Here is a 288,358-nt window from a genome sequence, read left to right on the forward strand (position 1 = left end):
AAGTGTTTCCAGAAGATTACTCTTAGATCATGTGACCATGTCCTTAAACCCGCATTTATTCCCATCTACAGTGGGCGCTCTGGTGGCTCCCTCAGCTACAGGAAGTTATTCTCTGGTGCCGTAATCAGATAGCCTTTAGGCAAAAGTATGTGCGGAGCTTGTTAATCCGAAATAACAATGACGCACATGGAAATGCAGACCATAACCGAGAGTTCAAGGACATCTAAACATCCTATCTAAAAACCTAAACTATGTGAATCATGTAAATAAATAATAATTTAACAACCTAACCAATTTGAATAATTTACATACTCCAGTAATCCAAACAATTTAAACATGTTGAATAAACTGAAATCCTGCTGATCAGTACAAATAGCAAGTAGTCCATCCTAGATTTTAAAACCACTACTGCAGGATCCATACTTCCCTGTTTATTCCCTTGGAGGTCCATCACGGCTGTGATAACCTTGTCAAGCACACAAGAAGGCAAGGATTAGGAACAGCAGTAGGCCATTCAGCTCCCCTCGAGCCTGCACCAACATATGATAAGATCATGGCTGATCTGATTGTGGCCTCAACTCCACTTTTCTGCCCGAACCCCATAAGACCAACTCCCTTGTCAATCAAAAACCTGTCCAACTCAGCCTGGAATGTATTCCTTGACCCAGCCTCCAGTGCTGCCTGGAGACAAGAATTCCACAGGCTAACGATCCTCAGAGGAAAAGATTCTCTTCAGGCTTCCAGATCCTTTTTCTTTAATCTGGGAGAATTGACCTGGGAGGTTCCTCAGAGTCAGAGCAAATAACCAATGAACGTGTCCGCAGGAAAACCAGCATCTCATGGGCTTTCAGCCAAAGTGAAGGAGTGGAAATTGAGAAAGTACGACCACTGGAAAAGGCGGGGTTAGAGTTTGGCGCTGGGGACAATTGAAGGTGAAATATCAGGAAAGAACATGGCAGGTCGGAGAAGGACAGGGCAGGTGGACAATACCAGATGCTTGTCAGGGGGAGGAATAACAGCCGTGCGCAGAATTAGAGTGAACAGAGAGAGGTGCCTCTCGTGCACGATGGATCATTATGGATGGATGGGAGAATTGTTAATTCTATAAGTTTTCAAGAAGTTCATTTTGGATGACAGCTTGGGGTAGTTAAGTGCAAAGCTTTCCAAAATTCGTCCAAATTGCATGTTGTTCCTTCCATGTCGATGCTGAACGTTGTCAATCAAACTCCACACAAATAGCCCTCTTTACTCAGCAATCTCCCAAAGTCCCATCTCTATGACAACAGCAACATGTACGTCTGAGGCACAGAAGGACATATTCACACTCGTAGTCAAAAGTTTGTTTTTAAGGAGGACCTTAAAGGATAGGAGAAGGTGGAGAGACAGAATTGCTTATGGATGAAATTCCAAGTGTGCAGGTTAAGCAACTGAAGGCATTGCTTCCAGAGACAGGAAGAAAGGAGGATGGAGTAAGATGAATGGGTAGCTCAGGGGAGGGGTTGTAGCGCTGGAGGGGGTTACAGAGATATGGAGTGACAAGTCATGAATGGATTTAGGCAAGCGAACTGAGAATTTTAAATCAGAGGGTGTGGTGAAACCAAGAGGCATTATGGGTCCGCTAGGGTAAGAGAGATGGGTGAGCAGAACTTGCTGTATGATTGGATACAGGCAACTAAGTTTTAGAGGAGCTCAATTTAAGGCGTGTGGCCAAAGAGCATTAGTATAGTACCATCTGGAGGACAGGATAAGAGTTTCACCAGCTGTGCAGAGGCAGTGGCAGATGTGTGCAATGTGGAAGAGGTGGAAGTAAGCAGTCTTTGTGATGGACAGCATACAGGACCAGAAGCTGAGGACATAATCAAATAGCGCAGAGGCGAACAGACTGATTCATAAGAACATAATATAAGAACAAAAGAAATAGGAACAGGTGGGGGCCATACAAACCTACTCCACCATTCATTATGATCAGACTGGCCTCTGGCCTCAACTCCACTTTCCCACCTGCTCCCCATATCTCTTGATTCCCTGAGAGACCTAACATCCATCTTTCCCAACTATTGGTTCAATGGCTTTGGTGGAACTGCCAGCAAACAGCTCTTAACTGATTTTTAAAAGCAGACAAAAACATGGCTGCCTCACCATGCGACATTCCACAAGTTCAGGTCTTTTGCCAAATAAGGGTGGTGTTTATGTTGATTCCACAACCTGTGTGATGGGGTTTGAGACAGTCAGTGTCTTTGTTCTTGAATGACCCATTCAATCTGATAATACCCTTGTTGACTGGTTTCAGGGAAGGGCATCGAATCACATCAGTTCTTTTGTTTTGGCCCATCCTTAAACAAAGAGATGTGTGAATTCCTGAGATAACATGTGAAAGTCCATACTTAATTAGGTATTCAATTGAGACATGGTATTGTCTGTAGCTCAAAGGCCAAAGGTCACAAGATTTGCAGCAGCCATTTTAATAGCCTGCTTGTGCCCAGTTTGTGAAAGTATTGGCTGAAAGTTCATAATATACTGGGGCGTGAGGTAAGTCATGTAACAATGGCATAGATGAGGCTTTCAGCAGCAGAGGAGCTGAGGTAGGTGTGGAATCAACCAAAGGTGGTGAAAATTGGTCTTAGTGATGCTGATGATGTGTCATCAGGAATTCATCTTGGGGTCATAAATGACACCAAAGTTGCATCAATCTGGTTCAACCTCACACAGTGCCAAGGGGCTGAACAGAGTTGGTGTATAAGCTAAAACTATTCATTCATGATTACATGGAAAAAAATAAAGGATAAATGAATTCTCCAATACCTAAACAGTAGCATAATCAAATGTAGCTGTAATGAGCAAGATTCCTAAGGAATCAATTTTCCATTTAACTTCTCCAGCATCTTGGGGAAAGTTTAAAATTACTGGTGACTACATTGCAAAAGTACTTCATTGGCTGTAAAGTACTTTAGGAGAACTGAGGTTGTCAAAGGTGTGTTATAACTAGGAGTCTTTTCTGTGAAAAGAACTTTCTATTGATTGTCAAATTCTGGCTGACTTCATCTCATAACCCAAAGCTCTCAATGTTGATTGACACTTGAAATGTAGCACGTCTGAAAAATAACTTTTATATTGCTCAGTTCATCCATTGCATCTTCAGAATTCAAAATGGACCACACATCTGCAGAGGAGTAGGTTTTGTAACAAAAGAGTTTGGTTTGGACGCTTAAACATTGTCCTGGAACATAGATATTACGTAACGAAATGCATTTCTCCAAATAAGGACCACCACTTAATAACTGGCACACCTTCATACGCAACAGTAAGTTAAATTCATTGTATTAGAATCAAATATCATTCACAAGAGCACATGAAATAGGAGCAGGAGTATACCACATGGCCCATTGAGCCTGCTCTGCCTTTCAATGCGATCATGGCTGATCTTGGCCTTTACTTTTCTGCCCGCTCCCCATATCCCTTGATTCTCCGAGACACCAAAAATCTGACGATCCCAGCCTTAAATATATTCAACGAATCAGCATCCACAACTCTCTGGGGTAGAGAATTCCAAAGATACGCTGCCCTTTGAATCGCTTCTCGTCTCAGTCCTAAATGATCAGTCCCTTATCCTGAGATTGTGTCCCAGTGTTTTAGGTTCCCCAGCCTATGGAAACAATCTCTCAGCGTCCACCCTATCTTTCCCCCTCAGAATCTTGTATGTTTCAATCAGATTGCCTCTCATTCTTCTAAACTAAAGAGAATTTAGACCCAATTTACTAAATCTCTCATCATAGGACAACCCGCTCATCCCAGAAATTAACTTAGTGAACCTTCACTGTATCATCTCCTTCCTTAAAGATGGAGACCAAAACTGCACACAGTATTCCAGATGTGGTCTCACCAAAACTGTACAATTGTAGCAAGACTTCTTTATTTGAGTATTGCTTAAAAAGAGACAGGTTGAAGCTTTTCATCTTGCACTCATCAGGGTGCTTTGCAAGAATACCAGTGTAAGGGGAAAACAATAATTTATACCATACGTGAAGAGAGTGCTGATTGGTTGGCACTCTTTACATACAGTATAAATTGTTGCTTTCTCCTAATATCGGCATTCTTGCAAAGTGTCCTGATGAGTACAAGATGAAAATTTTCGACATGCCTCTTTTTTTCAGCAGTACTCAAGTTCTGTACTACCAAATGACCACTTCTTTATTTCTTGTACTCCAATCCTCTTGCAATAAAGGCCTACATGCCATTTACCTTCATAATTCCTTGCTGTACATGTTCCTTTGATACATTAATTTAACATGAAAACAACATTGTTTAAGATACAACTTTCCTAGTTGATTAGGTGCTCTATAAATAAAAACATCACTGCTTTCAAGCAAATGGCCACCAACAACTTAAAGCTATTAATCATTCCCCCTATTCCCAACTCTGAATATAAGAAAGACCCATTTGGCCGTGGTTTCTTGTATTTATAGAGAGCATGATTTGCAATATTTTGAATGTTTGCTATACAGTGGCTTAGTGGAGAGTGAGTGGCACAGTTGGCAGTGTTCTTACCTCTGAGTCAGAAGGTCCTGGGTTCAAGCCCCACTCCAGGACTAGCTGACTGCAGAAGAACCCAGCCATTGGTACAGGGAGTCTAACATGTTTAGGTGCCAGTTGCCAGCCTGGATAAATGGGGAGGCTTAGTGGCAGCCATAAAACCACCTGTCAAATCCAAAAAATAAAAGATGGTTGATATGAAGGGTGGTCAATTAGCATTGTGGTGACCCCATGCAACATAGGAAAAGCCAAATAAGGAAGTATAGCTATACACAGATTAACAAAATACATGTTAACCTTTAGCACTCTAAATTTGTTTTAGGAAGAGAACATGTGCTAGCTCATACCGGGGCTCTTTGTAATGGACAAAAGGTGTCAGATTTGGCATTGAAGAAGAAAATCTACCCTCAAAACATCTCCAACTAAGAATTGGATCTGACCCATTAAAGCAGGCACGGGGATTGTCAAGTGCAGTTATCCCATGCCCAATGGGACTAAAGCAAGCAGCACGCAAATTTCATGCTGCCTGCTCATCTCTATGATTGCGTTGCGCCATCCAGCGTTAAACGCACTGCTGGCGAGCTCAGCAGAGCTCTGGTTATGTGAGGCCAGCACCATTTAAAGCTAGCCTACCCTTCTTAAAGGGGAGGTGCATTCTAGCTGCAGCAAGCATTGGAAGTGTCTGTGGAAGTGTTTCTCACAATGAAGGAAGATGAGCAATGGAGCAGCGGGGCCACATGTTCTCCAGTGTAGCACTGGCGGCCTTAAAGCAGGAGGCGGGAAGGAGGAGAGGCGGTATGTTTCCATAGGGAGCCAGGAGGCCCTCCAAATGTACACTTTGCAGGGATTGGGAACAGATGGTCTCACATGTCAATGCAAGAAGTCTTTCCCTGAGGACCTGGCTGCATTGCCGGAAGAAGTTCAATGACCTCACACAAGTGGTTACAATCTGTGATTGCTTGTTCAAATCTTCAAAAATTGCACTTCCTATTTACCGCACCATCAAGCTCACAAACTCTTAATCTGTCACACCCCCGTCACTCAACCATGAGCGATATCAGGACTCATGCCTAACATTCATAAGCTTCACCTCACCATCAGACATTGACCACTGCTGCAATCTGTGCTGGAGTGAGTGACCACCACACAGTCCTTGTGAAGACGATGTCGCATCTTCACACTGAGGATACTGTCCTCGTGTGTTCGTGGCACTACCACTGTGTTAAATGGGATAGGCTCAGAATCGACGTAGCAGCCCAAAGTGGGGCATCCACGAGGTGCTGTGGGCCCTGAGCAGCAGCCTGTAACCTCATGGCCCAGCATATCGCCTTTCCTACCATTATCATCATGCCAGGGGACCACCCCTGGTTCAATGAGGCGTGGAGGGGAGCTTACAAGGAGCAGCACCAGGCGCATCTAAAAATTAGGGGCATTTAAAAACACTTGACGTTTTGTGACTTACATTAGAGACCAAGAGCCCAAAACTGGGATCAGGCTGGACAGCTCTTTTTCAGCTAATAGACACAAAAGGCTGAATGGCCTCCTTCGGTGCTGTGGATTGCTATGATTCTATGATTGCCATTTACCTGTTCCTCTGAAATGTTATAACTCATTGTAAGGTCTGTTTCAAAAGGTTTTAACTTGCCGGAATTGACTTTGTCTCCAATCCACTGAGACTGTTAAATGGAAACTACAAATTCTGTTGACAAAGACCTGCTGTTACCTTTGGTGGGGGGTGGGGGGGGGGGTAGAAAAAACACAGGTTTCCTTTGAGCAAGATGTGGTGTTACTGACAGCTGGAGCTCTCACTTGTCAACACTTCTGGGACAGTCCCACGCTCTCGCAGGAAAGCATCAAAGAGGATGAAGTTTCAAACTAATTCTTCTGGAAACAAAGCTAAACACTGACCCAAAGACTGAAGGCTCTTTTGCGTTGGACAAGACTTTGTTATTTCTGTACAATCACAGGAGATATTGAACAATACTTTAGGCTATTTTGATTATCTTCATGAACTTCCCCCAGGCACCTATATTATTCCATGTCTCCAAGATCTCTGCTACAGTTTCAAAACAATTCAAAAAATCTTTACATTTATTTCTCCAGTGTCCCCAAATTTGAAGATATAATTCCTCTTTTAGCCAGCTGCAGTTTTTGAATTGAAACTTAATCTAAATTTCACATACCTCAGCTTTCCTGACAAGATTACGGGAACAGGGACTACATAATAAGAAAATGAGTGGACACCCACACACACATAAAAATACATCTGTCTACACATATAATATAGACATGCAGTTGCTTCGTATGTTTCCAAGCCAAGAAGGTGGAAGAAATGTAGAAGTGCCCGTTCTCCTATGAAATGTTTTAGCAATAAATTTGTAAGTGATCTATCCAAAGGCAGGTGAAGCAAGTGTTCCTGATTGATTCCTGGAAAATATATGAAGTAGCATTTTCCTTACTTAAACTATAACAGCTTGGATTAATTTAGAATGCATTCCCTTGTGTACAGCAGATTGAGTGGCGATCTAACTCAGGTGTTTAAGAATTCAATTGGGCAAAGAAATTTAAATCCTTTCCTCTGGTGAGTGTGTCCAAATCAAGGAGGCAGAATCTTAAAATTCAAGAGTGAAATCACAAAGCACCTCTTCATAAAGAGAACTGAAGAAATCTTGTATTCCCTCCCCCCAAAAAATGCTATGGATGCTTGGTCAGTTGGCACTTCCAAGACTGAGATTGGCCCAATTTTTGTTAGGTGAGGGTATTAAGGAATATGGGTCAAAGGTGTATCATTGGAATTGAGATACAATCTATCTGAAGGGTGGACATGTTCACTTGGGATGGAATGACCAACTCTTGTTTTTATGTTGCTTGAAATATGGAACCAGACCCTTTAGTTTATATAATGCAGCTCAGTTCATTGTTCTTTTCAAATTGTATTTCTGACTTTTTGTTGATTAATTAAAGTACCAGAAGCCTGGATTCAATGATACTACTGTACTACTTTGAATGAATAAAAGCAATATACTTTTTTAAAAATTAATTCACAGGATGTAGGCTTCACTGGCTGGGCCAGCATTTATTGCCCATCCCTTGTTGCCCTTGAGAAGGTGGTGGTGAGCTGCCTTCTTGAACCGCAGCCATCCATCTTGTGTAGGTGCACACACAGTGCTGTTAGGAAGGGGGGTTCCAGGATTTTGACCCAGTGACAGTGAAGGAACGACGATATATTTCCAAGTCAGAATGGTGAGTGACTTGAAGGAGAACTTCCAGTTGGTGATGTTCCCATCTATCTGCTGCCTTTGTCCTTCCAGATGGTAGCGGTCGTGGGTTTGGAAGGTGCTGCCTAATGAGCCTTGGTGAATTCCTTTAGTGCATCTTGTAAATGGTACACACTGCTGCTACTGTGCGTCGATGGTGGAAGGAGTGAATGTTTGTGGATGCGGTGCCAATCAAGCGGGCTGCTTTGTTCTGGATGGTGTCAAGCTTCTTGAGTGTTATGGGAGCTGCATTCATCCAGGCAAGTGGAGAGTATTCCATCACACTCCTGCCTTGTGCTTTGTAGATGGTGGACAAGTTTTGGGATGTCAGGAGGTGAGTTACCCATCGCAGGCTTCCTAGCCTCTGACCTGCTCCTATAGCCACAGTATTTATATTGCTAGTCCAGTTCAGTTTCTGGTCAATGGTAACCCCAGGATATTGTTAATGGGGGAGTCAGTAATGGTAATGCCATTGAATGTCAAGGGGCAATGGATAGGTTCTTTCTTGTTAGAGATGGTCATTCCCTGGCACTTGTGTGGCACAATTGTTACTTGCTACTTGTCAGCCCAAGCCTGGATGTTGTCCAGGTCTTGTTGCATCTGCGCTTGGACTGCTTCAGTATCTGAGGAGTCGCAGGTTGTGCTGAACATTGTGCAATAATCAGTGAACATCTCTACTTCTGACCTGATGATGGAAGGAAGGTCATCGACGAAGCAGCTGAAGGTGGTTGAGCCTAGGACACTACCCTGAGGAACTCCTGTAGGGGTGTCCTGGAGCTGAGATGACTAACCTCCAACAACCACAAACATCTTCCTTTGTGCTAGGTATGACTCCAACCAACAGAAAATTTTCCCCGATTCCCATTGAATCCAGTTTTGATAGGGGCCCTTGATGCCACACTCAGTCAAATGCGACCTTGATGACAAGGGCAGTCACTCTCACCTCACCAACTATACCTTACAGTGTGAGAGCGAGTGAAAGAGATTAATGTACATACACTTGCAAAAGTGTAGGTGCTGATAAATCAAGAGAAATCTGTAAGTTTACAAAGAAAGGTCTTGTGTTTGTCAAACTCCATAGTACTCTACTTTGTTGCAAATGGAAAGTCTATCATAAAAAGTGACAGAAAGCAACACATTTCATCCTTGAGTCCAAAATTTACAAACAATCTGCTGATCACTGTTTGACTTTTGAAATTTACGTGCAGCTACAACTATTTGGATTGCAAGAGGAAAACTGCTTAAGCATTGGCTGTAAACAAAAAGACCGAGCATATCAGCTGCAAAATTCTGACCTGGCCTTGAGGCACAGTCAATAAACAGCTTCCAAGAGCAAGCAGAAGGGTGACTTCTGAAATAGCTCCGGATTTTGAAAATTTCCTTGGCCTTCACCATGAAGCCATTAATAAATATTAATTTGCTAACATATTACAGACAAAATGCAAGAAAATTCACAACAGGATGATCAAATAAGCTTATAATAGTTGTTTGTGTTAGAAATGTCTTTTTGTTCATCAATCAACATCACAAAAACAGGTCATTTGGCCTTCATCACATTTGCTGTATCTGGGAGTTGCTGTGTGTAAATTGGCTGCCATGTTTTCTACATGGCAACGGTGACTATACTTCAAAAGTATTCCATTGGCTATAAAGTGCTTGGGCTGACCTGTGGTCTTGAAAGGTGTGATATAAATGCAAATCTTTTATCTCTGAGAAGCATGGGTTTTAGGTCATAGAGGTACTCAAGACCCATCACTTGGTCTCAGCAGAATAATGAACTATAACCATGTAGTAGACAGTACCTCCAGCATGTTCCAATGTCACTTCAAGGGATGGACTGGACGCATGAGTATGCCATCTCTCTAATCATAGATGGTTGTAATATATGAATTAGAATAGTAGTAGCAAGTGGGGGAAAAGAGTGCCAATATCTGAGTGCCCAAACCTATATTCCTGAAAAGAATACTGCTTTGAAAACTTAGAATTTGGATTTATAAAAGGGTCACTCAATAATTTTGAAAATCTTTGAGTGAAATTAGTTAAATTTCACATTTTCACAATGGCTTTTATGACAAGAGCTACAAAACAATATCACGTGAACAAAATCTAGAGGAAACAATAAAAATAAGGTCCTCTCATTGGGCAAATGCAACTCAAATTCATGCTCTTCTATTCTTGCAGATCCTGAATAAATCTGGGCACAATTGAATGTTACGATCACAGGTGTTAGAGGTGATTTTATAAACTTCAACATAATGGCATTCAGATAAGGAATGGTGAGATACTATTTCAATACTTTCAATTGCAATACATGAATGAATTATGGTATCCACATTTATAGACATTTTTGCTTCTAATTGTTAAAATAACAGATAGTTTAATGTATTATTTCTTGGTCAATAATTTGATATTGCTGTAGATCTTATCTCCTTTGATCCAGAAGCTAGACATTTATCAATAACCTGCTTGGTTCAGATTTCATGACCTTGAATCTTAATGACTCTTACTTGCAGTAATCCTCTTAGTGGATTATTTATGATATGGCTTTGCAGAATTGGTGAAATATTAATTTTGGATTGGAAATTTTACAGACAATATTCACATTTGCAATAATAGAACACAAAACATTTGATGCTGCCATACAAAACAAATGTAGGTATAATAACTACAAAGGCATTAAAATCACCCAATTTGATAACTTCAGTTGAAGTTCTGAGAAACTCCTTTAGTTGAAAAGAACCTCTTGATTAGAAACTGCAGCCCAAATTCATCTTCTTGGAAGCTTGCAGTCTTGAAGCGAAATTGGATTTGTATCTCATGAGGCTTTTGTTTTATAGAGTTCTTAATTCTCAGAGGTTAGGCTAAATTGCAGTTCGCAGCAGAAGATCTGTAGTTAACTTATAAAATACCTCTGGGGTGAGCTAATGCAAGATTAAGGTTTTCTGAGAACAAAGAAGCCTACAAAATGAGATATGATTCAAATACACAATGACAAACGTTTTAACCATGTCAACATGATATGTATTTGAGCAATGCTACTGAATCAACGTCTTATCCAGCATGAAACAAGAACCAACAAACAAAAAATGCTGGAAAAATACTCAGCAGGTCTGGCAGCATCTGTGGAGATGAGAAACAGAGTTAACTTTTCCAGTCCAGCATGACTCTCGTCAGAACCCAGGAATGTTGCTGGATGTTTCAATCAACCACACAGTCAATTAAACATATTCTTTAGGCCTTGTTTTTTTTAAAGAAAAGTCTATAATTCTTGAATAATCGTTACCATTGACCATTTTCTAAAAAAACTCATGATCTTATTCACAAGTTTTGCAGCACCTCTGCTGTGTTATGCCAAGATGTGCAGTGGTATCGAGTTGTGTCAAGAGCTCTATAACATACAGTTGAACAACAAAACAAGTTCAATAGAATACAACAACTTGCATTTAGATTGTGTTTTCGGCATAGAAAAATGTCTCAAGGGACCAAGATGCTTCTAACCTTAGAGCTTACTTACCATACTTTGATTTGAAAACTTCAGATAGCGAAATAAATGTATGACTCTATTAAGATAGAAATTAAATAAACAGGTTTCTGAAATAGAAAAATAATGTTTTTAAGAATATTTGGGGTTTTTAATCAGAGGGCAAATTTGACATTCCATAAATATAAAGTTAACTTTTGAGGCTGGGTGAGGATGTTCAGCAGTAATTATGAAGATACAGTTACAGCTCATTCAACAAGCTGTACCATTTTCCAGGGTTTTTATAGGGGGACTAACTGCAGGGGCTGACTGATTTCCCTGGTCGGTACTCTCCCCCCCCACCATCACCACCTGCCGCCGGAGGACCCCCCTACACACTGAACAAGTAATACAAGTGCCCAAGCTAAATGCTCTGACTACATTGCTTCAAATCCCACCACAGCAGCTGGTGGAATTTAAATTCAATTAATAAATCTGTAATATAAAGCCATCTCAATACTAGTGACAATGACAACCATCAACCATCATCAATTGATGTATAAACCCATCTGGTTCACTAAGGTCCTTCAGGGAAGGAAATCTGCCATGCTTACCTAGTCTGGCCTATATGTAACCCCCAGATCCACAGCAATGTGGTTGACTCTTAACTGCCTTCCGAAATGGCATAGCAAGCAGTTCAAGGGCAAATAGGGATGGGCAACAAGTGCTGGTCTTGCCAGTGATGTCCGCATCCCACGAAAGAATATGAAAAAAAAATATGTTCCTATGATTTGGGGCCAGATTTAAACCGCTGGCAGGATAGGGAACAGTCCCACCACAGGGATGACTGGGTCTTTGTGCGCAGCTTTCTCCAAAGTCAATGTCTGTCAAGCACACTTTCTTCAAAATTCAGGTCATTGTTTCAATATGAAAGGTCCTACAAAACGCAAGCAATATTTAACATACACAATTAAGAAAGATGGAGAAAACATCCTGGCTTTATACAGAAAGCTATGGGCAAATAGAAGATAACCTACCTCAATTCAGATGCAAGGAAGGAACAAGAGACGGTATCTTTAACTTAAGGGTAATCATTGAAAGATTCCTGAGGGTGCCAAAGCCTGTGTATGTATGCTTTATAGGCTATGAGAAGGCATTTGATAGAGCCTAGCATCAGAAAATAATGGAGTGCTCAAATAAACTAGAAATTGACAGGAACAATAAAAGGATAATTCAGAATCAACATTCAGCAGTGATGATCAGGCAGTTTCCCTATCAAAAGAGGAGCGCATCAGAGATGTATTATGTCCCCCAAAAGTGTTAAACCTGTTCACTGATGCCAAATTCGGAGATATAGAAGATCTACATTAGCGGGTTGAATGTCAACAACTTGAGATATGCAGATGCATTGATTGCAGAGTCAAGAGACGCACTACAGGAAATTGTAAATAAAGTGAAAGCAAAGAGTGAGGGAGATTAAAAATGAATAATAAGAAGGTCAAGACAATGGTGATGAGTAGAGACTTAACCCCGGAAGTGAAAATTGAAGTAACTGGACAAGTCGTGGAATGAGTGAAAAGGTTCATATATTTTGGGCAGATTATCACTGATGATTGAAGATGTGATTGTGAGATCCGAAGGGGAATTGGGACAGTCAAGACCAGCATTGTCAGAATGAAGGGCATTTTAGCACCAAAGAAACTGAACCTGAACCTTAGGGAAAGAATTCTGAGGTGCTACATTTTGTCATCTGGGTTATGTGACTTGGAGACATGGACAACAGAAAAAGAGACAATAGATAAGCTGAATACATTCAAGATGTGGACAAACAGGAGGCTGTTCTACATATCCTACACAGACAGAAAGACTAATGAAGAAGCGAGAAATGGCTGGAGAAAAGAATAAATTAGTGCATAAAATCAAAGTGAGAAACTTACAATACTTTGGTCATATCATAAGAGCAGACAGTAGACAGAGACAGTTATAGGAGGGGAGGATCGATAGAAAACGTAGGAGAAAATGCAGAAGGCAAAATGGATGATGGATATAAAAGCAAAATACTGCGGATGCTGGAAATCTAAAACAAAAACAAAAATAGCTGGAAAAACTCAGCAGGTTTGGCAGCATCTGCGGAGAGGAAGACAGTTAACGTTTCGAGTCCGAATGACTCTTCATCAGAACTAAGGAAAAATAGAAAAGAGGTGAAATATAAGCTGGTTTAAGGGGGGGGTGGGACAGGTAGAGCTGGATAGAGGGCCAGTGATAGGTGGAAATAACCAAAAGATGTCACAGACAAAAGGACAAAGAGGTGTTGACGGTGGTGATGTTAGTTATGAAAAGTGCTAATGGGGACATTAAGGGTGGAAAGCAGGATGAGCAAGGTACAGATAGCCCTAGTGGGGGTGGGGTGGGGGGAATCGAAATAGGCTAAAAGGTAGAGATAAAACAATGGATGGAAATTCATTTAAAAATAATGGAAATAGGTGGGAAAAGAAAAATATTAAAAAATTATTGGAAAAAAGGGGGATTGGAAAGGGGGTGGGGATGGAGGAGAGAGTTCATGATCTAAAATTGTTGAAATCCATATTCAGTCCGGAAGGCTGTAAAGTGCCTAGTCGGAAGATGAGGTGCTGTTTCTCCAGTTTGTGTTGAGCTTCACTGGAACAATGCAGCAAGCCAAGGATGGACATGTGGGCACGAGAGCAGGGTGGAGTGTTGAAATGGCAAGAGACAGGGAGGTCTGGGTCATTCTTGCGGACAGACCGAAGGTGTTCCGCAAAGCAGTCACCCAGTCTGCGTTTGGTCTCTCCAATATAGAGGAAACCGCATTGGGAGCAGTGAATGCAGTAGACTAAATTGAGGGAAGTGCAAGTGAAATGCTGCTTCACTTGAAAGGAGTGTTTGGGCCCTTGGATGGTGAGGAGGGGGGAAGTAAAGAAGCAGGTGTTGCACCTTCTACAGTTGCATGGGAAGGTGCTGTGGGAGGGGGGTTGAGGTGTAGAGGGTGATGGAGGAGTGGACCAGGGTGTTCCAGAGGGAACAATCCCTATGGAATGCCACCAGAAGCGGTGAAGGGAAGATGTGTTTGGTGGTGGCATCATGCTAGAGTTGGCAGAAATGGTGGAGGATGATCCTTTGAATGCAGAGGCTCGTGGGGTGATAAGTGAGGACAAGGGGGACCCTATCATGTTTCTGGGAGGGAGAGGAAGGTGTGAGGGCGAATGCATGGGAGATGGGCCGGACACAGTTGAGGGTCCTGTCAATCACCGTGGGTGGAAAACCTTGGTTAAGGAAGAAGGAAGACATGTCAGAGGAACTGTTTTTGAAAGTGGCATCAACAGAACAGATGCGATGGAGGCGAAGGAACTGAGAGAATGGGATGGAGTCCTTACAGGAAGCGGGGTGTGAGGAGCTGTAGTCGAGGTAGCTGTGGGAGTCGGTGGACTTGTAATGGATATTGGTGGATAGTCTATCACCAGAAATTGAGACTGAGAGGTCAAGGAAGGGAAGGGAAGTGTCAGTGATGAACCACGTGAAAATGATGGAGGTGTGGAAATTAGAAACAAAATTAATAAATTTTCCAGATCCGGACAAGATCATGAAGCAGCACTGAAGTAATCATCGATGTACCGGAGAAAGAGTTGTGGGAGGAGGCCTGAGTAGGACCGGAACAAGGAATGTTCCATATACCCCATAAAGAGACAGGCATAACTGGCGATCATGCGGGTACCTATAGCCACACCTTTTATTTGGAGGAAGTGAGAGGAGTTTAAGGAGAAATTGTTCAGTGAGAGAACAAGTTCAGCCAGACGGAGGAGAGTGGTGGTGGATGGGGATTGTTCGGGCCTCTGTTTGAGGAAGAAGATTTGATGGATATAATGGACCGGATACAGTTGACATATAAGGAATAAATAAGGGCAAAACAGGACAGGGAGAGGTGGAGATATTCATGACAGTCAACCTCTGGGAAGAAAATGATGCCAACATATGAACGAATGGGCAGAAGTGGTAAAGCTGAATGTCAGAATGAACAGTTGGTAGCAAAAAGGTTGTCTGCAGAATATCCTCAACAGCCACCTAGTGCTCTCACATGAGTGGGCTCCCTACCAGGAAGATGTGTGCATGAATAGGTGGAAGTGGGAATTCCAAGCACAATTCTCAGTACAGAATCCCTGGCAAAGATTTCAATAACAATTATATTGAAAAGATAAGTAATGTATACGTATTTTCTTGCTTGACTATGAAAAGCAAACAACAGAATAAAGGCTCTTCTCTCTTTTGCCGCAGGTTATTCAGATAACTTTAACATATCTGAATATGTACCTTTTATTCAGTAGTCTATAATGTACCCCCAATATAGTAACAGATTGCCTATTCTTTCTTAACTTTACCTGGAACAGTATCGATAAAAACTTTCTTTTCATGGATGAAATCATATCTTTAGTAAAACCAACATTGTTTTCATTCTCTTGTTATGGCACAGCCGAGGTTAAATGCTGAGTTGTTCAAACCCCAGAGGGATTTGAAACAACTGCCACAACTTGTTTTGCAATTTTTATAAATTTAGAGATGCGTGGCTTGAATTGAGTAGTAATAAGACCACCAAGTCTTGTAGGTTTTTACAAAACTAGATTAAACTTTCATTAATAAATGAAGTGATTTTAAGTACATACATATGTCTACAAATTACTACTGCAATAACTTCTAAATCTGCTAATTAATCTGACTCCCAGTCACACTTTCATTAAGGTGACAGTAAGACATATAGATTTTGAAAGACTCAGGCAAGGTGACACACAACACCCTCAATCCGTCAAATGCAAAGAGAGTTTTCTTACCTCCAGTTCTTTGTAGACAGCAGCTTGAGGCTGAGATGCTGAAGGCTTTCACACTTGTTAGATCTAAAAAATGTCTACCTTTACACATAGCCTTTGCTCGCTTCTTTATACATATTTTCCCCTTTGAATGCAACATTGTTTCCCTATGTCTTTGGACTTTATCTTTCTCATAGCACTAAGTTTTACCAGTAATCTTTTGGGGAAAATAAACACACAGGCCTGAGTTTTCCTGTTGGCGATTTGGGGGTGGGGCCTGCTCGCCGACGGGAAAATGACGCAGGATGATGTCGGGAGGAACCTCCAACGTCATCCCGGCCCCTTTAAATTTTTAGGAAGACGGGAGGACAGCGAAATCAGCTGTCCGCCCGCTGACCTGTCAATGGCCAATTGAGGCCATTGACAGAGTAATCAAGATAATTAAAGACCTGCCCGTCCAACCTTAAGGCTGGCGGGCAGACCAGGAGCCCCAGCGGGCTTCTGATAAAGCATGAAACCTCATCTACTGGCGGGAAGAGGTTTCACGCCCGTTTTTAAAATCTTTAATATATTTTATGTGATATTTATGAACATGTCCCATCTCGTGTGACATTGTCACATGAGGGGGACATGTTAATAATTTTTTACTTTTTCTATTTTTAAAGTTTTCTGGACTGTCAGTAATCTCCCTGAGAGCTCACTTTGACAGATGGGGAATCCCTCCCCCCCCCCCCCGGCACAGGTAGCGCATAGCACTTCCTGTCAGGCAGGCCGCGGGATGGGCCTTAATTGACCCGCCCACTCAAAATGGCGGCGGGCCCTGTTTCGGTGGCGGGGGTCGGCTGCCCACCTGCCACCGAGCCGGTAGGGCCCGCACGCCAACTGAGGACAAAATTCTGCCCACAGTTTCCAAACTTCACCTGCCTTGGTAACCTATTTCACCCCTCCTTTGAAAACAATCTCGTCTGGTTTATTTAAAATTGAAAATGTCCTTTTACACCTTAAATTCTAAACTTCCCCCATGTTTACGTGAAAGCCTTCAGACCAGCGGCCTTTAATCCAATTAAGTCTCACACACACACACACACACACACACACACACACACACACACACACACACACACACACACACACACAGATACCTCTATTTTATAATAAATTCCAATAACGTTATGAGAATTACTATACCTTCTTCGTACTCTCATGTCTCAAGTTTTTTTTATAGTGAGGAATGTTGCATGGGAGCAGTAATCTTGAGGTGAGTGAAAGAACTGTGATACATCAAGGAAACCAACATAAACCTAATATCCAACAAATAATTTAATTTGGGTGCCACACTTTTCAGAGAACTCATTTTTCCACAACCACTTCACCTAATTCAGGGTCGTGGGGAGTTGGGGCCTATCCCAACAGGCCATGGGCGCTAGGATGGGACACCAGTCCATCCCAGGGTGCCCGTGCGCACACACAAGATGGACAATTTACCATAGCCGATCCACCTAACCAGCACGTCTTTGGATGGTGGGAGGAAACTGGAGCACCGGCAGAAACCCACGCAGACACAGGGAGAACATGCAAACTCCACACAGACAGACACCCGAGATCAGGTTCGAAGCTGGGTCCTTCGTGCTGTGAGGCAGCAGCACTAACCACGACGCCACCCTTTTTGGAGAACTTTCATAACTAATTTCAACCTGAATAAAAAGGGCCACAATTTCTGTGAATTTCCAGGTGAGAAAGAGATTTATTTCTATTTCTTTCAACTTGGTACAGTGCATTTGTTGCTCATGAAATGGTGGTCTCTACGTTGGTGACACTAAACGCAGATTGGTTGCCTTTCTTGTGGAGTGTGAACCCGAGTTTCTGGTTGCCTGTAATTTTATTTCTCCGCTCCACTCTGACCATCTTCTGAGGGGGTGCAGAGGAGATTCACCATTTAAGGTGAAACATTTACGTTAAAAAGAGAGGTTGGATAGACTTGGGTTGTTTTCGCTGGAGCAGAGAAGACTGAAGGGCGACCTGATCGAGGTGTACAAGATTATGAGGGACATGGACAGGGTGGATAGGGAGCAGCTGTTCCCCTTAGTTGAAGGGTCAGTCACGAGAGGACACAAGTTCAAGGTGAGGTGCAGGAGGTTTAGAGAGGATGTGAGGAAAAATCTTTTTACCCAGAGAGTGGTGATGGTCTGGAATGCACTGCCTGGGAGGGTGGTGGAGGCAGGTTGCCTCACACTCTTTAAAAAGTACCTGGATGAGCCAAGTGCTGGTAAATGGGATTAGCTAGGTAGGTCAGGTGTTCCTCACGTGTCAGTGCAGACTAGATAGGCCGAAGGGCCTCTTCTGCACTGTGTGATTCTGTGATTCTGTCTCGGCCTCCTGCATTGTTCCAGGGAAGCACAACTTAAGCTCAAGAAGCAGCACGTTTTTCAATTAGGCACCGTACAACCTTCTGAACTCAACAGCGAACTCAACAATTTCGAATCATAACCTCTTCTCCTACTTCTTTTGTTTGTTTTTGGAAGACAGCTGAAGGTGGTGATTTTTCATTTCCCTACTAACACCTCTTCAAGACACATCTTTTGTTTCTTTACTTGACTCATTACCACTTCTTTTTGTCTTGAGCCATCAAATCTTTTGTCATTTAATCTCTCCTGTCTTCCACCCCATATGTAAACTTATTATATCTCTAACTTTTTCCAGTCCTGATGAAACGTTAACACTGTTTCTTTCTCCCAACGATGCTACCTGAGCTGAATTTTTCCAGCATTTTTGGATCAGATTTTCAGTAGTTGCAGAATTTTGCTTTTGTATCATAATTTCTGTCAACCAATTATGCCCAAGTTGATCTTAAGCCAAAGTAAATAAACTGACAATAATATAATTAAATACACTGACAAACTCTATGTTGTAAGTGGTGGCCGAGTTAGTACTATTGATAGAGTTGATCAGCTGACACTTCTGAGATGGAAACTCTTAGTTTTTTTTACAAAGGTACTCGGCAGCAACTACATGTGTGCATTCACTTCAAACTCTATCTCTACACTACTAACCACAGAGGTAGTCCACGCTACTCTTCTGTTGGTTACTCAAGATCATGTGATCTTCCTCAATAGCATTCTTCTTAAAGGTATATTACACACTAATTAAAACCAGAATCACCACACACTGTTAAAACATTCCATGATATGGCTATAAGTAAATTTGAAAATAATTGCAAAGGAAAATTGGAGAGAGCGAAATTCCATTCACTAGGTAGCAGGACTCACGTACAAGCTTACACTGGCTTAGAGGAGCAACTTCAAAATATAACCAAGGAGAAACAAAATTACAGCTATCCTAAATAAATTTAATTTAGGGAAACATATCCAAGATTTGTTTACATATTCCGTTAGAAAAGTTGCAACAGTTTTAGCTACATAAACAATTCATCTCCATTTACCACACTGAGGCCTAAGCCTGAAGTGTTATAATGTAGATGTTCAACTATAGCAACCCTCATGCTTTTTATTTGTACTTTCAACAGGCAGTAATCATGTATACATACAATATCTAAGAAGTTAAAGATACATAGAAACCCAATAAAAACAGAAAATGCTGGAAAAACTCAACAGATCTGGCAGCACCTTGTGGAGAGAGAAACAAAGTTAACATTTTGAGTCCGTGAATCTTCTTCAATGCTCTGAAACATACATACAAGAAATTTAAGAATTTTGATTAAAGTCCTTCAACAAAATACCTAAAACCTACATGAAACATATATAGAACACAAAACGTACATAAAACAGGTAAAATATACATAAAACACAAAACATACATAGCACATATAAAAGGTGCATAAAACACAAAAAAATGCATAGAATGCAAAATGTACATATAACACAAAAAGTATATAGTATTTCAGAACTGGAGGTAGAATTGAAATTGGGTCATACCTGTTAAGCGGGAGGGGGAAAAAATCTCTGGCGAATGGTAAGAGTTACTTGGGGGTAGGGGGAAGCAGCATTGCTGGCAAAACCAGTTACCACCCAACCCTAGCTGCCCCAAGAAAGTGATAAAATTGAGTTGCTTTTTAGGCCTTTTCAGAGGGCAGCTAAGAGACAAACTTATTGTTGGGATTAGGGTCGCCAACAGAACGGACCAGGTAAGGTCTGGATGGCAGACTTTCTTCCCGAAAGGATATCAGTGAACCAATTGGGTTTTTAAATGACAAAACTGACAAGCTTCTTTTACCAAACCAGTTTTTCATTTGCACGTTTCTTTAAACTGCATATAATTCCCAAACTGCCTTGGTGGGAGGTGAACATCCTTTCTCAGGATTATTAGTTCAATAACATAAACCATTATGCTACTGTACCTATGAATGAAGGGAAAAGGGGGCTAAGGGTCAATAAAAGTACCAAGAGTGCCTCTGTGGAGGGGGCGGGGGGTGGATGAAGTGGTGGTGGTGGGGGTGGGGGTGGGGGGGGGTGGGGGGCAGATAGTGACCAATGGGGCAGGTTTCAGTGAATTAATAGCTTAGTTGTGCTATTGGATATTGATGCATACAAATGTGAGAAAAAAGAACTTGCATTTACATCTTTCAGGGTCTCGGAATGTTCCAAGCATTTTTCTTTACAGACTTACTTTTTGACGTGCGTCATTGTTAATGTGGGCAAACAGGACAGCCAATTAGCGCATAAGGTTCCACGAAAACTAATGAGAAAATGACCAGTTAGTTTGTTTTGGTAGCATTAATTGAAGGACAAATGTTGATCAAACAACATTAGAAGTAAGTTATGCAATTAAATAAAATTTAACCAAAATACATACATTTTAGTGTAAAAGTTCAACAGTTGATACAATTTGAAATTTGTGTTAGGGTCATAAATTGTCAGAAATTTGCAGTTATTTTTAGTGAAGCATTTGCCTGCAATCTGATCAGATTTCTTTAAAAGGTCAGTTTTGGTTCAAAAGTTAATGTAGAATGAGTCTGAACAAAAGCTGTTTATGATATAAATGTAGTTTTTTTTGTCTATGAGTAAATTAAATAAGGAAATGGCTAATTGATGCTTGAAGGCACACAGGAGATGATGTGGCAGCACTTAGTTAAACAGAATTGTTAAGAAGCAATTGAGCTCCAGGCCTAGTTCCATATACAGAAGAGGGCACTTTGAATTTGTCAGCAATGCTATTTTAAAAGTAACTTGTAAACAGTGAACAAAAGCATCAGTAAATAAACACACTACATGATGTGATGAATTGTACAGACCAGGAATGTCCCATTTTCAATCTCTCGTGTGTCTGCTGAATTAGCTGACTTCCCAACTTTCAGTCAGCACTTCCCTTCCCTTCCCCAGGAATTCTTGAGAAAAGGGGTCTACTTTGTACCCGAAATGTCATTTCATCTGAACAAACAAAAATATTTAAATGAGGAAAAGTATTGTTAATGCTCCAATATTTCACATTATTACTGTTGAGATTTGATTTCTCTTGACTTCAAATTTTGCTACATATTTTTTTTTGATCTGGGTGATCTTCAGTAACAGCAAATCCATACTCCATCAATGGAACTCTAAACCGATTCATCCCAAGATGGCTTCAAGTTTGTAGTCCCCATTCAGACAAGCGCCTCTGGTATGGGCTTGAGGTGATGATGTCACAATGTATTTTTTTTAACATTTACAATTGTTTCTAACAATATTCCCAGGCCAGTTAACCAATTGTGGAATGATGTTTTATGTTTTAAAGATGTTTCTTTTTGTAGCCCTGCTAAGATTGCCCTTTGGGACTGAAATTGCAATAATCTGCGATCTATTGTTTGGATCTGAAATCACCAGACCGTCAAGTCTAAATATCACTTTGATCTGCCTTCAACCTGGTTAGCAAACCTAAGAATTAGGAGCAAGAATAGGCCACACAGCCTCAGCTGCACTTTCGCACCCTATCTCCCAATGTCTAAAAATCTATTGTTCTCAGTTTTGAACATACTTTTGAACTACTTACTGAGCAACCCCCTCCACCCCCGAGGGGTCAAAAATTCCAAAGATTCCTAACCATCTGAGTGAAATTTCTTCCCAGTTCAGTCACAAATGCCTGACCCCTTATCCTGAATCCATGACCCCCTAGTTTTAGACTTCCCAGCCAGGGAAACAACTTTGCCTTTCAGCATCTATCCTGTCAAGCCCTTTAACAATTTCATACTTTTCAATGAGACCACCTCTCATTCTTCTAAACTCCAGGGAAGACAGATTCATTCTACTTAGTCTCTCCTCATAGGCCTCTCATCTCAGGAATTAGCTTGTGAACCTTTGCTGCAAACTCTCTAAACCAAATGTATCCTTCCTCATGTAAGGAGACCAAAACTGTTCACAAAACTCCACTAAAGCCCTGTATAATTCTCGCAAAACTTAACTTATCTTATATTTCAAACACTTTGTAATATAATCATTTGCCTTCTTAATTTATTGCTATACCTGCACATTAACTATGATTCATACATATGGCCACCCAGATCCCTCTTCACACCAACAGTCTCTCACCATTTCAAAAATATTCTGCTTTTCTATGCTTCCTATAAAAGTTGATACTCTCATTGATAATCTCACATTTCTCCACATTATACTCCACCTGCCATCTTCTTACCAACTCACTTAAACTGTCCATATCCCTAAACAGCCTCTTTGCATCACCGTCACAGTTTCCCTGCCTTTCCCCACCTAACTCTGTATCTTCCTCAACGTTGGGTGCATTAAACTCCTGTCTCTCATCCGTGTCATTGATATAGATTGTAAATTGCTGACACCCTAGCATTGGTCCTTGGGTTAACTAGTGGATAACTAGTGGTCCACTAGTTATAACCTGCCAACCTGAAAATGACCCATTTATTCCTACTCTACTTTTTTCTCTGTTAACAAATCCTGAATCCAAGCTAACATAATACCTAAATACCATGAATCCTAATCTCGTGTTAACGACCTTTTGTGGCTCCTTATCAAATGCTTCCTGAAAATCCAAATATCCTTCCACTGGTTTTCTCTTTACCATGCTATTTACACTCTCCAATAGATTTATCAAGCACGACTTCCCTTTCATAAAACTGTGCTGAGCTTGCCTAAACATGTTGTGATTTTCTAAGTGCACTGTTAACGTGACCCTAAAAAAATTCTACCATTTTCCCCATGTCAAGCCAACTGGTCTACAGTTTCCATTTTTCTCTTTCCTTTTTTGAACAGCGAGGTTGCATTTTCTACCTTCCAATCCATAGAGGTTGTTCTAGGATCTAGGAAACTCGAAGTTCAAAACCAATGCAGCCATTTATTTTAAAACCCGAGGATGTAGGGCCATCGGATCCAGAGATGTGTTGGCTTTTGGTCACATCCATTTCTTCAGTAGTTTTTCTTTACTAATATTAATTAAGTTTCTCACTCTCAGTAGACCCATTGTTCCCCATTAATTCTGGAATATTTTCCATGCCTTCCATTGCGAAGACAAATACAAAATATTTGCTTAATGCCTTTGTTATTTTCTTTTGCCCCGGTTAATATTGCTCCCATTTCTAAGAAACCCATGTTAACTTTTGCTGATTTGTTCCTTTTTATATACTTACTGAAACTCTTACCATCTGTTTTTATACTGCTTGCTATTTTACTCTCGTTCTATTTTCTCCTTTCAATTTTTGGTTGTCCTTTGCCGATTTCTAAAACCGTCACAATCTTCAGGCTTACTACTCATTTTTACAACCATGTAAGACTCTTTTAATTTAATATCGTCCTTAACATCTCCACTTATCCACGGTTGAACCATTTTTCCAATGGAGTTTTTAACTCCTTAAAGGGATGTATATTCATTGAGAATTATGATTTATTTATTTAAATATTCATCATTGTTTATCTGTTGTACCTTTTAATCTAATTTCCCAATCTATTTTAGCCAATTCACTCCTCAAACCTGAGTAATTGACTTTGTTTAAATTTATGACCATAGTTTCAGACTTAAACACTTCACTCTCAAACTCGTTATGAAATTTTATCATAGGAAAAATCTGAAGGCACAGGAGAGAGTACAAAGGGGATTCACAAGAATCATTCCAGGGATAAAAACTGTTGCTATGAGGATAGATTAGAGAGGTTGGGACTGTTTTCCTTCAGAAAAGGCAGCTGAGAGGAGACTTGGCAGAGGTATTCAAGATCCTGAGGGGTTTGAACAGGGTAAATAGTGAGAAAACAAAAACAGAATTACCTGAAAAACTCAGCAGGTCTGGCAGCATCGGCGGAGAAGAAAAGAGTTGACGTTTCGAGTCCTCATGACCCTTCGACAGAACTTGAGTTCGAGTCCAAGAAAGAGTTGAAATATAAGCTGGTTTAAGGTGTGTGTGTGGGGGGCGGAGAGATAGAGAGAGAGAGAGGTGGGGGGGGTGTGGTTGTAGGGACAAACAAGCAGTGATAGAAGCAGATCATCAAAAGATGTCAACGACAATAGTACAATAGAACACATAGGTGTTAAAGTTAAAGTTGGTGATATTATCTATCACCAATTTTAACTTTAACACCTATGTGTTCTATTGTACTATTGTCGTTGACATCTTTTGATGATCTGCTTCTATCACTGCTTGTTTGTCCCTACAACCACACCCCCCCCACCTCTCTCTCTCTCTATCTCTCCGCCCCCCACACACACACCTTAAACCAGCTTATATTTCAACTCTTTCTTGGACTCGAACTCAAGTTCTGTCGAAGGGTCATGAGGACTCGAAACGTCAACTCTTTTCTTCTCCGCCGATGCTGCCAGACCTGCTGAGTTTTTCCAGGTAATTCTGTTTTTGTTTTGGATTTCCAGCATCCGCAGTTTTTTTTTTGTTTTTTTTTGTTATAAATAGTGAGAAACTGTTCCAACTCAAGAGATCATCAAGAACTAGAGGGTACAGATTCAAAATAACTGGCAAAAGGAGTAACAGTAATATGAAGAAAAAAATTTTCATCCAGAGGATGGTTGGAGTCTAGAACTAACTTCCTGAGAAGTTATCTATCACCAATTTTAACTTTAACACCTATGTGTTCTATTGTACTATTGTCGTTGACATCTTTTGATGATCTGCTTCTATCACTGCTTGTTTGTCCCTACAACCACACCCCCCCCACCTCTCTCTCTCTCTATCTCTCCGCCCCCCACACACACACCTTAAACCAGCTTATATTTCAACTCTTTCTTGGACTCGAACTCAAGTTCTGTCGAAGGGTCATGAGGACTCGAAACGTCAACTCTTTTCTTCTCCGCCGATGCTGCCAGACCTGCTGAGTTTTTCCAGGTAATTCTGTTTTTGTTTTGGATTTCCAGCATCCGCAGTTTTTTTTTTTTTTGTTTTTTTTTGTTATAAATAGTGAGAAACTGTTCCAACTCAAGAGATCATCAAGAACTAGAGGGTACAGATTCAAAATAACTGGCAAAAGGAGTAACAGTAATATGAAGAAAAAAATTTTCATCCAGAGGATGGTTGGAGTCTAGAACTAACTTCCTGAGAAGGTGGTGGAAGCAGGTTCCATTGAGGTATTCAAAAGGGAATTGGATTGCTACCTGAAAATAATAAGGCAGCAGAATGGGACTTGGTAGAATGCTCTTTCAAAGAGCCAGTGCAGACTTGATGGGCCCAATGGCTTCCTTTTGCACTGTAAAGGTTCTGTGATATTATGATCAGTCTTCCCTGATGGGTCCTTTACCCTTAGGTTACTATTTAATTCTGCCTCAATGCACAATACATTTAAAATAGCCTATTCCCTAATTGGTTCCTCAACGTTTTGTTCTAGTAAACTGTCCCAAATGCATTCTACAAACTCATCCTCCAAACTACTCCACCATTGCTGTAAAGTGGCAAACAGTTTCCACTAACATGAAAGACGATATGTGCCTGCACCATAAACACGATTATTTAGTTTATTGCCACAATTTTATATTAATGGTTGGCCTATTGAAAGAAACACTCACAGCTACATTTCATATTCTATGGTGTTGTTTAATGAAAATTAGAACAAAAACAGCTCCGATGAGACTTGCATGGGAATATTAAATTGTTTTTTAATTAAAATATAAACATGGAATTAAAAAATGCAATCTTGACATTGCTACCAAGAAAAAAACAGGAGTGAAAATTTAAATAATGGAATGCAATAATGCAGTCAGAAAAAAAAAAGTCATCTTGCTTTTCTCCATGCTGTTCCAACAATAAGATTGTCCTTTGGTCTGAAAGCAACATTTGAATGTGTTCCATATAGATAAGTGGATTTTGGCTTCTCTTTGATCTTGCAACTTATTTTTTTAGCGGTATCTTCTGAATGTGGTACAGGGATGGGCTTCCATGGAATTGGATTGCAGTAGCTTGGAGCCGGATATGAACTTCCATCATAGTATCCTGTAATATATTAGTTGCAAAATCAACAAATCAGACATATATTGTTTCAAAAGATATGACTCAAAATAGTTTATACATAAATTAATTTTGTATGAAGACAACGCAGGGGCTACTCAATTCAAAGAAAAGTACACATGAAGCAATGGGTTATTTAATCTTTCCAGGGCTGAAGCAGAAATCAAATAAACAGCAGGAAATAGTGATTATAGAATTTTAATTTCTTTCTTCAAAAACACTATATCAAGTCAACAATTTACAAAAAACTGCTGAAAAAGGTACTGCTTCCTTTCGTAAGTGAAAAGAGTTTGAGCTGATGCTTTGTTGTACTGTCATGGAGTGTTGGTTTTGTACTCTTCACAGTTCTCCATAAGTTTTCAATTGGAATACGCTGTCAAGGAGAGATGTAGAGTGGAGGTTAAGGTGCATCATTATGGGAAAGAGAAAAGCCATTTAGAATAGAAAGGGTCTATTGTACATAAACATAAGCATTTCTTTCACACAGGCCAAAATTTGAAAGAAAAATCCCCCACCATATATGGTAAAAACTAGAATGCCCTCCAGTCTTCATACTGGAGGGAAATGTAAAATGAAGTGAACTGGCAAGGGAAACTTAAGCCTTCTGCATATCTTCACAAACAGTGATGGAAGCTGGAACACATTTGTCAAACTGGAGTGTGATAAACAGGAGACGGTTCTGGTTGTTATCAACCAAACAAGGGATGACAGCACTCGGCAACACCAAAGCACGGCCATAGGGCAGGCTTACTTCCACTCAGCACAACAGCAAACAGCATGTGCAATCAAAACCAGCTGTGAAACAAAGGCTACTGATAAGACATCGTCAGGAGGATAATACGCAGAAAGAACAAACTCTAAAATCTCTGCAATGTTTTTATGGAAGCTATTTGCACACATCTTGGTGTCCTCCAGGCAGCTGTCCGAAATTTGATATGCTAGAGAAGCACAGAGTTAAGGAAGGTCAAAAGAATGGAAGGTGAGATTTTCTTGTGCTGTAAGAATAGCAATGGATCTGAACAGCTGACTCCCCAGAAAGTAATTTTTTCTTCACTAGATTAAATTGGTAGTTAGTATTGAGATCACATAAATCTCAATATGGGGCACTTTTGAAATAAATGTCAAGAAACAATATCTGACCACAGTTAGATCAACAGTTCAGATCTTGCAATCATCCTCAAGTTCATTTTTATTGAATATTTTGCATAATATCACATTACCGACAAAGCTCAAGAATAATAAACATGTTTTTAAATAATAAACAATAAAAAAATATATAGAATTCCTTTGCAGCCACAAATCAAATAACTTCCAATTTTACCTCTGGCTGAATACAGCAGGATTCAACTGGCTGTTTCTGCCAGTCATGAGACTCCCATAAACATAATCACATAAAAAAGAAATAAGTGACTATATTTCCACTAATTATGCAGATAACACACAAGGAAATGTGTTGCAAGGCAGCAACATATCTCAAGGTTAAAACACTCAAGCTTCATTAAGTTCACTCTCATGTCTAGTAAGCCATCTCAATCTTTCAACATGAAACAATCTTGTAGCATATTCCAGACTCTGAATTGTCCTACTTAATTTGTAATGTTATCAAAAGAGTAAAAAGTTGCAAAGCGGGGGCAGCCTTTTGGAATAACAAACTCTGAATACAAGAGTTTACATTTTATATCTTTCTTCGGTGTTAAAATAATTAATACATAGTTTAATTTTAATTTTATAAATGCAACCTATGGTTTCAATTAGGAAATGTCTAAGCGGTAACATCTAATTTAATTAAGGTATAGAAAAGTGTCACAAACCCGTGAGTTTACCATTAGCATAACCAAAGCTGCTTGGAACGGTCCGAGGTCTGGTTTTGACCTTTTCTAACCACTCTTGGTAAACCTTGTTTGCTTTTTCCTTCCTTTCTTGTGTCTCAGCTGTTCTTTTTTCCTCTTCATCCTAAAGATACAAGACAAAGTAAATGTCATTTGCAGTATCACACAGATATTGCTTACAGGTCCAAATCAGAGCCAACAAGGCAAACAAAAAATTCTGCTACTTGAATAATATAATAATATGTGGAGAATCATAACTATTTAATTCAAGACACAGAGGCAGAAAACTGTGTGGTTTGGTAGCTTAGTGACATATGGTGACCAGAAACTGCTCATGCAATTGTCTTTTTTTGTGTTGACTTTTTATTGTTGTTCGCAATAGGCAGAGTACTGACCGTCATCAACTAGTCTGTACTTTAAAAATTCACAACGTAGGGCAGGTGTTTCCGGTCAGTGAATGGGGCGGGTCCCGCTCGCCAACGCATCAAATGATGCGGGGATACGTCGGGCGTGTGTCCTGACGTCACCCCACGTCATTTAGATTTTTAGTTCTGCGGGCGCGCAGCCGATTTGACTGCGTGCTCGCCAAACTGTCAACGGCCGATTAAGACTATTAAAAAACTAATTACCTTGATTGATGGACCTGCCCGTCCAGCCTTAGGGTTGGCGGGCAGGCCTCGGAAAAAGCATGAACCCTCATCCATGGGCAGAATGAGGTTTCAGGAGGGCTTTTAAATGTTTATCAAATGTTTAAGTGTAAGTTAAGGACATGTCCCAACTCAGGTGACAGTGTCACATGAGGGGACGTGTCAGGGAAATTTTTTAATTACCTTTCTGTCAATTTTTTATTCTCAGCTGATCTCCCTGAGGCAGCACTTTGCCTCAGGGAGATCTTTGCGGCACTCTTTCACACACATGCATGAAAGAGCGCACTCCCGGACCGCACAGGTAGCGCATAGCACTTCCTGGCGGACGTCACGCTGGGCGGGCCTTAATTGGCTCACCCACATAAGATGGCGATGCCCCCCCCCCATGACTGGGGGCACCGATCGGAAGGCCGGCCACCTGCGCCCATTCCTGCAAATCCCCCCCAACGGGTGGAAAATGTGCTCCATAATGTCTAGCACTAGATGTGATTCTGCGATTGGAAAACTCTTGCTGAACAATCCCAAGTGTGGTAAGAATTACACTTACTACCAATTTAAGATTATGAGTCGGGCTCACAATGTAGCTCACTTATGCTTGCTAGAAGCTACATTTTTCATATGCAGGGAGTTGTCCTTTGCAGGCAAAGGAATATGTCCAAGTATTGCGCCTTTTTTGAATTAAACAAAAGTCTGGGGGACCATAGCTCCCTGGTGTATTCACCATGGCATTGCCTCACCCAATCAGAGCCGACTTGCCAACCAATCAGCACCCTCTCCTCATACCATATAAATTGCTGTTCACTTTGAAATTTGACATCCTTGCATCTGTCCTAATAGACAAAAAGCTTCGACAGCATGTCTCATTTTTCAGCAATACTCAAGTTCTGCAGTACCAAGCAACTATTTACCAAATTCTATTATTGGGATCCAGCATTTAAAATTTAATTATGGTATTTAAAAATATGAAATAATGTCATGGCCATAGCCTGATATAATTTCACAATGTAACACATTTAACCAGATCCTTGGGCAACACCATCAGAATAAAACTACTAAAAATAACAAGAAAGGTAATCCTACCTTTTCTATCTTTTTTGTCTCCATTTTTTGCAGCTTCTTTTTCTTAAGCCATTCTTGAAATTTTTCACTTGCTTTTTCTGCTGCAAGTCCTCTTGCTTGTTCCTTGGCTTTTTTTTCCTCCTGCTCCTTGTGAAGCTTCATTTCTTTCTCCATCTGCTCCTTGTGCAATAAATTTTCCACACAATAAGCATATGTACAAGTCAATACAAATTTTCTTTACCTGCATCAAGCAGCTTCTTAGAATAGGAGGCAGTTTAGTGACATCGCTCAAGAACGTGCCTAGCCTTGACTAGATGGGTGTCCTATCCTGCACTACCAGGTTGGCTCTTAATGCTCTCAGGCCAATTAGGAACAGGCAATGAATAAAGTAGGTACACGTACATGAGTGAGCGGCACACACAAGCAATGGTTAAGTAATCTTCAGTATTTGATTTTAGATATTTGGTGGGTCAGGCTGTTTGAGCTCATTTCAAATAGAAAAGTTAGACCATAGGGAGGAATACTACCATCTTTTAATTCTAGACCTGATTCAAACTAAAGCCCCAAATGGAAGTGTGATACAGGGCTGTATCTTTCGTCATTCCAGACTTTCAGTTTGACTAGCGCACCTGCCGACCTGTCAACAGCCTATTAAGGCCATTAACAAAGTAGTTGAAGTCATTAATGGACCTGCCCGACCCAGGCTGGGAGCCTTGGCAGGCTTCGAGCCTTGGCAGGCTTCGGCAAAAGCAAGAAACCTCATCCACGGGCGGGAATAGGCTTCATGAGAGTTTAAAAATCTCACAATATTTTTAAAATAAAGGTTATAGACATGTCCCAACTCACGTGACAGTGTCACATGAGGGGACATGCCTCAGCTTTATTATTTAAAGTTTAAAATGTGAGCTGATCTCCCAGAGGCAGCACTTTGCCTCAGGGAGATCTGTGCACTATTTCAGCACGCGTGTGTGTAAGAGTGCAATCCCGGCTGAGGGAATCCTCCACCCACCCACCACCCCCCGCCACCCACACAGGGAGTGCATAGTGCTTCCTGGCGGACGTCACGCCAGGCGGGTCTTAATTGGCCTGTCCACATAAGATGGCGGCTTGTCCCCGACTGGGGGTGCCGATTGGAAGCTCGCCCGCACCCACTCCCACACTTCACACCCAATGGGGGGGAAAATGTTGCCCATTAAATCAGTGACTCATAAAATCAGTTCCTCTAAATTCTTTAGATTGGTATTACTTCCCTTCATAACACTATAATTTCACATCTATATCCTGATAATTCACTTAGCACCAGAGTTTTCAGCCCACTGTACATTATTTTAGGGAAGATCGGAATGCAAACGTTCTAACTTGTCCAAAACTCTCCGCCACATCCTATTCCATTATATTTCCCATTCACCTAACAACCCTGTCCTCAGTGATGACCTGTGGTTACCCAAACCCTATTGATTTCAGAATCTTAATCTTCAGTTTACATGTCCCTTTTGGCCTCATTTACACCACCTCTGAAATCTCCAGATTCCCCCAAGTATGTTGCCAACTGCACATTCTTCCTCCCCATAAAATTCAGTAGTACAGTCTTCACCTATGAGGAGCCTGTAATCTGAAATTAATTTCCTAAACCTCTTCAATTTGTGGCAGGTCACATATTTTTAACTGGCTTCGATTGTTATTAATTGGTAATACCTTATTTCCTGAAATACAAAAAATGAAAGTTGTCCATTGCTAGAAGCCATCATACATTGGTTCATTGGTAGCAATCTTGCTTGAGTAGAAAGATGTGGGTTCAAGTCCAATCCTCAAGACTTGCGCACATAATCCAGGCTGATACTTCAGTGCAGTACAGAGGGAGAACTACATTGGCAGAGGTATCAACTTTTGGGTGAAATGTTAAACTGGAGTCCTGTCTGCCCTCTCAGGCGGACATAAAAGATCCCACTTCACTGTTTGAAGAGCAGGACAGTTCACCAATGTTCTGCCTAACATTTAGCCTTCAATCAGCATCCCAAACACAGATTATCTGGTGGTTCTCTCAATATTTTTGTAGAATTTTGCTGCAAATTGGCTTTCATATTTCCCTATGTTACAACGGTGACTACACTTCGAAAGTATTTAATTCATGGTAATGCATTTTGGCACGTGCTGAGGTCACAAAAGATGCTTTATAAAGTTCTTTAAGTATCATTCAAAATATAAGTAAATACACTACGGCACTGTGTCAACATGACATTTAATAAACTGAAATATCAACTGAAAAGGCTGGAAATACTGAGCACATCAGGCAGCAGCTGCAGAGAGAGAAACTGAGTTAAAGTTTCAGGTCAGTGACTTTTTGTCTGAAATGAAAAATGTTACAGATGTAACAGTTTTTAAGCAAGTGTGAAGTCAGGGAAAGGGGATGGGGAAGAAAGATCAAAAAGGAAGGAGTGTGATAGGGTGGAAAGCAGGTGTGATTGAATGTCAAAGTGGCACAAGACAAAGGGAAATGGTAATAGGACAAGTTTCTTTACCATAACTGGTGAAAAGACGACGGTCACGCAACTGAAATGCATAATATTTTGCCCTTCCCTAGAATCATATTTACAATATTTCAAATTATTCATTTAGTAGGCCAGCTGAGAAACAGATGAAACACGCTCCACGCTCTAGAAAATGGATTTAAGTGAGATTTAAGTGACAATAAACCTGTATTATAATTGGCTGAGGGGAGATCAGTTTCTGTCTGCACATTTTTAAACACAACACCCTAAATTTCATTTTTATTTGTGGAGAGAGAAACAGTTAATATTTTGAGTCTGTATGACTCTTCTTCACACAGACTCAAAACATTAATTCTATTTCTCTCTCCACAGATGCTGCCAGACCTGCTGAGTTTTTCCAGCATTATCTGTTTTTGTTTCAGATTTCCAGCATCTGCAGTATTTTGCTTTTATTTCATTTTTATTTGGTCACAGTACAAAGGATAATTTTTCCAAAAATCTTAAAATACACTACAGACAAATTAGTTACTTTTTCTGTCCTGTAAAAACAAGTATGATTTACTTTACAAATACAAAACAGAAATATCTGGAAAAACTCAGCAGGTCTGGCAGCATCGGCGGAGAAGAGCAAAGTTGACGTTTCGAGTCCTCATGACCCTTCAACAGAACTAAGTAAAAATAGGAAAGGAGTGAAATATAAGCTGGTTTAAGGCAGGGGGGAGGTGGTGGTTGTTGGGACAAGCAAGCAGTGATAGGAGGAGATAACCAAAAGATATCACAGACAAAAGAACAAAGAGGTGTTGAAGGTGGTGATATTATCTAAAAGAATATGCTAATTAAGAGTGGAGAGCAGGACAAGCAAGGTAGCTCTAGTGGGGGTGGGGTGAAATAAACAATGGGTGGAATACATTTTAAAATAATGGAAATAGGTGGGAAAAGAAAAATCTATATAAATTATTGGAAAAAACAAATAGGAGGGGGAAGAAACGGAAAGGAGGTGGGGATGGAGGAGAGAGTTCAAGATCTAAAATTGTTGAACTCAATATTCAGTCCGGAAGCATTACCCAGATCTCCCTGTTGCTTGCCTTTTTAACACTCCACCCTGCTCTCTTGCCCACATGTCTGTCCTGGGCTTGCTGCATTGTTCCAGTGAAGCTCAACGCAAACTGGAGGAACAGCACCTCATCTTCCGACTAGGCACTTTACAACCTTTTGGACTGAACATTGAGTTCAACAATTTTAGATCTTGAACTCCCTCCTCCATCCCCACCATACTGAAAGGAAGTACGATTATACATAATTATTTTTAATTCATTCACAGGATGTGGGCATCACTGGCTAGGCCACTATTTATTGCCCATCCCTAACTGTCCTCAAGAAGGAGGCGATGAGCTGCCTTCTTGAACTTCTGCAGTATATGTGGTGTAGGTATACCCACAGTGCTGTTAGGAAGGGAGGTCCAGGATTTTGCCTCATTGAAAGTGAAGAAACGGCGATACATTTCCAAGGCAGGATGATGTGTGGCTTGGAGGGGAACTTCCGGGTGGTGATGTTCCCATGTATCATCTGCCCTTATCCTTTTAGATGGTAGCGGTCATGGGTTTGAAAGCTGCTGTCAATGCAGCCTTGGTGAATCCCTGCAATGCAGCTTGTAGATGCCACAGTGTGTCGGTGGTGGAGGCAGTGAATGTTTGTGGATGGGGTGGCAATCAAGCAGGCTGCTTTGTCCCGGATGGTATCAAACTTCAAGCGCTGTTGGACAATACGGACAAAAGTCTTACGTAGCTCAGTGAAAACTATTGCTGACAACCAATAATTACTAGTAAATTGTGAAAACTTTAACAGTTCTCAATGTTTCGGTCATTTAATTTAATGTTACTTATAAACTAGTTGTTTGCTGTGGTATTATGCAAGAAAAGTCAGACAATATGAAATGTTGAGAAGTTTTATAATGAAGTTAAGAGGTTGTAGCGAATTTGATATCGTAAATGCAGCTAGTGGCATGAGGTAAAAGCAGGGAAGAAAGAGTTAGGGCTGTTCCTATAAAGAAAATAGTGAGCAAACACATAGGAAAGTTAAAAAAAACCACACACAATTTATTAGAATTGGAGACATGAGTCTTGGAGAGGCTGTGCCTTCAGCTACCGAGACCATAAGCTCTGGAATTCTCTCTCTAATCCTTGCTATCTTTCCACCTCTCTCCTCTCTTTTAAGATGCCTCCCAAAACCTACCTCTGACCAAGAAGATATTAGGCAACTGCCTTAATATCACCTTAGGTGATGCAATGTCAATTTTTTGATTGATAACACTCCTGAGAGGCGCCTTGGGACATTTTACCATGCTACAGGCTCTATTTAATGCAAGCAGTTGTTGACTTATAGAGCATAGAGTTTTAAAACAAAATCTGGATTAGTGCTAAAAAAAAGCTAGAAATAAGTAACATTAATAAAAAAAAATCACAGCAATGTGAGTTAAAAAGTGCAGACTCTGACTGAAGCTAAGAGAAACAGCAATATGGAGAATGGGACTTAAAATGAAACTCCAGAGATTTGGTTAAAAACAGAAACACTCAAAAGTAACATTAAAGAAAAAATGCAAATACACGGAGCAGTAGTTCAAGAAACTAGCTGGATTGACATATATAAACATGAATAGTGCTGTAGGGTCAGCTCTGACATATTGAACCCGCAGCCCATCACAACAGAAGATTAAACAATACGAAAGAGGCCATGGTTAATGCAAAATTACCAAGCCCTCGGGCCAATTTTAAAAAAATACATTTCCTATGGAGCTCTGGTGGTCTTGCTTATCAATAAGCAGGCCAAATTTGCTTTCCTCCCAATGACAATTTTTATTTGACTCAGTGCAAGTCAAGCAGCTGCTTTACACTGAAACAGGTTTAGAAAGGCCTGCGAGGGAACTTCCTTCTGTTTCGTATGCTTATTAAATTCCATTCCCCTCCAGCAGAAACAAAACACTTGCTTTCCATTTAAACAAAACTGTTTTATCTGCAAGTCCAAGAAGGGGTGCAACCTGTAATCTAGCTGGAGTTGTACAACAAACATCCCACAAAATGGGAGAGTGCTTGGCCTCTGTTAATCATCTTCCATATAAGATGCTGCAATTTGGGAAATCAGTGGAGCATTCCAAAATTAATATTCTACCTTGGGGGTGCAGCACACAGGTATTCCAATTGCCAAATACCATTTTTCAGTGACAGTTCAGATTTAACTGACAGCATAGCACAGTATTCTTCTGGTTATTTGAACAGTGGTAGTTACATCATTAGAATAATAGCCTTACAAACAATGGTGATGAACTGACAGGTTTCCTTCTGTGCTGTAAAATTCTATGATTTGTTCTATAGTCTAAATATTAAATGGGAAGATAAAATTCCTAACACCACAATACCTGAGGAACCTTAAGTAGCAAATCTAATAATATTTCTCAAAGGTTCAGTGGCGTGGTCATCTATCATAGGTGGAAAATGGACATATTCCAAAGGATCTCTTGTATCGGGAACTTGCAGACAGCTTAAAATTATAGGTGCAGGTGCAAAGACATTTACAAGAGGCATATCAAAGCATTTAACATTGATACTGCAAGCTGTAGCTAATAACAGGCCTCAGTGGAGGGCTGTGCTGCATCAGGGAGCCAAAGAAGCTTTGCAGAGGTGACAGAGAGAGAAAAGAGAGCAGAGCATAGTGCATTAGGTTAACAGTCAATAACACACAGGCTTCCTAAGTCAGGCGCTGTGATTTATGCCTGCTGCATCTGTAGAATGAACTGCCTCTCAAGAACTGGATCCTTCAGCCACTCAATGTTGTTGCAGCATAGCAAAGTAACTGAACTGCTTTGGCACTTTCATCATTATCTTTCAATAAGGACAGCTGCCACAGTATACAGCAATTCCATGAAGCTACAGTTAGGAGCCATGATGGGTCAGGGCTTGGATAACTCAGATAGTACAATGCCTCTACTAGTCTTAATTTGTTGCCATTTCCTAGACATTCGAGTTGCATTTAGAAACCTTTGCAAAGACATAAACCATCTCCACAAAGCTACAACTGTGACACCAGTTGAACAGCGTTCTCATTGATTTAACGTACCAGCACTTTAACTATAGCCAAGCGCATCACTATGTCCTTCCTCATGCTCTAGCAGGTCCTTCGAGGCTCAGCTGGGCATGGATCTTCTCTCCACTAGCACTGAACTCCCTGTTCCTGTTGCAGTACTGCAGCATGTCCATAATCTTGTTCAGCCTCATGGCCACCATATACTTCTACAGCAAGATACCACCCAGCAACTGAGCTGTAAGCCAACTTCACTCAAGTAGACAGGGCAAGTGCTGGAGGCAATTTGTTTTTAAATCTCAGAGCTCAAGTGGCAGGAGACATGAAACAAATATACTTTTCTAAAAGAAAATCTCCCCACGAGTTTTGCTGACACTAGGGGAAGGTGAGGTCAGTGTACATTTTTTCGATCCACAGTTCTCAGCAGGGGGACTGACATATCTTTCAATATTTTATAGAAAAACCTTGTTCACGGTGCGCTAGGTGGAAATGGAAAAAATACACTATGAACTCCAGAGGCTGCACTAGGATTGAGCTGAATTGTTTTTAAGGAACAGCACCTATTTTGTTTGGTAAAATATTTTAAGGTTTGGATTAAACAAAGCCTTTTTGTTACATGTGTGAAAAAAACTACATCTATTGAAAAAATTCAGAATTACAGGTTTCTGTATCACCACTGTCCAAAAACATTACAGGTAGAAACCTTACTAGAACCACAATTAATTCAAGAAATTATAAGATCAAAAGAATAGGCACAGCAGTAGGCCATTCAGTCCCTTAAACCATGGCTGATCTGAGTGTGGCCTTAACACCGCAATCCAGCCTGTCAACCATAACTCTTGACTCCCTCATCAATCAAAAACCTGTCTAACTCAGCCTTTAATATATTATAGTCTATTGATATACTATAATTATTATAAATTGAGGCTGTTCTCCTTGCAGAAGAGAAAGTTGAGAGGAAATTTGATAAAAGCATTCAAAACTATAGGGGGTCTGAACAGAGTAGATAGGGAGGAAGCGTTTTCCATTGGTGAAAGGATCGAGAACATGTGGACACCGATTTAATTGACAAAAGCAGCAATACCAACATGGGGATTTTTTTTATGCAGTGAGTTATTAGGATCTGGAATGCACTGCCTGAAAGTATGGTGGAGGCAGATTCAATTGTGGCTTTCAAAAGAGAACTGGGTCATTATCTGTCGGAAAAATTTGCGAGGCTACCGGGGAGGGGGGGGGGAACGGGACTAGGTGAGTGAATTGCTCTTGCAGAGAGCTGGGACAGACGTGGCAGCTGAAATGCCTCCTCTTGCATTGCAGCCACTCTGATTCTATAATATAAAAGGTTAAGTAATCTCTTCTCATAATAAACATGTCAACTTTGATATTTTTCAAATCATGATGTTTGTGCATAAGTATAACAAGAGAAATAATATATATTTGCGTATTGTTGCAGCTTGTTGCACTGTGCGGTCCTTTGAGATTCACATGCGGCTGCACATGCCGCATCTTAAAGAGAAGGTTGCTTGTGCTCGGCCTGTTTGTTTCCTGCACAGAACATTTCTGATTGCTGCACAGCCACACACACCACGTAGTTTAGACGGAATATTGCAGATGAGGTTAAGTTCTGCTTTGGATAGTAACAGTTCACTAAGGGAATTAATTTTCCCATTCTGAAGAAAGATACTGCTTGGTAAGGTAAATTAATCCTGGGGAGAAAAAGCTAGTCAGCAAAATGCCTCTAACTGAATACAGGCCTTAATCTGCAGCATCTAAAAACACTGAAATCCGAACTTCAGTGGAGAAGGATTTCAGCCACGTACTCAAATCAAATTCTGGGAAGGAGGGTACATGGAAGTGTTTTACACCTTTCAAACAGCTTACTCTTAGGTGAACTTTTCGTCTTCTTCCTAATACAAATATTAGGTATCACCAGACACAAATGGATTTTTATATTTTGTTAAATAATTTGTTGTTTAAACTTCCCTTCCTCTCCTGAAGAAGACACCATTTCTTGCTGAGATATGGCAGGCTATTCAATCACGGGGGCATCACAGCCCAGCCGGTCTGACTCTTCTCTCATATCCAGGCGTGCACATGTACACACAACTGGCATCAAAAAAATAACAGTCAAAAGTAGGAACATTTTTCTCCTGAACCCAAGGATGCTAGGGATAACTGCCATACTCAAATAGCTGTCTTAGTTGCAACCAGCTAACTTGGCAAGCTAGAAATCAAACCTGGAACTTGCGGAGTTCTATGGATTACTTGCAGTCTTTACATAACAAATCATTGGGGGAAGCTTGAATAGTTACATGTTTTAATTGCCAGCAATTAAGCCGAAACAGATAACAAATCTGCTTAACAGTAACACATCAGTCCAAGAGCAATATTTAGACTGTTGCATTTTAATCTAATTGATTGCCTGTTTACAAGATTCTATTAACAAATTGAACTTAAATTACATATGAAATTTTTATTGCTTTTTAATGCATTTTGCAATCGTAGAATCATACAGCATTGAATGAAGCCATTCAACACGACATGCCTAATTAGTCCCACTCCCTGCCCTATCCCAATACTCTTGTAATTTGTTACTTCTCATGTAAGTACCCAATTCATATTTGAAACTTATTACCGAACTTGCTACCTATACCCTTTCGGACGATGCATTCCAGATGAACAAACTCCCTGTGCGAATTTTTTTCCTCATCTCCCCTCTGGTTCTTTTTGCCAATTATCTTCAATCTGTGCCCTGTTACTGACCCACCTGCCAGTGGAAATAGTTTCTTCATTACCAAGACCCCTCAAATTTAAGCACCTTCAATTCAATCTCCCTTTACCTTAATCTGTTTAAAAAGAGAACAATCTCAGCTTCTTTACTCACTACACATAACTCAAGTCCCTCATCCCTGGGATCATTCCAGTAAATCTCTTCTTGTGGCCTTAATGTTGAATTAATTTCCAAAATTCAAGATAAGGGAATCAAATTTACATCTTTTTACCTTTTCATTTTTTCTCTGCACCCAACGTTTATGCTCATCTTCTGCAAGAATTTTCTTCCTTTCAAGCTCTTCTTGCTCTTTTAATTTTGTTTGTTTTAATATCATCTCCTGTAACAAACAAAGTTTGTTTTGCATTCAAAACTTATGAAAAACTAGAGAACATTTAATCCTTAATGTTTATGGGAAACATTTAAGTTTTATATTTTAGGCTGCATCAAGGCATGTGTTAGGTGCAAGCATGGAAAGCTATACAGTCCATCTTAATTAGGCTATTTAGAAAGATCCTAATTTTTGTCATCATTTAATTGCTTCTTAAAAGAATCCAAGGTTTTGCCTCCTCTACACCAACTGGAGAACACCATTGTTTTTTGACACATTAGAGTATTGCAACATTTCACAAGTAGCCTCTTTTATAAAGAAACATGGGGCAGGATTTTTTGCTCGGTGTGCGGAAGCACGCCTGACCCACTCGAGCATGAAACAGCGCATGGTGACGTCAGGCGAGGGTCCCAATGTCATGGTGCACTCGCACGATATTTCAGACAATGGCTGCGCACGAGAGTTGGCAGCGCGCCCACACCAACAATTAAGAGACCTACTAGGGCTATTAACGTAATAATCAACGGTGATTTTTTTTTTTTTGTTGCCTGTCCAACGTTATGGTTGGCTGGTGAGCGAATCGGCCAGGCCTCTTTGAGAAACCCTCGTCTAAGGGCGGGATGATGCTTTCAGTATTAATTTTAAAAAAGGATAAAAACGTTTGGACAGAATTTCCATCAGCCGTATATACAGGTGACTGACCCTGATGCGTGGACATTTTTTTCGGCATTTGAAAATCTTTATTTGAATTCTTCAGCTCCCTCAGGCAGCTCTCTGCGTTCAGGGAGCTTTCTGTGAGCGCCCCAGCCCACCCTCACAGACTTCAGTGCTCACCCTCCTCCCGCACCCCCCACCCCAGCAGCGCTGAGCATTTCAGCGCGCCTTTCACACTGGCTGGCCGTTAATTGGTCAGACAGTGTGAAATCGCAGTCGGGTGGGGGGTGCCGTGATCGCGGGCAGTTTCCTGGCCGCTCCCAGGCACGCCGACTACGCCCACACACTGAACTCAAAATCCTGCCCATAGTAGCAGGAGTAGGCCATTCAGCCCCTCGAGCTTACTCTGCCATTCAACTAGATGATGGCTGATGGTCTACTTCAATGCCATTTTCTGGCACTATTGCCATATCCCTTAATTTATTTGTATCTAGAAATCTATCATTCTCTGTCTTGAACATACTCAATGGCTGAGCTTCCACAGCCCTCTGGGGTAGAGAATTCCAAAGATTCACCACTCTCTGAGTGAAGAAATTCCTCCTCATCTCAGTCCTAAATGATTTGTCCATTATTTTGAGGCTGTGCCCCCTGGTTCTAGGCTGCAACCCCAGCCGGGTGAAACATCCTTTCTGAATCTACCCTGTTGAACCCCTCAAGAAATTTGAATTTTTCAATGAGATCACTTCTCATTCTTCTAAACTCGAGAATATTGATTTATTCACAAATGATTGGTTGCCTTAACCAATATATTTGGAATAACACAGATCTAATATTCTTCTCTCAGAAGGTGGTGAATCTGTGGAATCATTTACTGCAGAGCGCTATAGGGGCTGGGTCGTTAAGTATATTCAAGGTAGAGATAGACAGATTTTTAGTCAGTAAGGGAATCAAGGGCTATGGGGAAAAGGCAGGAAAGTGGAGTTGAGGATTATCAGATCAGTCATGATCTCTCTGAATGGTGGAGCAGACTCGATGGGCCGAATGGCCTACTTCTGCTCCTACGTCTTATGGTCTTTCAATTAGCATTCTCATAACAATACCCACCAAATGGAAAATCATTTTTGATGAATTGGAGAGTTAATTCACATTTTCTGTGTAATGCATTCTGTGTCATCATCCGCACCCCGGTATGCCCAACCCAGTGCAACAGTCCCACAGATTCTTGGCTTATTCTGTAAGATAATGTGTGTATATAGTGCTTGGTGCAACACATCAATGACATGGCTTGCAGGCTAATTACTAGCTACAACTGAATTTCAAATGAGGTAAGGCAAGCCTCTTGATTGCTACAACTTTATTTAATGGTTTAAATTGCTACTGTTACTAGAATTTCTCTAATCAGTTCAAGTACCTTGAAGCAAATAAGACTGGTTATGTCAGGTAAATAAAGAAAGCAGGCAATAACCGAGCTTCACTTCACCATGAAAAGCTCTCACACTCAGAAAAACACTCGATTAACATTTGCAATAACTTAATGTAATTCTTGTAGAGACTTGTCGTGGATAAAATAAATTGTCAAAATACTATCACTGATATTATGAAACATAAAAGTCGAAGAAAACTCGTGTTAAATCTAACCGGATTGGATTGTATAATTTATACCAATAACATAGGAGAAATCAATCCAAAATTATTTCCGGCTAACAGAAAAATCAATGTGAATTCAATTGCTGCCAGTTCGGGAGGGGATTTTTCACAGTAAGTAAAATGGTCTGCACTGTAGTCAATTTAAATAATATTCACACTTAAATCTTCCCACTGCTCTTTGCATCTCAAAGATATTTCAGTGCAACAAATTTAACTTGCTTAGGTTTGTTCCTGAAGTTATTTTTATTCTTTCCATACCTCACAAGCATCCCATAACTATAAAGCAGCCAGTAAATTGTGTGAAACAAGCATCCTGTTGGAATTTCATTCTAATCTACTAATTTGTTATGGAATCAACATTATTCACAACAGATGTTTAATGTCTTTATTTGATAAACTTTAGCTATGCTTTTGTTTCTAGAGTAACGAACTGAAACCAAAGAACAATAGGGCAACAGTACAATTTACTACAAAAGTAATCTTTCAAGTTTAGTGGCAAAGACATGTTAACCGAAGCACTCGCCTGTTGAGATTTGTTTTGTATTTTAATGCGTTCTTCCTTTGCTTTCTTGATAAGCCACTTCTCCCAGGCAGTAAGTTCAACTTCCCTAAGACGTTGCTCCTCCCCTTCACTTAGTTTTGTCTTTCTTAATGAAGCTTTAAATCTTTGGAACAAATAAATTACTTTATTACAGATTTTATACAATACATTGCCTGATGCAGACATTAAGTGCATAAGCACTCGAAAATATAAGCACAAGAACAATGTAAGAATCAGATTCATCTCAATTTTATGGATCCTTGATAACATGCACAGAAAGTAAAAAGCAAAGTGATTTTCCCAAACTACATCCTATCAAGCAATGATATACAACATAATTCAAGAGCATTACACATGAGTAGATAAGAAATCAACACAGCATTCATATTACAGCTACCATTCAAAGGCCAATAGATATAGAGGCACCAGGCTGTCAAATAAATGGACCTCTGGAACCTTCTCATATAAATTTGGAATTATGGTGCTACAAATTTCAACAGTATGTTTTGTTCCACAGAAATCTGGGGACTGTCTTTGTGCTAGGCTGCTTCTGTATTCATTAGTAACATTTTTAAAAAATTCTTTCATGGATGTGCGATTCACTGGTAAGGTCAGCATTTATTGTCCAGCATTTATTTATCCCCAATTGCCCTCTAGAAAGTGGTGGTGAGCTGTCTTTTTGAACTGCTGCAGTCCATGTTATGTAGGTAAATGCACAGTGCTGTTTCTTACACAGTTTGGATACAATTGTGTGGCTTGCTAGGCCATTTCAGAGGGCAGTTAAAGAGTTAACCACTGGAGAGACGGACTGGGTAATTACAGCAGATTTCATTCCCTAAAGGACATTAGTGAGCCAGGTAGATTTTTCAAACAATTTGGTATATTCATGATCACCAATATTGATAATATTTTATTCCAGATTTATTTAACTAACTGAACTAAAATTCCCACTGGGATTTGAAGCCATGTCTCCAAATCAGTAATCCATCCCCCTAGGTTACCACAACAGTAACATCATTACTGGACCACCGTACCCTTACTTTGCAAGGGCAGGAAAATTAGAGTATAAAGGCACCTTCATAAATTTTTGGTACAGATTCTGACCATGTAAAAATTATGCAGTGTCCAAAATAAATTAATTCAGTGCTGTGCAGTTTAATTTTATGATACCCATTGTTAGGAGTATTTAGTGAAATAATCAGTTCCAATAAGAGAAATCAATTACTTCAATTACTACAGGATTGTGTTTTCATTAGTTTCTCAGATCTTAGGTGGCTCTCTGTGATTCGCATAGTGGGTTCTGAACCAGTAGAATTTTAAACCACTGGAATGGGTTGTGCAATCATGATAGGTAGTGTTAGTAGTCCTAGTTTGTGTCATTTGTAAGGCAGCAATATATAAACAACTTGAGTCTAAAACTTTTAGTCTAAAGCTGAAATGCTGAATTGAAGACCATAAATTAATTCTTTACTGGTTGGGCCACATTTGCACTAATTCCACTTCATTTACTGCATGGAGAACTGATATCTGAACCAACCACTCCTCATTAAGTTCTTTTTGGCCCCTTCACAATTTTCCCATGCTTTTCTTGAGATTTTCTCCTGTTCCCTCCTGAAGGTATGGTTGAACTAGAAAAGCAATTTAGAAAATTAATAACCCATAACAGATCTGACAGCTGCACAGTTGAATGATGTACCTGGATGTTTTTGGTCTCACAGGAGTAAATGCTGTTGATCTTTTTGACACATCACTTCTCTGTTTATTTGCAGCAGGTGTCACCTCGCGATTTGAAGCTTGACTTGTAGGTGTCATGGGGGCCTCATTCTCCCCCTCCTCACTTTCATAGCTGTCATGATAAATAGGAGAGAGCAGAGAAGTGGTGGAGTCTCTTGAAAACTCCAAATTACAACTCTTGTGCAGGCTTTCTCTTTTCAACAAACTGTTGTGTCTAGGTGGAACCAGAATTGTAGATTAGAATTTTACAAATGTTATTTGGAACAAACTTACTGCATATTGTTTTGCAAGCATTCCTTAAGTTTCACAAAGCTCTATGACAAGGTTTATTTGTACCATGAAATAACTGTTATGTCCTGACATTACATCTTATGAATGACATGATGTAAATGGCAAACACTGAGAGAACAATTTATGGTACAGCTGGTTGGTACAACTTTATTCAACTCATTTTAAATAATTATAAACACACTTATGCTGCACTGGGGAATTCAGGCTATGATTAAACAGAATAAGCCTGCAAATCAAATTCCAAGCTGACACATTATCTATGTGTAATCTACTGAACTGTAACTACGAAAGCAAATTGTTAATAAGGCTTAATGAAGAAATTAGGCCCATTTCTGAGTGAGAGAGCAGCCCATTTTAGTTTCAGCTAGCAACTAAACTGGGTTTGAAAAAACAATGTCTGCAATCAATTAGAATGCTTTGGCCATTGAAAGGAGTGAGTGTGAATATTGATTACAATAAGGCAGAGATTTAAAAAATTAGTTCAATAATTATTATTTACTTCAAGTTAGAAATGATCTTTATATATAAAATAAAAATACTACATCACAGGCTATATACATAGTTTTCCAGTTAAAAATAAGCAGAAAGCAAAACTATTGTGCTTAGAGAGAACTGTACTGTATATATAAAGTAAATGAGAACTGCAGATAGTGTTGAATGATTGGATCAGATATGAATCCTTTATTCAGAATTGTTTGTAAGCTAGAAGTAGCCCGGTACAGCACTGTGTTCAGTGTCTTATGGACCAACTTTCAATGCATAAGGGATTCTGGAATATCAGCACAATAAAAGGATACAATAGCTTTAAGTCACAACAGAAGCAGAAAATTATTAAAATACACAAGTTAATGTTCCAAGTAGACTATTCCTCAGAAATGAAATGAAAAGATAAATGAGCATTTCAGTACAATCAAAAAAGGAGAAAACAGACACTCCAATAAGAGGGCATTCATGGGTTAAATGACTCCCAAACTGCTGAAAAGGGGGCAATTCTTAGGCTATTTTCGTGTGGGGCTGAAAGACATTAAGAAATAAAAAAAGGGGTCTACAAAGAAAAAGGGGTAAAAATAGAGAAAAGTGGGGAGGGTGGAGAGAGAAAGTCTGTGGATGCAGGTCTACAGTGAAAACTGAAATGCTGACAGTATATCTATCTCACAAAAAGGACAGGTCAACAGCAACAGCATTGGTCCCTCACTAGAACTTGTCTTGTGCCAAGGGTCCTGTACCCAGATCTTCAGGTCATCTTCCCTTTCCTCAGACAGAAACAGCAGCCACCACACTCCACCAAACCACCCTCACCCCACCAGCATTCGTTACCATAGGTTCAATGTTCAGTCCAGAAGGCTGTAGTATATCAAGGAGAAAAATGGAACTGCTCCTGAAACTTGCACTGAACCTTGGCTGAGACATTGCAAGGGAACAAAGAACAAGGTCAGAATGAGAGTGAGAGGGTGACCTACAGGTAACTTGGAGCCTCACTTGTAGAAAGAAGAGTGTGTTCAGCAAATCAATTATATAATTGCATTTTGTTTTCCCAATGTTGAATAGACCACAGTGATAAGTGAATACAGTGGATTGGAGGAAGTGCATGTAGTTGCAGTTTTGCAAAAAAGAACTTCTTGGGTTCTTGGGCAGCAGCGCAGGAAGACGTGTTGTGCTTGCTGAGATTGCAAAGGATCAGGGAAAGAAAATTAAACTTGGGGTGGTTAAACACTGAACGAGACTATCCAAGAGAAAATGTCTCTCCAGGAAATAAAACCGAGTAGTCAAGAGTGCATGGTGCTGCAGTCATGTTGTAGGTGGCAGAAATGGCAGATGATCTGGCAAATTCAGAGGCTGCTAGGAGACAATGAAGAATAGGACAGGTGAGGACATGGGCAACACAGTCACTGATGTGAATGGAGGAAATGGGGTGAGAACAGAAGTACTGAAAATATTGCTGACGCAGTAGAGGATTTGGTCAACCACTGTTGGGAGGAAAACTTTCATTGAAAATGGAGAACATTTAATTTATGGTTGGCTAAAATGCAAGGTATACCTGGATTCCTTCTGTCTCCGTGGAGTAGAAACTACTGGCTCTTTTGAAGCATTCTCTTTCCAGGTCCTTGGTGTATATTCTGATTCTCTGCTTGAGAGTTTGTTTGCCTGCTTGTTTGGAGCTTCATTTTCCTCATCTTCACTTTCATAACTTTCATGATAAATGGGAGACAGCAGAGATGAAGTGGAATCACCCGAAGAGGATAAGTCACAACTCTTGGATTGGACCTCAATTTCTGACCTACTGTTTTGCTCATATGGATCTGAATAAGAATCTTGTGTTTTCAAATCTTTTTCACTTAATATTGAAGACATTCTTCACAGAAACTCTTCTGGTCAAAATAAAGATAATATCAGATGAGTAGGGCTTCAAAAAAATGATGCCAACCTTTATTAGAGATTTGCAAAATATATTTTACGAATATTGTATTTTTAAAAATTTATTATTTCACAGGATGTGTTTCTGGCTAGGCCAGCAGTTATTGCCCATCCCTAATTGCCGTTAAGAAGATGGTGGTGAGCCACCTTCTTGAACTGCTGCAGTATATGTGGTTTAGGTCCATCCACAGTGCTGTTAGGAAGGGAGTTTCAGGATTTTTGACCCAGCGATAGTGAAGGGGCGGCAATATAGTTTCAAGTCTGGATAGTGTGTGCTTGGAGGGGTGGTGTTTGGAAGGTGCTGTTGAAGGAGCCTTGGTGAGTTGCTGCAATGCATCTTTAGATGGCACACACTGCTGCCACTGTGCGTTGGTGGTGGAGGGAGTAGATGTTGGAGGTGGTGAATGGGGTGCCAGTCAATCATGGACTGCTTTGTCGTGGGTGGTGTCAAGCCTCTCAAGTGTTGTTGGAGCTGCACTCATCCAGGCAAGTGAAGAGTATTCCATCACTCTCCTGGCTTGTGCATTGTAGATAGTGGACAGGCTTCGGGGAGTCAAGAGGTGAGTTACTGACTTCAGAAGTCCTAACCTCTGAGCTGCTCTTGTAGCCACAGTATATATATAGCTGGTCTAGTTCAGTTTCTGGTCAATGAAAACCCTCCAGCTGTTGATAGTGGGGGATTAAGTGATGTTAATGCCATTGAATGTCAAGGGGAAGCGATTAGATTCTCTCTTGTTGGAGATGATCATTGCCTGGCACTTGTGTGGCACAAATGTCACATCAGCTGAAGCCGGAATGTTGTCCATGTCTTGCTGCGTATGGGCATGGACTGCTTCAGTATCTGAGTTGTTGCAAATGGTACTGAACATTGTGTAATCATCAGCAAACATCCCCACTTCTGGCCTTATGATGGAGGGAAGATCATTGATGAAGCAGCTGAAGATGGCTGGACCTAGGACACTACCCTAAGGAACTCCTGCAGTGATGGACTGAGACTGAGATGACTGACCTCCAACAACCACAACTATCTTCTTTTGTACGACTCCAACCAGTGAAGCATTTTCCCCCGATTCCCATTGACTCCAGTTTTGTTACGGCTTCTGGATGCCACACTCGGTCAAATGCTGCTTTGCTGCCAATGGCGGTCACACTCAGCTCACCTTCTGAGCTCAGCTCTTTTGTTCATGTTTAGACCAAGGCTGTAATGAGGTCAGGAGCTGAATGGCCTTGGCGGAACCCAAACTAAGCGTCAGTGAGCAGGTTTTGCTGAGCAAGTGCCACTCGATAGCACTGTCGATAAAACCTTCCATCACTTTGCTGATGATCGAGAGTAGTCAGGTTGGATTTGTCCTGCTTTTTGTGAACAGGACATAGCTAGGCAATTTTCCACACTGCCGGGTAGATTCTGTACTGCAGCAGCTTGGCTAGGGGCACAGCTAGTTCTGGAGCACATGTTTTCCGTAATACTGCCGGAATGTTGTCAGGGCCCATAGCCTTTGCAGTATCCAGTGCCTTCAGCCTTTTCTTGATATCACATTGAGTGAACTGAATTGGCCGAAGATTGGCATCTGTGACATTGGGACCTCAAGAGGAGGTCGAGATGGATCATCCACTCGGCACTTCTGGCTGAAGATGGTTGCAAGTGCTTCAGCCTTGTCTTTTGCACTGATGTTCTGGGCTCCCCCTCTCACTGAGATGAGAATACTTGTGGAGCCTCCTCCTTCAGTTAGTTGTTTAATTGTCCACCGCCATGCACAGCTGGATGTGGCAGGACTGCAGAGGTTAGATCAGATCTGTTGATTGTGGGATTGCTTAGCTCCGTGTATCGCATGCTACTTTCACTGTTTGGCACATAATTAGTCTTGTGCTGTAGCTTCACCAGGTTGACTCCTCATTTTTAGGTATGCCTGGTGCTGACCCTGGCATGCCCTCCTGCAATCTTCATTGAACCTGTGTTGATCCCTGCTTGATGGTAAACGGTAGAGTGGGAGATATGCCGGGCCATGAGGTTACAGATTGCGATTGTGTTGTGACAGTCATACTTACCTTGCCGTTGAGAGCGGAGGTCAGGAACATCAACTCCTGATGGGCCTTGAAGCTTTTGTGCATGTGCAGACCAGGAACGGGTTGTACATATGCAGATTGACATTTTACGTTCTTTGGGCCAATGCACTGTGCAGGAAGAAAAACAATGCAAAAACCTGGGTCAGGTGACCGGGAGTGTTGTGCCATGGAAGACGAGCGTCCCAGTTAGGGGACAGGGAGAGGTCCCAAAAGAAGATACTCAGAGAGGCAACAGGGACAGGAAAAGGTCTTAATTCAATTAAAAAGAGAGGAGTGCAGAAACCGACTCCAAACAGGGAAAGGGCGGTGGGGAGCAGCCTATGGTTGGTGACTCCATGCTGCGGGCCATTGGAGAAAAGGTGCCCCTTTGGAGTTCTGCTCAGCATGGCCGAAATTCTGAAGTTGCGCTTGTGAGTTGGTGCTTGGGTGCATACTCGGGAATCCAGGTAAATGGAATCTCAGGAGATGAGATTGAAACTCTGCGAGCTGGGCTGTCATTGATGCTGTCCGAGTCTGGTAATAGAGGGCGGTTCACAAGAAGCCCTGAAGATCCAAGAAGGCAGCAGAAGGTAGGTGAATCTGTGGTGTGGGCCTTGGGGCGAAGGTAGCCTTTGGAGCAGTGGTATTCTGCTCAGTACAGCCAAAGAGCTTAAGTTGTGTTTGTGAGTTGGGTGCTACTTGGGAATCCGGGGGAACCGAATCTCGGGAGACAAGACTGAAACCCTGCGAGGTGGGCCTTTGTTGATGCTGTTCGAGTTGGAGCTCCTTTGAAGGTGAAGACCGGAATTCCTCCTGAGAGAGACAGAGTTTCAGCGGGTTTGGCTGACTCATGGTGTTACTGAAATCTGGGTGGTTGTTGAGAGATCCATGGACTCTGTCTTGGTTGTAAATGCCATTTATTGCGTAGTGTGGTATGCTCGACCACAATTGGCTTGTTAATTCACATGTACCTCATACATACCCTGAATGTTGGAGCATAAGATAGATATTGTAAATTGTTTTATCCCTCCGATCTTGTATAATAAAGTTTATTTTTGTTCAAAATATCTGGAATCTTGTGGCTTCATTCAATCTCAAACTTTGCCTACTTTAAACAAAATGTTATTGGCCCCTAACCAAATGCTACCAAAAACCTGGGGGTCAGGTCAAGGATCATAACAGTTGTGTACAATTATGCTGCTGCTGATGGCCCACTGTGGCTCATGGATGCCCAACCTCAAGTTGCTCGATCTGTTTGAAATCTATCCCATTTAGCACGGGGGTATCCTCAAAGTGAGAAAGGGACTTCGTCTCCACAAGGACTGTGTGGTGGTCACTCTTACCAATACTGTACAGGTGCATCTGCGACAGGTAATTGTTGAGGACGAGGTCAATTAGGTTTTTCTCTCTTGTTGGTTCCTTCACCACCTACCCCAGACCCAGTCTAGCAGCTATGCCCTTTAGGACTCAGCCAGCTCAGTCAATTGTGGTGCTCCCAAGCCACTCTTGGTGGTGGGCATTGAAGTCCCCCACCAAAGTACATCCTGTGTCCTTCTCACCCTCAGTGCTTCTTCAAGTGGTGTTCAACACGAAGGGGTACTAATTAATCAGCTGAGGGGAGGCGGTAGGTGGCAATCAGCAGAAGGTTTCCTTGCCCATGTTTGACCTGATGCCATAAAGCTTCATGGGGTCCAGAGTCAATGTTGAGGACTCCCAGGGTAACTCCCTCCTGACTGTATACCACTGTGTCACCATGTCCGTTGAGTCTGTCCCGCCGGTGGGACAGGACGTAGCCAGGGATGGTGATGCTGGTGTCTGGGATGTTGTCTGCAAGGTTTGATTCCATGGGTAAGGTTATGTCAGGCTGCTGCTTGGTTAGTTGGGGCACAAGCCCCAAGATGTTACTGAGGAGGACTCTCCAGGGTTGACAGGGCTGGGTGTGCCATTGTCATTTTCAGTGCCTAGGTCAATGCCGGGTGGTGCGTCCAATTTAATTCCTTTCAGACTTGCACCAATTTGCTGTTGGTCTGGAGTCACATGTAGGCCAGACCAGGTAAGGATGGCAGATTTCCTTCCCTAAAGGACATCAGTGAACCTGATAGGTTTTTTCAACAATTCATAATGGTTTCATGACCACTATTACTGAAACTATCTTTTAATTCCATATTTTATTAATTGAATTCAAATTCCACCAGCTGCTGTGGTGGCATTTCAACCTGTGGAGATGGAGTGGGGGGTGGGGGGGGATGGTGGCGGTGGGAGTGGGGGCAGGGGGCAGGGGGAATGGGGGGCAATGGGGGCATGGGGACATGGGGGGGAATGGGGGCAAGGGGAGGGGCAATATGGAGGAGGGGAAGAGTGGGGATGTGGGGATGGGGATGTGGGGGTGTGGGGATGTGGGGGAAGGGGTGTGGGAATGTGGGGGTGGGGATGTGGGGGTGTGGATTTGGGGGTGTGGGGATGTGGGGGGGTTGGGTTTGGGAATGTGGGGATGGGGATGTGGGGATGTGGGGGGGGGGGTGGGGATGTGGGGGAAGGGGGGTGGGAATGTGGGGATGGGGATGTAGGGATGTGGGGGGTAGGGATGTAGGGGTGGGGATGTGGGAGGGGGGTATATGTGGGTGTGGGAGTGTGGGAGGGGGGTATATGTGGGAGTGGGGGTGTGGGAGGGGGGTATATGTGGGGGTGGGGGTGTGGGAGGGGGGTATATGTGGGGGTGGGGTGTGGGTGTGCGTATATGTGGGGGTGTGGGAGGGGGGTATATATGGGGGTGGGGTGGGGATGTGGGTATATGTGGGGGTGTGGGAGGGGAGTATATGTGGGGGTGGGGGTGTGGAAGGGGGATATATGTGGGGGTGGGGGTGTGGGAGGGGGTATATGTGGGGGTGGGGTGGGGATGTGGGTATATGTGGGGGTGGGGTGGGGATGTGGGTATATGTGGGGGTGTGGGAGGGGGGTATATGTGGGGGTGGGGGTGTGGGAGGGGGTATATGTGGGGGTGGGGTGGGGATGTGGGAGGGGGTATATGGGGGGGTGAGGTGGGGATGTGGGTATATGTGGGGGTGTGGGAGGGGGGTATATGTGGGGGTGGGGTGGGGAAGTGGGTATATGTGGGGGTGTGGGAGGGGGGTATATGTGGGGGTGGGGGTGTGGGAGGGGGTATATGTGGGGGTGTGGGAGGGGGGTATATGTGGGGGTGGGGGTGTGGGATGTGGGTATATGTGGGGGTGTGGGAGGGGGGTATATGTGGGGGTGGGGTGGGGATATGGGTATATGTGGGGGTGGGGGTGTGGGAGGGGGGTATATGTGGGGGTGGGGTGGGGATGTGGGTATATGTGGGGGTGTGGGAGGGGGGTATATGTGGGGGTGGGGGTGTGGGAGGGGGTATATGTGGGGGTGGGGTGGGGATGTGGGTATGGGTGGGGGTGTGGGAGGGGGTATATGTGGGGGTGGGGGTGTGGGAGGGGGTATATGTGGGGGTGGGGTGGGGATATGGGTATATGTGGGGGTGGGGGTGTGGGAGGGGGGTATATGTGGAGGTGGGGTGGGGGTGTGGGTATATGTGGGGGTGTGGGAGGGGGGTATATGTGGGGGTGGGGGTGTGGGAGGGGGTATATGTGGGGGTGGGGTGGGGATCTAGGTATATGTGGGGGTGGGGGTGTGGGAGGGGGGTATATGTGGGGGTGGGGTGGGGATGTGGGTATATGTGGGGGTGTGGGAGGGGGGTATATGTGGGGGTGGGGGTGTGGGAGGGGGGTATATGTGGGGGTGGGGTGGGGATGTGGGTATATGTGGGGGTGTGGGAGGGGGGTATATGTGGGGGTGGGGGTGTGGGAGGGGGTATATGTGGGGGTGGGGTGGGGATGTGGGTATATGTGGGGTGTGGGAGGGGGGTATATGTGGGGGTGGGGGTGTGGGAGGGGGTATATGTGGGGGTGGGGTGGGGATGTGGGTATATGTGGGGGTGTGGGAGGGGGGTATATGTGGGGGTGGGGGTGTGGGAGGGGGTATATGTGGGGGTGGGGTGGGGATATGGGTATATGTGGGGGTGGGGGTGTGGGAGGGGGGTATATGTGGGGGTGGGGTGGGGATGTGGGTATATGTGGGGGTGTGGGAGGGGGGTATATGTGGGGGTGGGGGCGTGGGTGTGGGAGGGGGTATATGGGGGGGTGGGGTGGGGATATGGGTATATGTGGGGGTGGGGGTGTGGGAGGGGGGTATATGGGGGGTGGGGTGGGGATGTGGGTAGATGTGGGGGTTGTGTGGGAGGGGGTATATGTGGGGGTGTGGGAGGGGGTATATGTGGGGGTGTGGGAGGGGGTATATGTGGGGGTGTGGGAAGGGGTATATGTGGGGGTGTGGGAAGGGGTATATGGGGGGTGGGGTGGGGATGTGGGTAGATGTGGGGGTGGGGGTGTGGGTATATGGGGGGTGGGGTGGGGATGTGGGGGTGGGGGTGTGGGAGGGGGTATATGGGGGGTGGGGATATGGGTATATGGGGGGTGGGGTGGGGATGTGGGTAGATGTGGGGGTGGGGGTGTGGGAGGGGGTATATGGGGGGTGGGGATATGGGTATATGGGGGGTGGGGATATGGGTATATGGGGGGTGGGGTGGGGATGTGGGTAGATGTGGGGGTGGGGGTGTGGGAGGGGGTATATGGGGGGTGGGGATATGGGTATATGGGGGGTGGGGTGGGGATGTGGGTAGATGTGGGGGTGGGGGGGTGGGAGGGGGTATATGGGGGGTGGGGATATGGGTATATGGGGGGTGGGGTGGGGATGTGGGTAGATGTGGGGGTGGGGGTGTGGGAGGGGGTATATGGGGGGTGGGGATATGGGTATATGGGGGGTGGGGTGGGGATGTGGGTAGATGTGGGAGTGGGGGTGTGGGAGGGGGTATATGGGGGGTGGGGATATGGGTATATGGGGGGTGGGGTGGGGATGTGGGTAGATGTGGGGGTGGGGGTGTGGGTGTGGGAGGGGGTATATGGGGGGTGGGGATATGGGTATATGGGGGGTGGGGTGGGGATGTGGGTAGATGTGGGGGTGGGGGTGGGGGTGTGGGAGGGGGTATATGGGGGGTGGGGATATGGGTATATGGGGGGTGGGGTGGGGATGTGGGTAGATGTGGGGGTGGGGGTGTGGGAGGGGGTATATGGGGGGTGGGGTGGGGATGTGGGTAGATGTGGGGGTGGGGGTGTGGGTATATGGGGGGTGGGGTGGGGATGTGGGTAGATGTGGGGGTGGGGGTGTGGGAGGGGGTATATGGGGGGTGGGGTGGGGATGTGGGTAGATGTGGGGGTGGGGGTGTGGGTATATGGGGGGTGGGGTGGGGATGTGGGTAGATGTGGGGGTGGGGGTGTGGGAGGGGGTATATGGGGGGTGGGGTGGGGATGTGGGTAGATGTGGGGGTGGGGGTGTGGGAGGGGGTATATGGGGGGTGGGGTGGGGATGTGGGTAGATGTGGGGGTGGGGGTGTGGGAGGGGGTATATGGGGGGTGGGGTGGGGATGTGGGTAGATGTGGGGGTGGGGGTGTGGGAGGGGGTATATGGGGGGTGGGGTGGGGATGTGGGTAGATGTGGGGGTGGGGGTGTGGGAGGGGGTATATGGGGGGTGGGGTGGGGATGTGGGTAGATGTGGGGGTGGGGGTGTGGGAGGGGGTATATGGGGGGTGGGGTGGGGATGTGGGTAGATGTGGGGGTGGGGGTGTGGGAGGGGGTATATGGGGGGTGGGGATATGGGTATATGGGGGGTGGGGTGGGGATGTGGGTAGATGTGGGGGTGGGGGTGTGGGAGGGGGTATATGGGGGGTGGGGTGGGGATGTGGGTAGATGTGGGGGTGGGGGTGTGGGAGGGGGTATATGGGGGGTGGGGTGGGGATGTGGGTAGATGTGGGGGTGGGGGTGTGGGAGGGGGTATATGGGGGGTGGGGATATGGGTATATGGGGGGTGGGGTGGGGATGTGGGTAGATGTGGGGGTGGGGGTGTGGGAGGGGGTATATGGGGGGTGGGGTGGGGATGTGGGTAGATGTGGGGGTTGTTGCCAACAGCAGCCATGCTCTGTGACCTGGAGCTGCTGATTTCACGGTGCAAAATAACCAGGCGGTTCTCCGATCCCCAAACCGCGGACAGACTCACCTGGCGGTCCCCGGGCCCTGTCTCCGGCTCCGGCTCCGTCTCCGGCTCCGGCTCCGGCTCCGGCCTCTCCCCCTCACCGCCCCGCTCTCCGGCCTCGGGGCGACGCTCCTCCATCTCCACCAATCATAGCGCACGCTCCCGCCCGGGGAGGGACGCGGGCCGACGTCATCTCCATGGCAACGCGTCGGGCCTAGCTGCCTGGAGAAGCCTTCGTCCCACTGACTCAGGAATGGGCCCTCACTGGATCTCTCAATCCACACTGGAAAAATAAGACAGCCAGCTCTATAATTCTCTTCTCGTTATTTTGCATTTGCTTTTCTTTATTGTTTGCTTTAACCTTTGCTCAAAAATTTAATCTCAAAACATATTGTGAACTACAAAACAGAAACAGACACAGAAATAGCTGGAAAAACTCAGCAGGTCTGGCAGCATCTGCAGAGAGGGACACAGTTGACGTTTCCAGTCCTCATGACCCTTCAGCAGAACTAAGTAAAAATAGGAAAGGGGTGAAATATAAGCTGGTTTAAGGCGGGGGAGGGGGGTGGGTGTTGTTGGGACAAGCAGCCAGTGATAGGAGGAGATAACCAAAAGATGTCACAGACAAAAGGACAAAGAGGTGTTGAAGGTGGTGACATTATCTAAAGGAAGGTGCTTGTTAAGAGTAGAAGGCAGGACAGACAAGGTACAGATAGGTCTAGTGGGGGTGGGGTGAAGGAATACTAAAAGGTAGAGATAAAACAATGGGCGGAAGTACGTTTAAAAATAATGGGAAATAGGCGGGAAAAGAAAAATCCATGTAAATTATTGGAAAAAACAAAAAGGAGGGGGAAGAAACGGAAAGGGGGTGGGGATGGAGGAGAGAGTTCAAGATCTAAAATTGTTGAACTCAATATTCAGTCCGGAAGGCTGTAAAGCGCCTAGTCGGAAGGTGAAGTGCTGTTCCTCCAGTTTGCATTGAGCTTCACTGGAACAATGCAGCAGGCCAAGGACAGACATGTGGGCAAGAGAGCAGGGTGGAGTGTTGAAATGGCAAGTGACAGGGAGGTCTGGGTAATGCTTGCGGACAGACCTAAGGTGTTCTGCAAAGCGGTCACCCAGTCTGCATTTGGTCTAAATCGCTTCTAAAAGCACAAATACTTTTACCTTGAAAGTTAATTTTCAAATGGCATTGTACTTTTCATTGCTTCTCTTTAAGTCCTCGTTGCCTCCTCTCCCCGTTGAATGTGGTGATGAATATTGGGTACACCAGTATCCTACCAAGTTGACAGTTCCTCATTATTTTATGCTCCTATCCCGGCCTGAAACTATTGAATTCTTTTTCTGGTATTGTTCCACAAGAAAGGCAATGCTAAAGTGCCTGCAACCATCTTCATCCAGAACTGCCAAGTGAATGGCCCATCTAAGACTTCTCCTGATGTCTCCCCAGCACAGCTGCCAGGCCTCAGCCACCTTGATCCACTCCAAATGACATCAAGAAAGAACTGAACTCAGGAAGGTCGATTACCTATATTGAGAAGAGTAAAGGTCCCATCACAATTGCCTGGGGCACCCTGGCAGAGGACATCTACTTGGAAAGAATGATTCTCCATCACACACCACTCTTTGTCTTCTGTTGGTAAGGAATTGCCGGATCCAATTTAATAATGTCCCCCAATTCCATAGTAGTGAAGTTTGGAAAAGAGCTCATGAGTAACGTTATCAAAGACTTTTGAGAAATCTCATATTGCCATGCGAGTAGTTTCATCTCTTGAGACTTGAAGCTAGGTCATCGACAGTCTGTGAAAGCTATGTTTCGGTATATCTTTTAGACTGAAAACTATTCTACCCACCAGGATATTATGAACTGCAATACATGGCTACAAGAGATCAGAGACTGGGTATTCAGTGGCAGGTGACTCACCTTTTAACTGCCCAAAACCCTTCCACCATCTACAAGTCAGGAGCGTGATGGAACAGTCTCCACTTGCCTCAATAAATGCAGCTCCAACATTCAAGAAGCTCATCATCATCCAGGACAAAGCATTCCACTTGACTGGCACCCCGTTCACTACCTGAAACATTCATTCCTTCCACCACCAATGCACTGTGCCATCTACAAGATGCATTGCAGCAACTCACCACAGCTTCTGCAACAGCACTTTTCAAACCAGTGACATCTACTGCCTAGAAAGGCAAAAGTACGTAGGTTCCCCTCCAAATAACACATCAGTCTGATTTGGAAAGACATCACCGTTCCTCCACTGTCACTGGGTCAAAATCCTTGAACTCTCGGCCTAACAGGGTGTGCATACAGCATACGGACTGCAGCCATTCCAAAAGCAGCTCACCACTATCTTCTCAAGGGTAGTTAATGCTGCCCTTGCCAGTGACACCTGCATTCCATGAACAAATCAAAAAAGGTTCCTCTTGTATCTCACCCAAGTAATAATTTCCAGGAACTTCCACCTTGAAGAAGTTCCACTCTTCTCTCCAACAGGCCCATTTTCGCTCCCTTTGGCTTTTGCCACCAACTCTTTTGCTATTTAATATCGCCACTCTTCAGCCCGAGCACAGTTCTTACCTGTTCTAGGGTTACAAAGTCTGGCTGGACGTATTCCTGGAGATTTCACCAACTGACCTCTCGTCTCCAACTGCCTCGCCCAGTAAACAGTCTTTTCACTTGAGCTCCAATATTTTTAGAATTAGGAAATGATAATGTTCAAAGAAATTGAAAAAAAAAAAGCATGATTTTGTTTTTAGTGCACCTGTGATTCTTTTTCTCCCAGAGTTACTTGCAACAGCGTCCTGGAGATTGATCTTCCATTCCTGGAGAATCCAGGCCAAATCTGGAGGGTTGGCAATCCTAAGCCTCCTTAAAAGTTGTCACATTTCTAACTTTACCTAGTTCTGATGAAAGGTCATGATCTGAAACATTAACACTGTTTCTCGCTCTAAAGGTGCTGCCTGACCTGCTGAGTATTTCTAGCATTTTCTATTTTTACCTCAGATGGTTTCGTGACCAGCATTGAACTATTTTGTAGACAGACATGGCAGCCAATATGCACGTAGTAAATTTCAAAATAAGATAAATAACCAGTTGAATTTTTATGCTGTTGTTTGAAGGATAAGCATTGACCAGGACACAATGAAAATTCTCCTACACTTCTTTGAATAATGCCATGGGATCTTTTACCTCTATCTGTGAGGGTAGATAGGGACTCAGTGCAATGTTTTATCGGAGCACTTCAATACTACAGTATTCTCTCAGTACAGCACTGAAATGGAGTGGAGTTTGACCACAACTTTCTGACTCCTACCATCAAGTACGAGCTGGGTTGTCCTAGTAGTAAAAGTCTGCTAAGTGCATTTTTAGTTTGTCCACAGCAATTCAGGCCTATCTATAACAATTATAGTATAACTACAATAATAATGTTCTGTTTAGAGCAATAATGACCTGGCACTGTTGATAAAGAACTGTCTCCACAAATAAAATACTGTCTAAAGCAAAAAGGCTCATTATAATTCTCCAATCTGAAGCTAGCATTCTTCATCTCTGCCTTCCATGATAATATTTCCTAGGTTACAAGATAAATAATATCAATTGTTTATATTGGAACTACAACATGTACAGGTTATGCTCACTGTTGTTTTGCATTTTTGTGATTCAACCCTGCAACTTTCCATTCTTTCTCAGTTTGTGCAAAAATGTCAGGCTCTAGCATTTTCTGGTCTTCAGGCTCCACCTCTCCCCCAGCTTGAGACGTTTCTTGATGCCAAGTTCTTCTCGATCAAGCCTTGAAGCAGCCAGCTCCTGGCCCAACCCAATTCTGAAGCGACCAGCTCCCAGCTGACCCAACCTCTAGCTCAGCAGACAGTGACCTGCCCAGTCCAACCCTGAATGCAGTAGATTATAGACATTAATCGGCATATTACATGCCAACTTTCCGATGGCAATGGAGGCTGGAAAAATCTGACTTTATGCTACGTGATGTCACCCAATGAGCCACAGTGTACACTTCTTCATCACGCACAGGAAGAATAGATGAATATTGGTTGCTTCAAGAAGACCTAAGTCCTCTGTTTTGAAACTGCCAGCATGAAAAGGGTGTTTGTTGACCCCACAATGTGACCATATACAGTATTGCACCTGACTCAGTAGGCATTGATGCCAAATAGCCAGCTGTTCAGGAGCAGAGAATGACAGTCAACCCGTGGACCACCCTAAGTCATTAGCTATATGGTAGGTTACCCACCTGTTTAATTAGCTCCAGGTAGTTCCTCTGCCCTAAGAAAGGGAAAGTAGATTATTTATTTTATTTTAAACAACGTCATCCTGAATTCGAAGATTTTAACAAATGTACTGATGTACAAGAGTGCAAAATGTAAACCTAGGAAAACGTTACAAAAATATACTTTTTAATACAATCACATTGGAGGTACAGAAGGAAAAAATACTCAAAACATTGCGAGATAACTTTAAATCAGGATGAAGTTTTCAACACTACAAATATAGCCTCAAAATGCATTCAAATGTTTTAGCTGCGAGTGTTTTTGGTGGGAATGAAGAAAACACAAGTCATTTTTTATTTGTTTGTGGGACGTGGGTGTCGCTGGCTAGACCAGCATTGGTTGCCCATCCCTAACTGCCCTTGTTCAGAGGGCATTTTTAAGAATCAACCACATTACTGTGGGCCTGGAGTCACATGTAGGTCAGACCAGGTGAAGACAGCAGATTTCCTTCCCTAAAGGACATTAGTGAACCAGATGGGTTTTTACAACAATTGAGATTAGATTTTTAATTCCAGATATTTATTGAATTCTATTTCCACTAGCTGCCATGGTGGGATTCAAACCTGGGTCCCCAGAGCATTACCCTGGATCCCTGGATTACCAGTCCAGTGACAGTACCACTACGTCACTGTCTCCACCTAGTCCCCTAGTCACATGGATCGGGACTGCAATCCAACATTAAATTGTCATAATTGCAGATTCTACAAGCAGACAGACAGCAGTGGTCAGCTTCAACTGCAACACTTGGTGAAGCTCCCTCCTTACTGTGCACCAAGTGAATCTTGACTGGCTTTAGGGAGATTGTATTCATTAAATTATTTAATCGTTTAGAAACACTGCTTAGAAAAAACATTTCTGAGAATTACCATGAATACTTGGCATCTGTACAATGGATACAAATCTGATTTCATGGCCCTGGCTACAAATCTAAGCCAAGCTAGGCAAAAACATATTTGTTTGTGTTGATACTATTGCACCTGGAAACAGAGCAGAATAGTGCCAGTTGTCACGGACAGAGTTTGTGTTTTCTTATTGTCCGTGATCAAAGTGTTTTTAATGTTTAGTGTGCATTATTACCCTCAGAGTGGTTTGTCCCAATTTAAATAATTTTCAGGAGCAAGCTTTTGTCAATTTAAAAATAAAGATTACTTCTCATCATATTCTTGCTCTTGAGATTTTAGCATGATGTCTCACACATACAATCACACACAAAGAACGAACACAAATGCGGGGGAAAAAATACAAGTTGAGATGATTTCAGCCCCTTTTACAGTAGACCAGTAGTTTCTTATTTTAATTAGTAACGAGTTGAAAGGTTATGGGGAGAGGGCGAGAAATTGGAGTTGAGGCCGAAATGATATCAGCCTCGATCGTATTGAATGGCGGGGCAGGCTCGAGGGGCTGAATGGTCTACTCCTGCTCCTAGTTCTCATGTTCTTATTTTTATTTTATGCTCTTAGCGGAACTACTGCTGCAGCTGAAGCAATAAAAGCTGAGGATTCTCAGTAAGCTGCAACATTTCTTGCAGTTAAATTTCCAGGAGGTCAGCTCTCAGGTGAACTTGAAAGTGGTACAGGTTGAGTGGGGTGGGGACGGGGGCATAGATTTCTCCACCCTCCTTCAAGGTATAGCCGATTTACCTTGCTGTGTTGTCTCGCAGTTGGTTCCATGGCTTATCAGATGATCTTTCACATTGTTTGAATCATATCTCTCAAGATTGACTTTTTCTTTTTACCAAATGGAAGGACATGGCATTATCTATACATTTGGATGCTATCCTGGGATTTTTTTTTTAAAAAAGGTCATAAGTTCATCTCAGAACTGTCAACAAGCAGGCCTCTTACAAGAAATCTTTATGGTAGTTGAAGAAGATCTGCTTGGTTGTTTTGAACAGCAATCATTTTAATTCATTGGGGGGGTGCAGGGGGGAGGTGTTGGTGGGGGGAGAAAAAGCTGAAAAGGCAAAATAGTCTTTTGGTACTACAGGGCATGAGTATTGCTGAAAAAAGAGATGCCTAAGCTTTTCATGTTGCGCTCGCCAGGACCCTCGCAAGAATAGCAATATAAGGGGAAAGCAACAATTTATACTGTATGTACAAAATAAATACTCGTTTCTCCCTCATATTGGTATTCTTGTGAGTGCAAGATGAAAAGCTTTGACATGTCTCTTTTCTTCAGCAATGAAAAGGTTGGTAGCTTGCTGGAAATCACATGGAAGAGAGTAAAAAAAAAACTTAAGTTGTGAACCTGCTGGTTTTGAAGGCAGTCTTGTTGGGGAAAAGCCAAGGAAGGAAGGCTGCCCTAACTGGCTCTCTTCCTCTCTCCACCTTGCCTGCAATTGTGTGTGGCTATCAACCTGTAGCCAGCAAACTCTCATCTGAGTGTAACTAGTCTGAGTTTGGACCTGCAAAGCTGAGACCAGCTGATGAGAACTTCCAGACATTCACTGGGACCAGTGGCCCATCTTCACACAAGGGATCTCCAGGTCGACAGTTGAAGACCCTACCAACTTTATCTTTTATTTTATAATGCCCATCCTCTGAAGCCCATCTCTGCAGTGAGACTTTATCTGTTTATCCTTTGTTATGTGTGCGTGTACTGGTGGAATTCTTTAGGAAAGGATAGTTATACTTCCCGATTACAATTGTGTGTTAACCAGTACTTGCAACTTATAAAAAGAAGTTTTGTTTTATAAAAAACAACCCTTCTGAGTTTATTGAAAGAACCCTGGCTGAAAACTCTTTTATACTGGGCATCAGTTGGGGAAATAGACGATTGGCTATTTTGGTGAGAAAATTAAACTTTTAAATTAATGGTACGGCCTGTGGAGGAGTGGGGCGAGATCATACGTGCACTCCTCCCATCGTAGTCGTAACAACATGGAATCTCTAATGATGTTTCTCTGACTGAAACAGCTTCAGCTGTAACTTTTAAAAGCAGGTACAAACATGACTGTCTTAACCATGTAAGGTAGCATGTTGCGCCGGTACACATCCTGTGTTTGTGGCCTTTCATATTTTGAGTGTTTTGCGATGAGGGACCATCACAATACAATGAAAGGTCAAGGAAAACTAATTTCATATTCATCTAACTTTCATTGAGCTTTGACATCCCTATTCTCCATGGTGAGGCAGGAAGATGAATCTGCTGGTGTCCCAGATCTGGTTGTTTACAGTTCATGGTGATGTGCATACCCACAAGTGCTCTCCTGCATGCAACTCCATCGAGGTCCTCATTTGAACCAGCTGTAGCAGAACTGGTCTGTGATCTTACCCACTCGTGAGTCTGCACATGAACCATCCTTTACCCTGGCTTGGTTCCAGTCCACTTACGTCCAGTACTCACCACATACTGATCCCAACTCTGTGATCGCCTTTAAGGTACATGCAGTACTGGTGGTTGCAAGTGCCTGTTCAAGTATGATATGGTCACTCTCTTGTAGGTACGTTGAGGTGCGGAAGGGTGACATCATCAGTACCTTGCTCAATAAGGACAGATAGCAGGATGAAGGTAAGCTGGGCGTTGAAAAGGGGTATAAAGCCAGACATGCCATTATCCTGAATGTTCTCAACAATGCTGGATGCCATGGAATCCCATTGCAGCTGGCCCCCATAATGTGGACAACTACCTCCTACTTGGAATGAGATGCAGGTGTCCTTGTCCCCTGCTGGCTTTCCTCCCTCCTGTTGTGTGCCACCTTGTCCTGCAAGAAAGAGGGATGAATATCAGCAATGTATTGCGTTGTGTTTGGGTGATGGTGCCCACCCTATCGAAATACCTGGAGGTCTGTGGAGTCAGTGAGGCATGGACGTGCAGCTGGCAGTGGTAGGTGTGAGAGGGGAATGTGGAGCATCTGGATATTATGTACGAGTCCTGAGTGCCAGAGACTGGGGCTGGCCGAATGATGGGGGTATGGTGCACTTAGAAGTGAGAGAGGCTGGTGGACCTGTGGGTAGGTGTCATGTGGCAAAGCACTGACTGACCTTGAGCTTCCCTGACAGGACTGTGGATGTACTTGCACCACATGCGCTGCACCGGTTCAAGGTGGCAGCTCAGTCACACCTTCAAGGGAAATTAGGGAAGGGCAGTAAATGCAGGCCTAGCCAGCGACACCCACATCCCAAAAAGGAAGAAAAAATGTTATGAACCCATATCCACAAGAAATTAGGCTCAGTCTGACAAACCTATTGTCACGTATGTATTTTACTGCCAGCAGAGGGAAAGCTTCAATTTCACTACTTCAGACTGAATCAAAACTCAGGTCCTACAAATCAAAAAGACAATGAACTTACTGATTACACCAATTAAAGCAAGTTTTGAAGAAAGAGAACAGGCTTTTTCAAACTCTGTCCACGGCCGAACTCCTATGCGAGTGGTACAGAACAACTTCCACAAGCAGCAAATTCTTAATGGCAGGGAGAAATTTAAAGATAATCACTCTAGGGTGATGTCATTCATACTTTTGCAGTCAATTATAGATTAATTTAAGCAGAAGCATGAGAATAGGTTATATGGGTGACATTGCATAGGCACAAAGGAACAAACAAGTTCAAAATTAGACATTTAAAATGTTTATTTCTTTTTAGGCAAGCCGTATATTAAAAGCTTCGTAATTACAATATTTTTCTACACTGTGTAATTAGTAAATGAAATCCACAAGCTCTGAATTGGTTACAGAAAGTAAATATCCCAATAACACCGTACTTTTGTTGGTAAAATTGGTCAGGTATTCTTTCTTAATGTATTTATTAAGGTGTGGTGCTTTATCTCCCAGGTAGTGGCTATTTTTGAATTACAATGGCAAGAGATGGTATTTTTTGATGGAGGTGGGAACCAGGGCAAAAGGGAAGACAACAAGGTTGTTAAATTAAAATAGAAAAGTGCTATTGTTCGAACCACAAAGTTGCATCATTCACCAGGCTCTTTTTGTTCAAAGGACTTGATAGTAACTACATGCATATGCAAATATCTGGCTCCATAGACAGAGGTTTAACAGATTAACACCTTCTAATGCATCATCCAAAGACCCACCACCATAATTCAGATAAATCCTTCATTTCCATGAAGTTTCATTCCATTGCCATTGTATATAAAATGCAGTTGCTTGAGGTGTAAAGTAGAAGCAGATCAAGGGCTTTATAATGTATTTTCATGCTTTTACAGGTCTAGAACTGCCAGGATAAATTAGTAGAGCCACCATAATTATATTAAATATGCTCAGTGAGGCAATTACATCATAAATCACTGGCATTTTGCCTGCTGTCAGAATCAGATTAGATTGATTAGTTCTCAAAAGCATCAATGGACCAAATAATAGATTTGATTCCAAAGGGGGAGGCGATGGCATAGTGGTATTGTCCCCAGAATACTAATCCAGAGATCCAGGGTAATTTCTGGGGACCAGAGTTCAAATCCCAGCATAGCAGATCATCTATAGCAGATGGTGGAACTTGAATTCAATAAAAATCTGGAATTAAAAATCTAATATTGTTAAAACATCGGGGTTCACTAATGCCCCTTTAGGGAAAGAAATCTGCTGTCCCGATATGTGACTGCAATAAATGCTGGCCTAGCCAAGTGGGCAATCACATTCCATACATATACCAATAATACTCAACTTTATGCCCATCACTGTTGTGTTGATCCAAAAGGTCAGCATTGCTAAATGTCAGCAAAACAGCCATCTTCTTCACCTCAGACTATGCCCCAAGGAGTGGATTCTTGGTTCACTGTTCAACCTGAACTCAGCTTCCTCTGATCAGTCACTCAAACCACTAAACTATCATTTGACTTCTTCCACTCTACTACTGGGACTCAATATCCATGCTTTGCCAACATTAGAGCTCGGTTCAATCAGTACTTTCATCCCCATGATTGGCAGCTTTACTTTCAGTTTGGAAACCACGCTCTGAAAGTTCCTGGCTAAACATCAAGACCTTTTAAGAGCTTCCTTAAAACCTACTACTTTGATAAGACTTTATTTCACCCTAATACCTCCTCTGGCACAACATCTGCTATTTTTGTTACATTGGTTGTGAAAAGCCTTGGGACATTTTTCTACATTAAAGTTGACATATAAATGCAAGTTGCTCTCCTTACTGCCAGTCTTCCTCTCCACAAACTACAATAAATCTTAAATGCAGTAGTGTGCTTTCAGATTCTTCACCCCTGTGCTTGTTGAGGCCTATGGGTTTGCTGTGCCCTAACAAATTGGTCAAGATCCTCAACATCTAGTTTCTTTATGGCCATACCTTACCCCATGTCCTACAGCTTAATGATTGTGTTTCATCTGCTCTTCACATACAGCTTCATGTTCCCTGCAGAGGAGGAGTCTCTGGGAAATCTGTGACATCAAGGCTGTCATGAACCTAGCTAAGGAGGTTCTGCAGAAGTGTCCTGTTTGGGTGACAACTATCTTCAGGATGGAACTCAGATGGAGTGGAGTTATCGTTGCAGGTGACTTGAGGGCCAAATCCATTGAGAGAGAAAAGTGAGACATCCTACTTTCTGGAGGCCAAGTTGGAAAAACTGAGAAATTGCATATGGTGCCACATTATGAATGCTTGTAATCTTGAGATAGTCTTTGCTGTATCTGCTATCCCATGTGTAATTCATAGTTCATACCATTATTTGCCTGTTAATTCATGTTTAATTTACATAGATTTGGTTTCATGTTAAAATAAAAATGGAATCTTGTTGGTAACTTCTTCGTTTGTGGGTCATTTTGTAAATTTGATTATTTTAGTTGACAGTTTCCCCACAGGGATTATAACACCAAGATACCAGAACTTTCCTGCTCTTCTTTGAATAGTATATAAGAACATAAAGAGGAGCATGAATAGGCCATTAACAACTGACAATCTAGATGGCCGTTGCTGAATCCCCCATCAACATCCTGGGACTTATCACTAACTAGCTATAGAAATACTGTGATAAGAGCAGGTCAGAGGCTGTGACAAGTAACTCACCTCCCAACTCCCCAGAGCCTATCCACCATCTACAAGGCACAAGTCAGGAGTATGACGGAATATTTTTCTCTTGCCTGGATGAGTGCAGCTCCCACAGCACTCAAGGAGCTTGACACCATCCAAGATAAAACAACCCGCTTGATTGGTACCCTTCACCACTGGCGCACAGTAGCAGCAGTGTGTAGCATCTACAAGGGAATGCATTGCAACAACTCACCAAGGCTCCATCGACAGCACCTTCCAGGTTCATGACCTCTACCTCTAGAAGGGCAAGGCAGCACATGCATGGAAATACCACCACCTGTTAGTTCCCCAAGTCACTTACCACCCAGACCTGGAACCACATCGTCTCATTTTCACTGTTGTTGGATTAAAAACCTGCAATTCCCTTCCTAACAGCACTGTGGGTGTACATATGCCACATGGACTGCAGTGGCTCAAGAAGGCAGCTCAATACCACCTTCTCAATAGCAATCGGGGATACACAATAAATGCTGGCTGTGCAAGCTATGCTCACATCTCACAAGCAAATAAAAACTCTGGTAAGAAGTTAATAGAGTGATAAAATGCTATATAAAGGTATGCTTTCTTTAAGCACCTTCATGAATATTTGCCTATTTAGTAAAGCTACATTTAAACCCTAAATGGAAGCATTTGAATTTAAAGTGCACTGACATTTCTTGTAACTTGGATGTTTGAAATCAAATTGATTTTTTCTGAAAAATCTGATGCCAGATTTTTAAGCTGTGTGTTTGCTTCTTATCAAGTGAGTCTTTTTTGTAAATTGTGTTAGGACAGATATACATTCAAGCCTTCTTTTTGACAGAGCAAAACATTATCCTTGGGCGCTCGTCTCAGTAGTCTGGTTCATTCTGAAGCAAGCAATGAATCCTTTGGAATTTTTCTCTAAATTTGATTACATCTGAAGGATCATTTTTTGCTTAGAGTACTATGGTTTCATGATTCTTGCCAAAAGCACTACTGAAATATAAGAAATATCTGAAAGATCAAGACAGGTTTTTTTTCTTTACTTATCTTTGCAAAGAGTAGATAACATTGTGTCTATAGCATTTAAAATAAGTACCTCAAAAGCAAACCAATTACCATGAAAGAATAACAATAATAATCTGGCAATGCGGAACATAACTAGTTTATACTAATATAACCAAGATTCCAAATGTTCTAGAATCCATCACCTATGCTGCATTGTAAATTGTTAAACCTCACTGTTTTGGAATAAAGATAAAATATCCAAACCTAGAGTTAGTTTGAGTGTTCTGCTTGATTATTTGAATGTTTTTTCAGAACTCATCAGTTGAGAGAATAAACCCACAAGAACAGTATTTGTTGATAATACTGTGCACCTCGGAATACTTTCAAAAGCCTGCTGCCAATTAAAGCTGTACAAATGCTTTTAAGTCCACAGTTTTGTTCTGTTGCCATCTCCAGCTTTCAGTTGCTTGGGAGTATCAATAATAATAATGGGGTTTTTGTCCATCTGGACTGTTTAGATTGGTTAGTTTAAAGGTTAATTTGGTGGGTGATGACTGGTGCACATGGAGGTATGTGGGGCACGAGGAGGACTTGAGTGCCTGATGCACGTGTGGCTGCCAACGGCTGGCGCAGCAGTGGTGGTGGGGTGGAAGGTAAAGGGAGTCCAATGACAAAATTATCCTGGCTCGATAGATTATCCCCATGAGGGTCGGGGTGGGAGTGGGATTGATGTGATGGTAAAAGCAGGACGGGGATGGCGTGGGAGGGGTGACTTGAGATGATGGAATTGGTTAAGTGTGGCAAATTGGCAGGGATAATGATACACTTATTCAAAAACTACTCTGTGCTAAAAATGTAGATTCACTAGACTGGGGTGAAAAAAGTTTTATAAAAGCTAACAGGTGAATTAAAAAAAAGTGTTGATTAAAAAAAAAAATAACAATAACAGTCTATATCCTCCAGAGGCTCTACACAGTCTAATGCCAATGAGAGGACCACCGCACAAATTTAGACTCAAGGCAAGACAAGTTATAAGGTTGCTATGAAACTTGAATTCTAAACAAGGACTTTGTAATGGAACAAGGTTGGTAGTTAGAAAGCTGTTTTCTTCAATTATAGATGCTGAAATTATAATAGGCAGATTTCAAGGCTATATGCTTATTTCTTGAATAATATTGATCCCATCAGATGTAAACCTACTTGCCTTTTCAACTCAGTAGAAAACAGTTAACAAGTAGACTGTCATATTCTATGACTATAAACAAGTCTCTTGACAAAATTTGTGTTTATGTTCCTAGGCCTGTTTTTACACATGGGCAGCTTTATGTAGCTTTATTCAAAGTGAGAAGTTTTGATTCTGTTAAAGTCTTTGATGAAAGAAAAACCAAAAATCCTGTATTTAAAGTAACGCCGCTGCAATAAAGATACTAATTTGACTGCAATGTTTTGTGGGTCTTTGCTAGTGTTAGTTATGAACAAATCAAAGTTTTGACTTTAATGTGCACATTTGTCACATGATTATTTTCACACCCCGCATAATGTTAAATATCCTCTGGAAACATACAGAACTCAGAGAAAGAACCCATTTAATAGCGATATAAAACATCAGCTTCCAATACCTGATCAAGTAGATATAATAAACTAGTTTTTTAAATCAAGTATTTTTTTGGAGTAGTTAGATAAGAGTTAACAGAAATGTAGAAAATTCTCCCTCTATCATGACACTAAAGTTGTGTTCCACAAGCAAACTTGAACTTACCTCATAAGCAACTTATGATTGTAAAAGAGATTGAATGAGTGTATGATTTGACGCATAATTAATATTTTAGAAAGCTGTCTAAAATCCAACTACATGAAAGCCCAAAATAGCATCTCATCTAGGCTTTCTCTGCTCTGATGACAATACTCCCAATATCTTCAGCTCTCCATATAACTATAATTCCCAATCCTGGCATCATCCTGGATTTTATTACCCACTTTATTCCTGTATTCTATGCCCGCATACAAATCCTAAAATGCTGTTGGCTGTTTTGTTTTTGATTAAAATGGCTTTTCCTACCTGCACACACACCTCTGGAGAAAGGTACACTTGATACCTAGATTTTTGTCGTCTTTCACAGATCTTCCTTCTCAGGCTTCCCTCCTAAATTGTGTTTCCTCACATTTATATCCATCGTAGCCATGTCCCTGCCTATTATGCTATATCATCCCTAGTTATTTATTTATTTTTTTTACAATAGTTCACTTTGTTATTTTCCAAAGCCTCTAATTTTGGCCATCAGCAAATTTTGTGATCCAGCGCTGATTCCTTTAATACATCATTTCCAAAACCTTTTCTAATTCAAGCAGCATCCATTTTTTCAAACTCTTAGGGCGGAATTTTCCGCTCCCGCTTGCTGCCGGGATCGTCCAGTCCTGCCGCAATTCAATGGACTTCTGGCTGAAGCGTCGCCTCGCCCGCGATGGGTCCTGCCCGCCAATCCCGGCCATAGTTTCCTGTCCGTTAATCAACATCCTCCTTGCGCTTGGGCAAGCTGCATGTTAAATTAAACCCCCGCCCCTTCTAAAAATTATGAGACAGACGACTGTCTCAAAGTGAAAACACACACCACCTGTACAGTGAGGGGAGGTCAGCAGAACTTTAGGGACTCAGGCCACACTTAGTCAGCTTTTATGCTTCTGCTGGTAAAAGCACCCTGGGGTAGTTATAACCAGCAGTACAAGAAACTCCAAGAAAGTAGTGTTAAAAAATGACTGCTTTGACAGTTCAATTAAGTGCAGAGAAAGACATGTTCAAACTCCTTAATTCCACCAGCAGTCAATACAATACAGGAAATTCCTTTCAATTTTATGTCATTGTAGATGTTGGCCCTTTTTGGGTAATATGTGGCTTTTGTTAAAGCAGTGACTTAATTTTATACTATTGACTATATAGTTACTCTGACAATATGAAGTTAATTTCTGTGAATTATTTTTGTGATCAATAATTACACAAAATTGAAGGCTGGAGAATTTTTAAATTTTTACTTGTGAATATTTTGGCTTGAAATTAAAATATTAATAATCCATTCCACATAGTAAAAACTACAAAAAGTTACATTTTAATATTGATTTACAAAGATTCTGCTTTATTTTTATAACATGGTGATAATGTACATCCAAAACTATTTACAAGACAAGAAACGTTAAAACCATGTACTGTATATAGACCACAATCAGGTAAACAGCTACTGGTGGTCAACTTTATTTAAGAGGTAGTTACCATTACTTAAAATGAGTACATAAAAGAATACCCCTTTATATTTTAATCCAATAATTTACAATACAAATTTGAAAATGTGTCATATGCACAGTATCTACAACCCATTCCTGAAATTTCAGTTTTGGAAGTAATTTTTGGCATCTCCTAACCTCCTGAGGAACTACAAGTGATGAACCCAAAATATGGTATTCACATTTGTTTATGCTAACTGTGTGGAGCTTCTGTTTATTCTTCAGCGCAGGCAAGTGTTAAGTTACTCAGCAGGGAATATGCTGTGAAGAAACAGCAATACAATCTGGCAGTGAATTTTCCAGAAAATGACACTGTAAATATAAGCAAACAGCTACTTAAAGGACAAAAACACAGCAAAATTGCATGACTATGAGACAGAATGCACCATAAAAATAGTAGCTATTTTTAAAAATAAATCTTTCTTGTCAACAAGTTTATAAACACCATTGTAAGATTCTGTAGTTATATAGCATACACACACACAATTAATCTGTTTGGGTAATTCTCTTTTTGTAAGAACAGATGGCTCAAAAAAAAACTTATTGAATGTGATTCCCTTTTCTTTTGACAACTGTCAGATTGAAGAAAAAGTGCTTCCCAGAATAAAAGTTCACACAAGGAAAAGTTAGATTGTTTCTAAGTGTTCATACATGTACCTTCCTGGCATTAAGTCTTCTGCAGTTAGTCTTTGATCCTTGGAATATTATACGCATAGTGAACCAAAGGAAATCCCCGACTTTGATAGAAGCAGGCCCTTCCACAGGCCTGTACTTGGTCGGAACTATCTGAAACAAAGGAGTCTCCCTCGTCAGCATATTCTGAATGAGCAGACTGCGTCCCACAGTCTGACCAGTAGCCGTTGGGCCGCTGGCAAGGCACCACAGCCAGAGCTGGGCAGCTTTGTGACTTCACTAAGTGTTTGCACGTTGAAGGTTTTGTCAATAACAATGATTCACAACAGTCACATACAGTGATATTACCCTGTAGGTGGGTATACATTCCACAGTCATAGAAGAATTCCGGTGTCACACAGCTGCTTTGAGCGTTCACTGTAACTGCAACCGATTTGTCTTTTTGTTTTGGACGCCATTTCAACATATTCCAGTCTTCTTTGAATCGAGGATTGAAGAAAACATAAAGAACAGGATTCAGACAAGCAGGCAGTGGAAAGAAGATTAGTGTTACGGACTTCATTATTTCAGGGCTGATGGAGATTGCACTGATAAGAGGTGCAAATGAGAAAAAAGCAACAGGACAGAAGAAAATGCAGTTGGTGAAAATTAACCAGGCAACATGCTTAATCATACTTGACTGAGAATTTTCTGCAAGATCCTCTTTTTCCAAATTGCAGTAGAGCTTTGTGTAGATAACTGCCATTAGCAGGAAGGCTATTGAGTTTAGCAACACCAGAGTTACTGTATAACCCAAAGAAGGAGATTCACCAGTGGGGAAAGGCAAACAGAGCGGGGATGCTGAAAATTCTCCAATATGAAACCATGGAAGGCAAGCTATCACTGCAGCAGCCAAGACAGCAAAGGCAGCAGCTATCTGAAAGTGCATCAGCCGATGGCTTTTCCCTTTTTTGATTAGGTCACGTGTGGTCATAGTCCGTTCAAAAGATGCCAAGGTAAGGAAGAAAATGGATGCTTCAGAAGAGACCATGGCGAGGAATCCAGCAACTTTGCAGCCACTTCCCGTCTCCCACCAAGCACCGAATCGAGCAAAATTTCCCCAAGAGACTGAATCTAGAATAGTCAGGGTACCAGTATATATTCCCATTAAGAGATTGGCTGCTGCAATTAGACCCACAAACAGCTTTGCAGAAGACAACGGTGCACTTGATGCAAATGTTGTTACGACAACAAGAATATTGAAAATCAGCGCCACTAGAAAGATGAACCATACAGTCAAACGAATCATCCAGCTTCCCAGCAAATGTTGGCATGGTTTGAATGCACCTAATGGGGACAAAATTAGACTCATTACTAGAAGATCATTGGTTTACTGAAGCAGGTTTGTTGACGCATATACTTCAAATAGAAAAGCTGTTTTCTCTCTCCCCATCTGAAAAAAAACTTCCATAAATTTCTAGGTATAAGAGACTCTGCTCTGAAGCACCAGCAGATTGTTTTCATAGAGACACTACAAGGCATGCTGTTTCACATCCACACATTCATGATAAAAAGGTTGCTAGGCCTCCTCAAATGCCCTCAGTTGCACAGCTATGGGGATGCTAGCATAGTCCATCTCTTTTATCGATTTTGCCACTTGTTACCTATTAAATTACATCTATACTCCAGGCAGGTAATTATCCTTTCAGCAGCCTTACATAACTGTCTATTTGTTTTGATGAAACTGTTGTATTCCATTCTTTTATTATGCTTAGACACACTTTCTGAACCTATTTGATCAATTGTGCAATAATTAAACTTATTTTAATTAATAAGCCATTAAAATCCTTATTTTTTTAATAAGTGCATTACAGCAGACACTATTATCCGTGATAATAATTGATACTACATTGTCTGCCCCTCCCCATTCACAGAACAAGTGTCCAAATTAGAGAATTTCAGGCTGTCCAGATATGTTTGCCAATTTTAACTTGTTTCTCATTTCCTGTTGCTATGGCAACCGTTCACGTTCACTCCATGTTAGTTACACTGTTTGCTATATTTTAATTTCTGCAATTTTATTGATCAACATAATTCAACAAGCCCTCAAAAAGCTGAATTGAAGCCTTGTTGACTTGCATCACGTCTTGACATTTTAAAAATGGTTGTCCACCTGAGTGCTGGCAGCGACCACTGTTCTTCGTGGGAAACGTACAGTTTTTAGTGACAACAATTTGCAATTATGTTTAAAAAATGCCCCAAAATGAATCATAAATAGAAATTGCAGAAGGGTGAAACTGAAAACCTGGTCAAAAAGATGGACTATGTGAAAGCTTTCAAAGAAGATAGAAGTGGAGAGGCAGAGGGAGATCCAGAGAGTGAGGTCAAAGCAGCTGGTGGTCCTTCCTCCAATGTTGGATTAAAGGGAACGTGCACAGCAAACAAGTTAAAAAAAAAATCAGTACTATTGCTTGTCCTTAGATAAATAAGTGCAAATGGATAATTAAATGGTTTTGTCTGATAGATCCAATACATAATCAATCTATGATCTATTCCTGAGGACATCAGTGTTTTCTCAATTTAGGTTGACAGAAGTGCTGTTCTTCCAATTTTCTGGCAACCTCAAATACTACTGAGTTAGTTGATCTGAACGAATGCAGGAATAGAAGCATAACTGACTTCAGTAACTCCAGACTCCTGTGCATTTGACAGAATTAATTGATTATTTGCATGTGACAACAATTGTGTTGGTACTGTAAACAGCATAAAACACTCTCAGCTGCACTAAGGTAATTACTCTGGCTGCTCTCTGGAGATGAGGGAATTAATGAAACAGAACAAAAACAGAATTACCTGGAAAAACTCAGCTGGTCTGGCAGCATCGGCGGAGAAGAAAAGAGTTGCCGTTTCGAGTCCTCATGACCCTTCGACCCTTCCAGTTCTGTCGAAGGGTCATGAGGACTCGAAACGTCAACTCTTCTTCTCCGCCGATGCTGCCAGACCTGCTGAGTTTTTCCAGGTAATTCTGTTTTTGTTTTGGATTTCCAGCATCCGCAGTTTTTTTGTTTTTATTTTTTAATTAATGAAACAGTGTTGGGTTACTTCGCAGCATATCCCCTTATTGTGAGCTCATTTCCAACTAGCTGGTTTAAAAATGCTCCTTATGCATGCCAGACCTTCAACTATTTCAGTTTGAGAACAGAAAGGGCACCTAAAAAATACTTTAGAAAGCTTTAGAAAGAGAGAAAGAAATCAGAAAGAGGAAACCAGCATTAAGCAACTTTCTTTAAGTATTTATCTGCCAATATGTTGCAAAGTAACTTGAACATGGAATTTTGTGAATAGTACCTGAAGATGGAGTACAGTGCACTGTGGGCTGAATCTTTGCTTCTTCATTTTTAATCTCATCACCGATACTTTGGCCTAAAGAAAAGACCACAGAAAGTTTGATGACTCATCACTTCAATACTGTGCCACAAACACTATATAACAGTCGTTGTAAGCCATTTCTTTTTCAGAATTGAGCATGCCAGCATGATATCATTATCCCAAATTTGCAACTTATCCAGACTTGTGCCACTGATATCTACAATTATAGGCAGGGTCAACCAGAGCAGAACTTAGCAGCAGCTACAAACGGTTCTGTAAATGGAGATTGAGTGGCTATACATTTTGACTTGAGTGAAAAGAGGATTTTGAGAAGTTAGGTGAAAGGCTAAGAAAGACAGCCTTCCTTCCCCCATCCCGTATCATACACTGTACCAGTTCTGGAGAGACAGATAAGGCAGTCCAATGTGTGGCTTGAGACATGGTGTAAGAACATTGATTATACAACCTTGGGGAACTAATGTAGCAGAATGGAAAGCTATACAGAAAGGATTATCTTCACTTGATCTGAACTGTCAAATAAGATGAATGGGGTAGCGAGGAAGATTTTAAACTAATACTGTGCAAGAATGGGAGTGCATATAGAAGTCGTCGAAGGAGGTTGAGTAGAGTAGTCTAAAGTTTATGGAGGATGAGCAAAGCTGCATTTATATAACTGGACAGAGTATAAGAAGTACGTGAGCTGGAAATAAAGTTAATAGGAAACAAGTAAAACATCACAGTGGTAAATGAAACTTGGATCGAGAAGGAAGATGAAGATAACCCCAACAGGATGGTGCACTTTATGAAGAACAAAGCAGAAAATAAATTAGAATTGGTGAGAAATTGCTCATCAAGGAGGTATTATGCTTAACTGAGAAAAAGGACATAGTCCACTACTAATAATTCTTTTTTTGTGGTGCAAAAATTCAAACTACCCAGAGTCAAAAAAGGACAACCAAAATTTAGTGCTAAAATAAAAATCAGATAATTTGAAAAGTAACCTTGAAGTAGGGAGACTAAAGTGTATTGGAAATAGAAAGGAGTCTCTTTAGAAAAAAATCAGTGAAATTAATAAGCAACTCAAATGAAAGGAAGTAGTTGTACTGCTATGAGAGACCATAAAGTTGATAAGTTGTTGATTTCTCCGTTAAGATCATGAGTCACCTCAATTAGCCCAACACTGACTGAGGTGTGATTGGGCATTCATTGAAAATTATGAGAATGTGGAGTAGATTTGATAGTAACCAATGATGAAGGGGTAAACAAGGGAACAGCTGGGGTCTAACGATTATAATCTTGTTATTTTCACAGCAGAAAGAGATGAGGGAAGAGCATAAAAGGAAGCATATTAAACCCATTTTTATGGAAAGTTAACCTTGAAATAAGTCAAAATCAACAGTTATTGAAGACACGGATGACGGAAGCATACAAAATTCTAAAGTATTAAAGAAAGGAATAGGGTATAGGCATATATAAAGACAAGCTGAGAAATAGAAAAAAATCCAAGATGCAGAGAGAAAGTGAACAAAAGATAATTAAATTAGAGTTTAGAGACATGGTGGGCCACTAAAGGGTCAAATGGGGAGATGGCGGCTGAGGACAGGGAAGTTGCTGAAAATCAAATCCACTGATTTGCAACAGCTTTCACTGTTAAAATAATGGGAGGGGAAACAATTAACAGTATGTGTTAACTGGAAGCCTTTAAATTTGCAAGGAGTTATATAAGGAGTACACGAATAAAGAAGTCTTCCTACAACTGTACAGAGCCTTGGGTGAGACCACACCTGGAGTACTGGCCACAGTTTTGGTCTCCATATCTAAGGAAAGGTATACTTGCCTTGGATGTGGTACAGTGAAGATTCACTAGATTGGTTTCTGGGAAGAGAGAGGTGTCCCATAGTAAGAGGCTGAGTAAATTGGGCCTTAAACTCTCTGGAGTTGAGAAGAATGAGAGGTTATCTCACTGAAGCGTAAAAGATTCTGAAGGTGCACAGCTGCAGAATCTAGAACATGGAGGGCACAGTCTCAGGATAAGGGGATGATAATTTAGGACTGAGATGAGGAGAAATTTCTTTATGCAAAGGGTTGGGAGTCTTTGAAATTCTCTCAGAGGATTGTGGATGCTCCATTACTGAATACATAGACAAAGATTTTTGGTCACTCAGAATCAACGGATATGAAGTGTGGATGGGAAAGTGGAGTTGAGGCTGAGGAGCAGCCATATTCAGATTAAATGGTGGAGCAGGCGCAAGTGGCTGTATGGCCTACTCCTATTTATTAAATTCTAGTGTTCTTATAGCAGAGGCAACAGAAGCTCAAAGTTTATAAGCCCTGGGCTCTGATAACTTTCAGTCAAGGTTCTGAAGGAGTTGGCTCAAAACACTGCAAATTCCCATACTGATATTTTCAAGAGACAACCAAAGATAGATCATGAAGGACTGAGGGGGGTGGAAAAAAATGGTTATATTTTCAAAAAGGGTTATATGGAAATCCCCAAATGACAAACTTGTAGGCCTTATTTTGACTGTGCAGTAATTGCTACTATGCTGGGGATAGAGCACAATGTTTTACCGGGACCAGGTTTTCAGAGTAGCAACTGAAGTAACTCAGTGGATGCGATATATCTGGATTTTATCTGATACAATAATCTATCATGTGGGGCATTGTCAAAGATTCAGATCCAGGGATAGATGGCAAAGCATTAGACTGGATTATCAACTGGCTAGATGGGGATCAGCTGTTGGTTAATGATCTGCTAAAAAGTGGTCAGCGTTGCGTCTGCTTTTATCTTGAATTTTATTAATAACTTGGAGGATGGAGTCATAATTAGGATATCTAAATTTGCAGACATTTTCCACTGCCTTCAATTTGATCATCAATTGCATATAAATCCAAAGGGATTTTGAGAATCCAGCCCTGATCTTAAACCAAAATGCCTGGTCAGAATGGCGGGGGGGGGGGGGGGGGGGGATGGGATGGGATTCAGATCAGCCACTCGATTTTATGCTCCTTTGATAGTTAAAAAGCTCAGGTTTTCTGATGATATAAGAGAATACTGAGGAGCACAGCAATAGCTAGATGAAAGACGACCATAGTCTGTCTAGTTGCCTTCTATCATCCTGGTATGACACAATAATATAGAGTAGTTGACTATTCAGACTCAGACAGGAGGTGAAAAACACACACAATGGTTGAAAGCTTTGGGAACCACAGATCCAAAGTTCCTTACTTATCCCAGGCATGCTACACTTACGATGGTCCATGTCTCCAATTACTAATATTTTTGCACTCCAAAATGTTACAATCTTAAATCTAATATTAATGGTCGAGAAAATTTGACTTAACCACACAAGTTAGATACGTTTTAACCAGGTCACAAGATTGAACAGTTTACAGCAATCTTAAAAGGGGAAAGATATATAATTGACACCTCCCACCCTTAGGGCAATATCGATCGTAATAGGGTAGGTACTGAACTTTTGGCTGTCCATCTTTTTGGTGGTGATGACAGCAGTGGATAATTTATATGAACAATTGAAAAAAATACACAAAACAAAGTTTGTAAGGAATAGAGTAACCATAGGGTTAAAAAGTCTATCTAATCAGTCTATCAAGTGAGTTGCGGTCATTTTTTTATACCCTCTTCAAAAATTGCTTTCTAAAATCAACAATCCTCTCAACAGAAAGGCTGTGAGGAGCCTGCTTCACCACCTTAACTAGTAAACTTTTTTTTGGCTACTTAGCAGTGCTTTTGCAATGGAGCATATCAATTCCTTTGTATCCATATGGTTTTGTGGTTGTTGACCACCTGAAATTAGTAATTTGTCATCTAAATGCAGGCTATGTAAGTGTTCAACAATTTGTGAATTGAGCTTACCAGTCTTTTTTTCTAATGGAGGAATACTTGCTTCCTGATTTTTGAGGCCTTCAGTATCAGAGTTACTAAATGCACAGCACTGATAGGCATATGGAACCATCAATGTCCTATAAAGAATAAAACAGAACAAGCTTGTTTCAATGTAAAACATTTGATTATTTTAATAACTTGAATTTTTATTCTTTAGTACTGGATACAAAAACTGAGCTGTGGCACGTATGCAGTGCTCAAGAGTCATTTACTTCTCTAAGCTTAGGCATGACATTTTTTAGTCTTCTAAACTATTGGGTAACACTTATTAGGTAAGTTGGGTTGCTATGACATTCTCTAAGAATTATAGGTAAGTTTCCACAGCCTGATCAGGCAGGGAAGAATGCTATGGGTCACTGGTACTTAGCCATTGAGTTATGTTCTCTTAAAGAAACACTAAGTTGATTGTCATTCATGTGATTTTAGCTGTGACAGTAGTACAATGCAAGACAAATGTGTGTTGGTGAAAAGGCATTAATCTATCAGGAACAACTAATGAAGATATTTTGTTCTGATCTTGCAATTAGACATTCAAGTTTGCATTGCAAGCTACATTTAGATGTGCAGTTTGATATCAAAACCTTTTTAAAAAAACATTTGCAATAAAGCACATGAAAGATTTCAGGTTAACTCGGACAGGGAGAATAAATGTTAACTGAACTATTGCATACTTTGTACTTCACGCATGGTATGGTATAGGAGCTACACAGAAATGGGGGACAAAAGGAAATCTGTAACAAAAACAACAGTGCCCACAAGATTAGCAAGTAACCAATTCACGGGCACTTGCCAATGCCACTTGTATAAACTACCTAAACAGTCACCAAGTAGCACAAGTTACCATAACCATGGATTACTGCACATTTGGGTCCACTGTGTTGGTGCTAGGTCTTCAACTGGAGTCAAATACTTTAGTCCTATTTCCCTGTGTCCTAATATTTTCTTTTTCAAATGCTTAACTCTTTTAAATTAAAGTATACGGCTGAATGGCTATTTCTGATAAAGCACATCCTTTGTTCTAATAATTTTTATTTATCCAGAAAAAAATTCTTTTAATGTCTCCCTTTATGAAAATTCTCAGTCTACATCTTATTATTGATTTCTCAAACAATGGAAACCATCTTTTGTTGTTTACCCTCTCAAAACTTGATATTGTGAGAGCAGATTTTAAAATTATTTTAGGGGAATATTGTTCTGTAAAGAGGGCTGGTGCATGTGTGTGCGCGTCTGTTTGTGTGTGCATGAGTGTGAGCATGAGAGATTGAGATTTAATTAGGCTGGGCAGAGTTTAATAGGAGCCAGGTTGTCTGGGAGGTTTGATACGTGAGAAGTTTAGAGGTGTTAAGTTTGAGGTACAAGTAAATAGGTTAGATCTAACATTTGCATTTTTAAATAAGTTGAGAGTTTGTTTCAATATCAAAGGTGAGTCAGAGGTACAAAGAAACATGTTTGCATCTTGCAGGAGTTCCATAGGTAAATAGTAGTGGGGATATAATATAATATTGACTCGAAAGCAAAGGTAAGATAGAGATATTAAAGATTTTATATTTGGAAGGATTTGAGTTTCAAAGAGGTGTGAGAACAATGGGATCAGAGATGAAAGGGGATAAAAGCTATTTTAGAGTTACTGTGGAGAGCTTAGGAAGCAGACAGCTGGAGCGGCTGAGCTATAGTTGGACTCTGGGCTAGGAAAGGATGCCATGTGAACCAGCCATCCAGTCAAGCCAAAAAAGGTCTTGGGCTGCAACAAGCAGTTTTATTTTGAAGTGAGTTCCACTGCAGAGTGGAAGAGGGTAGAGGTCATGTGTTATGCCTTTATTGAAGCTACAGCAGTTGCCTTGTGTAATGTTACTGGATTTCATAGTTAAGTATCTATAATTACTTTGAAAAAAATTTAATAGCATGGCAAAGTTATATCAATGTAAAATCTGGTGTAATGGTCACAGCACAGAGGAAAGAAAATTGAACTAATATTTAAAATCTGCTGTTCTCAGACCTACAAAAACAGAATGAAGATGAAGCCCAGACTTAAAGACTCGCATGAATATTGGAAGGGACATAGGAGCAGGAGCAGACCCCTCAAGTCTGCTCCACCATTCAAATGAGATAACGGTTGATCTGCATCTTAACCACATTTTCCTGCCCTTGCTCCATATTCCTTAATACTCTTACCTAACAAAAAGCTACCCAGCTCAATTTTGAAATTTTCAACTGAGCTAGCCTCAACAACTTTTTTGGGTGAGGGGTTGGGGGGAAAAGACAATTCCAGATTTCCACAAACCTTTGCATAAAAAAGTTCTTCCTGACCTCACCCTTGAGCAGCTCAGCTCTAATTTTAATGTTAGTTTCTCTCCATCACACGCTTTAACTACATAAGATGTACAGCACAGAAACAGGCCATTCAGCCCAACCAGTGCATGCTGGTAAAAAGCATAGGCATAAACACTTCAATCACCTTAATCTTCGATAGTTAAGAAAATACAAGCCGGCTCTATGCAACTTGCCCTCATAATTTAACCCCTTAAGCTCTGATATTCTGTTGAATCCAAACAGCACTAACTCCAAGACCAAAATATTTTTCCCCTGAACCGAACGCAGTGCTGTTTATCCATACAGCTACCTCCCTTTTGTAACTCTTGATCCCTATGAAACTATCCAAAAATTACAGATGAAGAAACTTTAGGAATACAACACACACTGTATTATTTTTTCTCTGCATCATAATTAATTAAGTTTTATTACACAGAAATGACATTAAAATCAACTTAAATCCTAAAAAGTGACCAGAGAACACAAATAGCAAACCTGAGCTTTGGGAGGTCCTCTGCTATCAGCAGTTCCTTTAGGCCAGCATTCCCAGAAAGTTTAAGCTGATTTAGACCTTTTAGCCCAGCTGTCGGGAAATAACTCAACTGATTTGAACTTAAGTCTCTGAAAAGAGAACAAAACATGTGAACTGAACTAGTGCATTCTAGCTAATAAACCTGGCTCAATGTGCTACTCGAGAAAGACTGGCAAATAATCAAATTTCAGGTTTATAAAACATATTAAAATGCTAAAATTACAGTATCTCTATTGCTTCGCATATTAGATGTTAAATACGACAAAAAAATGATCAACACATGTTGGGAAGAAAAGGTCAAAATTAAATGTATAACTAATATATATCAATCATTTAGTATAAAATTCAACATTTTAACCCAATGATCATAAAGCAAAAAATCAACATGAATGAAGTACTTGAAATGGCCTGAATCACTTACAAGTTAGTCAATTCAGTCAAAGAAACCAATGCATTCTTGTGAATTGTGGAGATCTGGTTTTTACTTAGGTCACTATAAAAGAAACAGGGGAAAATGATTATTTGTGCATTTCAGAAGAGGAACTGGTTTACATTCTGACCTTTAATCTAACAGTAAGTTATTACCATTACAAGTCAATGACAATTAATCTATGTTCTCCTACTACCCCTACAATTGCATCTCAAGTCGCTTTCAGTAATTACTGTTACTAAAATCCCAAAAATATAATTTTCTTAGATTCCACTGCCAGGATAATTTTCCTATGTACACATAGCGAACATTGCATGGTTAGAAAATATCTTTCAACATAAAATTCCTGTCCAGTATTTCAAACAAGATTCCATACCTGCGCAAATTAAAGTTCAATTGGAAAGACAATGATCTACGTACAGACATCGCAGTAGAAATCTACAGCCATGCTTACGGTTCACACCTCTGCTTAGAAGATAAGATGTTTAATCTATCACAAATGATGAAAGTCAGGATCGGGCTTTGGCAAAATGAACCGAATAAATGGGGAAAATACAAAAAGCGTACTCACAGCAAATGCAGAGACCCCAGTCCCTGGAATGTGTCAGTTTTTATCTCTTTGATTTCATTGCGCTTTAAGGAACTGCAAAGATAATTTAAAAAAAAATACCAGAATTGGTTAAAAATCTAATGAAAAAACTTGCCTTGGCAATACATTCACTTTAATTAGCAAGAAAAAGATGGAAGAGATTGATTTAGTTTTGGTATTCTCAGTTTGTCTTATGCTTACATCCACCAGGCCACAACAATGGATTAATATAAATTGCAAGTGGGGGAAACTTGAAAGAAAACCTTTGCCAACTGATCAGTTCTTTATAATTTATGTTAAATATTGCTTATTGTAGTTTATCATGGCAATAATTGGACCATGGACAACATAAAGAACACTTACATAACCATTATTAAGGTCCAAAGTTACCTGGTAAGTTGCAATTGTTTTGGAAAACTAAGGTTACTATGGTCATTTACATTTGTAAACTAGAAGGATAAGAAAAATGTGCTTAAAATAGCGTTATACATGAAACAGATCATAAACTGTTTAAATCAGACCTTACCGCTTATTTAAAAATGGGCTTTGTTGGACCAAAAAACATGGCTGCTATAGGTCACATGATTTGCAAGTTGGCTACAGTTCTGGAAACTTCCAACAGTAATTACAGGACAAAGCTCAACCCTCATCTTTGCGGAATCTCACACCTAACATTGTGTAGACCCATTATAATCAGTGAAACTAGGGAGCAGATCGTCTGCCTCCCCAGCCTGGAATTATAATAGAGAGAGAGACAGAGAGAGAGAGAGAGAGAGAGAGAGAGAGAGAGAGAGAGAGCGCACCATCAAAACTAGTTATACCTGTGGAGGTGCTGTGGCCACCATCCATCTACTAAGGCAAACAATTACTTTTTGACCAGAGACACAGAAACTGATTGTTAGCCTGAAACTAACTCATCAATGGGCAACACCACATGACGCAAGCTCCTTTGGTCTTTGGAAAGTTTTAATGTTACATCCCTGGACTCCCAGGGAAGTCTGCTGTTAACTTCCAGCCTGTCAACACCAAAGCAGGACTCCAGGCTGTCAACAAAGCTTGGCTCAAGTGTAAATTTCCTCGAAGTCTGGTTCTCTGGAAGATTCCTGCATCACCTGTACAGTGGACCAAGTCTCTGTATACCAACCTCATCTTGCTATGTCATCAGCAACTTTGAAGGAATTCAGCAACTCCTGCTTCCAGCTCGCTGAACCCGCCTGAACTTTAACTCCTACCTGAAGAAACCTTCACTGGACTCTGACATCCTGGACTTTAACATTCATGTGAATTAATATTCATATCTTTGTTTCTTTTGTTTTAAGTTATTCCTAGTTGTAAAACTGTTTTCTTTCCTATCTTTTTGTTTGTTTGTGTGCGTGTATGTAGTTGCAACAACCATCTGCCAGGTTTGAATGTATGAATAAACAATACTTCTGATTTGACCCTAAAGAGAAACTGCTGTGAGTCACTTTAAAATTGACTTCACAGAGGGGTTGGGAAAACACGCCACAGTCTATTTCAAATTAACCATTTATTAACAGTCAATTAAAACACCTCTGCTTTATGGACAAACAGCAAGAAAAATAAAGTACTTCAGATTGCCCCTCTCCCCTGTCCCTAACAATGGACATCAAGTTTATAAAATCTGAACCTAACTGGTGCTTAACGTGACAAATAGAATTTCTTCATATATCTGTGGCTACATGTTTAAGTCCTGCTTTACAAAAAAGTTTCAAGAAGCCTGATTTTATTTTAAGTTGCAGATATGGTTCACCCATATCTACTACTAATCAATTCAAGTCCCATGAATCCTATTGAGAAAAAGCTCACCGTTTTCATAAGCAACATGCCTTTATAGCGTATGCCTTATTAGTACAATAGAAATATAGTTCAGTCACTGTTGCATACACTTTGATACAGGCCATGGCTTTTCAGGCAAGCCAACATACAAAATGTAAGGCCACCATAATGCTGTGTGCAGGTTGAATCTGCATGGCACACCGCTTCATGATATTAACTTTACTCATCCTTCTCAGAATTAGTTTTGAATGGTCAATAAACAGTAAAGAAGAGAATTCACTTTGCTTTTTGTAAATGGATGCACTGAATAGAACTGTTGTTACAGAGCTAGATGACTGCATATGTCTCAGCTTGCCTCCAATTTCAGCTAAGGGATTTAATAGCTGTGATAGGCTGTACAGTACTACTAGCCTACAGCAAGTAAAGTTATCTTGGCAGAGAAGGTAACCATTTGTCACCCTCCCACCTCAAGAAAAGTTCATAAGGACAGTACAAATAAGGATTGATGGTGCCTACACAAAACTGTGGAGACATAAAATGTGCTTAGAGTGTACAGGAACCATGACTTTTTAAAAAAAAAAAGTGATGATTTAAGTCACATGATAAACCAATGTCCATTACGTTGCCGCATTAACATTATTGTTACATTAATATAAACAGATCTCCATTAGCAAAGCAAGCCAACCCAGCTCCGAGGCTTTTTAAAAAAACTCAACATTCCCACTGGCATTTATCCTCTTTGCATACACTCCTTACACCTGCTTAAAGAGTGGAACCTGAATGAAAGCTGAAACCAGCAGATCTTAGTAACAATAACAATTCTTAATCCCTCCAAAAAGTCAACACACAAGCTATAAACCACAACAAAACACAATTAGTCGCCAAAACCGAAAGAAGGTCCAAAAGTGAATCCCAAAAAGCATATTGTATGTCAGTTCATAAAAACTCAAATTCTTAAATTTACACAAAAATATTCTCATGCAGTCCATGACAGGAAACAACTAAAGGTTATACGCAACGCAGCTTCACTTGAGCTGCAAACTGGCGGCTGATGTGGAAGTTAAGAGGACCTTACAGCCTTCACTGAATTATTAATCCGTCATTTTTTTTTTTTTAAAGCATAGAGGGAATCTGTGTCCTCCAGCTCTCCACATTTACAGCATGGTTACTTAATGACTTGTGTAATCAGACTCGACATTCTCCTTGAGAAAGACACCACATCACTCCAAACTGTTACAAAAGGTAGGAATATGCAATGGAACATTGCAGGCGGAGGAAGTGCCCTGATCTGTCATGGCCAGGAACCTGAGTGCCCAGGTCAGGCACCTGAACGTGCCCTGGAACACTGAGGAGCAAGACGGAGGCTGAATTCACCTAAAATAGGATGGCTCTTCGGTTTCCAGACAGGCTAGAATTTTACCACAAATCCTGAATCCCACTTCAAGCCCTGTGGTTCTGGTGTCGGGGAAGCCTGCTGTTTGAAGGAGTATCTCTTCACTACAGAGAAAGGTCTGAACCGAGAGCAACATATTTTTTTTTATTCTTTCATGGGATGTGAGCATCTTTGAAAAGGGCAAGAATTTACACACATACGTCTATACAAATTAGGAGTAGGCCATTTGACCCCTCAAGCCTGCTCCACCATTTGATAAGATCATGGCTGATCTGACTGTTCTCAACTCTACTTTCCTCTCTATTCCCTATACCCACTCCTTTGCCTCCACTACACTCTGGGGAAGAGAATTCCACAAACTAATGATCCTTAGAGAAAAGATTTCTCACCTCCATCTTAAATGGGCGACCCCTTATTTTCAAAGTGTCCTCTAGATTGAGTCTCTCCCACAGGGAGAAGCATCCTCTCAGCATCAAACCCCCTCAAGATCTCTTAACTGCCCCCTGAAATAGTCTAGCAAGCCACTCAATCCAAGAGCAATTAGGGATGGGCAACAAATGCAGGCCTTGCCAGCAATGCCCACAAACCTTGGAAGGATAAGATCACCTCTCATTCGTCTAAACTCCAACAGATATAGGCCCAATCTGTGCAATTTTTCCTCCTAAGACAAGCCTTTCATTCCAGGAATCAGTTGAATGAACCCTGCTTGGAACTGCAATTATACCCTTTAAGTACAGAGACCAAAACTGTACACAGTACTCCAGATGAGGTCTCACCAACACCCTGTATAATTGTAGCAAAACTTCCTTACTTTAATAATCAATTTCCCTTGCAATAAATGACAACATTCCATTTGCCTTCTTAATTACTTGCTGTACCTTGATATGACCTGGTGAGAAGCATCGCCCCTGTATTCAACCTCCTCGGTTGGTAACATCAAAGGTTTAAGTTTGTTTTTACGAGGATATGCCTTATCCAAATCAGAATGTATTTAACTATTTAAGCTGTGAACAATAAGAAGCCAATCAAACAAGGTTTACTTCAGTCAAAAAAGGGCAAATTTATTAAGCACTAAAGCTGAGAAAAGTAATAAAAATGTGAGAAGCATTCATCCCTCATGCAGTCATTAGGACACACACATACAAAAACAGGTGTCAGAGGTAAGAGGAGTTAGAGTCCAACAAAAAAAAGTTAAAGAATATATGGTTAAGTGTCCTTTGATTGTCCTCGAGGCGTAAATTTTAAACTTTGCGGCCGATTTAGGTTAGCTGTTTTCAGTCAGATGTAGATGTTGGAAATATTACGAGATCTCTGTTCGCTGGTAGAGTTAGCTTCTCGAAATGGGTGACACGCTTATTCCAAAAGGGAGAGAGAGAGGGTAAGAGCAGCAGCCCTCAGCTCTTTTCCTCTGCCAAACACTTTCTGGACGCCCACGCTTTCTAGATGCCACCTGAAATCTCCATCTAGCGGCTGGCAACCCTGCCTTGAAATATTTCACCCATTGTGTATATCCAAGAGGTTTTTTTTGGGGCGGGTCTGTCTGTGGCAGCATTGTTTCAATATCCAGTACTTTACATTTTTAATGTCTCTTCCTTAGACAGTTCCTATGGGTGTCCAGACTATAGGAAATGTCTCTATCTTGAGTGATTTGTTGGTTTTTCACTTCCACCTTGGAATGTGGCCTTGCATTTTTTAAGCAGTTTGTTCTGTCTCAGTTTAAACTGCAAAATTTCCAGCCAGTTGAAAGTTGAAAAATCATACTTTCAAAAATAAAGGGGCATAGCGTTGTAACAACCTATATAGTAACTTGTTGTGACCCAAGTGCCTGGATATTCAGATCCCTCTGTACCGCCAAGTTCTGCAATCTTTCTCCATTTAATATGCTTTTTATTCTTATATGCTTTTCTATTCTTCCTACCAAAGTGAACAAGTTCACATTTTTCCACATTATACTTCATCTGCCAAATCTTTACTCATTTATATCCCTTTGCAGACTCCCTATGGCCTCCTCACAATTTACTCTCCCACCTATCTTTGAGTCATCAGCAAAGTTAGCAACCATACATTTGTTCCTTTCATTCAAGTCATTGATATAGATTGTAAATAGTTGAGGCCCCAGCATCGATACCTGTGACACTCCATTAGTTACAGCTTGCCAACCCAAAAATGGCCCATTAATCCCTACTCCCTGCCTTTTAGAAATCTAAGTATAGCATATCCACAGGTTCCCCTTTAACCATGCTGCTTGTTACTTTCTTAAAAAATTCTAATAAATTAGTAAAACATGATTTCTCTTTCACAAAACTATGCTGACACTGCTTGATTGCATTGAGACTTTCTAACCTCAATAATAGACTCTAGCAATTTCCCTATGGCTGATGTTAGGCCAATTGAGCTGTAGCTTCTTGCTTTCTGTCTCCCTCCTTTCTTGAATGCAGGAGTTACATCTGCTATTTTCCAATTTGATTGGACCCATCCAGAATCGAAGGAATTTTGAAAAATTAAAACTAATGCATCTATCTCCACAGCCACTTCTTTTAAGACCCTAGGGTGAAATCCATCAGGTCCTGGGGACTTGTCAGCTTTTGGTTTTAATAGTTTTCTAATACCCTTTCCCTGGTGATTGTAATTGTTTTCAAATCCTCCCTCCCTTTCACCCCTTGATTTACAAGTATTTCTGAGTCTTCTACAGTGTAGACAGACAAAATATATGTTCAACACTTCTGCCATTTCCTTATTTCCCATTAATTCCCCAAACTCACTCTCCAGAGGACCCACATTCACTTTAGTCATTCTTATCCTTTTTAAATACTTGCAGAAACTCTTACTATCTGTTTTTATATTTCTAGCTAGCTTTCTCTCATACGCTAATTTCTCCCTTTTTTTCCCAAAGTCATTCTTTGCTATTTTTAAAATTTTGTCCAATCTTCTAACCTACCACTAATCCTTGCAGAATTATACACTTTTCCCCCCAATTTGATACAATATTTAACTTGCTTAGTTGGTAATGAATGGTGCATTCTTCTCCTAGAGTCTTTCTTTTCCACTGGAATGCATCTTTGCTAAGTGTTATTAAATATTGCCTTAAATGTCTGCCACTGCACCTCTACCATTTTAACCTAATTTCCCAGTTCATTTTAGCCAGCTGTCTTCATACCTTTGCAAATGCCTACATTTAAGTTTAAAACACTAGTCTTAGGCCCAACCTTCTCTCCCTCAACATGACTGAATTTTGCATTTAGCTTATGATCACTGTACCCAGATGCTCCTTTGTTATGAGGTCATTAATTAATCCTGCCTCATTGCACACTACCAGATATTGATGCTGTCAAAGCTTTTCATCTTGCACTCATCAGGACAGATGCAAGAATGCCAAATTTCAAAGGGAACAATAATTTATACTGCATGACAAAAGGCATGCTGATTGGTTGAGATATTGCCATGGCAAATGCACCAGGGAGCTACTGTCTCCCATGCTTTTGTTTTTTCGAAAAAGGTGCAATACCTGGACATTTTCCTTTTCTCTGCAGAAGACAGGACCCTGCAAATGAAAATATGTAGCTCCTAGCACGCGTAAGTGAGCTATATTTTCTCATGAAGTATAAATTGTTGTTCCCTTTGAAATTTAGCATTCTTCCATCCGTCCTGATGATGCAAGATGAAAAGATTCCACAGCATGTCTCTTTTTCAGCGATAATCAAGTTCTGTACTACCAAACACTATCAGGTCCAGAATAGCCTGCTCTCTGGTTGGCTCAAGAATGTGCTGCTCTAAGAAGCTGTCCTAAAAACACTTTGAACTCATCTTCCAGGTACCTTTGTCAATCTGATTCGTCCAATCTATGCTTTGATTAAAAATACCCATGGTTATTGCTGTACCTTACTTGCAAATTCCCATTATTTCTTTCGATTTATTGCCCAGTCCTAACTTCCTTAGATGTGGTAGCGAGCCACATTTTGAACTGCTGCAGTCAATGTGGACCACACTAATCCAGACAAGTGGGAAAGTATTCCATCACAATCCCGACTTGTCATTGTAGATGGTGTCCACGCTTTGGAGAGTCAGGAGTTGAGTTACTTGCTGCAGATTTCCAAGCCTCTCACTTGGTCTTGTAACTACAGTATTTATATGGCTGGTCCAGTAAAGATTCTGGTCAATGGTAACCAGCAACAGGTCGGGTTACCTTTGGAGCCGGAGACTTTACTCAATGGGGGAGATGCCCATTACTGTCGAGAGCTTTCCTGTTCTGGCTGATGGTCCCATCTCTTTTGGCCCTTATTTCCCAAATTTGTTGCTAGTGACCGGGAACGGAGGTGCAGACTATCTATTTCAGCAGTGTCCACCTCTTGACATTTTTTCATCTGAGCTCCTTACAATATCTTAGTCACTGTAATCATGGGTTTGAACAAACATATTTTTGGGATTGTCAGTTCACTTAATAAAACTAATGACTTTCATTTAGAATTTTAAAAATGCAAACTTACATTTCTTCCAAAGCTGAGCAACCCTGGAAACTTGGTAGCTCCTCTATCTGATTATACGATAAGTCCCTGTGAAGAATAAGACATTATGTAATAAAAAAAATCTGAAAAAAATACAAACAATATAAAACGTTATCAGAATCTTTCTGCAAAGTTCCAACGTTTGTTAATACTTCAAGAAAGCTGGGATCAAATTCACAATTCATAAATGAAAAAAGAAAGTGCTGGAAATATTCAGAGCTTAGGCAGTATCTAGAGGGATTGAAAGTGAAAAGTTAACATTTCTCTCTCTCTATACAAACACTCACTGACCTGCACAATATTTCCCTCATTTTCTGTTTCTTGATTCAGGTGTCCAGCATCTGCAGTAGTTTGCTTTTGCTTCAATTCATAAATGTTGCAGCTACCCTCGCTCTAAAAATATCCTTCCCAAAGGGTTATGCAAGTTCTTTCTATTTCAAATGTATAACATTAGATGATAAAATCTTATACTTCTAACTGAGTTATTGAACACAGAAAGGTTGCTAATGCAGATGGCTTATCTATTTGCTGGTTCATTACCAAACTGGGCTTATGAAAAGCATCTCTGTTCTGGTTGGTGACTTATCTGCCTTCAATTCTGTTCTACACAGTATCATATTCCATATCATTTACAGTACTCCATGCCTCAAAGTATCAAATGGCTCAGCTTCTCCTTGACAAAAGGTGCGACTGAAAAATCAACTAAAACCTCAACACTCTTCGCTGTGACCACAGCAATTACTAGACCATCTTGGCTTTCAGTGCTACAACCGATTCAAGGCATTCAAAGCCCTCCTTACCTTCTGTCACAAACACTCATAATATTTACAAGAGTTTTACACCTGTTAATAGTTTATGTTTTGGAACTAGAATTTTTTTAAAAATGGAACATTTTGAACTTGTACATTGATAACTTGCTTTTAAGTGATGATAGAAACCCATACTTACAAAAATCTAAGCATCTTCAGTTGTTGGCACAAGTCAGGTGGGATTTTGCTGATTCTGGTTCCTGTCAATGTACTAAATCATAGAAATATAACAAAATAGATAAGTTAATATGACATTTCACTGTATCCAGGAGACTTGGTAAAAGCATTTCAGAGGATAAAAATATTGGTACTTTAGCCTCAAGTTCCTTTTGAATAATTTGAGTATCACTGTTACATTAATTCACTGCTCCCTCATTAATACCATAGGCAGGATTTTCAGATCGGAGGACGAGTGGGCCCAGGAATGGCCGGGCAATGGTCCACTGCCCATGTTCGGCTCCTGACCCGAGCAACTTGGGTCTCGAACCAGTGTCCTCAACTTAAATAAGGGCAATTACAGAAGTACGAAGAAAGAGTTGTCTAAAGCGGGCTAGGAAAATAGACTAAGGAGAAGGTCAGTGGATGTGCAGCAGCAGACATTTAAGCAAATATTTCATAACACTCAGCAAAAATTTATCCTGGTCAAAAAGGAGGACTCGATGAGAAGGATGAACCACTCGTGGTTAACGAAGGTGGTCAGGGAGAGTATCCAATCAAAAACTAAGGCATACAAAGTGGTGAAAACCAGTGATAGCCCAGAGGATTGGGAATTTTTTTTTAGGAACCAGCAGCAGATGATTAAAAAGTTAATAAAGAGAGAGAAAATTGATTATGAAAGTAAACTGGCAAGAAATATAAAAACAAACAGCAAGAGCTTCTACGGGTTTATAAAAAGAACGAGTGGCTAAAGTGAGCGTGGGACCCTTGGATGATGTGACTGAGGAATTGATAATGGGGAACAGGGAAATGGAAGATAATTTAAATCAACATTTCATGGAGGAGGACACTATAAATATTCCAAAGATATCAGATAAGGAGCAGCTAATGGGAGAGATCTTGTAACAGTCTCTATTACGAGGGGCAAAGTATTTGATAAACTAAAGGCAGACAAATCTCCAGGACCTGATGGTCTGCACCCAAGGGTTTTAAAGGAAGTGGCTGCAGAGATAGTGGAGGCATTGGTTGAAATATTCCCCGAACTCACTGGACTCCAGGAGGGTCCCAGCAGATTGGAAAACCGCTAATGTGACGCCCCTGCTTAAGAAGGGAGGGAGACAAGAAGCAGGAAACTATAGGCCAGTCAGCCTAACATCTGTTGTTGGAAAAATGCTAGAGTCCATTATTAAGGAAGAAACGGCAGGACGTTTAGAAAGGCTGAACGCAATCAGACAGAGTCAACATGGTTTTGGGAAAGGGAAATCATGTTTGACAAATTTGTTAGATATATAATTCTTTGACAATATAACAAGCTGAGTTGATAAAGGGGAACTGGTAAATGTAGTGTATTTGGATTGCCAGGAGGCATTCGATAAGGCGCCACATAAAAGGTTATTGCACAAGATAGGACCTCACGGTATTGGGGGTAATGTGTGAGCATGAATTGAGGATTGGTTAACACACAGAAGACAGAGTCGGGGTTAATGGGTCTTTTTCAGGTTGGAAAGACGTAACTAGTGGACTGCCACAAAGGGTCAGTCCCAGGGGCTCAATTATTTACTATCTATATTAATGACTTGGAGGAGGGGGCAGAATGTAATGTATCCAAATTTGCTGATGACACAAAAATAGGTGGGAGGGCATGTTGTGATGAGGACATAAGGAATCTGCAAGGGGATATAGATAGGTTGAGTGAGCGGACAAAAACTTGGAAGATGGAGTTTAATGTAGGGAAGTGTGAGGTCAAGCAATTTGGTACAAAGAATCAAAAGGCAGGCTATTATTTAAATGGAGAAAGACTCCAAAGAAGTGCAGTACAGAGGGATCTGGGTGTTCTTGTGCGTGAAACACAAGTTAGCATGTAGGTGCAGCAAGTAATTAAGAAGGCAAATGGAATTTTGGCCTGTATTACCAGGGGGTTGAAGTTTAAAAATAGGATCGTCTTGTTACAACTGTACAGGGTGACAGTGAGGCCACACCTGGAGTACTGTGTATAGTTTTGGTCCTAGGATATACTGGCATTGGAGGCAGTTCAAAAGAGATTCACTAGGCTGATTCCTGGGATGAAAGGGGTGACATATCAAGAACAGCTAAACAGGTTAGGCCTTTATTCACTGGAGTTTAGAAGGATGAGGGGTGATCTTACTGAAACATACAAGATTCTGAGGGGGTTGACAGGGTAGATGTTGAGAAGATGTTTCCACTAGTGGGTGAATCTCGAACTAGGGGACATAGTTACAGAATAAGGGGACTCTCATTTAAAACTGAGATGCGAAGAAATTTCTTCTCTGAGGGTTGTGGATGTCTGGAATTCTCTACCCCAGAGAGTTGTGGAGGCTCGATCACTGAAAGCATTTAAAGAAGAGATAGATAATTTTTTTGAAATATCGGGGAGCTGAGGGTTCTGAGGGTGACAAGGAGCTGGCACGAAAGAGAAGTTGAGGCCTGGAGCAGATCAGCCATGATCTTATTGAATGGCGGGGCAGGCTTGAGGGGCCGAATGGCCTACTCCTGCTCCTATTTCTTATGTTCATGCTGGCTGGCCAATTAATGGCAAGCCAGCGTGAAATGCAGGCTGAAAGGTTCAGCACTGCCAGGGTGGTGGCGGGAGAAGGGCAAGCACTGAAGTCTGCGCAGGTGCAGTGAAGCGCTCACTGAAAGCTCCCTGAAAGCAGAGAGCTGCCTCAGGGAGCTAAGAATTTTAGAAACAAAAATAAAGATCTTTGAAAATCTGAAAAAAATGCCCCCACATAGGACCCCCTCACATGAACATAAACATACTAAAAATTGTCAAAACATATTTTTCTTTTTTTTAAAAAATTAATGCCGGAAACCTCATCCTGCTTGTGGATGAGGTTTCCTCAAAAACGCAAAGGCTGCTTGGCCGATTCACCAGCCCACCAACTGTAAGGTTGGGTGGGCAATGAAAAAAAATTGCTCTCATTTAATACTTTAATGGTTGGCGGGCATGCTGCTGACTCTTGCGTGTGCCCACCGACCGAAATATCGTGCCAATTTTACACCCAATCGGGCTGGGCACGCGCCCACCCGCAGGATGCAAAATTCTGCCCCATATTTCAGGATGTGGGGACTCAGGAGTGTCAAGTACACCTGCTTGTCATTTAAGCACTGATGATTAACCTGGTCACAATTTTGAATCCACCATCCAATCTATTGAATGAATACTTTGTAGTAAACCATTAAAAATTCAACAAAAATCATTTTCAAAACTTATTTCCATCAAAATAGATGCAAATGAGCATGGAAAATGAAATCAATTTTTAAAAAATTCATAGAAGTACATGTATTTGTGAAATTGATATACAATTTTGCTGTATAGCGCTTAAAGGAAACTACATGAACACATTGAGCTGATTGTAAATATCAGAGCAACATTGGTCTTAAGGTCATATAAGGAGGTATTAAATCAGATGACCAAAAGTTTGATCAAAGAGATAGGTTTTAAGGAGTTGTCTTAATGGAAGAAAGAGAGGTAGAGAAGTGTACCCAAGAGGAGAATATTCAATCACAATCCTGACTTGTGACTTTTAGATGGTGGACAGGGTCCAGGGAGTCACGAGGTGAGTCATTCACCAAAGAGTAACCTATCTCTCACTTGTTATAGTAGCTAGAGTACGTGGTAGGCTCATTCAAATTTCTGGTCAATTGTGACACCAAAATGTTGACAGTGGGGGAATTTGACAATGGTAATAAACTGATCATTGGAGGCAGTTAGACTCTCTTATTTGGAGATCTTCATGGCCTGGCACTTGTGTGTGATATGAATGTTACTTGCCACTTATCAACAAGGCTGAAAGCTGCCCAAGTCTTGCTGCATTGGGACACAGACTGCTTAATTATGTGAGCTGTTAGGGATGTAACTGAACGCTATGTAGTTACCAGAGAATATCCCCACTTTTGACCTTAAGATGGAGGGATAGTTCAATAAAATGCTGGATTAAATGGCAGTCAAGTCTACGGTTATGTAATATGGATTATGTCCTGGCATTATTACTAATGTCTAATTTCTGTTCTCAGTTAGCAGATACGCTGCTCATGTCATGTTCAGTTGTTATGCGCAATTTGACAAGAATCCACTACATATACTATACAAACATTTTAACAGAGCCCCAATTTCTCTAGTCTTTCATTTTCCAAAGCCTTCAATCCCTTGGGATCATTTTAGCATATTTCTTTTGAAACTTCTGCACGGTCTCAACATCTCTGATAAAATATGACACCTAAAACTGGACACCATTTTGTATCTCTGTTGCTTAATGAACAAATTGTACAGGTGATGTATTACTGCTTTTCCTGTTCTAGAAATATTCTAAGGGCAGGGCATTTTTAATCACATTAGCAAATAGCACTGTTCTTTTATTTATTAGTAGATGAGCTTATGATGCTGGTAGCAGCACAATAATTGTTATTTCTGATGCAGTTTCAATGCATTACACTGAACCAGTCAGTTGGTTCAGTGAAAAATTCAAGATAGATAAGGTCTTACACTAGCATTTTGTTATTATCTAAAAGGAAATATTTTAGGCATCTTACAATTTTCCAAAGAATATCTGAATTTGGTAAATACAAAGCTTATAATCTAAATTCTGACATTAGAACATAAGTTATAATTATCCTCTAATGTTTACTTTTCCAAAGCCTTGCATATTTTTTTGGACGCTTTGGATAGACGGTGTTGCCTTATAGTTGGTCAGCTTTAACTTAAAAGCAAATGGGATCAAAGCAGCATGAAGATATGCGATAAAGCTGATTGTTAACAATACTTTATGATATTTGAGCTGCACTGAGCAGGTTTACAGAGTGAGCAGTTGACCCACAAGGACCAGAAATATCCCAAGCCTAATCCTTCAACTGTGTTGAATTAGCAGATCTTACAGGTGGCCAGAGAATTGAGAGATTTGGAGAGGAGGCAGGAGAAATCATCCAAGGCCCCCACTACAAATTGCCATGCAACAGCACCTAACTATGAGGATGGTTGGTGAGGACAAGATTGGCCTGAGCTGTGCTGTTTCAACTGTTAAGTAGACTAATGCTTGGACTTTAAAAGGATTCCTCAAACAGAAAATGTGCGAGAGTCTCTTTAATGGTCTTCGCCTAACCTACCTGCAGAACGTTCTACAGCTTTATATTCCATCCCAAGTTCTCCATTCATTTACTTTTGCGCCCTTTTCCTTTGCTGCATCATTGGTCACAGCTGCCCAAGTTATATCCTCTGGAATTCCTGGTCTAAAATGCTATACTCCTTTCTTCCTTTTAAGAAAGCTCCTCCCCATTCAAGTCACCATTAAGACACTAGCCCTTCATAAGTCATGTCCGTATTTGACATTTATATAATCATCATTTTGCACAAATCCGAAAACAAATCCAATACTTACAGAGACTGGAGTTCAGACAGATTTTGAAAAGCAGAAATCCCCACAGAAGAGATTGGGTTATCATACAGATGTCTGAAAAATAAGAAACTGGTTGGTTAACCTACCAGGAGATGAGCATGAAGCAAAAACAAAAATGGAAATGGCTCACTGGGGGCAGTTCTACTTACATAGTCCGAAGCAAAGGATTCCCACTGAAAGCTTTATCTGGAATTACTGCAATGTTGTTACTGTGGAAACCACTGCACCAAGAAGCAAAACACAGATCAATTTTAAGCTCATTAAAGTCAAAACAACACACTATGCCAAATATTTGACAGTCTCCAGTTTCTAGCTGATTACATTTCAAAATTTGGACAACCAAAGTTCTCCAGCTTTTGTTTAACAGGTAAATGAACCAGAAAACTGCCAATTTTGTTTAACCCAGTAATCTAATCTGTTTTTAACTGTTTGATTTGATGTTTTAGGTCACGGTATTTCAGACAAACCTATATTAAGGTTTAAGGCCAGTTCTGAAATACATCAGAACATAGGAATTCCATCCAGTAGCCATCACTGAGACGTGGTTGAGGGAAGGGCAGGATTGGCAGCTCAACATTCTGGGATATAGAATCTTCAGGCGAGACAGGGGAGAGGGTAAAAGAGGAGGAGGCATTGCATTATTAGTTAAGGAGTCCCTTATTGCAGTTAGGAGAGATGATATCTTGGAGGGGGCATGGAATGAAGCTTTGTGGGTAGAGCTTAGGAATAAAAAAGGGGCAACCACATTATTAGGTGTTTATTATAGATCCCCAGATAGTCAGAGGGAAATTGAGGAGCAAATATGTGCATAATTTGTGGAAGTGTGTAAAAACAATAACAATAGGGTTATTATAATAGGTGATTTTACTTTCCCAACATTAATTGGGATAGATATAGTGTTAAGGGCTTGGATGGAGTGGATTTCTTGAAGCATGTACAGGAGAACTTTTTAGAATATATAGAGGGTCCAACAAGGGACGGTGCATTGCTGGACCTAATTCTGGGGAATGAAGCCAGACAAGCGGCTGAGGTGGTGGTGGGTAAGCATTTTAGTGACAGCGACCACAACATGGTACAGTTGAAGTCTATTATGGATAAAGTTGCAAAAAAATGTTTTGGATTGGGGGAGGGTGGATTTTAGTAAAATAAGGCAGGATCTGGCCAAGGTAGACTGGGAACAGTTACTTGTGGGGAAATCTACATAGGAACAGTTGAGGGGGGGTGGGGGATGTTCAAAAAGGAAAAGGGGAGAGTACATGTTCCTTCAAGGGTGACAGGAAGGTGTAACAAGCTCAGAGAGCCATGGATGACCAGAGATATTCAGGTTACGATGAGAAGGAAAAGAGACGCTTTTAGCAGGTACAAGGGAAGCAAATCAGCAAAGGCATTAGTGGAGTACAGAAAGTGCAGGGTAGAGTTTAAGAAAGCAATTAGGAGAGCAAAGAGGGGATATGAGAAAGCTCTGGCTGGTAAAAGTAGGGAAAATCCCAAGATATTCTATAAGTATATCAATGGGAAGAGGATAACCAGGAAAAGAGTAGGGCCCGTAAGGGACCAATCTATGGGTGGAGCCAGAGGACATCGCTAGAGTGTTGAATGAATACTTCACGTCCGTCTTCACCCAAAAGAATGATTATGAAGGTATCGAACTCAGGGAGAGAGACTGCGAGGTTCTTAAGCAATAATAATAATATAGAGATAAAAGCAAAAAACTGCAGATGTTGGAAATCCAAAGAAAATCCAAAGAGGTTCTTAAGCAAATTGATATAGGGAGTGACAAGGTATTGGAGGTGTTGGCAGACTTAAAAGTGGACAAATCTCCAAGTCTGGAAGAGTTGTGTTCCAGACTGCTGAGGGAGGCAAGGGAGGGGATCGTAGGGGCTCTGACCCAAATTTTTAATTCCTCTCTGGCCACGGGGGAGGTGCCAGAGGACTGGAGAACAGCTAATGTGGTTCTGTTATTTAAGAAGGGTTGCAGAGATAAGCCAGGGAACTACAGGCCAGTGAGTCTCACATTAGTAGTAGGGAAACTATTGGAAAAATTTCTGAAGGAGAGTATCTTTCTCCACTTGGAGAGGCAAGGTTTGATAAGGGATAGTCAGCATGGCTTTGTCAGAGGGAGGTCATGCCTAACAAATTTGATTAGAATTTTTTGAGGAGGTGACCAGGTGTGTAGATGAGGGTAGTGTAGTTGATGTAGTCTATATGGATTTCAGCAAAGCCTTTGACAAGGTCCCACATGGGAGACTTATAAAGAAGGCAAAGGCAAATGGGATAGAGGGTAATTTGATAAGGTGGATTCAAAATTGGCTTAGCTGTAGGAGGCAGAGGATGATGACAGAAGGATGCTTTAGTGACTGGAAGCCAGTGTCCAGTGGCAAACCACAGGGATCTGTGCTGGGTCCCCTATTATTTGTCATTTATATTAGTGACATAGATGACAATGTGGAGGGTAGGATTAGTAAGTTTGCGGATGACACAAAGATTGGCCGGGTGCTTAACAGTGTGGTTGTGTGTCTTGGGCTATAGGAAGATATAGACGGGATGGTCAAATGGGCAGATAAGTGCCAGATGGAATTTAACCCTGATACACTTTTGAAGGAGTAATTTGACAAGGAAGTATTCAATGAATGGCATGACACTAGGAAGATCTGAGGAACAAAGGGACCTTGGCGTCTGTGTCCATAGATCTCTGAAGGCAGAGGGGCATGTTAGTGGGGTGGTGAAAAAGGCACATGGGACGCTTGCCTTTATCAATTGAGGCATAGATTACAAAAGTAGGGAGGTCTTGTTGGAGTTGTATAGAACCTTAGTGAGGCCACAGCTGGAGCACTGGGTGCTGTTCTGGTTGCTACATTATAGGAAAGATGTGATTGCACTGGAGGGGGTGCAGGGGAGATTCACCAGGATGTTGCCTGGGATGAAACATTTAAGTTATGAAGAGAGGGTGGATAGACTTGGGTTGTTTTTGTTGGAGCAGACAAGACTGAGGGGCGACCTGATCGAGGTGTACAAGATTATGAGGGGCATGGACAGGGTGGATAGGGAGCAGCTGTTCCCCTTAGTTGAAGGGTCAGTCACAAGGGGGAATAAGTTCAAGTTGAGGGGCAGGAGGTTTAGAGGGGATCTGAGGAAAAACTTTTTTACCCAGAGGGTGTTGATGGTCTGGAATGCGCTGCCTGGGAGGGTGGTGGAGGCAGGTTTCCTCACATCCTTTAAAAAGTACCTGGATGAGCACTTGGCACGTCATAACATTCAAGGTTATGGGCCAAGTGCTGGTAAATGGGATTAGGTAGGTAGATCAGGTGTTTCTCACGTGACGGTGCAGACTCAATGGGTCTCTTCTGCACTGTGATTCTATGACTATAGTTTGGTTTCTACCATCCTGTTAGTTGCATGATACAGTGATAACAAATCATGGCAAAATCTCTCATCAAACAGTCCATCACAGATGCAGATTGTTTGCGGGGGGTGGGGGGGGGTTAAAAGTAATTTTCAGTCATTAAAAAAATGGATTACTCACAGGTGGTGGATTGACACTGTGATTTAGATTTTTTTGTGATCAACCCATTTTCAGCCCTATTAATCAAGCTCTAACAAGTTACCATCGTTAAATACATCAAGGGACATTAAAGCATTTTTTAAAAAAATAATGTTTAAAATGCTGTTCAAGTGCCTGGTTCATGTCAGATTTTACACTCAGTGATATACACGAGTTTGAGTGGAAACTGGGGGTTGGAAATGAACCACATTACAAAGCGGGTGCAATTTTGGGCACAATGTGATGGAATCGCTAATTAGACCCAAAGTCTATCCTAAGGCACACTTCTTCATGTATTTTATTCCATGTTTTTTTTTTCTCTGTCCAAAGCTCCATATAATCAGCCACACTCTTACTTCCTATCCTAAATATTTTTGTATGGATTTTCAGCATCATGGTAATTGTAATTATCACCTTAGTTTTTAATCTGCAGCTCAATTCGATTTTTGAAAAATCTTCTGGTACAGTTTCCTAGCCTTGATTTCCTCAAAATATGTTACAATCATATTTTTACACTTTTACATGTCACTGATCATAAACCTTGTGTTAGGCAGTGGCATAGTTCCTTTCAAGAATAAGTTAGGACATTTGATTTGCCAATCACACGGATTTCTTATTTAACATTTAAAAGTTAGTCACACTATAAATATTATAACATTCTTTTTTATTTAATATAACATTATACTCAAAGTAGCAGCTAATGTACTCAAGATGCCAATTTTAAAAAGCTATGGAATAAAAATCGTGGAACAAAAAGTTAAAAGAATAAACAGGGCTTGAAAGTATTCGGATTCTGTACAATTATAATTAGTGCAGTTTAAAATATTTCAATCCGAATATTTGTTATGAATAGTTCTATAAATAATGTACGAACTGCAAGAAGAAAAGGAGCAGACAACCGCTGGAAGTTGAATGCATAGCTATAAATATTTCAATAATTTTGTACAGTAAGACAAGGTCAAATATACTGGCAATCACCACGTATTAGGCAAAAGGAAACACAGCATTTCTTAGCAAACACTACCATGTTCTAAAAAAGCACTATCAAGCTGTGCAATGAATCGCAAGTTCCTTGTTCATTACTGCCAACATCAGTTTATGATGGTAAAAATGGTTTCCAAACTATCTGCGGGAACACTAACCTGGGGTGGGAAGGTGAGAGAACCTAATTACAACAACCAACAATGAGATAAACAGCAAGTTCCAGCACATGGAAATAAAATCCTCAAGAAAGGACCATTTCTGAAGGGGAAGGTTAATAAAGAACAAACTTGCATTTATATACCACCTTCTATGGCCATCTGGAAGCACTTTCTGCTCAATGAAGGACTTGAAAAACAGCAGCTAACTTGTGCATAGCAAGGTCCATGAACAAAAAGAAGGCAAAGATCAATTTATTTTAGTGATGTTGGTTAAGGGATGACTTTTGACTATCCCATCCTTCCGCGAATAGTGCGATAGGGTCCTTTACATCTAGCCGAGGTCAGGTTGAGCCTCGTTTTAATGTCTTACCTGAAAGATGTTATCTCTGACAGCGCAGTACTCCCTCAGCACTGCAGTGTCAAACTAGATTATGTGTTCAAGTCTCTGAAATGGGCCTTGAACCTGCAGCTTTTTGACCCAGAAGCAAAAGTGCTACCACCGAGCCATGGCTGACGATCAAGGAGACTGATCCAACCTTGAGGTGAGACAAGTAACAATTGAGACACCTTCTATTTTTAAGAAAGTGCATATAAATTGACTAAGTATTATGAACTGTCTCTCTCTCCCACCCTATCAACCTTAAAGAAATCAAGGTTTCTGTCAGAGAAACTTTTGGGCAGTAACAAAATATTTGAAAGACTGGAACTAAAGCTGTCGTCTGTGCATCACAGTTCATTCAGCCTTAGCATCGTTCAGAAGTTTCCCCAAAGGTCACTTGAGTAAGATAGGAAGAGGTTTTTAAATGAAGTTTCATAATAAGTGCAGTAATCAGGACTCCAGAACCTGTACTTAACTTATTAATTCATCAAGTAAAGTAATTTCCCAAGGACTGAAACAAATTTCAAGAAAACCAACAAAGAGCTCCCATTCTGTTTTGATTAGCTTCGAACGCTCAAATAAAAACAGCATTTTTAACTCACAGCTCTTTCAGATTCCGAAGGGACTTGATGGCTTCAGGAAATTCCATCAGATTATTGTAGTTCAAGTCCCTAATGATTAAATACATAAAAAGCTTAAAAAAAAAATCATGTGGCAATTCTTATCGTTGTAAGTTTTGTGAACAATGACAAGCAAAATATAAAAACGCATAAATTTTCACCAAGATGAACTTAGTATCAGAGTTCAATTCAATTGCTGATAATGATTCATGCATCATGGGACAGTTACAGTAGATTTACTGTATACGGACAATTCATGGTCTGTCACAATTATAGTCAACCCACAAACATTGTACACAATTAAAATTGGGTACAAGTGCAGCCAACAGACTGGCACTTTCAAAAGGTTTTATAAAAATTATAAAACAGAAAACCAGAGAATAAGCATAATGGGAACATGAAAAAAAACTGCTAAAAACCAGACAAGTGAAACTGTTTCTCAGAAAATTGAGTTCAAAGTACAAATATATTTAAAAATACAACTGAAGTGAAAATAAATCTCCGCTGGAGAGGTAGAATGCTATGAAATTAAAATTCAAAATTTTAGTTTTGAAAAAACTGGATAATACTGCCAAAATTGCACAGAAAGTGATTCCTGCCAATTCCTACAAACTACTGTAAGACCTAAAAATCATTAAAAACCAAGTGGTTTCAGCAAATATTCAAATATGTATATTCAAATATAATTGATTTATACAGGCAATTCATCTGCAGCTTGAGTTATCAGTTAATGAAATATGATTAGGATTTATGCTTCATTGTTAAGTCAGGAGTTCAAAAGAAAAAAAAAAGTACTTACAGCGTCTCCAGATTGTCAAGCCCATCAAAGCAATGGATATCTATTGTGTCAATCTTATTATTGTGAAGATGCCTAGAGAAAAATGAATGAGGAAGAAAGCAGAAAGGTATCAGAAAGCAAAAAGTATTTGTACACTGCAGCTATTCTTTATGCATTAACACCATCTTACAATATGCTTCATCACATCCCAAAAACTTCTCAAATGTCCGCATGTACAATAGTTACTTTGATTTATAATGGCTTATGATGTAGGTGAAAAATGCAGCCATTTTGAAAAAAGCAAGATTTCATAAGCAGCAATTGAATATATGATCTGTTACCACTTTTATTTTGCGATGTTAGGAAGATTGCTGGCCAGGACACCAGCAGAACATTCTGCTCTTTGAACAGTTCTACAGGATTTTTACTACGCACTTGAACCAGAGGAACAGGAAAACAAGATCATCAGGAGTACATCCCCTCCAACAGTTAATACTCTAATGGAGTAACCAAACCATGCCAATGCTTAGCACAGCTGGTTGTACATATGTACAGAAAAATAAAAACATAGGAAGAAGAGTAGGTCATTCAGCCCATCAAGCATGCTCTGCCATTCAATATGATCATGGTTGATCATCCACTTCAATGTCTTTTTCCCACACTATCCCCACATCCTTTTACATCACTGGCATTTAGAAATCTGTCAATCGCCGTCAATCAAAACCCAGTAAAGTATTTTGCAAATATTCATCAGGTTAAAGGCTAATCTAGGATCAAACTCATTTTTAAACTCTTCCATTCATGTGATATAAAATTGCACAACAGAACTAGGTAGTTGTAACAATGCATGCATATATCAATAGATAAGTTCACACATGCGAGATCACATACATGCAAGATCACAAAGATAGAAAACTGGCCTGTACAGTGCTCCAAAGATAAGTGCAGGTGAAACAGGCTGTCCACACCATTTTGCTCTCCCTTTCAAAAAAAAAAGCCAGTTTCCCCATCACAGTACCAAACTCTGGTTTTAGTGACTCCCAAAGTTACCCTCTACTAGAATATCTGGAAAAGCATCGATCACTCCAAGTGCTTCCCAGTCATAAACTTGGGAACTTTCCTTTACCCAGTTTATACTCGCAGCCTCTTGACCAGCAGTCATGATTAAAAATTGGGTTCTAAGTTAGCCTTTTCTATTTCGCCATTTTATACATTTCCAAAATCCAATCTAATTCACCTAATTTTAACACAAGTGAATCTTTTTTTTTTACAAAACTTAATCCATTACTTCAGTCTTGTTAAAACATTAAAATGGGTAGGAGAGTTAGAAATGTGCATTTGGTGCAATTGGGGTGGGATTCACTTCATAAAGCACTCAACTTTTCTTCACTTAGGTGTTTAAACGTGATTAAGAAATAACTTACCACCAGTTCCCCAAGGGCAAAATTCTGCATTTGCATCAGAGTTTTAACAGTTTTTAATTACTGCCATGTGACATAGGCATGCACAGCAGGGAACAAATATGTGCAGTGCCAAGTAACCAGTTTTAGAAGTTATGCTTGTTCCTTTTTAAAGGGCCACTGCACTGTGCAGCATTTTCAGTTGAGGGTATTTGAAATGAGGATCTCCATCCAGAATGCTTACACAATCCAAGCTAGTCATCAGAAACTTGTAGCTTCAGAATAGCATCAGCAGAGTCTGAGTGGAGCCCCTCACTTCAAGCTCCTTCAGTTGGAAATTTATGCAAGCAGGAACCAGCTTTTTAAAGAGAAAAAATAGCTTCTAAACTTCTGGCTACTTGGCATGCACATATTTGTTCACTAGCTTGCATGCTATGCAACACTACATGGCAGTACCTAAAAGGTATTAAAACTCTTTGATGTAAGCAAATACAGGATTATACCTTCAGGGGACCAGTGGAAGGTTAAAGAAGAAATTTCAGGTGTTCATTTGAACAAAAAAAATTCTCCAAGGTCAGGAGCTTACTACACTAGGAACTGCATGTACACACTCACATTCTGCTGCTCCATGGCATAATGAGCTTGAACATCACCAAAACTTGGACACTTGAAATTATCCAAAAGAAAATGTTTGCATAAACTAACAGAAATCAAGCAGGAGGATTACTACAAAGCTATGATGCACTGTAAGGATATAATTTAAGTGAATTTTTGAAGGTTCTGCGCATGGTTTATGATGTCACCTGAAGCCCCGGTTGTGTTACAATCTTTAACTACTTCTCAGCTATTGATTTTATTCTCAAAAAGGTAAACTACAGGCTATTCTGCACGAGATACTTAACATCCAGTTTTATCCAACAAACTGGAATATTATTGAGATTCTGCACAAAAAATGCAGGACTCTTTCAATAGACACTGGGTTAAAAAAAGTTATGAAGCACTGTTTATACTTTAAAGGTTCCACTTCCTTTACTGCTTAAAATGCACATTTAACTCTTCCACCAGCCCACTGATATGCTATTTGAAAATTGGTGCATTTATATCAAACAACACTTTCTTATATAATTACATAAATGTAACTTTCAGAAAGCTTCCATTTTTGAGAAACCCACTTACAGTACAACCAGGCTGGAGAGATTTGCAAAGGCAAAGTTGGGTATGTGTGTGATTTTGTTCAATGCCAGAGTTAGAGCTTGAAGCGAAGGTAGTTTGCTCAGCTGTTGAATTGGAACTTCAGTTAGGCTGTTATCATCGAGCCAAAGGTGCCGCAATTGAACCAGACCCTCAAAGCTGTCTTCAGGGACAGATGTGATGTGGTTTGCATCCAAGCGCCTAAGGATTAAATCAGAAAACACGCTCAGCCTTGTTCCTTGCACTTGTTGTAATATCCAATCATCCATTTGCTTGTGTTGTCATAAGTCATTAACATGAAAGGGAAACTGTCTCCATGAAAATCTTATTCAGTTTAATGAGAGAAACTTGGAAAATTAAGCTTCATTTCCACGGTTGTTAACATCATGTACTTTATAAGGATGAGTTTCAACAGTTACACCATTACACTTTCAAATAAATTAGTAAAGTTTATGAAAACTTTTCAATGGTCACTTCTGTAAAAAAAAAATATTGATCAAGCTTCCAACTGCAACATGGAATCCCAATTTCATGATATCAATGAAGTGCTACGCCTCTCCATGGCAGGACCATCGGACACCACGAAACCCGCTCCCGTAAAATCAGCAACATGCACCTGCATGGTGGGTTAGGAATGCATTGACTTTATTTTCATTTTTAACCCAGGACCCTCCTCCCATCTGTCATGAGCGGTGGTGAAGGGGTTTAATGGAGGCTGTTCGTTATCCCAGAATCAAAAGTACAGGAACTTGTTTCATCTTGAGTTCTGGTTCTAGATGGAGTTTTTTTAGGGTTTGCCTGTTATTCTAGGCTGCTATTCGTAAAAAAACATTCTTGTTTATTTACAGATCTATATACATCTTAGTACTCTATACAAGGCTGTCATTCACAAAGTTTTAATGCCATTGAGTCATCTGAACAAACTTAATTGTTCTTTAAATATCTTATACTACCCCCTATAAAGCACATTATTAATCCAGAAAACAAACCTTCTCAAGGGCAATTAGGGATGGGAAATATATAATGGCCTAGCCGGTGACAGCCACATCCTGTGCACAAATTTTTTAAAGAAGCAGGGATAGGTGACTATAATGATACACTGAAATAACACTCTTATCTAAAGGCCATTTGAGATTCTGCACTGAATGTGTAGATATATAAACAGATCAACCTAATTCTCAAGTCTGCACTGGTGTTTTTTACCATCCATTCTCTTTAATTTTCTCTTTGAAGCAACTGTTTAATTTTCTTTTAACAGAATCAATGGGATCTGATTGAACAAATTCTAACCACCTTTTGTGTAAAGATTCTGAATGATCATATCTTCAATTGATATCCTTGTCATCCAACTGTGAAATGCCATTACTGTCCGTAGTTTGCATGTTCAGTTTATTTATTTATTTAAAAAAAAGCTTTTTAAATTGGATAATCTGGCATCAAAAAAATACAAAAGACTTTACCAATCTCTTAGAGCAACTCCAAGATCTTCCAATCTTTCAATAGTGGACTCAAAAAAAAAATGTACTGAAGCCAATTTTGCTTATATCATTACGTCGCAAAGGCTTACCACAATTGCTCAGAATGCTTATTCCATGAGTAACTGCACAGCGCAGACCAGATCTAGGATTCATCACCACTGGATTAAAATCCTGGAACTCAGCATTATGGGAGCTTCTTCACCACACAGACTGCAGTGGTTCAAGAAGATGACTCGCCATCACCTTCTCAAGCACAATTAAGGATGGGAAATAAATGCTAGCCTTGCCAGTGACGCCCACATCCCATGAATGATTTAAAAAGTAGGGCCAAGAAAATAGTGAGGTGGCGGAGTGTGAGGAGAGAGGAGGTAACTCAGCAACTCCATTCCTATTTTTTTCTGGAAGTGCCAAGTGTATAAACATACTGGACCGGATTTTGGTCTGCTGTGATAGTCCCAATATCGCATACCCTGCTGATTTTCACAGTAAATAATAGCCATTTGGGGTAAGAGGTACCAGATTCTATGGAATTATAGCTAGCAAGGGCATAAGAAATAGGAGCAGGAGTAGATCACATGACCAATCGAGCCTGATCCACCATTCAATATGATCATGGCTGATTGCTTATTTCTTAAAACACTCCCAATCCTCAGGCTCGTTACTATTTTTTTTTAAACAACAGTATCAGCTTCTTCTTTTAATCTGATACTATCCTTAACTTCCTGAGTGAGCCACGGATGGGTCCTTCTTGATGAGATTTTGTTCTTCAATGTAATGTATTTTTGTCGAACATTTTGAATCGTTTCTTTAAATGTTTCCCAGTGTTCATTTACCTCCATATCTTTTAATCTATTTACCCAATTAACCTTAATCGGTTCTCCTCTCATACCTACGTAATTGGTTTTATGTTTAAGATTTTTATTTGCTGTTTGTTCTGGGAAGAAGAGCAGGTGAAGAGCAATGAAAATTGAAGATTGCAAAAGAAAGCCCAGATAAAGAGATTTATACTTCCGCTGATTAAAAAATAAAACTTTTACTAGGCACAATGGAAAACCTGCGCAACACAAAGTCCAGACCCTCATGAACAAAATCACAGCGTGCCAAAAAACAAATCTGAACAATAGAAATCAAATGAACTGTTTGATAACACAGCTCTGTTGAATGATGGCTGAAAGTTACCTGTCTACCTTGTTGGCTGAATTCCTTCCCCTGCTCTGAAGATCAAAGGCATTGTTTCCATTGCCTGGAATGGATCTGGCAGAGAAGTACGAACAAATGCTTATGCCATGCCTCTTGCAAACATTTAGCACAGGCACGCAACATTAGGAAACTAAACTGATTAGATGGGGTGCAGGGAGGGGGTAACCTTCACTTGATAGCTAGAAAACATGCATCTTTAAGCCAGACTTTACTAACATAAAAAGAGCCCCCTTTCAGACAACGTATTCAGTCATACATGCCAGCAGTGGGAAAGAATCTTGCCTCCAAGTCAAATGGATGCGAATTCAAGTTGCATTCCAGAGACTTGATCCCAAAAATCTTGGTTGAACTCCAATGCAGTACTGAGAGAGAACTGCGCTGTTGGAAGTGCTGCTTTTCAGATGAGGCCTCGTCTGTGCTCACAACTGGGCATAAAAGATACTATTATTTTGAAGAGCAGCAAGGGAACTATCCCTGGTGTATTGGTCCATATGTGACCCTCAATAAAAACAAATTAAAAATCTGGTTATTATTGCATTGCCATTTGTGGGACCTTGTCGGAGATGCTGTCTTTTGGATGAGATGCCTGCCGCCTCACATGGATGCAAAAGATCCTATGGCACAATTTCTCCTGGTGTCCTGCCAATATTTAGCCTTCAGCCATCATCACTAAAAACCATTATTTGGTTATATCATTGCTGTTTATGCCACCTTGCTTTCTGCAATTTGGTTGCCAACTGTTCCATATTACAATTCCTCCACTGCAGAAAGTACTTTATTGGCTGTAAAGTGCTTTTGATGTACTGAGGTTGTGAAAGGCATTATATAAATACAAGTTCGTCCTTTCTGAAAAAAAGTTCAGCAAAACTTTTTCTTAATTCAAAAATTATCTTCTGCTTTTTGTCGTCCATGTTAGCCTCGAAAAGGAATAATAAAGCTCATTACTCTGCATTCATTTTTCAGCAGATGGGTGGTGGCATTTTGTTCCTTTTTGATGGATAGATTTTCCACTGAAAATGACTAGGGTGACTTGTCAATATTTAGAATTAGACTTGGTTGACTTGGAATTTACTAGCAATGAAGATGATGTGACCCGCGGTGGTGGGGGGAGGGGGGGAGCGCAGTGCAGGGATATTTAGCGTCAAACTTTTCCTTCCCGGTCCATAATCCCCATGTAAATCTACCTGGCATTACTCAAAAGGACTTCTATTTACATAGTACCCTGCACAACCTCAGGACCTCCTAAAGCACTTTATAGCAAATTAAGTACTTTTGAAGAGTGGTCACTGTTGGAATGCTCAGGTAATGTCTGCCCTGACCTTTTTAAACTGCCTTCTTCAAAGACCCCATCTTCAAGCACTTAGTCTTTGCAAACTATTGCCTCCATGTCTAATGCTCCTTTTCTTCTCTAAAGTTCTTGAATGTGCTGTTTCCTCCCTGTCCCATGCCTATTTGTTTGAATAAGGTTTCAGCTCCACCCCAAGCACAGGAAGTCTTGATGAATGTTACGAACATTCACTGTGACTATAACTAAGATACACTGCATCTCTCCTTACCTTCTTTGTAGCCTCTAATGCCGAGCACACCATTTAACATCAAATTTTAACTACCCAACTAATGAGACTGCCCTTGCTTCATCTAGTATTACCTATCTGATCATAGTCAGAGCCTGTCAATCAATGGCTTCTCTTCTCACACTTGTATGGCCACCTCAAGGTGGTCCCCTCCTCCTCCTCGCTACAGGATAACCCTGTAGTGATTGCCTTCACAGGCATGGGGCTAACTTACACATAATATCCAGCTCTAAATCCCCACCACTGTGTTTCAATCCTCCAATGCCTCTGTGCTATCACAGCGTGCTTGATATCCAGTCTTGGACGGACAGCTAAACATTAGGAAAACAGAAGCTACAATCTCTCTACCCTCATCTCCCTCCTTGGCACTGTTTCAGTCTGCTTTAGACTATTTCTAATTTCAGAATTCTATTTGATTCTGAACTGTGCTTCCAATCCCATTTAAGCAGGTGATAATGGAAAGACAGAACAGTGCCATTAGGGGATGGGCAGCTGGCTGACGACAAAATTACAAGGGCTGGGCTTGTTGATTTATCGGCTACTTACGACAATATGAACCATTGAGCATTTCAAACAAAACAGGCAAATATTTTGAGGTATAGCAAATGGTCCAGCTGATGATCTCCCTGCTCCTGAATCAATGTTCCTTTGGTGAAATGGATGGTCAGAGATGTACTCAAAGGAATTGATTTGAGATTTTATAGCGCTTTGATACATCTGCATTTGCTAGGCCATTTCAGAGGACATTTAAGTATCAACCACATTGCTGTGGGTCTGGAGTCACATGTAGCCAGACCAGGTAAAGTTGGCAGATTTCCTTCCTTAAAGGACATTAGTGAATCAGATGGGTTTTTACAACAATCGACAATGGTTTCATGGTCATTCTTAGACTTTTAATTGCAGACTTTTATTGAATTCAGATTTCATTCGAACACGGGTCCCGAGCATTACCCTGGGTCTCCGGATTACTAGTCCAATCACAATACCCATTTTACCACTGCCTCCCCAGAGGAGGTGCCACAAATATCCCCATCCTCAATGATGGGGGAGCCCAGCACATCAGTGAAAGAGATAAGATTGAAGCATTTGCTACAATCTTCAGCCGGAAGTACCGAGTGGATAATCCAACTCGGCCTCCCCCGGAGGTCCCTAGCAATACGGATGCCAGTCTTCAGCCAATTCAATTCACTCCATGTGATACCAAGAAACGGCTGAAGGCATTGGATACTGCAAAGGCTATGGGCCCTGACAATATTCTGGCAATAAGCAACAATGCTGAAGACTTGTGCTTCTGAACTTGCCGCACCCCTCGCCAAGTTGTTCCAGTACAACTACAACACTGGCATCTACCCAGCAATGTGGAAAATTGACCAGGTATGTCCTGTACGCAAAAAGCAGGACAAATCCAACCCAGCCAATTACTGCCCCATCAGTCTACTCTTGATCATCAGTGAAGTAATGGAGGGGTCATCAACAGTGCTATCAAACAGCACTTGTTTAGCAATAACCTGCTCAGTGCCACCCAGTTTAGGTTCCGCCAGGGCTACTTAGCTCCTAACCTCATTACAGCCTTGGTACAAACATGGACAAAAAGAGCTGAACTCTCGAGGTGAGGTGAGAGTGACTGCCATTGACATCAAGGTTGCATTTGACCGAATGTGGCATCAAGGAGCCCTAGCAAAACTGGACTCAATGGGAATCAGGGGGAAAACTCTCCACTGGTTGGGGTCAAACCTAGCACAAAGGAAGATGGTTGTGGTTGTTGGAGGTCAGTCACCTCACTTCCAGGACATCACTGCAGGAGTTCCTCAGGGTAGTGCCCCTGGCCCAACTATCTTCAGCTGCGTCATCAATGACCTTCCTTCCGTCAGGTTAAAAGTGGGGCTTTTGCTAATAATTGCACAATGTTCAGCACCATTCGCAACTCCTCAGATGCTGAAGTAGTCCATGACCAAATGCAGCAAGACCTGGACAATGCCCAGGCTTGGACTGACAAGTGGCAGGGAACATTCGCACCATACAAGTGCCAGGCAATGACCATCTCCAACAAGAGAGAATCTAATCATTGCCCCTTGACAGTCAGTCAACAGCATTACCATTGCTGAATTCCCCACTATCAGCCTGGGGGTTTACCATTGACCAAAAACTCAACTGGACTAGCCATATAAATACTATAGTTACAAGAGCAGGTCAGAGGCTAGAAATCCTGTGGTGTGTAACTGACCTCCTGGCTCCCCAAAGCCTGTCCGCCATCTACAAGGCGCAAGTCAGGAGTGTGATCAAATACTCCCCACTTGCCTAGATGAGTGCAACTCCAACAACAAGCTTGACACCATCCAGGACAAAGCAGCCCGCTTGATTGGCACCACATCCACAAACATTCACTCCCTCCATCACCAACGCACAGTAGCAGCAGTGTGTACCATCTACAAACTGCACTGGAGGAATTCACCAAGGCTCCATAGACAGCACCTTCCAAACCCACGACCATCTAGAAGGACAAGGGCAGCAGATAGATGGGAACACCACCAACTGGAAGTTCCCCTCCAAGTCACTCACCATCCTGACTTGGAAATATATCGCCGTTCCTTTACTGTCGCTGGGTCAAAATCCTGGAGCTCCCTTCCTAACAGCAGTGTGTGTGTGTACCTACACCACTAGGACTGCAGCAGTTCAAGGCAGCAGCTCACCACCTTCTCAAAGGCAACTAGGAATGGGCATTAAATGCTGGCCCAGTCAGTGAAGCCCACATCCTGCGAATGAATTAAAAAGAAAAAAAGTTGCCCCAAGGTTCACTGCAAGCTCCCTTGCTGATCAATGCCCACACAAGTGACCGCCAGAATTCTTCCAGAGGTGACGATTCACCTATGCAGATGATCGCTGCATCACTACTCAATCGGAAAGACGAGAACATTCAGCACATCTTAACTGACTTCAAGTGCAAATGCAGAGAATAAGCATATTTGAATGCTAACCTTGCAAGGCACTAGTTTGTATCTTCCACCTGAAACATCATCTGGTCAATTCAGGACTGTAGAAACATCGAGCCTGAGTATGTGGTGCACACTGAGGTTACATTAGGTTGAACACTGACATTCAATGAGCACATCAAGAAGCTATAAAAAGATGAACTCTAGAAATTGTATACCCAGAAAGTGTTCAACCCAAAATGGAAAGCTGAACACAAAACACTCTGAGCAACTAGTCTTGCTGTGTGTTACTCAATTGCAGAGTATTTTTTTCTGTTCATTCATAGAACATGGTTGACGCTGGCTAGGCCAGTATTTATCCCTAATTGGCCTTGAGGTGGTGGTGGTGAACTGCCTTCATGAACCACTGCAGTCCACATGGTGTAGGTATACCCACAATGCTGTTAGGAAGTGGTTCCAGGATTTTGACCCAGCGATAGTGAAGCAACATCGATATAGTTCCAAGTCAGAACGGTGAGCGGCTTGGAGGTGAACTTCCAGGTGATAGTGTTCCCAACTATCTGCTGCCCTTGTCCTTCTATGGCAGCGGTCATGGGTTTGGAAGGTATGCGAGTATGGTCACATTTGAGCTATGTGTACAAAATTTACACTGAAATCAATCAATCCTGTCAAAGAAATACAATAGCTTTGATACAGACTGCTACACTGCATTTTGGGGATTGTGCCACCAGTGAGACACAATACCTCTAGAAAAAAGCGCCTTTTACAAACTCTGGATGACTCAAAGCATTTGCAGCAAATTAATTATTTTTGAAGTGTAGTCATAGGGCAAGTGGCAGCGTAGTGCTATTGTCGTTGGACTGGTAATCCAGAGGCTCAGGGTTATGCTCTGGGGACCAGGGTTCGAATTAAATAAGTCTAATGATGACCATGCAACCATTGCTGATTCTTGTAAAAACCCATCTGGTTCACTAATTCCCTTTAGGGAAGAAAATCTGTTGTCTTTACCTGGTCTGGCCTACTGGTGACTCCAGGACCACAGCAATGTGGTTGACTCTCAAATGCCCTCTGAATAAGGGCAATTAGGGATGGGCAATAAATACCAGAGATGCCACAGTCCATGAACCAATCTAAGAAAATTGATGGAATGGAGAAATCACAACAGCCAATATGCATACTAGCACCCACAAACAGTAATGTGAGAATGGCTTTTCTTTTGTGATATTGATTGAGGGATAAAAATTGACCAGGACACCAGGAGTAGCTCCCCTACTCTTCAAAGTAGTGGAATCATTTACATCCACCTGAGCGGGCAGATTGGGCCTCAGTTTAATGTCTCATCCAAAAGTCGGTACTTCTGACAATGGAGGACTCCTTCACTACTGCACTGAAGTGTCAGCCTTGATTATTGCGCTCAAGTCCTGGATTGGGACTTGAAACTTGAACCTTGTGATTCAAAGGCAATGATATTACCAATTGAGCCACAGCTGACGCTATGAAACAGATGTTTAACCCTGGACACTCACTGTACCTACCTAAATGTGCCATCATCCAAGTGGCTGAAGCCCAAAAACCTTTTGCCCCAAAAATACTGCAATGGAATTCCCAATGACCTGGGAGAACTTGTTTCTTTCACAACAACTCCCTCCAGACACTAATGTTGAACACAAACACTTGCGGATCCTAAATCAAGCTAGGACCAGGGTGGTAAAGACTAGTGTCAATATAACCATGTGGAAGCTGAGAAATGTCCAGATGTGAATGTGGAAAGTTTAGGCTATCATTTCAATACTGCACAGTGCAGTGGCCCTATCAATGTTCTTTATCCCTAACTATTCAAGATAAATGGCAACACCAGATCCAGGAGTGACAAACCAAGATATTGGCGACCCCATATCTTCTCCATTACAAAGGATGCTGGCTTTCACCTCCACAGGGTTGCACACCTCTCACTGAAACCCTTATGCTTGCATTTGTCACCTCCAGATTCACTTTCCAATTTGCTGATGGTCTTCAATCCATCACAACTTCAGTTTATTCAAAACTCCGTTGTCCATATCCTATCCCTCACTAATTTTCACTCAATTCATCGATCCTGTTCTCATGTCCTACAATGGCTCAGTTCACCAACCGATGAATTTAAAATTCTAACCCATGCACTTAATTGCCTCTTTGAGCTTGCCGTTCCCTCCCTACTTTGCAACATCGTCTAAGTACCACAGCAAGCTCAACTGACTCAAACTCAGTGCCCTTACTACAACCTCTTATGCATCTCCCTTTCCCCATGTCAGCAGCATGCTATTAGCTGGAACAACTGCTCCCATCTCCTTCCTTCTCAACTTTCAAGACATTCTTAATACCCACCTCTTTGGCCAAGTTTTTGATCACCTGACTCATTTGGTTCAGCAACCTTTTCACACTGCTTACCCCTCTATGAAGCACTTTATATGGTGACTTTAAAGAACATTGCAAAGGTAAGCTGCTGTTGTTGGAATTGAAGGTATGGTCAGCATACCTAAGCTTAGTGCAAATATATCATATGCACCCAACCAAAAAATACCCATCCAAACCTCGCTTCCCATCACTTTTTTTTGTTATTAGTTTTATGGATACTTTTGGTCCAGCCTAACTTTTTCACAATTCACAACATTTGCCAACATGAGTCACCTCTAGGCATCTGTTTGTAATACTGAATTGTAATCACTGTTTCTGATCATTTTAGTAAACTTTTCCCTATTCCTTGGTGCCGCAGCTTTGCTTATAATTATACTATAATCCAAATTTCTCTACATGGGCAGCAAACTGGCAATGGTACTTACTACACTAATGCATCCCTGAAATTGGAATCTTGACACTTCACAGGACCATAACGAAAGAAAATGGACATAAGCCAAAGAATTAGATATTAAGAGGAATGAGTAAAAGCTTGGTAAAGGTGGATTCTAAGAATCAAACAGCAGCCTGGAGCTGCACAACTAAACTGGATTATATAAAAGCCAAATACTGAGGTTGTAAATCTGACATAAAAACAGAAAATGCTGGATAAACTCAGCAGGTTTGGCAGAATCTGTGGAGAGAAAAACAAAGTTAACATTTCAAGTTGCTAACCTGCCATCAAAACTGGATTATAATCAGGGTTTATGTTCCAGGATGGTATACCACCCTTCCTGTGGTACCTCCATCGAAAACTTCCCCTTTGTTCTAAATTTAATGAAGACCGCGATCTTTTTAAGTAAGTTTGTTATTATCTGGGTGATGCAACACATAACAAATATTTACTGACAGAACCAAAATCAAGGGTAACCAAGAAAACTAAGAATTTAAGATTTCTTAAGTTCAAAACAGGTAATAAGTTTAATTTAAATATTCAGCGCATTTGCTCAGGTAAGGAAGAGGTCCAAATGAACAGCTTCCTGATTCATAAGACTTCAGCAGTCCAAACCATCTGCCAGTGAAGTCCAAAATTATTTTTTTCATTTTTGTTTTTATTCATTCAAGGGCTGTGGGCCAGGCTAGCATTTAATGCCCGTCCCCAAATGCCCTTGAGAAGGTGGTGGTGCTAATGGTGATGGTGGGCTACATAATTCTGTGAAACTTCACTGGAGTTGCACAAGATGTAATTTCACTTGCAATTACTGTTGACTGAAAAACAGTTTCATCAGGGATCCATCTGCAAAGTACACTTTTGGTCATGTTTTGCAGATGACTTACAAAAGGTCGGGGAGTGATGATAGGAGGTTTCTACAGCAAGCCAATTATCTTCCATACACTGAATGAAGGGATTATGATTCAATTGGAAGGCTTATAAATCTTAAAAATGGATACTGTATTGCTATTAGACAAAGGTGTGCTATTCCTGTTGTGGTATGGCACTATTAGCATCTTTCCAGGAACAAAAGATTGGCGGGAAAAAAACAGTAGCTGATAAATGGGCTACCTTCAAAAAATTGGTTCGGGCACAAAGTATATTCCAACCAAAGGGAAAGGCAGAGCAAACAAATCCAGGGCTCTCTGGATGAAAAAGGAAGTAAAAAGGGAAGAAAAAAAGTGCGCTTATGACAGGCATCAGGTAGAAAATACAATCGAGAGCCAAGAGGAATAAAGAAGGCCCAGAGGGGAGGTGAAAAATTATATTAGAGAAGCAAAAAGGGATTATGAGAAAAGACTGGCAGCCAACATAAAGGGGAATCCCAAAGTCTTCTATAGGCATATAAATAGTAAAAGGGTGGTAAAAGGAGGAGTAGGGCCGATTAGGACCTAAAAAGGAATTTACACATGGATGAAGGGGCCATGGCTGAGATATTAAATGAATACTTTGCATCCGTCTTTACCAAGGAGGTAGATGCTACCCAGGTCTTGATGACAGACAAGGAAACTCTATCACTAAAAGGGATCAAAATTGATATGGAGGAAGTGTTGAATACCCTGTCAGTATCTAAAGTTGATAAGGCACCGGGACCGGATGAGATGCATCCAAGGATATTGAAGGAAGTGACAGTAGAGATTGCAAGGGTACTAGCCATAATTTCAGTTTTCCCCAGACTCATGGGCGGTACCAGAGGACTGGAAAATTACAAATGTTGCACGCTGGTTCAAAAAAGATTGAAGGATAAGCCCAGCAATTACAGGCCAGTTAGTCTAACTTCAGTGGTGGGCAAGATTCTAGAAAGAATTATTCAGGATAGAATTAGTAGTCACATGGAAAAACATGGGTTGATAAGGAAAAGCCAGCATGGATTTCTAAAGGGGAAATCGTGTTTAACTAACTTGGAGTATTTTGAAGAGGTAACAGAAAAAGTTGATGAGGGTAATGTTGCTGATGTGGTGTACATGGACTTTCAAAAGGCATTTGATACAGTGCCACACAACAGACTTGAGAAAAGTTATTGCTCGTGGAATAAAAGGACAGTAGCAATGTGGATACAAAAATTGGCAGAAAAATAAGCAGAGAGTAATGGTTAATGGGTATTTTTCGGGCTGGAAGAAGGTTTATAGTGGAGTTCCCCAGGGGTTGGTATTGGGGCCCTTGCTTTTCTGATATATATTAATGATCTAGATCTTGGCGTTGGCAGGGGACAACTTCAAAGTTTGCGGATGATACGAAGCTTGTAAACTGAGTACGACAGTGTAGAACTTCAAAAAGACAGACAAGTTGATGGAATGGGCAGATGAAATTTAATGCAGAGAAATGTGAGGTGGTGCATTTTTGTGGGAAGAACATGGACAGACAATATAAAATAAGGGGTGAAATTTTGAAGGGGGTGTTGGAGCAGAAAGACGTGGGTGTATACGTGCAGAGATCATTGAAGGTGGCAGGGCAGATGGAGAGGGCAGTTAATAAAGCATATAGTGTCCTGAGCTTTATTAATAGGGGCAGAGAGTATAAGAGCAAGGAGGTTATGCTGAATTTATATGACACTCGTTGGACCACAGATGGAGTATTGTGTACAGTTCTGGCCGCCACATTATAGGAAGGATATGAACATATTGGAGAGAGTGCAGAAAAGGTTTACAAGAATAGTTCCAGAGATGAGAAACTTCAGTTACAAAGATAGATTGGAGAGGTTGGGACTGTTCTCCTTGGAGAGAAGGCGGCTTAGAGGAAATTTGGTAGAGATGTTCAAAATCATGAGGGGGCTGGACACAGAGTAGATAGAGAGAAGCTGTTCCCGCTCGTAAAAGGATCAAGAATGAGAGGGTACAGACTTAAAGTGATTTGCAAAAGAAGCAAATGTGACGTGAGAAAAAACATTTTCACATGCATGTTCGGGCCCCGAGTGCACTGCAGTGTGGTGGAGGCAGGTTCAATCAATGCAGTTAAGAGGGCATTAGATGATTATTGGAATAGGAACAATGTGCAGGGGTGCGGGGAAAAGGCAGGGCAATGGCACTAGGTCATAATGCTCATTTGGAGAGCAGGTACAGACACAATGGGCCAAACAGTCTCCTTCTGTGCCGTTAAAATTCTGTGATTTCCTACTAGCTAACAACTACCGCAAAAAAATACATTAACCAGCCAACATATCATTTTACTGCTGCCACCCCACACCTGAATGTTAACTATTAAGGTCTCCATAAGGAAGCATTAAACCATGCGATAATTTAGTGCAAATAAATTAAGTTTTACCACTCCTCCCTTACCCCAATAGGAACAGATTACAAAAGGCTACTGTTTACCATAGATTCATAGTTTCACATCACTATCAATATAGAGTTGTACAGCCAGCAGTTACTATGCCTGCTGCACTTGACCAAAAATTGGACCGTGTGGCTGAATGCATGCACGAGGCTTAGGTCTCCAAGCAGCTACTTTTAACGTTGCAAGTCTGTGGCAGGAGGGATACTTCTCACAACATCTAAATATTTCTATATCATTATTTGAAAGTTCCCAGGCTGCCCAGTGGACCACCCACATCCTGCACTTGGCAGCAGCATTACTGCAGACCCCAAAAGTGTGAGACTGCCTACTACAGCCTCTCTCATATCTCCGCGTTTGAGTGTGCGGAGGCACAAGTTAAACTACCTTCATGTCATGAAAAATGGTAATGTAATGGAAATGTTTCCTATTCACATGCCGAAATTAGAACTAGACAGCTGTGATCAATTAAAATCCTCGCTACTGACAATTTCCTGTAGTAATTACAAGAACTGTTTGCCGGTGTAAGTTTCTAGAGTGCAATCAATCAATATTTTAGCCCAACAATCTTTGTAGTAAAACATTTTTCTCCAAACAGTTAATCTATGCAACAGCTATCTTGTGCCTTTCTTTACAACAAATTCAATCTAAAAGTTGATTATAAACTATTGCAAACCCCATTGATTCTACCTGCCAATATAGCACTTTGTATAATTTATGCTGTCAACTGGTTTATCAATAGGACACAAGCGTTATATTGACAACACTAATGGATAATATGAAAACATGCAGACAACTTCATACAAGTGGCTTAATTCACAATCATAGGTCTGTTGCATGCCACAGATGGAGAGAGGGGAGAAGAAGACCAAATAGAAAGGATGAGGAAGTGGTGAGAAATTGTTCAACTGTTACTGCATTAGCTGTTTTCAAATTATATGGAGAAACATGGGCAAAGATAAGGCTGAAATTAAACAATCTCTTTGCTGGGGCTACTCAAACTGCTTCTGTAACTGTAGTCAACAGAAACATAATGAGACAAAAAAAAATTGCCATCTTTGGAAGAAATTCCCAACTTCAAGTAAAGTTGCAGCTCAACAGCTTCCAGTAGGGCCATATGTTCCCATATGCAGAAATGATAGTTGACATCAGGGAACAGACACAACCATGCTGACCATATTTACAGACACACCTAAAACACACTAACCACTCAAACTTATACATAATTAAAAATAATGACTTCATACCCTGCTGTTATGAGCATGCAATATCAAAAAACAGCTGATCAGTTCAAAACAGATCATTCTAAATTCCACCACTATCGCTAGGTGCACTTATGTGAGTGCTACAGCTTTTCCCATCAATAAAAATTGAAATCTGGATGTTGAATACCATTTGTTGTAGAAAAGCCTACCTCAATACAACAAAATCTTTTGGGAATAAACAAGTATTTTTTGTTCTTTAAAACAACTTACATGCTTTGCAAATGCTGAATCAGATTGCATAACATATTGGCAGTTGGCAAGTGATGACTATAATTACTCAAAACTGGCAAAGTTTGAGAACAAACTTATTTGCAGTGCTCAACTCCTTCCCTCCCTACATTGCTGGCATAATGCACTTAGGTTATGTGGCTAAAAGCAGGTTGTCACTTGTGATCAGATTCAAAATTTAATCATCACCAGAGTCCTGGTACAAGCTGCAAATTAGAAATTGTGTGTGTTATGGAAGAAGGTCCAGTCAGACCAAAACAGAAATTCTACAAGGGGCACTGCAGGAATTCACCAAGGCTCCTTCAACAGCCCCTTCCAATCTGATAACCACTACCATCTAGAAGGCCAAGGGCAGCAGATAGATGGGAACACCACCACCTAAAAGTTCCTCCAAGTCACTCACCATCCCGACTCCGAAATTTTTTCGCTGTTCTCTCACTGTTGCTGGGTCAAAATCCTGGAACTCCTTTCCTAATAGCACCGTGGGTGTACCCACACTACATGGACTGCAGCAGTTCAAGAAGGCAGCTCACCACCATCTTCCCAAGGGCAACTAGGGGTGGGCAATAAATGCTGGCCCAGCCAGCGAAGCCCACATCCCATGAATGAATAAAAAAAAATTCTATTGATGACCTATGCAGTAACAGATCTAAAAAATACTCTCCCTCATTTCACCTGGATTCATGGACTAATTTAGAAGGGGGCCGAGACTGAAGAGTGTTCAACAGCACTGTACCAGTAGGTTCAGCAGTTGTGCATTTCTATATCACCTTTTGTACCTCAGAGTGCCTACAGAACTTCACAAGCACTTTTGAAGTGCAGGCCCTATAGCAATGTTTGATAATGCAACAACCAATGTGCACACAGCAAGGTTCCACAAAAGGCAATATCGGGAAAGGGTAAGCAGGTTGGCCTACACTCACTGGAGTTTAGAAGAGTGAGAAGTGACCTTATTGAAGCATACAAGATTCTGATGGGGCTTGACAAGGTAGGTGCTGAAAAGATCCCCTTGTGGTGGAATGTAGAACCAGGGGGCAGTTTCAAAATGGGGAGTCACCCAGTTAAGGTGGAGATAAGGAAGAATTTCTTCTCAAAGGGCCGGTAACGTTTGGAATTCACTACCCACGGAGCAGGGGAGGCTGGGTCATTGAATGTATTCAAGGTTGAGCTAAGACAGATTTTTGGAGTCAAAAGTTATGGGAGGCAGGTAGGAATGTGGAGTTAAAGCCACAATTAGATCAGCCACAATCTTATTGAAAAGTGAGGCAGGCTCGAGGGGCCAAATAGTCTAATCTTGGTCCTATTTCTTATGTTATGTTTAGCAGTGAGATAATCAGATAATCTGATTTAGTGCTGTTGGTTGAGGACTAAACGTTGGTCAGGACATCAGGGAAAAGACTGCCATGGGATTTTTTACATCCACTTGAGGGGGCAAATATCTCATCCAAAAGGCAGCGCCTCTGATGATGTAGCAAACTCCCCGTACAGTACTGTGTGTCAGCCTCAAATATGCGATTAAGTCTCTGGAGTGGGACTTGAATTGTAACCTTTGGACTTATTCGTGCCACACAAGTGCCAGCCAATGACCATCTCCAGTAAGACAGAATCTAACCATATTCCCTTGATGTCTAACAGCATCACTATTGTTGAATCTTGCACCATTAACCTCCTAGCAGAGGGTTACATTCGCCAGAAACTGAACTAGACCAGGCATATAAATACTGTGGCTACAAGAACAGGCCAGAAATGGGGAATTCTGTGATTACTAATTCGCCTCCCGACTCCGAAACCATGTCCACCATCAATAATGCACAAGTCAGGAGGGTGATGGAATACTCTCCACTTGCCTAGATGAGTGCAGCCCCAACAGCACTCACACTCGACACCATTCAGGACAAAGCAGCCGCTTGATTGGCACCACATCCATCACCTAAACATTCACTCTCTCCACCATCGGCATACACAGGACTTAGGAGCCATTCTGCCCTTTGAGCCTGCAGTGCGCACCATATTTAAGATGCACTGCAGTGACTTGCCAATCCACCTCTGATGGCATCTTCTAAACCTGTGACCTCTGGTGCCTAGAAGGACAAGGGCAGCAGGCAGATGGGAACACCACCACATGCAAGTTCCACTCCAAGCCACACGCCATCCTGATTTGGATGCTGTTCCTTGACTGTTACTAGGTCAAAATGCTGGAACTCCCTAATGGTGGATGTAACTGGACCAGATGGACTGCAGCAATTCAAGAATGCAGCTCACCTCCATCTTCTCAAGGGCAGTTAGGATGGACAACAAGTGTTGGCATTGTCAGCAAAGCTCACATCACATAAAAGAATAAAAAAAAGAGAACTCGGGGTCAACTGCTAACACTGATCTAAGGCTGACACATCTTGTAATAAGAATTAAAACCACAGTTTAATTTATTTGAACTCTGCAGAGGATTGGTAATAGGCCAAGTGTGATGGATGCATATTTGAATGCAATACTTTGGAGAATAATTGTACCCTTTATTTTCTTGTACAAATAGCTCAAAGGTGTAATGCCAAATTGTACAAATTGACCAATTTCGTTTTAAATTGGTATTAATTTGGTATTAAAAAACTGCTCTCTTATTTTAAAATTGCCATTTCAATAAAAGTTGTTTGAAATGTATTTGCAGATTCCTGTGATATTACTCACTCATAGGTGAGTAACAAGGACCTTAGGCATCTCTCTCCACTGGAGAGAGAGAATTGGTTATACACAGCTTGAGGGGCACTACTAACCCAAGAAAAAATTGAGAGATTATAAGTCAGGGCGGTAAAAGGGACACAGAGTACAGCAGCAGAGTAGTCAACAGCATGAGCTGGAGCGGGGTTAGAATGGGATGCAAAGCTGGAGCTGAAACTGGGATGAGGGTTTGGTTTCCTATCACCTAGCAATGGGAATCGGCAAAAAAAATAGCTCCTAAGGTTTGAAACACAAATGTTGTGATCCCCGTAGAGACTGATAACTTTAAAAAAAATTTCAGTCCTTCAGAGAATTGCTGAAAGGATCACGTGACAAGATCTCAAGTTTTTAGACCTTCACTATAACACACAAACTTAAAGCAACATTGATTTAACACTATTTCAGTTAGCAACTTATACTCTAAACTACAGAAAGGATTTCCCCATTTAACATTTAAATCTCTCTCTATGGTTATACTTTATTCTGTCCTTTTAATAGACATTTCATTCTCCTGAAACCAGTCCAAAATGATTCTTAGCTCCCTTTTCCTTTTCCAGCCAGATAACTCCTAATCTCTGAATGGAGTTTCATGGTGTGGGTTACCCTGGAGATCCCTCTAACCAAAGTTAGGCAAATCTTCCAGCTTCGTTTAAACCCTCAAATCTTGTTCTCTTCAATCAAGCATGAGCTCCCACCCGCATTTTGCGTGGTGAACCATAGAGACTTGCTGGCCCCCCCTCTCTCTCTCTGATTCTTGCGGACTGATCCTGTCTAAGTGATATTTTTAGGGAAACCTGTAACCTGATCCTACAATGGCATCCTATGGACTCTTCCGATCTCGAAGTCCATCCCCATGGCAACGTGAATCATATGGGCCTTGTATCCAAGAAATGATAATTAACTATCCTCCAGAACCCCAAGATCCCCAACTTCATTCTATCTTGGAATTAATTAAATAGTTTAATATATAACTGTTTACACAGCCTGACATTCCTAAAGCTTTCCTGGGACTTGGAGACTAACAGTCTACCCACAACAAAAACAGAAAGTGCTGGAAAAACTCAGCAGGTCTGACAGCAGCTGTGGAGAGAAAGACAGAGTTAACATTTCGAGTCTACATGCTTTAGTTGAAGAAGAGCCATATGGGCTTGAAACGTTAACTCTGTCTTTCTCTCCACCGACGCTGTCAGGCCTGCTGAGTTCTTCCAGCACTTTTTGTTTGTGTTTCAGATTTCCAGCACCCGCAGTATTTTGCCTTTAAAACCGTCTACTTACCATCAGCACAGCTGCTCTGGTCTTTATTTACACGTGTGAATAGCTTTTATCTTGTCCCCAGTAAAACAACCTGCTGCCCACCCTCCCCACAAACCTCCCGCCCTTTTAACAACCAAGCCTCCTAGGCTTGCTGGCAGCACAATTGAAAATAGGTCACATGACCCCCTTCATTCCTCCATTTTACCCTAAATTAAAGACAGCCCCAAAACATAATCTTATAAAACCTTGCAGTTTTTTGAATTTTGTAAATAGGGGCATAAGCTACAAGAATAATAAGTCATGAGAAATTTGTATGAAACATAATTTCGGCTGAAGTTAACTGTTTACAATTTATTATTTTTTAATGAATAAATCTCAGGGTCTAAGTCCTGAGGAAATACATATAATGAACCCATGTATACCATTCTTGGTGTGTAGTAAGACATTAGTCACTAGGCTTCTAAATTAATTTTAGCAGAAAATAAGTTGCACATTTAAATTTGTGCACTCATAATGAAATTAGTGACACATTCAGACTGTCACCAAAAAAGAATTTTCAACTCCCAAAGCTGTGAAGGAACATGGTAATATTTTAAAATGCTACATATATGTAATGACTTCAGGGACAAAAAGATACATAATCCGTCTCTTTGGTTTAGTAGCTTAAATTACATAAGAAACTTTATTCTGATTATCATTCTATTCACAAACATGTGCAAAACATTTTTCCAGAAAAACGTCATTCAAAAATTTGTTTTAAACCGGAAGGAAACCTATCACTTTGAAATAAGCTACCTTGAAATAAATAATTGCTTCATTTAAATTTATAAATGGAATATATAGTGAACATTTCTTAACTTCAATCAGTAAGGGGCAGGCAAAGAGGCAGGCCACTATGCGGGAGGGAGGCAAAGACCGAGTGAGTAGTGCATTAGACTCACTAGGCATTAGGGAATTCAGTGCACGGGGGAGGGGAGGAGGAAAGAACTGTGGTATACATAGGAATTATTCTAGGTTAATTAAGAGTAATTAAATTAAGTTAACTAAATAGCATGAATAATAATGGCAGCACAGGTGTTATGTTGCAGTTGTGGAATGTAAGCTTTTGGATGCCAAGGCGATCCATGACAAGCACATCTGCAGAAAGTGAGAGCAGCTAGAGGAATTCTGGATCAGGATTATTGATCTGGAAGCTGAACTGCAGACACTGCATAACACAAGGGAGAATGAAAAATACCTGGATGCTTTGTTCTAGAAGATGGTCACGCCTTTTAGAATAGGATTGTCTGAATTGGTCAGTTGGTTAGAGGCAGGATGATGTGACCATGTATGAGACAGGTAATGGGACCAAGCAGATAGTAGTGGAGATGCCTCAGACTTTGCAATTGTCAAACAGGTTTGAGGTGCTCATAACCTGTGTGGATTAAAGCGAGGTCTGCAAGGTAGATGAGCAGGCTGGCCATAGCACAGGAAGCCGTTCAAGCGGGGGGAGAAACAGGAATGTAGCGAATGTAGGGGACTGTATAGTGAGGGGGATTGACACTATTCTCTGCAGCAAAGAGCAGGAGTTCAGGAGGCTGTGTTGCCTGCCCAGTGCCGTGATTTGGGTTATCTGCTCAGGACTGGAGAGGAACTTGCAGTGGGAAGGGGAAGATCCAGTCATTGTGGTCCATGTAGGTACCAATGACATAGGCTGGACAAGGAAAGAGGTTCTACATAGTCAGCATGAAGAGCTATGTACCAAATTAAGAAGCAGAATATAAAAGGTAAGAACTTCTGCATTATTACCTAAGCCATGTGCAAATTGGCTTAGGACAAGTAAGATTAGAGAGATGAATGCGTGGCTCAAAGACTGGTGTGGGAGAAGTGGGTTCCAGTTCATGGGGCACTAGCATCAGTGCTGGTGAAAAGTGGGGCCAAATCATTGGGACAGTCTACAGCTGAGCTGTGTTGAGATGAGTGTTCTTGTAAATCACAAAACTAGGGAAATAGAGAAGGCTTTAATCTAAACAAGGGAGGGGTGAGGGATCAAGCTTGGATAGATGTAGCAAATCAAGAGGTAGATTCAAGGCAGGAGAGCAAATATGGGAAATGATGGTCATAGAATGGCAGGACAGGACAAAGAGATAAAACCTAAAAATGCACCACTAGTGAAGGCTAAATGTTACAAAGATAACAAAGACAAAGCTAAAGGCTCTGTAACTGAATGCGCATAGCATTCATAACAAGGTAAATGAATAGACACTGCACATTGAAGTAAATAGATATGATCTGGTAGCCATTACAGAGATGTGGCTGCAGGATGACAAGGATCGGGTTCTGAATATTGAAGGGTATATGACATTCAAGAAGAATAGGAAACTAGGTAAAGGTGGAAGGGTAGCAATGTTGATCAAGGATAGCATTGGTACAATAGTTAGAAATGACCTTGGTTCAGGAAAGCAGGATGTAGAATGGGCTTGCGTGGAGATGAGGAATAGTAGGGGAAAAGAATCGCTAGTGGGAATGGTCTACAGGCCCCTAACAGTAACCACAATGTAGGACAAAGTGTACAAGAAGAAATATTGGGTGCTTGTGATTAAGGGGCAGCAATAACTATGGGTGATTTCCATCTATATATAAACTGGAAAAATCAACTGACAGTAGTAGCCTGGACAAGGAATTCACAGAATGCTTTCAAGAAATTTTCTTAAAGCAGCACGGTCTGGAACCAACCAGAGAACAGGTTATATTAGACTTGGTATTATCTAATGTGACAGAATTAACTAATGACCTCAGAGTGAAGGCATCCCTAGGTAGCAGCGGCCATAATATGATTGAATTTTACATTCAGTTTGAAGGGGAGAAGTGTGTGTCTAAGACTAGTATTTTAAATTTAAAAGAGGCAACAATGTGGGCATGAAAGCTGCACTAGTTGAAGTGAACTGAGATACCAGGCTAGGGGATATGTCAATTGAGAAGCAGTGACACACATTTAAGAGGATATTTCAAAATACTCAATAAGTATAAAAAAAATTCTAAGGGGAGGACCCACCACCCGTGGTTAACTAAAGAAATTAAGGAAAGAATCAAACTTAAGGAAAAAGCATATAACTGTGTAAAGGTGAGTGGCAGGTCAGATGACTGGTCAGAATATAAAGAACGGCAGAGCATGACTAAAAAAGTTAATCAGGAGAAAGAAGTTACAGTATGAGAGGAAGCTAGTTAGAAATGTAAAAACTTGTAGCAAGTGTTTCTACAGGTGGTTAAAAAGATTAAACAAAATGAGTGTCGGTCCTTTAGAGATTGACAGTGGGTAGTTAATATTAGATAAGGAAATGGCAGATGAAATGAACAAATACTTGCTTCTGTCTTCACTATAGAGGATACAAAAAACATTCCAGTAATAGCTATAAATCAAGAGGTGGAAGGGAGAGGGGAACTTGGTGAAATTACAAGGACTAGGAAAGTGCTACTCATCAAACTGATGGAGCTGTAGGATGACTAATCTCAGAGTCCTGATGGACTTCATTTTAGGGACTTAAAAGAGGTGATTAATGAGGTAGCAGATGGTTGGTGTTAATTTGCCAAAATTCGCTAGATTCTGGAAAGCTTCCATTAGACTAGTAAGTAGCAAACATAATCCTTCTGTTGGAGGAGGAGGGAGGGGAGGCAGAAAACAGGAAACTACAGGCCAGTTAGCTTGACGTCTGTTGTGGGGAAGGTGTAAGAGTCGATCATTAAGAAGGTTATAGCTGCGCACTTAGAGAAACTCAAAGTGATCGGGAAGAGATAGTATGGTTTTATGAAGAGTATGCATAAATGGGTCTTTTTCTGATTGGCAGGATGACACGCAAGGATCTGTGCGGGGGGCCTTAACTTTTCACAATTTACATCAATGACTCGATATGGGGAGTGAAGGTATGATAGCTAAATTTGCAGATGACACAAAGATAGGTAGGAAAGTCTGTTCTGAAGAGGACATAAGGAGGTTGCAGACAGATATAGATAGGTTGCGTGGTCAAAAATCTGGCAGATGGAGTATAATGTGGGAAAATGTTCACTTTGGCAGGAAGAATAAAAAGGCAAAGTATTACTTAAATGGATAATGGCTGCAGAATTCTGAAGTGCAGAGGGATCTGGGTGTTCTAGTACATAAGTTGCAAGAAGTTAGTATGCAGGTACAGCAAGGAATGAGGAAGGCTAATGGAATGCTATCCTTTATTACAAGAGGAATTGAACTTAAAAGTAAGGGTGTTATGCTTCAGTTATATGGGGCATTGGTGAGACCACATCTTGAATACTGTGTGCAGTTTTGGTCTCCTTATTTAAAGGAGGCAGTTCAGAGGAGGTTTGCTAGATTGATACCTGGAATGAACGGGTTGTCTTATGAGAGAAGATTAGGCAGGCTGGGCTTGTTTCCACTGGAGTTTAGAAGGGTGAGAGGTGACTTGATTTGAGTATAAAGATCCTGACTGGTATTGACAAGGTGGACGTGGAAAGGATGCTTCCTCTTGTAAGTGAGTCCAGAATTAGGAGGCAGTGTTTTAAAATTAGGCAGTTGGGGGGGGGGGGGGGGTGTCAACCTTTTAGGACAGAGATGAGATGATTTTTTTTGAGGGTTGTATGACATTGGAACTCTCTGCCTCAGAAGGCAGTGGAAGTGGGGTTATTGAATATTTTTAAGGTAGAGGTAGATTGGTTCCCTTGCCTAACAAGAATCTAAGGTTATCAGGGGTAGATGGGAATATGGAATTCAAAACACAAACAGATCAGCCATCATTTATTGAATGACAGAGCAGGCTTAAGCGACCAAATGGCCTACTTCTGCTCCTATTTCATATGTTCAATAGAAAAATCAAATTAGCATTTGTTTTAATGTACAATAAAACGCGCAAGTCACTGCAATATCAAATCCTCAATTTATGTTTAAAAACTGACTTTTCACATCAAGAAAATATCCTAGGGTTACCACAATGGCTCACTGCATAAATGTACAACATGGCTTAGTACGCGACTACATTTACTATAACTGGACTGAGCAGTAAAGAGACGTTCAGTCCACGGACTATCATTAGCTGTGGGCCGGTACATAGAATGTACTGCACAGAAACTGTCAATCAGTTCAACTGGTCCATGTCCATACAAGTGTCCTCTCATGCCTCTTCTTTTAACACAAATCAAAATGATCCATGGCTTTTCTACATTTTTAGATGTCTGTGGCAATAAACATCTATGCGTCAAATACAATTTGGTCAAATTTTGGTGAACTAAAAGTCACCTCGACACTGGTGCCGTAATTGGACCAGCAATTCAATTACTGCATGTATTGAATGGAGTTACTGCATTTACACTGCTGGTCAAGTTGTGCATGTAGGTATGAACACAGTTCAACTTTTACACAATACCTGTAATAAACAATTTTTGTAACCTTTTAAATGACACAAGCTGCCCACAGCATTTTTCTTCATTGCAGATATACTTATTTCTCTAATATTTGGCAAGTTTACTTAACAAAAAGTATGTTCCAATACCTTCCTTTATTTTTGTACCTATCAAGTATCAGAAAAAGGTCAAAGTGCAAGTTTTTTGTGTACCACATGCTAATGACATTATCTGGCTTCTTTACAAGTGATCCACAATTCAAGAGATTTACTTAGGGTAGCAATGGCTTGTACCCCCAAAAGTACGAGGTTAGCAGTACTGCAGCATGCAAGTATGTAGGTTAATTCCTGTGAATAACAGTCTGCACTCTGGTGTCTATTCATGAATTTTAATGGACAAAATTATAAGAATCAAGCCTACATAAAAGTAAATAAAAGCAGCCTTTTGTACTGATTTAAACCTCCATAAATTAACACAAGAAAATAAACAAAATGGACATGACCTACCCCTCAATCTGAAAGAAATACATTGTAAGTCATTACAGAATCTATTGTCAGTGCCAAATTATATAGCTCTTTGAACAACATGAAAGAATTATTCTGGAATCACTTCAAGAGTGTTTCAATTGGTGAGGAAAATAGCTAAAATGAAGCTGCAAAGTAATACTTACAGTGACTGTAGTGTAGACAGTCCTTTTAGGGCTTCACTTGGTACAGTTTTCAACTGGTTGGTCTGAAGCATTCTGGAAAAGGAAAAAGGTCAACAACTCAGAATTTTTCAACATAGCTTTACAGTGATTTCAATGTACCCAAATATAACAACCACAAAACATCTCAAAACAAAACCCTCCTTACTGATATACATCAATAAGCAATTATACACTGATTGCTTGCAGCTATTATACTAAAGAAAATTATAATCTGGCTCAAAGTTGGCAATACAATAGCCTAACACAATGCAATGAATACTGATGAAGGACATCGAAGACCAAAATTGCAAGAAAATCACATTTAATAAAAATAACAATTTATAATAACAAGCTACGGATCTACACATTTCTCCAATTCTACTTCAGGAATGTAGAATCTTGGAGGTCATTCAGTCTATTGTGCCTGTGCCAGCTCACCTTTAAGTATTTATTTAATTCTGTTTTGAAAGCTATTGTTGAATCTGTTTCTACCATTCTTTTAGGCAGTACATTACAAATAACGTGCTATGTAATAAAAATTTCTCATCTCACCTGTTTCTCTAGCCAATTATCTTAACTCATGTCTTCTGGTTATTGACCCCTCTGACAGTGAAAACATTATTCACTCCATCAAAACCCCTCATGTTTTTGAACACCTCTACTGAATTACCTCTTAGCCTCTCTAAGCTTCTCTAGTCTCAAAGTTAAAGTCCCGCATTCCTGGTACCATTCTAGCAAATCTTATATTTTTACTTAGTTCTGTTGAAGGGTCATGAGGACTCGAAATGTCAACTGTGCTCTTCTCTACCGATGCTGCCAGACCTGCTGAGTTTTTCCAGGTATTTCTGTTTTTGTTTCCTCTGCACTTGACATCCTTCCTAAAGTACAATGCCCAGAACTGAGCACAATACTTTAGATGGGGCCTAACTAGTGAGCACACTTTGCTCCATTTATAAGATTAAATCCTTTTTTTAAAAAAAAACAGGCTTCTCAACTTGTCAGTCACTTACAACACTAGATAAACCTCCAGGTGTCTCTCTATTCCTTTAAAATTGTAGCGCTTAGTTTATTTTGCATCTTTGCTACTAAAATGCATCGCCTCTCACTGTCTGCAGTAAATTGCAATTACCGTTTGTCTGTCTATTTCAACAGCCTGTTTATGCCCTTCTCACTGATGATTAAATTTCTGAGTTTTATGTCATCTGCAAATTTTGAAATTATGCCCTGTATGCCCATGTCCAGATCAGTAATATGTATCAAGAAGAGCAGAGTTTAATATTGAATTCCAGCAGCTACGAACGTGTACTTTACTCCAGTCTGGGCCAAAAAAACAACCGCTCACCACTACTTTCTGCTCTCTCAGTCAACTTCAAACACACACTGCCATTGTACCTTTAACCCCAAAAGGGTTCCAACTTAGCTAGCAAGTCTATTATGTGGTACTTCTGTAAAAATCTTTTGAAAAAGTTCATATACACATCAACCCATAACCTTCATCAAAGAATAAACAGAAAAACAAACATACAATTTTGTTTTTAAAACTGGTCACATTATGACAGTTGCAAATAAGATCAGAGTTTAAAAGGATCATAATGCTATTTTAATACTTTCAAAACTCATTGCCAAAATTTTGAGCCTTAAATTAATCTGGATTGGATTTATTTTTTCACAAAAGGTCATTGATAAAACTTGATATGGATCTGAAGCCAATCTACCGACATCCTGATCTACCAAAGGAGTTCAGCTTGGTAACAAATTGTGTCCTTGTATCTTTCCCTCTGTATGTATTCCTCAGGTGACAATGCAGTATACTCATCTTCACATATGCACTAATCAAAATTAATATAAAATTAACAACTATTTGTAGCGTTGCAGATGATTAAATGGTAAAATAATGCACCATTGCTTGGTCTGCCTAAACTCCAAGAGACAGTCACTTGAAAAATCGCCCTGTCCCAGCATCAGGGCTTGTGGGTTTCCAAGCTGCATTTCCTCCGGGAGGTGGGCTTAGGGCCTGAGAACAAAAATTCAGCCTGTTTTGTATGGTCGAGGTCTGAGGGAAAGACCAAGACACTCAGTTCAAATACAAAAGCATTTTGGTGATTTTGTGTGTGTGTGTATTTGATTAGCAACTTTTTTTTTGAATTGAACAAATGTTTAAGTTTTATCGATCATGGCCAAATTCTGAAAAGTAATCCGAACCTATGTATCTGGCTAAAATGAGAGCTAATTGAACCCCAAGAGAGACAAAACACCCAAGTCTTTGTAAGAATTAGTAACAAACGCTCAGGTAAAAGTTGTTAAAAAAAATCTAATCACTGTAAAGTTCCATTTTTGCTTCCTGTTCACTTATCCATCTACCATTCAATGGTGTGGGGGGGGCGGGGGGGAGTTTTTACCTTAACCATGCTTAATTCTACTGTGCCTCCAAATCTCTGTAACCTTCTGCAGCTCTACAATCTTCTGAAATCTCTGTGTTCCTCCATTGCCCACCCCTGATATTCTTTGTTCCACTAATGTCACCAGTGTCTTCAGTTATCTTGGCCCAAAACTCTGGAATTCCCTCCTTAAACCTCCCTTTTGACAAGCTTTTGATCATCTCTCCTTTAGGGAGAGACAGTGACATAGTGGTAATGTCACTGGACTAGTAGCCCAGAGGCCCAGGCTAATGCTCTGAGGTCCTGGATTCAAATTCCACCATGGAAACTGGTGGAATTTAAATTAAATAAATGGCCTGGCAAGCCTCTCAGTTCAAGGCCAATTAGGGATGGGCCACAAATGCCCACATCCCATTAAAATAATAAAAGAATGTGGCTCAGTATTAAATTTTGTTTCAAAATTGCTCCTGTGAAACACCTTGGAACATTTTTACCACACTAAAGGTGCTACATAAATGCAAGTAGTTCTCTGAAACTGAAGGTGATCATCATTTGCTATAAGCAGTAGCCAATATATAGTAATGAGTTTTCTATTTGATCCACAGGCTCATGTAACACCTTTAAGAACCTCAGGAGTGCCCGAAGCAATTCACAGTCAATATTGGTCAACAAAAGGTGTGGCTGGGTCAAAGAGAGTGGAGGATCATCAACAGGAGGGCTATAGGGCACTGAACAGAATAAAAATATCTGGAGTAAAAACAAAAAAGCACAAAATTCTTGATCCTCTCAACATTTTCTAAATGCTGGCTACATAAATTCACTAATGCTGCACAAAAAATAGAAGTATTTAAATACTAATTATGCAGAGAAGCCTTTAATAAATTCAATGTAAAGAAAATTAATAGCTTGGCAACAAACGTTCCTTTGACTGATTGTGAAAGCTTAAAAAACGATGAAAGTGTGAAATACCCCAACAAATACCTCATGCCAAATTCTTTTAACTTGAATGAACATTGCTTTATATAAACTTCAAAAGACGAAAAGCAAACCAAATTAAACTGATAGAGCAAAGCTAATATAATTCTCATCTGGCACTGAGTTTTTTTCTCCAAATAATCCAATATATTTCACAATCCAAAATATAATTATGACACACATCTGACATTTAAGAATTCTTATTGAGATTTGATAGTATATCAGTACAGAAATTCAATACCACTGTGGTTCTGCCCCCAAAAAGCTAAGAACTACCAAGTGGCATGTGATGCAATTCAAAATTAAGTTAATCAATCAAAGCTATTCATCCCTTCTCTTTTCCCAAACTATGCTGGGACACCAGTTCCACAAGTTCCAGCAGCTCTCTGGCCCTCATCCAAGTGTCCATTCTTCCCACGGAACCCCAGACACTGAGTGTTGGCAGTTTATTCGACTAAAGTGGATATCATTGCTAAGCCCAATCAATATTGCTCTTGCCTATCATCTACACTCACTTTCCAGCAGATAAAAATTAATGCTCTTTAATTTAAAAATTGTTTTTAAAAGGTATTTACAAGTGTTGATACAGTTCTGATTACTAAACGGTATTTAATATTTATTTCTGTGAAACAATATTCATCAAGCAATCTGAATCCAAAAATATTTTGACTATCAAAAAAAAGCTCTGGCTTTTCAACAGATGATCTATTATACTGTTAACAATATTATCTTTCTTTGTTGGCCCTACTGAAACTGAAATTGCAATGCATTACAACTCTGACAGTACAAGAGTAAAAACTTCAAAAGGAAAATACAATATATCTAAATTACAAGCATGTTAGGAAAACTTGTTTTCTGCACAAAAGTCACAATATCCCCTTGACCTATATAGCCTGCAGCTCCCTTGGAGCACAGCCTAGAAGAAAACAAACAAATTTATGCACGCCACAGTACTTTTCAATGTGTCCTAGGAAGGGATCATTCAAAATGGAAATCTGCTTCTCCCTAAAGAGCCGGCCTCAAAGGTTTCACTCTACGAACACACCTACTCCTCATTCCACACCCCAACAAAAAGAAATTATCTTAACCTGCCTCTGAAACTTAGACATATTTAACAGCCGTATTATTCTGACATTTTTTAAAAAACTAAAGCACTGCCCTTCTATAAGCAAGGATTTGAAATAAAGAACTGTTACAGGGCTTAGCCTTTTTCCACAAAAACACAGCTTGCTAAAGCCATTGTCAACGTACAGTAAGGATGATGTATAACTTGGAATTATTCAAGAACACTGTGGCCAATCACTTTGCACCTATATATGCTGATTCTGTCCTGTAGCAAACCAATACCCCAATTTACCAAAAGGTCATTGTCACCATACTTGGAATTTTTAGCTTAACTGCTTTATTCTCACAGTGATCTATTATTCTCTCCTTAACATTTGGCAAATCAGCATCTTGGCATCAAAACTCCAAACAATTGGGCTATTCCGACATGGATTCCAAGAAGCAGCATAATAACATACATTTTATTTCTAAATCATAACATTTAAAATTGACAAAAGAAAAAAGGTTCAACTACAAGATGTCAAAAGTATTTCAGCAACATCTTCAGTTTAAAGCATTTTTGACCAAAAATATATGGAAATTTCATGATGATAAAATACCAAATATATAATTCAAATTTCTTTCCACATTTCTGAAGGCAGAAAAACACACAATTACTTGTTATTTTGAGTTATGTTTTGTTTGAAATTAAAGTACATCTACTCAACATAGCAAGGCAAAGTCTTCCTTTGGCTTTTTCTGTCATTTTCAGGTCTTCTTCATCCAGCTAAGTACAATAACATGGGTACCATTTAAGATTGTAAAACAACTGGATAGGTAGGAAGGAGCAGACTCTTTCCAGTATTTGGGCCTAGAATGAGGGACAATTACTATTAGATAGGAGATTGAGAGGCAAGCCATTTAGAAGAGAGTAAGAGGAAATTCTTTTACACATCTGGTCCACTAATGTCCTTTAGGGAAGGAAATCTGCCATCCTTACCTGGTCTGGCCAACATGCGACTCCAGACCCATAGCAATGTGGTTGACTCTTAACTGCTCTCTGACCAAGGGCAGTTAGGGATAGGCAATAAATCCTGGCTTAGCCAGCGATACCAACATCCCATGAATGAATTAAAAAAAGATTTGTGAAGCTGTGAATTCACTTTCAGGGTTAGTAGCTGAGGCAGAAACTATGATAACATTTAAGATTAGATTGGATAAGTAAATGCAGAAAATGATGATAAAAGAAAGGATATGACAGCAGGGCAGGTAAATGCGATTCATAATGGCAAATGCTGATGTACCCAGCCTGTTTCCAAGTTGTAACTTCATCTATTTTTATGTAACATGCTCTGTTCATCTATTTTTATGTAACATGCTCTGAACGGCACTAAACTTTAGAGGATTTTCAGAGACTATGCCATTATGTTTGAATTGCGAACAAGGAAAAACACAAACAGACTAAAGAAAATAAGTTACAACATCTGCAGACGCAAGTATAATCTTGTTGGGCAGCCAGCCGAACACACCTTAAGTATTTGCACAAACAAATGAACGTTTTTAACCACATGGGTGAAACAGGTTGTCACAAGCTGCACCATGCACTCTTTCCTGCTTATTAGGTAACATAATTGGACACAGCTACAGACAATTGCATCATGGATTGAATTATCTCAACATTGACCCTGGTGATTATTGAAGTACAGAAAATAAAGAGAATTTATCTTCTGGCCGCAACAGACAGGTTCAGCCTCTTTCCATGCGTGCTGCAAATCTAAATTTGAGGGAACTAAATAAGTTGCTTAAGTATTTTATAATAATGTCATATCTCTTCCTTCCCCCACCTTAACTCCCAAAAAACTCTTGATATGTACAAACTGGTACATATTTACATTACTTGTAAGTGAAGTGATTCAATCAATCTTTTGGTACACAAACTTCTCATGGGATTAGAAAATAATTCAAGATGCTTAAATTTAATGATAAGAAAATCAATTTTCAAAGAAACCTCACTTTAAACTGCTAATACCGAAAAAGTGACGAATGCGTGAATCCAATCGTGGGGTTAATAATAATCAGCCCCTCAAATGGTTTAGAAAATTATAATTAACTTTGAGCTATCTTTAACCTGCCACACAATCATAACACAACTACAGAGAACATATACTTTGTCCAATTTGAAATCTTGGAAAGAGATGCATTTACAGAATTTATTTAGAGTTAAAAATTTCATTTTTGGCTCTTGACTAGGAAGATATTTCAGGTAGTCAATAGTGCTCATGTTAAACAGCCTATTTAGTAGTTGAAAATGATTAAGAATCACTTAATGACTGTGTGCAAAAGCAAACAAATCTGCCAGAGCTTAGAATATTATAATTCCTAATTTCTCCTTTCTCGGTACAGCAGCAACAAATATTCATGAGTGAACATGTGGCACGCCAAAATGATACGATGCAGGTTTATACCCTTGATGAGTTTTCCACCTCATCCAGCATGTGTTAGGAAAACTATGCTAATTAGACTGGTTTAAATAACAAGTCAATCCACATCGCATTTGCTTGCAGCTTTTAGGAGCCAAAGTACAATATACAATAGAAGTTTGGGAACACGCCACTTCTACACACCCAAGGGATTGGAATGTGGAAGGTGGGTCAAAATCATACACTCAGCGGAAAAGCATGATCCAAGTATAAGGAGTATTAGCAATGAACCACATTACTGTACCCCACTACACTGTCAATACCACTCATCTGAAAAATGAGATTTAATTTAGGAACATTAACATTTTAAAACCATTATACTTGGTCATTTTTGGTGCACATCCCAACCTATTTTTATGCATCGATGGTCATTTTTGGACAGGCAGTATTAAAAGTAAGGGGTCTCCCATTTAAAGTAGCGTTGAGGAGAATTTTTTAATCTAAGGATTGTTGGTTTGTTGAATTCTCTTCCCCAAAGAGCAGCTGAGGCAGGATCATTGAATATTTTAAGGCCGAGTTAGACGCTTGATAGACGAGGCAGCAAAAGGTGTAGGGGGATGGACAGGAAAGTGCATCATCTTATTGAATGGTGAAGCAAACACAAGGGAAAGCAGGAGCAGAAGTAGGCTTTAGTCCATCAAGCCTGATCTGCCACTCAATTACATCATGGCTGATCATCCACTTCAATGCGTTTTTCCCACAATATCCCCATATCCCTTTATGTCACTGTATTTAGAAATCTGCCAATCACTGCTTTAAATATAGTTAATGACTGAGCTTCCATAGTCCTCTGGGGTAGAGAGTGGCCCACTTCTGCTCCTAATTTGTATGTTCACATGTATGTATATTTTGAAAGATCCCTGAGCTGGAAAGAATGGACTAATACTTACAAAACTTTTAGTTGGTACAGATCCGACAAAGCCTCTGGGTGAATGTAAGACAGGTCATTGCCAGCCAACCGCCTGCAAAAGTAAAACAGTGATCATGTAACCTGTTTCAGATACAAAATAGTTCCTATCAAAGCAAAGACAATGGACATGCATCACCTTGAAATTAAAATATGGATCAAGCTTGATGGGCACTTTAATTTGTATGTCATTTAGTGTTTTATGGCCCACATATCCTACTTGGGGGGTCTGTAGGTATTTGATATCCTGCAATTGTGATAACTGCAAAGATTTGCAAAAAGTATAAAAAATTTAATGAAAACGATTGTAACAGCATTTCTGAACCCCAATTACATCATTGGACTGTTTTGAACTATCCTATAACTCTGCGTTGTTTATGATGGTAACAGCATGTTGAAGATAAAGATTGTAGTCAACAATTTAACATCAGACAAAGTACAGAAATCACAGAAGGGTCTTACAGACTTGAAACATTAACTCTGTTCCTCTCTCCACAGACACTGTCAGACCTGCTGATTTTTTCCAGCATTTTCTGTTTTTATTACAGAAATTACAGGCTGTTGAACTATTATCTTACAGCTCTGGGCCACATAGGGATTCATTTCAAATACAAATTGGGCTAGAGTGTTTTGACCAGGTGTGCTCAGACCACAAAATTCTGCTCAATATCAGGAGTCTAAGTGGTATACGAATTTTGCAGGAAGTTAGGAAAATTGGCATGTATGCTGTTGAATCAGCGGAATATGTCACAATCCTGACCAACCCCCAGTTACCAGTTGTACCTACTGCAATTACTACTCCAACCAAACTGTGCAACAGGCTGCAGTGAAAATTTCCAATTTTGCAATCGTTTCCATAAATCAGGATTTCCTGCCTACAGCATGCAACACAATTTGATCTCCCAGATCAGGAGCATCAGCGCTGGGTAAAAGCAGAGACGCACCTACTACCAAGGTTGGCTGTGTGAACTGATATGGGAATAGGTGGAAAAAAGTGCCAGTATGAACTCGTAGAATGAGAGACAAACTGCCACTGTGAAAAGGGGTGGGATGGGGCAGAAGGTGAAAAAAAGAGTGTCAGCACGAACGGGTAGGCAGGTAAGTAGGTAGGTGGGGGCATTGGGAAGAAGAAGAAAGTGCCTGTGTAAACTCTTGGAAGAAAGTTTGGGGGCAGAGGAACCGAAACAGCAGGTGGAGAAGAACGTTTTCATAAACTGTCATAAAAGATGCACTAACATTGTTAAAACAAATTTTCAGATTTAGCAAAAGGGAATGCCAATATATCCTCAACAGCCCATAATCCTTCTGCCGGGAAAGAGAGCCAAGCACCTTAAGTTTTATCATAGTCTTCTGAAATTTTCTACTGTCCTTGGTCCTGGCTAACTTTAACCATGTGTGTGCTTAAAACCAGTGATGTATTGGCAGCAACACAAGTTTAATTTAAATGCAGATTGTCTTTTGGCAATTTGAATCTCTTAGGAGAGAAAATAATTCCAAAATTAAAGTTCTTAACCAAAGTGATCACAAATTATACTCCGCAGAGGACTGAATAGAGGGAAGGGTGTGGAAGATTCATTCACAAAATCTCAGGTTGGACTAGAGCAATCTACTTAAGTTGATCTCAAAACAACGCTCATGGGGCAATAAATGTGAAGTCACATGGATATCCTTCTAGTGCGCTTCAGAAGTGCTAAACATAATTTTAGATCAGTTCAGAGGGCTATACTACTGGTAGGCACATTATTTTTTACAATGGAAATGGCTGTATAAAATCAATCAAAATTTGTGCCCATCAGGCTCGAAGTACCAGTATGTGCAGGATTGCCTTGGTTTGCTTCAAAAATTAAAAGGTGATGGGTTAGGTGATGGGTTAGCACCATCTCAATGATCTTAAAAGTGGATTTAGTAGTGTTGCCAGGCAACACAGGAAATTTGAATTTTTGTGCCAAGCAAAACCCAGAACTATTTACCAATGCTATAAATAAATTCTGCCTTGTATGCACTTTGTTGGCAGTTATATTGTATTTTGTACAATGGCTATGGTAGATTGACCTCAATTTGCACAAATACACTCTACCCAACCCAGACATTTATCAGTTTGCTCAATGACTTAATTATATATCACTACTTAAGTTCTAAAGGTACCATACAAGCAGTGTTGTGCAATATGTTTTAAAATTACATGAAGTACAAAATTACATGAATTACAAAAGACACACTTACATCAATTACTCAGAGGAGAACCAAAAATCAATTGCTTTTATTTTACTGTGTAATACCGAACTATAACCACGGTGAAAACCTTTCTATAGCACCAGAAATGCATTAAGCATCTACGTCCATTTCTCCTTCTGCTGTACTCACCCATTCACACACTGCACTATCTAGCAGGAGTTCTAAACAGGGTCAGGAGTTGAAATACTAGTTCATTTTACCTCTTCCTGGCAGAATCACCAGCCACACCAAACTCATCACTACCCTGGATGAGATCGACTAATACAGCACACCACATGGTGTACTTACCACTTAGCCACTGGGGGAACCTTGCTGCATTAAACTTGGACACTGGTTCACAAAACAGTTGAATTCAAAACTCAAAGCAACTAATTCTTTAATTACATCTTTGTGAACTCAAGTTTCATGGTTATCAGGGTTAGGATATCTACTGGGAGGAACTTACTAATGCAAATGCTCAACTTTGCTCAATTTAACTGATTGAGGTGCCGATTAAGAGGAACTTCTGATTTCAGGAGACCCGAAAACATATGTTTCAATGACTATCTTATGCAGAGTTGTGCTATGTAACTGTCCTTCTCAAGTAGGATACTGGAGTTGGGCTCAGTGTTTGATTACCTGTCCATGAGTACTTCAGCCTTCCTTGAAGATCATGCCATCTGCAATGATCCTCAGTCTAACTGCTGGGATCAGCTGAAGACGAGTTCTTTTACAAGTAGCTGCACAGTAATATGTTTTTCCTATCCTATTGGTCACTATCTGTCAAATAATTTGTTTGTTGGCTACTGATGGAGATTTTTCTTTCAGTTAGCCTGTGAGAATGTGTGCCACTATATCAGCTTGACCCAATAGCCAGAAACAGATGGAGGGCAGCTAATCCAAAGTAATAGCTTCTGGTCTGATAATACTTCAATTGGCAATAATTAACCAGTACCTTGAGTTTTTCAAAATACCAATGAAAAGATATTAATGGTAGGCTGACTTGCCAGCAAGTGCTTTGTTGGATTGTTCACGTGTTCAAAGCAGTACTTCAGTGTGATCTAGCATTGATGGCTGGCAGTTTGGGTGAGTAAGGGGGTGTTGATCTTTGTAAAAATCTGATTTTTTTGTATTTAGCATTTGAATGAAATTTACTCTTTAAATTCTAAATTTCTCAGCCTTAAGCAGGGTTTTCAAGGCTTCACTGCAAGAGCAGCTGAAGTTAGCAAATTAAAAGAAAGCAGCTTAAACCAGTTTTTCTGTAGCTGGGGTGAGCTAACTCAATAGTTTCAGCAGGATACACCAACAAACATAGCCGTGCAACTTAGCACGGAGGGCAATTTTGAATAAAGTGATGGGAGTTGGGTGATTTGAGAGTTAGGTTAGGAGGGGAAGCAGGTGCTCCTTTGCTTTTTCTAACTTTTCTACCCTATAGGAATTGGTTTGTGTTCAACTACATGGTAGAAGCTGTTTGGTGAGTATCTGCTAAGTGGTTAAGGTGTATTTTATCCCCAAGGTTTAAAAAGAACACAAATTGGTGGTAAGGTTAATAAAATATATAAAAATGAGGAAGATTAATAAATGAATAATATAATTAAGTAATTAATTAGAACACATTAAGGATGGCAGGAAAGGTGATCTGGCAAGGCTGCAGCATGGGGGTGCTCCTGGATGCCAGTGTGATTCAGGACAAACACATCTGTACTAAGTGTTTGTGGCTCAAGGAGCTTTGGCTCAGTCATTGAGCTGGAGGCTGAGCTGCAGACACTGACGCATCAGGGAGGGGGAAAGTTACCTTTGTGCCAGGAGGCGGTCACACCACTTAGGATAGGGTTGTCCAATTTGGTCAATGGTTAGGGTCAGAAGGGTGTGACTGGGGGACCCAGAAGGCAGGCATGCAGCAGCCTCAGGCATTGCAATGTCCAATAGGTTTGAGTTTCTCTCAGCTTGTTTGGATGAGAGTGGGGGCTGCAGGGTGGATGAGCAAACTGACTATGGCACCATTGTACAGGAAGCCATTCAAGTGGTTGAAGAAAAACTGAATGTAGTGGTAGCAGGGGTAGCATAATGAGGGGTATTGAGACTGTTCTCTGCAGCAAGAGCGACAGCTCAGAAGGCTAGTATTTAAAACTTAAAAGAGGGCAATTATGTGGGAATGAAAGCAGAGCTAAAATGAACAGGCAGATGAGGTTAAAGGATAGGTCAATAGAGATGCAGTGATCGACATTTAAAGGGATATTTCAGAATACACAGAATAGGTACATTCTAACAAGAAAAATTCCAAGGGAATAAAAATTCCACCATCCATGGTTACTAAAAAAGTTAAAGACAATATCAAACTTAAAGCATATAACTGCGCAAAGAGGGATGGCAGGTCAGAAAATTGGACAGAAAAAGAAGAAAGTCTAACAGATTTAAGGAGCAAAAAATTAGAATACGAGAGAAAGTTAGCTAGAAATATATAAGAGATTCTATAAATACTTAAATAAGAAAAGAATTAACAAAGTGAGCATTGGTCCTAAAGAAAGTGAGCCTGGGGAAGTAATAATGGAAAATAAAGAGATGGCAGGTGGATTGAATCGGTATTTTGCATCAGTCTTCACTATACAGGACACAAGTAACATCCCAGAAATAGCTATAAATCAGGAAATTAAAGACAGGGAGGAACTCAGGAAAATTGCAATCACCAGCGAAGTGGTACTTAGCAAACTGTTGTACCTATGGGCTGACAAATCCCCAGGTCCTGACAGACTTCACCCTAGAGTCTTAAAAGAAGTGGCTAGTGAGATAGTTGATATGTTGGTTTTAATTTTTCCAAAATTCCCTGGATTTGGGGAACGTGCCATTAGATTGGAAAATAGCAAATGTAATTCATTTATCCAAAAAGGGAAGGAGACAAAAAGCAGGAAACTACAGACCAGTTAGCCTAATTTCTGTCATAGGGAGAATGTTAGAAGCTACTAAGGATGTTGCGACAGGGTACTTAGAAAAATTCAAGGCAGTCAGGCAAAGTCAACATGGTTTTGTGAAAGGGAAATCATATTTAACCAATTTATTGGAGTTCTTTGAAGGAGTCGCATGTGCTGTGGATAAAGGGGAACTGATGGATGTACAGTATTTAGATTTCCAGAAGGCATTTGATAAGCTGCCACATCAAAGGCTATTGTGGAAAATAAAAACTCATGGTGTGGGGGAGGGGTAAATGAATGGATAAAAAATTGGCTAACAGGAAACGGGGTATTCATAAATAGGTCTTTTTCGTTGGCGGGATGTAATGAATGGTGTGCCACAGGAATCAGTGCTGGGGCCTCAACTTTTTACAATTTATATAAATGACTTGAATGAAGGGACAAAAGGTATGGTTGCTAAATTTGCTGATGATACAAAGATAGGTAGGGAAGTAAGTTGTGAAGAAGAGATAAGGCTACAAGGGGGCATAGATAGATTAAGTGAGTGGGCACAGATCTTGCAAATGGAGTATAATATGGGAAAATGAGAAATGGTCCTTTTTTTTGCAGGCTGAATTAAAAAAAGCATATTATCTAAATGGTGAGAGATTGCAGAGCTCTGAGATGCAGAGGGAACTGGGTGTCCAAGTGCATGAATCACAAAAGGCTAGCATGAAGGTACATGTAATTAGGAAAGCTAACAGAATGTTATCATTTATTGCAAGGGGAGTTGATTACAAAAGTAGGGAGATTATGCTCCAGAACGCTGGAGAGACCATATCTGGGATACTGTGTACAATATTGGTCTCTTTATTTAAGGAAGGATATAAATGCATTAGAAGTAGTTCAGAGGCGGTTTACTAAACTAATACCAGTAATGGGCGGGTTGCTTTGAGTAAAGATTGAACAGGCTAGGCTTGTATCTGCTGAAGTTTAGGAGAGTAAGGTGACTTGATTGAAATATAAGATCCTCAGGGGTCTTGACAGAATGGATGTGGAGAGGATGCTTCCTCTTGTGGGAGAATCTAGAACTAGGGGTCACTGTTTAAAAATAAGGGGCTGCCCATTTAAGACAGAGATGAGAAGAAAGTTTTTCTCTTAGAGGGTAATGAGATTTTGGAACTCCCTTCCTCAAAAGACAGTGGGAGCAGAGTCTTTCAGTGTTTTCAAGGCAGAGGTAGATAAATTCTTGATAAGCAAAGCAGTGAAAGATTATCAGGGTTAAGTGGGAGGCTACAGTCAGATCAGCCATGATCTTACTGAATGGCAGAGCAGGCTCAAAAGGCCGAGCGGCCCACCCCTGTTCCTAATTCTTACGTTTGTATGAGCAACTGTGTTCCAAATATCTAGCTCATAATTCATATGTTTTAGAATAATTCCTAAAACTAACATTTAACTGTAGATAAATGAGGGCATCTAGTTGAGAAACTGGCAAATGTAACTGATGGAAATGCAATTCAAACAAGCCTGGAGTTAATTACAGTTAAGCTACGTTAGTCTTCAAAGTCAGTTAGAAGGGTAAACACTAAACAATGGATGATCCATTTCTGGACTGCTTGGTAGAGCCAGAGTGTCTACTGTTCTCTCCATAGAAGTCAAGTGCTAGAAATTCTGAAAAGAGGGTTGTAAACTCCAATATAAATTGATTTCTACAATCTAATATCAACAATGAGTTATGTTGAAGGTAAAATAATCAATTTACATTTCTGTTCGAGGACATCCCAAAGTATGTCATGTTATCATGTTAGGCTGTTGGGGTAGAACGTTCTTTTCTTTAAGTTATCTGTGTGTTTGCTCAGAAAAAGGCAGTTGCAATTTTGCTTTGGTGTAGACTGCATTTCACGGCATTCAGAGATGATTGTTAGTTTGCTAGGTCAGTCAATTCCAGGAACTTATCCCTAATTACATGATAGCAGCACAACACTGAGTGAATGGCCACCATTTTCCTGACCAACATATGGACACATGCAAATCACTCGAACATTGATTTAATCAACTGAAGTGCAGAGCTCCAACAGCGATTAGTTGCCTCTTGACATGTGAATCTTGAATACATGAGCACGTGCTTACATCCCAAGCTCTAGGTAAGGGCTTCCAAAAGTGAGAGCCCATATAATGGACAGTTGCCTGCAAGAAGGATCTTGCAAAGTGCCAGTCTCTTTAATGAACCAGATATCCAAGTGCAAAGCTAAGCATCATACTCATCACCAACTGAAGCTAAAACTGGTTCAGACTACTAATTGCCGAATTCAGTTAGCCATGATAGATAGAGAGAGAGATGGAGAGAGAAAGAGAGAGACAGGTAGCAAGTAATTTCCTATCTTTAGAATATGGGTTCATAATCCAACTTGAGTATCGACACCATTGTGTCAGCCAAGTTTTGGAGGTGGAGCAGGGTTACAAAGGGGCTTTCCAAAAACAACAGGATTATTTCTTCTCCATCAAATTGGCATGATTGGAAGACAGTTAGATAATTAAAAATTATATGGATAAAGTCAATTCCTGTCACTTACAGCAGTGCAATCTTCAGATGTGACTGACAAGGGAAGGTACCAATCAGCATAATTCTGGCTGGGACATGTGGTGTCACTATATTCATTCAACTGGATATGAACGATCCCATCTACATTTTCCGAACAGTAAGGAGTTCTCCTAGCCCTGGTTAACATTTATCTCTCTATCAACACCTCCAAAACAGGTTAACTGGTCATTTGTCTCATTGCTTGTTATGGAACTTGCTGTGTACATAATGTTTGCCTCAGTGGCTACAATTTAATAATTAATTTGTTATGAAGCATTTTGGGGCATCCAAATTATGAATAAGTTTGTTCTTCCTAAATTCACTCTTTGCAAAGAGGACAATCTAAAAATAGCATGTCATACTTGCCAGTAAGTTGATGTATACTAGTAAGGTTTCTCTGTATGATCCCTCGATCTCATTATTATTTACTTACACAGCAGATAAGTGAAAACACACTGCTGATTGTATAGGATGCGAATTCCAGTTAAAAGGAGCGGTAAATACTCTGCTCAAGTTTAAAACGCAACATCAATAATAGCAAAACATAACTGGAGCCCTTCTACTTGCTGCCCCTTCTACTTTCCAATTGGTATATTCAAGTCCCATCGGGCTGTGTAGAATTATAATACTGCAAGTGGGAGAACCTCAGCAGCTAATGAGGCAAACAGGGTGCATTAGATTCTTTCAAAAATACCCAAAATGCTCCAAGACCATCCTTTATGATGCCGAACAATATATTGTTGATAGAGAAAAAGTGACAAACTTGTTGCATTCTCCTTTTGAGGGACCTAGATTTGGTTTGTTTCTTATCTACTGGATCACATGCCTTGGAGCTCTCTCCATAAAAGGAGAAATGAGGATGAAGGTTTAAGGACATTCTTGAAAACCACCTCTTTGTCCAAACTTTTAGTCACCCCGCACCCCGCCCCCCCCCCATCTCATATTTCTTTCTGTAGCTGCATCCATTCTTTTCTGATTCCCTCTCTGTGAAACCACTTAGCATACTGTTATAATCCCCAGCTAAGGTTACTACTGGTTAAGCCTGATCTCAGGGTGGAACCCAGCTTGATAGATCCTGGCTTTTATTTGTTTGTTTAGGTATGTGGAGAGTGGCTACTGAACAGAGTCACCAGAGTCAGCTAATGAGCTTTTACAAAAGAATAAAATGTTTATTTAAAGAGAAAAGATGGACTATGTTACTATACTCCTTCACCCACAACTATGCCTTTTAAAGGTATGTACAGATTTGTAAGAATAACACAAGTTACAAAGCTATCTTATACTCTAATGTTCACAGTAAGTACACAATCTATGTAAACCAATTGCAAACTGTGGTCAGACACACCACACTCTGAAACCAAGTGATAGATGCCACCCCACATAGATGCTATGGATTTGTCCTCAACTCCCCCAGGTACTTGTTACACCTTGAGGCAATCAGTCTCACTGAACTCAGTCTTTCACACGAGGGTTTCCAATCTTCACTCTCCAAGACCTCGCTTTGAAATCTTCTCTCAAACTGACGCTTTCTCTCCGACGCCTTCTGCAAGGGCTCACCTCCAGAGTTTCAAACTCTCATTCCGAAGTTCCTCTCCCCTGGTCACCACATGCATTCAAGCTGTCTTCCAAGCACTCTTTCTTACTGACTCAGCTGTCAACAGTACACCACTGCTTCACATGACCATAGCAAAGGGTTACAGATCTTCAGCCATCTCTTTGGACCTTCCTGCCTCTTGCAAGCTGTTCTCACTTTAAGTCTGCTTTCTGCAGCTTTTGACTCTTTAAATCTGAAGCTCGGGGCCTTTCTCTCTGCCCCTCACTCTTACCTTCACTTAACAGGGCCTTTTCCAGGTTCCTGTCCTTCCTTTGACTAGAAGGTCTGCTTGGGACTTTCTCCTGTTCCACCCTCTGGATTTTGGGGTCTTTTCTTTAGCTTGGGGCCGGCTTTCTGTCCCCTTAGCTCCAGTCTTTTCTGGCAGCTCTCTTCAAAACCAACTGAATGCTAACGGCTTCTAAATCAAACTGCTGTTTCTAATTTCTTGTGTGTGTGTGTCTGTGGGGGGGACCTGCCTCTCTGGACACCTGTTGCTAGGCAACAACCTAGTTTCTCTACTCTTGTTCGCTTAACTCAGCTGCAACAGTTGTAAAACTCTTTAGAAATGCAGGCACTTTTTAAAGTGAAACTAAAACTCAATTTGACCTTTTCGTAACACACAGATATAGAAGTACAAATGAAACTTAAACATTAAAGCTAAAACTCATTCCTAATACCCACAATATAAATATAACTTACTTAAACTATCTCTATTTCCTAACAACACATTTCTCTATTAAAGATGCTATGGAAATGAAAACTGTTGTTTAAAGATCTGACTAATTTGGCATTTGATGAATTGAAATTATGGAACTCTGAAATCATGTATGTCCAACAAATTCATTCCATTACTGTGGTCAATTGATATTGTAATAAATAAAAAGATATACAATAATAAAGCCTTAGAGGAAAGTTTAACTGCTTTTCACAACGCCCTTAACCCCAACTAAGCAATTACTCCAAAATGAGTAAAAGTACCAATTAAGCTAATTGAAGGAAGATGGGCAAGGTTAGTGCTTGTCATGTTAACTCAACATCTCAAATTCTAGAAGATGGCCTACCATGATCTAACCAGAACTCCAAATTTATTGTTAGTTCTGTTGAAGGGTCATTCGGACTCGAAACGTTAACTGTGCTCCTCTCCGCAGATGCTGCCAGACCTGCTGAGTTTTTCCAGGTATTTTTGTTTTTGCTCTAAATTTACAAGATGGTTTAATTTCACCATAGTGGCAAACAAGAGGCAAATAGCTAGATTTTTTTTTAAATTGACAGCTTTGATTTGTCCTCTACAAATATAAATGCTGAGAATGTTACAAACCATATTCTTTGGTGGCAAAATGGCTTTGGCAGGAGATTTTACATCTGATAGTCGCTAGGAAGACAAAAATAGTGTTCCTAAATCAAGAGCTAGCCAATGTGCTACCCAGTCACGCTTCAAAGAATGGAACTTCTGGAGCCAGCATGCGTCTGTGGTTTCTGCCTGAACATAGCTAGATGACTATTAAGATATCTATATGCTTATAATCAGTTTATCAGCCTCTGCAGTTACTTTAAAACCATGAAGCTAGAGACGGTTCCTGGGTGTGGCATAAAAATAACATTTTACACAGTTGCAGACATGATAATGAAATTATCAGCACATTCCATCTTTGCCTTAAAGCGCTGGAAACAGTTCGAGAAAAACCATTCATGTACTGTAGACTGGCAAAAATACATCACCATGCGATGCAGAAATTAAAAAGACAGAAATTTCCTGTGCTCTTTAACAGGAAACTTAATATTTAATTGGTCAAGTAAAGTTCCACATGGATCAATAACAGCCTATAGTTATCAATGCATTCTATCCTTATATGGCTATAAATTGAATGGAGGAGCCAAGTTATAATATGAACCTACATTTTTAATTTATAAAGCACTGTTTGCGCCCATTGACAGTATGAAGTTATGGTGCAATTGTAATCTCCCTTTAGACAGGCTTAAAATGTTCCTTTGAAAGTAAATGACATTACAGGTGTCTTACTGCACTGACTTGCTATTTTCATTTCCTATCATGAGTTTTCCATTAATTACTTTGAATGAGATTGTATTATTTAAGAATTATTTGCGTCGAGCATTGGGTTTTAACTGTTACAAATTCTCAGCTTAAAGCCCTTAAGTAACAAGAGAGTGAATTTTCCCCCAAAACTGGATTTGAACATTGCTTCTGGTCAAAATATTCTGCTCTACAGTGCCTCAGTTCCTAGAAAACACATGTGCTAATGCCAGTACTGAAAAGTCTTTCAGAAAGCTGTTAAAAAAAAATTGTACAACAATTGCAATTACTAAATAATACAACATTTAGAATCCTTCTTTCCATCATCCAAAAAATTCAGATTACATTCAAGAAATCAAGGTTCCCATCTACACATGTAATTCACTGTTCATGGTCACTAAAGGAAGTTCATCTGCTGTAAATTCTGGTTTGAAATAGGTTTCTTTAAAAAAAAAAGCAAACCACAAGCGTTTCAAAGTTGTTTTAAGTGGTAATTTTGTATTGAGCGGTTCACCAAACCTTAATCTTTAATCTATGTGGCAGTGTTGCTTCCTTACAGAGATCAGATCAGCTATATCAGAACATACACAATATATGCAGATTGTGCCCATGTGGACCTTGCATTACTAATTCCCAGCGTTATTACTACAGAAAGCCAATAGTGCCTTGGTGCCGCATTCACATTTCAAATGCTTAATTTGTGGAGCTATCAATTTATGACAGAAAATACTCTATCCTTTGATCAACTGAACGTAGTTAGTGTGGCATGCTAAAAGGATAATTTGCATTTAACTTGAATACTGTACTGCAAAAGATAAATATATTGCAGATAAAAACTTCTCTTAACAAAATGAGCGATGTCAATATTCCTCCAAACCCACTGAGAAGCAAACACAGGTGAAAGACTGCAATATTAGACATTTAACATTTGAGTTTTTGCAATGAGACACTTTCTCCAGTTCAGTGTCATTGATCACTCCCACAAATGGAGCGCCAGTACCCTACAATCCAGAATGCACCTTTTCTGCCAAATAGGTAGGTAAATGACAGAGATCCACAGGACAACTCTTGTCTGTATGCCAACAATTGGAACGTGTCATGAATTGTTACATGATTCTCTGCTCTTTAAAGGGCAGTATGGAAATCTGTAGTGATTAGATCAAAGCTTCAGGCTTTTAAACCAAGATGTGTTTTTTTTTTACATATATCTGATGATTGAACAGCAAGCAGGATAAATGGAAATGTATATTTCTGGAGCTTCATCAACAAATAAAAGTATTAAAAATGCTCCTTGCTTTCTGCCCAAGCACAGATTTTAAATTATTAACTTACTTCTTACAGATAAACCCTTTGGGTGTTTTCCTATATTAAAGGATCCATATGAATGTATGCTTTTTTTGTAAAACAGGCTGTTTGAAATCTAGTTTACCTCTGTTGAGCCAGCCCTAGAACTTTTAAAACAAACAGCCTTAACAGCTGCTGACTGCAAAATCTGTGGTGGCTGACACTGAAAAAGAAACTTACACTGATTGTAGGCTGGCCCCATTCTGAAATATGAGAAGTGTGACCACAAGTTGTCAGAAAACTACATCCAAATAATGACCCCGTCTACTCCCCAAAAGGTCTCAAACAGCTGTCAATTAAAGCCACTACCCCAGGATATAGCCTACCCCTTTGACCCTTGTCCAGGTGGCTTGAGACCACCCCTACATCCACCCTGAAAGAAAACCAATAGATGACTGGCCCTCTCAAATACACAAGGCCAAAGAGCCATTCATCAAACTGAATTTAGTCAATCTCTCTGGCAATGAAATGAGATGATTGTCATTGAATGCAATAGTTTCAACTAAATCACACCTTGAAATATGAACTAATCTCAGCCTCATCAATAAATAAAGACTACTGCCTTGTCTGGAACTGAACTAATTAGTTGTAAACTGCTTTAGGATGTTCCAAGGTCATGAAAGGTGCTATATAAATAGAGGTCTGCCTTTCCAATTTGTTTTCTTTTTAAAAATCAGCAGACATTTGGGTGTTAACCCCTAACAGGCTATTTCTAACAAAGCAGAATGCAAGTAAAACTTTACTGGACAAATAAAAACAGATGTTTGTCCCAACATCTCTAGTCAAAATCAATACAGGGTTACTGGAGTTCACCAGCTGATGATTGGTGATGAATTTGCTTTCGGTCTTGCCAAAGTTCAGAAATATAACAGTTTCTAACAGCAAGCTGATTCAATCTGTGTAAGCTTGTTTTCCCCTGCTTTTATTTGTAACTTACTCCTTCATGTTTCCAGTTCTTCCCTAACCCATTAACTTGGTGCCTTTTTGGACCTGTAGCAAATTATGAAAACATAAGATATGCCAACGACATGAAAGTTCTTCATATAATACTTGGAGAGGTTCAGCTAGTTTGTTTTCCATGAGGTGAACCACTGTGAAATAAAGAGTTAATACTTTAGCAATCTGTAAAGAAACCACTGGAATACAAGACTATTGAAGTTGACACTAAAATAAAAACAAATGATCAGAGGAAAACGTTCAAATTTAATTAACAAGGTCTCTTTGATAAAGTTGCCTCCAATTTCAAATTTGTGGTCGCCAAACTAGAAACTTTTATACTATATACACGTTTTTATTATTGCCAATGCTTTGAGCCTTGTAGTAAGTGGTAACAATTGCAAATATTTGGCACTAACTGGCAGACTTTCTAATTAGTAAGAGTTGTACTTTTTAAAAAATATATATATTCATTCGTGGAATGCTTGCGTGGCTGGCATGGCCATCATTTATTGCCCATACCTAATTGCCCTTGAGGAGATGGTGGTGAGCCACCTTCTTGAACCTCTGCAGTCCTTCAGGTGTGGGTTCACCCACAATATAGTTCAAGCATTTTTATAACGCAGCTAGAAAAGCTATAGTTAAATCTCATTATTACAATAGAAATTGAGGTCAACCTTCAGGAGTTCAACACTGTATTCCAAAATATATAAATATATCACAATTTGCAATCACAACTTAGGGCTTTTAGAATCAAATCAAACAAATGCCCAGTAAATGCCCTTATGAAATGCAAGAATCTTTATCCATGACATCCATGCTGCTTCTAGAAAAGTGATATTGGAAAAGAAGGCATTTTAAGAATGCATAATACAGAACATCAGTCTAGCAGATATTTTTCCCCCTATCTAATAGATTTTGCAATTCACATAGCAGAGTAAAACCATGCATCAGACTGTTTAATTAAGGAAAAGATCTCCATTATTTGCAAACCCTTTTGTTCATGGAAGCAGTCACCTACTACATTAAAATACAGGTAGAGTATTCTTTATCCAAAACCCTTGGGGTCGATTGCATTTCGGATTTCAGATCATTGCGGCTTTTGGACACCGCATATAAACTTACATTAGCTAGCCTAGGCTTAGGCTTTTGTATAGTCTAAAGTAAATAAAATGGCAAGAACAATAAGAAGCATCCCTGAAAAATAAATACAGAGTGCCTGAAATAAGTTTCTGTTTGACATGTTCACCACAAAAATCGTAAGGGAAACGTTGCGAACAAACAACTAGACTTCCCACACTAAAGGTCGTTGAGGTTCAAAAAAAAGTGTGATCTTTGGATGAGCTTGGTTTTCGGATTTATGTGGGAGGGGAGGGAGAGGAGGTGGTGTTGCTGCTGGACTAGCAATCCAGAGTAATCTGGACTAGTAATCCAGAGTAATGCTCTGGGGACCAGGGCTTGAATCCCACCATGGCAGATGGTGGAATTTGAAATCAATAAAAAACATTTGGAATTAAAAGTCTAATGATGACCATGAAACCATTGACAATTGTCATAAAAACCCAGCTGGTTCACTAATGTCCTTTAGGGAAAGAAATCTGCCGTCCTTACCTGGTCTGGCCTATATGTGACTCCAGACCACAGCAGTGATTGACTCTTAAATGCTCTCTGAACAAGGACAATTAGGGATGGACAATAAATGCTGGCCTAGCCAACGACACCCATATCCCATGAATGAATAAAAAAAAAGACACTCAACCTGTAATACCATTACTGGCATTTGTGCATTTTAATTGGATTGGAGTTCATTTTTCAGGTGCAGGGGTAACCATTAGGTTCAATCAGATTAAATTCTAAAATCAAATCACTTAGTAACACTACAGGGTAATCTTAAATTTAGCTAAAAACCTGCCTCACTTACTTATCAAGTTAAAAAGATTGAAGCTACAATGAATTTTTACTGCTCAATCGTTCAAAGCAGATATACTGCTTGTTAATGCAGATTGAACTATGTATCAAGTATAGGATCAGTACTTTACACATTTCAATCTTTTCTACAAGATGCCAATCATACTAGAAAATATATACATACATCACAATCCACAATCACAAACTTAAGACACTTAGAACCAAATTAAACAGTTGCCCTGATGGGATGCAAGAATACTTAGGTACCTCAAGGCAACTCCTGTTCATTCAGAACATTGCAGCCAACCAACCCAGGACTGTACAGCATTATACATCCGTTTTACCACATTCTGGCAGCCCTCCAAAAGACAGGATACAACTAGCAAATGTGGGAGGTTCTTGCAGAGCAGTTCAGCCAGAATCTATTCATCATCAGTCATCAAGGCCTAAGGGGCTGTATGCTTTTTTAGTGGGGATCCAGTAAGGTTTGCATCTTGACAAGACTAACTGATTAATTCACTATTGGCAGCATTAGCAAGTAAACCAACAAGGCTGGCAAAGAGTTTCCAACATGAAACAATTACACAATCCATCAAGTGTCAAAGCAGGCACCATCGAGGCACCAGTTAACCTTCTCCATACAGTATAAACACACCTATTTTCATTTTGTGGTACTTTAATCAAATAACATACAAATACTTCTCCAACACCAAATAGAAAATATAATGTAGTGTTACTAACAGCAGGCTTAACCTCACTATACTGGACCAATGACAGCTTATAGAACCACAGAAAAGTTACAGCACAGAAGGAAGCCATTCAGCCTATTTTGTCCATGCCAGCCTGAGGACACCCAGGTGCCCTTTCTAATCCCACCTTCCTGCACCTGACCCATAGCCCTGCAGCTTACAGCACTTAAGGTGCAGATCCAGGTACTTTTTAAAAGAGTTTAGAGTTTCTGCCTCTACCACCAACTTGGGCAGTGAATTCCAGACACCCACTACCTTCTGCGTAAAAAAGTTCTTCCTGATGTCCCCCCTACACCCTCTGCCACTTTTCGTGAATCTATGTCCCCTGGTTCTAGAATTCTCCACCAAGGGAAACAATTTTATCCTGTCCACTCTATCTATTCCCCTCATAATTTTGTACACCTCAATCAATTATATAGAACTTTTAACGTAATGAAATGTCCCAAGGCACTTCATAGGAGCATTATAAAACAAAGTGTGACACCGAGTCATAGAGGAGATATTAGGTCAGATGACCAAAAGCTTAGTCAAAGAGCTAGGTTTTCAGGTGTGTAATAAAGGAGGAAAGTGAGGTACAGAGAACTCGAGTTTGTGGCTTAGGCAGCCAAAGGCATAGCCACCAATGGTGGAGCCACTAAAATTGGGGGTGCACAAGAGGCCAGAATTACAGGAGCACAGTAAAATCCCAATGAATTGAATCCCAGGAGATCCACCCACAAATTTGAGTTAGGCGAAGCTTTGTGATAGCTAATGGCACCTCATTCCCACAAGAATGCATCTCTATGCAATCCGATATCTTGAGCAAATTGATATAAGGAGTGACAAGGTATTGGAGAAGTTGGCAGGCTTAAAAGTGGACAAATCTCCAGGTCCACGTGATGTGTGTCCCAGACTGCTGAGGGAGACAAGGGAGGAGATCGCAGGGGCTCTGACCCAAATTTTTAATACCTCTCTGGCCATGGGGGAGGTGCCAGAGGACTGGAGAACAGCTAATGTGGTTCCACTATTTAAGAAGGGTTGTAGAGATAAGCCAGGGAACTACAGGCCAGTAAGTCTCACATCAGTGGTAGGGAAACTATTGGAGAAAATTCTATCTCCACTTGGAGAGGCAAGGTTTGATCAAGGCTAGTCAGCATGGCTTTGTCAGAGGGAGGTCATGCCTAACAAATTTGATTGAATTTTTTAAGGAGGTGGCCAGGTGTGTAGATGAGGATAGTGTAGTTGATGTAGTTTATATGGATTTCAGCAAAGCCTTTGCAAGGTCCCACATGGGAGACTTTATAAAGAAGGCAAATGCTCATGGGATAGAGGGTAATTTGATAAGGTGGATTCAAAATTGGCTTATTTGTAGGAGACAGGGGATGATGACAGAAGGATGCTTTAGTGACTGGAAGCCAGTGTCCAGTGGCATACCACAGAGATCTGTGCTCGGTCCCCTATTATTTGTCATTTATATAAACGACATAGATGACTATGTGGGGATGGGATTAGTAAGTTTGCGGATGGCACAAAAATTGGCCAGGTGGTTAATAGTGAGAGTGAGTGTCTTGGGCTAGAGGAAGACATAGACGGGATGGTCAAATGGGCAGATAGGTGGCAGATGGAATTTAACCCTGAAAAGTGAGTGGTGAGACACTTTGGAAGGAGTAATTTGACCAAGGAAGTATTCAATGAACGGCATGACACTAGGAAGTTCTGAGGAACAAAGGGACCTTGGCGTGAGTGTCCACAGTTCTCTGAAGGCAGAGGGGCATGTTAGTGGGGTGGTGAAAAAGGCATCTGGGACACGTCTTTATCAACCGAGGCTTAGATTACAAAAGTAGGGAGGTCAAGTTGGAGTTGTATAGAACCTTGGTGAGGCCACAGCTGGAGTAGTGTGTGCAGTTCTGGTTGCCACATTATAGGAAGGATGTGATTGCACTGGAGGGGGTGCAGAGGAGATTCACCAGGATGTTGCCTGGGATGAAACATTTAAGTTATGAAGAAAGGTTGGATAGACTTGGGTTGTTTTTGTTGGAGCAGAGAAGACTGAGGGATGGACCTGATCATGGTGTACAAGATTATGAAGGGCATGGACAGAGAGCAGCTGTTCCCCTTAGTTGAAGGGTCACTCACAAGGGGACATAAGTTCAGGGTGAGGGGCAGGAGGTTTAGGGGGGGGTGTGAGGAAAAACTTTACCACCCAGAGGGTGGTGACGGTCTGGAATGCACTGCCTGGGAGGGTGGTAGAGGCAGGTTGCCTCACATCCTTTAAAAAGTACCTAGATGAGCACTTGGCACGTCATAACATTCAAGGCTATGGGCCAAGTGCTGGTAAATGGGATTAGAAAGGTAGGTAGGTGTTTCTCACGTGTCGGTGCAGACTCGATGGGCCGAAGGCCTCTTCTGCATTGTGTGATTCTGTGTAAAGCCTACAAACATGGTCCATGTCAAAAACAACAAATTCAAATGCAAAATGAAAACACAGTAAAGCAGTAAATGTATGCAAAAGTCTTTATTCAATTTGTTCACATCTTACAATGGTATGGCCTTGCATTGAAAAATGTCCGGAATTAGCCCAGGAAAATCTCCGTAATCTTTCTTTGCTTACTGTGCTGTCTTCAGGCGTGTTATACAGCCCACCATGTCATCAATGCAGTCAAATGTGTTTTCAGTGTTTTCGTGCTGCAGTGTGAAATCCCAGAGCATTTCTACAGCCTTTGCGGCATTGGCTAGGGAAACAGGTGGGTGAGTACTCATTGGACTAATTGGTTGAAGAATGTACTGTATCTAGGATTGCACTGCGTCAGTTCTGTCATGCAGTGCATGGCACGTCACGTCTACCTCCGGCTAAGTTTTCATGATTGTCTCTGCTGGAATTTCCAGGCCAGCCTCCTGCACGCGAGTAAAAAGTGCCTCATCATTGGGTTGGTTGGCCTGGCCCTGCTCCTCGGTCTAGACGTCTTGTGCAGTCGCAACCTGTTTGAACCAGGTATGGTGGAAGCAGTTGGCAATTATGGCCTCTGTTACCGTATTCCACGTCTCTGTCATCATGAATAGGGCCTCTGGCACAGTTGGATTGTACTCCTGCTTCTTATCGATGGCCTTGATTACCCACGGCAGCTGATCTCAGGTTGAGGGTTTTCAGGTTCTTAAATACTCCTCCCAATCCATTGACTGGAACGTGGCCTTGGTTTTGAAGGGCTTGATGCCTGAGGTTAGTGAAGTTGGGAGTGCACGGGCCAACTGTCTGTAATGATGACAATCCGCCTTTTCTTTCATTAATACATTTTGTCCGCTTTCCTGATCCACACTTCAAAAATATTGGAGGTCATCAGGCAGTTTTGTAAGCCTCATACTGCTAGGGTGGATCCCCTGGATTCAACTCATTGGGGTTTTACTGTATCTGTGCTCCTGTAATTCTGGCCTCTTGTGCATCCCCAAGTTTAACTGTTCCAAGATAAAAGCAAATACTGCAGATGCTGGAAATTGGAAACAAAAACAAAAATTGCTGGAAAAACTCAACAAGTCTGACAGCATCTGTGGAGAGAAAGACAGAGTTAACGTTTTGAGTCCGTATAAAGAGTCTTCTGAAGGAGAGTCATACAGACTTGAAACATTAGCTCTGTCTTTCTCTCCACAGATGCTGTCAGACCTGAGCTTTTCCAGCAATTTTTGTTTTTGTTTAATTGCTCCAACATTGGTGGTCGTGCCTTCAGCTGTGAGCCACAGATTCTGGAATTTGCTCCTTACACCCCTCTGCCTCTGTACCTCACTTTCCTCCTTTATTAAACTTCTGAAGACCTAGGTCTTTGACTAAGTTTTTGGTCATCTGACCTAATATCTCCTTTATGGCTCAGTATCATACTTTGTTTTATAATGCTCCTGCGAAGTGCTTTGGGATGTTTCATTACGTTAAAAGGTGCTATATAAACATAAGCAGTCCACGTCCAAATGCAGCAAGGCCTGGACAATATCTAGGCTTGGGTTGACAAGTGGCAAGTAACATTTGCACCACATAAGTGTCAGGCATTGACCATCTCCAACAAAGAGAATCCAACCATCGCAACTTGATGTTCAATGGCATTACTATCACTGGATCCCCTACTATGAACATCCTAGGGGTTACCATTGACCAGAAACTGAACTGGACTAGCCATATAAATACTGTGGCTACAAAGACAGTCAGAGGCTAGGAATCGCGTGATGAGTAACTCACCTCCTGACTCCCCAAAGCTTGTCCACCATCGACAAGGCACAAGTCACACTGTGATGGAATACCCTCCACTTGCCTGAATGAGTGCGGCTTCCACAACACTCAAGAAGCTTGACAGAGTCCAGGACAAAACAGCCCACTTGATTAGCACCACAACCACACAGTTTGCTTCCTCCACCACCGATGCACAGTAGCAGCAGTGTGTACGATCTGCAAGTTGCACTGTCGGAATTCACCAAGGCTCCTTCGAAAGCACTTTCCAAACCCACGATCACAACCATGTAGAACGGCAAGGGCAAGATAGATGGGACTTCTACGATTTGGGACTGCCACCATCTGGAAGTTCCCCTCCAAGTCATTCACCATCCTGGCTTGGAAATATATCACTGTTCCTTCATTGTTGCTGGGTCAAAATCCTGGAACTCCCTTCCTAACAGCACTGTGGGTGTACCTATACCACATGGACTGCAGCGGTTCAAGGCAGCAGCTCACCACCACCTTCTCAAGGGCAACTAGGGATGAGTAATAAATGCTAGACCAGCCAGCAAAGCCCACATCCCGTGAATGAATAAAACAAACTAAGCTGTCACCAGCCAAGTGTAATGGAGGTTAAGTCTGCTGTTAGTGTGTCAACAATCGTGAAGCAAAGTGGCTTCTTGGACTTTCCTATCATAAGCAGCAGCAGCAACTTTATGCTGCCATCCATGTTGGCATAGACCATAGCATTGACACGTTCCTTGCTCCACTTTCCACCACTACATGTTTCACCTTTAAACACAAAAGGACAATCTGGCAAAGGTTGTTGGTGAGACCATTTTAGAACCAATTATCTGTCATTGCTGCTGTAACCACTGCACACTACTGCTTACCGGACAGAAGATGATGTCATGCCTTGTCCTGAATTGGTTCAACCAGCCGTCACTGCAGGTGAATCCATATGGCCCAGCTTCTTTGCCAGGGCAACTCCCTTTTCCTGCAGGGTTGGACTGGAGATGGGAACGTTCTCTGCTCGGGTTGCCTTGAACTGTGGTAGCAGAGCTTCCTAAATATCAGGATAGGCAATCCTCTGCCATACTGGGTAGAGAGAATGATAGCTTGTCAGTCTGTTTCACAATGCTCGCCTTGTGTTTCATAATGGTGGAAAAACTTGATGGTGGAATCTCCTACTCCTTCGCAATGTCCGCACCATGGTTTTTCACAAGTTGTGCCTACTTCTCCTCCTCTCTGATTGACACTTTTAATTTTCTCACAGATTTGGTCCTACTTGCAGGTTTTGCACATCCTTTCACAGGGCGATCTCTATGTCAAATGAAGGCTTGTCCAGCGCCCCATGATTTTACGCTAGTGCAGTCTAAATCCAGTCTGACAGTGACAGTGCAGTCATATGACAAGCTTAGACAAATTCAGCTAATCCAGAGTGTGGAAATTCCGCTTATCATTATAGGCATTATTCCATGGGACTTGCTATTCTATCAGGTAGAATGGTTAACAGGAACATTACTGGAACTGCATGTTATCTGAGCTTGACTCATCGTGATTTCACTGTATCTCAGGGTTGTGGGATTAGAGGAGATTAAAAAAATAAAGAGGGGCAAGGCCATGGAAGGAACTGAAAACAAGGATGAGAATTTTAAAATCAAGATGATGTTTGACCAGGAACCAATGCAGACCAGTGAGCACAGGGACGATAGGGGAATGGGGCTTGCTGCGAGTTAAAACAAGGATAGCAGAATTTTTGATGACCTTAAGTATACAGTGAATAGAATGTGAGAGACCAGCCAGGAGTGCATTGGAAAAGTCATGTCTAGAGGAAACAAAGGCATGAGTGAAGGTTTCAGCAGCAGAGTTGAGACAGGGATGAATTCAAACAATGTTATACAGGTGGGAAAAGGTGGTCTTAGAGATAGCACAATGAGATCAGAAGTTCAACTAGGATCAAAAGTGACAGCAAGGTTGCAAACAGACAATCTCAGTCATTGGGAATGGAGCTTGGAGCAGAGACGGAAAACAATAGCTTCAATTTTATCAATATTTAACTGGAGGAAAGTTCTACTCATTCAGTACTTCATGTTGGATAAGCAGCCTGATAACTTAGCAGAAGTCAAGAGGATGTCATCTGTGTACATGAAAACTAATGCTGTGTCTTCGGATGATGTTGTTGAGGGACAGCATGGGAGGAGGTCAAGGATTGATTCTTGGGGTCACCAGAAATGAGGTGGGAGGAGGAAGAGAAGCCAAGTGAATCTGTGGCTACAATTAGATAGATATGAATAGAACTACATGAGGGCATTCCCACCCAGTTGGATGATAATGGAGAGGCAACGGAGGAGGATGGTGTGGTTAACTGTGTCAAGGGCTGCTGACAGGTCGAGAACGATGAGGAGGGAAAGTTTACCTTGGTCACAGTCACATAGGATGCCACTTGTGACTTCATGGTACTGTGGTGGGGTGGAAACCTGATTGAGGGAATTAAAACATGGAGTTCAGGGAATGATAGGAACAAATTTGGGAATGACAACACATGAGAGAGGAAAGGGAGCTTGGAGTTGGGATGATAGTTTGCAAGGACCAAGGGTCAAGGGTTGGTTTTTGAGGAGAGGGATGATGACAGCAGATCTGAAAGGAGAGAGGGACAACACCTGTTTACAATATTGGACAGCATGGGGGCCAGGAAGGAAAACTGGTTGATCAGTAGTTTAGGGGAACAGGGTTGAATGATCAGAAAGTGGGTCTCATGGAAGTTGAGCTCAGAGACCACTGAATATACATGGACAATAAAACTCTTCCAACTAGTTCATCTTGGCACCAATAAACTGAGAGGATAGGTAGAGACACTGTCAGTCCTCAGATAGTTGCTAAGAATTGCCTAAGAATCAAAGTCCATTTGCTTGCCAGATTTCCATCTATATTATGTGGGGAACCACAGTTTCCAAATCAGGTCAAAACTAGCTGCCACACCCTGCAAACCTCTCAACCCAACCAACCCCACCATGGGGGCCTCAGACATAACCCTGCATTCTATCACTCAGTGGTGCCACACTTTTGCTCTCTACTTTGTAAAACTTCTCATTTGTAAGATCACAACTGGTACAAGAATTTTATTTTAATGATTTTGTAACATTGCCTAAATTGACTTGCAGCCAGAACTAAGACATAAAACTGTAACCGTTAATGAAGTACGAATTTGTGGAGCTGGTGGCATAGTGGCATCGTCACTGGACTAGTATTCCAGAGACCCAGGGTAACGCTCAGGGGACCCAGGTTCGAATCCCACCATGGCAGATGGTGAAATTTGAATGAAATAAAAACCTGGAATTAAAAGTGACGAATGACCATGAAACCATTGCTGATTGTTGTAAAACCCCATCTGGTTCAATAATGTCAATTAGGGAAGGAAATCTGCTGTTTTTACTTGGTCTGGCTTACATGTGACTTCAGATCCACAGCAATGTGGTTAACTCTTAAAAAATGCCCTCTGAACATGGGCAATCAGGGATGGGCAATAAATGGCCTAGCCAGCACATTCATGAATGAATAAAAAAAAAATGGAAAGCTATTTAAAAGCACCAAGTGCAAGAGCAAATCTGATTACATTTTAGCTGTGTCACAATTTGAATTGCAACAAATTCCTTCTAAAACATATGTTTTTTTTTGAACAACAAAAACAAGTGACTTCCATACTCATGTTTGTTAGATTTCTACATATGCTTAAATCCATGCTAAATTAAATGTGTATGCTAATTTAGCAAAATAGTTAGTGGCCTGGTTTGCTTAAAAATCAGTTTCTTCTTCGGAATATCAGTCTTAGTGACGTAGGGAAACAAATTGACCACACTCCTAATTTGCAAGTATTTTATTTTTAACAAGTTAATGTCTGTCCTTCATTTCCAACATAATTGAGGCCTAACCTCATCTCCCACTGAAAGCAATACAAGTTAGAAGTCAAGGCTAAACAAAGATCTAATAGCTTTCAATGCTTACCCTCAAATTTTGTAAAAATGGTAGTTGGTCCCATTTTTATTAAAATATTTTTTTACTTAATTCTTCTGAAAATAATATAAGCTCTTTTCATTTAAATACTGTAATCTTTAGAATGATTGACCTAAACGGAGTTGGTGTATTTGGTGACGGCTTTCGTGCCTTCAGAGACAGTGTGCTTGGCCAGTCCCCCTGGCAGCATGAGGCTAATGGCACTCTGGATCTCCCTGGCCGAGATGGTGTGGCGCTTGTTGTAGTGAAAGAGGTGTGAAGCCTCGGAGGTGATGTGCTCAAAAACGTCAACAACGAAGGAATTCATAACACTCATGGTCTTGAGCCTTCCTTGTGTAAGGGTGGACCTGCGTCAGCATCCTGTACATATAAGTGGAATAGCTCCACTTGTGAGATTTCCTCCACTTCTTGGTGACTTTAGTCAGCGACTGCTTCGACGTCTTGAGGGGCACACCGCCCTTAGCTGCAGCCGCCACCTCAGCCAACTCCACTCGACTAACTCAAGTCAGTTATATGTGGTCATTGTAGGGGTGTATGACTGACTTCCTTAAAAATGCCATTCCTTTAAAAGTGTGTTGACACCACCATTCCTATAAAAGTGTGAGAGTCAGTGTATTGGAGGCAGGGCAGGACCTACAACCAAGATGCATTTAAAGCATACAGTGTCTATTTACTCAGTACAGTCTATTTAAAAAGCACACCATAGCAAGTAGTCTATAGAATCTATTTTAAGAATTACTACAAACTACAGCAAACACAAGATAAAAATAAAATACTGCAGATACTGGAAATCCAAAATAAAAACAGTGCTGGAAATACTTAGAATGTCTGGCAGCATGTGTGGACAGAGTTAACATTTCAAGTGGAACATGACTTCTTCAGAACTCAGTTTCTTTAAACTTTCTTCTTATTAAAGCAAACACAAATCATGTCCGAAACCGCAGCAACATCTGTCGGTATGATACAAACTGATTTCTCCAGCAAAAAGCTGAGTGGAGGATAATTACATAACAATTGTGCACGTTAAAATCAATTCCATTCACTTTCCATTATTCACAGGGTAATTACCCAATCATCACCTTTCTGACCAGGACTTTTGTTACAACCAGGGATGGGAAATTAATGCTGATCTTGCCAGAAACACACTCATCCCACAAATGAATAAAAAAAATTGAGAGCTGAATAAATTGAATCTCCAGATCCACTTTTAAAATTGCACTAATTTTGTTGGAATTCAGTTCAAACTATTCAATCTGGCTCCCCTACACCCCAGGTTTATGAACTTCCGCTACAATAAATATCTTGATTTAGTGTAAGCATGGTGAGTTGTCTCAGTGCCCCAGAATATGAGCTAGTATCAAATCAGTACAAGCCTGACAACATTCTGACTGCAAGTCAGATACTCAACTTCCTCCCACACCAATTTACTTAGAGTTGGTCATTCAGATAGTTAAAAAGTTGCATTCAAGAATAAGAGACTAAAAGGTTCCGTAACAACCTTAGGATATTAGAGTCGTATAGTACATTGATTAAATTAAGTGTATTGTAATTTGCAGAAGCATGGTACAAGAATGAAAATAGGACTGTTGGTGTTAGATCTCTAATCATAAACTAGGCTGGCACATTAAAATGTAATACTGAGGGAGTGCTGCACTATTGGAGATGCCACCCTCCAGAGCAGGCATTATACTGTGGCCTTGTCTGCCCTCTTATGTACAAGTTGCACTTATATAGTGCCTTTAACTTGTTAAAACATCCCAATGTGCTTCCACATTAGGAGATATTAGGGCAATGACCAAAAGCTTGTCACTTTTAAGGAGCGTGTTAACAGAAGAGAGCCTGGTATGAACAGGGTAGAGGGAATAGGAAGTGGGTCTCATGGATAAGATGAGAAGAGGGCATGAGGGGTGATGGGCTAGAAACTAGAGAAAGATGCAAATTCAGGGCTAGGGCAGAAGGAAACCTTAAGGAAAGTTTAGCCTTAGGGGCTTGGAGAAGGGAGTGATGCAGCAGAGACTGGTGGATGAAAAGTCTCAATCTTAATGACAAATAAGTCAATAAGCTCTTCACGCTTGCTGTTGGAGATGAGGGTGAATGAGGCAGGGGAGAGGGGCTTAAGAAAATGGTTTGTAGAGGAGACAAAAAAAACAGGGTTTACATTTTGAGGATGTGAATGATCACATGGCATAACTCAAAGTAGTGCAGGGAAGTCATCCCGCTGTCCTGGTCATCTCATTTCATTGCTGTTTGTGTTCAAACTTCCTACATTACAACAGTTCAAAAGTACTTAATTGGCCATAAAGTGCTTTAGGATTTCCTGAGGTCATGAAAAGTACTAAATAAGCACAAGTTTTCTTTCTTTAGGTTATTGTATTTTACTAAGTAATTTAGACAGCCAAAAATAACCAATAAGACAATGCTGCTATCCAAAAGTATTGTGACCAGATACATATTAATTTGTGTTTCTGTAAACTGAATATTAATCCCATAAGCATTGGGCATGACACAAAATACATATTTTCTTTCTAATTTTATTGTACAAAATCTTTCAGTTGATTACAATATACCAAATACAATTCTCATTGTAGGAAACTATGTTGTCATGCAGACTATGGTGCAGTCCTTAAAAAATCTACCACAAAATAATTTGAAAAGAATATATAAACATCCATTGTTTAATTACTTGCAGCAAGTTCCCATAATCCCACACACTTTCCCCAGGTCAGCACAGCCCATTAAGCTTCAGGTGTATAAATGAGTTTGGGTAAATTGTACGACAATACTTTACCCCCAGGGCATAAAAACCAGCTAAAGCCTGATGCTAAAACAGCTGCAGATAAGAGCACAACCCGGTTCTGCTCCCATCACTGCTGTCGATCCTGGTGGACCAGCTCTGATTGCTTCACTTCCATACTTTTTATCTTCTCCCTTTTGTTTTCAACAGTTTATCTTGCTAACTTTTCTTTTAACTGTTAGATTGAAACACTTTGATTGATCTTATTCATTACTTGATTTTCATCGAGGCTCACTTATTTGAAAGCCACAACTTAACTACCTCTTCCTCCCAAGCCCAGATCTTGACCTGACACAGTCTTGAACTCAGCTCGAGTCTACCTTCAGCATACATACTGCCCTACCTCAGCTCCAACTTCAGCAGCAACATCATAGAAGTATTGTAGGAGTAACCAGAAAAACAAAGCCTCAAGATTTCAGTTAAAATCTCAGCTCCACTTCAGACATGACTACACTAACACCTTTAGCAGAGGGAAGAAAAATCTATACATAAAAAGTGCAGGCCTACAATAATAATAATAAAAAAGGGGGCACAGACTTGAGTGTTAGAAATGATGTTCACCTTCAAAAATGTACCTGCCACTAGAGGTTTAGATTGTAAGAGGCTACAATTGAAGTTCTATACTATTCTGTGATCAGGAGGATAGTGGCAATACAAAAACACATTGCATGATAAACTATACTGTTGCTCACAATGTCATGCAGCAGGAATTCCTGGGTCCTCCTATCCAACTAACAAAAGCCTGATTTTCACATTAGTATTGGTTATCCCCCTTTTGAGGGGCAAGGTGGTGTTTAAGGGGGTTCAAGATGCCCTAGTGTCAGAAACCTGAGTGCAAGTTAGAACCAAATCAATCCTCCAGAGCAGGTTTGGTAACCTAATATTGGAAACACTCAGGTTTGCAGTACTTGAACGGATTTAATAACTAATCTGCCAACCAGTTCCTTTAATGGATTTTTAACTGTTTAAGTTTAGCATTATGACTTCTCAATAGATTATGGTTTAGAGTCTCCAAACAAATGATGGATTGCTGCGTGTATCAGGCGCCTGGCCAACCAAGCAAACTGGCCTAAATGACAAACACTATTATAGAAAAATCAATGCAAAAATATTAATAGTTAAAAACACAAACCTACTGATTAGAAAGTTTATTTCAAATTTGCAGATTTGATGCTTTGTAAAATTATCACTTGAATTTAAGAAACGATTAGATATCTGAAGTATTTTTCATCCAAGCTGTTACGCGGATATGCAGCTGAAACTACGGGACCAGTTGGACAATCAATAATACCAATTCTAAGAGCTGCATAGTGCCAGTGTACTTCAAAGTTACAATGTTCCTGATGTAAAAAGAGTTCGCTGATTTTGCCAAATTAAAATTTCAAGTTGTAGATATTGGGGAAATTACAAAACATTTAACTGAATGATGCTAATTTAGGAGTTTAATAAATGCCTGAACCTGTCTACAAGTAGTTTCTACTAACGTTCATCTTAAAGAAGCACTAGGTAACAAGGGTAATATATTGAAAATAAACTTCATTATCTGTAGGAATATAGTTAATTTGGACATGTTCGTGCCGTTGCTAAGATCACTTATTTTCACCACTGTAACATCTCCAACTTAACCCTATCTCATCTCATTTGCTGCTGAAATTCTCAGTCATATCTCCCTTACCTGTAGACTTGACTATTACAACGCACTTCTGGCTGGTCTCCTACATGCTATCATCCATAAACTTGAGGTCATTCAAAATTCTACTGCCCGTGTCTTAACTGACAGTAAATCCCATTCTCCTATCACTTCTGTGCTTGCTGACCTAATTAGCTCCCGTTAAGCAACATCTTGATTTTAAAATTCTCACCCTTGTTTTCAAATCCTTCCATGGCTTTGCCCCACCCTATCTCTACAATCTCCTCCAGCTCCACAACCCTCAAGATATTTGCGTTCAACTAATTTTGATCTCTTGAGCATCCCCAACTTCAATCACTCCATCACTGTTAGTCCGGCCTATAGTTGCCTCGGTTCTAAGTTTGGAATTCCCTTCCTGCGCATCTCCACCTCTCTACCTCACTTTCCTCCTTTAAGACAATTCTGAAAACCTACCTCTTTGAGCAAGCTTTTGGTCATCGGATCTAATATCTCATGTGGCTTGGTATCATACTTTGTAATATAATTTTCCTGTAAAGTACCTTGGAATGTTTTATTGCATTAAAGGTGCTATATAGCTAGACTGTTTATTTATGCCACAACATTAGGGTTGCAGTTGCAGTGTCACTGTGCCAGCTGTGTGCATTAAAACTAACATGTTGGCTTGACACAGGCTAACAATAAAGTTCAAGTTACCCATCTGTGCAGTCCTTAACCAATTGCAGGTTCTTGTATCTAGTCCACATATCATTTAAAAACCGTTCCCTCTGTAAAATATGCTTCTGACAATTAAGTAAATAATCAGGAAATATCAGTAAATGAGATTTTCAAATTCCAATGTGAGAATTGATTGTAATATTTACTTTTAGGACTTATTGGTAAGTAAGTGGTCAATAAAATACTAGTTTGACTAAAATATGAGAAAAATTTAATCACCTAATGTGGGACTTGAAATAATGACCCCAGGATAAGAATCCTAGTATTGACCAAATGGCTGAGCTGTGCAGGAACTCCCTGCATAAAAGACTTACATGCTGGATCTAGCTTAAGGAGGGGGCACTCACATAAAATCTCAGAGATTGAGGTCTCATCACAGATTGGGAACTGAGATGAATTGTTGCTGGCAAATTATTTTTTTTCCATGTACTATGGTGAATTCGATGCAGATCCAAACTCTTGCTGCCAACCGAAGAGGCGACAGAAAATAGTTGCACATACGCCAGTGGCTGCCAAATGGGCCAAGTGCACATGAACAACTGTTCCTGACGCTTTTCCGGTTGGCAAGGGTTACTGATATAAATACAAGTTTTTGTTGAGCAAATGAAAGCACTGTGCAGGTACACAGAGGGTGGCGCACTATCTTAAGTCACACAGGTATTTATAAATGGCTGGAAAAGAGCCAAAATAGTTAGATTATGCCCTTTTTAATAGTACCCTTTTTATCAAAAGGTTTCTACCAACTGAGATTATGCAGTCAGTTGACAATGTTATGCAGTTCTCTCTTCAAGGTGGTCTCACATCCAATCTACTGATCCCCATGTGCCCACCCCATGTACACTGTCAGCATTACATTGGTATTCATCAGTAGACTTTGGCTCTTTTCCAGCCATTTATAAATACCTGTGTGACTTAAGATAGTGCGCCACCCTCTGTGTACCTGCACAGTGCTTTCATTTGCTCAACACTAAAACAACAGTTTTAAAATGGCACAAATTTCCTCTGTGACCTAGTTAGGAAGCCAGTATTGAAACCATGGACTATAACTGTATGCCAACTTCAAGGAATAAAAAACAAACTAATAAAGTAACAGACTCTGAAGCACAAAAGCATCTGAACCTAAATTAAGCACATTGTGTTTCAAGTTAGTGAAATAAATGCAGCTTTTAATATTAATACATTCTGTTTCTACCAATGATTAACTAGGCTGCTATACAAAATCTAGACGCAGGGCACCATTCAAATCAGTGAGCCAATGTCACAGGGAAAAATGCTTGCCAAGCAGACGTCGTGGGAGCAAACTCAAGTATGAGGCAGTCGACCGTTTATTGTATAATGAATTCTCAGTCATTGTGATTTTGCGCCAATTTTTCATTGGTGAGTAAAGAAACAATAGGACACAAAGAAAAGTAATAAAGTGTTCGTAAGAGCTATCAATTTAGCTCCATTTTAATATCTGAATAATGTTTTTGACATACTGCAGCAAGCTGAGAAATCAGGCATACTTTACTTACATAATTATGATAACAGTTTCAAATGTTGGCAAAAACACATTTAGGTCTTAAATAACCAGCTCACTGCACAGAGCTTGCTTATATGTGTAATGTTTATTTAATGAGGTTAGCTGGGCTTTCAGCTTGAAAAATGCAACTATGTCTGATTAGCAAGATTTTGACATTGTTGTAACGGAAAGTGGGGAGAGTGATTGGAGCGACGAGATTTAGAGGTGGGCTAGGAGTTCCGACAAAGGTTATTTTTGTAATTTCAAACTAGAAAACAAATTTATTCCTAACTTACAGCACTGGTCACAAGTTTCTAGTTTTACTTACCCTCTAAGGATAAATGTTGCTGTATATTTAATACATAAATTCTAGCCACGTAAAACTTAATTTCAAAAGCAAAAGGGAGTGTGTCAATTTGAACAAAAAAAATGCAATATATTCCACTCAGTTAAACATCAAATATGTGTAGACATATTTCACACTGACTTGGTTTATTTGGACTGTTTGCCCTTGAATTAAATCAGTGACATTCAGAGGCCAATTCAGCCCCTTGTCCTCTAGTTTAAAATGACACTTACAATGTTGACAATTCTATAGGTACTAGTGAAATGCCTAGCTCTGCTGTGTTGAACAGTAGTCGTAATGGTCCATAAGGGGAGGTTGTAATTGGTCAGTCTCAAAACAAACTTGAACAAAATCACGTCTGATCAGATACATCCTATGTGATAAATATTCGTCAATATACTGTACTTACAGTTCCTCAAGGTATGGGAGTTTTTGGAAGGAGTCAGGTTGCAGCTCAGTTATGTTATTCATGCTTGTATCCCTGGGGGGGAAAGTGTACATTAACACATTATAAACACGTATGTCAGCAAAAAAATGTCAACAAAATTTTAACATTTTCAACAAAATTGAGCTACTTTTCCTCAGCATTTATTTTAACCAGATCCTCTTTTTCTTGAAGGTACTGATTATTTGCTGGGGGTAATTCCCAATGTTATCAGGTATCTTACAACATATTTCACATGATTATTGTTAGTATCAGACTATTCAATTGTGTAGCTTCACATCTGACCAAAATCGTCCCAATGCCCAATGACCAGATGGGTGAGTAGAGAGTGATCAGGAGTGGATCCCTAGCTGAATTACTCCCACTCGCACAAACCGAGTACCGAAGCTAATTGGAGCACCTCTTTTGCTACCCTAGTGGAGCTCAGGTAACTCATTACGGACCAGGAACCAAAGCACATGTTTAGCACAGCTACTCAAATGGACAAATCTGAATGAGTACGGAGTTAGATTAACAAAAATGAAACTTCAGATGCTTTATGCTTCCACAAAGGCAGCATTCTCAGAGCAGAGAGATTACACAGATAAAATGACCTGGTTTCTGGAAGCCTGACTAATCAGAAAACCACAGTCAATGTTGTAATTAACAATTATTCAGGTTAGCCACAAATGATTCACTTTTAGAACTTGCCAATATTCAGCAAAGGCTGCTTTTCTCCTTATAAATTTTATATGTAGGTAGGAGTTTATAGCACAGAAGTCAATTCATCGATCTGCTGCCAATTTGTTAGTGCAATCCAAATCTAATCTTACTACCATATAAAGACAAGGAGATAACTGGGACAGGTAGGATAAACTAAAAGCACCATTTAGAAATGACCATATTTTTTGATGCAGTATTTAACCAAGAGCATTTTGCTTTAAGTGACCAGAGTTAAAGTCATCATTTAAATTGACTTCATGCCTATATAAACTCCATTCTGCAAAACATCTGTCCAATCTGCTTTGTGGTAAACTTTAGTTTCATGCACCAAGGAGTCTTACAGGTCAAAAATTATACTGGCACCTTATGATCATACGAACATATGAATTAGGAGCAAAGTAGGCCACTCAGCTCTTCGAGCCTGCACCACCATTCAATAAAAACATGGCTGATCTAATTTTAACTTCAACTCCACATTCTTGCCTACCCACAATAACCTTTCACCTCCCCATTGCTTATCAAGAATCTATCTACCTCTGCCTTAAAATATTCTAGGACTCTGCCTCAACCATCTTTTGAGGAAGAGAATTCCAAAATCTCTCAAACATCTGAGAGAAAAAACTTTCCTCACTTCTGTCCTAAATGGATGACCACTTATTTTGAAACAGTGACCAAGTTCTAGATTCTCCCACAACAGGAAACATCCTTTCCATATCCACCATGTCAAGTCCCCTCAGGATCCTGTATGTTTCAATCAAATTGCCTCTTACTCTTCTAGTGGATACAAGCCTAGCCTGTCCAGCCTTTCTTCATAAGACAACCCACCCAATCCAGGCATTAATCTAATAAATCTTCTCTGAACTGCTTCTAATGCACTTACATCTTTCCTTAAATAAGGAGACCAATACTGTACACAGTGCTCCAGATATGGTCTCATTAATGCCCTGTATAACTGAAGCATAACCCTACTCTTGTAATCAATTCCCCTTCCAATAAATGATAACATCCTATTAGCTTTGCTAATTACTTGCTGCACCTGCATATGAACCTTTTGCAATTCATGCGCTAGGACACCCAGATCCCTCTGCATCTCAGAGCTCTGCAATCTTTCACCATTTAGATAACATGTCTTTTATTATTTGTCCTGCCAAAATGGACAACCTTACATTTTCCCACATTATACTTCATTTGCCAAATCTTTTCCTACTCACCTAACCTATCTATATCCTTTTGTAGCCTCATGTCCTCTTCACAGCTTACTTTTTTACCTCTTTGCGACATCAGCATTTGGCTCCTTCATCCAAATCATTTATATAAATTGTAAAGAGTTGAGGTCCCAGCACTGATCCCTGTGGCACACCACTCGTTACATCTTGCCAACCAGAAAATGAGCCATTTATGTTTGCTGTTTCCTGTTAGCTAGCCAATCTTCTATCCATGCCAATACATTACTCCTGCCACCATGAGCTTTTATTTTCCACAATAACCTTTGATGAGGCACCTTATCAAATGCCTCCTGAAAATCTAAGTACAGTACACCCATCAGTTTCCCTTTATCCACAGCATCTGTCACTTCTTCAAAGAGCTCCAATAAATTGGTTAAACATAATTTCCCTTTCACAAAACCATGTTGACTCTGCCTGGTTACCTTGAAGTTAACTAAGTGCCCTATTATAACATCTTTAATAATAGCTTCTAATATTTTCCCTATGACAGATGTTAAGCTAACTGGCCTATAGTATCTTGCTTTGAGTTACATTAGCTAATCTAATGGAACCTTCCCCAAATATAGTGAGTTTTGGAAAATTAGAACCAATGCAACAACTATCTCATTAGCCAATTCTTGTCAGACCCTAGGACGAAATCCATCAGGACCTGGGGGCTTGTCAACCCACAATTTGCTAGGCAACACTTCCCTGGTGATCGCAATTTTCTGGAGTTCTTCCCTCCCTTCCAATTCTTGATTTACAGCTAACTCTGGGAAGTTGCTTGCATCCTCTATAGTAATGACCGATGCCAAATACCTACTCAATTTACCTGCCAGCTCCTTATTTTCCATTAACAACTCCCCAGACTCACTTTCTATAGGACCACTCATTGTGCTAACTCTTTTCATTTTCAGATATCTATAGGAACTCTTACTATCTGTCTTTATATTTCTAGCTAGTTTTCTCTTGTACTCCAATTTTCCCCTCCTTATTGATCTTATAGTCATTCTTTGCTGTTTTTATATTCTGTTCAATCTTCTTACCTGCCACCCACCTTTGCCCAATTGTAGACTTTTTCTTTAAGTTTAATACTCTCTCTAAATTTTTTAGTCAACCACAGATGGTGGATCCTCTTTTCTTGGAATTTTTCTCATATTGGAATGTATGTATTCTGTGTATTTTGAAGTGTCCCCTTGAAGGTCTGCCACTGCATCTCTATTGACCTATCCCTTAACTTAAATTACCAGCTCACTTTTGCTAGCTCCGCTTTCATGCCCTCATAATTGCCCTTATTTAAGTTTAAATAAAAGTAGTCTTTGACCCACTCTTCACTCCAAAAAGCTGAATGTCAAATTCAATCATCTTGTGATCTCTGCTATCTAAGGGCACCTTCACTATGATGCTATTAATTAATCCTATCTCATTGCATGATACCAAGTCCAGTATAGTCTGTTCTCTGGTTGGCTCTACAAGATGCTGATCTAAGAAATTATCCTGAAAACATTTTATGAATTCATCACCTATGCTACCTTTGCCCATCTGGTTGTTCCAGTCTATATGGAGATTGAAATCCCCCATGATAATCGACCTACCTTTCTGACAAGCTCCCACTGTTTCTTCTTTGACACCCTGTCCTACCCATGTGATTACTGCTAGGGGGCCTGCATACCACATCCACAAGAGACTTCTTCCTTTATCATTCCTCACCTCTGCCCAAACTGCTTCTATATCCTGGTCTCCTGAACTTGGGTCAATCCTCTCAACTGTGCTAATGTCCTCTTTAATTACCAGTGCCATCCCTCCACCTTTTCTGAACTTCCTATCCTTCCTAAAAGTCACATATCTTTCAATATTCAAGTCCCAATCTATGCCATCCTGCAACTGAGTCTCTATAATGGTTTTTAGTGTAGAGATAAATAAGTACGATCTATCAGTTCATCTGTTTTGCTTAGAATACTACATTCAGATACAGAGCCTTAAGTTTTGCAAGTAACCTAGATGTCATGATTTAGAATTATTTAAAATTATGAAAAGTTTAGACAAATTGTTTTCAAACTTTTTAACCATTTACAGAATTTATGCCCACATTAAGGACAAGAGGGAAATAGGCAAGAGAGGAGGGACTATTTTAACTAAATGGATGGCAAGTATGTGGAACAGATTATTGGCACAGGTGGTGGAACAAGAAACATTACTGAGTTTCAAGGAGAAACAAAAGAGATTTTGTTCAACAAATGAGATTATGGGCTATTAGCAACACAGCAATGGAACACTGCATAGGAGAGCTAGATGAACCCCTTCCTGAAACTGTTATGATATTACTTGGATTTAAGAAACACACCAACAGCCAAGTCTCCAACTCCATTAAATTCAAAATTTACAAAGGCGTGCACGCGCGCACACTGGTTATATAATGGAGGTGCATGATCTCTGTTAAGGTTATACAGACCATGTTGGCAAAAATTAATAAAAGTCAATAACCCAAAGCAGTATCTATTTCAAACCAAACTTTTTTTTCCCCCAAACAATAAATTTTCTGGGTGTTGTGGGGGAGAGAGATGCTTAATAAATAACATTTGTTTTGCTGTAAAACTTCAGATTGGTTAGGTCTGATACCCACAGTGTAGATGTACTTTCAAAATAGAGCACGACAGAACATCTTACTGAGGAATCTTACCTTGAAGTATGGAACAGTCAGTACAGTTACATAGTGTCCTATTATAGTTTTTTTTTAAAATGGTTTTACATTAAATCCAACTATGTCAGCTCAAAAACATAATAAGTTCCTTTATTGTAAAAAAAATCATTTCCACAAGACAATTAGAATTCTACAACGGACTATTTTAACCTAATAAGAGCTATAAGATTCAAATGGACAACAAAAATATATACATTTCAATACATTGTGGAATACTCAGGTAATTCCCAGCAAGATTTGCGTTGAAATTGAGTATAGCCAAAAAAGTCCTGATCATACATGCATACTATAACCCTTAGCACGTCATGACAAAGTCAGTACTAAATCAGTTTATGGAGCCGTTCAGATGAATTTATTAACCATGAATGAACAGCTTGAAACAATTTAACCCTTGCCTTTGTATTTTCCAAACACTTCCAAATATTTACATTAGAACAACAGGCCTTTCGGCCCAGGATGTGTTGCACTAACTCACTTTTGAAATTTTTTTGCTACATCTTTGGAAGTAAAAAATAGTCAAAGATGATTCTGTTCAGAAAAACACAAATAACAATTAAAAGTGCAAGGACACCAATTCAACAGTAAAGAACGTGTATAAGACAACAATGTACGATAAACACATTATCAATGCACAGCTTACAGCATTTGCAATAGCTTCAAGTGATTCAAGGAAAATCCTTTTAGAAACAGAATAGGCAAGTGCTTACATGCCAAATACGTAAGAAGGATACTCTACCTCAATCTAGGTGGGGGATCTCCCCTGCCACCAACAGCTCCCCATTTCCTACTGAGAAGGCCACTATCTTCTTTATTGTGTAATGTTCTTTAGATTTGAAATAAAATATTACAAAGCCTGGCCAAAGTAAACTTAAATTTTCAAGTACTGTGTTGTAACTTTAACATATGGTGCTTGCTCAACATTGCAATGGTTGCAGGTTGAAGTCTATTATGACTAATATTCAAATCTGTCAACTCTGAATACTTTGCATTGTTGCTTTCAAGGTACAGGGTGGGGCATCTTTTGGCTCAGTTAAAGTGACAATATTGCCTCACAAAGAGTTTTTTTTTGTGTGTTTTAGCGCCCTTACATGGTCTCTGTTTCCAAATAGGGCAAAGTTAAAATTTAACTTTTATACTGACCTTTATTAATTGTTTGAGATAGTTAAAAAGTAATCAGGGCACGGAAATGCATTTAATGCACCACATTACCAGTTGTCTGACTAAAAGCCAAAGGTACCAGGCATCCCACATATTCACTACTTTTATTTATATAGAACTGAAGCTAAGCAAGAAAATGCCACATCTTAGAAAAGGTTAACTATAACTGAAGCTGCATGGTATGGCTCGTTAGGCCCATTACAGCCGATAAGAATATTATTTCAACTCCAGTGGCACTTATGGTAGGAACAACATCACCGAAGTTCCAAGGGACATCCCTTTCCACAAAAAAAAGTGCCATTATTCATGCATACTCGTAGGCAACCAATTTTTGTAATGAAAATCAAAAACTGTGCATGAAGCTTCCTCCCTGGTTCCTCATGAGTCATCTGTATTCTCGTACATTGCAGTAACTGGATAATGTGTACTATTTCATGGTGCCATATTCTAAAACAGTATTAGACCTATATTTCATCCGATATTTGAATATAATATCAAAACATTACTTGGTACTATATTCTAATATATAAACATTATAGATCATTACATTCTCCACTGAATGAGAGACTGTTGCATCATAGAGGAGAATTTTATTGAGACACTAAGCTGTAGTCTGGTGAGTTTCTTTAGGTAGGCATAAAAGATCTCATGACACTTTTTCCAAAGACTCCTGCCCAACACTCCTTGATCAGTAGCACCAGCAACAGATTATATGGTCAATGATATTTCTGCTGTTTGCTGGTCCCTGCAATTTTCAAACCAGCTGCAGCATTTGCCTAAAAACAATGGCTGCACTTCAAAAGTTAACTGCATAATGAAATGTCTTATATGACTTGAAAATGCTTTTATCTCTAGACACGCTGCTCAAATTAATTAAACTATAATAGTTGCAACAGCTTCATTGAATAAAACTGCATTTCATGAATTGGTTAACTTATGCTGAGATATTCCTATTAGATATACTCTGATATCTAACCCAAGTAGCCATTTTTGTTGTGCGAGCCTACACAGCAAATACTGCAGCCTATTTGCCTACTGGAACGCATCACAACTGACCAAGATCCTGTCCTGGCATAACATCTACACTCTGATGAGTCAACAAGTAATGGACAATTGCACTGCGCTGGGAACCATCCGAAAATGCGATTTAAATCGCAAACCTTGATGGTTCCAGCAGGGTTATACCAATAGTTACCCAGAAGAAGTTAGAAGAATTAAAACCTCTAACTTCTGGGTAAATATTGTAAACACCCAGACCGACCCCATGGGACTCCCCCCATACCCTCCCGACTTCCGACAACCCCACCTCCCCCCCACCCCAACTACCGGCCTCTGACCCTGACCTCCCCCCTCCCCACCGACCCCAGACCCCGACCCCCCCTCCCTGACCTCAGGACACCCCCAACCCCAAATCCTATTCACTTACTTTAGACACTTACCTTTCCCCGGCCTGTCAATTTCCCTGCCCCTTTAACCTCAGCTGCTTTAAAGTAGCCAAGCGCTGTAAAAAAGGGGGCGTGGCCTCCTTGAATACACGATCTAGACTTCACTGGGGCCTGCGAGGATTCTTTCGATGCAGGCCCCAAGCAGCTCCAGCGAAAGGAACTGACCAACTCGGTGTGCATTTATTTCTTCTAATTTCTGCATGCCAGCACTTTCCCACAATAGTCGGAAATTACGACCCAGCATTTCAAGTTCAATATATCTCTTCTTCGGAAACTAAACGTTAACTGTTTTTCTCTCTCCACAGATGCTGCCAGATCTGCTGAGTTTTTCCAGCACTTTGTTTTCACTATATTCAATTTTGATTTGGGTCATATGATACCTGGCTAAGAGCAAATCAACCAAGATGGAAATAGAAGGTTAACCAGTAGCCGAATGCAATTAACTCACCCATGGCATTTATAAGCATTTCAAATTTGGGAAGACAGAAGGCCAATCTGAGGAATTTTGGTTTCAAATAATGTGATAGAAGCAAAAACTCACGAGGCAGCCAACAAAATTAAGACACACCCCCACATACTTGTATATATTGTATGCTAAAAGTCTAGCAAATACAATTCCAGAACCGTCCACCTTGCTTTCATATGTGTAATTTTTTTTTTTTAAAACTAGTAGTACCTGCTTACTAGTAGGCATAAGAAAAACAGGCACTAAGTCAGGGAGGGATTTGGTGAGGCAAACTATCGAAAAGTTGGAGCACATTTCATTTCAGATAAATTATGCTTACTATTCATTGAAGTTCAGAACCTGAAACCCAGAAAACTGCTGACATACCTCTACTGAATTCAGGGAATTGATCTTCGCAGTGCACAATAGAGGCCAAAAATCGTCAAACTAGGCCAAAGCAGATTTAAACTATAGGCTGTTCAAATGTTGACTTAAGTTGAAATGATTAATTATGGAGTTTGCAAACTTGGGAGGAAAATATACTAACTTCACGCTGCATTTGGATGCAAGTCAAGCCACATTAATAAGAGAAGGTTTAACCTTCAATTATATGTATATTAGTTTTTTTTCTCTTGAAAAACATTACTGTACAATTTCCACTGAAGCTTAATACAAACTAGTTATGAATTATAAAATTTGCAGTGCAAAATTATAGTAATTTGAAAACATTCCAAGAAAACCAAAGACAATTAAACTTGAAATACCTGTTTTGTCATGCACTGACTGGTAACATTTTGCAATTTTAAACTATTTTAATGAAAATTTCAATGGTGTCAAGTTTTATACCCTCAGGAATGAAATCACATCACACACAGTTACTGTGGTGTTCTTCAATGTGCATTACAGGCTTGATGGATAGAAAAGAACCCAAGGAATGCTCCAGCAGCAAAGCCCAAGACTGCAATCAATAGGAGATACTTTTTTGCCTCTAGATATTTCACAATTATTTATTTAGGCTGTCTTAGAGTTGCTTGGAGTCCAGTCTGAAAATGTTCAGTGTGTTGTCATGTGAACAGCTTATCTCCCTTCAGGTCTTCTTACCCTGGAAAAGGGCAATAAATACTCCCAAAAGGTGACTGAGTGCTTCTCACTGGAGGTGGTGGCATAGTGGTATTGTCACTGGACTAGTAACCCAGGGACCCAGGGTAATGTTCTGGGGACTGGGGTTCAAATCCCACCGGGGCAGATGGTGGAATTTGAATTCAATAAATAACGAATTAAAAGTCTAATGATGACCATGAGACCACTGTCAATTGTCATAAAAACCCATCTGGTTCAGCAACGTCCTTTAGGGAAGGAAATCTGCTATCCTTACCTGGTCTGGCCTACATGTGACTCCAGACCCGCAGCAATGTGGCCCACATCGAATGAATAAAAAAAATGATTGCTGCTTAATTTGGAAAGTTTGAACATGGGATTGAGGAAATGAAGAGCTATATTTGGCAAGGTGCCTTTTGTGGCTCCATTTTTAATAGGGTGGAACTTAAAACCTCCATGCACACATATATATTGTCTCAGTGGACGGAATAGGCAATGAATTTAGTATCCGTATATCCTTAGAAGGTTATAGCTTCAGACTAATAAGCATGACTGTACCATTGGATATTTATTCTGGAAGAAAAAAATTCTCCCATCGTAGGCCACCCACAATTATGCTTCCAACTCCTCCAGCTGGAGGTCAGAACTGTCTAGGCCACAAACATCTTAATAAGCACTGGCAAAGTCACTTTATAGCAAACCAAAAGCAGGAATGAATATAACTACTTGAACGATGTACTTAATTATTTACAGTACTAACACACCCTTCCCCCACCCTCACCAAACACCACTCTCACCCACTTCCTCAGACTCGGTGAATGAATGAAGGTGTGGCACTGAGCCAGGCAATAAAATGTCCTCAACCTGTGCTGAGATAGCCATCTCAATCAACTGGGTTTAGAGTAGGGGACAACCAGGATTTCAATAGCAGCCCCTGCTGGACAACCAAGTGTAGATAAGCCAAATGAGGGCAATCATGCATAACTACGCGGGTCCCATCTAGAGTCAAATGAGTTTGCAGTCTTGGTATCAGGCTAACAGTTGAAGTGCTGTCAGCGTATTTAACTTAAAAATGACCATTTCTATATGGTCCTTAAAAAAAAAACCCATATCAGGCACCATATACAAATAAAGGCTGAGAAATATTCATACTAATTAAGTCTCAAGTCTTATCTTTCAGAAACCTGGGAGGGAATTTGTTAGTTTTCCTACAAAAAAATACAACTGTAAAACAACTGATTAGAATTACTTTATGTCAATTAGTTTAAGGGCAATACAAAATTCTAAATGTTTATTTTCCCGAAAGTTGAAAATCATATGTTTCACATTATGAGCCAATTCTGTGGTTTGTTTTGGGAGCTGCATGTTAAATGGGGGAAAAGAACAACTATTCCAACTTTCAAAATCTCTCCATCATTCAGTATAACTAAGAAACAAATGGGTAGCTTTGCAGAATTCGGAGTTATAGCCACTTCAGTTACATAGGAAGCAACTCTGTATGCCCCATAAAGACTGATTAAAACTGCAGTTGTTGCGAGGTATCTGGAGGTTTTCAGTTCCAGTGAGAAGCCACTACTGAGCTTAGGGTACTCCAGTATTAATCAGAAGCTGCATAACAATTTTTTTTAAAAAGTCACTATAAAATCAAGGCTATTAATATACAATAACTAATGAACTTCAGTAGTTATCAGTTTGAAAATACAACATAAAATTTCACCATCTGGTTGGGTATGTTATGCAATTGCATGGAGGCAGCAAGATTTTGAGAGATTATCTGCAAGAATATCAAACATCATAACGCTATTCACCTAATGTGATGAATGCTATAAATAATCTGTTCATTTGATCTAAATCATTTTCGAATATCACAATCACACGCTCATTTTCATTAATGGCACGTACAGAACTTTATTTGAATTTTAGTTTTTTTTAAAAAATCCTCTTTCACACTGGCTATATCCAAATGAATTTTCCAGCCAATTTGCTAGCAATGTTAAGAATAAGCAAAGAGACTAAAGAGAATAAATTCTTGTTAGTTTCTCTGTCACTACCCCAATGACTCAATTTTCCAGTTTGTAAAAACCCCTATTCCTTCGACAGTTGAGCTACGTCTGTCACATTGCCAAAAGCTCTTGCTCAGCCTCTTGCAACAGTAGAACCCGCATTCACCAAATCATCTTCCATTTTAAAGATACACAGACTTGCACTTATACAAAAGCAAAATACTGCGGATGCTGGAAATCTGAAACAAAAATAAAAATAGCTAGAAAAGCTCAGCAGGTCTGACAGCATCTGTGGAGAGGAATACAATTAACATTTCGAGTCCATATGACTCTTCATCAGAACTTGCACTTATATAGTGCCTTTCATGCCCTCAGGATATTTCCAAGCACTTTTACAGCCAAAAAGCTATTTTTGAAGTGTTGCAACATGGTCCCTCAAGCACGTTTTCCTCTTCTGGTTCTTGAAGGCCCCATTCTCTCATCACTCATTTATTCTTCTGCTATCCCAAATCCAGAATTAAGGAAATAATTTTAGTTCATAACAGGCTTTATATATGGTTGCCAGTTTCACAATTCCCAAAGCATACAATAAATAGCATTGTCCAGTGACTTGCTGTTTTAAGTATACCTTCATAATGATGTGCCCCTACTCATGCAAGAGTAGCCCAGTAATCACTTGGTCTCCGTCAACCCAGCTGCTAACAGCAATCCTAATTTTGGCTGACTGGAGTCCTTTTTTTTTCTCGTACTCCCTCTCAACTTGTGTCCCCAAAAAACACATTAAATATTTTAATTACTACATGCTTTTAAGCAATTTATTTTCAAATGACCTATCAGTGGTACTCAATGCTGGCACCTGCTTAGGTTGGACCCCAGGAAACTAATGGCTGAGAGCTGGGTCCTGAGAGCCAAATTTGACTCTTACTCTGGTGGCAGTATTGCAGAATCATGAAAAACTGGTCTGTGAATTTGCACTGGGAAAAGGGCACCAGGTTTACTAGCATGAACACTGAGCAGTTCATTGATGTCAGATTGGCAGAATCCAACCTAAACATGCATCATTATAAGAGTGGGTAAACTCTATTTCAATTCCAGGGTAGTGTATCTATCAGCTGCTTTTTCAAGGTGCCATCAGGCAGTCTGCATATTATCACTCTATTGTACAGGACGTTGCTGTTTGTGTTCCCTTCCCATTAAAATATTTCTGAATACTTTCAAGTATAAAAAGCTCCCAAGCGTGACATTTGCACTTGCCACACTGGACATTCTTTCAAGTAAATAGCAAAAATACTGTCTTCTATGCATTATGGATTCATCACTGGGAGAGTGAAATTCATTTATGTACCTATTCCATTCACATTCATTCTTTTTAAGCATAACCTTTATTTTATGTAATTTCTTATACAAAAATTATGAAAAATGCAAAAGGACAAAAGGCTAAAAGATCCACGATTTCCATGGATTGTTTAAAATCAGTCTAAAACCCTGGTTGCTACCTGCCTTCACCATTTTAGCTACAAGTTTAATGCCTTGCAGATTTGATCATTTCAGTCCATCCATATTCCTAGAATCTCCAATCTTGTTTCCAATGTGATAGTTATCTTTCTGGAGCACTTATTTTACTTGCCGATTTTTCCCTCGCCCTCCCAAAGGCTTGGACCACTTGTGGGGTTACAGCTCTAAGATGCCCGCTGGAATTTCTCATGACTTAAAATCCTAAGGCAGAGAATCTGCCTTATTGACCGTATTAATTTGAAAAAGATCAAAGAAGAGTTAATGTGTTCAAAATAGCACACAACATTCTAAACGTGGCCTTGTCAGTAATCTATACAAGGTTAAAGTAACTTGCAACTTACTGGGATCCACCTCAAGGCCATTTAACTGCATATGATCAATTCTGCATGTTTAATACTATATAGGGTTTGTTAAATTTTCAAAAAAAAAAGTTATTCACATGCAAGGCTGGAAGAAGATATTGTACGGCTTCGGGCTGCCAGGAATTCTTTGGGTCTGAATTTGTCAAAGGAAAACTGGTACACTTCAGGTTTGATTACTGAACGTTTGGCCAAAAAGCTTCCTACAGCAGATGAAGACAGAGCTGAAACTGTTAGGAAGCTGCTAAGAGACAGGATGTCAGCTGTCACCACTAAAAAGGCCACATTATGCAAAGATTGAATCCATTAGCTCTCTGACCAACTTTCTCACAATACTCATGTACCAAACTTCTCTCTCTATACTGAGTGCACTCTCCTCCTCAAAAAGATAAATTGTCCCGTGTTTTATTATTAATTAAAATGTAAAAATGAAAATTTGTAGAGGCATATTTTTGAAAACTCTCTCAAAAGAACCTTTCCATTGCGGTATTATCCAGTGTATAAGTGCCACTGGAAGATGCTGAAGTCAAATTTCAGAATTTTTCAGACCCTAAACCGTGTTTTAAGAATTCTCTCTCCTCCCACATAAAATTTACTAGTACAAAACTGGAAGATTCTAAAGATAGCATTTGAAATCAAAATCCTTCCTTCCTCTCGAGAAATGGTGTGGAATGGTTCCACAGGCACCTGCCACCCTCTAGTACTTCATCCAAGTAGGCAGTATTCATTTGTAAACTCTGACGAGTGCTCCAAATACAGTAAAGAGTACTCGACTGCAAAAGCCATCAGAGATATTCATGATCCTTCCCTCACTTGACATTCATTTCCAGCAAAGGATTTGCCCCTCCCGATCTCTGGGCCACGTAGGTCAATTGCAGCAGCCTTACTGAAGTTATCTAATTCAGCACAAATCAGTTTGGATAGCCATCAAGAAAATCTTGGACAAAAAAATCTGCCAGTACAAAGAAGCAAAGACAATGTTTTTGTAAAAATTTCATATGAATGATCCAGCATGAAATTAATAGCTTAAGTACTCAGCTCCTTAATGATAAACAGACATAGTAATAGCAGTATAACAGCTCTTTGTTTACCCTTAAACTGGAATCATTTTCTCATCAGTTGTATAATAATCAAGACATTAACAGTCACTTCAGTTTTCACTAGTTTCTATACATCAAATAGCCTTCCACTGGTCCCTTAACACCGAGCTGCACAAAGCTTTACAAGGAAAACATCTTAATGATTCACTCACATTCCCGGCTAAACCTAAAATGGTTGGAAATTTCTATTTACCTTCAGTTTAATCTCCCATGCTTGCAGCTGCCCATAGAAATAAATGCAATAATTGGCTTCTTTCACCTCTGTTAGCCCAGAACAAAAGTGTCATTCAGTTTAAATTTACAAAATGCACCAATGGATGGTCAACTAGCAGAACCAACAGGGTGGAATAACAATAACTCTGTAGCATTTTCTTCCTTCTTTTGTTTAGCCTTTCAAAGCTGTTAATTAAGACTTACACAATGCACCCCTGTGGGTTTTTTATCTGGAGGCATTACACGCTTGTAATTTTTTTTAAAAAAGGAAAAAGAAAGTTGAATCCCAAGACAGTCGCGCTTGATTATGCAGGTTAAGATCCTTAAAGAAAAACAACTCAAGTAAACTTGCAGTTTCAGCAAGGGACAGATTGTTTATTTTACACTATATTCAGCTGGGGTCTCTCTTTATTTAATTATCCTGAAAAAAATTGGACTCTTCACAACGTAAGCAGGTGGAATGAGGAGGTAACACAAGGGGCCCAAGACAGGAAAAAAGCCTACGAAATAAAGACAAATCTGTAATTTAAACTCCAACTTTTGTCTTGACAGATCCTAGACCATTTTGGCAAGAACCTGACTGTTCCGTTTTTTCTTTCTTCATGATGAGAGACTGAGTGACAGATTAATGTGATTGCTTCTTTTCATGGTTCACTGGGGGTGGTTTTGGGGGAGGGTGCTAAACAGGAACAAATGCCTAACAATGCGCTCATTCTGAGGAGTAATTTTCAATCCGTCAAAGAGTAATCTGGCCCCTTTCTATTGTAAATGTGTTTATTCTGTGGCAAGCAGTGCTGGACCTGTTTCCATGCAGCAGCATGACAGTAAGATGGAGAATGCAGACCATAAAACTCCCAGGCTCCTTCAAAAGAAGCCAACATAACAATCAACCTCAACATAACCTTTTTTGTATAGGAATTACTCCAACTCTAGATCTAATCGTGCATGCCTTTCTGTGAGGCTTCTGTACATTTCCCTCCATTGCGTTCACTACCATTTCGGAGTCCTTTTAGCAAATTCAGCTATACATACATAGACACCCCCTGCACACTTTATTCCATTAATTTGTAATGCTCTTTTCAGAAGCAACAAATCCTATTACAGTAACATCTTTAAGAGACTTTCAAATACTCCCAAATAAGTTTAGCAAGAGGCTTAAGGAGACTGGCATTTAATACAACAAGAGGTCTGTGTGCATGATATCAGTTTCCGTCTGCTTTTTATCTTAACCAACTGTTTTGGCGCTTGCTAAGGAATTCCCAAAAATAAGCGATCCTCTCGTCTGCTCAGCACTGGCTACATCGCAGCTTTTATTACTGTTGCACACAATAGACTTAACAACCAGACATACTGGACAATAGATGTTTTACTATTCTATTGGCAAAAAGCAGCTCAACTTCCCCAAAGTTATATAACATTGCGTGCTTCAGAAGTACTACGCAAGCAATAGAATATTTTCGAAGCACTTTCAGTACAAGATTCAAGAGAGAAGAGAGGGGGGCAAAAAGTTTACAATCACTCGTTACCATTTGCTAATGGAGTTTGTAATTTGATATACTGCAATTAGTTAGAGCAGTAGAACCTCAGGGCTACTTCAAGGACTATAATTACATGGGGAGGAGGCAGCAAAGAAGTAAAGCTAAACCAATAGTTAAATTATTGGCAAGGAGGATTTTTACTTCCTTTATAATAGCTACCAAGGAGTTATTTCCATCAAAATAAATATGGTCAATAACTTGTGGGCACTGTGAAACTTTATAGTATTGACGATTAAAATAGTTTGTGAGAAGACAACTTAAATATAATAATGGACACAGCAGCCAGATTCTCATGATTCAATGCAGTAAACATGCTATGCACTGTAGCCTTGAACTGGGCAATGTGGTGCAATAAATCAGGAAGACGCCATTCAGGCTGTTTTCATTACCTAATGGTAGGACAATGCACAGTCTCATTCTAACACACTTTTTTTGCCCCTAGCTTCTATACGATGGCTGTAAACTAATTAACACCTACTAAAAGAGAAATAAGCAGTTCTGCCCACATTGCTAGCAATAACAAAACAGAAAGAAAAAGGTACTAAAAGAAAGGAGGGGTTGGTCTGGTTTATTTGACAACCTTTAGTTTCAATAAATGAATATACTTTTTACACCTATCAGTATCAACATTACCCAGAATACCTGTGAAACGAAATATCAGATCTTGTTTCCTTTGCATGCCATTGACAAACCACAGATTTTAATGTCTCACTCAAACATGTTATGTATTCAAAAGCTAATTTTACAGATTACAAATTGACATATCTGGGGAATTTAGTTTTGTTTCATTTATTGTGTGAAAACTGAAAATCTTTACTCACAACTAATTGTTAAATTAATGAGCTCTGAATGTGCAAAGGTCAATATCATTAAGCATTAGCAATAGGTCAGAAAGTTTAAGCCATTATGAAAATTGAAGCAAAAAAATAACTACAATGACTACACAAGTTCTTCTTAATGTATGCATATTTGTTATAAGATGAGATAACTTGACATTTATTTTTGATTTGCACCAAAGATTGCCAAAGCATGACTACTCTCTCAGGTCAGATACAAGGCAAGTTTCCCCATACAGCACCGAAAGAGTTATTCTGACCTCTTGGAGAAGAGAAGTTGGGTTTGTGTGATTCATGTCTGTTTTACCCTGTGAGCTGTTGCTCATTTGGGACTGGATTTGGATCGGCAAACTCAATTCACCTCTAACCTCTAAGAGCCAACAGATAACGAGTGGTAAATCATTCATCAGTAAAAAAAAGAGCAGATACTGGAACCAATTAGAGCTCTGTACTTAGTTTTTAAAGCAATGGCTCCCTGAGAGTCACAGGTTTGAATGCCAAGGCTACATGTTACTCAAATCCATATCAGTGAGATATAATCAGTTCTCAGCTACAAGATGGAGAATCTCATAAAAAATGAATATTTCCAACTTAGCAGGGGAAGGAACAGAAAAACAATCAACTGCCCTTCCCCACTACTAGGATATTTGCCAGATTATTAAATTGTAGTTGAATGCAGTTCCCCAGTTGAGAAAATAAATTAGATGAAAGTGACAGCTAATGTGGGCGGAAAAACAAGAGACAAGTATCTCAAAAGTGACTACGAGTTATATAATTAAAATAACCAGTGGTGCTAAAACTACAGTTTTATATTAAACAAAGTGCCAGAAACTATGTCCAGTTTAAAAATTATAGATTGCATGCGCAATTCTTACAAATGATACGAACCAAACCTTTTCATGCTGGCTCCAAATCATTTTTTTTAAACCCACGCTATATAAAATTTACATACTTCAGATATTGATCATATTGCATTCTGGTAAAAAATTAAACATTTTAAGTGAAATATGATTGTGACTATAGAGTGCCGAAAGGGAAAAAAAATGTCAACAAGTTTCCTGGTAAATGGCAAATTACATTCTACAACCAATTAGATTAAACCATTTAATAAAATCAGAAGGTTCAAAAATAGGGATAATGTACTTTCAATTTTTTTTAAAAAAGGGCAGTAATTTTAGTCTACTGAAATAATTACATTTCTAAGAACACGATGAACTGCTCAGAATAACAAAGCTATTAAGATGAGGAGGACTGCCCTGGCTTTTGCACACAGACAGGTATAAGTTATCTAAAAAGGAAGCTTAAGTCACTGTGTGGTTTAATTACTTACTGACTAACACTCCCTGAAAAACAAATTAAACATCCAGGCGTTTCCTGGGTGAAAGGGCACAGAACTCAATTACTGGAAGGAAATATCTCACTAGCCAGAGAGAATAATCAACCCTGCATGTCATTAGCCACATCAAGATTTAAAGTCAACTTAATGAGGTGGAAAAGGGGGCAAACAAGGAACAGACAGAGTAACAACTTCTCTCGGCTTTCAGACTATTTATTCCTGACAGGATGACTGTTACTTGGAAAGAGAGGTGGAAGGATTTGTAGGGCACAGAAACAGAACCATTTTCACATTCTGCAAGCAAATGATTTACAAGAAAAGAATTCAGGAACTCTTGACGTCCACGACTTCTGTGGAGCACTCTGTACCACAGGCTGGAAAATTGCCCTTGAAACAAATAGGCTTGCTCTAAGCTTCCATATAGAACAATTCTGTCAAATATTAACTGTTCTGTTAATGTTTACAATTCCAGATCAAGGTGTTAAAACAAAAATAGATATATTGAAAAAATAAAATCTGATATGTATATAAACATACTTAGCAGTTTAGAGTGTGTACATCAAGACTGCTTCATTACGAATCATGCACAGTATTAATTTAAATGCAAAAGTATGATTTTATCTTATTGCAATGCAAAATTTACTGTGCATTTTAAAATGTTTAGCTTTAATTCGTAGTTCCTAAACATTAAATTCTCAAATACATAGGCTCTTCAAAAATATGTGAAAAGATGGGTCAATGCTGACCTCATGTCCTGAAACTGATGGTTATATGCAGCACAAGTCACCAAGCTGTACCACCCTAAGAAGGGAAAGTGAAATATTCCATATGCTTTCTTTGTTACCAGCAAGGTTCTTGCCATAAAGCCCACATCAGCTTCCCTGCAGAGGGACCAGGTCAATGCCCCGTGCAACTATTCATATGCAACCAAGTGGAAGCTAACAACTCATTTCAAAATGGATACTGTGCAGCTTGCCAGAAAACATATTTCTCTACACTGCACTTTTGTCACTTCTTGCAAGTTTACATTTAAAAATTACTTTAAACTATAAAAGTTATTTTCTCTAAAAAGATACATTTGCAGATTAAAAATTCACTACTACACATTAATTGAAAAGCTTTAAAAATTGACATTTTTCACTCGCATTTAAATCCTTGAGACATTTCCTGGCTGAGATGGCTGGAAGGCAATCTGCTTCCAGGGTCCCAGTGCCTCATAAATGGCCAATAGTCAAGTCACGCGATTTCCAGATGCATGTTCTTGCCAATTTTTCTTTCCTCCCAATGAAAAACCACATCACCTCCACGAAGGCCATCTTTCCCTTTTTATTTCTCACCACAAATGCCTGGGCCAGAATACAACTCAACTCGTCGGTCCCTCTCTCTTCATGCAGCGCCTTCAGTTGTCTGAAGGTTGCTAATCATGGCTTTCCACACATTTCTTAACTCCAGCAATCTTTCCATGATGCCACAATACCATGAAGTGGCAAGAAGATGACGCAGGCCCCTAGAACTACCTCAGTTGGTTCAAGGATTGAACTCATACTGTTGGCATTATTAAGCACAAGAGCTAACTAACCCATGCAACTCATCAGGTGGGTTAAACGCCAAAGCGAAATCGTCCCTTCTTTGGTCACTTATATACCGATTTTGTATATAATTTTATAAACACAACCTTTGCTTTATGATGAATTATTTTCCAGTAAGGTAGAATGAATCACTTAATAAGACCTATAGACAGGATGCAGCCACAATGTCTACATGGAATTGTTTCAGTGACAATTCTCCACCTTTACAGGAACTCATCTTGATCAAGCTTCATTTTTGACCTTGAAGTTCTATGGCTTTACCTGCTTCACAAGAAATAGTTCTGAACAAAATCAAAGTGTTAAACCAAATGGAGAGTTAGTATACTGTATGTCAGAAATGTAATTAATCAAATTTTGGAATTGTGGAATGCAAGTTTATATTAGAAATTAATGCAGAACAAATAGAATTAAAATAATTTCCATTGCAATTAGACTGAATTATACATTATTCTCAGTCTCCCAACATGGATTTGTTATCGTAAAATAAAATTGTGCAGAATAATATTACTCATTATTCCTACCACCCCTCACTTATAGCTGACCCATGTTACGAGTTCACACAAACACATGCAGAAGAGATGGTGGCCATTTGGCCTGCTCTAGCTCTAAGAAAGAACCATCCAACCAGTCCTATTCCCCAGCTCTTTCTCCATATCCCTGAAAATTCATCCCCTTCAATATTTATCCAAATCCCTCTTGAAAGTTACTATTGAATCTAGCTCCATCACCCTTTCAGAAGTGCATTTCAGATATGTGAGTTTTCTACATAAAAAAATGTAGTGACTATAAATTTGGAAATGCCAGCTAGAATCTCATTCTCACACAGAAACACAAGCCCATAGATACCAATGTGCAACTGCATTGCTGGCTCACTTTACTCACAAGCGTTACCCCAACTTCAGCACTGAGGAAAAAATGTGGACTGGATTTTACATATAACTGAAATACATAACAAAATAATTTCCCACTTACTCAGTAAAAACAGTACAATGAGTTATTCTGTAGCTCCTTATAGAAATTTCAGTTTTAAAAATTTACAACTTTGTTTCTGGCAGCTGTTCCGAAATAATAGCTGTGAACAATTTTTTTTAAGGTTGCGAAATCCATGCAGACACTACCAGGTCAGGAAACCTGTGCAATAAAGGGAAAGATTAATCAAGGCCTGGTCACTGGAGACATCAAGCTCTGGGCTTTCGCTGGAGGAGGGGAAAGAAAATGAGGTACAGAGCTCCCTCATTCCTGGGAAAGAGAGAGTTAAGAATTTGCAACCTGCAAAGTGCATTTACCAATTTAAATAATCTAAATACAATACATAGTATTTCTACTATGCAGCACCTTTACCAGCATAAATTTAAAAAATGGTTATAAGCATAGTTCACCACTGTTCCACATCATGGTTACTGTTCGAAGCTACCTGATTTTTTTTTTAATTTTATTGCCTGAATAGCTGTTCAATAATTTAACTTAGTGACAAAAAAGGTTTTGGTTAACAATTCACCAAATCATACATTAAAGATATTCATTTGCTTTTCTGTCAGTCAAGCCACGCTGCTAGCTAACCATTTTCGGCAAGATAACAATTAACAGTGGCATAATACATCAGACTGAGCACAAGGCTCACACTTTAAAATTTTTATTTCAAAAAATCTTGAATACTTAAGTATAGTGCAAAACTAGCCAGTTTAAAGCTATGTACAAATGTAATTAACGTCTGAAAACAGCATTCTATGGCTAAATACTCATGCCCAGTATGCAGAAAAATCTTACTCAAAGCAATCACATTTCTTGACAAATTTGTTGTGTGTTTTATTGTATTAAGATCACATAAACAAAAAAGGTCCCAGTTTAATCCCCGGTCTGTTCTGTGATGGCTAGTACCTGTGACCAAAATGATAGCAGAGGCATTAAAACTGACCTTCAGTATCCCTGGGTTAGAAAGGGGGAAACAGTAGTTGGCCACACTCTCCAGTCCTGGTCAGTATCCAGGGAATGCTGTTTGTGTGTGAACATCAGACAAAAAAAAAGTGTTGAGCTTTGAACCACCTTTCCCCATAGTGGATGCCAACACTCTGCTTCAAGGATCAGGCAAGGTGAATAGCCACTTGAACTAGTTACCAGAGGACACCAGCATGGCACTGTACTATGCTGCAGCAACATGCTGCAACTTCAGAAGAGGTAGAAAATTGGTTGAAAAAAATATTCAGATTAGCACAAACTTGCATTTTTTAATTATCAGCTCAAGTGGCTACAGTAACAATCCAACACTCATTTAAATGGAAGTTAAGCAAAATTATGTACAAGATCTTAGTAACATTTCGAAACTTGGCTGGTAAACCACTACCTACAAGCGCTGGTTAAGTTGTATATCATCCCAAATTGGATATATGTTGCTATTCCTTCATTGTGACTAGGTCAAAATCCTGGAACCTTCTTACTTTAGGAGTACAATCACATACATGCATGTTGCCAAATCAAAACCGTGGCTCACCACCACCTTCTCTAGGGCAATTAAATATGGGCAATAAATGCTGACCTTGCTCATGACCCCTCTAGCCAGAGTGCAATTTTTTTAAAAAAAGCACTAAATTGTATTACATGCTCAAGATATAAATTCATTCAATTTTATACAGCACAGCACTTGGTGAGAGGTTTACTTTCCTCCTTGCGTGTTGTGATAGTTCAGAGTATGGCCAAGCATTGGTTGGAGCACCCTTTTACTAAAAGTTATGTGTTGTCCCAGTTGCAAAAAAAATACATCCGAGTTCTTACCAAATACTTGGTAAATACCCAGGAACAAAAGCTGCACATTTCTGAAGTCTCAATCAAGTAAGCACATTGAATGCCTAGCTCACATGTTAGTACCTTGGGCACCTTATCTGTTCAAAATGACAGAAAAACAAATCTTGTTTTATTAACAATGTGTAACTATTCAAGTAGGTCAATATAGGTAAGCCACAAACTACCCCAATTTATGGCTACCAGGTGCAAATCAATACTGAATAGTATTAGCCATATTTTGCCTGCCTCCCTTTTCTTACAAGTTATCCACACAAAAGTAATATATTAACTTTATAGAGGAGAGGTTGATATATGGTTATCTTCTTTGTAAGGAAAAAAACTTGTGGAATTATCAAGCTACAAAATGACTTACAAACTATGTACTTGACAGCAAATCTTCTGCTGTCACTATTATCACTTTCTGAGCTTTGATGCGATTTGGTTGGAACAGTTTAGAAATATAGGATAAATCAGATTCACAAATGCAGGTGCTAGCACTGCACAAATGTTCAAAATATTGTGAATTATCCTGCTTCTTTAAATTTTGAAAGCAACCCATTTATCATATGGTGTTTTATCAAAGTATCTGCTAAAGCATAGTTCATTACTCATGACATATAATACAAAAAAAACTTTAAAAAGATTGCGTGCTGAAGGATTTCTACGTTACTGTGTGACTGCTTTCAAATACACTAAATATGCTCCTTTTAAGCTACAAATTTATCAGCAATATCTGCATTTCATAAAACTAACATTCCAACATGCATCACATGGTGCAGGTTAAGCATATAGGTAGCCAATTATCGCAGCAGGCTCAGATTAAGAAGAAATAACCCTTGAACATACAAGGCTCCAGGCAGTTATTCTCGAAAAGATAACACTAAAATATTTCGTGGCTTAAAAAATACTACATATTTGTTTTACCCACGATCAGTGCAACCTCACCATTTGCAAATTACTTTGTGGTCAAATATTTATGGCAAGGTATTTCTAAGGGCATAGTTACAGAGGGTTAACATTGTCCTTTCCATCTATAAGCACTCGATGTTTACAAATATCATAATTACAAGGGTCTTTCTCCCTAGTCATAGGAAATCAAAATGTGCACCATCAACACAAAATCTAGTTTTAATCAGAAATTTACTGCAACAGTGACTTTAACCCAGCGTAATGGTGAAGTAGGATGATGTGCAAGCTACTCTAACTGCTGTCTACTGATGGTCTCAGTAATTTTCAATTGTTCATAGGTATCAAACCACTCTAGCAAGCCAAAGAAAGCCAAGTGATGGGCTAAAAGAGATATTTCCATTGTTGACTGTTTTTATAGAAAACTTTACAGTCTATCTGTCTTTGAAAGCATCACCTAACAATGTCTGGAAAAACTCAGCAGGTCTGACAGTGGAGAGGAATACAGTTGATGTTTCGAGTCCGTATGACTCTTCATCAGAACTAAGGAAATAGAGAAATGAGGTGAAAAGTTTTTTTGTTTCAGATTTCCAGCAACCGCAGTATTTTGTTTTTACCTAACAATGTCTATTCACCTCAGGATAGCTTCAGCTTATACTCGATTTTCAACGTTCTTTTTACCAATTTCAACCAGAACTGCAGAACTCAAACAATCCCACATCTCTAAATCCATTTATGTAAAGAAAACTCTCATTCTGCAATGAACCATGACAAAGCAGAAAAATAAGTTGAATAACATTAATTTAGGGTGCATACCATCTTGATTACAACATATTTTTGTCTTTTAAAATCTAGCAGCTTTTGAAAGAAATGCTTTACATTTATACTTCTGGTGAAAATGGTGTACAAACTGGCCCATTAACTCAAATTTCTTTGACACAACTTATTGAAACGTTCAGTCTTCCATAGCAGAGGCCATTTTTAGGAATGTGCATTTTGTACTACTATATTGTGTTGTATTCTCAAGTCGCTGACCTCTCATTTTGCTTCAGCGTCCTAACCTTCTGACTGGCAGGAAACTAGGGAAATGGTATCGTGGGTGTGAATAACAACCGGCTTCTGAAATTGATCTGTACTGCAAAAACAAAAATCTTCACAACAAATAATAGAGAAGTGATAGGCAGAACAGTTTGATTTTTTCATTACGTAACTGAAAGGTTTTTTTCTAACAGCAAAGGGGCACAAAGGTTACTGACTATTTCATAAATATTCTAACAGAATTAAAAGGCAATTTAAATTATGTTGTTCTGTTTTTATATGTATAAGTGCCCAATTTATACTCTACTGCACCAAGTCGGGCAATATCGGACAACATTGTGACCTGGAGTTAGAAGTACATTAACCACTTGCATGTTTGGTTGGTTTAAGGGAGAGGGCTGAGTTAAACATGTGGGCACATAAAGCATACACAGAACTAATACCAAGGCAAAATGCTGGAGACTGGAAATTTGAAACAAAAACAGAAAATGCTGGAAATACTCAGCAGGTCAGGCAGCATCTGTGGAGAGAGAAACAGGGCTAACATTTCAGTTTGGTTATCTTTCACCAGAAGCAGTTCTGACGCAAGATCTTCAATCTGAAATGTTAACACTCTGTTTATCGCTGTGCAGATGTTACCCAGCCTGCTGAGTATTTCCAGCATTTTAGATTTTTATTACATTCACAGAGTTCACCAGCATCTGACTACTGGTGTAATTTGCAGTACAGGACAATCAGCTCCATCAAACTTCAGAAATTTAATACTTATAATTTAGCGCTCTAATGGAAGCTAGCCCCTTTTCTAGTGGTATTCATATTGAAAAACTACCAATTCCTACAAAACCAGTAATAGTTTGCATGCTAATCCCTGTGTGGTCCAAAATATTACTCAATGCCAAAACTAAATCATGACTGAAGCAGAAGAATACAGAAATTATTCTTCAAGCAATGACCTTAGCTGAGAGATTGTTGGTCAGCCAGAATCTGAGGCTTTATTTAACCATACATTTAATTTTAAGAAATGTATTCACAGAAAGCACGGCGGAAATCAGTGTACGTTCTGAAGCCTGCATTTGGGTCACTTTAAACCACAAGTATGCAGTCGGATGGGGACCGATCAATAATAGCCTAATCTGCAATGCAAAACTGAGAGATTGGACTGCACCTCGGCTGCAGAGCCACTTTCCGACTTAAAACGACCTGAAGCAGACAAATTGAATGAACCCAGGTGATTATCTTTTTTTAAAAAAATAAAGCCACAAAACATATGCCAACGCACCTAAACAAAAGTTGCACACCGCAGATGTAAGTCACCTCAAAGCGTGTTGTGTAAATCACCTCAAAACATGTTAGGCTGTGCAGATGTAAATCACCTCAAAACATGTTAGGCTGTGCAGATGTAAATCACCTCAAAACATGTTAGGCTGTGCAGTATACATAAGAAATAGATTTTTGCGAAGTTCCAGCGGAGCAGTAAACACTTTATATTTTCTCTCTCTCTCTCTCTCTCTCCAGCTGTCCCAAGAGGGCACTTTCTTGCCTCGAATCCAACCTGAAAGAACCAGCTGAGGAAATTCGTTCCTGCATTAACATTCACTGCAATCATTACTATAAAAGTCACCAATGCGATCACTTTATATATATATATATATTTATTTATTGCATTATTTATATATATTTCCACTCTCTCACCACCCCCCCCCCCCTCCTCCTCCTCCACCCTCCCTTCTCCTTGCCTGGCTTTGCAAAAGGATGAATTAGGGTCAATCCAAATGCAACTCCGCGCCAGATGTGTGGGTGAACCCTTCAGGTTTATTTGATGTATTTTAATTTGATATATATGTTATATAATTACATACATACGTATATATATGCACAATGTGGTGATGTATATTTCATACTCACAGGAAGAAGGTGAAGATGCTGAGGCCTTGCGGGACGGTGGTCAATCCTCGGCCGGAGCAGTCGACCCTGAGCGCGGCCCCGCCGTCACCCTCACAGCGGCAGACGGCCGGGCACGGGGCGGCCACATTCTCGGAGCGGCCGCCGCTCGATCCCAGCAGCAGCAGCAGGAGGAGGAGGAGGAGGAGGAGGAGGAAGGGGGCAGAAGGAGGCGGCCAGCGCCGTCCCGACACCGGCCACCGCGCCAAGCACCCCCGGCACATGAGGAGAGAGACGGGGGGGGGGGGGGGGGGGGTCAGAGATGGAAGTCAAACGGCCTGGACCCGAGCGGGATAAATCTCTCCTTCTCCCGTTCCCCCCCCCACGGTTAGTTTTATTCCCACCGCTCCGGCACACAGTCGCCCCGGCTGCGGCTACGACTCCGGCTCCGCCGCTGTTGTTGCTGCTGCTGCTGCTGCTGCTGCTTCTTCCCTCACTCAAACAGCTGGGCCCGGCCAGGGTGGGAGGGGATAGGCCCCGTCACCATTGGATACCGCGCGAGCCCCGGGGGCGGGGCCAGCGCCTGATTGACAGCCAGACACTGATTGACAGCCACCCCCCCCCTCCCTGATTGACATCCAGCCCCCCCTCCCTGATTGACAGCCAGGCCCCTCCCTGATTGACAGCCAGGCCCCTCCCTGATTGACAGCCAGCCCCCACTCATTTGACAGTCAGCTTCCTGATTGACAGCCAGCTCTCACCCATTTGACAGCCAGCCCCCACTCATTTGACAGCCAGCCCCCTGATTGACAGCCAGCCCCAACCCTGATTGACAGCTAGCTCCCGATTGACAGCCAACTCCCTCCCTGATTGATAGCTAGCCCCCGATTGACAGCCAACTCCCTCCCTGATTGACAGCTAGCCCCCAATTGACAGCTAACTCCCTCCCTGATTGACAGCCAGCCGCCTGATTGACAGCCAGCCTCCTGACTGACAGTCAGCCCCCACCCTGATTGACAGCCAGGCCCCACCCTGATTGACAGACAGGCCCCTCCCTGATTGACAGCCAGCCTCCTGACTGACAGCCAGCCCCCACCCTGATTGACAGCCAGGCCCCACCCTGATTGACAGCCAGCCCCCTGTCTGACAGCCAGGCTCCTCCCTGATTGACAGCCAGGCCCCTCCCTGATTGACAGCCAGCCTCCTGACTGACAGCCAGCCCCCACCCTGATTGACAGCCAGGCCCCTCCCTGATTGACAGCTAGCCCCCTGATTGACAGCCAGCCTCCTCCCTGATTGACAGCCAGCCTCCTCCCTGATTGACTGCTCCCCAGCAGTGCCGCACAATTAACCTGCAAGTCCAACTTTTGCAGAATCCGACCTTTCTTTTCGCTACCAGTGGATTTTCCAATTATTCGCTTTGGCACAACGGTAATGCAGATATGGATAAAGGTGAAAGGTACAAAAAAGTATCGGTTCCTTACATTTAGTACTACACCACATCCACATTGTAATTTGCTTTTGTTGGATTTACAATTTGCAAACATTTCAAGATTCAAAAAAGCAGCTCACCGCCACCTTCTCAAAGGCAACTAGGCTTAGGCAATAAATGCTGGCCCAGCCAGCAAAGCCCACATCCTGTGAATGAATAATAAAAAAAAAATAATGTTTAGGAGCAAAATAGAAGTACCGACATCAGGAAGTTTCATTTTTTTTGTATTGAGGTTATGCATTTGTCCAAGAAGGGAGACCCTACAGAAAAATACCTGATGTGCTTCTCATGTAACTTTTCTTCAAGGAATTCCAACAGACCAAATTACACTCCCTTCACTCATGTTGTATTGCACTCCTCGCCCAGACAAAGGCTCTGTCTATAATGTCCTATTCTCAAGCATAACATTCACCATAACTTGTTTCAAAAAATGGCAAAAGCCATTCCACCAAATTTAATCTAATCCTAGAAAAGTAATATATATGTTTTAGCTATATGCATTAGCTCATAAGTTATTACACTGACCATGATAAGAGATTTTAGAATTGGTTACATTTGTGCAATATCTATGGCTTGGTCCCTCACAAAGACTTGGGCTAAACAGTTGGTGGTGAGAAGGCCAAGTTCTCAGCATTAGATGACTGGAAGATCATGGCAGATGCCATGTCCTTATACTACACTAAGGGTGGGCGTTGTCGTGTAAGTGTCGAGAGAACCTTAAGTGACAGATGCTGGAAGGGATTAGAGGTAGGTATGAGAACATATTCTTCAGTGTTGAGCATGATTAGATGAAAGCAGATACAGCTGAAGATCTGTACCTCCAAATTGCAGATCCGCTACTTCATGAAGTACGGTACGTATTGTTACGATCCCTGTGGGGAACCTTAAACTAAACTAACCAAATTTACCAAATGACCACCAAAGAAAAAAATCACCAACAAGATTTCACCTTTTGCAACTTTTACTTTAAAATGAACCCGAATCAACATGAATCAAACATGAATACAGGTAAATTCTACTTCAAATAAAAAGGCAAAGTTCACTTTACATAGTTGATGCAACAAAGATACATCATACGCAACCACAAGCATTTGCATCACTTTCCACACAAATGTGGCATGATGTTGCATACCATTCCACAATATGCTGTTCTTTATTCATGCAGGAGATCAGGAGTCCCATCCGACAATAGTTTTCATCTTTGAGGTTCACTGGTACAATTATCATCAGCAAGAGACACTTCTACAAACACTCTTTCCCTTGGGTCATGACAGTCCTGGTGGTTTAGCTTTCAAAAGTTCCTTTTCAATTGACCAACCATGAACACCCCAATTCACAGTTTGGCCACTTCTGGGAAAACAGCTAGCTCTTTAGCACCTCTAAGCTATTCACACAGCTGCCTAGGTTTTAGACCTTTTTAGGCAGCTCACAAAGTACCTCCAGGAGCGCTGGTTTCCTTTTCTGCCAAAATGAAAAACTAACCCCTTCCTGAAGGTGATTTTCTTCTCCTCACAAGAAATCTCTGTTTCCTTTTTCTGCCTTCTGTTTGTTTCTTCATCTGTGCACTGATCATCTTGATTCTCCGGCTCCTCTGCTTAAAGCACACCCTTGTGTCTTCCAGCCACACAGCTTCTTTCTTAATTTTCTTCCTGTTGATACTGCTTCTAGATCAAGGGTTGTCAGGTCACATGGACCAATATTTCACTGTCCACGAAAATTATAATCGAACCCCTTACAATTGATGCAAACTCTTGAAAGTCTTTTTCAAACATTCTTAAAAGCAATTACAGGTTCCACAGATCTTTTCAAAAAATTACTGTCCTTTCTGTACTGATTCCAGATCAAAGGTTGTCACTCGCACACTTAAAGTAAGTTCAACTACTCAACATGTCACTCGTAAAGAGTTGTCCACCTAAAGGAACATCGTTTAATCTAGCCCTTGCCTCAGCTCACTTGCTGCTGAAACCCTCATCAATACCTTTATCAGCACCAGGTTTGACAATTCCATTTTTATCCTGGCCAGCCTGCCAGCCATCACAAATTTTAGATCAAATAAGATTCTGCTGCCTGTATCCTATCCCACACCAAGTTTTACATGCCCAGCCTCCCTTTCTTCACTGACCTACGTTGGTTCCCAGTTCCCAAGTACTTCAGATTGAAAATTTTCATCCTTAAGTCTCTTCCTCTTAAGTAACGTCTCTTAAGTAACCTCCACCAGCCTCCCTGGCCTCCCACGACCTCTCTGATCCTGTCGCCTTGTATATCCCCTTTCCATCAATGATGACCATGTCTTCAGTTGCCTAGGCTTCAAGCTCTGGAACTCCCTTCTTAAATCCCTCCATGTCTCCGCCTCCTTCTCCTGCCTTAAGATCTTCCTTGAATCCTAACAGTTTGTCTAAGATTTTGGTCACTCCTCTTAACATCTCCTGCTTCAGTCTGACATGTGTTTTCTTTTGAGTACGCCTATGTGAAGCACCTTGAGATGCTTTTCTACATTAAAAGCTCAATATAAATGCAAGTTGTTGTTGTAGAAAAGGTTCAAGCTAATACTTTTCAGCTCTCTAGGAGAGGGGAAGGTAAATGAGCTCTCTTTGGAGTCAAATGTCTCCAAGAGAGCATGCAGATGACGGAAGTTCATAATAGTCAGCCTTCTGTGATAGACTTGGTCATTTGATATTTTAGCCTGGTGGACCCACGGTACTCCAAAGCACTGTATGCAATTGACCAGCCAGGTTGATTAACCAAGGAAACCTAGAGGGGAAGAGTTTAATTGAGAGATGGTACGCTTCCCAATATACTCCTGCTAACCTTGCAGGTCAGTGGATTGATGGTCTCTAAGCAGATAGGCAACAGGAAGTCTGCCAGTGCTCTGTGCTTGTTGACTGCCTAGTTTTAGCTGATTAAACCCCTGCAGTACCTCTCCACACACTTAGGGCCCAATGTCTATCTAAGCCCTTTGGATAAGTCGGATATGTTCTTACCAGGGGACTGTGTACATTTTGCATTGGGCACACAGAACATTTCATGTGAAGATTTTGTAGCAGCCTGGATCAGAGGCTGATAGACATGGTTTTCAAACATCCAACTGACAAAATAAAAATATTTTGGGCTTCCAATGAGCTAATACCAGAAATTCTTTTATCTGGTACCATCCCAAGATGCTGAATTTCAATTGTTAAATTATAATGAAACGTTCATGCAGGTCGAAGCTGATGATGATGATGATGTGTCCGTAACGTTAGCAATAATGAAATAAACTATGGGTGATTTTATACTGCAGGAACACAGCTTATGGCAGATGTGCAAATTTCAGCTGTATTGCTTAGTGTAAACAGCCTGATGTTTAATCTTGCTGAAAAGGGATACATATTGCTGAAGCTTTTTATCTTGCACTCATCAGGACAAATGCAAGAATGCCAAATTTCAAAAGCTCACAACAATTTATTGTATAGGAGAATAAGGTGCTGATTGGTTGGCAAATTGACTCTGAATGGCCAAGGCCATGCCACGGAAAAAGCACCAGAGAGTTCCCCAAGCCTGGTCTTTGGGAAACATGGAACTTCCAATGGGCTAAAGGCGTCCAGTCCTGTAAATGGCCCCCTAATTTCAAGTTTAATAGCTAAGTAGAGCCCAGAGATCAGCATACAACTGAAAAGACATAAAAAGACATCAATACATTGAAGCAGTTGTCCCTACACAGTATTCTTTGTTACAGGTAAGCATAAAATAAGTTAAGGCTGAGCCATTGTCACAAATGTTATAAACCCCATGATTTCCAGTCTTGCTTGTACTCTCCTCTGATCCCATCTTACTTTTCCTTGCTGGGTTGCAAAGAGGCTCAATTTACTACATGCAAATATCCACAAATCTAATACAGATTTGGCTTTGGAGTGAGTGAATCAATTGGGGTGCCTTGTTAAGCCTTTAATTTATGCTGCTGTTTTAGTTTAAAAACCAGAATCTGTCAGCTTGCTCATGGTAATTACACAGCTAAACTCAGCTTCTTTATCCCGTTGGCAATCTCATCGGCCCAGCTATTTGCTCCCAGATGAGTATCTGGAAACAGAATCAAAACAGCACAAATATAAAAATGGCCTTAGCTTGGATCTGCTCTGAATTTCTATATTCAAGCCATGTTCACAGTATCCTTTACATAATTTACAAAGATTCCATTGAGGGTAAACCTGAAAGATTTCAATTTGTAAAAGCCTGCCAGCAGATTCGATGGTGAATAAAATAGCTGATCATTCAGGGGTTTTGAAACTTTATGAGAGGCCATACATGCCTTTCTACATATTAAAGTTCTGCTGCAATTTAAAACATCTTAATAAAAATCTGATTATTTTACCTCGTAGCAGTATTGAAAATAGTAATTACATTTATTTAGGTGCTTTATGTCAGTAGAATGGTGCAAAAAAAATCACTAAAATCACATGCACTGTTGCAATTTGAAGCTAATATTCTCAAAGCAGACATGCTAAGGATTGTGGAACCCAAGAGATAAACACTGTACTGTAAGTTTATCATCTATTTAACCACCATAAATTGCTTTAGGTGTTCATTTGTTTTTTAAGGGTGATTGCTTTATTGAAGTGTGAGTTCTATTTATCCAAGCTTGGGACCAAGGTTCCACAAAGCTACAAAATGCAAATACATTCACTCTGCTTTATTATCCATGTTACAATATCTGGATCTGTATGGCTTGTGTGAAGAACTAAAACTTCTGGATTATTTTACGAAGAGTTGACTGATTGGGGATACAATGATGGATAGAACTTTAAGGAGTATTTTTTTTTGTTGAGGTTCATCCTGCACAGTTTTGTAACACAGAACTCAGTACTCTACAGACTCTTCCCAGGGACCCACACTGGGATAATCATCAACTGCTGCTGGAGGACTATCAACTTTATGAAAAGCGCTATTCGGTCTGCCCAAAACTTGATGGCCTTTTTTTTCAATTCATTCATGGGATGTGTGTGCATTGTTGGCTAGACCAGCATTTATTGTCCTTGTTCAAAGGGCGTTTTTAAGAGTCAACCACATTGCTGTGGGTCTGGAATCACATATAGACCAGGTAAGGACAGCAAATTTCCTTCCCCAAAGGGCATTAGTGAGCCAAATGGGTTTTCATGACAATTGTTTCATGGTCATCATTAGACTTTTAATTCCAGATATTTATTGAATTCAAATTCCACCATCTGCCCTGGTGGGATTCAAACCCAGGTCCCCAGAGGATTACACTGGGTCCCTGGATTACCAATCCAGTGGCAATACCATTATAGCACCACCTCCCCAGTGCAAAGCGTACTCAATGACTCAGTGTTGGAGACTGGCACATTCCAAGATTCTAGACCAAGGGCTGAGGGATGCACTAAAGCTTGGGGCAGCTGCCGCAAAGACTTGCTGGGGAAAGGCCACAGTTTAAGGCCCTGCCGCCATAGTAGAACGAGAGGCTGGAAACTGTGTAAAACCCCTCAAGACTGTTTGACATGAATTGTACATTGCATGAGAGGCACATAGCACACAAATGAGTAATGTGGTATATGAATTTCAATGCCAGTGCGATGCCAGGTATGTAGGCTGTATGTCCCAATTACTGAACAATCCCAAATGTGCTAAGCATTACACAAGCAGCCAATTTAAGATTATCAGTGGGGCTTGCAATGTAGCTCACTTACACTTGCCAGAAGTTACATATATTCATATGCAGGGACCGGTCCTCTGCAGGCAAAAGGGATATGTCCAGACATTACACCTTTTTTGAACAACCGAAAGCACGGGGGACAATAGTTCCTTGGTACGTTCGCCATGGCAATGTCTCAACCAATCAGAGCAAACTTGCCAACCAATCAGCACCCCTTTTCTCTCGCAATATAAGTTGTTGTTCCTTTTGAAATTTTGCATTCTTATGTCTGTCCTGTTAAGTGCGAAATAAAAAGCTTCAACAACATGTCTCAAAGCTCTGTGCTACCAAGCGAGTACATGAAACCTTCTTGTGATATTTGCTCAACTACAGACTGAGGTACTGGGATAGTTCAATTTTGAGAAGAATTTCAGAGGGATTACTCTCTTGGTCACCTCATAGGTTAAGGTTCTATTTTGGTGTAACAATAAGACTGAAAGAGTCCAGTTTCGTATCTTCACTGATTTAGGTGATGTGGGGAAGAGGAGAGGGGAAAACAACAACCAAGGTTTCTATTCCTAATTTCCGTCTAGTGACTCCTATTACAAAATGTGTAATCACACTAACTGAGACCTGAATCAGGTTCTATATGTTAGGATGCTCTTTTTGGTTGAAGGGCAAGTTGAAGTTATTTAAACACGTTAATTGGGCAAAATGATTCAGTAAGACTATGCAACTCATATCTTATGGTGTTTCCAATATTGCAATATCCTTAATCAGTCACAAACTGAACTGTGGAACCCAGGTGACTAACGCTGTGGTGAAAGTTTCATTTACACCACACCCAACCACAATGATTGTTTAAAGTGTGATCATTTGTTTTATAAAGGTGGTTACATCAATTAAGTCTAGGCCAACATGAAAAATGATCAACACAAAAACAGAATTACCTGGAAAAACTCAGCAGGTCTGGCAGCATCGGCGGAGGAGAAAAGAGTTGACATTTCGAGTCCTCATGACCCTTCAGCAGAACTGCCAATGATCACTTGATTAAAGACATCAAAGAGTCCATGGAGAGACACAACCCGGAAAGAATCAGGGCGCTAAAGAAAGCAATTTGGGGGAAGAAAACATTTCTGGAAGGAAATTATAGTGAAATATAGCTAATTATGTTTCATAATGGTAGAACTCACTTTAAAAATAGTTGCAGGTTTGAAAAAACACAGAAAAAACTATTAAGTACACAGCTGTTCTTTCTATCTTTTCTGAAAAGATGTTTAACATTTTGGGCTAAAATTTCACCAGAACTGGAATCTGGAAGGCAGGAATGAGAAAACCAATGACAGGCTCAGTCCAAGGCCAGTGTTTTCTGCTCCCGCCTGTGGTGGGAACAGGTATTCCTGCTGAAAATCAATGGATGTTTTGCTGGAATGCCAAATTTTCTGTCCCATCCGCGATGGGTCTCCCCTGGGTGGGACCGGAAAACCCCAGCCCATGTCCCTGATCAGCTGGCTGATCTCAGTCTGGGTAGTTGTAGGGTCACTGTAATTGTCCTGTGGCTCAGTTGGCAGCACATTTACCTCTGACTCGTAAAGTTCTGGGTTCAAATCCCACTCCACGGCCTGAGCATAAAAATCAAAGCTAATTCTCCAGTGTAGTATTGAGGGCAATTGCACCCTTGGATGTGCCATCTTTTGGATGAGACCATAAACCAAGGCCCCATTCTGCCTTCCCTGGTTGACAAAAAAAGATCCCATGGCACTATTTCAAAGAAGAGCAGGAGAATCATAGCTAGCGCAAAGGAAGATGGTTGTGGTTGTTGCAAGTCAATCATCTCAGTCTCAGGACGTCACTGTCAGAGTTCCTCAGGGTAGTGTCCTGGGGCCAACCATCTTCAGCTGCTTCATCAATGACCTCCTCTCCATCATAAAGTCAGAAGTGGGGATGCTTGCTGATGATTGCACAGTGTTCAGCAACATTCATGACTCCTCAGGTCCTGAAGCAGTCTGTGCCCATATGCAGCAAGACCTGAACAATATTCAGGCTTTGGCTGATAAATGCCAAGTAACATTCACACCACAAAAGTGCCAGGCAATGACTATCTCCAGAAAGAGAGATTTTAATGACCTTGCTTGTCATTCAATGGCATTAAAACCACTGAACCTCCCACTATTAACATCCTGGGGATTACCATTAACCAGAAAATAAACTGGATGAGCCATATAAATACTGTGGCTACAAGAGTAGGTCGGAGGCTGGGAATTCCATGGAGAGCAACTCACCTCCTGACTCCCCAAAGTTTGTCCGCCATCTACAAAGCACAAGTCAGGAGTGTAATGGAATATTCTCCGTTTGCCTGGATGAGTGCAGCTCCAACAACACTCAAGAAGCTTGACACTATCCAGGACAAAGCAGCCTGCTTGACTGGTAGTCTATTTACCACCTTCAACATTCACTCCCTCCACCACCGATGCACAGTGGTACACAGTGTGTACCATCTACAAGACGCACTGGAGCAACTCACCAAGGCTCCTTAGACAGCACCTTGCAAACCTGTGATCTCTACCACCTAGAAAGGCATGGCAGCAGCTGCATGAGAACACCATCACCTGCAGGTTCCCCTCCAAGCCACACACCATCCTGACTTGGAACTATGTTACCATTCCTTCACTGTTGCTGGGTCAAAATCATGGAACTCCACTCCCCCACCCTCCCCCATATTGGCACTATGGGTGCTCCTACAAAACATGAGGCAGAATTTAACCCAGTTAAGGAACAGGCACGTGGTGGTGCATCCACGACGCCATTTTACACGGGCGGGCCAATTAAGGCCCACCCAGCGTGACATCTGCAAGGAAGTGCTATGCGCTCCCTGTGCGGGGGGGGGAGGGGATTCCCTGAGCCGAGAGTGCGCTCTGTCACGCATGTATACAGAAGAGTGCACTCATCCACCTGAGGCTAAGTGCTGCCTCAGGGAGATCGGCTTCACATTAAAAAATATTAAAAACAGAAAAAAAAATTTCCCTGACATGTCCCCTCACGTGACACGGTCACATGAGTTGGGACATGTCCATCACTTTCAGTTTCACTTATATTAAAAATTTATAAACATACATGAAACCTCAGACCGCCCATGGATGAGGTTTCATGCTTTTTCCAATGCCCGCCAGGGCTCCTGGCCTGCACGCCAGCTTTAAGGTTGGCCAGGCAGGTCCACCAATTACACTAATTACTTTGTCAGTGGCCTCAATTGGCCATTGTCAGGTTGGAGGAGCCCCCTGCCGACCTGAAAATTGAAATGATGCTGGGGTGACGTTGGGAGTTCTGCCCGACGTCACCCCGTGTCATTTTACACGTTGGCGAGCGGGCCCCGCCCTCCCCTCGCTGAATGGGAAATCCTGGCCATGCGCTGCAGCGGTTCAAGAAGGCAGCTCACCACCACCTTCTCAAGGGCAATTAGGGATGGGCAATAAATGCTGGCCCAGCCAGCGAAGCCCACACCCCATGAACAAATAAATTAAAAGAAATGTATCCCTGGTGCCCTGGCCAATATATTTATCCCTCAAGCAACATCACAAAAACAGAATATCTGGCCATTATCACCTTGTTGCTTGTTGCTTCACTGAGTTCCAATTGGCTGTTTCCTACATCGCCATAATGACTACACTTCGAAAAGTAATTGACTGGCTGTGAAGCATTTTGAGATGTCCAGTTGTGGCGAAAAGTGCTATATAAATACAAGTCTTTCTCTAGGTTAGGAAGGGGAAAGTAGGCCTGTGTTCCATTTTCTGATCGCTATAGCAACCCTGACTGCAAGTGCCAACAACAGATGAGAACAGGATTGGACTTCATTTTCGTGTGCCCTGGAGTCAAACAGAATGCTAACGCCCAGTACCGACACTCACTCATCATGTATATTGACTTGCTTGGGCAGATACTAAAGGAAGCCTGGCCCAAGTGGAACAACATCCCAGAAGACAATCAAAGATTTCAAGAGAAGAGAAAAGGAAACTGATGAAGAAAATAATATAGTCACAGTCAGCGGTGTATCCTACAATTAAGTCTATTTGCAAATGCAAATAATTAGGATAATAGCCCGAATAGTATTATTATCCCTTCAAATGTACAAGTAAGACTTGTACTTTTCAGTCATGAAAACCAGAAGTGACTTGCACTTGTTCCTTTTTAACCTCATGTAAATTAATCTGTTGTACAGTTATAAACATGTCCACTTTGGAAAACACCAACATTCTCATTTGAATATTGCTGAAAATGGAGACATGTAACTGAAGCTTTATGTCTTGCAGTTAGCAGCGCAAATGCAAGAATGCCAAATTTCAAATGCGCACAACAATTTACACTACAGGAGAAAAGGGTGCTGACTGATTGGCAGGTTGACTCTGATTGGCCAAGGTTGCAAGATGAAAAGCTTTGGCAACAGGTCTCTCTTTTCAGCAACATCCTTGTTAACTTTAAACATTTCTTTTGTACAGCACAACTTCATAAAAAATGGTAAATAATATTTTGAAGCAAATGTGATCAATCCTAATTTTAAAAGATAAAGGGACACTTGCTCCTTTTGATTAGATTATAGATTGGTTTCAGATTTTTTTTATTTGTTTGCATATCAAGATTAAAGCTGCAAAATTATATAATTCTAGCTTCCAGTGACTTAAAATAAAATTCATAGCCCTTCATTAATAATGGTGATCATTTTTCATCCAATAACTGTTAATAGCTGATATCACATTATGACTGTTCTCAGTAATTAGATTGCATTGAATTTGCAGCTAAGCAATACTTATAACAGCTTAAAATAAAGAAGAAATGATATGTTGCTTCTGAAAATGGTCTCCAGTTATGGGTAGGCTCCACATGGACACAAATAGAAATTAGCCATCATTTCAAAAATACATTTGGAATATTAAATGATATTTAAAAGAAACTTGATCTTCAGCTCTTAGGTTGCATTGTGAATTACTTAATTCTTTGCTTGCCCCAGCTAAAATTCGTGGTAGCACCAATTCTTCAGTCTTCCATATCACTTGGTACAAGTTATATTAAAAAGCAAGTATATTTTCTTCAGTTGCCCCATAAGCTGAGCTTCATTAAAGAGGGATGCCTTATGTCAGGATGGATATCAGCATCTATCCTTAGCCTGTTGGCTCTTTGCTGTCTGTATTTAAACTGACGCTTGGGGAGCAGGTACGTTGTGTGGAACTTCCCATCATAAAGTTCCACCACTAATATAATAAACAGGAAATAAAGAAAGAATGAGCATTTATATATCACCAGGACAAAAGGTAGAACCCTCTATCTAAACATATAGACCTCATGGCCTCTTCCTGTGATGTAAATTTCTGGGATTCTGTAAAAAAAGGTGAGGGTATGGAAATAAGAATGACTGCTCCTTTTAAGAGGCACCACAGGCATGATGGGCCTAATTGCTTCCTCTGTGCTGGAAGGTTTTATGATTCTATACAATTATTTTCCCCAATTGACATGCTAAGTGTTGTAAGATGTGTCTGCATGCCATTGCAATGTAAAGGTACTTGGCAGAGCAAAGGTTAAGGTGGGACTGGAGAATAGCACCACCCACGGTATGGTGTGTGGAATCACATGGTAATAGGCTGAGAGAACAGTCTAGAAAGAACACTCTGGAACCAGCCTGCATGGAGGTAAAAGCACCAGTAATTTGGGATCCGTAAATAGTTAAAGGTTAACAATAAGCAGTTCATATTTAAACATACAAGTTTCAAGATCTCATCATTGAGAAATCTAAAGAACTCAGGTTACAACATGGTGGCAGTGGTGGGATATCAGCACTATCAGCATAGCACAACATGGTGGCAGTGGTGAGATATCAGCACTATCAGCATAGCACAACATGGTGGCAGTGGTGGGATATCAGCACTATCAGCATAGTACAACATGGTGGCAGTGGTGGGATATCAGCATGATCAGCATAGTACAACATGGTGGCAGTGGTGGGATATCAGCACGATCAGTATTGTACCACACATTTGGCAGCGGTGGTTGCTTCTACAATATATCACATCAGAGATAGTACCATAATCTGACATGATGATCTTTAGTGATATGAAAGGTGGCAGCTAAATGATGAACCCTGAACAGTATTCGAAGGTGTGAAGCACTAAAAGCAGCTGAAGCCAAACTAGAGAGACATGCCTAAGAAGAAAACTTGAAGAAACAATTACAGAAGCCTTGCTACAGACTTAGAAGTTGAGGAATCCATCAGAGTGAGTGGAAATTTAGTGCAAGGCTCCCCCGAATGATGCAGAATAAAAGAAAAAAAAAACCTGGTCAGATCACAGAGACAGGTGAGCAAAAATGCAAAAATTGCAAGACCCACCGAGTGATACAGAGTTAAGGAACCTGATCATGCAACAGTGAGAAAAAATTATTAAAAAAAAGGTGCTGTACTTACAATATAAAATAATTGGCAGTCCCAGGGCTCAGCAGGTTGCAGGCCATTCTGCACTGAAGTTAAAAACAAATAAGTTAAATAAAAATTGGCTGGCAGAGTCAAAAGTTTAAGAAGAAAAACTGCAGAGTAAAGAAAATAACTGCTGAAAAAGGGAAGTTACCTGAAAGAAAAAACAAAGGGCAGGCAGTACAGAGGAGAAAAGTGCTGTCACTTTAAGTTAAAAAAAAACAGTCTCCGATTGGACCATGAGCCTGCAGAAACTCCAAAGAAGAGGACTTGCAGAAAAACAGGAAAGAGTTGCAGAGAAAAGCAATACTTTGAAAATTTTAAAAGCTCAAAAACAAAAGCAGCCATTATCACTGGAGAGGCCGCCAAAACCCGAAAAAGCATGAGAAACTCACAGCACAGAAAGCCGACAGCTGCAGACAGCCCAAGTGGGCAAATGGTTACCTCACTGACAGTCTTAAAGGGGCACTGACATTTAAAGCGGTAAGTGCAAAAGGAAAAAACAGACAAGGATGGAAAATTAGAAGAGTCAGACACATTTGTGCTAAAAGGGCTAAACCAGACCAAAGAGTGGGAGTCTTGGAAAAGACAATTTTTAGTGTCCAGAAGTACAGGATTAAATAAGGAATTAGGCAAAGTACAAGTTTATAAGTGTTTATTCAACTTTGGTTGATTTGCTGGTGAAGTACTCCAAATCCAATGTATAGATCAATACTCAGCATCATCTGGTGAGATATTAAAAGGCTTTGACAGATATTTTAAACTCCAAGTAATGGAGAATACAGACCCTAGAAAAAGGTCTAGCACACCCCCAACAAAGTGCCTAAGGTGACAAGAGACACTAGAGAGAGGTTGAAAGAAAACCCCAGACACAGGGAGCCAAAAGACCGCAGAGCGAGGCAGATGGCAGTGTGGAGCGAGCAGATGCCTGTGACTGAAGGAAAGCTATCTGAGGTAACTTAAAAGAAGCAAAATGTGCAAAAAGTAAATGAAGCTGTTCTGTAGGAAAATGTTCAGAGCTGAACTGGAAGATTTGAGGTGCAAAGTTCAAGCTGAGTATATACCTTCAAAAACAATGGTAAACTGAAGTCTTCAATGAACCAAGCTGTTTGAGATCAGAACAAATACATTTCAGAGACAATACAAAGGTATCAGGAGATAACGACCCTCAATTCCATAGTTGGCAAATCAAAACAGGAGTTGGAAAAACTCAACCAGATATACAACCAGGCAAAACAGCAGGCAGATGAGGCACACAAAGAAGTTGCAACCCTGAAGGACTCCTTGAAGAATCAATATGCAGTCATGGAAACCAGGGTTGAATATTATTTCAGAAAAAGCTGGGTTGGAATTATCAGTAGCAACAAAACGATGCACTAAAGCCCAAAGTGGGTTGACAAGAGGTCAACAAGAAAATAAGCAGTTGACAGAACAGTTGATTGTCTTTCAAGATCAAATGCAAAAGGAATGCATAACCATTCAGCAGCATGAAGAAATGAAGACTGTCTTAAAGAGCAGAATGGAAGCACAGCAGAGGAAACTCAAGGAGACAATGCCAAAATACAGGAAAACTCAAGATGAAACATGTGAGCTTCGCAAAGCAAAGGAAAACTTGTTGAATGGCATGTTACAGGAATCCCTCAGGTCAAATGTTATTCCTCTGGAACATTTTGAAGAGAAGCAAAATGAATTAAACCAGCCAGCAGAGAAGACTCAGCAATGTTCAATATTCCGGGAGGAATCTGAAAGCCACAAGAAACAGACTGAAGAGCTGAAGAAAAAGTTGAGTGAGAAAGAGGAAGCATTGAAAGGAAAAGCTGTAGAAAGTTCCAAACTGCGAGCGGAAAGTGAAGCCATGAATTGTACAATTATAGAACCGAAACAGGATACAACTTCGCAGGAGACGGATCTGGCCAACAGCGAAACCACAATGAAAGTCAAGGACACAGTTCTGTTGCAGGCAAGAAAAAGAAAAAACAGAAACGAGATTGGAAAATGTAAATCCGACACTGAAGCGCGAGGCACTGGGAGAAGAGAAAGATGAGCTGAATGAAAAGATTCATAGGCTTGGAAAAAGGTCTGAAAATAAAACAGCAAACAAGAGTTTGGCTGAGATTGTCAAACAAGTGGAAATGAAGGTTCCATTGGCGAAACATCCACATCCAGCGGACATCAAGGAAAAAGAAAATTCGAGTCCACTCGAGGAGTGAACGGAGTACCACATTCCCCTCGGAAGGAATGGGACAAAGCCACAGTGTCTTAAAAGAGCAGATGGATTATTAATAAAGAGAAACACAACTTGAAGGAGTGCAAAAAGCGAATCAAATGGAGATAATCAAATACCAGAAACACAGAGTACTACTACTATTCCTCCAAACCTGACAGACCGAGATGTGGAAGAACTGTCAAACCTCAAGTCTGTCTGAATTTATAAAGTCAGAGACTTGGGATAGGAGAGCAGAGATAGCAAGTAAATATTGTATTACAAATAGCTATTCTCCGTTGGAAAGGCAAGTTTTCTTTGGAGAAGAAAGGGGGATGACGTATGATGTGCCATTGTAATGTAAAGGTGTTCAGCAGATCAAGGACCAATGTGAGACTGGAGAATAGCACCATCCACAGTAACTCTTTTGGAGTTAAAACAATTAAACTAAATTAACAAAATAAGGGATAAAACAAGCACAGCCCCTAAGTCAGGTCAGCTGTAAAACTAAGGACAAAGTTTAAAGGAAACCACCCACAGTAAGATGCATAGAGTCACATGGTAATAGATTGAGAGAACAGTCTAGAAATGACACTCTGGAACCAGTCTGCATGGAGGTAACAGCTCCATGCATGACAGTAACCTGGGATCTGTAACCAGTTAAAGGTTAACAATAAAGGGTTCATGTTTAAATATACAAGTCTCAAGAACTCATCATTAAGACATCTAAGGAACCCATATTACAACACCAAGATTTATTTATTCTCATTTTCCAATATTATTTATTTGAATATTGCACAAAAGAGAGACATGTTGCCAAAACTTTTTGTCTTGCACGGGACAAATGCAAGAATGGTAGCTTATCATATTATATTTACATAAGTGTGGTAAGTTGGGGAACAATTTTGATCAACTTGCAGGGTGTAAGTAAAATGCCTTTTATTGATATTCTAAGGAAAAATACCACTTAAAAAGCTGAGCCAATTACAGCAATTTATTTTTGAACCGTTGTGGGCTCTCATTTTGTTTCTTTGGCCTGCTAATTACACAGTCAACACATATGATTTTTACCTAACGTGTAAAAAATTTGCAAAAATTTCAACATGGCTAAGGCTGCCTGACTCCTGTGGTAAATCCCCCTAACAAGTTTTTCATTCTGAAGCCTAACTTCTGATCGGTGCCTGGGGCTCAAGTTTGGCTCTAGGGGCCACTATCCATGCTCATGGTGGGCACTTTCGTAACAATATTGGAAATCTGCTATAAACCCACCAGCCACAATCCTGTACTGCACTGCCCTACTCACCCAGCGCCCTTCCAATAGCCCTTTCATGCCTGATCAGGCCCATCCAGTTCGAGGCCGGTTTGCACTACTTTGTTCAGTTCTCATGCTAGATTTGTCGATTGTAATCACGACTGCAGTCTGCACTACAAAAGATCAAGAAATATCCAAGCTTTTACTTTCATGGCTCAGCCAGCTGCATGACAGACAGCCTTCATGGCCAACTATAAAATTTAAGACTATGCTCCAATTAACTTGCGTATATCTCAAGTTGTGATACTAACAAAGTTTAGTGTTTAGGTTTAGCCTTTATTCACTAACAGTGTTAAATAAAGCTCTTTTCAGTTCTCCAGGCCAAAAAATTTCATACCAGCAAATAAGAAACAAAGGCAAGATAGGATTACATTGCCTCGACTATGAGGGCCAGATTACAGACTCAAAAGTATCAGCCATCTATGTTTTGTGTGATATGTCAGTTATTTAGGGCAATAGTCAGTGTTTGAAATTGACCTTTGCTCTTGGGATGTGGGTGATGCTGGCAAAACCTCCAGTTATTGCCTATTCCTAGCTATCTATACTATGAAACCTGGGACACCTTGGAGCACTTTTACAGTCAACCGCATAGTGTGGAGTTGGCATCACATGTAGGGCAGATTATAACAATCCCCTTATCCAAAGCAGATAAATGACAAAGAACAAAGAACAAAGAAAAGTACAGCACAGGTACAGGCCCTTCGGCCCTCCAAGCCTGCCCCCATCATATTGCCTGTCAACTAAAACATTTTGCACTTCCAGGGTCCATATCCCTCAATTCCCATCCTATTCATGTATTTGTCAAGCTGCCTCTTAAACACCACTATTGTACCTGCTTCCACCACCGCCTCTGGCAGCGAATTCCAGACACTCACTACCCTCTGCGTAAAAAACTTGCCCCGCACATCTCTTCTATGGTTTTCTCCTCTCACCTTAAATCTATGTCCCCTAGTAATTGACTCTTCCACCCTGGGAAAAAGCTTCTGACTATCTACTCTGTCCATGCCACTCATAATTTTGTAAACTTCTATCAAGTCGCCCTTCAATCTCTGTTGCTCTAGTGTGAACAATCCGATTTTCTCCAACCTCTCCTCATAGCTAATAACCTCCAGACCAGGCAGCACCCTGGTAAACCTCCTCTGCACCCTCTCCAATGCCTCCATATCCTTCTGGTAATGTGGCGACCAGAATTGCACACAATATTCCAAGTGTGGCCTAACCAAGGTTCTATCCAGCTGCAGCATGACTTCCCAGCTTTTTTACTCAATACCCCTGCCGATGAAGGCAAGCATGCCATATGTCTTCCTGACTACCTTATTCACCTGCGTTGCCACTTTCAGTGACCTGTGGACTTGTACACCCAGATCCCTCTGGCCGTCAATGCACTTAAGGGTTCTGCCATTTACTGTATAACTCCTGCCTGTACTAGACCTTCCAAAATGCATTACCTCACATTTGTCCGGATTAAACCCCATCTGCCACTTCTCCACCCAAGTCTTCAGCCGATCCATATCCCATTGTATCCTTTGACAATCCTCTTCACTATCTGCAACTCCTCCAACCTTAGTGTCGTCTGCAAACTTACTAATTAGCCCAGTTACATTTTCCTCCAAATCATTTATGTATACTACAAACAGCAAGGGTCCCAGCACTGATCCCTGCAGAACTCCACTAGTCACAGCTCTCCATTCAGAAAAGCACCCTTCCACTGCTACCCTCTGCCTTCTATGACCAAGCCAATTCTGTATCCATCTTGCCAGCTCACCTCTGATCCCTTGCAACATTACCTTCTGTACCAGTCTGCCATGAGGGACCTTGTCAAAGGCCTTACTGAAATCCATGTATATAACATCCACTGCCCTTCCATCATCGATCATCTTTGTTACTTCCTCGAAAAGCTCGATCAAGTTAGTGAAACACGACCTCCCCTTCACAAAACCATGCTGCTTCTCACTAATAAACTCATTTGCTTCCAAATGGTAGTAAATCCTGTCACAAAGAATCTTCTCCAATAATTTCCCGACCACTGACGTAAGGCTCACCGGCCTGTAATTTCCTGGATTATCCCTGCTACCCTTCTTAAACAATGGAACAACATTGGCCATTCTCCAGTCCTCTGGGACCTCACCCGTAGCCAGTGAGGATACAAAGATTTCTGTCAAGGCCCCAGCAATCTCCTCCCTTGCCTCCCTCAGTACTCTGGGGTAGATCCCATCTGGCCCTGGGGACCTATCCACCTTAATATTCTTCAAGATGCCTAACACCTCCTCTTTTTTGATCTCAACATGATCCAGGCTATCTACACACTCTTCCCTAGACAAATCGACCGCTAAGTCCCTCTCTTTGGTGAATACCGATGAGAAGTATTCATTTAGTATCTCTCCCATTTCTTCTGGCTCCACACACAGATTCCCACCTCTGTCCCTGAGTGGGCCTACCCTTTCCCTGGCTACCCTCTTGCTTTTTACATATGTATAAAAGGCCTTGGGATTTTCCTTAATCCTGGTTGCCAGTGACTTTTCATGACCCTTTTTAGCCCTCCTGACTCCTTGCTTAAGTTTCTTCCTACTTTCTTTATATTCTCCACGGGCTTCATCTCTTCCCAGCCTTCTAGCCCTTATGAATGCTTCCCTTTTCTTTTTGACTAATCTCACAACATCCTTCGTTATCCAAGGTTCCTGGACCTTGCCAGGCTTATCCTTCATCCTAGCAGGAACATGACAGTCCTGAATTCTTATCAACTGACGTTTGAAAGCCCCCCACATGTCAGTTGTTGATTTGCCCTCAATCACCCATCTCCAGTCTAGATTCCTCAGTTCCTGCCTAATATTGTTATAATTAGCCGAGGACTCCTGTTATCCTTATCCACCAGTACCTTGAAACTTACTGAATTATGATCACTTTTCCCGAAATGCTCCCCTACTGAAACTTCGACCACCTGGCCGGGTTCATTCCCTAATACCAGGTCCAGTATACATACCTATAAGTGCAAACAGGCCTCCTCTTACACCTTGACCCATTCTCCTAAATGTTGCTGATACCATGCCAGGCTGGCTCTTACTCCTCCTCTGCATATACTCCCCCTCGTTGGCCTCAACTGCCAACTTTGTACACTGCAGGTGTGAACTCTTGTGAGAATGTGTGTTACTCCCTGGCATACACATGGTACTGATAATGATCAGTAATGGGAGACACAAAGCTGAGGAATAGGTTATATCTGGTGTGGTAGCCACTGGGCATGGGCGAATCTAGGGCAAGCTTTGCTTGAGTTCAGCCTTTTCTTTGGAAGTGTAGGTGAGTGATAGCCAAGGCTTGACAATGGCTGGCCAGGAACCCAAGCAGCAAGAAGTTGGGGAACAGATGAAAAGAACCAACTCAGGGAAGCAAAGACCAAGAGGAAGATCTATTTGCCCACTGGAGCGACAATTGAACCAGAATAGAAAACAGCTAAAGAAGAACAGAGACTGGAATCGATAAGATTCCTACATTTTAAAAACATGATATGAGGATACAAGGATAGTACAGGGAAATGGTGTTGAAGTAGAAGAACAGCCATGATCTCACTGAATGGCGGAGTAGGATCGAAGGGTCGAATGGCCTATTCCTGCTTCCATTTCTAATGTTCTTATGTTAAGAAGGAACGACACAATGAGAGCGATTTTCTGGTTTGCTCAATACATTCCACAAGCATTTCCTTCTCACGATATATCTCTAAGATAAAGCACTTGGATTTTGAATGAACTGACTGGCTCATGCCCCCAGTCAATCTCCTTCTCCCCCACCCTGAATCCATTTCTTTCTTCCACTTTCCAGGATGCCTGTGAAATGGAGTGAAGGTGCCAAGGACTGTGTTCAGGTAAATCAACCATGCATAGTGCCACTTTGTTAGGTCTCTTGGCATACATAGTCACTTTTGTTTTTGATATGAAAATAAACGTTTGAAATCTAAAAAAATAGAACGGGTGGGGTGAGTAAATATATTCAAAAGGGAAGGGAAGCAGGGACGATAATGAATGGGAGAGCGATGGGGAAATGCGAAAGAGACTGAAAATGGAGGGGAAACCAAGGGAAAGGGAAAGGGGCAGGTGCATGAAGAGGTCAGAGAAGGAGACAGAATGAAAAGGCAGGAAATATACATGGACAGAATGCTTGAAGCTGGGAGAAAACAGCACACATTGCCAGGGAATAGGGCAGAATGCAAACCAATGGGAAGGAATGCATGGCTGATGAATATCTAAGTAAGGGAAAGGGCAGTTTGCATGGCAGTGAGAGAGAGGGAATGCATGGGGAAGAGAAGGTGGAGAATGCATCCCAAAGGAAGGAGCAACATGTGTGGAAAGAGGGAAACAGGTGGGGAGTGGGAAATAAATGAAGGGAGGGGCTGGACATTGACCAAGCAACAAGTGGGTAACAGGGAAGGGAAGAAGGATGGGGGAAATTTGAAGAGGAGAGGTAATGGCAATGGTGGGAAAGGAGGACGATCAAAAACCAAAGCATGGGTAGTGGGAGTGGGTGCTTGTGGAGGGAGGAGGGCAGGTGAGATTAGAAGCTGGAAGTGGTTTTTCGGTGTGGGAGGAAGGTGAATGAACTGGCGGGGGTGGGGGGGTGGGGGGGGTGGTGGGGGCAAGAATGTAAGCATGGATCGTGGATGGGGTAAGCAAGAGTGCCAGCTTAACTAGTTTAGAGGGGAAAGCAGAGTGGTAAACTGTATAGTTGAGGGAGAGGGAGAGGATTGCAAACATGAGCTGGAGGGTTGAATAGATGCAATTCGCTGTGAAAGTGTGCGAAGTCCAATGGGATACAGTTTAACTGAGCTGAGTCTGGGGGCACTGGAGTGCCTTGGGTGAAGTGGATTGATGAAAGAGTGACAGCTGAGGTCATTTCTGTCTCCGTGGAAAATACACTTTGTATTCCTTTTCAAAAGGGTTAAAAATCTATTTATGTGTGAAGTATCAAGCTAATTAAAGTTAATCAGGGTTGATTACCTAGCTTGCTGCTGAAACAGTTGAAATAAAAAAAAAATATCCTAGGTTTGAACCCTGGGACTGCGCAGAGTGAGGTGACCTGGGGAAGCAGTGATGAGGCACTGTGATTAAGGCCAGCGTCCCTGGACTGAGAAGAGGAAAAGAACTGTTGCGAGGGGAAGGGGAAGGTGTTGGTTCAGGGGAAAACACTGTAAAAAACAAAGATTGTAATGGTGAGTAGTATCTCCACCCACTTAATACACAGTTGTTTTATACACTAACATATATCAGCCTATAATTCAAAGATAACAACTAGTTAAAAACAAAGCTCCAGTCAGGCACTGCTTAAATCTTAACGTCCTAATAGCAAACTTATTTTTACCTCCTCACTGAGAATAACGAGGACAGATTTACGTCTCTACTTTTGAAAAGCAGCAAGACCAATAACACAATTTGGAGATAAGTTTTGTAAATATGTTGCGCAAAGATCAACATTGACAAGGGAAGCTCAAGATAAAAGATTCTGAGTTGACCTCAGTGGAAAAAAAAACAAGTGATTAAATTTTTATCACAATTAAATGAAGCAAACGCGGCCTGATCCTGAATTCACAGTGGCGACTTTACTCATAGTAGTAGCATTGGAACAAATCTTGAATGAAGCTGTATTAGAGGGACTGGGGCAGTATCCTAAGAATTATTCTTTCATGAGGGGCATTCTGTACTATCTCAGCCTAACTTCCACTTGACACCGCATTTACTGGGATAAAAACAAAAAACTGCGGATGCTGGAAATCCAAAACAAAAACAGAATTACCTGGAAAAACTCAGCAGGTCTGGCAGCATCGGCGGAGAAGAAAAGAGTTGACGTTTCGAGTCCTCATGACTCTTTTCTTCTCTTCGGGTCATGAGGACTCGAAACGCCAACTCTTTTCTTCTCCGCCGATGCTGCCAGACCTGCTGAGCTTTTCCAGGTAATTCTGTTTTTGTACCGCGTTTACCGTGTTGTTTCTTAAAGCTATGTTTCTGGCAGCCAGGGGGTTAAGCAGCACCATGTGTTTTTTTTTAACCTCTGCTTAGCACTGTGGATCTAGAAAACTAGCAAAAGCTGGCAAACAGCTTCCATAAAGCTGACACTACCAGGGAAAAATTACAATTCAAATACAGCCCACAGGATAAGCTTAAAGTACGTGCGAAAACAAACAGTCACCCGGGTTTTGCAACTTCATTAGAAAACCTAGCATTTCTACTCTTGTGTTGGGAGATAAAGAAACACACACACACACACACACACACACACACACACACACACACACACACACACACACACACACACACACACACACGCACACAGACAGAAGTACGCGAAAGCCTGAACGGGGAAATGAAATAATTGCAGGTAGAAATATGGGGCGGAATCTTCTGTTTGGTGAATGGAGGTGGGCCCTGTGCGCCGGCGCATAAAACGACAGGTGGTGAAGTCGAGCGTGTGTCCTGACATCACCGCGCTTCATTCCGATCTTTTGTTCGGAGGGCGCACGCCGGAGTCGGCTGCGTGCCTGCCAAACTGTCAAAGACCTGTTAAGGCCATTAGTAAAACAATTGACCCAATTGAGAAAGCTGCTCGTCCAACCTTAAGGTCGGAGGTGGGGGGGCAGACGAAGAGACCAGGCGGCCTTCACATTTCTCATGGAACCTCATCCACAGGCGGGGTGATGTTTCCTGAAGGTTTTATTAATTAAATAAAAAATTTTAATGAGAATTCACCAACATATCCCAGCTCATGTGACACTGTCACACTGTCACATGAGGGGACGTGCCTGAATAATTTTACTTTTTCTATTTTTTCCAACTTTGAACCTCAACTTAATCGCCCTCGGGCAGCTCGGTGCCTCAGGGAGATTTCTGTGCTCTTTCACGCGCATGCCCAAAACAGCGCAGGCCCCCACTCTCCTCCTCCCTCCCGCCCACACAGGTGAGCGCTACCAAGCGCATGTCATGCTGGGCGGGCCTTAATTGGCCTCGCCCATGTAAAATGGCGGCGAGCAGCCGATCGCGGGCACTCACTCTGGACCGGCGGCCTGCCCGATGGGGAGGAAACTCCCCCCAAGGTGAATTTTTAGATCAAAAGTAACACATTCTGATTATTGTAAGAATTCTATATTTCACAACCGATAGACCTTTAATTAGGAAAACGTGACATTTGGATTCTCGACAGAAAAACGAGACCATCGCCTGCTCAGAAGTTACCTGACCAATCATTCGCCCACATCTAACCTCTCCTTTTCCACTGCGTTCATTCCACACCCAGTTACTCAGTACCCCATCTAACCCGCCATTGTTTCTTGGACACTCTCTCCTCCTTTGTGTCCCTGGCGCACACTGAGCAGGGAAAAAAAACAAGTAGTGCCATGCTACCTCCTGTCCACACCGGCACTACTCTCCCTTCTCTCCTCTGATTTAAACCTGACAGTCTTCTTCCTTCCAACTAGTTCAAGCTGTCACATTGATTCTCCATCTGCCCCTCCATTCAAACAAACACTATTGTTTCCTATCTTAAGGCAGCCCTTCAGCTTAAGGTGGCACCCTGTCTCGTCTCAAGCTCCCCCACCATCGCGGCACCCCCCCCCGCCCCCCATCGCTAAGTCTGCTTCTCTCTCCACAGATGCTGCCAGAACCAGCTGAGTATTCCCAGCACTTTCCATTCTGATTTTGGATTTCCAGCATCCGCACTACTTTGCTCACAATAGTGTTTCCGGATGTTCTTCTGCCCTCTCCCCTTCATTGCTATTATTCCGCTGCCTCTTTCATCCCTCAGTACTGCCCCCCCTCCCCACCCCCACCCGCCCCCTGCCAAGTATTTCTGCCAATAAATGATGGTCGTTGCCTCCAGCTGCAAACTGGAACTCCTGCTGTGACAGGTGTTCCTATCCATTGTGCAGGATCACTTCAATTAGGTATGAGAGGAGATGTCTGTCAGAAAACGCTGGCACACACCACCAAGGTCATGGTTTATGGGCAGCAGTGATCCCCGTGCTCCTATGTGCTTCGGAGACTTGGACAACCTACAGCAGGCAGCTCGAAGCACTGGAGAAGGATACCCCTAGCGGTATCTTCACAAGGTCTTCCAAATCCCATGGCAAGGCGGTCCAACAGAATTGCCCTCTCTCAAACCAACGTGCCCAGCATCCAGATGTTAATCAGTGAAAACCAGCTCCTCTGGGTGGGTCACGTTGTTCGTATCCCTGACACCAAATTTCTGAAGCAACTGCTCCACTCGAAACTCGGTCGGAGCAGGAGGACAACGGAAGCACTTTAGGGATGTCCTCAAGGCATCCCTGAAGAGATCAAACATCCTCACTGACTCATGGGAGACCCTGGCCTGTGACCAACCAAAATGGAGAAGGTTCACTCGGGAAGGCACATTGAGAGACTTCGTCGGGAAAGTGCAGAGGCGGACTCGAGGCATCGGAGGGAGCGCACAAACCTCCAAATACCTCATCTACTCAACCCTTTCAGTGCCACCTGCCCCGTGTTGTGGCAGAGTCTGCAGATTGCACATTGGACTTATCAACCATCTTAGAACCCATTGAACTGGAGCGGAAGCAGGTCATCCTTGACGCCGAGGGTCTACCTAAGGAGATGATTATGAAATGCTGACCATTGGCATGTGTGCACAATATCATTGTGCAGCTCCAAATCCAAAATGCTGGAGGAAAAAAATATTGAGGAAAGAAGAGGAAGGGCAAACTTTCTAGTTCTTGAACATTCCCAGAGGTGATTCACATTTCATCTCTCTGTATCACCAGATCGTATGCATTTGGAACCATCAAGTGAGATAGCGTGAACGCAATTTTCTTCCTTTGCAAGTCTTGTTTGAGTCTCTGACACTGTTGGCAAAACCCGTTGATGAAATTATGAAAGGGAGGGAGAGTGAGAAACAAGCTAAATGACAAATCTCAGGCGTGATAAACTATGGCTGGAAATTCGGACGATTATTCCAAGTAGCATTACCTAAAACATTATACAAACTAACACACTTACCATCATTGATTTGGGAAAGTGAGCTATCTCACTCCTCGAGGCATGATCCTTGGACTTTCTTTTTTTTAAAGGAAGTGAGCATTAATATCAAATCTTTGATAGGGGAGGTGATGGTGTAGCGGTACTGTCACTAGACTTATTTTTCCTGAGTCCCATTGTCGTGCCCTGGGGACCTGGGTTTGAATCCCACCATGGCAGATGGTGAAATTTGAATTCAATAAAAATCTGGACTTAAAGGTCTGATGATGACCATGAAACCATTACCGATTGTCATAAAAACCCATCTGCTTCACTAATGCCCTTTAGGGAAGGAAATCTGCTGTCCTTACCTGGCCTGGACTACATGTGATTTCAGACCGGGTTGACTCTTAAATGCCCTCTGAACAAGGGCAATTAGGGATGGGCAATAAATGCTGGCCTAGCCAGTGATACCCACATCCTATGCTGAGGTGGCCATTTTGCCTTGTAGATGATCTGAGATCCTGAATCCAGAGACAGGACCTGCTAATTAGCCTATCACTGAGCCTGGAAGGATTTTGAGAGCCAGAGAAGCTTGAATATTTTCCAGGCAGGTACTTGCATCACAGGCCAGAGTGAGTGACAAAGGAGCCAGAAATAAATGTGAAACTATTGAGTTTTTTAAAGAAACATGATTTGAGGTGTGAGTGACAATGGTAAAACAGGTATAAGTTGCTCATCCCTGGTTGCCTTGATTACATCAAAAGTCACTCAGAAGTTAGACATTAAAAAAAATCAAGCAGGGTAAAGTATTTGAAGGAGACTATAACTGGGTATACTCTGCACAGTAGGAGGGGTCATAAAAATGTGCAATGTGTTTGTCCACCAATCTCCTCACAGAAGAGGTGTGAGTGGGTTGTGGTGTCCAATAACTGCGCATATTCTTTCAGGTTTAGGATTCTGACCACAGATCATTCTGCCCGTCATGTTCTTTCTGTCGGGTCGCTTTGCTCAGCGTACATGGTTGCACGCCTATCTAAATTGGTAAACAATATACTGTAGATGCAGAGACCAATATAAGATGAAGCCCATGCTGTTTATTTACACAAGTGACAGAGCACTAACACGTGTGTGCTTCTCAAACCAGACCCCATCCTAATCTATTGATTAACATTGTAGCCCACGCTATACAGCAATTGGGCAATACAGTCACATGGTCAATCTGCTCACATTCTCTTAAAGGTGTATTGCACCTCAGATTATCATATCCCTCTCCCTTTACTTGAAAGTACAATTTACAATCTTTACAATGTATCAATTATTAACATAAAGAAATTATTTACAAATTCAGTCTCTCTGGAGGCTTCTTCAAACATGTCGAACGTTGTGGTTCTACAGCTTCGGATGGTTTATCCGAGGCCTCCCTCCCAGGAGTCACCTGTTAACTAGGCTCTCCAGTAGGAACCTGTAAGTTTGTCTCTTCGACTCTCTCAGGCTCAACCGATTCCACAGGCGTTTCCCAACCAAGTGGACTTCCTTCCACCTGTGGTGTAGACTCCGACAGGAATGCTTGGCGCACCTTTCTTGTAGATCTGTTTCCCTTTTCCTGAGGTGATCTACATGTCTCCTAATTATCCGACTTTTGACTGATATGCGCTAGGAAAGGGATCCTGTCACTGCACTGACTTCACCTGATAGCCATTTGGGCCCATCTCCAAAGTTCTTTGCAAAAACTGTGCCTCCAACAGTGAAGTTTCTTTCACAGCTGTGGTAAACGTGTCCTTTCTCTGGGCCTCCTGGTTTTACTCTACCTCCCCCCCCACCCCCGCCAATAAATTCAGCCTTATGAGACTCAAACTTGTCCTGAGATGTTTCTTTATCAATAACTCTCCGGGGGCAATACCGATGGTTGTGTGTGGTGTAGTCCCACAGCTGAATAGGAAACATGACAATTGAGCTGCAACAGAGACTCCATCCAGTTTTTTCATTCTGGATTTGAAGGTCTGGGCTGCCCTCTTGGTCAAACTATTAGATGCAGGGTGGTATGGCGAGGTCTTAACATTGAGACTTGTAAATCTTTGGAATTCCCTGCTGGTGAATGCTGTTCTATTGTCAGACACTATTATCTCTGGTAAACTGTGTATCGCAAAACCCTGACACAATCTGTCTATGGTGGCAGCAGATGTGGGTGACCTCACCTCGAATACATCCATCCACTTTGAGTGAGCATCTATGATCAAGAAGAACATTTTGCCCAAAAAAGGCCCCATGTAATCAAGCTGGAGGTGGACCAATTGCCTTCCTGACCATTCCCAAGGATGCAATGGAGCAGAAGGGGGCAATTTTTGTACCTGTTGGCACTGTAGGCAGCTCCTTATTAAGTTGTCGATTTCTGTATCCATCCCAGGCCACCCTAAGTAGCAACACGCCAACATTTTCATTCCAGAGATGCTGGGGTGAGCACTATGCAATTTGGTCAATAATGGCTTTCTTCCTCTCGGAGGCACAATGACTCTTGCTCCCCACAGCAAGGTACTTTCTTGGCAGGCAAGCTCGTATACCCTACTAAAACAGGGCTTCATTTCATCAGACTTTGGCTCATTGGACCATCCATGTAAGACTTATTCCCTTACATGAGACAAAACAGGATCGCGGTCTGTCCACTTGTGGATTTGTTTGGCATGTACTGGTGACAGATCCAGAAAGTTTAATAAGACAGGTTTTGAGTAATGGGGTTGTTCACATTGTGGTCTTTTAAAGGTAATCAGCTCAGTGCGTCAGCAGTTGCAATCTGGCTTCCTGGCTGATAGATTAAAAATAGATTCGTAAGCAGCTAGGATCAGTGCCTACCTTTGGATGCGTGCCGAGGCAACTGGGGGTATTGCCTTATCTTCCCCGAACAAGCCTAGTAGCGGCTTGTGATTGGATATAATGGTGAAGTGGTGACCATGGATGTATTGGGGGAACTTCTTAATGCCAAATACGATGGGTAAGCTTTCTTTCTCTATTTGTGAGTATCTTCGTTCTGCAATGCTGAGTGTTCTTGAGACATAGTCAATGGGCATCACAGGTCAAAAATCACTTCTTGCTTTGGGTCAAAATGTACCAACAGGGCCAATGAACATAGCAATTGCTTTATTGTCATACAAGGCTGTTGTTGTGGAGCTTTCCAGGTCCTGTGGTTTTTCTTGAGTAAACCATACAATGAAGCCAGTATTGTTGACAAATTTGGGAGAAAATGGCCATAATAATTAATCATCCCCAAGAAGGACTTGAGTTCTGTGGCATTTTTCGGGGTTGGCGTTTCACGAATAGCTCTCACCTTGTCTTCTACTGGTGAAGGCCCTGAGAGTTGACCCCGTGACCCAGGTAAACAACTTCTTTTGCTTGGAAGATACATTTTTCTCTTTTCAAACATACTCCGGCTTGTGGGAAATGCTTCAATACCTCTTCCAGGTTAGCCAGGTGTTCTTCATCAGTTAGTCCTGTTACTAGGACATCATCGAGGTAAACCGTAACATGGGGCAATCCTTGAAGTAAATTTTCCATTGTCCGTTGGGGCGTTGGGTGCCATTAGACCAAGAATTAGGCCGTATGTTTTACTGCCACATGTCGAGAAGAGGATCGCTCGCCTCTTCTCCTCCCCTGATATGTCATTGGCCAAAAAGAAGAACACGAGGCTTTCAATATAATGTGACCAATCATTGGTGGTCTGACCAAACGGTTGCATATGGCCAAACTGTGGCACACTGGAGGGAGATAACTTCAACGACTAAGGTGAAGGCTGTACTTCAATCGCCTTGAAGGGTACAGCTGATTCACTTCTGTTGAATATCCGTGGCTTTCTTTGGTGTTGTTGACTGGTCATGTTTTTCCTCGTTGCCAGTTGTTATATTGCTTCTGTCAGGTCGCTTTGCTCATCGAACACAGTTGCACACCCATCTACCGGTGACTGAGTTGGTAAACAAGATACTGCAGATGCAGAGACCAATGTATAATGAAACACATGCTGTTTATTTACACAAGTAACAGAGCACTAACATATGTGTGCTTCTCCAACCAGACCCTATTCTAAACTACTGATTAACATTGTAGCCCGCACTACACAGCAATTGGGTAATACAGTCACGTGGTCAATCAGCTCACATTCTCTTAAAGGTGTATTGCAGGTTACCTCACTGTCCCTCTAAAACTATTATTTTGCCTAAGAATCAATTGCATCTGAACTAGAGGTGTCCAAATTTAGATTCTTTATTTATTCTTTCACGAGACGTGGGCGTCGCTGGCTAGAACAACATTTTTATTACCCATCCCTAATTGTCCTTGAGAAGGTGGTGGTGAGCTTCCTTCTTGAACTGCTGCAGTCCTTGTGGGGTAGGTAGACCCACAGTGCTACAAATTAAACTTGCAAACATGTGCTAATAGACTAGACAAAGTACAAAGGCAATAATCTGTTGTAGCACATTTTTTATACATATCCATTTTTAAAATTTATAATAGAACATTTCAAGTATTTTTGTCAAAAAACTTTTAAGCATTTAATTGGTCTTTTAAAAATAAAAAGTGCCTCTGTGTTGATGCTAATGAGGGCCTTATTGGCCGAAATGTACTTTACAATTCTTACTTAACGTTTCCACTCTCAACACTGCTGTGATGTTTTTGGTTCAATTCTCACCTCCTCAGGTATTTGCAGTTTCTCGAATTTTATTTCCCCCTTTTTCCTTGTTGCTATGTTTGTGCGATATCATCTGATGTGCCTGCTGGATGGTAATTATTCAAAATGTTAGTATCCATGTTGGTTGGCAGCCACTTTGCGATCCTGGGAGGTACCTTCTGTGACATGGATACAGGCAGCAGAGGATTGGAAAACTTAAGTGGAGCCTGCCTCAGTGCCCCAAATAGTGTCACTTTGGCCTAGCGGGATCACACACAACTGGAATTAAGGCTACAACCCCAAACATGGGGAGGTGGTGGTGTAGTGGTAATGTGACTGGGTTAGGCTAATACTCTGGGGACCTGGGTTCAAATCCCATTGTAGCAGCTGGTGGAATTTAAACTCACTGAGCAAACCTGGGATTGAAAGCTAGTCTCAGTAAATTGCTGTTCAGAAACCCCTTTCAGAGGGGAAGGAGATTCTTATCTGGTCCCAATGTGACTCCAAATTGGCCTAATAAGCCCACTTGGTTTCAAGGGCAATTAAGCAACAAATGCTGGACCTTACCAGCTACACCCCATGTCTCATCAAAGAATAAACAACACCTGCAAAATTAAACTGAAGGACACAGCCGGCAGATGAAGAATTGCTTAAAATTCATGAGAAGTTGCAAAATATAAAGGAATCCACAATCAAAATAAAACTTTGGCCTAAGCTCCCTTTACGACATCCACACAAATGCGAGTGTCACAGGAGAGTGGTTTGCCCAGAATAAACTCTGACTACGTGGATAACTGTAAATTATTTACGCACACTGCGTCGACATGGCTCAGGGACAAGAAAGCCACTTCTTGAATGAAGGTATCTTTCTAATGACATCAAACAACCTCATTAAGCAAATAGGAGATGACAAGCAAAATACTGCAGATGCTGGAAATCTGAAATAAAAACAGGAAGTGCAGGGAAAGCCCAGCAGGGTCAGGGCAGCATCTGTCAAGAGAGGAACAGGGAAGATGTTTTTGAGTCCAATATGACTCCTCTTCTGAAGAAGAGTCACCCATGTCCCCAGAGTATTAGCCAGGAGGTTTTTGGGTTCCTAACCCAGTCACATTACCACTACACCACCGTCCCCCCCTTGTTCACAGATGTAGCCTTAATTCCAGTTGTGTGCGATCCCACTAGGCCAGTGACGCTATCTGGGGCAGAGGCAGGCCCCACTTAAGTTTTCCACTGGACTCAAATTTTTTTTTATTATTCATTGACAGGGTGTGGGCATTGCTGGCTAGGCCAGCATTATATTGCTTGCCCTGGTGGTGAAATGCCTCCTTGAACTGCTGCAGTCCCTGCGGGGTGGGTACACCCACAGTGTTGCTCTCTTCGCCAAGCCTGTTGAGGGTTCCCAGCGCTTTTGTTGCTTGTATTAAAGCAAATTGGTGAGTGGCAAACCTTCACTGTAACGAGGCGAGTTGGAGCCTAATGAATTTGCCACCTTAGACAGCAACATTAGCCAATGGAGGCAGAGAAGAAAAAAAAGAATCAGTTGGGAAGTCTCCATCAGGGTGTTCTTTTGATTCCTATCAGCTAGCTAAGGGAAGCTTTTTGACAAACTCAGGACTGGGCCTTTCACACTATCTTCACAAGCTAGGTAAGCAGGGGAAAATGAAAGGGTGGATGACCTCAAAGGAGCCTGTGCAACCTGGAACAAATACCGTAAATCGAAATGTACCCTTTTACTATCACAGTAACCTATCTTCAGCGGAGGAGAGTTTAATAACATTGGCATATTTTCTAAGCCTCCCTTTGTTCTTGCTAGTCACCAAGTCGCATGCAACTGTTTCTCTCCCCCTCCCCCTCTTGAAAGAGCAATCTTCCTCATCAAGATAAAGGTGATTAATGTGGGAGAACTCTTGGAAAACTCAGCACATCCAGTTAAGTTCACAAATTGTTCACCATTCATGCTTTGTGAATGTAAAATAGAAAGAAAAAGCAAAATAACAGCTCCACCCGATTTATTATAGAGGACGAGTTACAAGATTAGAAGATTCAAGATCTTGATTGTGTTCAGATCAATTGAAGTTTACTGCGGGTGGCTATTGGTTTTTGAGTTGACTTTTTTGGGGATAGTGCAATGACTACAACAGCAATTTGCATTTTTATAGCACCTTTAATGTAAGATATCCCAAGGTATTTCACAGGGACATTACCAAATTAAAATTTAACACCAAGCCACATGAGGAGGTATTAGGATAAGTGACCAAAGGCTTGGGTCGAAGAGGTTGGTTTTAAGAAGCGTCTTAAAGGAAGAGAGAGTGAGGAAGGCGAGGTTTAGGGAGCTTAGGGCCTCGGCAGCTGAAGTCACGGCAAATGGTGGAGCACTTAAAATCAGGAAAGCGCAAAAGGCCAGAATTGAATGAACAGAGTGATCTTGGAGGTCGTAGGGCTGGAGAACGTTAGAGAGATTGACTGCTGCGTCCAACAGGTGGAAACAGCTGATGGTGGGAGGGTCAGTGGGGATGGGGTGGGTGGCGAGCGACAGAACAAAAACAAAAGCAAAAATACTTTCAACAAATCTAGGCAACATGGGGAAGCAAACTGTCCTGCGACGGTGCTACATATTGATCTAACCTCTGGAGGCCTGTAAAATGCGTCATGGCTAAATTGCACAACTACAATAAATCAATAAATCCATACCTTAAGTTTAGCAGCCCAAATGTCACAAGTGTGGCAGCTGGTAACACTCTTACCCCTGAGTCAGACAGCCATGGCCTCAAGTCCTGCTCTACAGATTTAAGCAGAGAAAAAAACCTAGGCAAACATTCCAGTGCCGTGCTAAGGGAGTGCCGCACTGCCTGAAGTGCTCTGCATTTGAACCCGTCCTGTCCTGTCCCTCCTGTTGTTGCAGCTGCCTTGCTGTACTCTTTGGCTCACCACATCCACTCTTTCACCTAACCTGTTGTTTATCCCTGTAGCCTTGCAGCTCATCCTGTTCCATTGCCTATGGCTGATCTTATTACCTACTCTGCTGCGATCCTGTTGCTTTTTCACTAAAATCTCTGTCTCCTGTGCAAAGAGCTGTATCCTCCCCAACTATGGTCTGGAATACTACATTAATTGCACACTTACCCACCCAATCCCCCAATTACAACAACAACTTATATTTCTTGATTATAGGTTCTTGATTGGTAAGGGGGTCAAAGGTTACAGGGAGAAGGCGGGAGAATGGGGTTGAGAAACTTACCAGCCATGATTGAATGGTGGAGCAGACTCGATGGACCGAACGGCCTAATTTCTGCTCCTATGTCTTATATTTAAATAAAGCGCTTTTAAAATGATGAAATGTCCCATGGCGCTGCAGCAGGGCATTATAAAACAAAGTCTATAGCACCAAGACACATAAGAAGATATTGGGTCAGATGACCCAAGGCTTGGTCAAAGAGGTCAGGTTTAAAGAGCGTGCTAAAGAAGGAAAGTGAGGTAGAGTTGGAAAGGTGTAGGGAAGGAATTCCGGAGCTTGGAGCCCAGACAACTGAAGGCACAGCAACCAATGGTGGAGCAATTATAACTGGGGAGATACAACAGGCCACATATTGGAGGAGCACAAGTGCCTCAGGGGCTTATGGGATTGGAGGAGGTTACAGAGTGAAGGAGGGGCAAGGCCTTGGAGAGATTTGAAAAGAATTAAGACATTCAAGACCGAAATAACACGGGCAAATTTTAAAACACCAAAACTGTGAATAAAAAGACAACCTAGCTGAATTAGCAACAGAAAATGCCGGAAATACTCGGCAAGTCTGGCAGCAAGTGTGGAGAGTTTTGCTTGTCATTTTAATTCTCCACCTTGCTCCTACTCTAACCTTTCTGATCCTTGGCCTGCCGCAGTGTCCCAGGGAAACTCAAAGCAGCTCGAGGAACAGCACGTTGTCTTCCAACTCCTTCTGGACTCAACATCATGTTCTGCATTTTGACACCATAATCTCAGCCTCCATCTTGTTCCATGTGTCTTTTTTTGCTCCCGTTTTTGTTTGTTTTGCTGAGCCAATCTTCATCTGGTTTCTTTCTTCATCCCTTCATGTTGCATTCAGGTGGTTTTTATGTAGACATTGAAGCCTCATTTGGCCACGACCTTTGTTTCTTTACTGTATCCATTACCACTCTCCTTGGTGGTTGCATCATGGAAGTTTTTTGTTCTCTGCCCTCCACCCTATCACAGACCTTCTCCTTTGCCCCTCCTGCCCCCCACCCCTCCCTTCCACTGGCCTAAAAACTCCTACATTTCTTCAGTTCTGATGAAAGGTCATTTTGCTTTTGTGCAGCGGTAACAGTTCTTCATAAATGGACAAGCAGTTCCAAGTGACACCTGGTGGCCTGAGTCTAGAGGTGCAGGAAGCTGCAAACCAAATGTTTAAAATTGAGAACACTGCAGAAATTCAGCAATTTATGATTGAAAAATGTGATAAAAGACTGGTTGCTGAAAATAGGAAATAGATTAAAGCTTTACCTAGAGAGACCGTGTAAAAACGCAATGGCAAATGGACACAAATAACATGGCCAAAGGAGGAAGTGTTGGCTCAGTGGTATTGTCACTAGATTAGTGATCCAGACTAATACCTTTGGGGACACTGGTTCAAATCCTGTGGTGTTCTATAAGTGAACATTCAGCAAGTAATTAGGAAAGCTAATCAAATGTTATTGTCTATTGCAAGGGGAAATGAATAAAAAAGTAGGGAGGTTATGTTTCAGTTATACAGGGCATTGGTGAGACCACATCTGGGGTACTGTATTCAGTATTGGTCTCCTTATTTAAGGAAGGATATAAATTGGAAGCAGTTCAGAGAAGATTTATGAGATTAATACTTGGAATGGGAGATAAAAACAAAAATGTTCTGTTAAAGGGTCATGAAGACTCGAAACGTCAACTGTGCTCTTCTCCGCCGCTGCTGCCAGACCTGCTGAGTTTTTCCAGGTATTTCTGTTTCTGTTTTTGTTTTGACTTGGAATGGGAGGGTTGTCTTATGAATAAAAATTGGGCAAGCTAGCCTTATATCTGCTGGAGTAAGAGTAAGAGGTGATTTGATTGAAACATATATGACCCTCAGTGGTCTTGACCGGGTGGATGTGGAGTTGATGTTTCCCCTTGTGGGAGGGGCCACTGTTTCAAAATAAGGGGTTGAACATTCACATAACTACATCTTGCAATATACAAATCAATCAGTATGGGGCCAGGCTGTCCGGACGTAGCTTATCAAGGACAATAGCTTAAATGAGTGTGAATTGTCATCTCCTGAACTACTCAAAGACAGTCAGACCTATTCTATTCAGGTGGATGAGGACCGTATTGTTAAACTCGATCACTTTGGACAATGGACCCCAGCTGAGAAGAGGGCCATACTGACCATTTTAATCTAATCACTTTAAACAATGGACCTAGTTATGACCATGGTTGGTAACTGGCTAGTTTGTGAAGGAAGGTCATTTTTTTTATATATAGAAAGGGTATTAAGTACAATAAACATTATTTTCCTTTTCTTTTAAAACTTACAAGAAAACCTGTCTGTGTGTGACTTTTACACTCACAGCACTTAAACAGTTAAACACGGACTGAATTGGTGAGCAAATATTTTTTTTAAAAAAAAACACCTGTTGTGGTCAATCGAGAGATGGAAAGAGGAGGGATCTGTTCTGCTACCACTTCTCACCTGACGGCAGTAACGGTGATGGGGGTTCCTGAGGTGATTCAGAGGCTTTGGAAAAGGCAGGAACGGTCCACGTAAAAGGATGCTGGGAGCAAGGAGCGGCAGCAGGAGGAAGTATGAAGGAAGTCGGTGGACCGGAAACCCATGTTCCTGATCATTGCTGTGAACTGGCTTGAAGCTCTTTAAGTTTTTCCGGTGCTTTTGAACCATGAAAAGGAAGTGTACAAAAGGCTTTAAAAATGTCAGGCTATTGAGAACATGGGCTTTCATAATGTAGTTGCAAACTTCTGAACGGAGGGCTTAGAGTTGGGGTGAGGTCACATTGAGTGGCAGTTTGTATCCCTGATACCAGACTCCCGAAGCAATTGCTGTCCTCGGAACCTGGTCACTGCAGGAGACTCCGGGAGGACAGTTTGGTGATGGCTTCGAAGTATCCCCGAAGAGATCAAATATACCCTGGTTGGCGACTGACCAAAATGGAGAATGCTCCTTCGAGAAAGGCAACCAACCCATCAAGAGACTTTGTCAGGGACGTGCAGATGTGTCGGAGGGAGCGCATAAACTTCCCAACAGCCCACCCACCCAACCCTTCAAACACCACCTGTCCTGGCGTCAGGCCGAGTCTGCAGACCATGCATTGGACCTCCGAGCTATCTCAGAACCCATCGAAGTGGAGTGGAGAGTAGAGGCAAGGCATCACTGATCCCGAGGGACTGTCTGAAAGGAAGAGAAGTGCTGTGTTTGGCGAGGTGGGGCGGTGGGGGGTGGGGCATGGGGGGTGTGGGGGGTGCAGTGGCAGTAGCTGCAGATTTCAGCAGACAGGTATGAAAAACAAGCAGGTTGCAGGGGATTGATACCTGATTTTATGCACAGTCCTGGTCGGTCCGTCATAGGAAGACTTTGACCTTTCAGAGGGTACAGTGACATCCAAGGTGGTTCCAGGTATCAAGATTTCAAGGTATGAGGAAAAGATAACGAAATTAGACTAATTTTCATTGGAGAAAAAGAGTAAAAATGTTTCCAGTGACCTAACTCAGATGTGGGGGATTGTCAAATTTTACCAAGGCAGATTTTTCATTTCCACTAGTAGATAAAGTAAAGGCATTAGGAATAAGAAGGTTGCTTCACAATAGGTTTTATTTTACACAAAAGATAATAGTGTGGAATAAGGAAGGCTATTGAAGAGTCAACTAGAGGCAACAAAAGTAACAACTTGCATTTGTGGAGCACCTTTAACAGAGTAAAATATCCCAAGTGTTTCACTGGAGTGGCATCTGAGCTACGTAGGGAAATGTTAAACAAAAACAGAATTACCTGGAAAATTGTTAAAGTAGTTGGCCAAAAATTTCGTCAAGCTCAGGTTTTGAGTGTCTTAAAGTAGGAGAGAGAAGTGGAGAGTTGGAGAGTTTCAAAGAGGGAATTCCAGAGCTTAGATTGCAGAGGTAGGGAGGGGCAAGTCCACAGAGGGATTTGGACACAAAGTGGAGAATCTTAAAATTGAAGCATTATTGGTCTGGGAGCCAATAGAAGCTAACAAGGTTTAAGGACTGATGCATCAACGGGAATTTATGGAGAGTGAAAATGGAAGGCCAGTCAGGGAAATGTTGGACCAGTCGAGGCTGGAGGTAACAAAATCTTGCATGAACGTTTCAGCCTCTGAGGTGGGGTGGAGGCAAGTGGGTTTATGGAAATGGAGTTGGCAATCTTAGCGATGGAGAGAATGGGGTGGGGGGGAACAGTCGCTTGCTAGAAACTCTGCTCAGGGTCAAATGGGACTCCAAAGTTGCGGACAATGTGGTTCAGCCTCGGACAGTTGCCAGGCAAGCATACAAAGTTATGAATTCGGAGCAGGAATAGGCATTTGGCCCTTTGAGCCTGCTCCACAATTCAATAAGATCATGGCTGAGTTGTGGCCTCAACACCACTTTTTTGTCCACTCCTATACCCTTCAAATCCCTTGTTAGTCAAGAATCTACCTTAAAAATATTAATTGATCCTGCCTCTACCGTTATCTGGGGAAAGTTCCACAGACTCACGACCCTTTGAGAGAAAAGAATTCTCCTCATCTCCGTCTTAAATTATGTCCCCCGGTTCTAGTCTCTCCCACAGGGGGAAACACCTTTCCGGCATCCACTCTGTCAAGTCATCTCAGGATCTTATATATTTCAATAGGATCACCTCTCATTCTGCTAGACTCCAATCGATACAGGCCCAGCCTCTCTAACCTTTCCTCACAAGATGACAACCCCATCGCAGGAATCAGCTGAGTGAACCTTCTCTGGACTGCTTCTAATGTAATTATCCCTTTCTTAAAGAAGGAGACCAAAACTGTACACGGTACTCTCCACGTGATCTCACCAATTGTAGCAACTGTACAACTGTAGCAAAACATCCCTACTTTTATATTCCATTCCCCTTTGCAATAAACACTAACATTCCATTTGCCTTCCTTTGCTGTACCTGCAAACCATCGTTTTGTGATTCATTTACCAGGACACCCAGATCCCTCTGTATCTCAGAGTTCTTTAATCTCTCTCCATTTAGATAATATGCTCCTTTCATATTCTTCCTGCCAAAGTGGACACGTTCACATTTTCCCACATTGTACTTCATTTGCCAGTTTTGCCCATTCTCTTAACCTGTCCATATCCCTTTGCAGACTCCTTATGTCCTCTTCACAACTTACTTTCCTACCTATCTTGTTTAAAAATGCGTTCATGGGATGTGGGTGTGGGCGTCGCTGGCTAGGCCAGCATTTATTGCCCATCCCTGATCCTTGTTCAGAGGGCATTAAGAGTCAGCCACATTGCTGTGGGTCTGGAGACGCATGCAGGCCAGACCAGGTAAGGATGGCTGACTTCCTTCTCTAATGGACATTAGTGAACCAGATGGGTTTTTAACAACAATCGGCAATGGCTTCAAGGTCATCATCAGATTTTTAATTCCAGATTTTTATTGAATTCATCTGCCATTGGTGGGATTTGAGCCTGGGTCCCCAGAGTGTTACCCCGGGTCTCTGGAACGCCACCATTGCCTCCCCATCTATCTGAGTGTTATCAGCAAATTTAGCAACTGCTCCCTTCGCCCAAATTATTGATATAGATTGTAAATAGTTGAGGCTCCAGCACAGATCTCTGTGGCACTCCACTTGTTACATTCTGCCATCCTGAAATTGACCCATTTGTGCCTACTCTCTGTTTCCTGTTAGCTAGCCAATCCTCTATCTATGCTAATATGTTACCCCCTACACCATGAGCTCTTATTTTGTGCAGTAACATTTGACGTGGCATCTTGTCAAATGCCTTCTGGAAATCTAAGTACAGCAGATCTACAAGTTCCCATTTATCCACCTTGCTTGCTACTTCCTCAAAGAACTTCAATAAATGTCAAACATGATTTCCCTTTCACAAAACCATACTGATGCTGCCTGATTTCATTGAGATTTTCTAAGTACCCTGCTTTGTTGATGTACAAAGAGACCTGGATGTCCTTGTACACCAATCACTGAAAGCAAGCATGCAGGTGCAGGAAGCAGTTAAGAAGGCAAGTGGTATGCTGGCCTTCATTGCGAGAGGTCTTGAGTACAGGAGCAAGGATGTCTTACTGCAGCTGTACAGGGCCTTGGTGAGACCACACCTGGAGTATTGTGAGCAGTTTTCATCTCTTTACCTAAGAAAGGATCTACTTGCCATAGAGGGAGTGCAGCGAAGGTTCACCAGACTGGTTCCTGGGATGGCAGGATTGTTGTATGAGGAGAGATTGGATCGATTAGGCCTTATTCACGGGAGTTTAGAAGAATCAGAGGGGTGTCATTGAAAAGTATAAAATTCTGACAGGGCTGGACAGACTGGATGCAGGGATGATGTTTCCTCTGGTTGGGGGGGTCTAGAACAAGGGGTCACAAACTCAAAATACAGGGTAGGCCATTTAGGACTGAGATGAGGAGAAACTTCTTCACTCAGAGAGTGGTGAACCTGTGGAATTCTCTACCACAGAGGCTGTGGAGGCCAAGTCACTGAATATATTTAATAAGGAAACAGATAGATTTCTGGACTCTAAAGGCATCAAGGGGTATGGGGAGAGGGCAGGAATATGGCGTTGAGATAGAGGATCAGCCATGATCATATTGCACGGCAGAGCAGCCTCGAAGGTCCAAATGACCTGTTTCTGCTTCTATTTTCTACGTTTCTATGGGTGGAATTTTACAGCCCTGTCACAGTTGGGGGAGGGGGGGGTGTGAGGCGGTAATATAGGGCGAGCCATCTTAGAAGTTCATTGACTTCAGAGGAACTATAAGATCCCGCCAGTGTAAAGTTCCACCCTCTGTTTCTGTAGCCTCCTTAATAATAGATTCCAGCATTTTCCCTATGGCAGATGCTAAACTAACCAGCCTGCGTTTCCTGTTTTCTGTCTCCCTCCTTTCTTGAATTGACGGGGTTACATTCTCTATTTTCCAATCTGATGGGTATTGGTGGCTAGGGAACAGGGTCAGAAGTAAATGTAATCGGTCTTCCCAACATTTAATTGGAAGAGGTTCCTACTAGTTGTAGGATTGGGGGTGGGTGGGGGGGTGGTGGTGGAGGTAAGACCCTAAATAGAGTCAGATCTTTCAGGAGTGAAGTTAGGAAACACTTCATGCAAAGGGCACTAGAAATTTGGCACTTGCTTCCGTAAACAGCAATAGTTGCCAGGTCAATTGCTAATTTTAAAACTGAGATTGATAGATGTTTGTTAGGCAGGTACATACATGGGAGTTAGGTCACAGATCAGTCAAGATTCTATTGAATGGCTGAAGGGGATAAATGGCCGACACCGGTTTCTTTGTTCATACCTTTGGACTGCAGGTATCATTCTCATAAATCTATGCTGCACTCCCATCACGATCAATATATCATTCCCAAGGCGTGGTACCCACAGTAATACAGGCGAAGTCTAACCAGGGCTTTGTAAAGTCGCAGCGTGACATCTACCCCATTCTGAGACGCAGGTGGTGCAGCGCCTTCAGGAGGTCCCTTTTGCCAGTTCCACTCTGTCCTGCAATCTTTCCCTTCACACGGTCCATCACTCAGCAGAGGCCTGGTTTCTCCACCTGGCAGCTGGCCAACTTGTCAATTTGCGGCTGACAGCTGGCCGAGAAATAGGAGAAAAAATATTACGCGGTCCTACCATTAAAACTGGCAGGACCTCCACATTCCCAGCCTCACCGACTGCTTCACTGCCTCCCCGCACATATTGGGGCCAATGCGCGTGACAGTCAATGCAAAATTCTGATACCAGCAAAAATGTTACATTTAACAACTTAACCCAATTAAATTCAATTGAAAAAACCCTGTGTAAAAATCGAGTTATTTTTCTTAGTACATTTTGTTCAGTGTTTTATGGATGATTTAGATTTAATGTTTGAGTTAATGATTAAATAAGCTGCAGAAAATCAATTTTATGGCTGCCAATATTCATCTGAGGCTTACAAAAAAATCCTGATCCAAATATATTTTTTGTCAACGGCTGTGAATATCAGGATTTCATTGTATATATTATGGGCTTTTACGCTTAATTATTTTGTGCTTTTTTTAGTGGAATACACATTAGACTACTGGAATGCACCAAAAGCACAATTTTGTTGTCCGCTCTGTGTGGGAAGTTTCTTTCCGCTTTACACGAAAGCAGGTCAATGTTGAGGTCAAATTGGAGACAGCCCCAACAAATCGCTGAAGATGAGGAATTTCTGGAGCAAGTGCTTCAGAGAGCAGTCAATCAGCTGAGAAATAGACAGTATTAAATCCATGGAACACTACAGTACAGAAAAACAGGCCATTCGGCCCTTCTAGTCTGTGCCGAAATATTATTCCGCTAGTCCCATTGACCTGCACCCAGTCCATAATCCTCCAGACCTCTCCCATCCATGTATCTGATTTATTCTTAAAGCTTAGGAGTGAGCCCAAATTTACCACGTCAGATGGCAGCTCGTTCCACTCCCACCACTCTGTGAGTGAAGTAGTTCCCCCTAAACCTTTCCCCTTTCACCCTAAAGCCATGTCCTCTCATGTTTATCTCTCCTAATCTAAGTAGAAAGAGCCTACTCACATTTACTCTGTCTATACCCCTCAATTTTGTAAACTTCTATCAAATCTCCCCTCATCCTTCTACACTCCAAGGAATAAAGTCCTAACCTGTTTACTCTTTCCCTGTAACTCAACTCCTGAAGACCCGGCAACATCCTAGTAAATCTTCTCTGCACTCTTTCAATCTTACTGCTATCCTTCCTGTAGTTGGGCGACCAGAACTGCAGGTGAAAGAGTGGGCAAAGACAAACATATGGCAGGATACAGCAAGAACATCTGGAGGGAATGATAGTTTCAAACAAGTTTGAAGCTCTATTTTCCTGTGGAGAGGATAAAGACTCTGAACTGGATCACACGACGGTTAATAGCCACAAAAAACATGAAATAGTTTGGGGGCGGGGGGGGTTGGTGGTGGCAATTATTACTTCAATTAGGAATAGGGGCTCATTAGTTGAAATGGCAGCCTAGACCAAGAACCCCTGATCTTTATTGTGTCTCAGGTACCAGATTTGAGGCCATTTTGGAAAGACTTAAGATTATGGAACAGGAGGAAGGTCAGTCAGTCATCATGATTCACATGAGAATGAATGATACAGGAAAGGCTTGACATTCAGACGAATGAGTCTAGAAAGGAGGATGATGGAACAAGACTTCCATGGGTGGCAACCTCTGCCCTTCCAGCCATGTACTAGGATATAAAACAAAAGCAACATTAGAAAGCTCAAAGCATAGTTAAAGGGATGGCCTCAAGAAGAGTGCTTCAATTTTATGCATGTTACGGCATCAATTCTGGAGAAGATGTCATAACACATAGGAACAGGAAGGGAACTAATGAACTGGCTAAACAGAAATAGGGAAGTGAAGGGTCTGTTAAACTAGGAAGGAAGAGCAGGGAAAAGGATCAAATCAGAAAGAACAAGGTGAGAAGGTAGAAACATACACGTAAACCTATGGGGGAAAAATGCAATGAAGGGCAGAGGAGGAAATTCAGAAGGGGCGAGCATATGTGAGGGAGAAGGGGGGACAGGATGGGAAGATATTATTGGGAGAAGGCTCACTTGGAGTATATGCAAAACAAGTTGTTATTCACAAGAAAAAGACTAAGATAAAGGAATGAGGTGAGAGCTTGGACAAAAATGGTAAGAGTAGTTTTCAATAGGGATAGGAAAAAAGACAAAGTGCATGAGTTGAGATGCTGAGTGAGAGAAATAAACTGGGGGAATTAAGTCATCATGTCACAGGTTGATCGGTTTCAGTGGCATTAACAGAAATCTTGCTAAAAATTGGGTAGGGTAGGAGTGAAAGTTTCTTGGAAGATCTTACTGACAACAATCCTAAATTGGCCTTTTACTAGTACCCCCTTTGTCCTAGTCTCAATTTAGTTTCAAGACAATTTGAGATTTATCTTTTTCATACTGCTTTATATATCTCAATTCTTAAATTGCTCCTTTCAGAGTCAAAAAGTCCAAGTTTCTGCAATTTTTCTTAACCAAAATCTGACACTAGAGGTCAGTTCATTACTGTTAATCATCACCGTTATGGTTTGATGGCCAGGACTGAAGACAGTATTCACAACGTGTTCTCACTCATTTTTCCACACTAAAGGTAAATTGTTTTCACTACAAACAATTCTCCTCTTCTTAGTAATTTGCTAGCCACTTTTAAAAACTCACGCTTTAAGCTAAAATTTGTTCATAAATTGTGCAACTTAAGTGAGCAAGAGCAAACGATTCAATGGGAAAGCGCACTTATAATCATTCAACTGAAGACACTTAGAACAGAGTATACTGTTTGATGAAGCATACTATTACATATATAATTTTATTTTAAGTACAAATTTCAACATTCACAAATCAAAGTAGACAAAGAGCAGATTAAGAGAGCCAAGCATATAATTTTAACTGGTTACAAACAAGATCCCCAGCGCACAGTAGATTTATCTTTTAGAAAGTCATTATACACAGATACAAACAAAATTAGATACCATTCACAATTATGTTTGAGTTTTAACCACTATAAGCTTCTCTTTGGGTCCTGCAGTATTATTTTACCCACAAATAGACATAATTTTTTTCCCTTCAGTGCTAATGATCAGTTGATTCTAAAAGCAAAGAATTTATTGAACTGACATTACTGATCACGTAATTATCCAAATGGCATGGTTTTTATAATTTTGATAATATTTGTTGCAATAAGTTTTCCTTGCTAGGAGACAGTAGCAGATAGGCATTGCTGCAATACAATTAAAGTTGCTCAGATTTGATCAGACTCCAGTAACTTGATGCAAGTGGTAACAAAGGCTGATGCGTCATATTTGATTCTCAACATCTGGCGTTAGACATTTTGGAAGAGTCCTCAAATGTTCAAAAGAATGTATTTAAAATCAAGGTTCAACATCAGTGCACGAAGTGAATTAAGTCTTCACACCATGTTGGAACCAGGAAACAAAAATAAATTTTAACAAACATCTTAAGATTTCAACAATAAAACATGGTTGGAACAGAATTTAATACAAATATTGTACAATAAACAGACTAAAGGTATCTAAAAAAAACCATTTCGGATTTAAACAAATCCGTGGTTTTTCCTTTGAAAAGAGGCAAGAAAAAAAAAAAACGTGCATTTTCAGGTTCACGTCAGAACCTGAATCATTAAAATTCGGTAAAGATGTCAAAATTGTTTCCCATATCACCACACTTGATATGTAGATTCTTCAGTTTAAAAGGATTGCAATGCTCAGAAACAATATTCAATTCAGCCAAACTAGATAAACATTTGAGCAAAATGAACAACTGCGAACACCAATGTTCGATCTGATTTCTATTTAAACACAAATACAACCGCATATCATTACACAGCACAGCATAAACTGACAACAGCTACAGGTTGAAAAGCATACATTTCTGACACGCAAATTTGAAAAAAAAATACAAGGTTCTCTTACAATCAGTTGTATAATACTCTAATTAATCAGGAGTAGCCCCAGTCATTCAGAAAAAAGTGGAAATACAAAATTTTTGTAAGTGAACAAACACAAAGTGTTGTTATTTAGTGTAGTACAAGGTAAGTCAATAGGTAGTAGTGCTAGAAAAAGGCTTCTTTTAAATATCCACTTGTTTAAACAATCTACAAGCAAAATAATTCAGAGATTTGCTTCAGTTCCTATCACCATGAGACATTTATGACCAAAAGATTGCAACATGTTTGAAGATTTTCAAAGGTTCGTGTGGTTGCTTTTTTTTAGTCTTATAAGGACAACCAATGATTGAAGAAACCAATACGGCTTTTGCCTGTTCAACTTCAGAGCTACCGAGCTGCCTTTTATATAAAAGCTGGTACAAAAATTAAGATGTACTAATACAAAAAACTGTTCTGTAAAAATTATTGGCTTCATAAGTGGTAGAAAAGCTGAAGCAAGAAGTCAATTAACAGAAGCCTCATTAAAAAGTATTCAATTTTGAGTCTAATAAAATTTGGTAATCTCTGATTGAGTTATTATGAGATTTAAAAATGTTGTTGGAGGCTGACACTTAAACTGAACCCACAATTAATTTTATACAAATGTGAGCCAAGAGTGAATTTTGAATTCCTCCTTAAATCTGCCCATAAATTTCATGCACTGGACAACAGTCTGGATAGGCCAAAGTGGCATGGCTGGGCATACTATGACTTCTGAGCTTCGAATAGTGTTAAAAAATATAAAAAGGGGTGTAAATCAGGCCTGAAGTAAAGTCAAGTTGATATGTCTTCCTTTCACTTGGAAGTGGGTTGAACAGATAAATACAGGGCAATTAGCAACAAGCAACACTAAGGTGCTGTCACATCTCAAATTACTTGGTATAGACTAACTAATTTATTCTGTTATCAAATTTTACTGGAATAGAAACCTGAGTAAGAACAGTTCAATTACTGAAAGGAATGTGATCACTTCTGGGATAAATAGCACAACAGATTATTCATTTGATAAAGTTGTGTAGAAAATGGACAACTCTTAGCTATTTTGAAGAGCAAGTCTCACCATGAATGTGCCTTTCAAGCAATATCCAATAATTTGAAAAAGTTAGGAACTCTACATCCTTTTATATATTCCACCCAGCCCCCATCCCTGTTTTGCTGATGGCTTAATTGGCAAGTGCTGAACATAATAAGGGAAATCACAAGGACTGCAAAGTAATACTGGAACAGTTCAAGCAACTCTATCCCTGAATTTCCTAAGTTACTGCTTTGCTCTGATGATTTTCTGCGTCTATCATCTGAACATGGACAAAATCAGCAACTCCCTTTCTCCGTAGATATTTCAATTGGTAGTCAGGCTCCAATTCAGTAGCAATTAAGTGGAGGACCATAACTTGGGTGCTGTTCTTCCTTCTTTTACTATACCTGTACCGTCCACCCACTTTGGAGGAGATGCTTGTTTTCCAAGCCTCTCTTTTTCACTGTTGCAGTTGGACCGCAGGGGTAGAGTTTGCCTCAATTTCACTATAACGCACTATTTAGAGGAAATGTCCCATTCCTGCCATCGATAGCACATCAACACAGAAGTGCCTCGTGATATTTTTCAGCACTTACAAATTAAGAAAAGAAATAATTATTTGATTTAAAAATATGAATAGTTGAAACATATTTAAACTGACTTCACTGTAAATCTAACAGTGGATTAACAATAAGCAAGAATGCATTATTGTGGTGTACTGTCAGTGTGACTAACTAATTTGAGTATGACACTGCCTGATCATGTCACATCAATAGCAAGAAGAACACATTAGGAAATCCCAGCTGTCATGTAAAATAAAGTAATGAAGTATCAAAATGATTAATAGTTGATTTGCTGTCTGCGTTTTGCTGACCTCATTTTCTCAAATCGCGATTCCATTTCTTCCAGAACTTTTGGTGTGTATCTAACGACTAATTTAACAGTTCCATGGGCAGCTTTAAGGAGCTCAACTGCTTTTTCATGGTGTTCTCCTTCAACACTCTGCATATAAGGGAAAAAAAAACTTGTTCATTATTACACTGCATACTCTTTTGTCGTATATGAAAATATCAATATCTTTCCACAAATGCAATAAATGCCAGGCTTGTTCAGCTGGTAATATCTGCATCTTGTCAGACGATTGTGGGCTCAGTTTTCACTCCAGCTCAAAGAACATAATCTAAATTGACACTTCAATACAGTGCTGAGAAAGTGTTGCATGCTGGAAGTGGTGTTTTTTTGGGTGATACATTAAAACAGGGTGGCATCCACATGTCCAAGTGGACTTGGAAAATCTGATGGTGATGTTTGAAGAGGAACCAAGAGGTTTCACATTGTCCTGAGCCACTCTTAAACCCTAGCGTCCACCACCCACCACCATAAAACTTTGCTCATTGCAATTTGGAGACACCTTACTGCATGCAAATTGGCTGTCACATCTGCCTAATAAAACCATTCATACTCAAAATTAATGCATTGGCTGTGAAATGCTTTGGGGAATCACACTGATAATTGCAGTTTTTAAACAAATTCAGTAAAGCAGTGATGTCATTTTTAAAAATTCGTTTGTGGGATGTGGGCATCGCTGGCTAGGCCAGCAATTATTGCCCTTGTTCAGAGAGCATTTTTAAGAGTCAACCACATTGCTGTGGGTTTGGAGTCACATGTAGGCCAGACCAGGTAAAGACAGCAGATTTCCTTACCCTAAAGGGCATTAGTGAACCAGATGGGCTTTTACAACAATCGACAATGGTCTCATGGTCATCATTAGACTTTTAATTCCAGGTATTTATTGAATTCAAATTCCACCATCTGGACCCCAGAGCAATACCCTGGGTCTCTGGATTACCAGTCCAGTGACAATACCACAGTGCCACCACCTCCCCTGAAGAAGCATTGTTCCGGGACTGTGCTAGAGTAATACAAACTGGATTTATTCCCTTTATGTTGACTTGTTATTCAATAAATAAGTTCAGCAATAATCTGGACAATTAATTTGAAAAAAATGGTACAAATACAGAAGTCATATCAAAATTTCAGGCATGGTAATCCGTCATTTCTGAAAATTAAAGCAAGCATTTTAACAGAATTAGGAAAATGGGCAAGGAAAGAAACGAGTAACAACTAAGGAACAAAAAGAGTAGGCCATTCAGCGCTTTGTGCCTGCTTCGCCATTCAATATGCTGATCTGGTTGTGGTCTCAACTCCACTTTGCCGCCTGCTCCCCATAACCTTTGGCTCCCTTTTCTATCAAGAATCTATCCAACTTAGCCCTTGAATAAATTCAATGACCCTGCCTCCGCTGCACTCTGGGCAAGAGAATTCCACATAGCAAAAATCCTCAGAAAAAAATTTCTCCTCATCTCAGTCTTATTGTTAACCTGTATCCCCTAGATCTAGTCTCCCCCACAAGTGGAAACATCCTCCCCGTATCTACCCGATCAAATCTCCTCAGGATCTTATACACTTCAATATCATCGCTCATTCTTCTAAACTACAATGGATACAGGCCCAACCTGTTCAAACTTTCTTTGTAAGATAACCCCCTTAACCCTCGAGTGAACCTTCTCTGCATTGCTTCTAACACAATTATATCGTTTTTCAAATAAGGAGGCCAAAACTGCACATAGTATTCCAGATGTGGTCTCACTAATGTACAGCTGCAGTAAAACTTTTCCACTTTTATATTCCATTCCCCTTGCAATAAATGTCAACATTCCATTTGCCTTCATAATCACTTGTGCCTGTACACTAACTTACTGTGTTTCATGTACCAGGACACCCAGATCCCTCTATACAAGAGCCTCTCTCCATTTAAATAGTATATTGCTTTTCCATTCTTCCTGCCAAAGTGGATAAGCTCACATTTTCCCACATTATACTCCAACTGTCAAATTTTCCCATTCACTCAACCCACCTATAACCCTTTGTAGACTATCCCTTCTTGACAACTTACTTTCCTACCTCTCTTGGTGTCATTGGCGAATTTAGCTTTCAGACATTAGTCCCTTTATCCAAATCACTGATATAGATTGCAAATAGTTGAGGCCCCAGCACTGATCCCTGTGGCACTCCACTTCTAACAGCTTGCTAACCTGAAAAATACCCATTTATCCCTACTCTCTTCTTTCTGTTAGCTAGCCAATCCTTTATCCATGTTAATATGTTAGCTCTACACCATGTAATCTTATCTTGCGCAGTAATCTTTTATGTGGCACCTTATCAAATGTCTTCTGGAAATCCAAGTACACCACATCTACAGGTTCCCCTTTATCCACTTGCTTGTTACTTCCTCAAAAAACTCAAATAAATTAGTTAAGCACGATTTCTCTTTCACAAGCCTATGTTGACTCTGATCAAATTATGATTTCCTAAGTATCTTGCTTTAACCTCCTTAGTGTTGGATTCTAGCAATTTCCCTATGACAGATGTCAGGTTAACTGGCCTGTTGTTTCCTGTTTTCTGTCTCCCTTCTTTCTTGAATCAAGGTATTATATTTGCTATTTCCAATCCACTGGGATCCTTCTGAAATCGATGGAGTTTTGGAGGGCTATAATCAATGCATCCACAATCCATGCAGCCACTTCCTTTAAGGCCCTAGGATGCACGCCATCTGGTCCTGGGGAATTGTCAGCCTTTAGCTCTAATAGTTTTCCCAACATCTTTTCCCTGGTGATGGTGATTTTAAGATCCTCCCACCCATTCACCTCTTGATTTTCAAGTTTTCTAAGTCTTCGCAAGTGAAGACAGATACAAAATACGTGTTGGATAGCTGCCATTTCCTTGCTTTACACGATCAATTCCCAGGCTCGCTTTAGAGGGTCGACGCTCTTACAATCCATTTTTATATTACTATCTAGCCTTCCCATACTCTTCTTTTTCCCTTTTTTTTTTTAAGTCATTCTTTGCTGGTTCTTAAAATTTGACCAATCTCCTGACCTATCACTAATCTTTGCACATTTGCACAGTGTTTCTTTCAATTTGATACAATCCTTAATTTCCTTACTCAGCTATGGATGGTGCATCCTTCTCAGAGTCTTCCTTTCTCATTAGAGTTGAACATGCTGGGATCTGCTGAGAGTTAAGTATCTCCTTAAAAGTCTGCCACTACATCACTACTGTCCTACCTTTTAACCTAGTTTCCCAAATCACTTTCATGCCCTTATAAATTACCTTTATTCATGTTTAAAACATGAGTCTTAGACTCACACTTCTCCCCTTCAAACAGAACAAGAAATTCTAACATGCTATGATTGCTATCGGCTAGAGGCTCCTTTACTATTGGGTTATTGATTAATCCTGCTTCACTGCACATTACCAGGTCTAGAAGAGACTGCTCCCTGGTTAGCTCTAGAATATGCTGCTCTAAGAAATTGTCCTGAGTACACTCTTATGAACTCATGCTCCACACTACCTTTGCCAATCTGATTTGCCCAATCTGTGTGTAGATTAAAGTTACCCATGATTATTGTGGTACCTTTCTTACATGCCCCATTTATTTCTTCCTGTATACCCTGTCCTACCATCTAACAACGGTTAGAGGATCTATAAGCCCAAACTGATTCAACATTTTGCTACTTTGAGACAAGATCATCTCTCATTACTGTACTAATGACATCCTTAATTAGTAGAGCTATCCCACCACCTTTTCCTAATTTCCTACCATTTTGAAATGTCAAATATCCTTCAGTATTTAGATCCCAGCCTTGGCCGCCTTCCAAATACGTCTCTGTAATGGCTATCAGGTCATACATATTTGTTTTTATCTGTGTTAACAATTCATGTGAAGTTATCCACTTTGGTAGGAAAAACAAAATGATAGAGCATTTCCTAAATGGTGGCAGACAGGGAAATGTTGAACTTCAAATGGACTTGGATGTCCTTGTTCATGCACCACTGCTCTATTACCTTGTTGTTTCCCACTGCTTTACTACACCTCCTCTTGCATGATCCCTTCCCCCCACTATTTAGTTTCCAGCCCTCTCTACCACCCTAGTTATACGACTCAACAGAACACTGATCCCAGTATGTTCAGGTGAAGGCCAACGGTACAGCTCCCACTTTCCCCAGCACTGGTCCCCATGAATCGAAACCTGTTTCTCCCACAACAGTTTTTGAGTCATGCATTCATCTCTCTAATCTTAGCTATCCTACCAGCCAATCTGCTTGTGGCTCAGGTAATAATCCAGAGATCATTACCTTTGAGGTTCTGCTTTTTAATTTGGCTTCTATCTGCTCATAATCCCCAAGGAGAACATTTTTCCTGGACCTATCTATGTCATTGGTATCAACGTGGACCACAACCACTGGATCTGGATCCCCCCCCCCTCCCACTGCAAGTTCTTCTCTGACCCCAAGCAGATCTCCTGAACCTTGGCATGGGGCAGAAAGCACAGCCGTTTGGACTCTCGCTCTTGGCTGCAGAGAGCTGTGTCTATCCCCCTGACTGTACTGTCCCCAACTACCACTGCATTCCACCACTTGAATGGCTTCCTGTGCCATGGTCAGTTTGCTCATCCAACCTGCAGCCCCCACTGTCAACCATACAGGCTGTAGGGCAATTGCAAAGGCTGAGGCTCCTCCACTTCTAATTTGTGTCCCCATTGCTGCCTCACTTGCAGTCACAGCCTCCCGTTCCTGACCAACATTTTCTATTTCAGTATCCCCTCTTTGCCATCTTTCCCACTTGCTAAGGCCATTGAAAAAGACATGAAAGACTTCAACATCAAATATGACAAGTGTTTAGCTGACAATTGATGCATATGGAAACAGCAGCTGTGGGCAGGAATTCACCACTATGATAACATGGTTTTATAAGCTCAATTTGAATTTGTGTTATTCTGAACAATTTTCTAAAGAAATGCTATCACTGTTGCACATGCCTTATTAATGAAACCCATATAGTTCTTCGGGGCTTAACCTCTTCCAAAAATAAAAAAAAAGTAACCAAAACTAGGATTAAGAATAGAATTTCAATTTCTACGGAAATTCAATGGCACTGGACAAACATCTATTGAAATCAACTTCAAAGATTGGCCAAATCAAAAAAAAAACTTACATAGATTATAAACTACTTATAATCAGAAGTATAATTAACGCTTGTGGATTTTTCACTCCCTTCCCTCAGAAATGCAAGGCTCAATGGTAGAAGTCTAAATGGTTGCTGCTGTATTGACTGGGAATCTAACATGGAGCCTTCTGCATGGTATAAGTGCAATACCAATGACTCCCTTTACACATTTAAAACATTAGAGTAGCCCTCTACGTGCAGATTTAAATGTACTTTTACCAACAAAAAGTGACTGCACTTCAATGGCGGTTAATTGTCTGAAAAATATCTTAGGATGTCCTGAAAGTGTAAAAGATGTTATTATAAAGTAAGTTTCTGCAAGAAAATATACAAGATACCTACCACTCCATTGACAGATAGGAGCTGGTCTCCACGTTTCAGACCTCCGTGACGATCAGCAATGCCAGCTGGAATGATGCGGGATATGTATATAGGAGAGTTTTGCTCCTTTCCACCCATGATATTGAATCCTAGTCCTTCATCTGTCTTGGGTAGCTCCACAACTCTTGGATGCGAGTGACCTTCACTTGCAGCAAATGCTGCCACTGTTGCCTGATGAGACACATTACTCACTTACAAACACGTCAAGTTCCGTAAAAACCCAAGCCGAAACACAAAATAAATCGTATATAATGCACTTATCCCAAATATTACAGAGGCAATGGGTATACAGGGTAGAAGTACCCCAGTTTGCAACGGGGCCCCCTCCCAACAAGGGAGAGACACAGAAAAAGGGAGGACAGAGATATGCCGATGAGAATCGTCCGTCACCTCTAACCCCTTCCCCACTCTCCACACCACCTCCCCTCCCACCCTTCCTTCTGCTCTTTCTTAATCTAATTCAATTATCCCCATACTGTAACTCTCCATCTGAAAACTGCATTTAATCTTTATTCTTGATAGGTAATGCCATGAGACTAGTTTAAAAAAATCTTTGTTTTCCTATCAAAGCAGTCAATCCAAATATCAAATCTGGTATTCAATCTGAATGCTTTTTTTCCCTGCCTTTTCAACAGTGCCCAAGACTTCTGCAGTCAAACATTGGCTTGTATGCAGAACACTTTCGTGTGATATATTTCTCAATGATGGTTTTCAGAATGTTTTTATAGTGTAGTGGTTGTCACGTTCACCTATCACGTGAAAGGTCCCCAGTTCAAAACCGGGCGGAAACATCATGAGCGAGATGGCACCTGTATAAGCTGGATGGGGTACAACTGAACAGAGCCAGGACTGAGTTCCTTGCAGGGCATTTTGATAGTGCTGTTAAACTAACTCGCCAGTGATGTGGGAACCAGGGGAAAATATCAGACTAATGCCAAGGTGCACAAAACACTGGGAGACAGATAGCACTAGAATAGAGAATAGTAAGTTAACAGGCAGAGTCAGAGTAAGGGAGAAGGTCATGAAGTCTAAATCAGAGTTATACTGCGTGTATTTGAATATATAGAGTATAGTAAATAAGATTGGTGATGTACAGACACAGATTGTCATGCGGAATTATGATGTTGCGGCAATAAGAGGTCTAGCTCAAGGAAGGGCAGGACTGGGTGTTAAACATTCTTGGGTACAAGGTGTTCAGGAAAGATAGGAAAGGGAGAAAAGGAGGAGGGGTGACTTTATTGGTTAGGGAGAGCTGGAGAAAGAGGGTGTCCCAGAGGGTTCAAGGGCAGAATCAATTTGGCTAGAGCTAAGGAATAAAAAGGGTGCAATTACATTGCTCAGGGTAGTCTACAGGCCACCAATGAGTGGGAAGGATGTAGAGGAACAAATCTGTAGGGAAATTAGAGACGTGCAAACATTATAGTTATAATGGGGGTCTTTAATTACCTGAATATAGACTGGGATAGTGGTAGTATAAAGGGCAGAGAGGGGCCAGAGTTCCTAGAGGGTGTTCAGGAGAATTTTCTACAGCGGTGTGTCAAGTCCAACAAGAGGCAGAGCTAGACCTGGCTCTTGGAACTGAGGTGGGCCAAATAGATCAAGTGTCAGTGGGGAACATTTAGGAGAGAGTGATCATTGTATCATAAGGTTTAGGATGACAATAGAAAAAGGATAATGGGCAATCCAGAGTACGAATTAATTATCTGGGAGAGAGCCAACTTCAATGGGGTAAGAACGGAGCTAGGTCGGATAGATTGGAATCAAAGGTTGGTGGGTAAAACTGTGGCTGACAAATGGGCTACATTCAAAGAAGAAATGGTTCGGGCACAGTCAAGATGTATTCCCTCGAAAGGGAAAGGTGGGGCAAACAAATCCAGGGTTTCCCTGGATTAGAAGGAGACAGAAATTAAGATAAAGAAGAAAAAGTGTACTATGACAGGTGTCAGATAGACAATACAATTGAGAACCAAGCTGAATATAGAAGGTTCAGAGGAGAGGTGAAGCAGCAAGTAAGAGAAGCAAAGACAGGTTATGAGAAAAGACTGGCAGCCAACCTAAGGGGGAATTGCAAAGTCTTATCCAGGCACATAAATAGTAAAAGCATGGGATAAAGAGGAATGGGCTGATTAGGGATCAAAAAGGAGATTTACGCATGGAGGCAGAGGACATGGCTGAGGTGTTAAACAAATACTTTGCATCAGTCTTTACCAAGGAAGCAGATGCTACCCAGGCCATGGTGACAGAGGAAACTCTATCACTGGAAGGGTTCAAAATTGACAAGGAAGTGGTAACAGAAAACCGTTGGTACTTAAAAGTTGACAAGGCACCGGGATCAGATGAGATGCATCCAAGGACATTGAAGGAAGCAAGAATGGAAATTGCAGGATTACTGGCCATAATATTTCAGTCTTCCCTAGACTCAGGGGAGATGCCAGCGGACTAGAGAATTGCAAACATTAGACGCTTGCTCAAAAAAGGTGTAAGGAAATGCCCAGCAATTACAGACCAGTGTTTTTTTAAAAAATTCATTCACGGGATGTGGGCTTCGCTGGCTGGGCCAGCATTTATTGCCTATCCCTAGTTGCACTTGAGAAGATGATGGTGAGCTGCCTTCTTGAATTGCTGCAGTCCACGTGGTGTAGGTACACCCAGAGTGCTAGTCACAGTCTTTACATGGCTAGTCCAGTTCAGTTTCTGGTCAACGGCAACCCCCAGCATGTTGATAGTGAGGGATTCAGTGATGGTAATGCCGTTAAACGTAAAGGGCAATGGTTAGATTCTCTCTTGTTGGAGATGGTCATTGCCTAGCATTTGAGTGGCGTGAATCTTACTCGTCACTTGTCAGCCCAAGCCTGGATATTATCTAGGTCTTTCTGCATTTGGACTTGGGCTACTTCAGTATCTGAGGAGGTGCGAATGGTGAACATTGTGCAATCATCAGTGAATATCCCCACTTCTGACCTTATGATGGAAGGAAGGTCATTGATGAAGCAGCTGAAGATGGTTGGGCCTTGGACACTATCCTGAGGAACTCCTGCAGTGATGTCTTGGAGCTGAGATGACGGACCTCCAACAACCACAACCATCTTCCTTTGTGCTAGGTATGACTCCAACCAGTGGTGAATTTTTGCCTATTCCCATTGGCTCCAATTTTGCTAGGGCACCTTGATGCCACACTTGGCCAAATGCAGTCTTGATGTCAAGGGCAGTCACTCTCACCTCACCTTGGGAGTTCAGCTTTTTTGTCCATGTTTCAATCAAGGCTGTAATGAGATCAGGAGCTGAGCGGCCCTGGCGGAACCCAAACTGTATGTGAGCGAGCAGTTTATTATTAAGCAAGTGCCACTTGATAGCACTATTGATGACCCCTTCCATTACTATACTAATGATCGAGAGTAGACAGATGGCATGGTAATTGGCCGGGTTGGATTTTTCCTGCTTTTTGTGTACAAGCTTGCCGTCTTGCGGTCTTCACTGAACCAGGGTTGATCCCCTGTCTTGATGGTAATGGTTACAGATTGTGTTCAAGTCCAATTCTGCTACTGCTGCTGATGGCCCACAGCGCCTCATGAATGCCTAGTCTCGAGTTGCTAGGTCTGTTTGAAATCTATCCCATTTAGCACAGTGGTAGTGCCGCACAACATGATGGAGGGTATTCTCAATGTGAAGGCAGGACTTTGTCTCCACAACGACGGTGCAGTAGTCACTCCTATGGATACTACAGTAACATGGGAACAAGAGAAGGCCATTCAGCCCGTCGAGTCTGCTCCGTCATCCAATACGATCATGGCTGATCAAACACTTCAATGCCTTTTACCCCCACTATCCCCATAACCCTTCATCTTTATTGTTAATTAGAAATCTATCAATCTCTACCTTAAATATACACAATGACTAAGCTTCCATGGACCTCTGGGGTAGAGAATTCCAAAGGTTCACAATCCTCTGAGTAAAGAAATTTCTTCTTACCTCCGTCCTAAGTGGCTTCCCCCTTATTTTGAAATTGTGTCCCCTGGTTTTAGACTCCCAAACGAGGGGAAATATCTTACCTGAATCTACCCTGTCTATTCCTTTAAGTATTTTGTGGGTTTCAATGAGATCACCTCTCATTCTTTGAAACTCTAGAGAATACAGGCCCAGTTTCCCTAATCGCTTTTCATAAGACAGACCCACAATCTCTGGAACAAGTATGGTGAACCTTCGTTGCACTCCCTCAATGGCAATTATATCCTTTCTGAGGTAAGGGGGCCAAAACTGCACACATTACTCCAGGTGCAGTCTGACCAAGTTTCTATACAACTGAAGCAAGACTTCAGTCATCCTGTACTAATATTCCCTTCTAATAAAGGCTAACATTCCACTGGCCTTCCTAATCGCCTGCTGTACTTCCATGTTAGCTTTCAGTGACCTATGGACAAGGACACTCGGGTCCATTTGCACATCTGCACTTTCTAATCTCTTATCATATAGGAAATAATCTGCACATCTGCTCCTTCTACCAAAGTGGATAATCTCACATTTTTCCACATTATATTCCTTCTGCTATATTCATGCCCATTCACTAAGTCTGCCCAAATACTCCTGTAGCCACTTTGTATCTTCCTCACAACACACATTCCCGCCTAGCTTTGTATCATCCTCGAATTTGGAAATATTGCATTTGGTCCCCACATCCAAATCATTGATATATATTGTGAACAGCTGGGGCCCAAGTGCTGATCCTTGCAGTACCTCACTAGTCACAGCCTGCCAATGCGAGAATGACCTGTTTATTCCCACTGTTTTCTGCCGATCCTTAATCCATGCCAGTACATTGCCTCTTATCCCATGTGCTTTTATTTTGCTAATCAACCTCCTGTGGGGGATTTTATCAAAAGCCTTCCGAAAACCCTTTGGTCTGGCATTGCCATCAAGCCAGGGGATCAACCCGGGTTGAATGAAGAGTGCAGGAGGGCATGCCAGGAGCAGCACCAGGCATACCTAACAATGAGGTGTAAAGCTGATAAGGCAGCAACACAGAACTACTTGCGTGCCAAACAGCATAAGCAGCAAGTGATACTCAAAGCTACGTGATCCCACAACCAATGGATCAAATCTAAGCTCTGCAATCCTGCCATGTCCAGTTGTGAATGGTGGTGGACAACTAAACAACTCATTGGAGGAGGAGGCTCCACAAATATCCCCATCCTCAATGATGGGAGGAGCCCAGCACATCAGTGCAAAACGTAAGGCTGAAGCATTTGCTACGATCTTCAGCCAGAAGTGCCGAGTGGATGATCCACCTTGGCCTCCTCCGGAGCTCCCCAGCATCAATTTTACATCCATCGACTCTCCTTTATCAATTTTGTTAGTAACATCCTCAAAAAACTCCAACAAATTCATCAAACATGATTTCCCATTCACAAATCCATGCTATGTCCAATCAGATCATGAGTATCCAAGTATCCATTTATCACACCCTTTATAATGGATTCTAGCATTTTCCCTACTACTGATGTAAGGCTAACAGGTAATTCCCTGTTTTCTCTCTCCCTCCCTTCTTAAATAGTGGGGTGACATTTACTACCTTCCAATCTTCAGGAACCATTCCAGAATCTATAGAATTTTGGAAAATTATCACCAATGCATCCACTATCTCTGTAGCAACCTCTTCCGACACTCTGGGATGCAGAATATCAAGTGCCAGGGACTTATCAACTTTTAGTCTCATTAATTTCTCCAATAAAACCTTCTTTCTTATACTAATTTTCTTCAGCTTCTTGTTCTCCCCAGTCCCTTGGATCTCTAAATCTGGGAGATTTCCTGTATCTTCCTCAGTGAAAACAGACACAAAGTAATTATATAGCTTCTCTGCCATTTCTCTATTCCCCATTATAAATTCTCTTGACTCTGCCTGTAATGGGCCCACATTTGTCTTAGCCAAAAGCTTCTTTTTTTACACACCGATAGAAGCTTTTACAGTCCATTTTTGTTTTTTGCTAGATTGCATTCATACTCTATTCTCCCTTTCTTTACCGGTTTCTTGGTCTTCCTTTGCTGTGTTCTAAAAATCTCCCAATCCTAGGGTTTACTACTTATGACAACTTCATAAGCCTTTTCTTTTAATTGTCATAGACAGATGCATCTGCAGCAGGCGGGTTGGTGAGGATTTTTTTAAATTCATTCACAGGAGGTGGGCTTTGCTGGCTGGGCCAGCATTTATTGCCCATCAGGTATTGATGAGCTGCCTTCCTGAACCGTTGCAGTCCCATGTGGTGTAGGCACACCCCCAGTGCTGTTAGGAAGGGAATTCCAGGATTTTTACCCAGTGACAGTGAAGGAACAGTGATATATTTCCAAGGCAGGATGGTGAGTAACTTGGAGGGAAACTTCTAGGTGGTGGTGTTCCCATCTACCTGCTGCCCCTTGTCCTTCTAGATGGTAGTGGTCATGGGTTTGGAAGGTGTTGTCGAAGGAGCCTTGGTGAATTCCTACAATGCATCTTGTCCTGGACAATGTCAAGCTGTGAGTGTTGTGGGAGCTGCACTCATCCAGGCAAGTGGAGAGTATCCCATCACACTCCTGATTTGTGCCTTGTAGATATTGGGGAGTCAGGAGGTGAATGACTCGTCGCAGGATTCCGAGCCTCTGACCTGATCTTGTAGCCACAGTATTTATATGGCTAGTCCAGTTCAGTTTCTGGTCAATGGTAACTCGCAGGTGGGGGTTTTGATAGTGGGGGATTCAGTGATGGTAATGTCATTGAACATCAAGGGGCGATGGTTGGATTCTCTCTTGTTGGAGATGGTCATTGCCTGACAACTGTGTGGAACAAATACTACTTGCCACTTGTCAGCCCAAACCTGGATATTGTCTAAGTCTTGCTGCATTTGAACATGAACTGCTTCAGTATCTGAGGAATCGCGAATGGTGAAGATTGTGCAATCATCAGTGAACATCCCCACTTATGTCCCTATGTTGGAAGGAAGGCCATTGATGAAGCAGCTGAAGATGGTTGGGCCGAGGACACTACCCTGAGGAACTCCTGCAGTGATGTCCTGGAACTGAGATGACTGACCTCCAACAACCACAACCACTTCCTTTGTGCTAGGTATGACTCCAACCAGTAGAGAGCTTTTCCCCTGATTCCCATTGACTCCAGTTTTGCTAGGGCCCCTTCATGCCACACTGTCAAATGCTGCCTTGATGTTAAGGGTAGTCATCTCAGCTCACCTCGGGAGTTCAGCTCTTTTGTTCACGTTTGAACCAAGGCTGTAGTGAGGTTAGGAGCTGAGTGACCATGGCAGAACCCAAATCGGGTGTCAGTGAGCAGGTTATTACTAAGCAAGTGCTGCTTGACAGCACTGTTGATGACCCCTTCCATTACTTTATTGATGATCAAGAGTAGACTGATGGGGCAGTAATTAGCCGGGTTGGATTTGTTCTGCTTTTTGTGTACAGGACATACATGGGCAATTTTCCACATAGCTGGGCAGATGCCAGTGTTGAGGTCAAGTATGTCTTTTCCTCTTGTTGGTTCCTCACCACCTGCCGCAGACCCAGTCTAGCAGCTATGCCCTTTAGGGCTCGGCCAACTAGGTCAGTAGTGGTGCCACCAAACCACTCGGTGACGGATATTGAAGTCCCCCACCCAGGGTACATTGTGCACCCTTGCTACCCTCAGTGCTCCCTCCAAGTGGCATTCAACATGGAGGACCTGAGGGAGGGCAGAATGTGGAAATCAGCAGAAAGTTTCCTTGCGCATGTTTGACCTGATGCCATGAGACTTCATGGGGTCTGGCATCAATGTAGATCACTCCCAGGGCAACTCCCATCTGACTGTATACCAGTGTGCCGGGACATACCCAGGGAAGGTGATGGTGGCGTCTGGCACATTATCTGTAAGATATGATTCCGTGAGGATAACTTGCTTGACTAATCTGAGAGACTGCCCCCAGATGTTAGTAAGGAGGACTTTGCAGGGTCTGAGATTGCCGTTGACGTTTCCGGTGCCTAGGTCGATGCCGGGCGGTCCTGCTGGTTTTATTCCTTTTTTGAGATTTTGATACAACTGAGTGGCTTACTAGGCTATTTACGAGGGTATTTACCTGGAGCAGGTATGGGTGGCATTTACCTGCAGCAAGGAAGGTTTCCTTCCCCCAAAGGTTCCCGAACCCTAAAGGGCATTAGTGAACCAGATTAATGATCCAATCAACTGGACTTTGAATTCCAGATTCCTATTGAATTCAAATTCCACCATCTGCTGTGGTGGGATTTGCACCCAGGTCCCCAGAGCATTACCCTGGTCCTCTAGATTACTAATCTAGCGACAATACCATCACCTCCCCTGGGTGGTGGTGGGGAAGCTTCTAGGAACAACTATTTGGGATAGAATTAACAGTTACATGGAAAAACATGGGTCGATTAGAGCCATCATGGATTTCTTAAGGGAAAAATCATGTTTAGCTAACTTTGAGTTTTTTAAAGAGGTAACAGAGAGGGTTGATGAGGGTCAATGCTGTTGACGCAATGTACATAGGCTTCCAAAAGGCATTTAATATAGTGCTGCACAACAGACTTGAGAGAAAAGTTATGGTTCATGGAATAAAAGAGACAGTAGCAATGTGGATACAAACTTGGCTGAGCAATAGGAAACAACGAGTAATGGTTTATGGATATTTTTCTGGCTGGAGGAAGGTTTGTAGTGGAGTTCCCCAGTGGTCAGTGTTGGGACCCTTGCTTTTTCTGATATATATTAATGATTCAGATCTTGGTGTTAGGGGACAATTTCAAAGTTTGCGGATGATACAAAACTTGAAAGCATTGTAAACTGTGAGGAGGACAGTGTAGCACTTCCAAAGGGCATAGACAAGTTGGTGGAGTGTGTAGATAGGTGGCAGATGAAGTTCAATGCAGAGGAGTGTGAGGCGATACATTTTGGTAGGAAGAACATGGAGAGGCAATATAAAGAGTACAATTCTAAAGGGTGTGCAGGAGCAGAGGGGCCTATGTGTATATGTGCAGGAGTCATTAAAGGTGAAGAAAGCAGTTAATAAAGCACACAGTATCCTAGGTTTTAATAACAGGGCCATAGAGTACAAGAGCAAGGAGGTTATGCTGAACTTGTATAGGACACTGTACAAGTGTCACCTCAGTTACAAAACAAAAACAAAAATAAAAATGCCTGGAAAAACTCAGCAGGTCTGACAGCATCTGCGGAGAGTCCGAATGACTCTTTGCTGAGTTTTTCCAGGTATTTTTATTTTTGTTTTGGATTTCCAGCATCCGCAATTTTTTGCTTTCACGTCAGCTGGAGTAGTGTGTACAGTTTTGGGCACCACACTTTAGGGAAGATGTGAACACATTGGAGAGAGTGAAGAGGTTTACAAAAATGGTTCCAGGAATGAGAAACTTCAGTTATGAAGGTAGATTGGAGATGTTAGGACTGTTCTGCTTGAACAGGAGAAGAGTGAAAGGAGATTTAATAGAGGTGTTCAAAATCATGAGGGGGCTGGACAGAGTAGATAGGGAGAAACTATTCCCATTCGTGAAAAGATCGAGAATGAGAGGGCACAGGTTTAAAGTGATTTGCAAAAGAAGCAAATGTGATGCGAGAGAAAACATTTTCATGCAGCGAGTGGTATGAGTCTGGAATGCACTGCCTGGAAGTGTGGTGAAGGCATGTTTAATTGAGGCATTTAAATAATCATCTAGTGCCCTCTTAAAGAGAAACAATCTGCAGGGTTACAGGAAAAAGGCAGGGGAATGGCACTGTGTCATAATGCTTATCTGAGAACTGGTGCAGACACGATGGGCCGAATGGCCTCCTTCTGAACCATAACAATTCTGTGAAATGTCACTAAATATCTCATCACCAAATGTACTTGGTCTGCAACATAAATTACTCCAGTTCCACACTTGTGTGATTGATTCTTAGTGAAATCAAAGTACCTGGAAATTAGCAATGGATACCACCATGCCAATATCAACATCCTGCTCTTTGTAATACTCTTTAGTCTCTGTATACCAATCAGAACTTTCTTTCATTGAAGCGCCCATTTTTTTTTCAATGTTTTTACTGTCATGCAAAATTCTCCTTCACTGTGCCACCTCCCAAGTGTCCGTATGATTCTTTACCTATTTTCTCAATTTCTATGGCCATTTTCTCAAAGTACAGCATAGATAGTAAGGTTGTAGATAATATGGAAGTAAGCAATGGGTTCAGGCAAGGAAAAATTGTCCAGCAGGTGAAGACATGCAAGTGAGAGAATGAGGGGTTTTGGAAACTCAGGCATGGAGCAGGGGTGTTAGGGTTTGCAAGCATGGTGCAGGGGAGGCAGAGGACCAGGTTGGATTCATTGCTGCTTTCCTGCTGGTAGCACTTGTGGAGGAGACATGATGATGTTGGAGTTTGGGCACATTAAAAAAAGGTCAAGAGAAACAGAGATGAACTAGTGCCTGAAGCACTGGTGGTGGTTCTAAGTCTGGCAGCATGGCATGGAAGAGAGGGATCCTGGGCTTGTTAACACCAACAGAAAGTACAGGAGCTGACAGGATGTCAAGAGAACACATAAGCTGCAGTAGCACAGATAACAGTTGCAGCCTGCACAAAGAACAGATCAGCTTTGACTGCACCAGGGTCAAACTCAGCAGTAAAAGCCCATGTAAATAAGATGCATCAACTACACAAGACTGAGCACAGAGTGTAAGGTTACACATGTAGGAATATCCAAAAGGCAAGGCCCAGCTGAACAATACAAAGTCCATATAAAAACAAAAAAAAAACTGCGGATGCTGGAAATCCAAAACAAAAACAAAAACAGAATAACCTGGAAGAACTCAGCAGGTCTGGCAGCATCGGCGGAGAAGAAAAGAGTTGACGTTGAGTCCTCGTGACCCTTCGACAGAACTTGAGTTCGAGTCCAAGAAAGAGTTGAAATATAAGCTGGTTTAAGGTGTGTGTGTGGGGGGGCGGAGAGATAGAGAGACAGAGAGGTGGGTGGGGGGGTGGTGTGGTTGTAGGGACAAACAAGCAGTGATAGAAGCAGATCATCAAAAGATGTCAACGACAATAGTACAATAGAACACATAGGTATTAAAGTTAAAGTTGGTGATATTATCTAAACGAATGTGCTAATTAAGAATGGATGGTAGGGCACTCAAGGTATAGCTCTAGTGGGGGTGTTTTTTTTTTAAATAATGGAAATAGGTGGGAAAAGGAAAATCTTTATAATTTATTGGAAAAAAAAGGGAAGGGGGAAACAGAAAGGGGGTGGGGATGGGGGAGGGAGCTCACGACCTAAAGTTGTTGAATTCAATATTCAGTCCGGAAGGCTGTAAAGTGCCTAGTCGGAAGATGAGGTGCTGTTCCTCCAGTTTGCGTTGGGCTTCACTGGAACAATGCAGCAAGCCAAGGACAGACATGTGGGCAAGAGAGCAGGGTGGAGTGTTAAAATGGCAAGCGACAGGGAGGTTTGGGTCATTCTTGCGGACAGACCGCAGGTGTTCTGCAAAGTGGTCGCCCAGTTTACGTTTGGTCTCTCCAATGTAGAGGAGACCACATTGGGAGCGACGAATGCAGTAGACTAAGTTGGGGGAAATGCAAGTGAAATGCTGCTTCACTTGAAAGGAGTGTTTGGGTCCTTGGACGGTGAGTAGAGAGGAAGTGAAGGGGCAGGTGTTGCAACTTTTTCGTGAGCATGGGGTGCTGCCATAGGAGGGGGTTGAGGAGTAGGGGGTGATGGAGGAGTGGACCAGGGTGTCCTGGAGGGAGCGATCCCTACGGAATGCCGATAGGGGGGGTGAAGGGAAGATGTGTTTGGTGGTGGCATCATGCTGGAGTTGGCGGAAATGGCGGAGGATGATCCTTTGAATGCGGAGGCTGGTGGGGTGATAAGTGAGGACAAGGGGGACCCTATCATGTTTCTGGGAGGGAGGAGAAGGCGTGAGGGCGGATGCGCGGGAGATGGGCCGCACACGGTTGAGGGCCCTGTCAACGACCGTGGGTGGAAAACCTCGGTTAAGGAAGGAGGACATGTCAGAGGAACTGTTTTTGAAGGTAGCATCATCGGAACAGATGCGACGGAGGCGAAGGAACTGAGAGAATGGGATGGAGTCCTTACAGGAAGCGGGGTGTGAGGAGCTGTAGTCGAGATAGCTGTGGGAGTCGGTGGGTTTGTAATGGATATTGGTGGACAGTATCACCAGAGATTGAGACAGAGAGGTCAAGGAAGGGAAGGGAAGTGTCAGAGATGGACCACGTGAAAATGATGGAGGGCTGGAGATTGGAAGCAAAATTAATAAATTTTTCCAAGTCCCGACGAGAGCATGAAGCGGCACCGAAGTAATCATCGATGTACCGGAGAAAGAGTTGTGGAAGGGGGCCGGAGTAGGACTGGAACAAGGAATGTTCCACATACCCCATAAAGAGACAGGCAAAGTGAGCCCGGAGACGAAGACGGAGGAACCGGGCTCACTTCTTTGGGCAGGAGTCCTCTCCCAGTTCAACGGATCCTTTTACCCATCTCCAATATTCTCCCTCCACCTGGACCCCTCCCGCTGGATTCTTACCTTCTCTTGATCTTTTCATTAAGAACTGTCGGCGCGACATTAGTCGTCTCAATTTCTCTGCTCCTCTCACCCATTCTAACCTGTCTCTCTCTGAACTTACTGCACTCCATTCTCTCAGGTCCAACCCTGACATTGTCATCAAACCCGCTGACAAGGGTGGTGCTGTTGTTGTCTGGCGCACTGACCTCTACCTCGCGGAGGCTGAGCGTCAACTCGCAGACACTTCCTTCTACCTCTCCCTGGACCATGACCCCACCACTGAACATCAAGCCATTGTTTCCAGGACTGTCACTGACCTCATCTCCTCTGGGGATCTCCCTCCCACAGCTTCCAACCTGATAGTCGCCCAACCTCGGACGGCCCGCTTCTATCTCCTACCCAAAATCCACAAACAAAACTGCCCCGGTAGACCGATCGTCTCAGCTTGCTCCTGCCCCACAGAACTCATTTCTCGTTATCTTGACTCCCTTCTCTCTCCCCTTGTCCAGTCCCTTCCCACCTACATCCGTGATTCCTCTGACACCTTACGTCACATCAACAATTTCCAGTTCCCTGGCCCCAACCGCTTCCTCTTCACCATGGACGCCAATCCCTCTACACCTCCATCCCCCACCAGGATGGTCTGACGGCCCTTAGCTTCTTCCTCGAACAGAGGCCCAAACAATCCCCATCCACCACTACTCTCCTCCGTCTGGCTGAACTTGTTCTCACGCTGAACAATTTCTCCTTCGACTCCTCTCACTTCCTCCAAATAAAAGGTGTGGCTATGGGTACCCGCATGGGCCCCAGCTATGCCTGTCTCTTTATGGGGTATGTGGAACATTCCTTGTTCCAGTCCTACTCCGGCCCCCTTCCACAACTCTTTCTCCGGTACATCGATGATTACTTCGGTGCCGCTTCATGCTCTCGTCGGGACTTGGAAAAATTTATTAATTTTGCTTCCAATCTCCAGCCCTCCATCATTTTCACGTGGTCCATCTCTGACACTTCCCTTCCCTTCCTTGACCTCTCTGTCTCAATCTCTGGTGATAGACTGTCCACCAATATCCATTACAAACCCACCGACTCCCACAGCTATCTCGACTACAGCTCCTCACACCCCGCTTCCTGTAAGGACTCCATCCCATTCTCTCAGTTCCTTCGCCTCCGTCGCATCTGTTCCGATGATGCTACCTTCAAAAACAGTTCCTCTGACATGTCCTCCTTCTTCCTTAACTGAGGTTTTCCACCCACGGTCGTTGACAGGGCCCTCAACCGTGTGCGGCCCATCTCCCGCGCATCCGCCCTCACGCCTTCTCCTCCCTCCCAGAAACATGATAGGGTCCCCCTTGTCCTCACTTATCACCCCACCAGCCTCCGCATTCAAAGGATCATCCTCCGCCATTTCCGCCAACTCCAGCATGATGCCACCACCAAACACATTTTCCCTTCACCCCCCCCTATCGGCATTCCGTAGGGATTGCTCCCTCCAGGACACCCTGGTCCACTCCTCCATCACCCCCTACTCCTCAACCCCCTCCTATGGCAGCACCCCATGCTCACGAAAAAGTTGCAACACCTGCCCCTTCACTTCCTCTCTACTCACCGTCCAAGGACCCAAACACTCCTTTCAAGTGAAGCAGCATTTCACTTGCATTTCCCCCAACTTAGTCTACTGCATTCGTCGCTCCCAATGTGGTCTCCTCTACATTGGAGAGACCAAACGTAAACTGGGCGATCACTTTGCAGAACACCTGCGGTCTGTCCGCAAGAATGACCCAAACCTCCCTGTCGCTTGCCATTTTAACACTCCACCCTGCTCTCTTGCCCACATGTCTGTCCTTGGCTTGCTGCATTGTTCCAGTGAAGCCCAACGCAAACTGGAGGAACAACACCTCATCTTCCGACCAGGCACTTTACAGCCTTCCGGACTGAATATTGAATTCAACAACTTTAGGTCGTGAGCTCCCTCCCCCATCCCCACCCCCTTTCTGTTTCCCCCTTCCTTTTTTTCCCCAATAAATTATAAAGATTTTCCTTTTCCCACCTATTTCCATTATTTTAAAAAAAAACACCCCCACTAGAGCTATACCTTGAGTGCCCTACCATCCATTCTTAATTAGCACATTCGTTTAGATAATATCACTTTAACTTTAACACCTATGTGTTCTATTGTACTATTGTCGTTGACATCTTTTGATGATCTGCTTCTATCACTGCTTGTTTGTCCCTACAACCACACCACCCCCCCCTCCACCTCTCTCTCTATCTCTCCGCCACCCCACACACACACCTTAAACCAGCTTATATTTCAACTCTTTCTTGGACTCGAACTCAAGTTCTGTCGAGGGGTCATGAGGACTTGAAACGTCAACTCTTTTCTTCTCCGCTGATGCTGCCAGAACTGCTGAGCTTTTCCAGGTAATTCTGTTTTTGTTTTTGTAATACAAAGTCCATGCCTACTAAAGGACAGACTTCTAGCAGCAAAACCTTATTGGATGGATTACCAACAGGACCCAAGTAATTTTATGTACAACTTTATTTGCTTTTTCCCAATTATTTATGTTTATGTGTTATGAGTTGTATTCTTACCCATATAAATTTAGTTGGCTGAGGAGACATGACACCAAAAGATATCAGAGAAAATGTTGTTCAATGATTTGATTAATAATTTTTCACATTTGCTTACTAGTAATTATTTTTTCTTACTTGACTATATTCAACCAAATCAGCATAATTAACAGTCATTTGACCAATCAGTTGCAAGTGTGCCACTCAGTTCCCATGCATTACGGACACATGATAGATGCAACATATTTAACTACATAGATATAAAAGTCACATATGTTTATCTTCCATGCAAGCATTTGTAAGCACAAAAACAGAGAAATTGATATATACCAACTAAATGCAATTTAAACATGCATTTTGAACAATGAAATCCAACATGGTCAGAGAACACACTCCCCAGTCTATGTTACTCTAGGAAATGTTAAAAGTAACTGCAAATTACATGGCAAAAAAAAAAAGCTTTGCTTTAACTCAAATTTATTTTCCAATATTCACTAGTGAGTTCACATTTCCAAATTTCAGTTTGTGTCGAGGAAGGGGTCAACAAAAACTGTAAAAAGCAGCATTTTACAAGCATTTTCCAAGACTTGTGCAGCTCATCAAAAAAAATCTGTTCCCTATTCTCCAAGCTAAGAATTGTTCAATTTTCTGTCAGCGATAAAATATAAACTTGTTGGAACTTCAGTTCGGCTGAGCGCCACAATCTGAACCATAACGTCCAGAAGTGTTATACAGAAAAAGGCATAGCCAGCAAGGCTGTACTGCCGCTTGAATCACAGCATCCAATTGTATCATGTGTCAATCCTTCTATTTTGTTTTAATATGGCACCAACAACAAAGTCATCTGGGGGGCTAGTGGGAAAGAACAATAGCACCATGGAGCAGGTATCAATAAAGGCACAAGAACCGTTCTAGTTCCCAATAAAGTTGTGAATTGCCAAGTGGATCATGTAGTGGGTGGACACAGAAAATTGGAAGAAATCGAAGCCTCGATGGACCCTGGCACCTCCTAGCAGCTCCAGCAAACAGTCACTATCTTTGCTGAAAGGTATCGTGTCAGGAGCAAAAAAACAAGAACAGAAGGTACAGAATCTTCCCAGGAAAATATCTGAAGAAACAGAATCCACTTCAGGGTGTACTCAATAATGTCTGAATCACTTGCATAGGTAATGTGATACCCTCGAGCGTGAAACAAAAACTTTCCAATTTCTTGAGGAAAATACATAAGGCAACCGACTCCTTTTTACTGTATTTCCCCACACCACACAACATTCCCAATGTTGGAATCAGGTAATTAGGTTTCTCAGCTCTTTGAAACCAATTGTTTGTAGGTGAATGAATTGAACCCCTACTTGCTTTCCTTATGGAAAATACATTTTTTCCACCTGGCACCTTGCCATAGCAGGACAGTTCAGACATAGAGGTGAACAAGAAATGCATTGCAGGTATGAACCTAAATCCAACCTCTTTGTTGCCCCAACATGCTGCATGGTAAAGTGCCAAGCTCATTTTCTGCAAACATTTTTGAAATAGTGATTTAAAAAAAAAAAATACCAATTCAGTATTATTTTGGGCTCGTTCCCTACAAAGGCAGAGACAAACAATTAAGGGTTTGGTGTGAAATAAAACAAATTGCCTTTTATCTGAACACCAACATGCTTAATTAATCATCTTCTTTATCACAATAGGGTGTAGAATCAAGAGGCCTAAAAATATAGCAAATTATATAGGCCATTTCAGAAGGTAGTTAAGATTCAACCACATTGCTGTGGGTCTGGAGTCAGATGTTGTCCAGGCAAGGAGGGCAGATTTCCTTCCCTAAAGGGCATTAGTGAACCAAATGGGTTTTTATGACAATCAATGACAGTTTTAAGGTTAGCATTACTGAGACCAGCTTTCAATTCCAGATTTATTAATCAAATTCAAATTTATCAGCTGCCATAGTGGGATTTGAATCCATATCCTCAGAATATTGGCCTGGGCCTCTGGATTACTAGTCCAGTGACATCACCACTATACCACCTAACCCTAGTATCAAAGATAAATCCTGGTAATGATAGTAAGGCATAATGGAAGAAATGTTTGTATACTGAACGTGCCAATCTGGCTATTCAATAGACACTGTCTTAAAAGCAAATGGGTAAGACAACTTAGGATGTAAAGTGGGAACTCACTCTACAATAATTCTGTAAATCTAAGCAAGCAGGGCTCTATAGAAGAAAATGGTCATACATAAGTTTCTCTGCTCTAAATATGTACAAAATAAAAATAAGATCCATTGTGACAGGCAAAATGCTACAGAGGGATATAGGGAAGTGGAGAAAGTGAAGTTCATGCAGTAAAATTTTATTCATTGTAGAAGCTGTGGTCTTTTTACAGCTTAAACTTGCCACGTCAGCCATTTCTTGTTTCACGTCTCATTACTTGAACCAATTTCCAATTAAGTAATTCTGAAGAATTTAGGTCAATAGATATGAGTGAGTATGATCCATTAATCTATTTACAATATATTTTCTTACCTTAGCAGTAGCATTGGCTCTCACCTCTGGACTACTATTAATATCCACAGTTTCATATACATGTTCATAAACCTGTGGGCAATATAATGGATGTTACTGCTGAGAACTGACAAACTTCCAGGCTTACAGCATTCATTCATAAATGAGCCTTCGATTATTTCAGCAGAACAAAATTGCGCAAAACCAGCTGGAAGCAAACACAAATTTTAAAGTCAAAAATTAAATAAAATGTGTGTAATTAAAGATTTGGATTTAACAGGAAAAGCCCAGCAAGTAAAATAAGGCATTCAATGAGCTATGTCTCGCAAGTCACTTGTTTATGGGGGTGAAAAGTGGATCATTGATGGTGGATCGTTCTCATTCAAGGTATTTTACCATATAAAGACATTGTAATTTAAGGTGTTACTGAATAAGCCTCAGTGAGTAATTATCAACTTAAAACCAGAACATAGGAACACAGGACTTAAGAGCAAGAGTAGGTCATTTGGCCCTTTGAGCCTGCTCCGCCATTCAATAAGATCATAGCTGATCTGGCTGTGGTCTCAACTCCATTTTCCTATCAGCCCCCATAACCCTCGACTCCCTTATCTATCAGAAGTCTGTCTAAGGCTGCAATAAATAAATTCAATGACCTAGCACGTAGATGATTTTTCCAAAATGTTTGCCTGTAATAATGCAGGTAGGTGTTACTGAGCGCAATTGTATTTAAACTGCTTTCTTACTTTATCATGCATGATACAGAGGGGAGAAATGTACAGGCACATACTTCTCGCACAGCAACACAGAATTCACTCTGAAGTACTCTTTGCAAAGCCTGCAGCTTCTGGGGTGGCACCTCTCCACTCCTTTGCAACTTCTCCAGTAGTTCAATAGCTCGGGAAACATCTGGAAAGTCAAGCACAGATTCAAGTATAGTCAGATGCAGAGTCAAAACTAATTCTTTGCAATTAGGAAAATAGGAACAGAGGGCATAGGAGTCTGCTCAGTCATTTGTTAAGATCATAGCTGGTCTGATTGTGGCCTCAACTTTACTTTCCGCTCCATCCCCCATAACCTTGATCTTTTATCTATCAAGAATTTATCCAACTCAGCCCTCAAATGTATTCAATGACCCAGTCTCCACTGCTCTCTGGGGAAGAGAATTCCATAGACTAACAATCCTCAGAGAAAAATTTCTCCTCATCTCAGTCTTAAAGGGGATTCCTTTATTCTTAAACTGTGTCCCCTAGTTGTAGTCTCCCTCACACGTGGAAACATCATCCTGGTACACCCTATAAAATCACCTCAGGATCTTGTATGTTTCAATAAGATCACCTCTCATTCTTCTAAACTCCAATGGGTACAGGCCTAACCAGACCAACCTTTCTTCATAAAGTAAGCCCTTCATCCCAGGAATGAGTTGAGTGAACCTTCTCTGTACTACTTCTAATACAATTATATCCTTTTTCAAATAAGGTAGCCAAAACTGTGCACAGTACTCCAGATGTGATCTCACCAAGGCCCTCAACAGCTGAGGTAAAACTTTCCTACTTTTATATTCCATTCCCCTTGCAATAAACGCCAACATTCCATTTGCCTTCCTGATAGCTTGCTGTGCCTGCATTTTGTGATTCATGTACCAGGTACCCAGATCTTTCTATACCACCGAGTTCTGCTGTCTCTCTCCATTTAAATAGTATACTGCTTTTCTATTCTTCCTGCCAAAGTGGACAAATTCATATTTTCCCACATTATACTCTATCTGCCAAATGTTTGCCCACTCACTCAACTCATCTATATCCTTTTGTAGACTTTTTAACCTCCTCTTGGGAACTTACTTTCCTAATTATCATTTTTTCATCAGCAAATTTAGCTACTATACTACTGGTCCCTTCATCCAAGTCATTTATATTGATTGTAAATAGTTGAGGCCCAGCACTGATCCATGTGGCACTCCACTAGTTACAGCTTGCCAACCTGAAATGACCCATTTATCCCTCCTCTCTTCTTCCTGTTAACTAACCAACCCTTTATCCATGCTAATATGTTACCCTTACGCCATGTAATCAAATCTTGTGCAGCAAGCTTTTATGTGGCACCTTATCAAATGTCTTTTGGAAATCCAAGTACACCACATCTACAGGTTCCCCTTTATCCACTTTGCTTGTTACTTTCTCAAAAAAATCTATTAAATTAGTAAAACATTATTTCCCTTTCATAAAACTATGTTGACTCTGCTGATCAAATTATGATTTTTAAGTAGCCTGCTGTAAGCTCCCTAATAATAGATTCTAGCAATTTCATGTATTTACACTTTTTCTAAAATAACAGAGGAATTTCAGACAGAAGTATTTGCTAGCAGTCCACTGTGCAATTTCAGGCAACGATTCCTCAAATCTCTAGATATAGAATAAATGTCGAAAATATCTACAAAAAACTTTCCCAGTCTTCATGCAATTTAAAGTTTGATGTTATAACATCAAATAACTGTTCAAAATTCCTACTGTTAGTCCTGTTTCCAGAATAAAGTTGCAAGTTAAAAGTTATACAGCAACAAATTTAAAAATGTGCCTTTTGACTTCAAGTTTGGCATAAAAGTCCATCCTAATTTTATTGCCATCATAACCATGTCCAAAGCAATGGCAGAACGTGCTTCAAGAAACTGAACTTTGATTACCGCAGTAAGGCTTTTTCTACTGACGGTATCGGTCCAATTTTTGGGAAAAGTCTGACTTCACAATGAATTACAATGGCAGCACACCATTATATGGCTGGGTGACAGATTCTGGAAAAAGTCCTTGTACACAAGGTTTTAGATTGTAAGGTGATGTCTGAACTACCAGATTGACACCGACAATGTTATTGTTGTCAGTTCAGTGGGTAGCTGGACTTTTCGGAATGCAAGCACAGTATTTTCCCTTCACTGGAATATCAGCCCTTGGCTCTTATGCCGTCATTGTCACATATCTTCAAAGCCTCTGAAAAACAGTCCGACTGCTGTACACCATTATGGAAACAGAAGTATTGTATGTTTTAAGTTGCAGGATCATGCTTATTGGTTTCTCTGTTACAGCAATATTTATTAAATAATTTGGAATAAGCTGGCCACCCCACCGCTGGGTTTATTTTTAGTTCTTTTGCTAATGCCAATTCAATTAATGTCCTTAAGAGTTAAGAGTGGCAGTCCACTCATTTATCTCATTTAGAAATAGCACAGGCAACACACCAGTGACATTACTTCCTTATTCACTTGCAACTGTAAACTGGTCCCAAATAATCACAAATTTTCTGCTTCACAGAAATAAATAATTGAATTTATATAGCAGCTTTAACAACCCTACTGTCCCAAGGCATCTCTCAGCCAATTAAGTACTTTGTGAAGCATAGGCAGTGAAACGAGAGAGAGAGAGATATCAGCTAATGTGTGCACAACAATGTCTCACAAACAGCAATGACATAAATAGCCAGATAATTTGACTTAGTAACGTGGGTTAATGTATGAATGTTACCCAGGACACAGAACTCCCCTGTTCTTGTCTGAACAGTATCCTGGGATATTTTGTGTCCACTTGAGGGGCTAGACAGAACCACAGTTTAATGACTGATCTGGAAGACAGAATATCTGATAGATCTTTTCTACCCTCTCTTCTGACTCATGATAAAAATGCTCAGATTATTTGATACAAGGCACTCACATGGGCTAGTTCTCTCTAAACTGAGGGCGTATGCTCAGGCTGTTCCCCCTGCCGCCTTAGTCTTACTGCCCCGATCCTAAACATAAACACTAAATTCCTTACGTTCCACATCAGATAATTCCATCCATTAAATCCACTACCTGCTCCATAAGCCTTCCTTATTGAGGCCCTTACCACTCAACAGTTCAAAGTACTGCAACCTCTCAGGCCAACTTCAATAATTGCTCACTAAGACGAAAGCTCTGGACAAGAGTCATACAGACTCAAAATGTTAACTCTGTTTCTCTCTCCACAGATGCTGTCAGACCCACTGAGTTTTTCCAGCATTTTTCATTTTTTTTCAATAATTACTCCACTCAAAGTCCTATCTTCAGCTTCTGACTTGAAACACTGACCCAGCTTTAACCTCAAGGATACCACCACCACAGAACTTTTTGTTCATCTCTTCCAGCACTCCTTGCTTCGCTCCTTTCACCTGGTCTTTGTCCTAGGACAGGACAATGTAATTGGCAACACCCTGTGGGACTGCAACATGAAATGCATCCTCCTCAGCCTTTATCTCTCCAGTAACTTGCAATACAATCAAATACTTCAACCGCAAATGCGTGTGAGATCCCCCATGGTCCTTTACTCTCCTGGTTCCATGCCCAACCAAGTCAGAACATGTCCACCGATCACTTCCCTTTCTGTGCCAGTGTTATCCATCTCCAATGTTCCCAAAGCTGCAACCTTATCCCCTATAATTCCTTATCTAAGTGCTGTGGCCGAGCAGCAATATTCACAAGCACAAGATCAGCTTGCTAAGTATTCCAGCTATACACAAACCTATTTCTTGGCAGCACCCCGAGGTCAAAACTGTAGGCTTATACAAGCATCAGGCGGAATTAGCCAGAGTTAGTGCTTCCACACAGTGTTAACTGACACAATACAGATTTAGATTCTTGAACAAAACTGGGTTAGAAAGGGGATAAGCTCAGTTAAACAGTAAGGAACACAGCTTTGCAAAATTACAGACAAGGACAGGACCCAATTGTACCTTTAGTTTCACACTGAAAACAGTCATGAAGGTAGAGGTCTGTCAGGTGACAAGTTATTAACTGTTCATTACCCACTCCCTCTGCTGCAATATTAATCTTTTCCTTCTATTAAAATTTTTCCTAAAATCTGTCTTTATTCCATTTCGGTTCTTTCTCTCATTCCAGTGCTTTGTTCTCATCATCATTCTCTGTCCCTTGCAAAGTAATCATTGCACTACATGAGGGGTGTTCTAATCAAGTTCTCCCTTTTGTTTTCAGGTCTTTGCGTGCACACACTCTCACCAGCTCAGCTGCCGTTTCCATGTGGTATTTTACTTTACCAACAAAAGCTCAGTGCTGTCATTTTCCAATGTACCAATCTATAACTACATTACATATACCCTGCTCAGGTATCAACTCATCAGTTACTCTGTTCTCTCAGCTGAAAACCACATTCTCATTACATGACATATTCAAACCACAGTTATCTTTTATTTCTATGACATTAGCAGACCCAGTTCTGCAGCAGAAGTGTCAACCAGAAGCTTGCCTCGTATGCTTTCCTTTTAAAATTCTGTGACATGAAGTGATTCTTCCCTTCCAGAGGTCTGCACAGTATGTCAGAAGCCAGAGCAAAACATCTCTTTCTCACACCACCACCATAAAGACATTTAATATTTCTCTTTAATAAATCCGCTTCCCTCGTTAAACATGCTGCTGTCCCTGGAACAATAACAGAATTACCTGGAAAAACTCAGCAGGTCTGGCAGCATCGCCGGAGAAGAAAAGGCTTGACGTTTCGAGTCCTCATGACCCTTCGACAGAACTTGAGTTCGAGTCCAAGAAAGAGTTGAAATATAAGCTGGTTTAAGGTGTGTGTGTGGGGGGCGGAGAGATAGAGAGGTGGAGGGGGGGGGGGGGGGGGGGGGGGGGGGGGGGGTGTGGTTGTAGGGACAAACAAGCAGTGATAGAAGCAGATCATCAAAAGATGTCAACGACAATAGTACAATAGAACACATAGGTGTTAAAGTTAAAGTTGGTGACTTTAACACCTATGTGTTCTATTGTACTATTGTCGTTGACATCTTTTGATGATCTGCTTCTATCACTGCTTGTTTGTCCCTACAACCACACTCCCCCCCCACCGCCTCCACCTCTCTCTCTCTCTATCTATCTCTCCGCCCCCCACACACACACACCTTAAACCAGCTTATATTTCAACTCTTTCTTGGACTCGAACTCAAGTTCTGTCGAAGGGTCATGAGGACTCGAAACGTCAACTCTTTTCTTCTCCGCCGATGCTGCCAGACCTGCTGAGTTTTTCCAGGTAATTCTGTTTTTGTTTTGGATTTCCAGCATCCGCAGTTTTTTTGTTTTTATCTGCTGTCCCTGGGTCAGGTTTAAAATTCACACTGGGGACTGAGCAGCTAGGCTGATGCATGTAAACCCTCCCACACTCCAACACAAAAAAAAATAATGAATATATATTGGCCAGTGTTTTCCTAACTTTATATTAAAATGAACGCGATTTGACCATCAAGTTTGTTGTTTAGCAACAATTTAGTGCCTTAATTTCGCCCCCAAAAAATGCAACAACCTTTATTAAAAAAAAAGCAGCACACAGGATAGTGGGAATGCTGCAGTGTCAGAGGTACTACACTTATCAAAAGCGTATTCCAAAACAGCGATGAGTGTTGATTAGGTTCACAAAGCTGCTGGTTCTGTTTTAATCTTTCATAGTTTGCTTTGGAATGCATAATGAAGGATTTTTCTTAGCCAAGGTATAGAATATTAGAGCAGGGAGGCTATGCTGTATATACAACACCAGATGGACCATAGTTCGAGTACTGTGTAAGGCTCTGTACACATTACAGGAAAGACGCGACTGCACTGGAGAGGGTGCAGAGGAGATTTACGAGATTATTGCCAGGACTGGAATGGAGTATAAAAATAGGGAAGTCTTGCTAAAACTATACAAGACACTAGTTAGACCACACCTAGAATACTGTGAACGATTTTGGTCCCCTTATCTAAGGAAAGATATACTGGCATTGGAGGCAGTCCAGACAAGGTTCACTAAGTTGATCCTGGTATGGAGGGATTGTCTGATGAGGAGAGGTTGAGTAGGTCGGGCCTGTACTCATTGGAGTTTAGAAGAATGAGAGGTGACCTTAATGAGACATAAGATTCTTAGGGGGCTTGACAGGATAGATGCTGAGAGGTTGTTTCTCCTTGTGGGAGAGTCTAGGACCAGAGGGCATAATTTCAGAGTAAGGGGGTGCCCATTTAAAAGAGGAGGAACTTCTTCTCTCACAGGGTAGTCAATTTGTGGAACTCTTTACCGTAGAAGGCTGTAGAGGCTGGGTGGTTAAGTATATTCAAGGCTGAGATAGACAGATTTTTGATCAGTAACGGAATTAAGGGTAATGGGGACAAGATGGGAAAGTGGAGTTGAGAATTATCAGATCAGCCACGGATCTCATTGAATGGCAGAGCAGACTCGATGGGCTGAATGACCTACTTCTGCTCCTACATCTTATGGTCTTATGGAAAATGTTAGCTATGTAAGATGATTGGATAGGCTGGGGTTGTTTTCTTTGGAACAGAGGAAGCTGTGACTTAATTGAAAATTGAGGGCCCTAGGTAAACCAAATAGGGATGACCTACTTACCTTAACAGAGCGGTCAAAAACCAGGGGACATAGATTTAAAGTAATTGGTAGAAAGATTAGAGGGAGATGAGGAAACATTTCTTCACCTAGAGGGTGGAACTCACTGCCTGAAAGGGTGTTAGAGGCAAAAACTCTCGCTATATTTAAAAGGTACTTGAAAGTCTACTTGAAGAGTTGTGACCTGTAGGGTTATGGAACTGGTACAGGAAGGTGGGATGAGGCTGGGTAGCTCTTTGTTGAAGTCACATGGGGCTGAATGGTCTCCTTCTGTGTTGCAAACCTTTTATGATTTTATGTTTCAGAAAGGCAGCCCAATTAGCTATTCCAGTGGAAATTTAAAAATGTGCCGTATATAATTGCAAGAATAATTTTGTTTTGACCTAGATCCCTCCCTGGACAGGTACTCAACAACAAATAAACCTTTAAGACTATAAAGCATCCCCAGATGCTTTACAGGGACATCAAATAAAATGCGACCATGAGCCACAAAAGGATGTGAGGGGAACTGGCCAAAAGGTTGGTTCAAGGAGAAAGGTTTCAAGGAGTGTGTTAAATAAGGAATGGCCTATTCCTCCTTTTTATCATGGATGGGAAGTGGCAAGGCTGAGGGGGCTTGGCATCCGAAGGCAATAACTGTGAAGCAATTAAAATCAGGGATGCTCAAGTGGCCGGAGTGCAGATATCTCAGAGGGTTTTGGGGCTGGAGGAGATAGATAGGGAGAGGCAAGGGCAATGGGGGCTTTGAAAACAAGATGATTTTCAAAATAAAAACAGAAAGCGCTGGAAAAACTCAACAGGTCAGGCAGCATCTAGAGAAACAAAGTTAACGCTTTGAATCTAATATGACTCTTCTGCAGAACCGTTCATGTTGGACTCGAAACATTAACACTGCTTCTCACTCTGCAGATGCTGCCAGACGTGCCAAACTTTTTTTTCCAGCATTTTCTGTTTATATTTCAGATCTCCAGTGCCCGCAGTACTTTACTTTTATTATGAGAAGTTCCGGGTTCCTAAGAGGAGTCACATTGGAGTGGAAGTGTTGACTGTTTCTCTCTCTCTCTCCACAGATGCTCCCAGACCTGCTGAGTTTTTCCAGCACTTTCTTTTTTTAATTGCGAAAATCATCCTGTTTTCAAAGCCCACATAGCCCTCCCCCCCCACCCTTTTCTGTTTGTATTTCAGACCTCCAGTGCCCGCACTATTTTACTTTTACTACGAGAATGTCCGGGTTCCGAAGAGGAGTCACACTGGAGTGGAAGCTCTAACTCTGTTCAAAGCAAAAAAACTGCGGATGCTGGAAATCCAAAACAAAAACAGAAACAGAAATACCTGGGAAAACTCAGCAGGTCTGGCAGCATCGGCGGAGTAGAGCACAGTCGACGTTTCGAGTCCTCTGATAGGGAGGGGCAAGGGCAACGGGGGCTTTAAAAACAAGATGATTTTCAAAATAAAAACAGGAAGTGCTGGAAAAACTCAGCAGGTCAGGCAGCATCTAGAGGGAGAAACAAAGTTAACGCTTTGAGTCTAATATGACTCATCTGGGAAGAGAGAGAGAGAAACAGTCAACGCTTCCACTCCAGCGTGACTCCTCTACAGAACCAGGAACTTCTCATAATAAAAGTAAAGGACTGCGGGCACTGGAGATCCTCTGAGGACTTGAAACATCAACTGTGCTCTTCTCCGCCGATGCTGCCAGAGCTGCTGAGTTTTTCCAGGTAATTCTGTTTTTGCTTTAACTCTGTTCCCACCCCCCTCTCTCTCTCCGCCAATGCTACCAGACCTGCAGAGTTTTCCAGGTATTTCTGTTTCTGTTTTTGCTTTAACTCTGTTCCCACCCCCTCTCTCTCTCTCTCTCTCTCCTCACAGATGCTACCAGACCTGCTGAGTTTTTCCAGGTATTTCTGTTTCTGTTTTTGCTTTAACTCTGTTCCCACCCCCTCTCTCTCTCTCTCTCTCACTCTCTCTCCTCACAGATGCCACCAGACCTGCTGAGGTTTTGCTTTTCTCCAGCACTTTCTGTTTTTACTTCAGATGAGAATGTCCAAGCCCACCAGTGCAGGCTGACCTGACCCCTTTTGCACCCCCACCCCTGGATGAGGTGGGGGGGGGTGGGGGAGGGGTGATGCCAGCTCCCTCTGATGAAAGGGAAAGAGAGAGTTTCCCCTCTGGTGAGCTCCACCTGTAGAAGATTCTTTGTGTGAAGCACCTTGGGACGTTACTCAGCTGCAGGTAACAAGGGGCTAAGCCCAGACCCTCTCTGGTCAGGGGCCCTGCTCAGTGCAGACAATCCACCCACCTGCCCCTGGTCCACCCACCTTTACACTTACAGCGAGGGTTAAACTCTCATCCCATCCCCCAGACCCAGACCCTGGGCCCGGGAGGCGGGAGGACACCTACCTCTATCCAGGCGGATCGGCTCCATCACCAGCGCCATTCCAGAGCCTTCCAGCAGGGGGGGGGGAAAAAAAATAAAGGATCCACTCCGGAAGTGACGTCAACCCAGCTCCACGCCCCGCCCCCACCCACCCATTCGTCCACAGCGCTACCCGCCGGCCAGGAGGACACATTACACCACCCAGCCCTCGAACGCTGAAGCTTGGCTACGCCCCCGCCCCCAATTCGTCCACAGCGCTACCCGCAGGCCGGGAGGACACGTTACACCCAGCCCTCGAACGCTGAAGCTTGGCTCCGCACACCCCCCCATTTCGTCCACAGCGCTACCCGCAGGCCGGGAGGACACGTTACACCCAGCCCTGGAACGCTGAAGCTTGGCCACGCCCCCCCTCCTCTCCAAGACCCATCAAGGCCAAGGAGAGAGGGCTTCTTGGCTTTGAAATTCCAATGCTATCTTTGTGGTTCTGGGTGATGCAGCTTTTTTTTGGGGAAATTATAATAAAAAAGGCTGCACAAGCATAATTCCAGCCCCTCATTTTTAAATCACACATTCTACCAATTTTTGATGGAATGTTTAACACCGTTGCCACAATATATTTTTTAAAGACTTGCATCATTATGGAATTGTTGGCGCCTACTTTAATCGTCATAAATTCACATAGCCACATTCATCATGAGAATTATCTATAAAAAAAAGGGCAGAATATAATCTCCATCCTCCTTCCAGTGATGCTGTAGCATAATACTTGCAATATGTTGCTTATTGATCTCCTGTAGCATTGCAAACGAGGAGTCAAGATGAATTTTGGCTTTGGGAGGCAAAAACGGCACTGTTTCCAGGTCCCAAAACACCCTGGGTGGGTCACTGACCTGGGATTTCCATGGAAGTGCCCCTTTAATTGGTTCCCTGTCTAATTAAGGAGGTAGGTAGGCTATTGAGGCCAGGGGGGTCAATCAGAGGCCTCCCTGCTTGGGAGGTGCAGCAGACATTAGAGCCATAGAATCACAGAAAAGTTATGGCACAGAAAGAGGCCATTCAGCCCATCATGTCCGTGCTGGCTGAAAAAGAAGAAATAAAAAACTAGCTGCCCATTCTAATCCCACCTTCCAGCACCTGGTCTGAAGTTTTGCAGATTGCAGCACTTTGCAGATCCAGGTACCTTTGAAATGAATTGAGGATTTCTTTTTTTTCATTCATTCATTCATGAGACGTGAGCTTCACTGGCTGGATCAGCACTTATTGCCTATCCCTAGTTGCCCTTGAGAAGGTGGTGGTGAGCTGCCTCCTTGAATCGCTGCAGTCCACGTGGTGTAGGTGCATCCACAGTAGTCATTGAGAATCCTGCCCACATCTTTGGCAGCAGTGCACAAGTTACCATGTACGCCTCTGAGTGGCTCTGCCCTTTCCTTGGTAATTCCTCTTGCTCTTAATGCACTGGTAAAATATCTTTGGATGTTCTGTGATTTTACCTGCCGATATTTTTTCACATCCTCTGTTTGCTTTCGTAATTTTCTTTTTTACTTCATGTCTGTACTTTCTATCCTCCTCTAGGCTTTCTACAGCATTAAGTTTTTTGTAACAATCATAAACTTTCTTTTTCTGCTTTATCTTATCTGGTATGCTCCTAGATAACCAGGGGGCTCTAGATTTGGCAGTGCTACCCTTTTTCTTTGTGCGGACATGTCTGCACTGTGCCCATAGAATCTCGCTTTTGAATGCCTCCCACTGGTCTGTCACTGATTTCCCTTACACCATTTAAGAAATATTTAGATGAGCACTTGGCAAACAGGGCTATGGGCCAAGTGCTGGAAAATGGGATTAGAATAGATAGGTGCTTGATGGCCGGCAAGGACACGATGAGCTGAAGGGCCTGTTTCTGTGCTGTATAGCTTTATGATTCTATAATTGTAGCTGTAGCCAGCCCACTTTTGCTAGATCACCTCTCAGCTTTGTAAAATTTGTCTTACCTCAATTTAGAACTTTTACTCCGGTTCTATCTTTGTCCTTCTCCATAATAATGCTAAATCTTACTGTATTATGGTCGCTATCTTCAAAATAGTCACCCACTGCTACTTCATCCACTTGCCCAGCTTCATTTCCTAAGACTAAATCTAGAATTGCACTGCCTCTCGTTATATGCTGGCTAAAAATGTTCTCTTCAATACAGTTCAAAAATTTTGTGCCCTCTGTGCCTATTACACTGTTTGTATCCCAGTTGATTTTAGGGCCGTTGAAGTCCCCAATCATTATTGCCCTGTTGTTTTTGCGCTCAAAACTTTGCCTACATATTTGCTCTTCTATCTTCCTCTCACTATTTGGGGGGTCTATAGTACATTCCTAGTAGTGTCGCTGCCCCTTTTTATTTCTGAGCTCAACCCATATAGCCTCATTTGATGATTCGTTTAGTATATCGTCCCTCCTCACAGCTGTAATTGATTCTTTAACCAATAACGCTACACCCCTACCTTTTTTATCCCCCTCTCTATCCTGTCTGTAAACCCTATATCCACGTATGTTGAGCAGGTATTTTTGCCCCTCTTTAAGCCAAGTTTCCATTATTACAATTATATCATGCTGCATTATGTTTATCTGTGCCCTCAGTTCATCGGATTTGTTTGCTATACTGCTTGCATTTAAATAAATACCTTTTAATATTGCCAAATACTTGTGCTGTAAACCTTTTAACCTTTGCTTCTTCTGTCTTTTAGAGTCATTCATTAATTTTCTGCCTCCTGCTCCCTGCTCTGAGTTTGCCCTATTTGAATCTGCCCTCAGGTTCCCATCCCCCTGCCAATTTAATTTGAACCTTCCCCAGCGACACTAGCAAACCTCCCTGCAAGGACATTCATCCCAGTCCCATTCAAGTGTAGACCATTCAGCTTGTACAGATCGCACCTTCCCCAGGAGCGGCCCCAACATCTGAAGTAAAGAATAAGAAACTGAAGGGGGTCACTTCAACATTGAGACACCCTCTCACCAACCTTTTTAAAATAATAAATAAAAATCAGAACGAGCAACCAGGCCTGCACTGGAGATGGTTGGCAATGGGAGTCTCTCCACAGGGCAGCCTTTGACTGCACCACCCAGGCAGGCAGGCAGGGAGGGCTTCTGGGCTCACCTGGAATGCTGGACCCTCAGCATGCCGCTGGACACCCTTCTCCAGGCAGTTAACCTGGCCTCCTGTAGGGTCGGGAAACTGGAGCCCAAGCAATCGGCCCCCTTTCTGCATCCTTAATGAGCCTAATTGACGGCCTCCCTTGCAAGGGGTGGGGGGAGGGGAGCTGATAGCCCTGCCAGGCTCCAAACTCATCACGGCCAAATGACCAGCACCAAGGATAGGGTTGTGAAGCTGGCACACCAATCAATGCCGGTATTTTTTAGGCCCCGTCCACCTCTGTTCCTGACTTTGGCAGGTCCTGAACATCTATCTGTATCTTCAAAGCAAGTAGGATTAGGGTGTGTGGCATAGTTTGGATGTAATTTTAAAGCTACAAATTCTGTACTCATTTCTGTATTTTAGTTGCAAATTTCATAATGGAAACTGTCTGTGTAAACTTGCTATGCTGTCATTAGCCCCTCCTGCTGTTAATAGGGCTGCAGCATCTCCACTGGGGAAGGGTGTAATTACAGGGTGACAGGCTGTGCGTGGGAAGTTTTCATTAGAAATGTAGACTTCAATAGCCCTCACTTAGGAAAATTCCGCCTAATGCAAGCGTGAAGATACTGACAAGCAGCCTGGGAAAAATTGTCACAGCCCCCCCAAAATCCGACACCTCAAAAAAATGTGCAATTGGAAGCTATTCCCGAATAAAGGCTAAAAACAAAAGCCAGTTCTTCGAAGCGAATTAAATAACTTAAATTCCTTTTTATTAGACATATAAAAACCACAAACATCAAAGGATCCTCGGGTCCAACTAAGCATGTCCCATACGGTGTGATATCGATAGCAGCACAATGTGGACACTCTCTCACCCACCCAACTGCAAGTAATTTCATAAAAGCCCAGGAAAATCAGGGAAAATAAAATCTGAAAATTTCCTCTCCCACTCACTTAGGTGCTCAAAACTTGTCCAGAAGATCACTGTAGCCCTGATTTATGTTAAAGACTGCTTCCCTCTTGTAGCTAACCAGAAACAGGTTTGTTTTTTATGTAGATGTCAACATTTCCAGCCCCTGGTTATGCTGCTCACTTTACAATGTTACAGCGATTGAATCACGTGAATCTTGGAAGGTTAACACTCAAAAACAGGCCAACAGCTACCAGGAAGCTGGATACGAGAGTATTCAAACATAAATTCAGTGTTTGGGGTCCATGATTGGGTCACAGAGAGGGTAGCAAATGTCGCTGAAGCTCCACATCTCTAACTGGTAGAGTCTGGTGCGCTCAATTGGTCACAGTTGTGTTTCTTGCCATGCTTTTCATAAGGAGTTCATGATTTCTGCTGGCTGTCTCGCAGGGAACAAAAAACATATTTTTCAGTCATTGAATGACCACATGTGACTGTCTCCCTTAAGAAGAAGGCAAACTATATCTTTCAAAGTCAAAATGCGTGCAAGTTGACATGCCCAGTGATGGAAATTTAGAAACAAGTTACATCCTCTCTGTAGCAAATTGTTACCTACTACTTGAATCAGACTCCATGCATTCTTCCAAGACACTGTTGATTAACCAACCAGCTTAATTGGACAGCACTGGGACCAATAATTCTTCCTATTCTGCTCCAGATGACCCTACAAATATACTGCCCAACAGTTAGACCAGTCTTTGCTGCATAAAGGGAGATGGTTGCAATTGTTGGAGGTCAGTAATCTCAGTTCCAGGACATCACTGCAGGTGTTCCTCAAGGTAGTGTCCTTGGCCCAACCATCTTCAGCTTTGATGACCTTCCTTCCACCATAAGGTCAAAAGTGGGGACGTTCGCTGATAATTGCACAATGTTCAGCACCATTCACGACTCCTCAGATACTAAAGTAGTCCATGCCCAAATGTAGCAAGACCTGGACAATATCCAGGCTTGGGCTGACAAGTGGCAAGTAACATTCGCACCACACAAGTGTCAGGCAATGATCATCTCCAACAAGAGAGAATCCAACCATCGCCCCTTGATGTTCCATGGCATTACCTTCTCTGAATTCCCCACTATCAACATCCTGGGGGTTACCATTAATCATAAACTGAACTGGACTAGGCATATAAATACTGTGGCTACAAGAGTAGGTCAGAGACTAGGAATCCAGTAACTCACCTCCTGACTCCCCAAAGCCTCTCCACCATCTAAAAGGCACAAGTCAGGAGTGTGATGGAATACTCCCCACTTGCCTGGATGGTGCAGCTCCCACAACACTCAAGAAGCTTGACACTGTCCAGGACAAGATGCACTGTAGGAATTCATCAAGGCTCCTTCGACAACCCTTCCAAACCCACATCCACTACCATCTAGAAAGACAAGGGCAGCAGGTAGATGGGAACACCATCACCTGGAAGTTCCCCTCCAAGTCACTCAACATCCTGACTTGGAAATATATCGCCGTTCCTTCACTGTCGCTGGGTCAAAATCCTGGAACTCCCTTCCTAACAGCACTGTGGGTGTACCTGCACCACATGGACTGCAGCAGTTCAAGAAGGCAGCTCACCCACCACCTTCTCAAGCTAGGGATGGGCAATAAATGTTGGCCCAGTCAGCAAAGCCCACATCCCATGAATGAAAAAAAAGGGAGGGAAGATCATCAAGATTCTGTGCTAATGTATCATACTCTGTATCTGTGTAAGTTCCAGCTGTACAAGGGCTCACCTGGGACCCCAGCATTTGGGGTGTTGCCAATCTGCATTCAAACTTTCATACTTAGGTAAACGGGAGTGTCTCTACTGTAGAATAATGGGTTAATAGTTATGGTAATGAGTTAGTGATGGATATCATGATTTAAAGTGATATCAGCAGCCATGTGCAAAAGACTAAGAAGAAAAATGGAATAGTCCGTACAAGAGAGATATGTACTTGCCTCAAAGCTTAGAATATATTATAGTATAAATAAAGGAGTTTTGAAGAAATCTACCTGAGTTAAACCTTAGTTACTCATAGGTAGAGGGAACCTTTCCAATCCAGATCAGGCCAATTACCCGAAGAGAGATCCAAATACTATTCAAAGTGGAAACCAAACCACAAACCATGGTAGCAGAGGTGGTGACAATTGGAAGAAGACTTCTCCAAAGGAAGAATCAGGAGAATTTCCTTGGTCCATGACAGCACCAGTCGAGCAGTCACCACCCCTTCCACAGCCATTTGAAAACCTCAATGGTCCACAGAGAGGCCAGCGTTGGAAGTTGTGGAAAAGGCACTTCCTGAGGTATCGAGCAGCATTGGGTTTGCATGCCAAAGAGCAGAAGAACCAGGTTAGTATGTTCTTGTATGCAGTTGGGCCCGTTGCTGACAATGTCCCCTTGAGACAAGGGGTAGAAGAGGCCTCTGCCAATTGTGAGTCCCTCTTGAAAGCTTTCGATGCATACTTCAGCCCAAAACGGAACCTCGTAATTGAGTGAGTGTAATTCAATCAGAGGTCCCAAAGGCCAGGGGAATCCATCAAATTGTTCCTTTCAGATCTGTATAGGTTAGCCAGTTATTGCAGGTATGGTGCATCGAAAAATGAACATATTGCTGTCGGAGTCTGTAACAAAAAGCTGTCGGGTATTTTGCAGACAAAAGACAGTCCAGGACTTGAACAAACGGTTCCACATGCTAGGCGGACTGAACACTGGGAGCAAAATCAGGCCATAATCCATGGAAAAAGCGAGGCTTTGGATGGGTCTGTTAGTTGGGTGCTCTCAAAGGCGGTAGCCATGCCCACTTGAAAGCCTGCCAAAACGAAGGAAAGAGTGGGAAATCCTACAGCAGCCCACATTTTAAAGTGCCCCACATTTCAGAGCTAAAAAGCAGAACAGAAGACAAGATTGCCCAGAAGGGGGCGCAAAGCGAAGCCTCAGCTCGTTCTCTAAATCTAAGTGCACGGTTGAAGGAAGACAGCAAGAGAATGTCTATGGAACATGGACAATCCAGGAAATTGGAAATAAGGAAAGAAATGAGAATACAGATTCCCTAGGAGAAGTGAAGAATTAAGAACAAAAGGTTTGGGCAGCTGCTTTAGCAGTTGAAGGCTTTAAAACAGAGCTTAAGTTTGATACCGGAGCCAGTGTTGCAATACCGGCTGACCATTTAGAATGGTTTGAAGCAGTCGGCATCCAGCCATCGAGAATTAACTTGCAAGGCCCAGATGGTACAGATCTTCGAATGAAAGGTCATATAGCTGCCGCCCTTTGCCACAAAGAGCAAGGGATTTCCGAGACCCTCAAATCTTGCATAATCAAAGAGCATCTTTATTGAGCAGAAGTGCATGTGTACAACCAGGCATTCTGAAAATAGCAGACAAAGTCCTACAGCAGGACAGTCAGGGAAGAATTTCCAAGGTTGGATGACAAACTGATGGATTTTGATTCAGCAGCAGCTGGTGGGGTTTATTCTTTAAGCAATGGATCATTCTTTATCACTGAAGCATCATCCACTGGACCCCAGGAGGAGATTGCAGATCTCTTAGTTCTTTTCGAAGATAGGCTGGAAGGCGCAGAAATACAAGGCACCTGTAAGAGGAGCTTCTGGACCTAGACTGGCTCTTTCCTGAAGAAAGTTATGAGAAAGAGACTATAGTGGCAATGTATAATCCCTTGGAAGGTGAGGTCTTAGAGTTTGGTATGCTCTTTGAATCTACTGCCAAAGCATATGAAGTCTCTGTTGTCTTATTTGAGGAGGTAGCTTAATTTGCTCTTGAAGAGCAGAATTTGTATATTTGTCCCACTGAACCAATGAGATGCTTTGTATATTGCTGGCTGACCATAATAAGATGTCCAGTGAGAACAAAATGCTTGATTCCAAGTTGAAATGAAGGTGGAGCTTATTAGTGTGGGTGAAAGTAAGTTGACACTGACACTTCAATCTCATTAGCAAATCATGATGTTATGGTTCATCAAATCATCTTTCCACTAAATTTGTCCTTCAGTGGAGAAGCAGAAGCCAAAATTACAGAGTTTCTAAAGCTGAAGATTCCTGTACAAGAATTTCATCTATGCTCATTCCTGGAGATTCGTTCCATTGTTGGGAATGACGTTGTCTTATCTACTTCAGCTAACACTATCGTCCCATTGCCTTCAGCGGAGCAACCTTGTGCTGGAGAAAGCATGGCAATGTTACCACTACCTGAAAGTAGCACACAAAATGCAGTGGGGAGGTTGTATTTTCTTCATATTCTGCAATGTCTACAAGATTTTCATCACTATTCGCCTTGTCTTCCCGATTTGTTCAAATGTCAGATATTGATAACCTTTTTTGTCCTCAATGCAGCCATGAATGATACAGCTATGCAATTCTTTGTTGGAGCTGAAGAGACTTCATTTTAGAAACACAGAAACTAGGAGCAGGAGTAGGCCATTCGGCCCTTCGAGCCTGCTCCACCATTCATTATGATCATGGCTGATCATCCAGCTCAATAGCCTGCTCCCGCTTTCTTCCCATATCCTTTGATCCCTTTCGCCCTGAGAGCTATATCTAGTTCCTTCTTGAAAACATACAATGTTTTGGTCTCAACTACTTTCTGTGGTAATGAATTCCACAGGCTCACCAATCTCTGGGTGAAGAAATTTCTCCTCATCTCAGTCCTAAATGGTCTACCCTCTATCCTCAGACTGTGACCCCTGGTTCTGGACTCCCCCACCATCGGGAACATCCTTCCTGCATCTACCCTGTCTAGTCCTGTTAGAATGTTATAGGTTTCTTAGCTTTTTTTCAGGCCTTTCTCCATTGAGCTAAGAGCGAGCAGAAGATCCCAGAGAGAACGCTGGTTTGTCCTCTTCTTATTCATGACAGTGCATTTGGCCGTGGCCTGAGATCTTGTCTCTTGAATCAGTCCTTCATTGAAAAGGTTTCATGGCCCTTATAGTTCAGTTGTCATAGGGATCGCAGCCCAGTTACCAACAGCAGTGGAAATCCGCTATCCCACTCTGCCAATCTATTTGTTTCCCAGTGAAAGGATGAGCCACCAAATCTGTCTACGACATTGTCCCAGAGGACCGAGAAGGTTGTGGGAGCTTGAAGCCCTTTATGAAGGGTGGGAAGGGTAGGAGCTGGAGAAAGCCTGTAACAGTGCAGGAGGGTTACAGAAGTTTGAAAAATAGAATGCGAATAGTTTAAGAAATAGTTCAAGTTTCTTATTTAAAAATTTGAGATTACATAGGGGGAGATGTAGAATAATGGGTTAAATTTGATATGGTGCTACTTTAAAGGTTATTACAGAAATTAAAAATTCATGGTGTAGGGGATAACATACTAGCATTGGTAGAGATTGGCTTGCTGGCAGAAAACAGAGTCTGCATAAATGGGTCATTTCCTGATTGGCAAGATGTGACGAGTGGAGAGCTGCAGGGGTCTGTGCTGGGACCTCAACATTTTGCAATTTATATCAATGACTTCGATGAGGGGAGTGAAGGCATAGCACCTAAATTTGCAGATGACACAAAGATAGTTAGGAAAGAATGTTGTCAAGAGGACATATGAAGGTTGCGGTCAGATTTGATAGGTTGAGTGAGTGGGAAAAAACTTTGGCAGATGGAGTATAATGTGGGTAAATGTGAAGTTGTTCTCTTTGGCAGGAAGAATAACAAGGCAGAATATTACTTAAATGAAGAACTGCTGCAGAATTTTGAAATATAGAGGGATCTAGGTGTTTTAGTGCATGAGTCACAAAAGTTAGTATGCAAATACAGCGAGTAATTAAAAAGGCTAATGGAATGTTATCCTTTATTATGCAAGGAATTGAACATAAAAGTAAGGATGTTATGCTTCAGTTATACAGGGCATTGGTGAGACCATATCTCGAATATTGTGTGCAGTTTTGGTCTCCTTATTTAACGAAGGATGTTAATGCATTTGAGATGGTTCAAATGGTATGATAGGGTTGTCTTATGACGGTAGGCTGGACAGGCTGGGCTTGTTTCCATTGGAGTTTAGAAAAGTAAAGGGTGACTTGATTGAAGCATATAAGATCCTGAACAATCCTGACAAGGTGGACATGGAAAAGGATTTTTCTTCTTGAGGGTGAGTCCAGAACCAGGGGGCATTGTTTTAAAACCTCCTTTTGCGCTCTGCTATGCATCTCTTCTGTCTTTTAATGTCCTTTTCCCATAATACTGTTTGTTTTAAATTAATGACAGGGAAAGACAGTGGAATTTACTGGAGTAAAAGTTACACCTAAAAATAATATATGGAATACACTGTAGAATTGGTATGCACCCTCATTCAGGTACTCGAAGCGAAAATTACTTTTGAGAGAAAGCCTTTATTCTAGAGCAGAATCTGAAATGGAAATTTTGCTGCAGTAATAATAAAGAGACTGAAAAATTGCCCAATTAACAGAGGAACTGCACAGAACACATGCTCAGTAACATATTGTTCACAAAACACTTCTACCTCTCAATTGTAGGCTTATAGAAAGAGTTCAATATAGCTTATGTTTGTTCATAGCTATACACATTAGCACAGCATTGTGTTTGAAAATATAGCGGTGTACTTTTAGCAGTCTCTTTTCTATTATTTTACATATTTTGTTAGTTAAGAAGAGGATTTTATGATTGTACAATTACTCTTAGTTGGTCTTTATATGTCTCTTAAATCGCAAATACAATGGGTGGAACTTTACACCGACGGGATCTTACAGTCCCACCGAAGTCAATGGACTTTTGAACGGCTCGTCATATTTTACAGCCCCACTCCTGCCATTATGGGGCTGTAAAATTCTGCCCAATGAATGAGTTGAAAAATATGCACTCAGTTCTGTTGAACTGCTAACTCAGTGCTTGCAAGTTAGTTAATTAGCTTTCAATATGAAGGGTGCTTTGCTTTTGAAGAAGACAGTATCCTATTAGACAGCACAAAGAAGGAATATACAAAATAAGTATAATGCAGAAAGGTTGAACTTTCCAACTGCATTCTTTGAAGATTAACTGGCTCTGGTCATTCTTAGAAATGCCTTTTCCCATTTTCTGTTCATTTTTAGGAGACTATTTCTAAGAGGCTTTTTTGCTTTCTATCCATTGACGTTTTTTACTTTGTGCATCAACTTATATTTGCGCTGATTTTCAGCACACGTAATGCTACAAAGAATTGAACGGATGCTATAATAAGTAGTAAATGGTCTTTATAATGATACAAATTCAGAATATGGTATGAACAATACATGACAACATTTTGTGATATCTGGTGTGATGTAAAATAATGAAAAATTCTGTCTCTACATTCACTGCTAGATTCCTATGGGATTGTGATAGGCTTCAAATCAAAATATTTATAAAAGGGGCAAATGAATTGCATCCAAACAGATGTACAAATGTGTTAAAGTTGCTTATAAGAGTTAGACTTGCCACATAAAGAATACATGTATTCTTTACTCACATGTTCAAATCCCTTCATGGTCTTCCCTCCCTACCTCTGTAATCTCCTCTAGACCTACAACCCTGAGAACTCTGCATTCTTCCAACTTTGTCCTCTTGTGCAGCCCCCATCCCCTTTGTCCTGGTGACCATGCTTTCTGCTGTCTAGATCCTAAATTGTAGAATTCCCACCTTAAACCTCCTATCTTTTCCTTTAAGATCCTGCTCAAAAACCTGTCTCGTTGACTAAGTTTCTAATAACTTCTCTTAATGTCAGTTTCTTTGGCTTAGAGTCAGTTTTTCTACAACTACAGTCATAGCAGTGCCCATAGATTTGCCTTCAAGAAGCATAAGGGTAAAAGTTTGTAATCTGCTTGAGGGTGGCCATTTCAAGTTTAGCTATTGTGTTGAGAAGTGATAGTTAACATGTGTTAATAATACATACAGTCATAAAGTCATTATTCCTGGCTGAGGCCCAAGCAAGAAACAGTTAGTGAATCAGCCCTTAGTTAAAAGTAGGGTTGTGAGGTAAGGGGGAAGTAAAAACGTGGCTGACTCATCCAGAGATCAATAGCCAGCATCCTTCCTTCAAATTAAGGTGATGGACACGCAGCAACTCTGCTGGGGTTGGGGTAGCTCCATATGGTGGATTTTTGCTGATGGCAGAAGGGACCAATCCATGAGAGACAGGTTCTGCCAGAAATGCTGCAATTGAGGTGGTTATCAGACATTGTGGATTGTTGTGTTCAGTGTTAGCACCTTCTGTCAAGCTGCTGTGGCTACTGATTGTCATTGTGGCACA

At 41.3% G+C, this 288,358-nt stretch overlaps 3 protein-coding genes across 9 annotated transcripts; all 3 read right to left on the minus strand.

The window, feature by feature from the left end:
* Window positions 1-26,025: 26,025 nt before the first annotated feature.
* Window positions 26,026-55,211, minus strand: LOC121282963 (coiled-coil domain-containing protein 34-like). Of its 4 annotated transcripts, none has more exons than XM_041196811.1 (8): window positions 55,121-55,211; window positions 46,562-46,892; window positions 44,195-44,446; window positions 42,481-42,622; window positions 39,558-39,665; window positions 30,014-30,166; window positions 28,269-28,410; window positions 26,026-26,442 (listed from the first exon to the last, which is right to left on the minus strand). In XM_041196811.1, the coding sequence occupies exons 2-8, from the start codon at window positions 46,873-46,875 to the stop codon at window positions 26,225-26,227; spliced, it is 1,329 nt and encodes a 442-aa protein (XP_041052745.1). In that variant the 5' UTR covers window positions 46,876-46,892; window positions 55,121-55,211; the 3' UTR covers window positions 26,026-26,224. The 4 variants fall into 4 exon arrangements, with proteins under 4 accessions (XP_041052745.1, XP_041052746.1, XP_041052743.1 ...); XM_041196812.1 differs by having other exon boundaries at window positions 28,281-28,410; window positions 30,014-30,172; XM_041196809.1 differs by having other exon boundaries at window positions 30,014-30,172.
* A 15,246-nt stretch (window positions 55,212-70,457) lies between these two features.
* On the minus strand, window positions 70,458-196,339 carry lgr4 (leucine-rich repeat containing G protein-coupled receptor 4). Of its 4 annotated transcripts, none has more exons than XM_041198033.1 (18): window positions 195,860-196,338; window positions 169,954-170,025; window positions 138,091-138,162; window positions 130,306-130,377; window positions 105,480-105,695; window positions 102,925-102,996; window positions 102,108-102,176; window positions 96,593-96,664; window positions 96,426-96,497; window positions 91,013-91,084; window positions 90,047-90,112; window positions 82,355-82,426; window positions 81,775-81,846; window positions 81,317-81,442; window positions 78,482-78,588; window positions 74,584-74,658; window positions 72,388-72,582; window positions 70,458-71,730 (listed from the first exon to the last, which is right to left on the minus strand). In XM_041198033.1, the coding sequence occupies exons 1-18, from the start codon at window positions 196,117-196,119 to the stop codon at window positions 71,306-71,308; spliced, it is 2,187 nt and encodes a 728-aa protein (XP_041053967.1). In that variant the 5' UTR covers window positions 196,120-196,338; the 3' UTR covers window positions 70,458-71,305. The 4 variants fall into 4 exon arrangements, with proteins under 4 accessions (XP_041053967.1, XP_041053966.1, XP_041053964.1 ...); XM_041198032.1 differs by having other exon boundaries at window positions 70,458-71,733; XM_041198030.1 differs by having other exon boundaries at window positions 70,458-72,582; window positions 195,860-196,339.
* A 43,757-nt stretch (window positions 196,340-240,096) lies between these two features.
* On the minus strand, window positions 240,097-276,176 carry lin7c (lin-7 homolog C (C. elegans)). Its single transcript, XM_041198071.1, has 5 exons — window positions 276,092-276,176; window positions 267,100-267,218; window positions 266,334-266,405; window positions 248,677-248,886; window positions 240,097-243,266 (listed from the first exon to the last, which is right to left on the minus strand). Exons 1-5 carry the CDS (start codon window positions 276,126-276,128, stop codon window positions 243,105-243,107), a joined length of 600 nt encoding a protein of 199 aa, XP_041054005.1. The 5' UTR covers window positions 276,129-276,176; the 3' UTR covers window positions 240,097-243,104.
* Window positions 276,177-288,358: the final 12,182 nt, after the last annotated feature.

This window comes from Carcharodon carcharias, chromosome 10 (assembly GCF_017639515.1).
Source record: "Carcharodon carcharias isolate sCarCar2 chromosome 10, sCarCar2.pri, whole genome shotgun sequence".
Classification (NCBI taxonomy): domain Eukaryota; kingdom Metazoa; phylum Chordata; class Chondrichthyes; order Lamniformes; family Lamnidae; genus Carcharodon; species Carcharodon carcharias.

Excerpts from the sequence above, each read along its gene's own strand:
- LOC121282963 (XM_041196809.1), bottom strand. The coding sequence starts at position 46,875 with ATGTCTTCAATATTAAGTGAAAAAGATTTGAAAACACAAGATTCTTAT. Across the intron at positions 42,623-44,194 it reads GTGAGACCAAAAACATCCAG|ATTTAAAGCTTCATTAAGAA; the intron begins GTACATCATTCA and ends TTTGTTCCAAAG. Across the intron at positions 28,411-30,013 it reads AGACAAAAAAGATAGAAAAG|GATGAAGAGGAAAAAAGAAC; the intron begins GTAGGATTACCT and ends TTGTATCTTTAG.
- lgr4 (XM_041198030.1), bottom strand. The coding sequence starts at position 196,119 with ATGTGCCGGGGGTGCTTGGCGCGGTGGCCGGTGTCGGGACGGCGCTGG. Across the intron at positions 170,026-195,859 it reads AGCATCTTCACCTTCTTCCT|GGATACAAGCATGAATAACA; the intron begins GTGAGTATGAAA and ends TTTCCCCCCCAG. Across the intron at positions 81,443-81,774 it reads TTGACTGAATTGACTAACTT|AGACTTAAGTTCAAATCAGT; the intron begins GTAAGTGATTCA and ends TTCTCTTTTCAG.
- lin7c (XM_041198071.1), bottom strand. The coding sequence starts at position 276,128 with ATGGCGCTGGTGATGGAGCCGATCCGCCTGGATAGAG. Across the intron at positions 267,219-276,091 it reads GCCGATCCGCCTGGATAGAG|ATGTTTCCCGAGCTATTGAA; the intron begins GTAGGTGTCCTC and ends TTGACTTTCCAG. Across the intron at positions 266,406-267,099 it reads TCTGTGTTGCTGTGCGAGAA|GTTTATGAACATGTATATGA; the intron begins GTATGTGCCTGT and ends TATTGCCCACAG.